The 274,526-nt window shown below is 42.0% G+C and overlaps 4 protein-coding genes and 2 long non-coding RNA genes across 12 annotated transcripts in view; 4 read left to right on the forward strand and 2 right to left on the reverse strand.

Annotated features, from left to right (window-relative positions):
- Positions 1–3,629: 3,629 nt before the first annotated feature.
- Positions 3,630–49,382, forward strand: LOC133488806 (extended synaptotagmin-2-like). The gene is made up of 23 exons (XM_061797168.1): positions 3,630–3,789; positions 7,039–7,432; positions 18,268–18,309; positions 18,672–18,806; positions 18,887–18,963; positions 19,933–20,005; positions 24,481–24,570; positions 27,943–27,998; positions 30,298–30,418; positions 30,506–30,682; positions 30,812–30,894; positions 32,229–32,277; positions 32,510–32,599; positions 32,680–32,775; positions 38,640–38,714; positions 40,243–40,329; positions 40,432–40,584; positions 43,966–44,342; positions 46,779–46,877; positions 46,955–47,086; positions 47,376–47,481; positions 47,588–47,637; positions 48,431–49,382. Exons 2-23 carry the CDS (start codon positions 7,046–7,048, stop codon positions 48,474–48,476), a joined length of 2,601 nt encoding a protein of 866 aa, XP_061653152.1. The 5' UTR covers positions 3,630–3,789; positions 7,039–7,045; the 3' UTR covers positions 48,477–49,382.
- Positions 49,383–49,862: 480 nt separating this feature from the next.
- On the reverse strand, positions 49,863–56,740 carry LOC133489106 (uncharacterized). Its single transcript, XR_009791817.1, has 3 exons — positions 56,702–56,740; positions 50,873–51,060; positions 49,863–50,790 (listed from the first exon to the last, which is right to left on the reverse strand). It is a non-coding gene; the product is annotated as an uncharacterized LOC133489106 (long non-coding RNA).
- LOC133489105 (receptor-type tyrosine-protein phosphatase N2-like) lies at positions 50,610–198,706 on the forward strand. 3 transcript variants are annotated; one of them, XM_061797842.1, is made up of 23 exons: positions 50,610–50,933; positions 54,698–54,748; positions 54,835–54,948; positions 60,008–60,122; positions 60,183–60,318; positions 63,642–63,915; positions 64,489–64,773; positions 64,879–64,919; positions 66,302–66,648; positions 72,607–72,693; positions 91,167–91,246; positions 119,390–119,454; positions 151,079–151,291; positions 157,979–158,185; positions 171,880–172,027; positions 175,999–176,072; positions 180,589–180,666; positions 180,739–180,858; positions 183,950–184,116; positions 190,808–190,861; positions 193,225–193,289; positions 195,770–195,843; positions 196,054–198,706. In XM_061797842.1, exons 1-23 carry the CDS (start codon positions 50,840–50,842, stop codon positions 196,123–196,125), a joined length of 2,961 nt encoding a protein of 986 aa, XP_061653826.1. In that variant the 5' UTR covers positions 50,610–50,839; the 3' UTR covers positions 196,126–198,706. The 3 variants fall into 3 exon arrangements, with proteins under 3 accessions (XP_061653826.1, XP_061653827.1, XP_061653828.1); XM_061797843.1 differs by having other exon boundaries at positions 72,610–72,693; XM_061797844.1 differs by lacking the exons at positions 50,610–50,933; positions 54,698–54,748; positions 54,835–54,948 and adding an exon at positions 55,545–55,609.
- Positions 198,707–204,420: 5,714 nt separating this feature from the next.
- On the forward strand, positions 204,421–212,361 carry lactb2 (lactamase, beta 2). Its single transcript, XM_061797590.1, has 7 exons — positions 204,421–205,451; positions 206,323–206,483; positions 206,570–206,690; positions 207,694–207,872; positions 210,022–210,170; positions 211,197–211,284; positions 211,373–212,361. Exons 1-7 carry the CDS (start codon positions 205,330–205,332, stop codon positions 211,417–211,419), a joined length of 867 nt encoding a protein of 288 aa, XP_061653574.1. The 5' UTR covers positions 204,421–205,329; the 3' UTR covers positions 211,420–212,361.
- Positions 212,362–216,086: 3,725 nt separating this feature from the next.
- LOC133488989 (nuclear receptor coactivator 2-like) overlaps positions 216,087–274,526 on the forward strand; it is a 68,210-nt gene continuing 9,770 nt past the window's right edge. The window contains exons 1-17 of one of the 4 annotated variants that reach the window (XM_061797581.1): positions 228,574–228,778; positions 242,771–242,893; positions 247,701–247,814; positions 248,411–248,583; positions 251,235–251,338; positions 252,058–252,235; positions 253,684–253,878; positions 257,744–257,845; positions 258,044–258,184; positions 258,262–258,409; positions 261,773–262,829; positions 265,790–266,081; positions 266,892–267,083; positions 267,293–267,490; positions 268,245–268,350; positions 268,474–268,645; positions 271,317–271,634. In XM_061797581.1, coding sequence (XP_061653565.1) covers positions 247,720–247,814; positions 248,411–248,583; positions 251,235–251,338; positions 252,058–252,235; positions 253,684–253,878; positions 257,744–257,845; positions 258,044–258,184; positions 258,262–258,409; positions 261,773–262,829; positions 265,790–266,081; positions 266,892–267,083; positions 267,293–267,490; positions 268,245–268,350; positions 268,474–268,645; positions 271,317–271,634 — 3,471 coding nt within the window. In that variant the 5' untranslated portion in view covers positions 228,574–228,778; positions 242,771–242,893; positions 247,701–247,719. Of the gene's footprint in view, positions 216,241–228,573; positions 228,779–242,770; positions 242,894–243,448; positions 243,616–247,700; positions 247,815–248,410; positions 248,584–251,234; positions 251,339–252,057; positions 252,236–253,683; positions 253,879–257,743; positions 257,846–258,043; positions 258,185–258,261; positions 258,410–261,772; positions 262,830–265,789; positions 266,082–266,891; positions 267,084–267,292; positions 267,491–268,244; positions 268,351–268,473; positions 268,646–271,316; positions 271,635–274,526 lie in introns of those variants that run through there. The other 3 variants (XM_061797582.1, XM_061797580.1, XM_061797579.1) reach the window with 3 other exon arrangements.
- Positions 240,011–247,076, reverse strand: LOC133488993 (uncharacterized). Of its 2 annotated transcripts, none has more exons than XR_009791784.1 (3): positions 246,953–247,076; positions 240,281–240,456; positions 240,011–240,185 (listed from the first exon to the last, which is right to left on the reverse strand). It is a non-coding gene; the product is annotated as an uncharacterized LOC133488993 (long non-coding RNA). The 2 variants fall into 2 exon arrangements; XR_009791785.1 differs by lacking the exon at positions 246,953–247,076 and adding an exon at positions 242,287–242,394.

A 274,526-nucleotide genomic window follows, 5' to 3' on the forward strand; every position in this document is an offset into this window, starting at 1 on the left:
ATTTGTTTGGAGGCGAACTCCACCCGCGAAGATGAAACTTTAATTGGACATTTAAAAAAATAATAAAAAATCATCAGGTTGTTGATTTCTGGACTAAAAAAACTATATATATAAACTTTGCCCTTCATCCTAGCAGAGACTCTTCTGTCACATAACACACCTGACACCTTCCTCCACCCGTTCCAACCTGCTTGGACCCGTTTCTTCACTTCCTAACCACACTCACCATTGCTCTGGACGGTTGACCCCAAGTATTTAAAGTCCTCCACCCTTGCTATCTCTTCTCCCTGTAGCCTCACTCTTCCCCCACCACCCCTCTCATTCATTTCACATATATTCTGTTTTACTTCGGCTAATCTTCATTCCTCTTCTTTCCAGTACATGCCTCCATCTTTCTAACTGTTCCTCCAGCTGCTCCCTGCTTTCACTGCAGATCACAATGTCATCTCCAAACGTCATGGTCCAAGGGGATTCCAGTCTAACCTCATCTGTCAGCCTATCCATCACCACTGCAAAAAGGAAGGGGCTCAGGGCTGATCCCTGATGCAGTCCCACGTCCACCTTAAATTCTTCTGTCACACCTACAGCACACCTCACCGCTGTTCTGCTGCCCTCGTACATGTCCTGTATTATTCTAACATACTTCTCTGCCACTCCAGACTTCCGCATGCAGTACCACAGTTCCTCTCTGGGTACTCTGTCATAGGCTTTCTCTAGATCTACAAAGACAGAATGTAGCTCCTTCTGACCTTCTCTGTACTTTTCCATCAACATCCTCAAGGCAAATAATGCATCTGTGGTACTCTTTCTTGGCATGAAACCATACTGTTGCTCGCAAATACTCACTTCTGTCCTGAGTCTAGCCTCCACTACTCTTTCCCATAACTTCATTGTGTGGCTCATCAACTTTATTCGTCTATAGTTGCCACAGCTCTGCACATCACCTTTGTTCTTAAAAATGGGCACCAGTACACTTTTCCTCCATTCCTCAGGCATCTTCTCACGCACTAGAATTCTATTGAACAAGCTGGTCAAAAACTCCACAGCCACCTCTCCTAGATGCTTCCATACCTCCACAGGAATGTCATCAGGACCAACTGCCTTTCCGTTTCTCATTCTCTTTAATGCCTTTCTAACTTCCTCCTTACTAATCATTGCCACTTCCTGGTCCACCACACTTGCCTCTTCTACTCGCCCTTCTCTATCATTTTCCTCATTCATCAACTCCTCGAAGTATTCTTTCCATCGAGCTAGCACACTGCTGGCACCAGTCAACATATTTCCATTTCTATCCTTAATCACCCTAACCTGCTGCACATCCTTCCCATCTCTATCCCTCTGTCTGGCCAGCCTGTATAGATCCTTTTCTCCTTCTTTCGTGTCCAACCTGCCATACATGTCATCATATGCCTCTTGTCTTGCCTTTGCCACCTCTACCTTTGCCCTGTGTCGCATCTCAATGTATTCCTTTCGCCTCTCCTCGGTCCTCTCAGTGTCCCACTTCTTCTTAGCTAACCTTTTTCCTTGTATGATTTCCTGAACTGTGAGGTTCCACCACCAAGTCTCCTTCTCTCCTTTCCTGCCAGAAGATACACCAAGTACTCTCCTGCCTGCTTCTCTGATCACCTTGGCTGCAGTGGTCCAGTCTTCTGGAAGCTCCTCCCGTCCACCGAGAGCCTGTATCACCTCTTCCCGAAAAGCTGCACAACACTCGTCCTGTCTCAGCTTCCACCACATGGTTCTCTTCTCTGCCTTTGTCTTCCTAATCTTCCTCCCCACCACCAGAGTCATCTTACACACCACCATCCTATGCTGTCTCGCCACACTCTCCCCTACCACTACCTTACAGTTGGTAACCTCCTTCAGATTACATCGTCTGCACAAGATGTAATCCACCTGTGTGCTTCTACCTCCGCTCTTGTAGGTCACCCTATGTTCGTGCCTCTTCTGGAAAAAAGTGTTCACTACAGCCATTTGCATCCTTGTTGCAAAGTCTACCACCATCTGTCCCTCCAAGTTCCTTTCCTGGATGCCGTACTTACCCATCACTTCTTCATCACCCCTATTACCTTCACCAACATGTCCATTACAATCTGCACCAATTACGACTCTCTCTCTGTCTGGGATGCTCAGAACTATTTCGTCTAGCTCCTTCCAGAATTTCTCTTTCACCTCTAGGTCACATCTTACCTGTGGGGCATAGCCACTAATCACATTACACATAACACCCTCAATTTCAAATTTCAGCCTCATCACTCGATCTGATACTCTTTTCACCTCCAAGACATTCTTAGCCAACTCTTCTTTTAAAATAACCCCGACTCCATTTCTCTTCCCATCTACACCATGGTAAAATAATTTAAACCCTGCCCCTAAACTTCTAGCCTTACTGCCTTTCCACCTGGTCTCCTGGACACACAATATATCAACCTTTCTCCTAATCATCATGTCAACCAACTCCCGAGATTTTCCTGTCATAGTCCCAACATTCAAAGTCCCCACATTCAGTTCTAGGCTCTGTGTTTTCCTCTTCTCTTTCTGCCGAAGAACCCGCTTTCCACCTCTTCTTCTTTGACTTCGACCCACAGTAGCTGAATTTCCAACGGTGCCCTGCAGGTTGACGGCGCCGGTGGCGGACGTTGTTAACCCGGGCCACGACCGATCCGGTATGGAATTCTTTGGATGAACGCTCATATTTGTTTGTCAAGGTTTTAAGCCGGATGCCCTTCCTGACGCAACCCTCTGCATTTATCCGGGCTTGGGACCGGCCTACAGTTTGCACTGACTTGTGCCCCCCCATAGGGCTGCATTACTGCATACCGTACAGTGGTAGCTCGATTTACGAGGGATCTTATGAGTTACAAGCCGTTACTTTTTTTTGTTTTGTTTGTTTCTTAAATTGCGGAAAAATCCGAATTATGAGGACTAGATGGCTGCAGCTATCTTCACAACAAGCAGGAGTTTGGCAGCTAGTGAACAACCCCCCCCATCCCCAAAAAAGCCAAATTCTTAATTCATGCTGTTTATTGCCACTCCCAGCTGAAGTGTTCTGTCAAACTAAACATCAAACAAAGACAAGTGTACCAAATCTAACCAAACCACATAACTTGCCATACAAAAGCTTAATGCTAACAAAAATGCCGCAGACAGGCTAACGAAAAACTGAACCACTGCAAAAAACACCTTTGTTTATCTTTATATTATACCAGAAGGAGGCCTATTGAATTAAAGCATTCAATCATAATACAAAAACAATTTAAATTTCTATACATTCTATTAAATTGTGTCATTACTGTATCTTTTTTCATAAAGTACAATCTCGTATCATGCTTTTTTTCATTAAAAAATACTTTTTTTGGGGGGGCTGAAATGAATTAATGGCATTTCCATTCATTTCAGTGGGGAGAGATGAGTTATGTTACGGGTCTTTTGAGTTACGAGCGTAATCGCGGAACGAATTAAACTCGTAAATCAAGGCACAATTGCATATTATTATAATCACCGACAGTACTTTCTTTTTATGCCATTTGGAGTGGGCCAAACAAGTTGTTGTTTTTCTTCTCGCCACCGGGGGTCGCCAGTGTTCCGCTGCAGGCCGCCGGGCGGAGGCCGACCTCTCCGCGGCGATGACGGCTTCCTGCCGGGCTGAGCTGAGCGGAGTGAGGTGACCGCGCTTCCACACCGGGATGAGCTTGAGAAGCCGAGGGGGAGTCATCCTGGTCGGCATGCCGAGCATCGCGGCTTCTCGCTGCTCAATTTGAGGTCGTTGAAGAGCGAATGCGGATTTTGGTGAGTGCGACGCGTTTTTATTTTTTTTGTGTTAATCGGAACAAGTTGAATTTTGTTCTCCACCCAAGTGCTTGTTCGCTTCGACGCAAGAAGCCCTTTCTACGTGTCACTTATTGGGAAGAACGTCACGACGGACTCGCATCAGATTTTTGCCAGTTTAAAGTTTGTACACCTTCGAGTATAATATGGGCCTTCCGTTTATACCAACGAAGCCACGAGTTCGATATGACAGAGGGTGTTGTTTAGTTCGGCATACATTCAAACATAGAAAAAAGGTGTAGGACGCACTAAAAGCTGAAATACAACCATGACATGACTTCGCCGCCAGCAAACATTGACTACCAGAAGAAGCTTCTGGTCACTTTCCAAAGTGAAATACGACCGACGAGTAAATGTTTACAAGTGTTGGATATACGCCGAATGAAACAATGGCTCAACATGTTTCGTTGTGGATAATTTTAATCACCTCGCCTGTGCTAGTCGAGCGAGTAATCACAGTAGTTAAAAAAAGTTGTATGTTTTTTAGGGAGACTTTGGAATGGCGACGCAAGTAAAATGACGTCAGAGGGCAACGATGAGAAATGTTCAGCATTTTTTTTTGACACCCTTAAAAGAGTAATCATGTTATTTTTGTGTAATTCGTGCGTTAGGGAGACAACATTTTGATTTGTAATATAATTTTTTAAATTTTTTTAATTTTTTAATTTTTTTAGTATTTTGTGTATTTTACGGACTCCAGCAGGGCTTGTCAAACTTTTGGGTCCAGGGACTCCCAGGGCTCCATCATAATTATTTTTTCTCTTTATTTTTTTAGATAAAAATAAGTTGTATTGTTATGAGAATAGTCCTTTTTTTTTTTTAAAGAATTAAGTTATATTCTTTGCAGGAACAAATAGGCATTTAGTCAAAGTAAAAAGTAAGTGGTGAATTTAGGAGAATAAAGTAATTATTTTCCAAGATAAAGTTGCAATATTATGATATAAATTTTAATGTAAGTAAAATTTAAATTACAAAAATACAAATTTATATTCACCTTATGAGAATAAAGTCCTATTTCTTTCAAGAAAAATAGTTAGTTTCTTTACACGTCAAAGATGTTATGTGCAGCTTGGCTTTGATTGGCCGTTGGCAAATGGCTATATTTCGGCCGCCGGGCCAAACATTCATAGCGACCTTGCATTCATTTCATTCGATGTGGGGGGAGTCTTAATATTATCGTGAATCAGAATTCTTGGTGAATTGGTGAACACAACATAAGTATGCTTTTAAATAATATATTTGCATGGCTTGTGGCGGCTGCCCGGCCAGCTGGCTGGCTCGCTTTCAACCTTGGTAATGCACTTCCAGCTGTGTGTGAAAGCCACGAAATGAGCCTGAACAATTCCGGTTCCGAAAAGCTTAGGAATTTCTACCAAAATAAATTGAAGCCATTTATTCCTCAACTCCTCTGAGTTTGGTCGGTGAGGCAAAGTTTAAGCTTTGCACAAGATGCAGCCACGTTGCCACTCAGCAATTTTTCCAGAGATGAGTGGGCATGGAACACACACAAAGTGGGCAGGTACTTGTATCATGAGTTAATGTGTTACGTCACAAAAACATGGAAAACCGTTCCGGTTGTTTTCCAAGCCTTATCCGTTTATCATCTTTTACATTCACTCTACAAACCACATAGATGTTAAACTTAAACCAGGTTACAGATTCCCTTGAGCTATGTTATGCATAAAACAGGAGAAAGAAAAATATTCTATTGGCATGGGACCTTTTAATTAGGGGAGAAAATCAAATTTCAAGAAGTGAATTTAAAAAAATACAGCTTTTAGCTTACCGTTCCGCTTTTTTTTCCTGGAAAATACACCTTTATTTGCTAGAAAAATAGGACTATATTCAAATAAAAAAAGCCTTTTATTAAACACATTTTGGGACTTTATTCCTGTAATCATGTGTATTTTGTATTCGTATAACAATAACAGTCATATTTTTTTTAGAAAGAGAAAGAAGTTGCAATGTTATGATAATAAAGCCCTATTCAAGAAAAAAATTATATTCTTTACACGAATACTACTTTTCTAATGGGTTTTACGCCTTTTATTCTGGAAAAGATGCCTCAAATATTTTTAGAATCGATTCTCCTATTGATTATTGGTCGAATAATGGAATAATAATTGCCCCCCCCCACTATAATTTATTTATTTTTTTACTATTGACATACATTTTATTCTCATTTATGAGGGATGAATTAAGCTCTTTAAACTGCATATGTTGGTACTGAGTGTATGGTGTACAGAATTTGAGCGAGCAAAATGATAAACGGTTAGCAATCGCGATTAGCATTAGCACGCTAGCGATGACCATTTTAGGTAAAAAAAAACAAAAAAAACTAAGTACCATTCAACTCACTCATAAATCAGGTTATATGTACATTACACATCTAAGAGTGTCTTAAAACTTACAGACGCTCCTCTGTCGTTTTTGGCAAGGCATATCAGTGGCCCAACACTGCGTCCGTCTGCAAAGAATGTCTGTGTGAAACATCGGTTCCGGCGGCGCAAACATGGTTTGCGTGGACCTATTTTTGAAGTCGATTTAGCCAAGTTATTCTAAGTATTTCCCCCCCAGCCTGAATAGACATTTACTGTATACCTGTAATAATACCCCTTTTGTTTAAAAAAATACTGTAATAAAACATAAATTATTGCAAATAATTGGGGCTGCATCTCCAGATTATTTTTAGAATCGATTATTCTATCAATTATTCCATCGATTCATTGAATAATCTGATAAAGATAATTTGCATTCAAATTGATTGCAAAATAATTTTTATTCTATTGCTGTTTATTAACTGAATATTGTTGTTTATTTGGCATTGCTTAATGATTAAACAACATTGATTATGATACACTTACTGGTTTAGTGAAAGCCGACGTTTGCAAATGTATTATTTTGATTCAACACAAAGATAATCACTCTACTTTCATCGAGAACTAAAGAAATTAAAATTTTCTTTTGAGAGGCTGAAATCAGAGGATTTGGACAATTTTAAGTTAAACAATGGCTCTAAACGATTAATCGATTATAAAAATATTTGTTGATTGATTTCATAATCCATTAGTTGTCAATGAATTGATTACTTGTTGCACATCTACAAATAATTTTTCAGACCCCACTTTGAGAACTGCTGGACTAGGGTATCACTGTTTTGAATGCTTGTATGTCCTTGCAATAAATGTCAGACTTTTTGTGTATCCGTAGAGGGGAAATGAGTAACAGCGTTGGCTCCAGGACGGAAGGCTTGGACAGATCAGTCGCCATGTCCAACGGACGGGTCTTGTCTCCCGACGGCCCAACTGGCTCCACGCTCGGCCCGCTGCCGGAGGAGCCGGCCGGCGGGCCTCAGTCGTCCCTGACAGAAATCACCGATATGTGGGTGAAATTCGGGAAGACGTTCGCCGCTATCCTGCCCATCTACATCCTGGGCTACTTGGAGTTCAGCTTCAGCTGGGTACTCATCGGACTGGCCGCCTTATTCTACTGGAGACGAGCCCATGGCAGCAAGGACTACAGGATCAACCGTGCCCTAGCCTTCCTGGAGCATGAGGACAAAGTCATCAAGCAGACTCTGCCCACCACTGAGCTACCATCATGGGTGAGTCATTTATAATTCATGGATTGCCGGGCATTTTCAAAACAGAGCTCTCACTGATCTTTCAAGACCCACAGAATTTTCTGTTCTGTGACAATATAAGCACTGAACATACCAAAAGAAAGTGTCGAATCGCTTCCTTCACCGGAAAAAAAAGTGTTTCTAGCTTTTGCCGTTCTCTCGTAATCAGCAGTAGAACTTGGGTTGGTTTCAGCAAAAATGCTGATTTTTATAGTAAAAAGAGGACAAAAGCTTTTCGTGAAAAGAAACATATTGAGCAAAAAAGTGACTTTGACTATATATATATATATATATATATATATATATATTTATTTGCTTATGTGACACTTCATACTGTAAAAGAACAAAAACAAGACTGAGGAAAGGCTTTTGATGGAAAAAAAATCATAATCATTTATTTATCCTACTAAGAAACACGCCGTGAGTGGCGTGACTCATTGCTTGGTTCGAGATGAGCGTCGGTGGCTTTTTTTACATGGCGTTCGCTAGGGCTGCACGAAATTTTGTTTGCTCATCGTCATCGCAACGTGCGCATGTGGAATAGTCACATTGCAAAGGTGCTGATGACATAGGGGAAAATAACTCTAGTACCCAAAATGCACTGCGGGCATCAGTCGACCATTCACAATCGTATTATTAAAAGTGCATGCATGTGAAACGCCATTATGAAGCAAAACATCCGTTTTGAACAAACATAAGCTCTAAAACGGTTGAACTGTTAAGATTTGTTAAAGGTCCCTTATTTTGGCTATTAAGACCTCAATGGAGTGAATCTCTAACATGGACTGAGTATAAAGGTGCTAATTTTATTTCAAAAACACGTTCGTTTTGTCATACGTGTGTCCAGAAAAGGCCCCTCTGACAGCTACTTCTGTTTGACCCAGTTTTATATCCCCTTTGTCCATATTTGGCTAATACCGCCACCTTTCCTCTGATTAGTTGGCTAGGTATAAAACACCCACTTGTGAGAGCACGTGTTTATGTTTACAGCGCTGGCTCGGGAGCGGAGAGATAGCCAGAGATCTTCGCTAGTGGCGTAGATAAACTCGAGAAATTCGAATGACCGGATTTCAGGGCTCGAGGCAGAAAAAAGTCTGGAACTACTGGAATGCATGGACGATTTTAATACATATTTCACATGTTTACTGAGGCACTTTAGAGACAATATTACATGCCAAATACTAGAAAAAGTTGGTTTTGCAGAATATGTGCCCTTTAAATTAAAATATGTAAAATTGTTTGAGACTTCATTGTTATGTCAAGATCCCAAACAGAAAAGAGGAAACTCAAAACTGAAATAAAAATAAAGATTTAAACACGTATAGCTGTCTCTTTTCATTCACTTGCTCTTATTCTGAATTAACCCATATTTCTATTTAGTAAATGAGAGAAATTTGTAAGATGTGTGCAATTCTTTAAAGAAAACATGAAAGATCAGGCAAAACACACTTCATTTTATTTTTAATGAGATTCAAATTAGACTAAATCATTTGAGAAATGCACAATCATTAAACGAAACATAACCATAAAGTAAATAATGAGATGGTACTTGTTCTGTCATATTAAAAAAAAAAAATAATGAACAAACAAATAAAACAATATTTCACAAATTCTGGACCCTGTGACAGCTACTTCTGTTTAACCCAGTTTTGTATCCACTTTGTCCAGATTTGGCTAAGACTTTCCTCTGATTAGTTGCCTCCGTGTAGAAGACCCACTTGTGAGAGCACACGTTTGTTATGTTGACAGTGCTGGCTCGGGATCGAAGAGGTAGGCGGAGAACTTCGCTAGTGACATAGATAAGCTGGAGAAATTCGGATGACCTGATTTCAAGCCTCTCGGCAGAAAAACTTCTGGAACTCAGGAATGCGTGGATGATATTAATTCATATTTCACATTTACTAAGGCACCATAGAGAAAATATTACATCCCAAATACTCGAAAAAGTAAGTTTGGCAAAATATGGGACCTTCAAACAGTGAATCAACTGTAATATTAAAAGTGACCAGCCAATAGACCTGTTTGGACATGCTCAAAAGACTAAAGATTGTATAACTGCTGCATTTCCTAGTTCGCTCTTCAGAATGAAACTAGGCAGGCACGCTGCAGCTGTGTGAGTGGGCGAGCCGCGTTCAAGGACATTGTGTAAACGGGAGTGAATGAGTTCTTTTGTCATACAGTACATCAGGCCTGGCCAACCCGCGGCTCGCGAGCCTCATGCGGCTCTTTAACTAGTTTCATGCGGCTCTTCAGGAGCTGTCACATGACATGCGTCAAAAATGCTTGGCTGGCGCTGTCATTCACTCCCCCTACAGCTAGATGGCACACTGACCATGTAAGCCTGTTTGAGTGACGTCAAACGAGCGACGAGAGAATCTTTGGTGTGACATCATTTGTGTTGTAAACAATTTCCGTCAAGTTACCTCTTGAAATGGCAGGGAAAAAAAGCACAGCCAAACGAAAATATGAAGAAGAACACGGGACGTTTTTGCCAGAGTGGGAGAGTTTATATTTTTTTGTTAAACGTAATGGCAAGCCGATCTGCCTTATATGTCACGCAGCATTAGCGCATTTCAAAGCTTCAAATCTTCAGCTCACTCCACCCTAACATCGAACAGGAATTTCCAAAAGGGACTGAACTTCGCAAGAACAAGTTGGTCGCTTTGAAAAGCAGGTGCAGTTTTTCAAAAAATTTACAAAACACTCGGAGACCGTAACGCTTGCATCATATCAGCTGGCTTGGAAGCCAGACTGTTTGAAAGCCCCGCTCGTCACAGATGAGGCTGCGGCTGAGTTGGAGATGATCGACCTTTGTGAGGAGGATCAACTGAAAGCTGTTTTAAGGGAAGGGACCGTTGAGTTCTGGAAAAGTGTGCCAATTGAAAAATACCCCAACATCAAACGAGCTGCGCTTAAGATACTGTCCATGTTTGGGTCAACGTACGTCTGCGAGTTTGTGTTTTCTACCCTGAAACATGTGAAATCAAAGCATCGATCTGTTCTGACTGACACTCATTTGAAAGAATTGCTTAGAGTGGCAACAACAGAATACAAGCCAGATTTGAAGAGGATTGTTCAAGATAAGGAATGCCAGAAGTCTCACTAAGCAGCATAGTAAGAGAAAGATGTTATTGAAAATTATTCTATTATTGTTTGTGGACTTGCTTGAACTGAGAGTTTGTGTGTGTGAGACAGTGCACACAATGTTAACTGTTGAAAATTACTGATATTATCATGTTGGTGTGGTTATTTTCATTAGATCTGGCTGAGCAGAGGTCTGTGTATGCGTGCATACATGATTAAAAGATGATGTTCATGTGTACCCGTGTATGTGGCTCTTTGCAGTAACACAGAAAAAAAAGTGGCTCTTAGTCTCTGACTAGTTGGCCACCCCTGCAGTACATAATTGTAAAATTGGATTACTAGGAAAATTAGTATTTATATCAGAATACTTTAGTTAAAACACTGTACGATCACACTGAGATAATATGGAATTATTTTTTTTGTAATATAAGAATAGATAAATTATTTTGTTAATAATAGTCAGCCAGAGCTGCGAGGAAAGCAAAGTTATCAATGTCCTTTCACCATCGTTCCTGTCATACTGTGTTGCATGTTTTTGTTTGCACATTAAGGACAAAAGTCATGTTTTTGTTTTAATTCCTCATTTTAGTTTATCCTCATGTTTTTTAGATTGTAGGGTGAAAGCTGCAGCTGGCAACTAGTGTGGACTGAATGGGTGCCAACAATGGGGAAATGCAATGCGAGCATTTTGAGGGTGATAGCTCGTCAGCAACAAATTGAAAAAACAAACAAAAAAGAAGTATGAACTAGTTAGTTTTTGGAACGATGAGCGGAACTTTGAACTAGTTCGCATAGAAAATGAACTTTCCCAACACTGATCCTGTATTCTTTCACTTCGCAATACATATCGCAGGTTTGAAAAAAAATTGCAACGTCATTTTTTTTCCAATATCGTGCAGCCCTAATTTATATCATACCTATACATACTCTGTTGGAGTGTGAGGGGCCTAAACTTGTCCGACTTCCAACATGTTGGCATATCGTTCCCTCATAATCAATGTAACGAGCCGAGATTCACTCCCTAATCTTCTATTCAAAAGCTGTGCTGATCTCAAATCCAAAGCGATGCAACTCATCCATCTCCAGGAATCTGGTTGCCAGTACAGTTATGTCAACATATGTTAAGACGTTCAACCTATTTAAAGAAGAAAAAGAGTTGGTGTTACTGGTAACAAAGCAAAAAAATATATATTAGTATTATCCCAAAACCTATTACACCATAAAAATGCGTGATATCTGGTGACATTCAAATTTATTTACAATAAAAAAAAAAATAATCATGTGACAAATGTTATTAAACTTGTTTTTTTTACTTTTCATAAACATTTAAATTAGTGTATCTTTTAACATTCACATTTATGTAAAACTTGGAGTTAAAAAACTCAAGTGACCAATTGTCATTACTTTTTTTGCATTTAGAAAAATCATTGAAAATAAAATGTGATGTTAATATTGAAGTGTACTGACAATTTTAAATTAAAAAAATTGAGACCAATTTTATTTAAACATTTTTCCAAATGTATAAACATATAATACAAATGGTGATATTGTGTAACATTAAACTTATGTTTTAATTTGAAATTTAAAAGTAGTGTGCTGTCTCTCAACATTAACTTTTTCTCGTAAACTTTAAGATGCGGGACGCTGATAACGGCAGGTTCAAAGTTCACACACGCAGCTTGCCAGGCTGTGTTGCCATAGACTGATGCGATAATCCTTTCTTGGGGCAAACAAAGAAGTCAGTCAACACCTTGTCGTCACGCTACACACTTCACAGCAAACGCACAATCATGTTAGCAGTTTGGCAGATAGTGTACAGTTCTTCAAAAAAGAGCCTTCAAAATGTTTTTTGCAACTTCCAGTTGAAGTTTACTCTACTGTTAAACTAAACATAAAAGAGAGTGACTTCTGCGTTGTTTATTTAAAACAACCACATAACGATGCCTTAATAACGTCTGTTTAGCTTAATGCTAACAAACAGTGCAAAATGCCACAGACTGCCTAACGAATAATATTGATGTCGCTGTGTTATAACTAAGGCCGGACTGATATGTTTTTTTTTTTAGCCTGATGCTGACTCCGATATTTGGCAGAATACAATTCTGATAACTGATTAATCAGACAATTAATTTAAAAAATATTGAATGAATAAAATCACTTTTTTTTGTCCCTAAACGCTTACAACAATAAAGTATGAACTTACATTTTTCCAATACTTTGTCCTTTAGTATTTGCTTAACTTTACAGCAGATGGAAAAATTGGCAAGAATTGGTAGATTTATATTTTTTTTGCCAATTTTTATGTTAATCTGTAAAAAAAAAAAAAAAAAAAAAAAGAAAATTGGCAAGAAATCAGTTAATTTTTGCAGGTTTGGAAATGGCTAATACCTGCCGATGAATTGGTTAGGCCCGAGTTATAATCCTTCAGCTACGGATATTCGAATACAAAGAGTGGAGCAAAACATGTAGACAGACAATATACAATACTCACAGGTATATATTCTTTATCCTTTGCGAAAAGGGACTAATATTACTGCGACTTACTGAGCAGTTGTGACTGTCTCCAGAATGTCAGAATGTCTGTATTATACTGACCCAGGTGGCCATATTGTGCTTGTCATTGTGCTGGTGGAACAGCACAATGTTCACTGAATTGGAACCATCTATCCATCCATTTTCTGAGGCGCTTTTCCTCACTAGGGTCGCGGGCGTGCTGGAGCCTATCCCAGCTATCATCGGGCAGGAGGCGGGGTACACCCCAAACTGGTTGACAGCCAATCACAGGGTACATACAAACAAACAACCATTTGCACTCACATTCACACCTACGGGCAATTTAGAGTTGTCAATTAATCTACCATGTTTTTGGGATGTGGGAGGAAACCGGAGTGTCCGGAGAAAACCAACGCAGACACGGGGAGAACATGCAAACTCCACACAAGCGGGGCCGGGGATTGAACCTCGGTCCTCAGAACTGTGAGGCAGACGGTCGAGGCAGACGCTCTAACCAGTCTTCCACCGTGCCGCTAATTGGAACCAAAATTTGGAAAAAAATTGTTTAATTATTTTTGTCATTTATGTTTTTTTTTAAGTACAATATTATAGAGTGGTATTTTTCTTGATAAAGAAATTTTAATTTTTTGGGGGGTGAGACTTGATGGGTTAATGGCATTTCCATTCATTTAAATTGGGAAAGATGACTTGCGATGCAATTGTTTTTAGTTACAAGCTCGTATAGGGATTTTTATATAGTAGACCAGGGGTCACCAACCATTTTAAAACTGAGAGCTACTTCTTGGCTACTGATTCATACAAAGGACTACCAGTTTAACATACACTTCTGAAATAACAAATTTATTATGAATAATTAATGATAATCGTTTATGTGAAGACATGTTAATGATTTGTCACAATAATTAGGAAAATGATAAATATCAACATGCAGATAAATATCAACATGCAACACTTTTTACATTTTCAATTGATAACTTCTACAACATTCTTTGCAAATCAGCATGTCCCATCACTGGGGAGCTTTCAGAACAGGCCCATGGGTTACTCATGTGGTCCTTGGCGGCTACCTGGTGCTCGTAGGCACAATCTTGATCTTGGTGACCCCTGTAGTAGACTATATAGTAAAATAGTTGGGGAACCCTAGTCAGGCGCCATTAATGACGCATACTTATATTGTTCCGGATCAACGTCAGCTGCTTTACCTTCTGTAATAAATATTGAACAAAAGCAAATCTATAAAAATAACATATTATTGGATAGGGAGTGAGGATTCAATCCTAAAGCATATAAAAAAATCTTGTGCTGATGACATCTTTTGTTGTTTGAAGACATGTCAGCTGACGGTGCGTTCAGTGTCGTGTGACACGGTATGTGGGCCGGACCACGACACCAATTTGATGTGCCAACGGGCGGGGCAGGAATGGAAACAATGCGGCGGAACATGGAGAGGACGACGACGACCAGTATACAATGCTCTGCTTCTACTCAGCTTTGTCACAGATAGAAAGAGGAAAAAACAGAGTAAACATTTAAAGTCAGTGACTGTTGTTTTGTGAAGAAAGCTGTGATTTCAGACTGCCCATGAAGGCATTGCCTGATTTATTTTGGTGGATTGATAGAAAACATTAAAAAACATTTGGAAGAATCCATTAGTTATTTTGTGTGGAGAGCTGTGATTGTCCCTGAATGCAAACTCTTGATTGCATGAGATGGATGAACAGTTAGAATAATGGTTTTAAACAAACATTTACAGGGGGTGGGGATGGGTTGGTGTATATTTCCTTCCAGAAATTATTTGTCAGGGGGGTGGGGGACATTTTGGACTTGGGGCCCCACAAATGCTCAGGGCCCCTGGACAGTTGTTCACTCCCCCCCCCCCCCCATGTTCAACGCCCGTGTGTGTGAGAGCGTTTCAGTAGTTCATATGAGTGAGTGTGTATGAGAGTGTCTTAGTAGTGTATATAAGCAATAAAAACAAACCATTAGTGTGTATGAGAGCATTTCAGTAGTTTGCATGAGAGCATTTTATTAATGAGCATGAGAACATTTCATCAGTGCATATGAGTGTTTCAGTAGTGTACATGACAGCATTTCATTAGTGTGTATGGGAGTTCAGTTGTTTAGGAGAGTTTCACTAGTAAATATGAGAACATATTTCAGTAGGGTGTATGGGATCATTTCGGTAGTATGTATGAGAGTGTCTTAGTAGTGTTGCATACTGTTTGAGTGAAAAAAATCTGTAGCGTGTATGAGAGCATTTCAGCAGTGTGTATGACAGTGTATTAGTAGTTCATATGAGTGGAAAAACAATCTTTGTGTATGAGTGTTTCAGTAGTGTATATGAGTGTTTTAGTAGTGTATATGAATGAAAAAAAAATCACTTATCCACATGAGAGCTTTTTATTTATGTGTATGAGTGTTTCAGTAGTGTATACAGTGGGTACGTAAATTATTCAGACCCCCTTAAATGTTCTCTTTTTTATATTGCAGCCATTTGCTAAAATCATTTAAGTTCATTTTTCCCCACATTAATGTACACACAGCACCCCATATTGACAGGAAAAAAAAAACGAAATTGTTGACATTTTTGCTGATTTATTAAAAAAGAAAAACTGAAATATCACACAGCCATAGGTATTCAGACCCTTTGCTCAGTATTTAGTAGAAGCACCCTTTTGTTGCAGCCATGAGTCTTTTTGGGAATGATGCAACAAGTTTTTCACACCGGGATTTGGGGATAAACTGCCATTCCTCCTTGCAGATCCTCTCCAGTTCTGTCAGGTTGCTTGGTGAACGTTGGTGGGCAGCCATTTTCAGGTATTTCCAGAGATGCTCAATTGGGTTTAAGTCAGGGCTCTGGCTGGGCCATTCAAAAACAGTCATGGAGTTGTTCTGACGCCCCTCCTTCGGTATTTTAGCTGTGTGCTTAGGGTCATTGTCTTTTTTTTGAAGGTCAACCTTCGCCCCAGTCTGAGGTTCTGAGCACTCTGGGGAAGGTTTTCGTCCAGAATATCCCTGTACTTGGCCACATTCATCTTTTCTTTGATTGCAACCAGTCTCCCTGTCCCTGCAGCTGAAAAACACCCCCACACCATGATGCTGCCACCACCATGCTTCACTGTTGGGACTGTATTGGACAGGTGATGAGCAGTGCCTGATTTTCTGCACACATACCGCTTAGAATTAAGGCCAACAATTTCTATCTTGGGCTCATCAGACCAGAGAATCTTATTTCTCACCATCTTGGAGTTCTTCAGGTGTTTTTTAGCAAACTCCATGCGGGCTTTCATGTGTCTTGCACTGAGGAGAGGCTTCCGTCGGGCCTCTCAGCCGTAAAGCCTGTTGGAGGGATGGAGTGATGGTTGACTTTCAAGAACTTTCTCCCATCTCCTGACTGCATCTCTGGATCTCAGCCACAGTGATCTTTTTATTTTTTTATTTTTTTTACCTCTTTCAACAAGGCTCTTCGCCCCCAATTGCTCAACTTGGCCGGACGGCCAGCTCCAGGAAGGGTTCTGGTCATCCCAAACGTCTTCCATTTAAGGATTATGGAGGCCACTGTGCTCTTAGGAACCTTAAGTGCAGCAGATTTTTTTTTTTGTAACCTTTGCCAGATCTGTGCCTGGCCACAATTCTGTCTCTGAGCTCTTCAGGCAGTTCCTTTGACCTCATGATTCTCATTTGCTCTGACATGCACTGTGAGCTGTAAGGTCTTATATAGACAGGTGTGTGGCTTTCCTAATCAAGTCCAATCAGTATAATGAAACACAGCTGGACTCCAATGAAGGTGTAGAACCATTTTAAGGATGATCAGAAGAAATGGACAGCACCATAGTTAGCTATATGTGTGTCACAGCAAAGGGTCTGAATACTTATGGCTGTGTGATATTTCGTTTGTCTTTTTTAATAAATCAGCAAAAATGTCAACAATTTAGTTTTTTTCCCCTGTCAATATGGGGTGCTGTGTGTATATTAATGAGGGAAAAAAATGAACTTAAATGATTTTCACAAATGGCTACAATATAACAAAGAGTGAAACGTTTAAGGGGGTCTGAATACTTTCTGTATGAGAGCGTTTTAGTCGTGAATATGAATGAAAAAAAATCACGTATGGACATGAGAGCATTTCATTTATGTGTATGAGAGTTTCAGTAGTTTATTTGAGCGGGGAAAGAATTCATGAGTGTGCATGAAAGCAATTCATTAGTGTGCATGAGAGCGTTTTAGTGGCATATGCGAGCATTTCAATATTTAGTGTATTTGAGCTGAAAAACATTTCAGCAGTGTGTATGAGTGTGTGGGAAAAGAAAGATCTATTTATAAAAAGAGTACATCTTTCATATGCTCGTTAGAAATAGATAATTGTTTTCCCAAAACAACACAGTGGCCCTTCATTAGGTACACCATCTTTGCAAAGATAAACACTGTCAGAAAGCTATTCATCCTTTCGCAATACATTTATTCCTGTATGTGTTTCTAATATTTTGTCTCCATGAAAAAAAAAAATCCAAGTGTTGTCCCGGATGAAGTGGCCGTTGACGAAGTCGTCATTGATGCTCACTCGCACATGACAACAAAATGAGAGTGAATGCAATACAAGGTCTCGCTCTCTCTCTTTCTCTCTCTCTCTCTGTCTCACTCACTCTTTCTCAATGTTTTAACACAGTGTCGCCTTCCCAGGTTAAAAATAGACACCAGTGATTCTCCTCATTCTGGTTTCCGATTTCCTTTACCTTCCAGGAAAACATCTTCACCCTCACATCATCATCATTTAAGCCCGGGAGCTGTTTATTTGTTTGTTCATGTCACAGCGCACAACCTTTAACAGGCGCCCGAGTCAAAATAAACATCAGCTGAGCCGCCGTTGTCACCAAAATAGTGAAAAGGAATGTCAAGTCTGAGCCGAGCGAGTTTGTTTACATACACGACATCAACACCCGTTAAAAAGTGTGGCGTAAAAGGCGCAAAAAAGCCAAAGAAAATCAACTTTTTCCACACAGTATCAAGAGGCTAACAGAGGCAGATTTGCGTCAGTGTGAAAGGGAATAACAGGAGGCAGGGACGGGTGGGAAAGGTTTAACAACCGACACTTCTCCTGTGCTGTTGTTTAAAAACAATAGTGGCTGATTTGTACCTCACTTATCTAATAATGGGAAACTAAATGTTTTATAGGCATCGACGACCCGAGCTAACGTCTCACTTTCTTCGTGTTTTAACAGGTTCATTATCCAGATGTGGAGAGAGTTGAGTGGCTCAATAAGGTACATGCTCCCTCACCCATGCGCTCACTTGCTTGCTCACCTTCCCTCTTCTCACACACACTCACGCACCCTCAATTTTTATTAATAGGATGAGATTATGTATCTGTGCCGTTACCCTTGGGACCCCCGCCCCCCCCCCCCCCCCCCCCCCCCCCCCCCCGCCGTAGCAACTTCCTGGCCTGTAAAAGTAATATTCCATGTCCACTTGATGGAGTTTTGAGATGAACCTCTATTCTGTTGATTGTTGTTGCATATTCAATTAGCAGGCAATCCTAGCTCCAGCTAACAAACAAACAAACGTAGCATGAGAGCAGTAATTTATGTGTGTGGCGCTGACGGTGTCGGCGGTCTCGGCCACGCAGACGGTGAAGCAGATGTGGCCGTTCATCTGCCAGTTCGTGGACAAGCTGTTCAGGGAGAGCATCGAGCCGGCGGTGAAGGGGGCTAACTCGCATCTCAGCTCCTTCTGCTTCTCCAAGATCGACATGGGCGACAAGGTAAGCACACACACATTCACGTACACACACTATCAGTAGGCTTTTTTCTCCGACGGCTTGTTTCAAACATTTGTTTGCAGCCTCTGAGGGTGAACGGTGTGAAAGTTTACACGGAGAATGTGGACAAGAGGCAGGTCATCATGGACATGCAGATCAGGTACGACACATCATCGCGAACATTTGCAACATCGTTAACATCTACAGCTAACATTTGTAACGTTTCTAATAGGACCGCAGCTAACGATTATTTTCATAATTGATTAAAAGTCCCCTTCCATCACATATTTTAAAATTATTTTTCATAATCTTTGATGTCCTTGTATTGCGTTGATATGCGACACGTAAATACGTTTTGCTCTGATTGGATTATTCATTTTCTCAATTTAAATATGAAAAAAAGTATCACTCTGATTGGCCGTTGGCGAATGGCGTTATCTTGGCGGCCAGGCCAAGCATTCATAGCAACCTTGCGTTCATTTCTTTCGATCTGGGGGCTCCTACTATCACCGTGAAGCAGAATTCACCAAGAGATGGATTGTTTGCCCACTACTTATGTTACCATATTCTTCCGTCCTGTGATTTGTGTGGCTTTGCACACTTATTTTGTTTCATCTTCCGGCTTGCCCTGTCAGCTGTGGAAGCAAATTGTTTTCACATCGAACACTGTGCCTCTTTTTTCCCAACGAGCTGCAAAGCAGCACAAAGCTTGAGTGGGGCTGTCCACTACAGAGACTATCATCCTTAAAATAGCGATACTAAAAAACCTGAAACGTTATATTGTGTAATAAAAACCAAGCCAGTGCTGTTCCATTTGGGAAGATCTTTGTACTCCAGCATTAATATGTGGCTTTGTGACCCTTAAAAATTAAGGGTAGCTATCATTTTTCTGATGATGGGGATCAGCTGAAAATTATGTGATCGGCCCTGATTTTCATGTCAGATCGAACAACACTAGTTTTAAGATATCTAACATCTTCAACAACATCTACCATTTCTAACCTCTTCAACATCTCTAATATCGCTGACATTTTTAACATATGTCTTAAGATCTTCACCATATCTAAAGTTTGGAATATCTCTATTGTTTGTTGAACAATTTTAAGTTAATAATTTGTCACGTTTGCAGTTTTGTGGGCAACACTGAGATCGACGTAGACATCAAGAAGTATTACTGCAGGGCTGGAATCAAGAGCATCCAGGTACCAGGGCACACTGTTGCCACTTATTTCATCACGGCGACCAAATTATATTTTTACATCCTGTTTATGGCATTAGCACTATTAGCATTTTTGCATGATAACCTGAAGTAGCAGCTGTGGAATCTGAAAGCGGAGCACGATGTCAAGTTATTGTTGGCCCTAAAAGGCTTAAAGAGTGCTTTATGTCTTTATGACTTGCTCTGTTGACTCAGGCCTGATAAAAAGACTTGTTATTGATAAGACTCGTTATTGATAAAATACTCATTATCTGTGTGATGGGCTGCTGCCACTGTTTGCTGAGCTGAGTTTTGTTGGCTTACGTCGGACCAGATCGATGGGTCGCTCACTGTCGTTGCAGTGGATTTGTGCGGACGTCTTCTTTTGAAAACAAAAATTAAAAAAGTTAGTTCAAAGCGTGTCCCCACTGACTTGCTCGGCTTACACTAACAATATGGCTGCGAGCAGTTTGGGGCTACACACCTGGGTAAAATTGTTGGTACCCCTGTGTTTGTGGAAGAAAAACCCACAGTGGTCACAGAAATAACTTGAATCTGACAAAAGTAATAATAAATAAACTTTGAATGAAAATTAACCAATTAAAATCAGACATTGCTTTTGAATTGTGGGTCAACAGAATTATTTTAAAAAACAAACTCATAAAACAGGCCTGGACAGAAATAATGGTACACCTGGAAAAGATTCTAAATAATTTGACCACAGGGACTTTCTCAAGTGTGTCCTCTAATTAGCATCACGGGTGTCTTCAAGCTTGTAAGCAGTCAGTCGGCCTATTTAAAGGATGGCAAGTAATCACTGTGCTGTTTGATGACATGGTGCGTATATCACTAAACATGGACCAGAGGAAGCGAAGCAGAGAGTTGTCTCAGTAGATTAGAAAGAAAATTAGCACGTTAAAGGTAAAGTCTATAAGACCATCTTCAGGCAGCTTGATGTTCCTGTGACAACAGTCGCACATATTATTCAGAAATGTAAGATCCACGGGACTGTAGCCAAACTCACCGGACGTGGACGCAGGAGGAAAATTGATGACAAATTGAAGAGACGGAAAATCCAAATTGTAACAAAAGAGCCAAAAAGAAAATAAAAAAATGAAACAAAAGAAATTAAATGTGAACTTCAAGGTCAAGGTACATTAGTGTCAGATTGCAACATCCGTTGTTGTTAGAGCCAAAGCGGACTTCATGTGAGACGACCAAGGAGGACATCTGTTGAAAATAAATGATAAAAAAGCGAGACTGGAAGTTGCCAAACTGCGTGTTGAAAAGCCACAATGCTTCCGGGAGAATGTCCTATGGGCAGGCGAGACTAAACTGGAACCTTTTGGGAAGGCACATCAGCTCTGTGTTCACAGACGCAAAAATGAGTCATACCAAGAAAAGAACACTGTCCCTACTGTGAAACATTGAGGTGGCTGTTATGTTCTGTGTGCTACATCTGGCACAGGGTGCCTTGAATCTGTGCAGGGTACAATGAAATCTCAAGACTATCAAGTTATTCTTCAGAGAAATGTGCTGCCCAGTGTCAGAAAGCTTGGTCTCAGTCTCAGGTCATGGGTCTTGCAACGGTAATGACCCAAAACACACAGCTTAAAACACCAAAGAAAGGTTAAGAGCAAAACATCGGACTATTCTGACGTGGCCTTTTATGAGCCCTGATCTAAATCCTATTGAACATTTATGGAAGGAGCTGAAACATGCCGTTTGGAGAAAGCACCCTTCAAACCGGAGAAAGCTGGAGCTGTTTGCTCATGAAGAGTGGGCCAAAATACATGCTGAGAGGTGCAGAAGTCTTATTGAAAATAAAAAAAATTGTTTGAGTGCAGTGATTGCCTCAAAAGGTTGTGCAACAACATATTAAGGGTACCATAAAAAAAATTTCCAGGCCCGTTTCATGAGTTTGTTTTTTAAAATAATCCTTTTGAACAACAATTCAAATGCAATGTCTGATTTTCATTGGTTAATTTTAATAATTTTTTTTTTTGTGTGTCAGATTCAAGTTATTTCTGTGACCACTGTGGGTTTTTCTTTCATTAACAGAGGGGTGCCAACAATTTTGTCTATGTGTGTAGTTTACAAACTTAGCCAGTCGGTTGTTGAATTTAGCGAGTTTTCCGACCACCTCTCGTAAATATTTCTGTGTTTAGTATTTAGCATTTACTTTGTTAGCATTTTAGTACTTAATTTTTAGCAATTAGTACTTAACCTTTATTTTTATTCTTTTAGATTTGTTTCATTTTAAATTTTTAGCATTTAGTACAAAGCCTTTATTTCATGAGTATTTTTAGTATTTAGTGCTTGGCCTTTTTTTTCTTCGTTATTTTTGTTTTGTTTTTAGCATTTTTGGTGTTTAATTTTTAGTTGTTAGTATTTTTAGAATAACATTTTTGGCATTTAATACGTAGCCTTTTTTGTTAGCATTTTAGCATTTAATTTGACATTTATTACTTAGCCTTTATATTTAATAACATTTTTAACATTTCATGTTACGCATTTTTAGCATTTCCTATCCATCCATCCATCCATCCATTTTCCTCCGCTTATCTGAGGTCGGGTTGCGGGGGAAGCTTTAGCAGGGAGGCCCAGCCTTCCCTTTCTCTAGCCACTTCATCTAGCTCTTCCGAGGGGATCCCGAGGCGTTCCCAGGCCAGCCGAGAGACGTAGTCTCTCCAGCGTGTCCCGGGGTCTCCTCCCGGTGGGATGTGCCCAGAACACCTCACTGGGGCAGCGTCCAGGAGGCATCCTAATCAGATGCCCACGCCACCTCATCTGGCTCCTCTCAATGTGGAGGAGTAGCAGCTCTACTCTGAGCCCCTCCCGGATGACCAAGCTTCTCATCTTATCTCTAAGGGAGAGCCCGGACACCCTGCGTAGGAAACTCATTTCGGCCGCTTGTAACCGGGACCTTGTTCTTTCGGTCACGACCCACAGCTCGTGACCATAGGTGAGCGTAGGAACGTAGATCGACCGGTAAATTGAGAGCTTTGCCTTTTGGCTTAGCTCCTTCTAAAGCACAATGGACCGATACAAAGTCCGCATCACTGCAGACTGCACCGATCCGCCTGTCGATCTCCCGTTACATTCTTCTCTCACTCGTGAACAAGACTCCAAGATACTTGAACTCCTTCACTTGGGGCAGGATCTCATCCTCGACCCGGAGAGGGCACTCTACCCTTTTCTGAGTGAGGAGCATGGTCTCAGATTTGGAGGTGCCGATTCTCATCCCAGCCGCTTCACACTCTGCTGCGAACCGCTCCAGATTTGGAGATCACGGCTTGATGAAGCCAACAGAACCACATCGTCTGCAAAAAGCAGAGATGCAATACTGAGGCCACCAAACCGGACCCCTCTACACTTCGGCTGCGCCTAGAAATTCTGTCCATAAAAGTTATGAACAGAATCAGTGACAAAGGGCGGCCTTGGAGGAGTCCAACCCTCACCGGAAACGAGTCAGACTTATTGCCAGCAATACGGACCAAACTCTGACACTGGTCGTACAGGGACCGAACAGCCTGTATCAGGGGGTTTGGTACCCCATGCCCCCGAAGCACCCCCCACAGGACTCCCCGACTTTGTATTTAGCATTTCATTTTGGGCACTTAGTATATAGTCTTTATTTAGAGCGTCTGCCTCACAGTTCTGAGGACCGGGGTTCAAATCCCGACCCCGCCTGTGTGGAGTTTGCATGTTCTTCCCGTGCCTGCGTGGGTTTTCTCCGGGCACTCCGGTTTCCTCCAACATCCCAAAAACATGCATGAATTGGAGACTCTAAATTGCCCGTAGGTGTGAATGTGAGTGTGAATGGTTGTTTGTTTGTATGTGCCCTGCGATTGGCTGGCAACCAGTTCAGGGTGTACCCCGCCTCCTGCCCGATGATAGGTGGGATAGGCTCCAGCACGCCCGCGACCCTAGTGAGGAGAAGCGGCTCAGAAAATGGATGGATGGATGGAGGTTAATTGAAGACTCTAAAATTCCCCTTCGGTGTGAATGTGAGTGCGAATGGTTGTTTGTTTGTATGTGCCCTGCGATTGGCTTGCAACCAGTTCAGGGTGTACCCTGCCTCCTGCCCGAAGATAGCTGGGATAGGCTCCAGCACTCCTATGACCCTTGTGTGGATAAGCGGCTCAGAAAATGGATGGATGGATGGATATTATTTACCCTTTATTTTGTTAGCATTTTTAACATTTAGTGTTTCGCATTTAATACTTGGCCTTTATTTTTGTTATCATTTTGAGCATTTCTTGTTTAGCGTATTTATAATTTTTTTGTCCATTTAGTATTTAGCATTTATTTTTCCGCATTTCATGGTCAGCATTTGTTATTGTATTTTTAGCATTTTGTGTTTATTATTTATTTATTCATTAGCATTTAATGTTTTCCTATTTGGCCTTCAGACATTTATTATCCTGAGCATTTAAAAATAAAAATGATGACAAGTGTTGTTGTCTTGTTGTTTAGCTTCATGGCGTGATGCGTGTGGTGATGGAGCCTCTCCTTGGAGACATGCCTCTCATTGGCGCGCTCTCCGTCTTCTTCCTCAAGAAACCGGTAAGTCACATCATATATCTTCTTCTTCTCCTCCTCCTCCTCTTCCTCCTCCTCCACCACCATAACCTCCTCCTCTTCCCCCTTCGCCCTCCTTGTCCTTTCCCAACACTATCAGCACATTTCTCCTCCCTGATCACAGACTTCCTTCCTGCAGATGTCCTCCTCGATATCGTAACCCACCGGGAATGATTTAAATAGCTAAAACCTCAAAGGCAGACATGACGTTGTTTTGTGGAGACATGTTTGGAGACAACACCGAGCGGGAAGTCCTGAGCTACAACAGGCGGGCATCTTTGCCACACTTTTTGCTTCAATTCAATGGACATTGTGCTGCACCTTCTGGTGAGCGTGCCTTAGCCACTCGGGGGCAGTATAATACAGACATATGGCCATAGTCATTCTTTGCGGAGGATAAAGAATATGACTGTGAATGTTATCTTGTCTGTCCATGTGTTGCTTCACCATTTCAAAATTCGCCATTAGCCATTGCTTGAAGGGTTAACCCTGCTACATACAAATCGTTTCCTTAGCCCGTCTATGGTGTTTCCCGTTATGTGTGACCATTAGCATTAAGCTAGCTGACTTAAAGGATAAAAATAAGGTGTAATTCTTTGTTTGATGTTTAGTATGAAAGTAGCCTTCAGCTAGGAATGGCAATAAACAGTGTGAAGCCTTTTCTAAAGAGTTGTCCATTATCTGCCATTTGTCGGTTTGTCTGTGTAGGTTTCGCATAGCAAACATTTTGATTGATGTCACATAATTGGAAGCCCTCATCTGAGATTTGAATGCTGGAACACTCTCGCTCACAAACCAATTACAACTTCAAATGGGTCTCGTTTCACTTTGCCAACACATTAATTTGCATTGTGAAGGGTGCCAAAGTCACTGTACCAGTTTTTGGCACACTTTCAAAGGTTTGGGGTACCTAAAGAGTGGCGCTAGACACAATATGGTTCATTTTGGCATGACATGTAATGCATTTCCATTGTCAAAAAATGTTGAGGGTACCAAAGTAACTGTACCTTTTTTTGACACCCTACCTCAGTGTTGTGGTACCTAAAGGACAAAGCTCGACACCGTTTGGTTCAGTTTAGAATTACTTTACAGTTAAGAATGAAGTGCTTCGAGCGGCTTGTCATGCACCACTTCAAGTCCCCCCCCGCTCCTTGGACCCGTTTCAGTTTGCATATCGGCCCAACCAGTCAACCGATGACGCTGTCTCCACTCCCCTCCACTCTGCCCTCATACACCTGAACTCTAAGGACTCATATGTCAGACTGCTGTTCATAGACTTCAGCTCAGCATTCAATACCACATTCCTCAACAACTGATCTACAAACTGGACCAGCTGGGGCGCAACACTTCGATGTGTAACTGGCTGCTGGATTTGCTGACAGGCAGACCGCAGGCAGAACGGGTCGGCAGCAACACATCCAGCACCATCACTCTGAACACGGGGGCCCCTCAAGGTTGTGTGTTGAGCCCCCTCCTCTTCACCCTGCTGACCTATGACTGCACACTGACATACAGCTCCAACCTCTTCATCAAGTTTGCAGACACAACTGTGGTGGGTCTCATCAGCAACAGGGACGAGACAGACTACAGGAGTGAGGTGAGCCGCCTGGCCGGGTGGTGCACAGACAACAATCTCTCCCTAAATGTGGAAAAAAACCAAGGATATTGTTTTGGACTTCAGGAGAGCGCACTGCCAGCATGCTCCCCTGAACATCAACGGTGCTGTGGTGGAGAGAGTGCGCAGCACCAAGTTCCCGGGAGTGCACATCACAGAGGATCTCTCCTGAACGAGCAACACCTCATCACTGGGCAAGAAAGCTCACCAGGATCTCTACTTCCTGCGCAAGCTGAGAAGAGCCAGAGCCCCGACCCCCATCATGTGCTTGTTCTACAGAGGGACCATAGAGAGCATCCTGACCAATTGAATCACTGTGTGGTACGGCGCCCTCACCGCATCCTGCCGCAAGACTCTCCATCGCATAGTGTGGGCAGCTGAGAAGATCATCGGAACTTCTCTTTCCTCCCTACAGGACATTTACAGCACTCACCTCACCCGCAAAGCCCTCCACGTAGCGGGGGATGCCACCATCCATCACACAGCCGCTTCAGTCTGCTGCCATCAGGGAGGAGACTGCGGAGTCTGCGGGCCAGGACTAGCCGACTCAAAGACAGTTTTATTCATCAGGCTGTAAGGAATCTGATCTCTCTGCCCGCTCTGCCCCCTCTACCTCTTCTGTCCTCTGCCCACCTGAACTCTGACGCCCCACATACATGCACACACACACACACACACACATCAAATTGTCATCTAATTTATTTGTCTTATTTGCCTCGGTTCTCTGACCTTGACTATGTTGCACACGTCACCTGATCTTTTATTTTCCACATTCAATTAATACTTTTTATACTGTAAATACCATAGTTTTATTTAGCTTTTTGTATTGTTGCTATTATTTGTAGTCTTTGTAGCACCTTTGAGTACTGTAATTTCAATCCTCTGTATGTGTTACGCAAATTGAAGAATTGACAAAAGAAGCAAAAAGCTTGACTTTTTTGCATTGTCAAAGCTGTGAAGGGTACCCTAGCACTTTTTGGTCACTCTGCCCTGCTTTCTTTGGGTACCTAAATGGCAGCGCCAGACACAGTTTTGTTCCGTTTGGCACAATTTAAAAAATATATATATTTTGGATTTACATTGTCGAAAGTTGTGAAGGGTATCAAAGTAACTGTACCATTTCTTTTGCATCCTATCATGTAGCCGACACTGTGCAGTCGAACCGTGACGCCGTTAAGCTTGATGTCTGATCTTTTCCAGCTTTGCCGACATGCGGAATCTCTTAGCTGCTGACTCACAGTCTTGCTTTGCCTTGTATTAACACGCGCATGCACGCACACACACACATACACACACACAACCTTGTGATGTCAATTTCTACCACGCAGGGACACTCAAAACATCAGTGATGTCAGCTTTTAATAGACACACACGCATATACACACGCACACACTAAATGTCCTTGTGATGTCAGCTTTTTAAAGATACACACATGCGTGCACACACACACACACACAAGCAACGTCCTTTTTATGTTGGCTTTTAAAAAAGACACACACGTAACCATCTTGTGATTTCAACTGTTTAAACACAGACACACACATGCACACACACACGGGCATGCAACATCCTTGTAATGTCATCTTTTAAAAGACATTCAAACACCTACACACACACAAACGATCATTACATCATCACTGCATGTACAGGCCAATTCATTAGGTACACCAATTCAAGAATTATGTCCAAAATAAATCACAACAATCTAAATGTTTTATATATTATGTCTTTTTGTCTTGCAGCTTCTGGACATCAACTGGACAGGCCTGACCAACATGCTGGACATTCCCGGGATCAAGTATGTGTCAGGGTTATTGTCGGGATTCAATTTGTTTAGCTCTTGGCAGAGTTCGTTCGTCCTAACGGTGTTTGGCAGACTTTGAATCTCCTTTCATGCTGATCATCAGAGCAGGATTTTTCCTTAGCGACATACAGTTTGGTTCACTTAAGCATGTTTTTTTTTTTTTTTTTTTTTTTGCATTTCCTTGGTCAAAACTTGTGAAGGGTACCAAAGTAACAGTACTAGTGGTGAGTGGTGGTATTTGTGTGTGCGTGTGTGTATGTGTGAGTGAGTGCGTGAATGCAATATGTGTGTGTGGGTACCAACGTACCTGTGACACTTTGACACTCTTTCCAGCAGTGGTAGGGTATCTAAAATTGGCTGAATAAGATGGCAAAAAAAAAAAAGAAATACACTGTTCTGATCTAGTTTTGTTGCAGAATTTTGAGGGGGGGAAAACTCCCACGTGCATCCACCTGCAAAAAGCTTAGTCCCAGATCTATACTGTACAAGATTCTCACTCGCAAGTTTCTTTTTATCCGGATGTTTAGAATTTTTTCAGCATGCCTCAGACGCTTTGAAGACTTTTATCTGGTCGACAGCATCGGCGTCGTCGCGGGATAACAACAGTTTGAGTCCTCTTGAATAAATAAGAGCGCGAGAGGACGTGAGCGGCGTTTCCGGCTCACTTCCTGTTAGTCTGCACCACAGGCGAACTGGCTTCACCGGGCGCACCGCCTTTTGAAATGTCGCCGTCCTTGTTTGATGGGTTTTTGTCGTGTCATGTCGGCGTGTGTGCAGTCAAGTGTGAACTGTGATTGCCACGCCCTTTTTCACGTTCAAGCTCGGCCTGTGTGCATGTGTGTGCAAATGCTTATGGGGCCTTCTGTGAGTGTGCGTGTTTGAGTGCCTGAATGTGTGTGTGTATCTGTACACGAATGTGAGTTTGTAAAAGTGTGAGTGACTGAATGAGTGCGTGAATGTGTCTCGGTGTGAGAGTGAGCGTGTGTGCGTGCGTTTGTAAGAGTTGTGCGACTGACTGACTTACTGTGTGTGTGTGAGTGCGTGACTGCATCTGCGTGCTTGGTTACCAACGTACCTGTGCGTGACCGCTTGTGTGTGTGTTTTGCAGCGAGAGAAAGTGAGTGTGTGTGTTTGTGTGCATGTTTCCATGTGGAATGCACATATCTTGCCAAGTCAACACACCTAATATATAAATATTGCAGGACAACTGAACATGCCATCGCTCGTATGCGTGTAAGTTGACTCAGAGCGAAAATGATCTTTTCCTGCGTGCAGTACAGTTGCAGGAAGAGACAGAACGCACGAGTACAATAGGTGTGTTTTTCTTGGCAAATAGACGATTCTGATTTTGAGTCTGATGAGATTTGAGCGTCTTTATGTAGCACATGGCGCCCTCTAGTGGGAATTTGGTGTCATCTCAGAGGAATAACTGCGTGACGACGCCATTAAAATTGTTTGTTGACTTCGTTACCAAGCATTTTATTGCAATTATATGCACCATATTTATTTCGTGTTGATTTACAATCATTAAGCAAAGCAACTTGCATACCAAAAACAGCTTTAATTACTTGATTTTTTTTATTGTTTTTGCCTCCAATTTCTACATTTTGTTTTAAACCATTCCAAATTCAAACTGTTCAGCTCAAAAGCCGAATATTTTCCAAATAAAATTAACAAAAGAGAGATTAATGCGGACAGTGTTTACCTCCGATTTACACAATTCTTGACTGATTCAAACCCAATTAAAAACTGCTCATCTCATTTCGATTTCATCTTTTTCCCATTTTTTTTAAATAAAAGCTCCAAATAATTTTCTTTACATAGTTACCGCCAATTTCCACATTTTCTTGACCGATTCCAACTTCAAACTGTTCAACTCATTACCATTCCCCAAATTCCCAAAATATCTACCTTCAATTTAATAATTTCTCGACAGATTTACACTGTTGCGACTTCAATTTGTTCAGCTCATTACTGTTGTTTTTCAAATTTTCACAATATAAACATAATATTAAGATATATTAAGATTGTTTTTTAACTTATTCACTTCCAATTTTCACATTTCTCAACCAATTGAAACTTTAAAATGGTCTGCTCATTGAGGACAGCTCATACAAAATTCCATATTTGTTCCTATCCTTCAATATCATACACTATCTTCAACAGCATTTCCATTCAGCTTCAGCTTTTCAGCATTCACATACAGTTTCTGCAAATTGCATCGTCTTGTATTTTACTCTATTGTTCTGTGTGTTGTGTTTAAGTGTCATTCTCCCTTCTTATCCACATCCAGCGGTTTGTGCGACAACCTGATCCAGGACATCATCTACAGCTTCCTGGTGCTCCCCAACCGCATCACTATCCCTCTGGTGGGCGAGGCTCAGCTGGACCACCTCCTCTTCCCCGTGCCCAAAGTACGCACGCACCCACACACGCACACGTTCACGCCCACGCCTTTCCTGACTTCTTTAGAGCTCACACACTCACCCCACGGCCATCAGGGCATCCTGCGCCTCCATTTCATGGAGGCCCAGGACCTTTTGGGCAAGGACAAGTTCCTGGGCGGTCTCATCAAGGGCAAGTCGGACCCCTACGGAGTCATCCGGGTGGGCAACCAGCTCTTCCAGAGCAAAGTCATCCACGAGACAGTCAACCCCAAGTGGAACGCCGTGTACGAGGTATGGAAAATGAAGATTTGTGCAATTGTCAGTGTGCGCTCTGACCAGAAGGAGGCAGTTGAATGCCGTGTAAGATGACAAGACCCTAGTGTTTTCGGATTGTGCCGTGGTGACTGTTGTGTGTTGCAGGCGCAAGTCATGGACCCGGCCGGACAGAATCTGGAGGTCCAGTTGTACGACGAAGACACAGACAAAGACGATGTGCTGGGAAGGTAACGCGACATAACATAACACAAAATTAATGCAACATCAATGTAATATCAACACAACATTAACACCAATACAACACAAACACAACATCAATACAATATAAACACAATACAATGTCAACACATCACTAACACAACAAATGTTAATACAATATCAACACTGCATCAATACAACAGCAGTCAACATTAACAATCAGTGCAATATCCACACAAAGTCAACACAATGTCAAGACAATAGTAACGCAATGTAAACTCAATGCATCGTCAACACATCAGCAACACAACTTCAACACAGTATTAACACAACAGCAACATAAAATGATATCAACATGTCACCAACTCAACATACCACAAGGTCAGTGCAACATCACCATAACACAATACCGACACATCATAACATACCACAAGATCACAATGTCAACACAACATAAATACAATTCAATATCAACACCAACTCAACATAAACATGTCAAAATGTCAACACATTATCAATACACAACATCAATGCAACGTTGATGCAACATTAATGCAATGTAAACGTGAAGAAACGGGTCCAAGCAGGTTGGAACGGGTGGAGGAAGGTGTCAGGTGTGTTATGTGACAGAAGAGTCTCTGCTAGGATGAAGGGCAAAGTTTATAAAACAGTGGTGAGGCCAGCCATGATGTATGGATTAGAGACAGTGGCACTGAAGCGAAAACAGGAAGCAGAGCTGGAGGTGGCGGAAATGAAGATGTTGAGGTTCGCTCTCGGAGTGACCAGGTTGGATAAAATTAGAAATGAGCTCATCAGAGGGACAGCCAAGGTTCGATGTTTTGGAGACAAAGTTAGAGAGAGCAGACTTCGATGGTTTGGACACGTCCAGAGGAGAAATAGTGAGTATATTGGTAGAAGGATGATGAAGATGGAGCTGCCAGGCAAGAGAGCTAGAGGAAGACCAAAGAGAAGGTTGATGGATGTCGTGAGGGAAGACATGATGGCAGTTGGTGTTCGAGAGGAGGATGCAGGAGATAGGCTCTCATGGAAAAGGATGACGCGCTGTGGCGACCCCTAACGGGACAAGCCGAAAGGAAAAGAAGAAGAAGAAACGCAACATTTCGACACTACATCGTGACGCAACGTCAACACGATCAATGCAACATCAACACAATAACAACACTTCACCAACACAACATAACACAAAATCAGCAGAACAGTGTAAAAATGAAGTCCACACAAAATCAACGCAATAGCAACACAACAGCAGCACAACACAATATCATCACCACAACATCAGTGTCAACATCAACACAAGGGCCACGATTGTTGTGTGCAGTGAGTTGTGTGGTTGTCGTTCCAGCGTGACCATCGACTTGGGCGAGTTGGCCAAGGAGCAGAAGGTGGACGAGGTAAGTGGGGGGTGGGCTAACATGATTGACACCTGAGGGCTATCCCGGGAAGTAAGTTACATGAAAACACGGAGTAAGTTAACCCCGAGATGAATTAAGTCTTTTAATGCAACCACCTTGCCTCCGCTAGCTTAATGCTAACACACAATGCAAAACACCATAGATGGGCTGACAAAACTAGTTTCAATGTTGAAGAATGACTATTACTGATGATGGTATTGTGCGTGTCAAGTGGTTTAGTCTGGAAGGCGTGGCTTCGGGGAAGTTGCATCTGAAGCTGGAGTGGTTGTCTCTGCTGTCCACGCCCGACAAGCTGGACGAGGTGAGGAATCAGGAGGCCTCCAGTAGCTCCTTCCTCTTGTGTTGTGATGTCACTTCCCTTCTTTGCACCCTGCTTGTCAGGCTCTATCCAGCATCCGCGCCGACCGCGGCAAAGCCAATGACGGCCTCTCGTCCGCGCTGCTCGTCGTCTTCTTGGACTCTGCGAGAAATCTGCCGGTGAGACAAATCATTATATATAGTTATTTGATTTTATAACTGTAAAATTCAGATATTATTTGAAAATATATACAGGAAGTTTCACACAGGAAATTTCACTTATAAACGGCTTCAATCGTTTTTAATACGATACATGCTATTATAATCCTCCATCAAACTATTAATTAAATGCTTAGGAAAGACAAAATATGAAGTAGATTTATTGAAATCCTAATATTTTAAACTTTGTGTTACACTTTACACATAGGGTTCAAACTGAGGCTTGAAATTCTTGAATCCAAGTATCAAATTTAATGATTTTGAGTTGAAAAAGTGCTTGAATTTGTGACAAACATGGTCTAACTAACACCTAAAATTGATATAGTTTCATGCAGTAATTAATAAATTTGAGTTTGTTTGGACAGAGGCATTGCATTTATTTTCATTTTATCTTCACATTTTACCAGAAACTTGTGCCAGGACCAACGTTCTCCTCTATGCATCATCTGGAATCGTCCTCACTTTGTTTTCAAATACTGCACTTTGTTTAGTCCTTTTCCTCGTGAATGGACATCGCTACAACATCTTCTTCCTCTTTCCTCTGCTTCTCTTTCCTCCTTTTCCTTTTCCTGTCGCACGTGAAGAACGTGTTCGAGGGCAACGTGGGCAGCGGTCACCTTTCCGAGCGGCGCGCTGCCGGTTTGGTGTTCTGCGAGAACACAGCGTCACTCTACCGCAGCTTGTTTGTGAGTCGCAGGCGGGAATGCCTGACTTCCCACTGCATGCGTTGCACATAACCAATTCCTCCTTTAAGTCTACAGTGATGGATTTAACCGTAGTGGCACTGTTTTAAAACAATCTAAATAATTAGAGGCTTTGTTATGAATTATCCTCCTCCTTAATCAAATGCAAAAATTTGACAATAAATGTGTAACATTTCGCTTGGATTTTGGAATAGACATAATTCAACAAAATTAAATCAAAATTGTTATTATCCATTACATACACGAACAGATTTGTGGCAATTATAGAAATAAGATTTCAAGCTGAATTTTGAGCAGACAATATCCACAATGCTCCAATTCCTAAATTCAGGTTGACCAAATTGAAACTTTTGAATGACTTGGGTTCTTCAGTGCGTCACGGTTGCCGTCTTGTTTTTTTTTATGTCACACCTTGTATTTGTAAACAAGCTATTGAGATGTCATGGATAGATCATATAACATTTACTGTAATCCACTGGTTAACAACATCACCTTATAACTTCCATCCATCCAACCATTTTCTACCGCTTATCCGAGGTCGGGTCGCGGGGGCAGTAGCTTTAGCAGGGACGCCCAGACTTCCCTCTCCCCAGCCACTTCATCCAGTTTTTCCGGGGGGATCCCGAGGCGTTCCCAGGCCAGCCGAAGGACGTAGTCTCTCCAGCGTGTCCTGGGTCGTCCCCGGGGTCTCCTGGGACGTGCCCGGAACACCTCACCAGGGAGGCGTCCGGGAGGCATCTGAATCAGATGCCCCAGCCACCTCATCTGGCTCCTCTCGATGTGAAGGCGCAGCAGCTCTACTCTGAGATCCTCCCGGATGACCGAGCTTCTCACCCTATCGCTAAAGGAGAGCCTGGACACCCTGCGCAGGAAACTCATTTCGGCCGCTTGTATCTGGGATCTTGTTCTTTCGGTCACGACCCACAGCTCGTGACCATAGGTGAGGGTAGGAACGTAGATCGACCGGTAAATCGAGAGCTTCGCCTTTCAGCTTAGCTCCTTCTTTACCACAGCGGATCGATACAAAGTCCGCATCACTGCAGACGCTGCACCGATCCGCCTGTCAATCTCCCGTTCCATTCTTCCCTCACTTGTGAACAAGACCCCAAGATACTTGAACTCCTCCACTTGGGGCAGGATCTCATCCCCAACCTAGAGAGGGCACGCCACCCTTTTCCGACTGAGGACCATGGTCTCAGATTTGGAAGTGCTGATTCTCATCCCAGCCGCTTCACGCTCTGCTGCGAACTGCTCCAATGAGAGTTGGAGGTCACGGCTTGATGAAGCCAACAGAAGCACATCATCTGCAAAAAGCAGAGATGCAATACTGAGGCCACCAAACCGGACCCCCTCTACGCCTCGGCTGCGCCTAGAAATTCTGTCCATAAAAGTTATCAACAGAATCGGTGACAAAGGGCAGCCTTGGCGTAGTCCAACCCTCACCGGAAACGAGTCCGACTTACTGCCGGATATGCGGACCAAACTCTGACTCTGGTCGTACAGGGACCGAACAGCCCGTATCATGGGGTTCGGTACCCCATACTCCCGAAGCAACCCCCACATGACCCCCCGAGGGACACGGTCGAACACCTTCTCCAAGTCCACAAAACACATGTAGACTGGTTGGGTGAAGTCCCATGCACCCTCGAGGACCCTGCCAAGGGTGGAGAGCTGGTCCACATGTTTCACGGCCAGGACGAAAACCATACTGCTCCTCCTGCATCTGAGATTCAACTTCCCGACGGACCCTCCTCTTTAGCACCCCTGAATAGACCTTACCAGGGAGGCTGAGGAGTGTGATCCCACTGTAGTTAGAACACACCCTCCGGTCGCCCTTCTTAAAAAGGGGGACCACCACCCCAGTCTGCCAATCCAGAGGCACTGTCCCCGATGTCCACGTGATGTTGCAGAGGCGTGTCAACCAGGACAGCCCTACAACATCCAGAGCCTTGAGGAACTCCGGGCGAATTTCATCCGCCCCCGGGGCCTTGCCACCGAGGAGCTTTTTAACCACCTCGGTGACCTCAACCTCAGAGAACCCAGACTCTGCTCCCTCATGGGAAGGCGTGTCGGTGGAACTGAGGAGGTCTTCGAAGTATTCTCCCCACCGGCTCACAACGTCCCGAGTCGAGGTCAGCAGCGCCCCATCCCCACTATACACAGTGTTGATGGTGCACTGCTTCCCCCTCCTGTGACGCCGGATGGTGGACCAGAATTTCCTCGAAGCCGTCCAGAAGTCTTTCTCCATGGCCTCACCGAACTCCTCCCATGCCCGAGTTTTTGCTTATAACTTACGAAAATAATTCTACTCCAGGGAATTATATCATATATATTCATACGTAATACTTCATACTTAATACGTAATTCATACTTTTGGCATGTATTAATCCATTATGTAATAATTACTTCCTAAAGCAAATTAAGATGAAAAATTACGCTAATTAAGGTCAGGACTCATTTGTCCATGTTAAAACGCTAAAGCTAAAGAAAAAACAACGGCTTGCTTCGTTTGTCCTTTGAATGAGTTCTTTTCATTTTTATGTGATTCCGTGGTCTATTTTTGATTATTTTTAAACAAAATGTTCTCAGCTGACTTATTACTTCCTCTCCGAAGGCTGCACTTGATTCCTCAAAGAAATATACCCAAATTATGTCCAACTGTAAAACATAAATCGTCATTTTGTTGGCCTTTCACACTTTGGTCTCTTGAACTGCTTACAAGCTGCTTTGTGGCCGACGTCAACATTTATATTCATCGGTGTCAATATTGTCTCTGTCCAATGAGCAGTAAGGACGGTATCTCCAAATGCGTAGATAATTGTTTTTCCAAATGTGGAGCTACAGTGGTGCATTGAGATAAGAGCGACTCGACCTACGAGTTATTCAAGATACGAGCCGTCGTTCCGCCAATTTTTTGCTTTGACTTGTGAGTAAAAATTTCAGATACGAGTGATGTAAGGTGGCGGTGAGCGAAACTTACTTCACAACAAAGAGAATTGCACAGCGTGTATTTAAAAGAACTACACAACTTTTCCTTTCACTAGCTTAATGTTAACACGAAATGCAAAACCACATAGACATGCTAACGAATAGCATCAATAGTCGCGGTGTTAATGCTTTAAGCAACGGAACACAAATAATGCATCAATATATGTTGACAGAAAATATAAAAATCCTCACTATCAGAGGTAGGTATTCTTTATCCTCTGTGAAAAATATATATATAAAATATTATTGCAGCTTAGGGAGTCACTTACAGTAGTTCTGAAACTCTTCTTTGTTTATGTCTCTATGATGGTGTTATACTGGCCCCCGGTGGCTAAGTTGCGCATGCCAGAAGTAGCTGCAACGAATGAAACTGTTTAATTCTTTATATTCTATTTATTTATGTCATTACTATATGTTTTTAGAAGTACATTATTTTCCTTTAAAAAAAACATTACAAATAAATTTAGTTTTTTCAGGAGGCTGGAACTGATTAATGGCATTTCCATTCATTTCAATGGGGAAGGGTGATTTGAGTGTTTTGAGTTGCTAGTGTGGTCATGGAACGAATTCAACTCCTATCGCGAGCAACCACTGTGACTATACAATCTTGTCATGGCTCAGCTAAGTTGAATATGTCAGCCACAAATAGCAATTCCATGTTACTTATTAATAAATGTGTTAATTGGGGATATTCACGAATCAAGTGTGTTGTCTGTGTGTGTGTGTGTGTCTCCTCCTCCCTGCATGCTCTTCCCTAATAATCTGCTGGTGCGTCTGTCTGTCTGTCTGTCTGTCTGTCTGTCTGTCTGTCTGTCTGTCTATCTATCTATCTATCTATCTATCTATCTATCTATCTATCTATCTATCTATAAAACATATCTGTGTATGTGCGCATGCGTGTGTGTTGGCTCTCTTTATGGCCTCCATCCCTTAGTCTAATCCATTAGAGTTCAACCAGGGGGTGCTGAAAAGGCCTCGCTTGATAAGGCCTTCAAAGTAACCACGCGCACAAAGACCACACCAGGAAGCGCGCGTGCGCACACACACACACACGCGCACACACACACATTAGTTCCTCCAAGAAAACATTGGAAAAAAATGTGACTTTGGAGAGGCTTTCGGAATGTGTTTTTGAGCATGAGTTGGGCCATGGCCCTGTCTTGAATTATTGTAGTAAATGGTGCGAGGAGTATTTTCCTACAATTTAATGTGACTTAGACCAAAGACATGCAGTTTGATTTCTCTAGGAATCCACCTACCATGCCATCTACCATTATAAAACGTTCATCATAGACAGTCAGCCAGTACAAGTATTTGGGCGCTATTCTGGATCCCAAGATGACTTTCGAGGCCTACACACATTTCTAACATCAACCAGAGACTGTTCCGTTTTTTGGGAAGTTGAGGACTTTTTATATTGACAGCTCTCTTATGAAATGTTCTATTCCTCATTTGTTGAGTCTATACTCACTTTTTCTATAATTTGTTGGTTTGGCAATCTCAGACTAGTCAATAAAAACAAGCTGGGAAGTGTTGTTAAACAATGTCGAAAGATCATTGAGGTTGATCTTGCTGATCTCAGCCAGGTCTACCAGGTTAGGTGTATTCAGAGGGCCAAGGCGATCCTAGCAGACCCCCACCAACCTCTTTTCACAGAACTTCAGGTACTGCCGTCAGGAAGGAGGTGGGCCTTTTCCAGGAAGGCAAAGTCAAATAGATACCTGAAATTGTTTTTACCATCAGCTGTTAAGTACTCTCTTTTGTTTTCTGATTGGCTCAAGTAGCCTAATAGCTAGGGGTTAGTTATAGCACCAACACGAACTGTTTTTTCTTCCTATATCGAGAATTTTTAAAAATACTTGTGTACGTGTGGATTAATAACAAAAATTGTGTCCTGGCTGTGTTCACATAACTAACATGTTAACTTCATCTTGATGTGTTATCAGTGTTTCTGCTTTGGGTTCTTTTCACCTGCTGTGTTTTGAATCCTCACTGAGAACATCCTTTGTCCTTTATTATATAATAAAAAGCATTTGAATTGTCGATCGGCATGTAGTGTGCATGTGAGTGATCATCATTATCATCATCGTCAGCGCTTCCGCTTTTATAACCTCTTTTGTCTGTGCTGTGCAGGCCGGGAAAAAAGTGACCAGTGATCCGAGTCCATTTGTCCAGCTCAGAGTGGGTCACAAGTCCCACGAGAGCAAGGTGAGCAAAGTCTATTTGCATGACATTCACATGGAATGCACAGATTTAAAAACATCAAACATGTTTGAAATTAACTTCAAGAAAGAAACAAACTAGCGCTAAACTGTCTTGAATTGTGTTTGCAAAAACAGATAAAAACATTTTATTTTCTAACGTACTACAATCATGCTTCAAACTGACTTAAAATCAAATCATAACTAATTCCAAATCATCTTGGCTTCAATTCCGTTTTAAGATTTAGGTGCCATCTTCAAACTGGCTTCAAATTGCCTTCAAACCAACTACAAATCAACTTCAAATACCTACATTGAACTCAAAACTGACTTCAAATCAGCTTCAGTTCCAAATGAGATATAAGCAGAGGTGTGGACTGGAGTCCCTTGACTTGGACTCGAGTCATGAATTTGATGACTTTAAGACTCGACTTGACAATACGTTAAAAGACTTGAACAGCAATGACTTATGACTTCGCCTGGACTTGAACCCATTGACTTGAAAAGACTTCCTATTTTGACCAAAGCACTGAGAAACCAACACTTTGTAGCTTTCTCTTGCTATATGTGCAACTTACTGTTTTACTACAGGAAAATATGATGTGACAACATAATGCTGAAGGTCTTAATGACTGTTTATTAGGTTGAAGTGTCCTGCACCATCATTGCTAATGTGAAGTTAGTTGTTATCTTTTAACAGCTAGTAGAGGAATTGACCAAGATGTCATTCTTTCACACACTACCTCAAGTAATGGTTTCATTAAAAAAAAACAAAAAAACAGTACAACATAGATCAACAATAAATGTGACAGCTAAATAAGGTATACATTCCAAGAACCACTGTTAGCATACACAGAAACAACAACGACATTTAATGTATCAATAAGGACGTTAATTATTGCAATAAAAAAAATCCACATTGCGTTGTGGGAATCGCGCGGCTGACGTCACGTATGCTTGTTTTTGTTAGCATTAGCAGCTAGCTTTTTTGAGCGATCACGCAAATAGTTACATGGCGGGCTGGCTGTGCAATTACTGGGTTTCCTGTACATTACAGTCTGGTTTAGTCAGTGTGGTGTTCTCAAGAATCAGTCTTGTACTGTATTTCTTTTTTTATTCACTTTATTTACCTTTATCAATCAGCACACAGCAAGCATCTATTCGACTATGAAACTACATTCTTCTTCATGTCCTTTTCTTTGCCTCTTTTTGATGTTTTACATAGTGCCCCTAGAGTTCAGACTGAGAAACCACAGTTGGATAAAATTGTACCTTTATAACAAGATGACAAACATGTTTGTTATTTTCTTGGGAGGCTTGAACAAATTACCTTTAAATTCATATTTGTGGGGAAAGATTATTTGATTTATGAGTGTGGTCACAGAACAAATTAAACTTTTATGTCAAGGTACCATTATAAATTAAAATCCACTCAAAACCAACTTCAAATCAGCTTGAAATTGACTTCAAATAGTGTTTCAAGAAGAACTTGTAAGCGGCCCAATGATGCGGGTGTTGTTTTTGTGGTCTTGCAGACGCGCTACAAGACCAACGAGCCAGTGTGGGAAGAAGCTTTCTCCTTCTTGGTCCACAACCCCAGGAGTCAAGATCTGGAGGTTGAGGTACGGAAAAGCTTTCTACTTGTTCTTTCTGCAACTGAGGTGAAACTTTTCTGGACGCCGACGTCTTCTTTCTACTTTTGTTGTTGCTGTTGTGGTGTTTAGGTGAAAGACGCCAAACACGACAACTGTACTTTGGGAACGCTGGCTCTGCCTCTGGGCCGCCTGCTGGAGGCAGAAGACATGACACTCAACCAGCAGTTTCCTCTCAGGAACTCTGGACCCAGCTGCAGTCTCAAGATGAAGATGGCTCTGCGGGTAACTTGATTTTAAAGAAACAAGTAGCTATCCCCCTTTCACGCAACAGATTCTGCAAAATTAGCAAATCAGAGCTTCCTTTCTCTTGTGGAAATGCATGCAGTTGGCTTCACAACTCCAACTTTCACTATTGTTCCTGAGCAGACAGACTAGAGTCATTTCTTGCGCATCCTAATTAAACCAACCTTTGCAATTCATGATTAAAGGTACAAAAGCACATTAAAATTAGTTATACAATCTCAAATATAAAATTTTCCAGTGTGAGGTATAAAATCATACAGTGATAACTGTGCGGAAGAATTGAATGTCTGATGTTAAACCTCACACCCTCGTCTTTGCTTTTTCAGCTGGTTCCTTTCACACAGCTGATGTTTTATGTCAATGATACTACTTCAGAAGCCAGAAATTTCAGGGGTTGAATTCAACCCCCATTTCGTGCAAGTACCTTTAACGCAGAACAGCGACTCAGAGTTGGGGAGGTGAGAGATCTGGTTATCTGGATAGCTTCGGATCTTGATTGATGAGTATTTTGCAATAGTTTTTTAAAACTTCCATTTCAATATGACCTTCTTGTGTAACTGAAAATACAGAATTTTATATATTGTTGAATTCGGGTGGAAATCCTGTACGATAATCCCTCGCTAGATCATGGTTCACTTATTGCAAATTCAGTGCATCAGTGATTTATTTATTTATTGTTTAATTAATTAATTAATTAATATTTTGTTTTAATTGATCAATGTAGTTCAGTCACTAATCTGCACATCTCTGTTACAGATAACATTATTGGCTATTTGGCTATAATGTGGCAGCAATGACTCACATAAGGAACCAATAGGCTCTTTTACTTTGCAGAAAAGAAACCTTACTGAGTAATTTTTACTCATACATTTGATAAGTCACCAAGTTGCCTAGTGAAGCAGTGAACATGACCGGAATGCCACTGTTTAACACACAAACCACAGTCAGAGTTTCATGAAATACTGTATAATCACAAATACCAACCTAGCCCAATGTCTTGTAAATGCGCACACTCATAAGAATATGGAACAAATGCAAGTAAAGAGCAACCTTTAGTTTGAGTTTCTACAACCCCAATGCCAATGAAGTTGGGACGTTGTGTTAAACATAAATAAAAACACAATACAATGATTTGCAAATCATGTTCAACCTATATTTAATTAAATACACTACAAAGACAAGATATTTCATGTTGAAACCGATAAACTTTATTGTTTTTAGCAAATAATCATTAACTTAGAATTTTATGGCTGTAACACGTTCCAAAAAAGCTGGGACAGGTGGCAAAAAAAACTGAGAAAGTTGATCAATGCTCATCAAACACCTGTTTGGAACATCCCACAGGTGAACAGGGAGATTGGGAACAGGTGGGTGCCATGATTGGGTATAAAAGGAGCTTCCCTGAATTGCTCTGTCATTCACAAGCAACGCTGGGGCGAGGTTCACCTCTTTGTGAACAAGTGCGTGAGAAAATAGTCGAACAGTTTAATGACAATTTTACTCAACGTACAGTTGCAAGGAATTTATGGATTTCATAATCTACGGTCCATAATATCATCAAAAGGTTCAGAAAATCTGGAGAAATCACTGCATGTAAGCGGCAAGGCCGAAAACCAACATTGAATGCCCGTGACCTTCGATCCCTCAGGCGGCATTGCACCAAAAACCGACATCAATGTGTAAAGGATATCACCACATGGGCTCAGGAACACTTCAGTAAACCAATCTCAGTACATACAGTTCGGCCCTACATCCGTAAGTGCAACTTGAAAGCAAAAGCCATCTATCAACAACACCCAGAAAGGTCGCCGGCTTCTCTGGGCCCGAGCTCATCTAAGATCGACTGATGCAAAGTGGAAAAGTGTTCTGTGGTCCGACAAGTCCACATTTCAAATTGTTTTTGGAACTCGTGGATGTCGTGTCCTCCGGGCCAAAGAGGAAAAGAACCATCTGGACATTTATGGACGCAAAGTTCAAAAGCCAGCATCTGTGATCGCATGGGGCTGTGTTAGTGCCAATGGCAGGGGTAACTTACACATCTGTGAAGGCATCATTCATGCTGAAAGGTACTTACAGGTTTTGGAGAAACATATGCTGCCATCCAAGCAACGTCGTTTTCATGGATGCCCCTGCTTATTTCAGAAAGACAATGCCAAACCACATTCTGGACGTGTTACAACAGCGTGGCTTCGTAGTAAAAGAGTGTGGGTACTACTAGACTGGGCTGCCTGCAGTCCAGACCTGTCTCCCATTGAAAATGTGTGACACATTATGAAGCGTAAAATACGACAACGGAGACCCTGCACTGTTGAGCCGCTGACGCTGTACATCAAGCAAGAATGGGAAAGAATTCCACCTACAAAGCTTCAACAATTAGTGTCCTCAGTTCCCAAACGTTTATTGAATGTTGTTAAAAGAAAAAGTGATGTCACAGAGTGGTAAACATGACCCTTTCCCAGCTTTTTTGGAACGTGTTGCAGCCATAAAATTCTAAGTTAATGATTATTTGCTAAAAACAATAGTTTATCGGTTTCAACATGAAATATCTTGTCTTTGTAGTGTATTTAATTAAATATAGGTTTAACATGATTTGCAAATCATTGTATTCTTTTTTTTATTTATGTTTAACACAATGTCCCAACTTCATTGGAATTGGGGTTGTACAACTACAGTACTGTAGTTAAAAAGAGCATCGCAAATAATTTTGGGAAGCAACAGGATCTGCCGGGCCTACTTCCTATGATACTTTATGCTGTCTACATGCTGAGACCGTCACTGTGGAGCACAGTACCTATTGCTTTATAGCCAGGAAATTTTACACATTATTAAACAATTTAAAGTGTTGAAAATAGCTTGAAAACAAATCTATTTATTCTCTTGAACTCAACTGTCTGAGAAGAGTTGTAAAACCCTGTGTTCCCTCACTCAGCAGTAGGTGTGCTGCATTATGTCACCTCAAGATTGAATATTTTCTTGGGTGTTTTTTTTAAAATATATATATATAACAACGAGTGAACAGGTTGGATACGTTTGAGTACGCCTGTTTGGTTAAAAATGAATCACTAATGTTTCGGCGCAGAAAGAAGTGGTCAGCCACGAAGGTAAATTTGTGTGCAAATTAATTTCCGCCTATTACACTGCTTAGTCAGTTCATCGATTTATTTATTACATCCCTCATGGGTCAAAAACTACCACTGTATATATGATTTGTCAACTGCCAAATTTTCCACAAGACGGCTTTATCCGCTAGATCTCGTGAGACCCTCTTTGCCCCAATGCAAGCGGACTGTAACAACCAATAGTTGGAATTAATTTCTATATCTTTTATCTTGAAAAAGTGATATCTTTGTCCACTTTCAGGTGTTGTGTTTGGACAAAGACGCATCTCCTGGCTTTGAGCCGAACCAGGCCTCGTCCGGACTCAAGTCCAGTTCCACCAGCCCGACGCCACGCCTGTCCGTGTCCTCCGACTCCGCCATGGACATCCCACGCTCGGCCTCCGTGTCAGCTCATGACGCCCTGAGGCGGCGTCGGGAGGCCGAGGAGGAGCTTCAGCTGGAGGGTCGGTTGAAGGGGGGCAGCCTGGCTGAGAGGGGCCGCAGCTCGTCCCATTTGGCCATCTCGGGATCGCAGTACTTCCTGGACGGAGGGAAGGAGGCCACGCCCAGCATCGCCTCCGACATCTCTAACCCGTACGCCGCTCAGGAGCTGCAGCAGAGACTCCAGCAGATGCAGAAGTATGTACAGGACAGCTCTAGCACACATTGTTGTCTCAAAATTTGAAACATGAAACCCTGTGAATACTTTTAGTGCGTCCGGAAAGTATTCACAGGGCTTCAGTTTTTCCACATTTGGTTATGTTACAGCCTTATTCCATAAATTAAAATGTGAGATAAGGAAACCTAACCTCAACTCAGTTTTATTTATAGAGTACTTTAAAAACAACCACAGCTGAAACAAAGGGCTGTACATAAATAAAAAATCTGACGTAAAATTGAGAATTGCATAAATTAAAAACAATAAAACGGTTGCAAAGTGAATACAAATTATTTTTATTTCTTAAAAAACAAAAAAGTATGAACCATAAATAACCATATAACCCACCTAAACCCACACAACTAACAACATAACCCAACCCAACATCTCCCCAAAAAAAAAAAAAAAAACTCCATCAAAAAAACCACCCAAACCCCAAAACCCCCCCCACCCAAAACATACCCAAAAAATAAACCCCCAATTTAAAACAAATACAACTAAACAAATAAAAAACCACAAACACTCAACCACAAACCAACCAACCCAAAACCCAAAAAAACCCCTATCACATACACCCCCCCTCAAAATAAAAACAACAATAATAATCACCCCAAACCAACAATACACACACTATAAATAACCCACCACAAAACAAAATTTTCCCCACATAAAACCAAATCCCAAATACCAAACTTACCCACACACCCTCACCCCCCCCCTCCCTTCCCACAATATACCATATCATACACAAACCTCAATTATAACCTTACTTTATATACACCCACAAATCCAACAACTATAACAAAACCCCCCATAACATCACACTCTAAAATTTCTTCCAACACATAATATTAAACACCCCCCCAACATTCCCAATTCCCCCACTACACCTCCAAACATAATTATTCCTTTCTCATCTTGTGGACCTATCACATTAAACACAAACTACTCCTCCCCCCCCAATACTCAACAAAACAACAAAAACACCCCCCCCCCCAACCCCCCAAATTCTAACCAAAACACCCACAATAACACCCCCAAACAATATCTACCCCCTAACATCACCACCACCCCACACCCCTAATCACCCCCATATAATTCCCCCATACAGCTTTCGACACCTTTACAAAAACCATCACATGTAACACCATAACGGAAAAAAGCAACCAATGAACACAACAACAATAGTACTACCCAGCCCATTTAATAAAGCCAGCTTGCGTCTGGGGTAATGGCTCCAATGCTGCAAAGGCCACGCTTAACGTTCTATTTTCAAAATGTTTTTGACAATTACAAATATTTGGCAGCTGCATTTCTGCTGCATCCGCTCACACCGCCTCCGCTTGCTCTTCTGTTGGCCCATGCTGCCAAGTGACTCTGCGGCTCCATAGGTTTCGCTGGATAGCATTCGGAGGCTGGTAAATGCTCAAGTAGTCATTGATAAAATACAGAGTAGTAAATAAATCATAAGTGCTGGCGATCATATGCTAATTTGCTGTGGATATATATATATATATTTTTTTTTTTACTGTTTTTGGCACTGTAGGTAACTGTCACTGGCTGATCCAGCCGCCTAATAGCGCTTCCGCCTCCACGCACTGTTGGCAGATGCGTCGGCCCCTGGTTCTGTGCAGCTAAGCTAATAAACAGTCCGATTACCCTGAACTGTAAACCCAAAGTCACTGGATGATCGAACAGTCATTTGAGAAAGCGCTGGCACGCATATGCTGAGTTGCTGTTTTTTCTATTTTTGAAGTTGTCGGCGAATAATTTTGTTTAAAATATCCGAAACTGTTGGTAGCTAACGTAGCCATGTAGAGTGCACTGATTTCATGGCCGTCCAATGCAAATGTCATCCAAACAACAAGATTTCGTGAACTTGTATTGGGGAAAAAAATCAAACGATGATAACTTTTATTTATGAAAAACAACTTTATTCAATAATAAAACAAAATCATGAATACATATTCATTAATATCGCAGAAATAACATCATTGATGTCTGCTATTGTGTGATTGCAAAATGGTTGCCTCATCCTAGCACTTTAGCGCTCAGATCCCTCTGGTGTATTTCTCCAGTGGCATTAACGGTAAAGACAGCTTGAGTGACAAACAAGGCTTGTTTGTAAAAGAACCATAAAAGGAACTCTGAAGACACTAAGATGCATTTGTGTTAGTTTTCATGGAAAACGTGTATTCAGTAACAAATTATGACCTTTTGATGGATAACAACTGCCAATAATTCAAATTCTCATATCAGTAAAATTCATTGATTTTCAAAGGGAAATTCAGGGGGCTATGTCTTTCCTGTTATTGATAAAATTATATGAACATAACCCTTATACTGATTTTAATGTGAATCGTTTTTTTAACTCTGGTTAACATCTTTGATCCGTGTGTGTTTTTTTTTTTTTTTAGTGGTTCTGGACCCAACTACTTCCCCCTGGGGGAGATCCAGCTGACGGTGAGACACAGCTCACAGAGGAACAAGTTGGTGGTGATGGTCCATGCTTGCAGGTACCATTTACACACACACACACACACACACACAAACACACTTCCCCTGAACTCTTCTTGTCCTTGGTTGTCATCAGGAACCTGATCTCGTTCAGCGACCACGGGTCGGACCCTTACGTGCGGCTCTACTTGCTACCTGACAAGAGGCGGTCGGGAAGGAGGAAAACTCACACCTTCAAGAAAACACTCAACCCCGTTTATAATCAGACGTAAGTACTACTACGGTTGTTCAGAAGTCCGTTACAATTCTTAGATGAGGATTCTGTTTCTCCCTTTTGTTGTGGGAGAGGGCTTAAAAAAAAAACACAACTTTTTCCTAAGGCATTGAGTCTGACAATAAATATTGCTCATTGTATCGTAAACCCTTAGAAATATGACACATGACATCATTTTAATTCACATTTAAAGAGATTTTATTTTATGTTGATATATAAGTGACTGCATTGAGATGAAAAGAGTGAATTTCCACGTGATTTGTTTTGATGCTGTCGTGGTCAGCTTCGAGTTCAGCGTGTCCCTGGTGGAGCTCCACAGGAGAACTCTGGATGTGGCCGTCAAGAACAGTGGAGGGCTGCTCTCCAAACACAAGGGCCTTCTGGGAAAGGTCTGTTTTTATTCCGGAAAAAAAAGAAAACTCTGGACAGTATTGCATGTGTTTGTTCCACGTCATGTGACCGAGCTAACAAGAAGCTTTTTTTTTTGTCCGTCAGTTGTTGGTGAATTTGGGCCAAGAGGACATTGCCAAGGGCTGGACACAATGGTCAGTTTTTACATTAAACATCGATATGATTGAATAATTCACAGGTGGAAGTTACACGTTTGGCTTGTATTTTGACTTTTTTCTGAAAAATACCTTTTTCTCACCGAATACTCTTTTGTTAAAAAAAAAATTTTAAACATTTTTCTCAAAAGGTTTGCTTTTTTCCTTGTAAAAAAAACAAATCTGCCTTTTTTTTTTTTTTTTTTTTTTAACTTAAAATGACTTTTTATTTGTAAAGAAAATGACAAAAAAATTCTCAGAAAACCACTTTAGCAAAAATATTACAATTTCTTTTAAATAACATTATGCCATAAAGTATTACTTTTTCCTTCAATATTGTTTTAAAATATTCTAAAAAAATCCAACTTCCAAAGAAGAATTCTGATTTTTTGTTGAACCCCCCCACAACATTTTTGCTTCAAAAAAACTCTAACGTTTCTTTGTATTCAAATGTTTTACTTTTTTAATGCAACTTTTTGCCTAAAAATATTACTTTTTCCTTGACTTTTTGTCAAAAGTCTATTTAAAAAAAAAAAAGAAATGCCACAACCCTTTCTAAAAAGAAAAAATAATAATTTTCTCTTGATTACAATATTTTTTGAAAAAAATCACCACTTTTAATTTAAAAAAATGACCTTTGTTTTTTAAGAAAATTACTTTTTTTTTATTTTCTTGAAAACAAAATTTTTTAATTTTTTTTCTTGAAAACAAATATACTTTTTTTCTAAAAAAAAGACATTCTTCAAACAATATCTTTTTTTGTACAATAAATGTGTTGTTTGTAACCCCACAGGTATGAGCTTACTGAAGACGGCCAAAAGAAGCCTCATCAGCTCTAAAGTCTCATCCTCATCATCATGATCACTTCAGCATCATTCTAATCTTCACATTTTGTGCGACTTTCCTTTCCGAACAAACAAAAAAAGCAGCTTCAATGTTGAGTGGCAAGGCAGACCTTCCTTTTAAGGCTAAAGGGAACGTACGCAAACATGTCGTATATTTATATTATCGAACATGTCATATTTGTAAATATGCACCACCAAGCTGGATGAAGACGGCTAGCATTTAATTTGTATTTTTTTTCTTAATGATGGCTGTCATATGTACAAAGGGACACACAGAAAAGAGGAAAAAAAAGAGAGACTTTCAGTTAAAAAAATAGTCATATTTTGCAAGGAAAAAGTCATTTTTGAGATTGGAAAAAAGTTACAGATATTACACGGTTTCAGTCAGAATTTAATGAGGGCAAAAAAACATTTTAAGTTAATTATTATCCAAGTTTGTTCTCGTAATATTCTGACTAGTGAAAAAATATGACCGCAATCTCATTCTAATTTTAATTAATTTGTTAAAAAATACCTTTGTTTCTTGAAAAAAAATTACCGTGTCTTGCGAAAAAAAAATTTCTTTTAAAGTCAACTTAAAAAAAATTCTTTTTTTCAATCTGTTCTCGAACAACAACTTGTTTCTTGATTGTTTTTTTTTTTTGGTGGCTATTCCTCTTTAAAGAGTAGCTTTATTTTTTGTAGAGTTGTGTTATTGCTCACTTTTTCCTGAATAACAATACAAACCTTTTCTTTCTTAGAGAAAAAAAATTCAACTTTGACCCAGATTTTTTTCTTGATTGTTTTTTGGACTTTTTTTTTTTCTTAAAAAGTTTTTTTTCAATTTTCTAATTACTTGTTTTCTCGAATTTTTTTTTATTTTTTAGAAAGAAAGTACTGTATTTTTTCCCCTATATGCGTGTGTGTATATATATATATATATATATACACACACACACACACACATGCACACACACGTATGTATGTGTGTGTATATATATATATATATATATATATATATATATACACATATATATATGTATATATATACATATATATATATATGCACACACACGTATGTATGTGTGTATATATATATATGTGTATGTATATATATATATATATATATATATATATATGTATATATACATACACATATATATATATATATATATATATATATATATATATATATATATATACATATATATATATATATATATACATACACATATATATATATATATATATATATATATATATGTGTGTATATATACACACACATTTTTTTACTTTACAAATTTTGGTAAGCGAAACTGGCTTTATTTCATATTTGTCTCCTTAACATTTAATCTAGTTTGAAAAGCTTCAAGTCGTTACAGCAGTTTTCACATCATACGAATATCATTGAGGTGTTTCAAAGGTTAATTTTATTTAGAAAAAAATTATGAAAATATATGAATCAGAAGATATTATAACGTACCATCCATAGTGCTTCTAATGTACAAATCATACAGCTTTACAAAGAAACCTAAATATCAATATACATAATCGTATATTTGCACCACCTAGTGGTTACTATATATTTTCTACGTTAAGTTCTGGATTTTTTATTTTTTTTATGCACAAATGTCAGCAGCAGCAATATTATGTTAACAAGTGACATTTTAATATTGTGTATGCTTTAGATATTTTACTTGCAAAGTCTTAAGTCACGTTCATGTTCTATTTGTTGTGATTTTTTTTTGTACAACTTTAAGCATTTAAACCAAAGTGCGTAGAGTAGCAGTGTTTTATTGTGAAGTGTGCCCCGTTGGAAGCACATTTCATAGTAAGGACAGCGGTACTCTTATTTTGAAGGGTTCACACTAAAAAGTCTCCTTCCTGTTGTGCCTTTACTAAAAGGTCATGTGACCTGCAAACAGCTTGCCTCCATACACTTGTAAAAGATGTCTTTGGAATAAATAAAGAAGAGATAATCATTTGGTTTTGTTGGTTTTTCTTTTCCCCTCTCTGGCAGCACTCGTGTTTTAGACACGGACTGGCGACCAGGTCATTGTTTGTCTGTGCCATGCGAAGTGTAGAAAGTTACGTTTTATTCCCTTGATTTTACTTTGAAGTCGAGCGCCGGATGTGTTGTGCGCGAAGACAACTACGCGTTTGCTGGGAGCGTCAAACGGCAGCAGCAGCATCAGGAGGAGGAAGAGGAGTAAACGCCCAACCTGCTCGCCTCCATCCATCTCCCTCTTCCTCCATCCCCACCGACTCCTTTCCTATTCCTCAGGCCGCACAGGTGCCGCCCTGAGCGGGCAATAGGGCCGACCAGACTCTGTGGGGAAAGATGGCCTTTTAACGTTCGGACTAAAAGCAGGAGAGACATGCTGCCTTCCTCCTCCTCCTCCTCCCTTTACCTCTTCCTCCTCCTCCTCCTGCGGACCTCCTCCTCCCCCGCCTCGGCTGACAGGCGCTTCGGTGAGTCGCTTCTCCATCGACTCATTCGGAACCACTTATGCAGGTTCGGGTGGTTCTGCTTGGGCCCATTTTGTTGCTTGATGATGATGCCCGCCACAAAGTGACACAAAAACCTCTTGACGTCTTTCTATACGACAAACATACAAAAATATGAAGGAAAAAACAACAACAACACTGGCGCGTCATGTTCATCTTTTGTGACAAATTAGCCTTTAATTAGTCTTTACTTAATTATACAAACACACACACACAAACAGGCCCCCTCGTGCGTCACTCACAGCTATTTTTAAACTACTATGATCACAACATAATGTAAATGAGTAAAATAGACGTTTGTATCTAATTCATTTTAAAACATCTTATGTTTATGCAACATGGGGGAAAAAAAAATGTAATTCAGTTAGCCTGGAAGCTAGCATGACAATGGACCGACTACTCGCTGTAAACACTAATTATATTATAAACCCGATATGTATATACACAGTGTATATACATACCCTATTTCTTATTTTGTTGCACTTAAATGTTTCCCATCATCAAACAAATTTAAATATTAGCCAACGACAAGTAAACCCAAAATGCAGTTTTTAAATTAAGGTTTTTTATTATTAAGGGAGAAAATAAATCCAAACCGACGGCATGATGGACGACTGGTTAGCACATCTCCCTCACAGTTCTGAGGACCCTGGGTTCAAATCCGGCCTCGCCTGTGTGGAGTTTGCATGTTCTCCCTGTGCCTGTGTGGCTTTTTTCCGGGTACTCCGGTTTCCTCCCACATCCCCAAAACATGCATGGTAGGTTAGTTAAGACTCTAAATTGCCCGTAGGTGGGAATGTGAGCGCAAATGGTTGCGTTTTTATATGTGCCCTGCGATTGGCTGGCGACCAGTTCAGGGTGGACCCCAGCCTCTCGCCCGAAGATAGCTGGGGTGGGCTCCAGCACGCCCGCGAGCGACCCTTGTGAGGATAAGCGGTATGGAAAATGGATTGATGGATGAATATATCCAAACCTGCACGGTCCTGTGTGAAAAAGTAATTGCTCGCTAAACCTAATAACTGGTCGGGTCACCCTTAGCAGCAACAACTGCGATCAAGCATTTGCAATAACTTCCATTGAGTCTCTTCCAGCGCTGCGAAGGAATTTTGGCTTTTCAGAATTGTTGTAATTCAGCCACACTGACTCTCACTCTGTTCAGCAAACAGTTTCTTCATTCAGTCATTTATATGAATAAAGCAAATAATGTTTCCGTAGGACCCAATACACGAGTTGTTGTTGTTTTCTGGGCGCTTAAAAATTGAAATGGTGGCAGGTGTGTAGCAGACTTCCATATATTATTAATTTCAATTTTATTTGACATTCATGTCAAAAAAAATAAAAAAATAAAAAAAAATCTGAAGTTACTCACCAGTTACTCGAGTAGTTTTTTCACTGAGTACTTTCTTACTCTAACGCAAGTAAATATTTGGAGGACTACTTTTACTTATTATACATATATTTACCTTTATATTATTCTAAAGTAACAGTATACATGGGTACAATATTTGGCTATACCCACGTCTGGTTTCTATATCATTTAACATGATGATGATTTCCTTCCATACTAAAAGTTCTTTTCTTGTGGCGGTTAAAATTGTGCTGGCTGGTCGTGCTCGCCTAATCATTAACTGGAAGGTCGTCAGTCGTCATGGCAATGCTTAAATATTTCACACGCACACACAGTCAGCACATCTTTCGTTTGACAATTCACATCCACATTTAGTCACAGATTAGACCAAAAATTTGAAAACACGACCCTGGCTTGGAACCCTAATTTCCAACCCTAACCATGTTTTGAAACCCTAATTTTAAAGCCTAACCTTGTCTTGAAATCCTAAACCCAGGTTTAAAACCCTAATTTGAAACTGTCTTGAAATTTAAATTTAAATGCCTAATCCTTGTTTGAAACACTAACCCCGGTTTGAAACCCTAATTTGAACACCTAATCGTTGTTTGAAACTCTTTTCGGTGGCTTGAAAGCATCATTTAAGAACTTAACAATGGTTTAAAACTCTCATTTGAAACCCCAACCCTGTCTTGAAACCTTAATTTGAAGGCCTAATTTTTGTTTAAAACCCTAACCCTGGTTTAAAACCATTATTTAAGACCCTAGCTATAGTTTAAAACGCTAATCCGGATTTAAAACTTTAATTTGAATCCCTAACACTGGCTTGAAACCATTATTTAAACACTTAAGTTTGGTTTGTAACAATCATTTAAGACCACAACAAGGGTTGGAAACCCTAATTTGAAAGCCTAATCTTTCCCTTGCCTCCTCGGGAGAGCAGCATGTCTCTGATTGCATCATGGGAAATGTAGTCCTTTCCTGCTTTCTCGCTGATGGCAATGGCTTTGCTGTGCTTGGCTGTGCCCCGTTTTACACGCATGGGGACGCGACCAGAGAGTCGTGGCGGCCTCAAAATAGTTCACCGAGCCTTCATCCTCCTCCTCTTCCTCCTTCCTTGTTCCTATGAGACGGGAATGAATTTCATAGCTCCAAAGTCCACAAATTTCTTTTCATGCCTCAACAACAGGTGGCAAACATACGGATAAATACGTGTGTGTGTGTGTATATGTGTGCACGCGTGCGTGTGAGCGTGTGATTGTGTAGGATGAGACTGTGTGGACATCCTTAGGTCGTCTTACAAATGATGGGCTGTTGTCGTGGTTACAGCATCTGTCCATTTGCTATGTTCAACGGATGCTTTGTTGTCTGCCCTAATGTGTGTGTGTGTGTGTTTGGATGTTAGCAGCTGCCTGAGTGCATCATGTACATTAACAGACTAATGGTAATAGGCTTGAAACCCTGATTTAAAACCCTAACTTGAAAGACTAACCTTTGTTTCAAACTCTAACCCTTGCCTGAAACCCTAACCTGCGCTTGAAACCCTAATTTGAAAGCCTAACCCAGCATTAAAACCCTAACCCAGACTTGAAACACTAATTTGAAACCCTAATCCTTGTCTGAAATCCTAACCAAAGTTTGGAACACTAATTTAAAAGCCCTACCCAAATTCAGTCATTCATTCATTTTCCGTACCGCTTATCCTCACTAGGGTCGTGGGCGTGCTGGAGCCTATCCCAGTTATCTTTGGGCTACAGGCGGGGTACACCCTGAACTGGTCGCCAGCCAATCGCACATATAAACAAACAACCATCTGCACTCCCATTCACACCTAATTTCACACCAAATAAAGATGATTCTGATTCTGATTCTGATTCTGATTTAGAGTCTTCAATTAACCTACCATGCATGTTTTTGGTATGTGGGAGGAAACCGGAGTACCCGGAGAAAACCCACGCAGGCACGGGGAGAACACAGGCGAGGCCGGATTTGAACACGGGTCCTCAGAACTGTGCTAACCAGTCGTCCACCGTGCCACCCCTAACCCAAATTTCAAACACTAATTTGAAAGCCTTGTTTAAAACCTTCACCCCAGGATTGAAACTGTAAATTGACACTGTGACCTTTGCTTGATACCTTATTTTAAAAACCTTAACACTATCATGCACCCCTATCCCTTGTTTGAAACCCAAATCTTAAAACCCTAATTTGAAGGCCGGATTGTACCCCCTAGCAGGCTGGTTTTGGCCTGCGGGCCATATGTTTGACACCCCTGCTATAACCACTGCTTGAAATTCAAATTTTGTCACGTTAGGTTCCTTTTGGCCATTTTCCGTAATAATTCAGTACAAGTCAAAATGTGTTTTCTTCTTGTTCTGTTTAGGTTGTCTGTTCAAGCAAGATCTTTGTACGCCAGTCGAGCTTTGCGTCAACGGTAAGATTTTTTTTTCAGATTTTTGTATTTTGACTCGCAGTGTGGATGGAATGCGTCCCAATACTCTTGTCTGTGTGCGTCGGCAGACGGGATGTTTGGGAGGTGCCACTCCGTCCCGGTGAATGAAGTTTACTCGTACGACGTCACCCTGCCTGTTGTACAACACTTTAGGCTCCTGCTGGACAAGATGGCCGCTGCGGGTAAACACATGCACTCACATGCACACACACGCGCACACAAAACTGACAAACTGAGAGCTGGATAACCGTGAGCAAAAATATTGCAGTTTCACCATCACAATATTGCAATTGTAGCGCTAAAATGTATTATTATTATGCAGTCATATTGTATATCTGTGACCCGGAAATACGTCAGTCCTATACTCTGCCTGCATTGCGCCACAGTGCCAGTAAACATCAGTGGCCGATTCTGAAACTAACAGACTTTGTCAATGGCATTTTAAGTGGGAACTGGAAACTATTTTCGGATACATTGTTTAATTCCAGACGGTCTGTTTTATCTGACATCCGTTATGTCGGGGTCCGTTTAATTGCGGTTCCACTGTACGAATATGCAATGGTGCTTGAGATATAAAGGTTTAATTTGTTCTGTGACAACGTTGTTGACTCTTTTTTTTTTTAATAAGGAAAAATAGCAATCTGTAATATTTTACTTGATACAAACAGAAGAATAACATAATTAAATATAATGTAACACATTAAACAATTTGTGCATCGTGATGTAACGCTGCATCCAATTTAGTGTGCTGTGCCTGCCTGGGCCATCAGGAGGCAGTACTGTATCATGCAGAAACAAATGAGGAACAATAGACTTCTTCTACTGTAGGCCTGCTCCTACTCAGTAAGTTGCTGTAAAATTTGTCATTTTTAATAGGGTATGAAGAATATAGGCCTATGAGTATTGTTAAATTAACTTTCTACATGTGTTGTTCCACTATATGTGTTCAGATATCTATCGCTTAAAGGGTTATATATATACACAATGGCGACTATCAACGCTAACGTTAGCATGTCAATGGCATTTTCCATTCATGTTAGCCTGAAGCTAGTGTGCCGCCGGCAAACAAGCAAGCTATGTTGCCTTTTCTTGTTTTAAATACACACTGTGTAATTGTCTGTTTAGATTGACAGTAAACTGCAACTGGGAGTGGCAATAAACAGCTTGAAACCTCTTTTTTTTTTTTTAAACAATTCAAAAAAACAAAAACAACACCACACAATTGACTGTCTGTTGTCGTACAAGAGCAGCTCCAACTACCGGAGACAAATTCCTTGAGTGTTTTTGGACATACTTGGCAAATAAAGATGATTCTGATTCTGCTCTGTCAAACTGCTGCTTGTGTGAAGTTGAGTTGCGTTCACAAGCCTATGAACTAAAAGGCAATGTGTGTGGAACTAACCCAATTGACTTAATATAAATATGTTTCAGCTAAAAGTAAAATATAGCATTCTTAAAATAGTTACTTGGGACTGTTTCATCACGTCAAATGGATTATATGTGCAAATTTTAACTTGACTTCCTGTTTTAAGCGTGTAGCCTTTTATTTTGAAGGATACGGACCAGAACTCGGCGTTTTGGCACGAAAAGTAACTTCACACGGCACCTGTGATTTTTAAATGGATGGAACCAAATGCTATAAAACGCTGATTCTTTTCCCTACCGACCGATGAGGGACAAGGTTAGTGTTAGTGATACTCTGGGACAACGTTTATGCGAATTTTGTCCCATTTCATTGTGACGTAAAGTTGCTACGGTGAAGTTTGAGCCCAATGTTAAGCTTTTTTTTTTTTTTTTTTTTTTTTGTCATCGGCGCCTACGTTGGTTTGAAGACTAAAATAAACGCTAAAAACCATCAGTGCAAAAGTGCAACCAACCGTTTACCTTGTTAGCTGTCTCAATGTTGGCATAGATGTATTTTATTGTTTCACTCACCCAGTTGACTGAGAGTTCACATCACATCGCAGATCCAGAAGGATAGGGGTTCAAGTACATGCAATTAACCCTATGGTGACCACGGGGTCTAAATTGACAACATCTGATTTGGTCACATTACATTTCTGTATGCCATTCTTTCCCCGGCAAACGAGAATCAAGCTTCAAGGTTCACCTTTTTAATTAAAGGCTATTGTTAAAACAACTGCTTTAAACTGTGAAATGTATAAAATACGAAATAATCTGCATTCATGTCAAGAATTCAAAGGTTGTCCACTAGAGGGAGACAGAAACCAGAGAAGCGCCCCCTGTGTCATTAGCCGATGATGCCATTTAGCTTTGAGTGACATCTTAAAGGAGTTTGATAGAAAAATGCAGTTGTACCATTGTAAGAAGTTGTAAAAATGCTATGTAACAAAATGTGTTGATCATTTCATGAAATAATCCAGCATGACGAGGTGGAATTAATGACGCAATATTCCAGCATGACGAGTTGGAATTAATGATGCAAATGAGCTGTTTGGATACCACACATGCATGTGAGGCGATGAAATGTCAATTGTGCAGGTGTTCCGTGTTGTGGTCTGCTCCCAAACTACCCGTCTGACTCTCTTTATTAGCCACCTGTCTGTTAGCACACCACTAACGCATGTTAGTAGCCGCTTTATGGCAATTTGATTGCGATTGTTCAGCAGCTGTGCCGGCCAGGCCTCAGGTGAGGATGAGACGCTACATGCAGTGTGGAACTGCCAAGAGATGAGTAGCATTCGGTAATTGCTTGTTTTGATGCTGAGGGATGACATCCAAGCTAAAATGTCAAAGAAAGGTCATAAAAGAACTTGACCACCTTCTTTGCCATCAGTGGTTAGTTTGTGCAATTACGAATTACTGAGTTATTATTACTAGGCTGAGTGACCAACTGGTTAGCACATCTGCCTCACAGTTCTGAGGATTGGGGTTCAAATCCCTGCGGCCTCCTCCGGGTGGCCGATTGTTGTGGCGCCTCGGTGGGGCGGGCGGACCACCCTGCGTCCCTCCGTGTGGGACGTGTCCCGTCCGCCGGGCTGCTCTCGGGTGGACTCCTGGGCCCGATCCCGCCTCTCGATGATTGGGTGGGGTCCTCAGCCACCGCGGTGCAGGCACAGCAATTACAGGACACTTCTGTCAGTCATTGTGCATGTGAAACGGTGTTAATTAACTTGCATGTGTCCGCAGGCACACACCCCTGGGACTTTTTCGCTGGGTGTGGGGCCACTCACTTATTACAACAAATAACTCATGAATATGCAAATTGCTTGGGTATCCCCTCACTCACACTCTCGTCATATAGACTTATAATTTACATAGTCACTCCCACCATACTTCAGTTGTACCGCCGGGTTCACGACCCTTGTCCTGCATGCTTCTCTTGTCCTTGTCCTGTCCTAGCTTGTCCTGTCCTTCCCTCATAGGGTGTAGCACTACTGTCACATTCATATCTAATGGGTCATTGTTCTAGATATATAATGATTTACTTTTCTCATCTTGTTTACAATTAGTGCTTTGTCTTTTGTCTTCTTTTCTCACTCCCCTCGAGAAACTTTGTTCTGTTCGACGGATCGACTGATTCTCAATAAATATCCATTACGATACTAAGAAACCAAAGCTTAAAAAGGGATACAGATCCTCCATTCTGCTTGACCTAACAGCCGAACAGGGGAAAAAAATATTTTTTAAAAAAAGAAGGGTGTACCCCGCCTCTCGCACGAAGATACTTGGGATAGGCTCCAGCACGCCCACGACCCTAGTCAAGATAAGCGGTACAGAAAATGGATGGATGGATGGATTTTTCTTCTACCCATATGATCAAAACATGCAGTATTATCAGTATTTTGTTAGTTTTTTCCAAATAATTATTCTGAAGTTAAGCACTTTACTTGAACACGTAATACTTTTGTAAGAATTTGTAAGATGGGTACAATTCTTGAAAGAAAACATGAAGGGCCAGGCGAAATACATTTTATTTTAATGGGATTCAAATTAAACTGTCAAGCATTTCAGAAAAGCATTATCATTAAACAAAACAGAACCATAACGAAATTAATTATTGTTGTTGTTCAGTCATCAGTTGTATTTAAAAAAACAATATTTCACAAATTCTATCAGGGTATGTAAACTTATAAGCACAACTGTACATATATGCAGTCGTACGTACCCCTGTCATATTGGAATGAAAGTGTAGGCTACACCTTTTTCATAACCTCGAGGTGGCGGTGGCATATTAGAATGAAGATGTACGCCTTTCTCGTAACCTCTAGGTGGCGGTGGCATATTGGAATGAAAGTGTACAGCTTTTCCATAACCTCTAGATGGCGGCATACATTTATAAAATGTGAAAGTTTTTTTTATTTTTTCCCCATACCTTTGTATAATGCACACTATTGACTTTTGACAATTTCTGGGGTAGAAAATGTGCATTATACACGAGAAATTACAACAGTTCAGTTCATAGTTCATAATTAATTTTGAGCTAAGTTGACCAGTTCATAAACGAACGAGTTCATCATTCTTTTTCTTTTTCCAATATGTTTCTGATGGGCTATTACCCTCAAAATAGCGGCATTTAATTTCCACATTGTTGCCACCCTTTGATTCCACACTAGTAGCCAACTGAAGCTTTCACCCTACAATCTCAAAAACATGAGGAAAAACATGATGCTTAAATGGTGTTTTTTTTTTTTAAAAAGAGGAATTAAAACAGAAACAGGACTTTTGTCCTGAATGTGCAAACAATAACACACAACACAGTATGACAGGAACACTGGTGAAAGAACATTGATAACTTTGCATTCCTTGCAGCTCTGGCTGACTATAATAACAAAATAATGTATCGACTCTTACAAATAGAAATAATTCCATATTATCACAGTGTGATCGTAGAGTGTTTTAACTAAAGCAATCTGATACAAATAGTTTTCCTGGTAATTAATTTTTACAATTATGTACTGTATTACAAAAGAACACATTCACTCCCATTTACGCAGTGTTACCCTGAATGCACCTCATGCAGCTGCCACCTGCCTACAGTAGTTTCATTCTGAAGAGCGAAATAGAAAATGTGTGTACATAGCAAACAGGTCCCTCTGCTGGTCACTTTTAATAGTACATTTGATTGACTGTATATTACAGAACACCAACATCGCAACAGACCCTGCAATGTGATTATTGCACACATGTACATCGCAATGACGATGCTTAAACAAAATATCTTGCAGCCCTATTCTTCTATGATGTAAAAGTTCTGCATATGTATGTGTGCATGTGCAGGTTTGACATGGGAGGATGACACCACCCAGCATGTTTTGGCCAAAGGACTCTCCAAAGTCATGAGGATTCCTCACTGGCCGCCACTGAGCGCCTCCGCTGACAACACAGACAGCAGGTAGGACATTAGGGACATTGAGGAAGTGGTGCTTGGTGGGTAAATGGACTTCTCTCGCAGGCCTGCAGCCAAAGCAATGGACCCGGTGGTCCAGGGGCTGAAGCCGGTGGAGGCAGAGCTTAGCAGGAACCTGCACACATACCTCCAGCGTCTCGGACTCCTCCCGAAGGTGGGCAGCGCTGAAGGCTTGAGCAAGGTATCAAAGTAGATTTGTATGCCATTAAACCTACATACAAAACATACAATATGTGACCCTCCAGTATGAAACCGATTGGAAGTCGCACAGCCACGTTTTGAGCTAGAGCCCATAAAGCACTGACTACGTAAAGAAGATCCATTTCCAGATGTGATTCAAACTCCAGAAAAATAAGAAAAATCACGTTCCTGTTGGAATTGATGTGAATTTCTTACATTAATGCCTAAATAAAAATGCTTTTATTGCGAGGGTACAGCGAAATCTCCATGAGAAAAGTCTGATGATGACGAGAAATCAACGACAATAATCGGCTGCTGCCGCACACAAAACAAGGAAAACCACATAATTTTCTGGTATCAACAGAAAGCTCGGGGTTCTCTGCAGCCGCGGATTTAATTCAAATGTATGTTCTTACATGTATGCACGGACGTATAGTCCCTCATGATGTAAACAAAACATCCTTGTTACTCCGCTAATGTTGAAACGCCGCTTCCAATCTTCAAACGGACATCCACTATCTTCACCAAATGTTAGCTGATTACCACAATCATTGGAAAGCATTTTTAATGCCTTTCAAAAAATGTACATAGCTCACGGCCATGCAACTTCCGATCGGTTTGCTGGTGGATGGTCACACATACACTTAATACAGATCACTGAAACCCTGAGAGAAGTGGCGACTCTTACTCTGTTGCGTCTGTGTTGTTATACTGCCCACCAATGGCCAAGGCAGGCACACCAGAAGGAGCAGCACAGGGAATTGGATTGAAGCATTAAAATCATGGTGTAGAAACAGTTTTATTCTTTACGTTCTGTTCGGCTGTCGGCTATTTTTCTTATTAACAAACTTGACCACATTTTTTTGTTTTTTTTGGGGAGGCTGGAATGGATTCATGGCATTTCCATTCATTTCGATTGGGAAAGATGATTTAAGATATGAGTCTTTTGATCTACGAGTGCGTTGGTCGCGGAATTAATTAAAGTAGTATCTCGAGGCCACTCTGTATGCACTTTATCGGGTTTGGCACTGAGTCATGAAACCTCTTAGCCAATGTTGTTAAACACATCACGTGTGTTTATGTGGCTAAACCTTGAACCACACTTAGCCAGTCCTCGTCACTGGGATGCTGGTAAGCTTTAACGATGTGGGCCCAATTAAAATTCCCTCGTCAACAATAAGGAGTAGGGCTGAACGATTTGGGAAAATAATCTTTTCAAGGTATTTTTTTTGTTTCATTTAAACAAATATTGCGAATGTGATTTACATGTCGATCTTCGTTCCTACCCTCACCTATGGTCATGAGCTGTGGGTCGTGACCGAAAGAACAAGCGGCCGAAATGAGTTTCCTCCGCAGGGTGTCCGGGCTCTCCCTTAGAGATAGGGTGAGAAGCTCGGTCATCCGGGAGGATCTCAGAGTAGAGCCGCTGCTCCTCCGCATTGAGAGGAGCCAGATGAGGTGGCTGGGGCATCTGATTCGGATGCCTCCCGGACGCCTCCCTGGTGAGGTGTTCCGGGCATGTCCCACCGGGAGGAGACCCCGGGGACGACCCAGGACACGCTGGAAAGACTACATCCTTCGGCTGGCCTGGGAACGCCTCGGGATCCCCCCGGAAGAGCTGGATGAAGTGGCTGGGGAGAGGGAAGTCTGGGCGTCCCTGCTGAAGCTACTGTCCCCGCGACCCGACCCGGATAAGCGGTAGAAAATGGATGGATGGATGGATTTACATGTGATTTTTTTGGGAGGAAGTTTTCAACATTAGTCACTAACAGAAGAAATAAATTATTCTCTAGTATGATAGTACGGACATAGCCAACAAATAACTCTTTCCTGAAGGCCAGTTCTAAAAGTTATGATGAATTGATATGAAGAACAAATCTCTATTTTACAATTGTAAATTGAATTTTAAAAGAAAAACCTTCAATTACAATAGAATATTGACTTATTGATTTAATTTCATGCCTTGTAAAAATGTAATACTGTACAATGATGCTCTTGCCAGTAGCAGTCGCACTGCTGTCGGTGTCAACCAAGTATCGAGATAAAGTGAAGAGTGACACAAGTGACACTTTTCATCATCATAATGGGAGTATAAAAGTGGTTGGAATGCTAAACCATATTAAATGTTGATTAATGATCTTATCAGTTGCAGTAAAAGTGATCAATTGATTCACTCTTTGATAATCCTCAAGAAGGATCTTAAGGACCTGATATAGAATTTTCTCAAATTAAAACTTTTTAGTTGAAGATAAACATTGTTATTCTAAATCTTTGGTGGTACCGGTAAATATTAGTAGGCAAACTATCTTTCAGATAATTGTAAAAGATTTCAAAAGCAGGACAAAGTGGTCTAAATTACATAAGGGGATGCGAACTATGTTCGCCTTGGACCCCCAAATAACAAGCTGGCTACGTACGGCCATGCTTTGAGCCAGCGGCGCTGCTGCTTGGCATGACAACCAAAGTGGGATTAGCGGCTCGTGCATTGATGAAGAAGGCAGCTCGCTAGCTGCGAGGACTATTGTGAATTGCAGGACACGTTAACCGTCAACACTTCAAACATACGTCGCTGTAATAAATCTGCATGCTTCAATGCGGCGCCAATGCGGTATCAGGTCTTGGCTTCCCCGATGCGCCGCTCCCCGCAGCAGGGAAAACCCGTGAGACTGACTGCTTAGCCAGCAACGGCTGGACGGCGGATTGAAGCATTTTACGAAGCGTCGAAAAAACTAAAGCACTAAGTTCCGACACGGCAGAATGAGCGCGCTCACTTTAACTTTTTATCAAGAAGGGCTTTTGAGTTTTGACGCAGGCAATTTTGATTCGCTAGTGTGGCGAACATTGGCAATATTCACTTCGTCACATCCAGTTTCAATGAGCCATTGGTGGTGAACGGGCATCGCGAACCCTACTTTGTACATATTTCATGTTATAGCTGTATTACAAAATTAATTTCCAATAATCACTATTATAACCAAGTGGGAGAATACTTGTACACGATATTTAATTTCTTTCTTGTTTTTTTTTTTTTTCATCTGAAAATATTTTTTCACTTTGCCATTATGGAGCATTATGTTTAGAATTTTAAGGGAAACAAATCAATGTTATACTTTTTGGATACAGGTATTATTTTAGGGCTTTCCCATACTCAAAACCTTGACTTGATAGCCCATGCCTGAATATTTGTAAAATTCTGCCTGCGAAGCCATTTTCACTTAGCGACATGAAATTTAGTAGACATGTCTACCATGTGTAGACCCACAAAAAAAACTAAAATAAGTAAACTTCACAATGTGCGAACGTGACCAAACATCTGTGTTCCAGAGCAGTCTAGTCCAGTCAGACCTGTACAGCTCCATGTCAGATCCGACGAGTTCGAAGGCGTCTTCATCCTTCAAAGTGAAACAGAACACATCCGCGGATAGGCTCCAAGTTCTCCTGAGTACCCTGAGGCAGCTTATCTCCACGCAGCCCGACACCTTGGCCCGCCTCAGACCCGTCTACACCCACGGAACGGAAGCTTCTGCCCCCAAGAATGTTAAATCTAGACCCAAAACTCCAGGAGCATCTGCCAAGGAGCCTCTCACAGTAGTGGATGGTAAGTTCTGGACCTTCTTGACAAGTGTGTGATGATTTGTCATGCGACAAATTATCCCAACAGTCAATTATAGACAGGCATTTTAGACCAAAAATGTCAATTGAAAACTCACATCCATACAATCACAAGTAAGAAAAGCAAAAATTCAGATACAGTGGTGCCTTGAGGTATGATTCACTCGACTTACAAGTTTTTGTAGATCTGACTCATCGTTAGGATGATTTTTTTGCTCTGAGTTGCGAGCGCAGTCTTGAGATACAAGTGCTATATGGTGTCAGTGACTGAGTCAACTCGCTTCACAACAAGCAGCAGTTTGGCATTTATAATTAGTGAACAATTTTTTGAAAAAGAGCCTACAAGCTGTTTATTGCTACTCCCAGATGAGGTTTTACTATCAAACGTAGCACAAAAGAACGTGATTTACATGTTGTGTATTTAAAACAACCACACAACATTGCCCTTCACTAGCTTAATGCTAACACATAATGGGAAACACCATAGACAGGTCACACATCAATTTGGAAAAAAAATAGATTTTGTTTTTTTTCATTTTCTTCAAATCTCCTGCTGCAGAGAAATTCATCCAGAACGTGTTAAAGAACATCGGCAGGCAGCACCTGGACGTGGACAACCTGACGCCGCATGACATGGACCAGCTGTCCAACCTCATTGTGGACGCCCTGCAAGTGGTGGACAAGGACCGGACCGCGGACCAGGAACGCATCCGATCCGGGCCGAGAGACTTGGGAGGTGAGCTGAGTGATGGGAAGGAAGAAGAAAGGAAGGAGACTGCCAGAGATGAGGAGAAGATTACAGAGGACGCTCCAATTTTGATGACCTCTTCTGATCCACCTCAAGGTACCACCACTCAAGCAAGACAAGTGTCAATCACAAATGACGTGAATGCTGAGAGATGACTGAAATAAGTGATGATGAAATAAGTGAATTTTTTTCTACCAACAGAAGTCCAATCGCTGACTAACGATGACAAAGCGAAGGACAAGGTAAGCCTGCTTGACATTTCATCTACAAATGTAGTTTGACTGTAAGAATATTAATCGATTTGTAGTAGGGGTGGGCAAGTCCTGGTATCGGGCCAATACCGCCCTTATCTCATTCAAGCTATTGGGTACTGGTGAAGTGCTTTCGATACCAGCCACCAATACATAAGTCAAGAAAATCTGAAAAATCTAACTTGCCACTAGCTGGTGCTACACTGCGGCAGTTTGATACGTCGGCATATCATCATGTGCGCTGAGAAGAAAGAAAGAGCTTTGTTAACAATTATGTCATTTTATTATTATTTATTTAGTATTGAACTTTCATGTATCAAAAGTACGAGTGGTATCCGTACTTGGGTATTAGTGAGTTCCTTAAGAGTGAATACTTGTACTGTTATTGGTCTGAAAGAAGTGGTATCGAACATCCCTAATTTGTACATTAATGATTAATGAATTGTTGCATGCCTATTTTATAGAAATATACCTCATTCGGTCGTGTTAGCTGGCTAAAGCTAAGGGTATATGTAAACTAGAAGTGCGCTTCAGTCCTGCTAGCTTGCTATAGCTGACGCAGTATTTAAACTAGAAGTAAACTGCACTCATGCTAGCTGGTTAAAGCTAAAAGTGGATATAAAACAGTTGGGTGGCTTAAATGAATCCTACCAGTATATCTATTAATATTTGTGAAGCACTTTGGGTTGCATTTTTATGAAAAGTATAAAAAGTGCGATATGAATCAAATTTGATTGATTGATTGCTGTAAAATACAGGTGCTCTGCGGTCATGCTGGCTGGCTAATGCTAACAGTGTATTTAAAATAGTGGCACTTTGCTTTGTATTAGCTCGCCAAAGCTAAAAAAAAGAGGTCCTGTGTGGTGGTTCAAGCAAGGTAAAAGTAACACTAAAAGGGTAAGAAAAATTAAGGCGCACTACAGTTGTGCTAGCTGTCTAAAGCTGACGGTGTATGTAAAATATATACACTTTGTGATTGTCTAACCTGCCTAAAGCTAACACTAATGGTGGATGTAAAATGGAGGTGCGCGGTAGTCATGGTGGTTAAATATATGTAAACTAAAGCCGAATGTGTGTAAAATAGAGGCACTGTGCTACCTGGCTAAAATTAATGGTAAACGTTTAAGTAAAATAAAGACGATCTATGCTTATGCTAGCTGGCTAAGGCTAATGGTATATTTAAAATATTTTGCTACAGTTGTGTTTTCTAAAATCAACGCTAACGTATGTATAGGCATGCTATGATTGTCCTAGCAGGCTAAAGCTAACACTAATGGTGTATGAGAAATAAAGGCACTCTGGTGTTGTGCTAACTGGCTAAACCTAACACTGTATGTAATTAGAAGTGTTTTCTGACATAATTTTGCTTCCAGGTTGGTGGTGAAGACGTATTCAGCAAACTTCTGGCCTACTTGGACCAAAGAGCCTCTTCCTCTTTGTCATCCACGGCTTCTCCTCCTCCTCCTCGGCTTCGGATGGGCCTTGAGAATGTCCGCAGCCGCACCAGCGAGACAGGCGTGTTGGTGCAGAAGAAGGATGCCACACAGTCGGTGGAGGAAATGTCTGAGGTAGAGGGCTGGGTGAAGGAGGTTGCCCCACAACCGGGTGTGGTCAAATACCAGGAAACGCGGCAGAAGATGCCCGACGAACTCCAGCTGGATGTCAAGGCTGGCGGGAAGGAGGCGGACAACGACTTCGGATATGTCATCACAGACACAGAGTGAGTCCACACAACCCTTGCTCGTTCAACAATTCCCTTTAATAATAGTTTACAGCCTAAATTTAAATACAGTCATCCTTCGCCATATCCCAGTTCACTTTTTGTGGTCCCACTGTATCACTGAGTTTTAAATCGTGTGTGTATAACTTTCTCTACATATAACTGTATCTATATATAATGAGAGAGCGAAAGGTAGATAGATATATATCGTACATATCTAATTTTATATTGCAGCTTTTTTAATATATTGCAGATTTTGAGGCTTTTGAAGCCACAATCATTCAAAGTCACATATACTGCAGTGTCTCTACACTGCAGTATATGAGGAAGATGAACCGAGATGGACACAAAAAAAACGAAAAAAAACGCACTGCACCTCATATGCAGATTTTGTTTTGGTTTTACGCATAGAGCTTTAAAATATATACTATGCAGACTTTCGTCTATCGCGGGGGGTTCTGGAATGTAACCCCTATGATAAACAAGGGACTACCCAGACAGCAAACATCGCAACAATGTCGGCCCCTCATAAAAAGTTCCATCAATATGATGTCGCAGGGAGAGCGTTTGCTCATTGGCAATACAGAGGCATTGAATCTAAAATAACCACCACACGTCTGAAGGATTGAAGCTGGCGCGTTAGCCAGGGTAGCCTCTTCATATGGTTTTAATCATGTGACCTTCATTCATTCACGTCGGACCTTTTCAATTGTACTGTAACCTCTGCTGTTTAACTCATTCGCCGGACCGTTTAGCTTCTTAAAGGATGGCACGTCTCTTCACCTCTCTTTCTGCTCCATTCACTCAGTGCTCCATTTACTTGCCCCAGGTGTGTTGGAAATCATACTACTCTATAAACATCACCCCAAAGAGCAGCAAAGCAGGTTGCTTCAGTGCATTTTACTTTCCAATGTAAAAAACAATACTGACTTAAAAATAACCTAAATTTGTCTTTGTTTGTAATGAAGAACCAGAATTCAGGTTAATAAACTTTATTTACAGACCTCCAGCAAAAACAAGAGAAAGCGACAATGAATAACAATTGATGAACATCAGTAAACTATATCTGTGTTGTATTTTGTGGGTTCATGGGAAAGCAAGAAGACTTAGTCAATGTAAGTCTTTTATTGACGATGTCACCAACCCAACTCTGTACCTCCCATACCTTCGCCAACACTCAGCAATCTTTGTCGCACATTTACGGTAGCCTGGACATTCAGGCATTCAAAATAAAAGTATGCCAATAAACCAACACGGTTACACCACAATCTGTACTGAAAAAAAATCGGAAAAAATGCTGGAAATGAAAGGCAAACCGTTTCCAAAATTAAAGAAATATCACAAAACATTGCTGGCTTATGAATCAGACACACACCGATTTATATTCTGTAGTGCTCGTTCGTGAAAATAACCCCCGTTTATTGCTAGTTGAGTTACCTTTATAATATGTGTGTAAATCTGGCAGATGGGATATGGGCTCCTAGCACACTCTTGTTTGTTCCTAAAGTTACACACAACTTCATTACTTGTGACAACATTGTCATTTTCTGCCAATTTAGTTGAAATAATAACTGAAAAATACTAGTGGCGAACTGAGTGCTTGTGCTGCAATCAATGCAGCTGTGCCGCTCTGCTCGAAGACCAGTAAGTTCCTGGCCACACAACACGGGACTGGTCAGCCGAGCTGCCGCTAAACCGACCTTGCTGAGATGTTTAATGAAGTTGGGAAATCCATGCTTTTTGGCCAGTGCTTGTCGGACATTAGGAACTGCTTTCTAAGGCCGACGTCAGTACGACCTATGTTTGCTGACTGGGTACTGTATAGCCCAAACTATCCCAAAACACTTTAATATCATTTGAAACTCATTTTTACCCTTCCAAAGTTTCGAAGACCCCAGCACAAGCTTCAATGGCTGATTTAATTAAACTGACAATTAAACAAAACTACACAAAAAATAAAAATAAAAATCCCCAAAATTAAACTACAAGTCTTATCACAAATAACACAAAAAATGTGGATTTTTTAAAATTAAACAAAAATTACACATAAAAAATTAGTCAAAAATACATCAGGACCGAGACTGAGCGTAAATAGGGAAAATAACTGACGTTCCCTTATAAATGTCATGAACGCCCCCCGCCCAAAACAAACAGTCCAGAAAAAAAGAAACACACAAATGAGGTGGGATTGGGTAAAAAAAAAAAAAGAAGAGAAGAAGTGGGAGGTTCCGCAAATAATAAAGGATAGGTTCCAAAAGAAAATCTGCAAAGAGGTGAAATTGCAAATGCTATGCGGGCGACCACTGTATGACACTACAAATCAAATAAAAGTGTGAATAAATTAAAAATACACTCAAAATTAAAATACAAATTTAATTCAATTAAAAATTCCAATAAAAATTCTGTGTTGAATTAAAATTAGGCTAAAGTTGTTTTGATTAAATAAAAAACAAAAAATTACAGTACAAAGTAAATGAAGAATTTGATTGAACTAAAGATTAGTTTTAGTTAAACCAAAAATGAAATGAATAAAAATGTTTTTTTTAATTATATTAAATATGGCACTCCAAATGAAATGAAAATGAAGTTAAATAAAAAATACACTCAAAATTAAAATACTCATTTAATTAAATTGAAAATTACAATAAGGATTACGACCCACAGCTCGTGACCATAGGTGAGGGTAGGAACGTAGATTGACCGGTAAATCGAGAGCTTCGCCTTTCGGCTTAGCTCCTTCTTTACCACAACGGATCGATACAAAGTCCGCATCACTGCAGACGCTGCACCGATCCGCCTGTCGATCTTCCGTTCCATTTTTCCCTCACTCGTGAACAAGACCCCAAGATACTTGAACTCCTCCACTTGGGGCAGGATCTCATCCCCGACCTGGAGAGGGCACGCCACCCTTTTCCGACTGAGGACCATGGTCTCAGATTTGGAGGTGCTGATTCTCATCCCAGCCGCTTACACTCGGCTGCGAACTGCTCCAATGAGAGTTGGAGGTCACAGCTTGATGAAGCCAACAGAACCACATCATCTGCAAAAAGCAGAGCTGCAATACTGAGGCCACCAAACCGGACCCCCTCTACGCCTCGGCTGCGCCTAGAAATTCTGTCCATAAAAGTTATGAACAGAATTGGTGACAAAGAGCAGCCTTGGCGTAGTCTAACCCTCACCGGAAACGAGTCCGACAAACAGCCGGATATGCACCCTCGAGGACCCTGCCAAGGGTGTAGAGCTGGTCCACTGTTCCACAGCCAGGACGAAAACCACACTGCTCCTCCTGAATCTGGGATTCAACTTCCCGAAGGACCCTCCTCTCCAGCACCCCTGAATAGACCTTACCAGGGAGGCTGAGGAGTGTGATCCCCCTGTAGTTGGAACAGGTCAGGTCAGCAGCGCCCCATCCCCACTATACGCAGTGTTGATGGTGCACTGCTTTCCCCTCAAGAGACGTCGGATGGTGGACCAGAATTTCCTCGAAGCTGTCCGGAAGTCTTTCTCCATGGCCTCACCGAACTCCTCCCATGCCCGAGTTTTTGCTTCAGCGACCACCAAAGCTGCATTCCGCTTTGCCAACCGGCACCCATCAGCTGCCTCAGGAGTCCCACAGGCCAAAAAGGCCCGATAGGACTCCTTCTTCAGCTTGACGGCATCCCTCACCATTGGTGTTCACCAACGGGTTCGGGGATTTCCGCCACGACAGGCACCGACCACCTTACGGCCACAGCTCTGGTCGACCGCCTCAGCAATGGAGGAGCGGAACATGGTCTACTCGGACTCGATGTCCCCCGCCTCCCCCGGAACATGAGCAAAGTTCTGTCGGAGGTGGGTGTTGAAACTCCTTCTGACAGGGGATTCCGCCAGACGTTCCCAGCAGACCCTCACAATACGTTTGGGCCTGCCACGTCGGACCGGCATCTTCCCTCACCATCGGAGCCAACTCACCACCAGGTGGTGATCAGTTGACAGCTCCGCCCCTCTCTACCCGAGTGTCCAAGACATGCGGCCGCAAGTCCGATGACACGACCACAAAGTCGATCATCGAACTGCGACCTAGGTTGTCCTGGTGCCAAGTGCACGTGTGGACACCCTTATGCTTGAACATGGTGTTCGTTATGGACAATCCGTGATGAGCACAGAAGTCCAATAACAGAACATCGCTCGGGTTCTGATCGGGGGGGCCGTTCCTCCCATTCACGCCCTTCCAGGTCTCACTGTCATTGCCCACCTGAGCGTTGAAGTCCCCCAGCAGAACGATGGAGTCCCCAGCGGGAGTGCTCTCCAGCACCCCCTCCAAGGACTCCAAAAAGGGTGGGTACTCTGAACTGCTGTTTGGTGCATAGGCACAAATAACAGTCAGGACCCGTCCCCCCACCCGAAGGTGGAGGGAGGCTACCCTCTCGTCCACCGGGGTGAACCCCAACGTACAGGCGCCGAGCCGGGGAGCAATAAGTATACCCACACCTGCTTGGCGCCTCTCACCGTGGGCAACTCCAGAGTGGAAGAGAGTCCAACCCCTCTCGAGAGGACTCGTACCAGAGCCCAAGCTGTGCGTGGAGGCGTGTCCGACTATATCTAGTCGGAACTTCTCGACCTCACACACCAGCTCAGGCTCCTTCCCTGCCAGAGAGGTGACATTCCACGTCCCTAGAGTCAGCTTCTGTAGCCGGGGATCGGATCGCCAAGGTCCCCGCCTTCGGCCACCGACCAGCTCTCATTGCACCCGACCCCTATGGCCCCTCCCACAGGTGGTGAGCCCATGGGAAGGGGGACCCACGTTACCCTTTCGGGCTGTGCCCGGCCGGGCCCCATAGGTGCAGGCCCGGCCACCAGGTGCTCTCCTTTGAGCCCCAACTCTAGGCCTGGCTCCAGAGGGGGGCCCCGGTGACCCGCGTCCGGGCAAGGGAAACCTGAGTCCATAATTTGTCTTCTTCATAAGGGGTCTTTGAGCCGTGCTTTGTCTGGTCCCTTACCTAGGACCTGTTTGCCATGGGTGACCCTGCCAGGGGCATAAAGTACCAGACAACTTAGCTCCTAGGATCATTGGGACACACAAACCCCTCCACCACGATAAGGTGACGGCTCAAGGAGGGGTATACTAAATTTGTTTTGATAAAATAAAAAATAAAAAACAGAACAACAAAATCTAGCGCAAAATAAATGAAGAATTGGATTGAACTAAAAATTACACAAAGTTTAAGTTAAACCAAAAATGAATTGAAGTCAAAAATTTTAAAAATAATAATTTTATGAAATTAAATATGCACTACAAATTAAATGAAATTAAAAAATATAACAAATTCAAATATACAATTGAATTGAAAATAAAAAAAAATTCATTAACATGAATTAAAAAATATACTAAATATCCATCCATCGATTTTCCGTACTGCTGATCATCACGAGGGTCCCAGGCATGCTTGGCTGACTCTGGGCAAGAGGCGGGGTACACATTGAACTGGTCACCAGCCAATCGCAGGGCACACATAGACAAAAACAAAACATTCGCACTCGCATCCACACCGACACTTACGGGCAATTTAGAATTCCCAATTAACCTACCATGCATGTTTTTGGGATGTGGGAGGAAACCGCAGTACCCAGAGAAAACAAACGTAGGCACAAGTAGAAGATGCAAACTCCCCACAAGGGAGGCCGGATTTGAACCCGGGTCCTCAGAACTGTGCGGCAGATGTGCTAACCAGTCGCCATCTATGCAAAATATGTTTTCATCAAATAAAAAATATGACTGACACTTAGAATACAAAGTCAATTAAGAATTTTGTTCAACTAAATATTACACAAAATCTTAATAAAAAATTTACACACAAAATAGTTATGGGCACCAGTAAGTGCGTTTATCAGCCAGTAGTTTTAGTTGTGTTCGACAGAACTTCCAGTTAAGATGTTGACAATGTCTTATGATGATTCTTATTGTTGTTTTGTCTTCAGCAGTCTACAAACAGACCAAGGTCTGCATATGATGGAAATCCTGGCTCGCATGGCCAAAATCCAAATCACAGACTTCGCAGAGTTGTCGTACGTATTAACCCCTTCTCTATTTTTTTTCATTTCATCTGATTCACAAATTCAAAGAGGGCAAATTGCCTTTTTAATGTTTGTATTAAACAACCAAGTCAATCTGTTGTTATCCATTTCTGAAAACTTAACCTTAACCTTCTGAATTTAGTCAAATTGGAACATTACATTGGTGCAAATTTACATAACAACCCCTGTGCACCCAAAGTTCTAGAATAGGGGTGTCATACATATGGCCCGTGGGCCAAAACCAGCCCACAAGGGGGTACAATCCGGCCCGCAGGAAGAATTTGAGAGTGAAAAAGTACATAACTCATTGTGATGGTGGGGACTAAGTATCAATTTGATCATTACTATGCTCCTGTAAAAAATGGAACGGTAATCATTCATAGGTCTTCAAGAGTTGATTAAATTTTAACGTGCAATGCTATATTTTGCCGGTACGGTGGATGACTGGTTAGCACATCTGCCTCACAGTTCTGGGGACCGGGGTTCAAATCCCGGCACCGCCTGTGTGGAGTTTGCATGTTCTCCCGTGCCTGGGTGGGTTTTCTCCGGGCACTCCGGTTTCCTCCCACATTCCAAAAACATGCGTGGTAGGTTGATTGAGGACTCTAAATTCCCCGTAAGTATGAATGTGAGTGCGAATGGTTGTTTGTTTCTATGTGCCCTGCAATTGGCTGGCGACCAGTTCAGGGTGTACCCCGCCTCCCGCCTGAAGATAGCTGGGATAGGCTCCATCAGCCCGCGACCCTTGTGAGGATAAGCGTTAAAGAAAATGGATGAATGGATAGATGGATACTATATTTTATAGTTCCAAATACCTGTGACTTAAAGTTTTGTGCTTTAACATACAATTACTGTGATCAGGTATCATTCCTCTTTCACGCGCACCCTTCCCCCTTTAACGACCACATGGTGTCCTCAGTCACGTCCGCCTTTCCTCTAAATAAACAGCGTGTCGGCAGGAAATGCTCCCAGTCAGTCAAGCGGAGCGCTCATCAAAGTCACACAACAACATTTAGAGATTTTGGAACTTGGCGCACACATAAGGCACACCGCATTATAAGGCGCCCCGTCCATTTTGGAGAAAATGTAAGACTTTTAAGTGCGCCTTATGGTCATGAAATACGGTATTCGGCTAAGTTGTGGGGTATTCGTGTTTGGCCATGTCAGGCGCCACACATTAACTCGTTCACTGCTGTGGACGTTTATATTCGTCAACTGGAATCAAACTTTTTACTGCCACTGGCGTATATATTTCTCAAGTATGTTTTTCAACTGGTCGATGTGGAAGAGGGTCTCACCCAGCTTGTCTGTGAATTAGTACAAACAGATGCCAGAAAATGACAGCGTTGCACCGCTTTGGATTTGAAATCTGGTCAGCTTTTGAGTAGAACATAAAGGTTAGGCGGTGAATCTCAGCTTGTCATGTTCATTATAATGGCGAGAAATGCCAACACGTTGGGACTCAAACAAGGTTAGGCACCTGACACGCCAACAGACTATGTATAGGTATGGTATGAATGAGTATGTGTTCCAGTAGGTAGAAGAAAGTGTGGGTCGCCAATCGTGAGAAAAGATGACACAGTTCATGGAGTGAATGGCAAATGCCATGTTAAAAAAATCCACTGATGATCGATTTCAGCTAACTATGTTTAAATGATAATATAAAGATGGTACGGTGGACGACTGGTGAGCACATCTGCCTCACAGTTCTGTGGACGGGGTTTAAATCCCGGCCCCGTCTGTGTGGAGTTTTCATGTTCTCCCTGTGCCTGCGTGGGTTTCCTCCCACATCCCCAAAACATGTGTGGTAGGTTGATTGAAAACTCTAAATTGCCCATAGGTGTGAATGTGAGTGGAAATAGGTGTTTGTTTATATGTGCCCTGCGATTGGCTGGCGATCTTTTCAGGGTGTACCCCGCCTCTCGCCCAGTGATAGCTGCGATAGGCTCCAGCACGCCCGCGACCCCTGTGAGAATAAGCGGTACAGATGATGGATGGATGATAATATAAACTATTTTCCATCAAAAAGCCCCCTTTCAGTCTTGTTTTTGTTGTTTTATAGTTTGAGGTGTCACAAAAGCGAAACAATATTGCATCAAAATCACTGTTCTGCTTGACATCCTTTTCGCTAAAAGCTGGTCTCCAGCTCTGTTTGTAACGCATACTGGGCATCTTAAAATAAAATCACCAAATTTGTTTATCCCCAAACATCTATTAGAAATATAAGAGACAGGATCAATTTACCTGACGACTCGATTAGAACGGTGGCGCTGGGTGGCTATGCAGCGACCGCGTCCGCGTAGAACACCACCGTTATATATGTTTACCCTTGTTTTGTCTTGAGAGCTGTCCAATCCTTCTTTTGTTCTAACCGGAGGTAGATAATCCAGCCAAGAAACTATAAGTCTCCTCTGCGAGAGGCTGCAGTGTTCCTGTGAGGCTGCGGGTGCGTGGTGCACATGATGTGCAAATGATTGACAGAGTCTTCAGTCATGCCTTCTGTCTCTAGAGTCTCTGATTGGCTATTCTTGTTGTGGCGTGACAAGTTTTAAAATAATAATTAAAATTAAATTATAGGCAGAGAGGGATCATTTTAAAAATGTTCTATTGTCAGCTCATAGTTGTTGTTTTTTTAACTGCAAACTCCAACTTTAATACATTTAAATAAAACATAATTCATGTTCAACAATTTAACATCATTAGATTAGAATAAATAAATAAAATTAGTAGGTGAATATGTAATACAACAAAACTGTCACTGAACATAAATGATAAAAGATGCCGCTTCAACAAAACTGACACTGAACATAAATGATAAAAGTTGCTGCTTCCAAACAAAATTAACCTTTCTCCCAAAAAACTAGAGAAGACGTCAAGGGAAAGAAAATAATTTTTGGGGGAGAATTTTTTTTTATGTGGACCCCAAGAAAAGATTTATCAATTAAATCGATTAATCGCCCAGCCTTACACCCTGTATGTCACAAGCTGTGAGGAGAGTTTTCCTCTGCTTGATTTTATTTAATTTTCTTATTACTGTAATTAGCGGCACTGGTTAGACTGGTTAGAGCGTCAGCCTCACAGTTCTGAGGACCCGGGTTCAATCCCCGGCCCCGCCTGTGTGGAGTTTGCATGTTCTCCCCGTGCCTGCGTGGGTTTTCTCCGGGCACTCCGGTTTCCTCCCACATCCCAAAAACATGCATTAATTGGAGACTCTAAATTGCCCGTAGGCATGACTGTGAGTGCGAATGGTTGTTTGTTTCGATGTGCCCTGCGATTGGCTGGCAACCAGTTCAGGGTGTACCCCGCCTCCTGCCCGATGACAGCTGGGATAGGCTCCAGCACGCCCGTGACCCTAGTGAGGAGAAGCGGCTCAGAAAATGGATGGATGGATTACTGTAATTTTGTACAGTGTAGCAGAGGCAACCGTGGCTTCGCAAACTTCCTGTCTGCAACAGCAAAGTGCCTGCAACACTTGACCCAAACATCCACTCCACACCCACACTATGACTCACACGCTATTTCCTAGAACATTTGGAATGATCCAATCGCGATGATGACATAACCGTGAGTGAGGTTAGCGCATCAGATGCTCTTAGCCGCATTAACTCAAGAGATGAGTTGAGGTGATGTAATGTCTACCTGGGATGAGGGGGTCATGTCACACAGGCGCCACATTGGGGAGGATGTCAGATAATTGGGATTCTGACATAGTTTGTAGGACACGCCCTGGTCCAATATTATTTGCTCCAGGACATGTGCTGCTGCACTATGTTTGGCTGTTGTATACCTGTAGAACATGTTCTACTGCTTCCAGACGGGAAAAGAAGTATGCGACTAAAGTGTGGCAGCGTTAATGTTTCCCACTAACCATAACCCACTCTTAAACCGCCTTAAGCCCCAACCCTAGCCCTAAACCTAACCATAACAAACTTTGTTTTGTTTGTTTTCATACAAATGTGATACATGTTTGGGATGGTCATCTCGTTGCATAGCCCGCCCTTCCTGTGACGCAGGAGCCAATCATGTTGCAGTGGGGCGTGTCCTGCTTAGAAAATATGTGGGATTCCTAATAACACGTTAGATAAAGTTGCAGGAAATGACATTCTGTTGATTCGGCTCCAAATTGTGTCCACCTTAAAGGGGACAAAATAAGCATTAGTATAGCAGAGTTACCAGGTGGCTTAATAATATGAGCAAAAATTATAAACATATTTATCAAAGTGAGCAGATTATTGTGTCACAATGCGAGGTCAGATGTGAGTTGGATTGGATCCAAGAGCACACTGACGCGGAGGGAGTAGATTTAGAATGGTTTATTTTAGGTTGACTTAAGGTAATAATATCCAAGGCGAGGTGGTGGACCGTCGGGACAAGGGGCGAGCAGGAAGCGAGAACGTAAGCAGGTGGGGTAGCTTGGAGGCGTGGCTGGAGCAGTCAGCGAGATGGAGAAGGCATGGAAGGAACACTGGAGACGGAAGAGAACAAAATTGGGTGAGTACAGATCCGGGTCATAAGATAGTTACTTTCAAATCACAAAACCTGTGCCACCCAAGCTCCAAAGGAGAAACTGCAGGGCACAGATCATGACAGTACCCTCCCCTCAACGGACGCCTCCAGGCATCCTACCAGACTTTTCAGGGTGAGCGGCATAGAAGTCCCTAATAAGCGAGTCGTCCAAAATGAGCTTGCGTGAAATCCAGGAGCGTTCCTCAGGGCCATATCCCTCCCAGTCTACTAGGAATTGAAATCCCTGGGGCCGCACATCCAGGATGCGCGACACCATAAAGGCAGGATGGTCATCGATGACACGGGGGGTGGAGGGGGAACGGCGGGAGGGCTAAGGGTACTGGTGGAGACTTAAGCAGAGATACGTCGAATGTTGGATGGATCTTGAGGGATTGGGGGAGTTTCAATTGAACTGAGGTGGCATTAATGAGTTTGGTACTAGGGAATGGATCAATATAGCGAAGAGCGAGCTTACAGGATTCTGTTAGGAGTGGGAGATCACGGGAGGAGAGCCAAATCATCTGACCCACCTTGTATTCCGGAGTAGGGGATCGATGAAGACTAAGTTAAAGCAGCCCTGACATCCTTCCACACAGACTGGAGCCGTCGAAGATGCTCCATTACTGCGGGAACCGCCACAGTATGCTCTTGATCTTTAAACAACGGAGGTTGGAAACCATAACATGCCATAAATGAGGGAGTCATACCTGTGGCGGAGCTGGTGAGGGAGTTGTGGGCATATTCCACCCACGGGAGGAAGGTGCATCAGGAGGCAGGATGGCGAGCAACACAACGAAGAGCGGATTCCAGGTTTTGATTTGCCCGCTCCGTCTAGCCGTTGGTTTGGTGGTGATAGCTGGAAAACAAACTGGCTGTTGCGCCCACCGCCGTCTTTCCAGACCTGGGATGAGAACTGAGGACCTCGGTCCGATACAATGTCAACAGGGATACCAGGGAAGTCTGAACACGTGGATGACAAGAAGATTAGCAGTCTCAAAGCAGAGGGCAATTTGGGAAGAGGTACATAGTGAACACACTTGGAGAACCGGTCAATAATGGTGAGAATGACAGTGTTACCTTCAGATAGGGGTAGGCCGGTGACGAAGTTCAGGGAGATCTGGGACCAAGGGCGGAGTGGGTAAGGGGCGCAGCAGACCAGCTGGGGGTTGATGTGAAGCCTTACCTCGGGCACAGATGGAGCAGGCTAGGACATACTATGAGGTGTCTTTAGCTAGGCTGTGCCACCAGAAGTGTTGCTGGATGAAATGGATGGTGCGGGTGATGCCAGGATGACAGGTGAGCTTGGAGTTCTGGGCCCACTGAAGGACGTCAGAGCGTGCGGAAGGAGAGGCAGAAATTGAACCGACTGAGAAATAAAGCCCAGCGATCTTTCCGGGGATTAAGTCGCTTAGCGGAACGGAGATAAACTAAGTTCCTGTGGTCAGTCCATATATTAAAGGGTGTAACGGTCCCCTCCAACCAGTGCCTCCACTCCTCTAGGGCCAAAACGATGGCTAGCAGCTCAGGGTTACCTAAGTCATAATTCCGCTTGGATGTAGACAGGCGACGGGAGAAAAAGGCACATGGATGAAGTTTTTGGGAAACTGGGTCCTGCTGGGAGAGGATGGCTCCCGCTCCCGTGTCAGAAGTGTCAACCTCCACCACGAACTAGAGTGAGGGGTCAGGGTGTCACAGGATGGGAGCACTGGTGAACAGTTCTTTGAGGCATTTGAATGCTTGCAACGCGGCAGGGGTCCAATGGAAAGGTGAGCTGGTGGAGGTGAGACTGGTGTGAGGTACAGTAACCTTGCTGTATTCACGGATGAAACGTCGATAGAAATTGGCGAAGCCTAGCAAATGTTGAAGCTCCTTGCGGTTGGAGGGGATGGGCCAGTTGACTACTGCTTGCATCTTTGCTGGGTCTGGTTGTAACTGTTCTTTGGCGATGATGTATCCCAAGAAGTGAATGGAAGAGAGGTGGCATTCGCATTTTTCAGGTTTCACGAAAAGGAAGTTCTGAAGAAAGCGTTGGAGGACTTGACGGTCATGCTGGCGATTTTCTGCGGGGGAGCGAGAGAAGATGAATATGTCGTCAAGATAGACGAAAACGAACCGGTTAACCATGCCACGGAGGACGTCATTGATGAAGGTTTGAAAAACGACGGGGGTGTTGGTTAATCCAAACAACATGACCAGATACTCGAAGTGTCCAACGGGGGTATTGAAAGCCATTTTCCATTCATTCCCCTCTCTAATGTGGATAAGATGATCTTCATTGCGTAGTAACCAGATCCTGCCTAGTTGCATAGGCTCTCGGCTCCTTTGTACTTGTCCTTGGTACAGTGGAGGGTGAAGCGGAGGCGATTGTCATGAACGGAACAGAGGATAGGACCCAAAAATGCACGGCTCCAAAACAAATGGACAGTTTCAAAAAGAGAGGTTTAATATACGGGCAGAGGTCGGTACACAGGCAGGCAATCCAAAAAAAAGGCAACAGTATCCAAAAACGTGAGGCAAAAAGGCGAGGTCGATAATTGGAACAGGGTCTAGTCTTAATGTGAGTCTGTGATGCGGAAACAAGGATTGCTGGAACGCGACGACAGGGTACAACGAACTGGCGACTAGAAAGAATGAGACACGAGGTTAAATGCAAGGTGTAATTAGGGTGAACGAGGCACAGGTGGTGAAGATGCTCTCAGGAGCAGGTGTGTATGAGACAGGGGGAAGAGAACAACCGGAACACATACCCATGACAGTACCCCCCCCCCCCCCCCCCCCTTAACAGACGGCCCCGGATGCCCCTGGATGCGCAACGTGGAAGTCCCGAATGAGCGAGTTATCCACGATAAACGCAGACGGCACCCATGAACGTTCCTCAGGCCCGTAGCCCTCCCAGTCCACCAGATATTGAAAGCCCCTCCCCCTCCGACGAGACGACAACAGCTGCCTCACAGTGAAGACCGGGTTGATGTTTCAAATGACATTCCACAGACCTCATCTGGGGATCCTGACTTATCTCAAGTGCCCACCTGTTACCAGAACATTAAAGACGTTTTTTCCAAGTCCAAGGCCAAATCCCTTCCACCCCACAGACCTTATGACTGTGCTGTTGACTTGCTGCCTAGAACCACACCCCCACGAGGGAGGTTATTCTCTCTTTCAGGGCCGGAACACAAGGCTATGAAGGAGTATGTGGATGAATCACTGGCAGCCGGGATTATTCGCCCATCTTCATCCCCTGCGGGAGCCGGATTTTTCTTTGTGGGCAAGAAGGACAAGACTGCGACCCTGTATCGATTACCGGGGTCTCAATAACATAACAATGAAAAACAGATACCCTCTTCCTCTCATATCCACCGCCTTTGAGTTCCTGGAGGGAACCAAGGTTTTCACAGAACTCGACTTAAGAAATGCATATCATTTAGTCAGGATAAGGGAGGGGGATGAATGGAAAACAGCATACAACATACCAACGGGACATTACGAGTATTTGGTGATGCCTTTTGGACTAACTAACGCTCCAGCTGTGTTCCAGAACTTTGTCAATGATGTCCTGCGTGACATGTTGAATGTGTATGTTTTTGTATATTTGGACGATATTTTGATATTCTCCCCGGATGAGGAGACTCACATCGTTCATGTCCGCTCTGTGTTGCAGCAGTTACTGCAGAATGAACTATACGTCAAGGCTGTGAAATGTGAGTTCCACAAGGCGTCCGTTTCTTTTCTGGGGTTCGTGCTGGCTCCAGGTGAAATCAAAATGGACCCTTGCAAAGTTGATGCCGTGACTAATTGGCCCACTCCCACGTCATGCAAAGACGTACCAAGTTTATTAGGGTTCGCTAATTTCTACAGGAAGTTCATTAGAAATTTCAGTTCTATAGCCTCGCCTTTGCATGATCTTACCTCGCCACACAGACCTTTCGTATGGAACCCGCTTTGTCAGGCAGCTTTTCAGAAACTTAAATCGAGCTTTACCTCCGCTCTCATCCTCACTTTGCTAGATCTCAAACAGCAGTTTGTAGTAGAAGTTGATGCGTCTGATGCCGGTGTAGTAGCAGTGCTCTCCCAGAAATGTCTCAAAGATGGTAAATTACATCCTTGTGCTTTTCTCTCCAAAAAACTGACCCCAGCCGAGAGAAATTATGACATTGGTGAACGTGAACTGCTGGCAGTCAAGGTGGCTTTGGTGGAGTGGAGGCACTGGCTAGAGGGGGCACATACTCTGTTTTTAGTATGGACAGATCACAAAAACCTGGAATATCTTAAATCTGATAAGAGATTAAATGTGTGGCAGGGTAGTTGGTCTCTGTTTTTCACTAGATTAAATTTCACGTTATCCTACCGACCTGGTTCTAAAAATGGGAAGCCAGATGCTTTATCGCGCATTTTCTGCGCAGAGAATTCTTTGTCCGACCCTAAAACCATTCTGCCCAAGTTATGTTTCGTTTCTGCTTTTGTTTGGGACATTGAGACTGCGGAGACTGTAGAACCCTCTTAGCACAGAAAATTGCCCTGAAAACCTTTATGTGGTTCCGACCTTAAGGGGAAGAGTTATCCACTGGGCTCACACTAACCGGACTGTATGTCACCAAGGCATTGCAAAGACTCAATCTGTAGTCGAACAGCGCTTTTGGTGGCCCAATGTTAGAAGGGATGTTTCCAATTATGTCAATGCTTGCCAGGTATGTGCTGCTAACAAGTCCTCTCGTAAACGTCCTTCTGGGGAGTTGCGACCCGTGCCAATACCACAGCGTCCTTGGTCAGACATCTCCGAGGACTTTGTGATGGGATTACCGGCCTCGAAAACAAATACCACAATTCTCACATTAGTGGACAGGTTCTCTAAAATGTCATGAACGGAACAGAGGCTAGGACCCAAAAATGCACGGCTCCAAAACCAATGGACAGTTTCAAAAAGAGAGGTTTAATATACGGGCAGAGGTCGGTACACAGGCAGGCAATCCAAAAAAAAGGCAACAGTTACCAAAAACGTGAGGCAAAAAGGCGAAGTCGATAATCGGAACAGGGTCTGGTCTTACTGTGAGTCTGTGACGTGGAAACAAGGAATGCTGGAACACGACGACAAGGTACAACAAACTGGCGACTAGAAAGAATGAGACACAAGGTTAAATGCAAGGGGTAATTAGGGTGAACGAGGCACAGGTGGTGAAGATGCTCTCAGGAGCAGATTTGTATGAGACGGGGAAGACAACAACCGGAACACACACCCATGACAGCGATAGGGGTTTCAGTGTGTGGCGCAGAGGTTGGGGGCTCAGCCACGGTGGGTGGAGCGAAACTACGCGTCTTAGCTCCCCGCTCACGAGCTCTCTCTCGGAGGAGGTTGTCGAGTTGGATCGCTAACGAAATAAAATTCTCGAGGGAGGTGGGTTCGTGCCTGGTCGCGAGCTCGTCCTCAAGTTGTTCAGATCACTCCTTAAAGAAAATTCTCCTTAGCGCTGCGTCGTCGCACCCGCATTCACTCCAGAAATCGATAGAGGAGGACGCCACAGAACTTGAACCTTGGGTGAGAGCTAGGATGCGCCAAGTGGCTTCCCTACCCTTAACGGGGTCATCGAAAACTTTCTTGAGTTCTGTCATAAAGGAGTCTAGTGATGTGAGTACCTGCGAGGAATTATGCCAAAACGCAGTAGCCCATTTGGCAGCTCTTCCGCGCAGGAGGTTGATAATGTATGCAATCTTCGATCTGTCGGTTGGATAGCTCAGTGGTTGTAGGTGGAATACTAATGTGCAGTTTAATAAAAATTGGCTACATGAACCTAGGTCCCCGGATTACGGTTCGGGAGGAGGAGCATGAGGCTCTTTGTATGGAGGGGGGGTGTTGGTCGGAGGCTGCGGGCTCATTCAAGGGGGGATTGCTGAGGTGGCTCTGGGAGGACAGGAGGGATACTTGTTGTGTAAGGGCATTTAATGAGTCCATGATCTCGTGGAGGGTTTCGTCCTATCTGTTGATATGAGCGCCCTGATGGGCGAGCGCTGTCCTCAACACTTCTGTAGTCGCGGGGTCCGTCATGGCCTGAGTATTCTGTCACGATGCGAGGTCGGATGTGAGTTGGATTGGACCCAAGAGCAGACTGAGGCGGAGGGAGTAGATTTAGAATGGTTTATTGCAGGTTGGCTCAGGGTAATGATATCCAAGGCGAGGTGGTGGACTGTCGGGACAAGGAGCGAGCACGTAAGCAAGTGGGGTAGCTTGGCAGCGTGGCTGGAGCAGTCAGCGAGACGGGGAAGGCACGGAAGGAACACTGGAGACGGAAGAGAACAAAATCGGGTGAGTACAGATGCGGTTTGTAGGGTAGTTACTTTCAAATCACAAAACCTGTAAGTACTGTCAATACTCTGGCGGCGGCTTCCCGGAACTGACAGGCTTATATGCAGGCAGTGATGAGTGGTGATTGAAGACCGGTGCGCGGCCAAGGTGATGCTGATTACTGGGGAGAGACAGAGAGAGAGAGGCAAGGCGCAAAGCGCCACCCAAGCGCCAAAGGGAGTTCCTCCTTTGGCGCTTGGGCACATATCATGACATATTGGCTGTCTCTAAAGATGATACACTGATTATCCTGTGGTGTGGGGTGTGATAAAAGTCGTTTTTCTCTACCGATGTACTCGGAAAAGATAAAGTGGTTTACATGCATAACGATAATGGGGCCGATTTCAAGCCTGAGTCCCCTTTGCAATTAAAGTCAATCAAAGTCCGATTATTAGATTTCTCCAACGATGATCCTGAATGATTATCCTGTGGTGTGAGGTGTGATTTTCCTCACTGTTCTCCGGAAAAACAGAAAGCAGGGTACACACACATACTGATCTTCTTCTTCTTCTTTTCCTTTCGGCTTGTCCCGTTAGGGGTCGCCACAGCGCGTCATCCTTTTCCATGAGAGCCTATCTCCTGCATCCTCCTCTCGAACACCAACTGCCATCATGTCTTCCCTCACGACATCCATCAACCTTCTCTTTGGTCTTCCTCTAGCTCTCTTGCCTGGCAGCTCCATCCTCATCATCCTTCTACCAATATACTCACTCTCTCTCCTCTGGACGTGTCCAAACCATTGAAGTCTGCTCTCTCTAACTTTGTCCCCAAAACATCGAACCTTGGCTGTCCCTCTGATGAGCTCATTTCTAATTTTATCCAACCTGGTCACTCCGAGAGCGAACCTCAACATCTTCATTTCCGCCACCTCCAGCTCTGCTTCCTGTTTTCTCTTCAGTGCCACTGTCTCTAATCCATACATCATGGCTGGCCTCACCACTGTTTTATAAACTTTGCCCTTCATCCTAGCAGAGACTCTTCTGTCACATAACACACCTGACACCTTCCTCCACCCGTTCCAACCTGCTTGGACCCGTTTCTTCACTTCCTGACCACACTCACCATTGCTCTGGACGGTTGACCCCAAGTATTTAAAGTCCTCTACCTTTGCCATCTCTTCTCCCTGTAGCCTCATTCTTCCCCCACCGCCCCTCTCATTCATGCACATATATTCTGTTTTACTTCGGCTAATCTTCATTCCTCTTCTTTCCAGTGCATGCCTCCATCTTTCTAACTGTTCCTCCAGCTGCTCCCTGCTTTCACTGCAGATCACAATGTCATCTGCAAACATCATGGTCCACGGGGATTCCAGTCTAACCTCATCTGTCAGCCTATCCATCACCACTGCAAAAAGGAAGGGGCTCAGGGCTGATCCCTGATGCAGTCCCACGTCCACCTTAAATTCTTCTGTCACACCGACAGCACACCTCACCGCTGTTCTGCTGCCCTCGTACATGTCCTGTATTATTCTAACATACTTCTCTGCCACTCCAGACTTCCGCATGCAGTACCACAGTTCCTCTCTGGGTACTCTGTCATAGGCTTTCTCTAGATCTACAAAGACACAATGTAGCTCCTTCTGACCTTCTCTGTACTTTTCCATCAACATCCTCAAGGCAAATAATGCATCTGTGGTACTCTTTCTAGGCATGAAACCATACTGTTGCTCGCAAATACTCACTTCTGTCCTGAGTCTAGCCTCCACTACTCTTTCCCATAACTTCATTGTGTGGCTCATCAACTTTATTCCTCTATAGTTGCCACAGCTCTGCACATCACCTTTGTTCTTAAAAATGGGCACCAGTACACTTTTCCTCCATTCCTCCATTCCTCAGGCATCTTCTCACGCACTAGAATTCTATTGAATTCTATCTACCTAGCACACTGCTGGCACCAGTCAACATAGTTCCATCTCTATCCTTAATCACCCTAACCTGCTGCACATCCTTCCCATCTCTATCCCTCTGTCTGGCCAGCCTGTATAGATCCTTTTCTCCTTCTTTAGTGTCCAACCTGCCATACATGTCATCATATGCCTCTTGTTTTGCCTTTGCCACCTCTACCTTTGCCCTGTGTCGCATCTCAATGTATTCCTTTCGCCTCTCCTCGGTCCTCTCAGTGTCCCACTTCTTCTTAGCTAACCGTTTTCCTTGTATGATTTCCTGTACTGTGAGGTTCCACCACCAAGTCTCCTTCTCTCCTTTCCTGCCAGAAGATCTACACCATGGTAAAATAATTTAAACCCTGCCCCTAAACTTCTAGCCTTACTGCCTTTCCACCTGGTCTCCTGGACACACAATATATCAACCTTTCTCCTAATCATCATGTCAACCAACTCCCGGGATTTTCCTGTCATAGTCCCAACATTCAAAGTCCCCACATTCAGTTCTAGGCTCCGTGTTTTCCTCTTCTCTTTCTGCCGAAGAACCCGCTTTCCACCTCTTCTTCTTCTTCTTCTTCTTCTTTGACTTCGACCCACAGTAGCTGAATTTCCAACAGCGCCCTGCAGGTTGACGGCGCCGGTGGCGGACGTTGTTAACCCGGGCCACGACCGATCCGGTATGGAATTCTTTGGATGAACGCTCATATTTGTTTGGCAAGGTTTTAAGCCGGATGCCCTTCCTGACGCAACCCTCTGCATTTATCCGGGCTTGGGACCGGCCTACAGTTTGCACTGACTTGTGCCCCCCCATAGGGCTGCATTGTACACACACATACTGATAATCGGGCCGATTTGAATCCCGAGTCCCCCTTGTGATCAAAGTCAAAAGTCAGATTATTGGATGTCTCTAAAGACGATCTTTACTGATTATAATGTGGGGCATGTGCTGTGTTAGGAGTAATTTATCCTCCCTGATAACTTGGGGAAAAAGTAAAGCAGCACACATGCATACCAATAACTGGGCCGATTTTGATCCTGATTCCCCTCTGGCGATCAAAGTTAGTAAAGGCCTGATTATTGATTGACTGATTGTAAAGAAGATCCTTCGTGATTATCCTGTGGTGTGGAGTGCGTTGGGGGTCATTTTTCCTCCCTGATTTGCTTGGATACCGATAATCAGGAGGATTTGGAGCCCGATTCCCTCCTTGCAATCTAAATCAGTGAAAGCCTGATTATTGGATGTCTCTAAAGATGATCCTGAGTTATTATCTTGTGGTATAGGGTGTGTTCAAAGTAATTTTTCCTCTCCGATGTGCTCTGAAAACATAAAACGGGGTACACATATACCGATAATGGGTCTGATTTTGCACGGTGGACGACTGGTTAGCACATCTGCCTCACAGTTCTGAGAACCTGGGTTCAAATCCAGCCTTGCCTGTGTGGAGTTTGCATGTTCTCCTGTGTGGGTTTTCTCTGGATACTCCGGTTTCCTCTCACATCCCAAAAACACTTATGGTAGGTTAATTGAAAACTCTCAATTGTCCTGGGTATTGGATCTCTAAAAATTATCATGAGTGATTACTCTGTGATGTGAGGTGTGTCGGGAGTAATTTTTACTCTCTGACCTCATGGGACAACATAAAGCACATAAAGCACGGTACACACGTGCTGATAATCGGGCTGGTTTAATCACCCTTGCGATTCAAATCCACAAAATCCTCATTTTCAGATGTATTTGTGATTCTCGAGATTTTCCAGTGGTGTGGGGTTTATTAAGTACTTTTTCCTCCCCAATCAGCTGGGAAAACATAAAACAGGGTACACCCATATCGATTATAAAACCGATTATTAACATAATCTCACTTGCAGCAAACACCCATACAGATTTAATTGCGTTATCACCATAGCATTTCCTCACTAAGCTACCAAATCACACTTGTCAGTTAATGTCGTGGAGTCGGCCAAACACAAATACCTCACATGCTCACATTGACATTTGATAATGCTAACAGCTCAGTAGCTGTAGCGGTACAGCTAAGTAGCTGTTTGATAATGGTAACAGCTAAGTAGCTGTTAGCATTATCAGATGCTAATGGTGATGTATGCAACACTGCAGTTCTGCCAACCTTTTGGCTTTGACAGATTAATGCTGGTTCTTTTGCTTTTTTTTTTTTTTTTTTTTTAGTGTATTTTTTTTTTACTGCTATGCTGCCAAGAAACTGTTTGTTGGGTAAATTAGCACCACTGAGATGTTACATTTCTCAGAATTGCCAAGAGCTCGCTCATAGACACATTTTCAAATATGGTCACATAACTAAATATTTACTTTAGTGAGTGAATGATTGTTAGATTGATAGTTGAACTAGGGCTGAAAGGAGTAATCGAATACTCCCTAATCACCGTACAGGGATTTTTATAAGGTGGAGTGTATGTTTGATTGACTAAAACGTCCACAAAAATGCCTATCCAGTGATTTTGATAATGTTGACTCGAGGGCTGAAACAATTCATTGAACATTTCCTAAACACTGTAAAGACATTTTAATTTAGTGCACTATATAATTGATGGACTAAAAATTCCACTAAAAATCCCTATCCAGTGATTTTCATACACTGTAGTTGATTCTAGGGCTGAAACGCTTAATCAAATACTCCCTAAACACTACATAGAGAGTACACCCTGTCCCCGGAGGTATCCCCACCTGAGCGCATTGCCGTCGCTGTGTCCCTGGGCAAGACATTTAACATATTGCCCATGAATAATTTGGTTGGATGTGGTTGGATGTTTGACGGTGCTCGGAGGGGCCTTAGGCACAGAATGGCAGCCACGCTTCTGTCAGACTGCCCCAGGGCAGCTGTGGCTACACACGTAGTTTACCACCACTAGGTGTGATTGTGGAGTGAAGGAATAATGTATGTAATTGTTTTTGAGTGTCTAGAAAAGCGCTATGTATGTGTAATGCATTATTGTTATTAGTATTATGATGATGATGATTATTATTATTTTATAACTTGAACTATATAGTTGATTGATTAAAAACTCCACTCAAAATCCCTATCCTGTGATTTTCATATAGTTCACTGTAAGGCTGAAAAGATTAATCAAACACTCCCTATACACTATAAAGATAATTTTATATTGTGAACTATAGAGTTGACTTGATTAATCGATTTAAAAGATTGATACGAATACTCGTTAATCATTATATAGGATTTTTTATGAAGTGGACTATATAGTTGATTGACAAATTCGATGGAAAATCTCTATCCAGTGTTTTTTAATTTTTTTAATTTTTCATATAGTTGACTATGGCTGAAATGAGTAATCGAATACTCCCTAATTACTTAATAGGGATTTTTATATAGTGGCTAGGCAGTGATTACCAGCACAGTCACAGACTTGAAATAGCAAAAAGTATGTTTATGTTTATTTATGATGCAGAACGTCGTGATCCATCAAGTGGACATGAGTGATTTTCCTTCATGGCGTTGGTCTCGGCATCGAGATGGAGGACGTCATGCACTTGATGAATGTTTGTGCTGTGTCGCTGCCAGCGCAAATAATAGTCACATTTTTTCCCTCTTATTTCGATGCTTTCATATGTGCTTGTTTGCAATTCAATATGTCATGAAGCATCATTGGCTGTTTCCATGGACAGAAGTTACATTTTGCCATCACAGCTAATTAGCAACATTTTTAAAAATGCTTAATCCATCCATCCGTCCATTTTCTTAACCGCTTATCCTCACTGGGGTTGTGGGCTGCTGGAGCCTATCCCAGCTATATCTGGGCGAGAGGCGGGGTACACCCTGAACCGGTCGCCAGCCAATCACAGGGCACATTGAAGCAAACAACCATTCACACTCACATTTACACCTACGGACAATTTAGAGTCTTCAATCAACCTACCTACCACGCATGTTTTTGGGATGTGGGAGGAAACTGGAGCGTCCGGAGAAAAGCCACCCAGGCACGGGGAGAAAATGCAAACTGTTCTCCCCGTGCCTGTGTGGGTTTTCTCCGGGCACTCCGGTTTCCTCCCACATCCCAAAAACATGCATGAATTGGAGACTCTAAATTGCCCGTAGGTGTGAATGTGAGTGTGAATGGTTGTTTGTTTGTATGTGCCCTGCGATTGGCTGGCAACCAGTTCATGGTGTACCCCCCCTCCTGCCCAATGATAGCTGGGATAGGCTCCAGCACTCCAGCGACCCTAGTGAGGAGAAGCGGCTCAGAAAATGGATGGATGGATAGATGGATGCTTTTACCAGTGTGCTTGTTTAACTGTACAGTTTCATGTTGAGAAATTTTCCAATATTTTTGGTTATTTTAAGAAGCTACACGAGGATGAAACTAGTTAAAGTGTGTGCTGAAAGTGAATCAGCAGGGTGTAAAAAAAAAAAGTCGTCATTGTAGCTGACAGCCTTAATTCTTAACATTCTTTTACATAATGCCATGGATGGGGAATATCTTTCTTTGGTCCTTGTAATAATAGAAAAAGTGTTAAAAAGAAGAAAATCAGTGTTAAAAAGAAGAAAATCAATGTTAAAAGAGAAGAAGTGTTTTAAAGAACAAAAGTTAAAAAATAAAACAAGTTTTAAAAAGGGAAGTGGTAACAATAAGTGTTAAAAAGATGAAAAATGTTGAAAAAGAAATGTTAATAAGTGTTAATAAAAGTGTGAAAAGGATTTGTTAATGATACAAATATTTTTCTTAAAAAAACAGGAAAACTGTAAAAAAACAAGTGTAAATGGGAAGAAAAGAGTTAAAGAAGGAACGTGTAAAAAAGGAAAGTGTTAAAAAAGACGTTTTTATAAGAACTGTTAACAAGAAAGGTGTTCCAGAAAAAGGTGAAGTGTGGTGAGGGTGTATGATGATGATGAGCTTCTGTGCTCGTCCCTCCAAGCACACCATTGCAGTCCATGAAGCCGGCCCAAAAAGCTTGTCGGCAAACTGGTGAGAACACTGAACGCATTTCTGGTGTCAGGCAGGACCCAGCTCGTATTTCATGCCGGCCGCTGCAGCCGCCGTTGCTCTCGGCACAAAAGCGTCCTAGGCGGGCGGGGCAATCCGTCTCGCTGCGAGGTCCATTTTAGCGGGAATTACAGCGGTAGGAAGAAAAGGTTAATCCGATCGGGCAGCCGACCACACACACGCTTTTGGTGCCGCCTCATTTATTTGGAAGGAGCACAATTCTCCAAGAAAAAGGAAAATGTTGCACCTGCCACAAACAAACTCTGCACGAAACAAATCCCAACTCCAAGGACCTCCACCAAGGCCCAAAAAAATCAGAATTTTTTTCGAGTGTTGAAAATTGAATGGGGAAAATTTATCTGATATACGACTAAATTGAGTTACGAGCTTGTTCACGGAATCAATTAAACAAGTAAAGCAAAGCAAAACGGCGTACAGTGCAAGAAATATTTAAAAGTGTAAATGCTCTAAAAAGCATGAGAAAAAAGAGTAAAGATAGCGCTGTACAAAATTGCATATACTTTAAGTTTGCACATTGATGCAATTTTTTTGGTTGAAGGCATGAGGTAATTTACAATTTCACTACTAGGTACAGTAGCTGCACTCGCAATTGTGATTATCGGACAAAGGGTACAAAAATCTGATTTACAATTTTGATGGATTTGTTTACCCTTCGCTTAATAGAAAAAGCAAATGACAATGGCGTTCTTCAAAAAATCGAATTCTAGTTGTAATTGTGTGTTTTTGCTGTTTGTTGTTGTTCTTTAGGGTGGTGGGCCCGGCTGTGACGTTCAAAGTGAGCCCCAACCGGCAGAACGTCAACACGGCAGATGTGGCCCGAGTGGCAGGCAAGTTACATTTGCTTCTAGAATCTTCAATTGTGGCTCATGTGTCGAAAGCGGGCAATCTTGCTGCTTTTGGGAAATTAAGACAATTAAAAACTTATATGCAAAATAATAAATTCAATTTAAAAAAATAAGTTAAAATATTTTAGAATATTGTGATGAGTGCTGTATCTGTATGCGTGCACTTTAAGAAATATAATATGGACAATATTAAATCCAGGAATATTTTGTGTAATGTATATTTGAGTTAAAAAAGATCCGTTATAGAGATCACGCAGTATATTTTGTAAACTGCATGGATATAATCCATTTGTAATAACAATGTAATAATAAATTAACAATGTCACAATAATGTTATAACAGAATAATAATGTAAGGATAATCTAATAACATTGTAATCCTGTAATGATTATATAGTATAAACAGTTTTGATGACAGTTTAATAATTTAACAATAATGTAATAACAATGTACTTATGTAATAATATGATGAATTAAAAAATTTAATAATGCAATGATTATTTGTAATGATAGTGTAATACTAATACAATAATAAAATTATAATTTAACAATAAAGTAATAACAAAGTACTAATGTATTAATATAAGGATAGTTTAAAAACAATGTAATGTAATGATACGGTGATAATGTTTGGAAAGCCACACAGCTGTCTATAAGACCTTATAGCTCACAGTGCACGTCAGAGCAAGTGAGAATCATGAGGTCAAAGGAACTGCCTGAAGAGCTCAGAGACAGGATTTTGGCAAGGCACAGATCTCGACAAGGTTACAAAAAAATGTATGCTGCTCTTAAGGTTCCTAAGAGCTAAGTGGCCAACATAATCTTGAAATGGAAGACGTTTGGGACGACCAGAACCCTTCCTAGAGCTGGCCGTCCGGCCAAACTGAGCAATCAGGGGAGAAGAGCCTTGGTGAGAGAGGTAAAGAAGAACCCAAAGATCACTGTGGCTGCGCTCCAGAGATGGAGTCGGGAGATGGGAGAAGGTTTTAGAAAGTCAACCATCACTGCAGCCCTCCAACAGTCGGGGAGGCCCGACGGAAGCCTCTCCTCAGTGCAAGACACATGAAAGCCCACATGGAGTTTGCTAAAAAACACCTGATGGACTCCAAGATGGTGAGTAGTAAGATTCTCTGGTCTGATGAGACCAAGACAGAACTTTTTGGCCCTAATTCTAAGCGGTACATGTGAAAAGCGGTATATGTGGAGAAAGCCAGGCACTGCTCATCACCTGTCCAATACAGTCCCAACAGTGAAGGGTGGTGGTGACAGCATCATGCTGTGGGGGTGTTTTTCAGCTGCAGGGACAGGACGACTGGTTGCAATCGAAGGAAAGATTAATGCGGCCAAGTACAGGGATATCCTGGACGAAAACCTTCTCCAGAGTGGTCAGGACCACAGACGAGGCCGAAGGTTCACATTCCAACAAGACAATGACCCTAAGCACACAGCTAAAATAACTGAGTGGCTTCAGAACAACTCTGTGACTGTTCTTAAACCCAATTGAACATCTCTGGAGAGACCTGAAAATGGCTGTCCACCAACGTTCTCCATCCAACCTGACAGAACTGGAGAGGATCTGCAAGGAGGAATGCCAGAGGATCCCCAAATCCAGGTGTGAAAAACTTCATTCCCAAAAAGACTCATGGCTGTATTAGCTCAAAAGGGTGCTTCTACTAAATACTGAGCAAAGGGTCTGAACACTTATGGCTGTGTGATATTTCAGTTTTACTTTTTTAATAAATCTGCTAACATTTCAACAATTGTGTGTGTACATTAATGAGGGAAAAATGCAACTGAAATTATTTTAGCAAATGGCTGCAAAAGAGTGACAAATTTAAGGGGGTCTGTATACTTTCCGTACCCACTGTGTGTGTGGCGGTACGGTGATGGTGGTCAGCACATCTGTCTCACAGTTCTGAGGCCCGGGTTCACAATCCAGCCTTCCTGTGTGGAGATTTTATGTTCTCCCCGTGCCTGCGTGGGTTTTCTCTGGGTACTGCGGTTTTCTTCCACATTCCAAAAACATGCATGGTAGGTTGATTAAAGACTTTAAATTGCCCGTAGGTGTGAATGTGAGTGCGAATGGTTGTTTGTTTGTATGTGCCCTGCGATTGGCTGGCAACCTGTTCAGGGTGTACCCTGCCTCCTCCCCGATGATACCTGGGATAGGCTCCAGCGTGCCCTTGACCCTAGTAAGGAGAAGCGGCTCAGAAAATGGATGGATGGATGGATGGAATATTTATGTGACTTGCAGGATCTTATTTTTGTCAACTCAGGATCGCCATACTTATGTTCTACACTGTAGTATCTGTGACTTTGAATGTGTTGGCTCAGGACCCCAAAAAAACTAACAAATGGCATCATTCTGTTAAATTTGAAGGAGAAAGAATTTTGTATAGAGTTACTTTAACTTTGAAGTACATTTCTTGTATTGCAAATAAATTGTGCCCATTGAAATGAACTGGAATACAATTAAAGTCTTCCAGACTACCAACACCACCAAAACGTTTTTGGTATATATTTTAAAATTTTAAAGCTCCCTTGTGACAAAAATTTTTGCTTGGAACTTTAAGCAAAAAAATCGACCAAGCGACGGCTTGTAACTTGAAAAATGCGTCTTTTTGTTCCCACTTCACTCAAGTGGCGGCGTATTTGAAGCTCGCTCCTAACTCAACTCACTTGTGTGTGTTGGGGTGTTTGAGATCTCCTTTTTTGGGGTGTCGTCCTCTTCACTTCTCATCTCCTCTGAGTGGATTAGCATAGATGTGGATACTGACAGGCTGACCTTCAGCCCTGCAAAATCCCTCGTCAAAATGCCAAACGTAATTTAGGTGCGAGTAATGTGTTTCTTCTCGCTCACATTGCCTCCTCACTGACGCCTCCTCCTCCTCCTTGTATTATGTATGTATGCAGAGAAAATGTATGCGCGGCTAATGCCATCAAATTGTCGTTTGCCGACCTTGTGCGGCGTTTGAAGGCGGTCAGTGTAGTAAAGATACGAGTGACCCGACTTATAGAGTTTTTCGAGATAAAAGCCTTCATTCTGTTTCATTTTCTACTTTGAAATCTGAGATACAAGTGCTGTATAGTGACAGTGACTAAACTCACTCCAAAACAAGCAGAAGTTTGGCAGGTAGTGAACATTTTCAAAAAGGTTTACATGTTGTGCATTTAACCACATGACTCTGCCCTAAAGTCCACAAGCTTATTGATGACACATAATCGGGAATGCCATAGACAGGCTAACGAATAGTATCCATAATGCTTTAAGCAATGGATATTTGAACTCCGAATCAGATGCCCCAGCCACCGGACACCCTGCGGAGGAAACACATTTCGCCCGCTTGTATCCGGGATCTTGTTCTTTCGATCACGACCCACAGCTTGTGACCATAGGTGAGGGTAGGAACGTAGATCGACCGGTAAATTGAGAGGTTCACCTTTCGGCTTAGCTCCTTCTTTACCACAACGGACCGATACAAAGTCTGCATCACTGCAGACGCAGCACCGATCCGCCTGTCAATCTCCCATTCCATTCTTCCGCCTGTCAATATCCCATTTCATTCTTCCCTCACTCGTGAACAAGACCCCAAGATACTTGAACTCCTCCACGTGGGGCAGGATCTCATCCCCGATCTGGAGAGGGCACGCCACCCTTTTCCGACTGAGGACCATGGTATCAGATTTGGAGGTGCTGCTTCTCATCCCAGCCGCTTCACACTCGGCTTCAAACCCCACCAGTGAGAGTTGTAGATCACGGCTTGATGAAGCCAACAGAACCACCTCATCTGCAAAAAGCAGAGATGAAATACTGAGGCCACCAAACCGGATCCTACGCTTCGGCTGCGACTTGAAATTCTGTCCATAAAAGTTATGAACAGAATCGGTGACAAAGGGCAGACTTGGCGGAGTCCAACCCTCACCGGGAACGAGTCCGACTTACTGCCGGATATGCAGACCAAACTCTGACTCCGGTCGTACAGGGACCGAACAGCTCGTATCAGGGGGTTTGGTACCCCATACTCCTGAAGCACCCCCCACAGGACACGGTCGAACGCCTTCTCCAAGTCCACAAAACAGATGGAGACTGTTTTGGCAAACTCCCATGCTCCCTCAAGGACCCTGCCGAGGGTGTAGAGCTGGTCCACTGTTCCACGGCCAGGACGAAAATCACACTGCTTCTCCTGGATCTGAGATTCGACTTCCCGACGGACCCTCTTCTCCAGCACCCCTGAATAGACCTTACCAGGGAGGCTGAGGAGTGTGATCCGCATGTAGTTAGAACACACCCTCCGGTCCCACTTCTTAAAAAGGGGGATCACCACCCCAGTCTGCCAATCCAGAGGCACTGTCCCCGATGTCCACGCAATGTTGCAGAGGCGTGTCAACCAGGACAGCCCCACAACATCCACAGCCTTTAGAAACTCCGGGCGAATCTCATCCACCCCCTGGGCCTTGCCACTGAGGAGTTTTTTAACAACCTCGGTGACCTCAACCCCAGATATAGGAGAGCCCGCCTCAGAGAACCCACACTCTGCTTCCTCATGGGAAGGCGTGTCAGTGGAATTGAGGTCTTCGACGTATTCTCCCCACCGGCTCACAACGTCCTAAATCGAGGTCAGCAGCGCCCCATGCCCACTATACACAGTGTTGGTGGTGCACTGCTTCCCCCTCCTGAGACGCCAGATGGTGGACCAGAATTTCCTCAAAGCCGTCCGGAACTCTTTCTCCATGGCCTCACCGAACTCCTCCCATACCCGGGTTTTTGCTTCAGCGACCACCAAAGCTGCATTCCGCGTGGCCAGCCGGTACCCATCAGCTGCCTCAGGAGTTCCACAGGCCAAAAAGGCCCCATAGGACTCCTTCTTCAACTTGACGGCATCCCTCACCGTTGGTGTCCACCAACGGGTTCGGGGTTTGCCTCCACGACCTGCACCGACCACCTTGATCTGTAAAAAAAAAAATCTAATAAAATCTGGCCAATTTTTGTCAATTCGAAAAGGGCTGATTAAATCGGCCAGCTGCTTAATTGGTCGGGCCCTACTTTTAATGCTATTTTTCAGTCTCAGATTAGTCAATCCATTTTAATGAATTCCTCAGCATTTCAGTCTTTCTGTCAAATATGTGCCTTGGCTCAATAAAGTTTTTGGAATGTATCTCATAATGATTGTCTCTCAGCTCCACAGTGACAGTACGTTCTCAAGGTGCCTCTCCACGCAATTTATTATTCATAATCTCATTTCAATCCCCTCGCCCGCCTCGGCCGTAATTGATAACCCGTCGGCGCTGTAATCTCAGCAGGAAGTGGTCAATCATTTACATTTTTTACCATGGGGAGTACAAGTGGAAGTTGGTAATATCCTTCCTGGTAATGAAGCCGTGATTAGTGGTGGCTAATTAATTAGTCACAAGCTCGATTCTGATTCTCGCTTCCTGTGACATCACTAAAGCAAATGTTGACATTTCGCGCCATCCTGATGAGCATGCCATCTCAATTTTAACCATCCTTGCCGGGGCCTGATGAGATGAGGCGGTGGGGTGGACTGATTGGCCCCTCTCCAGGGCGCCGACCTTGATTACCGTTGCACTCACTGAGATCCTCCCCGCCTCCAAGCAGCCCCACACCATCTGCCATCTGATTTCTTAAAAGCAACGAAAAGAATGAGGAGGTGCAAACATGATTCACTTTTAAGGATAAGATGCAAAATGCTATAATACGCTGCTACCGTACCATACAATACTGGATGTTCAATATGGTACGGTACGATACAGTACCTAAGGTACAATAATACAGTGGTTCTCAAAATTTTACACTAAGTATCACCTCAAAAATATTTGGCTCCCCAAGTACCACCATGATGACCTGCATTAAAGTGTTCATCAAAAATATGGCAGGACAGATATGGATTTTTTTAGGCCAATTCCAATATTTGGCAGAAAAAAAATTCTGCTAACCGATTAACCATGCGATTAATTAATTAATTATAAAAACATTGTGAATAAAATAACTACTTTATTGATCCCTTAATGCTTACAACAATAAATATATCAATCACAGGCAGAACATTTGAACATTTTACACTACTTTCTTCTGTATTTAACTTTACAATACAAAGAAAAATAGGCAAAAAAAATCGACTGATTTTTTTTAGATTTTAAAAAAAAGTTTGTTTGAATATCTTTATCTTTGTCTTATGTTGTAATGTGTAAGAGAAAATCTGCAGAAATTGGCCGATTCTTTTGCTGATTGTTGCAGTCCCCCCTCACCCCCCTCCACACACACACACACACCTTAATACATTACAACCTAAGAAACTTAATGGCGTAGGTCCCCACGGCGTTGAGGTGCTCTAGGATGAAGTGCAGTCCCAGGTTGACTTCGTCATCCACAGACCTGTTTGCTCGGTAGGCAAATTGCAGGGGGTCCAGCAGGAGTCCTTGTGATGCTCTTGAGGTTGTCCAGCACGATGCGTTCAAAAGACTTCATGACCACAGATCTCAGGGCGACAGGCCTATAGTCATTCAGACCCAAAATTGCAGGTTTCTTGGGGACTGAGATGATGGTGGAGCGTTTAAAACAGGATGGAACTTCACACAGTTCCAGTGATGTATTGTATTTTGGCAGCTGATTACTAGCGCGATTGTACAGGGCTCTTACCCCACTCGATAGGCTTCCTCTTTAGCCTGGCGAAGTTGCTTAAGTTTGGCAGTGAACCACGGCTTGTTGTTATTGAACGTGCGAAATGTCTTTGTTGGTACACACACATCTGCACAGAAACTGAAATAGGATGAGACAGTGTCCGTATATTCATCCAGGCTGCCAGTTGACGTTTCAAAGACACTCCAGTTTATCCAGTCTAAACACTTCTTCACTGTTTTCACCATAGGTTTTGCACATTTAAGGTTTTGCCTGTATTAAGTGAATTAAGCAGTGATCAGACGAGCCCAGAGCTGTGGAGGGGATATCACGATATGCGTCATTTAGCGCAGTAGAGCAGTGGTCTAAAATGTTGTTTTCCCTGGTAGGACAGTCTATGTGCTGCTTGTATTTAGGGAGTTCATGGTTGAGTTTAGGTTTGTTAATGTCTCCAAGAACAATGAGGGGTGAATCTGGGTGTTTTTTTCCCCCATGTTCGTTTACGAGCGTTAGCAGTGCGGCCTTCGTGTCAGCCTGGTCGAGGGATGTAAAAACACATAAGGAATTTGTCTCCGGTAGTTGGAGCCGCTCTAGTACGACAACAGACAGTCAATTGACAGAGAACACTTTTGAGACATAAAGACATTGACAAAAAACAAAACAAAACAAAAAACAGTCACTGAGCAATAAAGGGTTGCTAGTTGTCTGGTAATGCCGGTACATTTTATTATTATTATTTTTTTGACAATTGTGCAAAAAATGCACTTAGAGCAGTTCGAATGACTAATATTGCAATAGTCCGGTGCAATGACCATTGTCCAAAGGGCGCTGAGACTTCAAGGAGTGTATGCAGTTTAAAGTGATGAGTAGTAGGATAATCTAGGACAGTGTTGATTGTGCAAATGTTGCAGATACTCCTCAATCAGTGTGCAAATGGAGCAGATGCTACTCTGGTATGAGTGGCCAGTATTGATCAACAACAGATATGCAAATAGTGCAGCGTGACGAGACTACTATCGTGAGTGCACAAGTAATATATAATTGGCCCCACAGAAATGTGACAACGAACTCAAGTCAAAAAATTGCCAGCATGTTGTAATAGAATTGGAATGGAATTCGCACTCACATTCACACCTACGAGCAATTTAGAGTCTCCAATCAACCTACCACGCATATTTTTGGGATGTGGGAGGAAACCGGAGTGCCTGGAGAAAACCCACCCAGGCACAGGGAGAACATGCAAACTCCATAGGCGAGGCTGGGATTTGATTATATTAAATACTTATATATTATATGAAATACTAATAATATCAGCAATGTTGTGTTTACAGCGTAGTGCTGAATTTTAAATGATAATTTTGAGATCAGCAGAGTAAATGTTTTTAAAATTATATAGCTTTGTTTCTTGTGTATATTATGTTGTGTATGTTATTTTCTTTTAATCAATTTAGCTTTGCTAAAGATCCATACAACCCATTCAAAAATACCTCCTTTATAATGTTTCCACTGTATATCACGATATATACTGTGACCATCGCCCAGTCCTATTGCAATATATTGTGTTAGGTCATGATACGATACATTTTAAGATACGGTACGACACCGTAAGCTGTTATTCGCTAAGGTACATCATTATTTTTATGAACCCAACCTAGACTTAAGAACTTTATTCAAAACAAATGATTACTTTTGAACGAGCTGCGTTATTCCCTTCGCAAAGATTTCCTCCAGTAGCGTCTGTGTCAGCTTTACGGGAGCGATTGTTTCATGTCCACCACACAAAAGCTCTTCAAAGGCTGCGAGTGACATTTAGTGCTCCGTGTGTTCAAAGAGCGGGCCCGCCTTTGCACTTCTCCTTTTCTACATAATTCATCAAACCCTGCCTGCCAGCCCCTCCCTGTTTTTAGAACGGTTGCTTCGGGGAGGTTTCCGTCTGTAATTTCTTTCTTTCTTTATTTTTTATTACTTAAAAATCTCAGTGAAATCATCCATCCATTAATTTTTGAGAGAAACGGGAACACCCTGGACTGGTCGCTATCCACGCGCAGGGCTCACAAAGGACGGACAGGTCGCCAGTTAACCTCAGAGCAAATACAAACAACAGTTGGACAATTTGGAGTCTGTCATTAACCTAGCATGGAGGTAACATTGAAAATTCACCCAGGAATGCTGAAGCCCACATTCGAACCCCAAACCTGTGAGCCAGACATGGTCACCACTATTAACACTGTGTTACCTTTAGGAAAACCAGCTTTTTGAAATAAAATCCAGTTAATATCACGGCAATTTGTGCCTTTGTATCTTGGCACTATAATACTGTTGCCTTGACAACCACACCTTGTAGTGTGACATGTGATTAGTGATGTTTTTGTCGTGTGTGTGTGTGTGTGTGTCTTGCTTGTACTGCTACCATGACAACCAAACCCTGTAGTGTGTCATTTGGTTAATTCCAGGAATTCTCAATGGTTTGTGATAATTTTGTCATGTGTCTATGTGTCTGCCTTTGCATGCCTGTGCCTTTCTGTGTCTGCGTGTCTTTTTCTGTGTGTGTGTTTGTCTTTTTGTCTGTCTGTCTGTCTGTCTGTATCTTCATGTAAGTCTGGATGAGTGTGGATTTGCGTATCTTCGAATCGCTATTTATATGTCTGTGATTTGTGTGCGTCTGTGTGTGTGTCAGTGACTTTGTCTGTGACTGTCTGTGTCCGTGTGGCCTTATGTGTGTGAGAAACTTTGTCTTGGTGCTAATACCTGGTGCGAGTACCTAGTGCTAGCACAGTTACCGTGACAGCCAAGTCTTGCATTGTGTCATGTGGTTAATGACGGGAATTCTCAATGGGAATGTTGAGGTGAAGATGTTTGGAAAACTGATTACGTCTTAAAAACACACACACACGCTTGTGTTGTGTTGTGTGTGTGTGTGTGTGTGTGTGTGTGTGTTCTCACTTTGGCGGTAATGAGGAGCTAAGTGTTGCATTAGCACCTTGAAGTGTAAATAACTTCTTGTATTGCCTATTAGACCCACATAACCTGACTGCGTGTGTTATTGGTAATCTCTTCTTTTTTGTCACTCCTTGTGTTTGCACTTTAATCTGCGCCTGATAAGATACGTGTTTTGTTTTCTTCAGCTGCTTCAGATTCAATATCCTGTGCAAAGCAAACCTCGGCAGGCGCGCCTCCACCTCTTCGTCTTCTTCTCCCCCGTGTGTCTTTTTGCGTCACAAAGAGATCTTTCAGCTTTGATATTATTTATCAGTGGTAGCTGTCGAAGAGCAGAGAAGATGCTGGTGAATATGAACGTGATTGAAAAGATAAGTGTGTTCCTTTGAAAGCATGGAAACAAAAAAATTAGTGATGCTTAATGTTGTGGTGTGCATGCCAGGTCACTTGTTGGCACTGTGAGGCCTTGTCATGGCGGCGGATGGTGCACAGAAGAAGATGGCGATCGTGCTTGGGTTCTTTGGGATTAGAAACCTGCTATGTATTTGATACACAAATGCAAGTTTTGAATTTATCAAAAAAAAGAAAAAAAAAGAACAATTTGTTAAATTGTCAATTCATATAATTATAACTGTGATTAACTATCTTTTATTTATTTTATGTGCATAATTTAAAAATACATTTTAGCATTTGAAAAAGTAAGAAACTTTAAAATATGTTTTGTCTTTTGAAAGAATAATAATAATAATTTATGTCATCATAACTACACGTTTTATGTAAAAATATTAACAATTAAATGGAATAAGAATATTGTGTAATTCTTTTATAATTGTAACTGTACATTTCATCATTTGAAAGAGTAAGAAAAGAAATAAAAAGTTTTACTTTAAAAAAAATGATTTTACAATTTATATTAACAGTTAAATGTATTTTTATTTAATAATTTAATAATTAAGTTCAATAAGTTTAACTTAATTAATATTATAATTATAAAAACAATGTTTTAAATGTTTTTTGCTAAAAATATGCCTTAATTTAGTTTAATAACTAATATTAATAAATAATAATAATTATTAAATTACTTACAACTACATTTTATATTAAAAAACTAAACTATTGTTGAAAATGTTTTAAATATTTTATCATTTCTATATTTATTACTGAATTTATTATTTGAAAAATAAACTATAGTATGATTTTTAATTTATATATTTTTTCATAATTTTGTTACTTATATAATAATAATAAATACACATTATATAATAGGGACATTAACAAATAAAAGCATTTATAAATAAAAGTTTAATAATAATATATTATATTAATATTAATAAATACAATTATCTTAACTACTAATAACTACACTGTCTATCATTAAATAAATGTTTTGGGTTTTTGATAAAATGGCAAATAATTTATAAATTAATTTATAATTTTTATAATTGACATTTAAATGTTTAAATGTTTATATTTTTGAAAAAAATATTGGTTTTATCTATTTTATCATTTATGTAATTGTAACTATATATTTTATTTTTTGAAACATAAGAAACCTAAATTATTTTATTTAATATTTATTGAAATAATTTTATAATTTTTGTAACCATAACTACAAATTTCATAATAAAATATTAACAAGTAAATGTTTTATTTAATAAATGTATTTTAAATTATTTTATAATTTATCTATGAGTGCACCCTAAGTGTTTGTTATTTAACTAAAATGTTTTATTTTATGATTTACTTAATTATGAATTTTATCATAGCCTATTTATCCATCCATCCATTTTCTGAACCGCTTCTCCTCACGAGGACCGCGGGTGTGCTGGAGCCTATCCCAGCTATCATCGGGCCGGAGGCGGGGTACACCCTGAACTGGTTGCCAGCCAATCGCAGGGCACATACAAACAAACAACCATTCGCACTCAGAGTCACATCTCCGGGCAATTTAGAGTCTCCAATTAATGCATGTTTTTGGGATGTGGGAGGAAACTATTTAATGGGGACAATATTCTTCTTATTGTATTTTAGAATTTTTATTATAACTAGACAATGTATTAAAAAAATCTAACTTTAAAATCCTATTAATTAGTTTACAGTTTACTGTAATATATAAAACATTGGTATGGACGAATTATTGAATTCCACCAAATTTGGTGGTGTTTTTTTTTTTTTTTGCCCACATAAACCCAAAAAATTATGATAATGTTATAAAAACATTTTGGGTACTCTCGGACAGCATAAACTGTTGAAAAACATGTAAACGTTTCAATTTACATATAATATATACACAACGTAAACATCAGGTACATGTCATATAAACAGTGCACATACGTATTTAGCTATATAATATCACTGTAGTTAGCAATACATAAATAGAAAAGTGCTGGAAAGACATGGATACATGCAAAAAATATAGGGGCCAAAAGAGTTTCCCAAAATGCATCAGTGTGTCACCGTGATGTTGCCGATGCGGCCGCGGTCACACTTCACCATCGATTATGTCGACAGTGTTGATTATCTCGCCGTTTCCTGCTCGCACGCTGCGGAATGTAAACGCACCTTGACGGACACACGGCAGTATTTACGGCGACAAGCGGAACCAACATCGCTAACCAGGTCACCTTGGATTCATTGAACCCGCTTGTGTGTACATGCACACACGCACACACACACTGGACAGTTGGAACGGGGCTTACTGAAAATTGGCTGGTCGCCCTTGTTGCCCCATTCAGTTTTGATAACTTTCACACAGACAAGGGAATCGGGAAGTACCTGGCTTTCTCAGGCTGTGTGAAAGGGGCTATGAGAGAATTGCCAGGTAACCCTCATCCGCAAAATCAATGTTAATATCTTTCACACATACAAGCAAATCTGGAAAAATCTGGTTTTGGCATGTACAGTAAAAGGGGCTGCAATGATATTGCTGGGTCACTCATATCCCCACAATCAGTTTCAATACCTTTCACACATACTATGTAAGCGAATCTAGAAATTTCAGGCTTTGACCTAAAGAGTGAAAGGGGCTGCTAGAAAATTGGCAGGTGGCTCTTGTCTGGCCATTCCATGTAAGTACCTTTGACATATACCAACAATACTGCCAAAAGTTGAGCAGGTTGCCCTCAACCTCCCATCAGTACCTTTCACACAGACAAGCGATTCTGGAAAAATCTGGCTTTGACTTGCAGTGTTAAAGAGGCTGCCAGGAGATTGGCAGGTGGCTCTAGTCCAACCATTCCGTATCTGTACCTTTCATACAGACCAATGATATGGTAAATAGCTAGCTTTAAAGTGTAAAAGGACCTACTCGGAGGCCTTTGTGCCTCCATTCCCTGTTAGCACCTTTCACACATATCATTCCGAGATTGCACTCAGTCCAACTTTGAACTTCTGTGTTTGGAGCCGCCGGTGGTCCCCTTGGCGACAACGTGCAGGGATTCGGGTTCACGGTGTTAAAATTTGAAGATGGATGACATTGAGGCAGCTTTTTTAAAATCAAATCACCTGATGAGTTGCTGCTAACAAAGAGCCGCAGGATCAGACGTGGCGCCGAGATCTCTTATCGTGGAATTAGCTGCAACGGCAGCATCGCCGCTGTGCGTGCCTGCGGGCGCTGTTGATGATGTTGATGCTGCTGTTGATGTGTTTGTGCATGGGGGTGGCGAGAAGAAGAAACAAGCCCTCAGGTGGAAATAGGCTCGCTGCTCAATTTGCAACTTTACCTGTGAGTGTGTCAAAGGAAAACTGTGGAGGGTGGACATAATTATTGGTACACACTTTAGGAAGTGAAAAAGTGAAGAAAATATGGAAATGTAGTAGGAAACTTACAATAAATAGAAATACAGAAATTGTTTTATTGAAACATAAGTATTGGAACACCTGCAGGAAGTAAAATGAGAAGAAATGCCGAAAAAATTATTTGGACATTTACAGGAAGTGAAAAAAGGAAAGAAAATACAGACAAACATATTGGGACACAAAGACGGGAGCTTGGACAAAAGCATTGGAACAACTACAAGATGTGTAAAGTGTTAGTGACAGTGTTAGGACACATACAGGAAGCGGAAATGTGGAGTTTGGACAAAATCATCATTGCACATACAGTGAATAAAAAGATAAAATGTTATTGGGACTAGGGCTGTGCGATATTGGGGAAAAATGTCTTTGCAATTTTTTGTTTTTAACCCTGCAATATATATTGTGGGATAAAAAAAATACAGAATAACGTACTTGTGATGTGAAAACCAGTGCACATTTCTCTTTTACGCTCTGTTTTTTCTCTCTGTTTGGACAGTTCATATTAGTTTCAGTAGAAAATGAATTATGCTTATTAGAGCACAAAAGTATACTGAGTCATTTGTATAAAGTCTACCTTTCTTTAAATGCACTGTAGTATTGAGCAGATAACAGGAAACCGGAGTACCCAGAGAAAACCCACACAGGCAATGGGAGAACATGCAAACTCCACAATCAGTTATTTTACTCACGTTTTGGCAAAATATGTATGAATATTTCTATATTTATAGTTACTGCAAGACACATTTTTTTTTTGTTTACACCCAAATTTGTCCATTCACAAATGCCTTAGCCCCCCTGGTCCCCCAAGTGTAATCTGTTGCATCATGCGTTCGCTCGTCACATTTGGAACACATCCATCTGTCTGTCCATCCATCCATTCATTTTCTTGTGCTTATCCGGACTCAGGTTGCAGGGGCAGCACCTTAAGCAAGGAAGCCCAAACATCCCCCCCAGCCACTTCATCCAACTCTTACAGGGTATCCCGAGGTGCTCCTAGGCCAGCCGGGATATGTAGTCTCTCGAGCGTGTTCTGGGTTGTCTCCGGACCCTTTTCCCGGTGGGACGTGCTTGGAAGACCTCCCCGGAGAGGTGTCCAGGGGAAATCCTAATCAGATGCCCAAGCCACCTCATCTGGCTCCTCTCAATGCGGAGGACCAGCGGCTCGAATCTGAGACACCTCCCGGATGACCGAGATTCTCACCCTATCTCTAAGGGAGAGAGCATGGACACCCCGCGGAGGAAGCTCATTTCGGCCGCTTGTATTCGTGATCTTGTTCTTTCGGTCACAACCCATAGCTCGTGACCATAGGTGAGGATAGGAATGTAGATAGACCGATACATCGACAGCTTTACCTTTCGACTCAGCATGGTGGCCCTGGGCATCCACCTATGGGGGGAATCCAAATGGTGTCTGGGGGGCATCAACAGCCCTCACTCTATACATTTTCCTGGGCAAGCCTTGTCCAAGGGGACAAAAAACTTCAAATCGCATAAGGCATTAAGGCTTCTTTTTGGAATGCGGCTGTCTGCCTGAGCATGACTTAGATGGTTGGCGATTAATTGTATTGTTGTTGTTGCATGTGATGGAGTCCCTGCTATCACAACATTGTAATGAATAGTTGCTGTGAACTGAGTACTTATATACTACAGTATAGCAGCATTTATTAGCAAGAGCACAGTGAAACACACATCCATAATAATAATAATACTAATGATGATGATAATAATCCATCCATCCATCCATCTTCTACGCTTATCTGAGGTCAGGTCGCGGGGGCAGTAGCTTCAGCATGGACGCCCAGACTTCCCTTTCCCCACCCACTTCATCCATCTCTTCCGGGGGGATCCCGAGGCGTTCCCAGGCCAGCCGAAGGATGTAGTCTATCCAGCGTGTCCTGTGTCGTCCCCAGGGTCTCCTCCCGGTGGGATGTGCCCGGAACACCTCACCAGGGAGGCGTCCGGGAGGCATCCGAATCAGATGCCCCAACCACCTCATCTGGCTCCTCTCGATGTGAAGGAGTAACGGCTCTACTCTGAGATCCTCCCGGATGACCGAGCTTCTCACCCTATCTCTAAGGGAGAGCCCGGACACCCTGCGGAGGAAACTCATTTCGGCCGCTTGTATCCGGGATCTCGTTCTTTCCGTCACGACCCACAGCTCGTGACCATAGGTGAGGGTGGGAACGTAGATCGAACTTAGCTCTTTCTTTACCACAACGGATCGATACAAAGTCCGCATCACTGCAGACGCTGCACCGAGCCGCCTGTCGATCTCCCGTTCCATTCTTCCCTCACTCGTGAACAAGACCCCAAGATACTTGAACTCCTCCACTTGGGGCAGGATCTCATCCCCGACCTGGAGAGGGCACGCCACCCTTTTCCGACTGAGGACCATGGTCTCAGATTTGGAGGTGCTGATTCTCATCCCAGTCGCTTCACACTCGGCTGCGAACTGCTCCAATGAGAGTTGGAGGTCACGGCTTGATGAAGCCAAGAGAACCACATCATCTGCAAAAAGCAGAGCTGCAATACTGAGGGCACCAAACCGGAAACCGATGATAATAATAATAATAATAATAATACTGCGATTGGCTGGCGACCAATTCAGGATGTACCCCGCCTATCGCTCCGAAGATAGCTGGGATCGGCTCCAGTACGCCCGCAACCCTAGTGAGGATAAGCGGTACAGAAAATGGATAATAATAATAATTATTATAATACAGTGATGCCTCAAGATAGGAGTGAACCCACTACTAGTTTTTTGAGATAAAAGCTGTCATTCTATGGATTTTTTGCATTGACTTGCAAGCAAAAATATGAGATACGAGCAATATTCTATGGTGGTAGTTAACTCAACTCGCTTTACAACTAGCGAGAGGGCAGGGCTCAATTCTTGCTCTGCTGGATCTCAGTGCTGCTTTCGACACAGTCGATCACACTATTCGAGTTGATCGTCTTAGACACAAAGTGGGGATTAGGGATACTGCACTAAATTGGTTTTATTCTTCTTTTAGAGCAAACATTTGCAGTCACCATATGTAACTACTGCTCAGCTCCCTCTACCCCGGCCTGTGGTGTACTGCAAGGTTCGGTTTTAGGCCCAATTGTATTCTCTATCAATATGATGCCCCTTGGCCAAACAAGCGTGCACCATAAAGTATCCTTTCACTGCTATGCAGACGACACACAGATGTACCTTCCCCTGAGACCACAGGATTCGAGAAGCCTAGGTGGTTTTAATGAATGCCTCTCTGACATCAGTTGTTGGATGGCGCAAAACCTCCTCCAACTTCCATCCATCCATTTTCAACACCACTTTTCCTGGTTAGGGTCGCGGGGCGCTGGAGCCTATCCCAGCTGACTTCGGGCGAAAGTTGGACTACACCGTGAACTGGTCACCAGTCAGTCACAGGGCACATATAGACACGGACAACCATTTGTACTCACATTCACACCATCACTGAGTGGGAACTGAACCCACGGTGCCCACACCAAAGTCAGGCGAGTGTACCCCTACACTATCAGTGACTCTTCCTGCAACTTAATAACTCAAAATTTGAAATAATTATTTTCACCTCACAAAATACCACTGACATTATCAAATCTAGCCTTGGTTCCTTCTCCGACAACATCAACTATAAAACCAGAAACTTGGGAGTCATTTTGGTTCAGATTTCTCTTTCTAAACTCATATCAATCAAGTTGTCCACGTGTTTCTTTCACTCACGTAGCATATCCATCCATCCATCCATTTGCAACCAGCTTAACCGAGGTCGGGTCGCGGGGGCAGTAGCTTTAGCAGGGACGCCCAGACTTCCGTCTCCCCAGCCACTTCATCCAGTTCTTCCGGGGGGATCCCGAGGCGTTCCCAGGCCAGCCGAAAGACGTAGTCTCTCCAGCGTGTCCTGGGTCGTCCCCGTGGTCTCCTCCCGGTGGGACGTGCCCGGAACACCTCACCAAGGAGGCGTCCGGGAGGCATCCTAATCAGATGCCCGAGCCACCTCATCTGGCTCCTCTCGATGTGGAGGAGCAACGACTCTACTCTGAGATCCTCCCGGATGACCGAGCTTCTCACCCTATCTCTAAGGGAGACCCACAGCTCGTGACCATAGGTGAGGGTAGGAACATAGATCGACCGGCACCACTTGGTGCAGGAACTCATCCCCGACCTGGAGAGGGCACGCCAACCTTTTCCGACTGATGACCATGTTCTCAGATTTGGAGGTGCTGATTGTCATCCCAGCCCCTTCACACTCGGCTGCAAACCGCTCCAGTGAGAGTTGGAGATCACGGCTTGATGAAGCCAACAGAACCACATCATCTGCAAAAAGACCCCATACTCCCAAAGGACCCCCCACAGGACTCCCCGAGGGACACGGTCGAACGCCTTCTCCAAGTCCACAAAACACATGTAGACTGGTTGGGCAAACTCCCATCCACCCTTGAGGACCCTGCCGAGGGTGTAGAGCTGGTCCGCTGTTCCACAGCCAGGATGAAAACCACACTGCTCCTCCTGGAGCTGAGATTCGACTTCCCGACGGACCCTCCTCTCCAGCACCCCTTAATAGACCTTACCAGGGCGGCTGAGGAGTGTGATCCCCCTGTAGTTGGAACACACCCTCCTTCATTTATTCTCACTGTTTCAAATAGATGGCACCACATCACTCCAATTTTAGTTTCGCATCACTTCATTGACTTCCAGTCCATTTTAGAATTGATTGGGTATAAAAGGAGCATACCTGAAAAGCTCAGATGTTCACAAGCAAGGATGGGGCAAGGTTCACCACTTTCTGAGCTATGTGAGCAAGTAATTCACCAGTTTAAGAACATGTTTCAACGTACAATTGCAAGGAATTTAGGGATTTTATCATCTACGGTCCATAATATCATCAAAGAAATCTCTGCATGTAAGTAGCAATGCTGAAAGCCAACATTAAATGCCCGTGACCTTCGATTCCTAAGGCGGCACTGCATTAAAAACCGGCATTGTGTAAATAATATTGCCACATGGACTCAGAAACACTTGTCCAATGTCCGTTTACACAGTTCATCCCTGCATCTACAAATGCAAGTTAAAACGTTACCATAATAAACCATATATCAACTACACTAAGAAACGCCGCAGGCTTCTCTGGGCCCGAGCTCATCTGAGATCGAATGACGCAATATGGAAAAGTGTGTTGTGATCTGATGAGTCCACATTTCCAATTGTTTGTTCTGGAAATCATGGACGCCGTGTCCTCTGGGCCAAAGAGGAAAAGGACCATCCGGATTGTTATCAGCGCAAAGTTCAAAAGCCAGCATATGTGATGGTATGGGGGTGTGTTAGTGCCCATGGTATACAGTGGGTATGGAAAGTATTCCGACCCCCTTAAATTTTTCACTCTTTGTTATATTGCAACCATTTGCTAAAATCATTTCAATACATTTTTTCCCTCATTAATCTACACACAACACACCCCATCCATCCATCCATTTTCTGAGCCGCTTATCCTCACTAGGGTCGCGGGCGTGCTGGAGCCTATCCCAGCTGTCATCGGGCAGGAGGCAGGGTACACCCTGAACTGGTTGCCAGCCAATCACAGGGCACATACAAACAGACAACCATTCGCACTCACAGTCACACCTACGGGCAATTTAGAGTCTCCAATTTATGTTTTTGGGATGTGGGAGGAAACCAGAGTGCCCAGAGAAAACCCACGCAGGCACGGGGAGAACATGCAAACTCCACACAGTCGGGGCCGGGGATTGAACCTAGGTCCTCAGAACTGTGAGGCTGACGCTCTAACCAGTCGGCCACCGTGCCGCCGGTAACACACCCCATATTGACATAAAAAAACAGAATTGTTGAACTTTTTGCAGATTTATTAAATAAGAAAAACTGAAATATCACACAGCCATAAGTATTCAGACCCTTTGCTCACTATTTAGTAGAAGTACCCTTTTGAGCTAATACAGCCATGAGTCTTTTTGGGAATGATGCAACAAATTTTTCACACCTGGATTTGGGGATCCTCTGCCATCCTTCCTTGCAGATCCCCTCCAGTTCTGTCAGGTTGGATGGTGAATGTTGGTAGACAGCCATTTTACAGTCTCTCCAGAGATGCTCAATTGGGTTTAAGTCAGAGCTCTGGCTGGGCTATTCAAGAACAGTCACGGAGTTGTTCTGAAGGCACTCCTTCGTTATTTTAACTGTGTGCTTAGGGTCATTGTCTTGTTGGAAGGTGAACCTTCGGCCCAGTCTGAGGTCCTGAGCACTCTGGAGAAGGTTTTTGTCCAGGATAACCCTGTACTTGGCCGCATTCATCTTTCCTACGATTGCAACCAGTCGTCCTGTCCCTGCAGCTGAAAAACACACCCACAGCATGATGCTGCCATCACCATGCTTCACTGCTGGGACTGTATTGGACAGGTGATGAGCAGTGCCTGGTTTTCACATGTACCGCTTAGAATTAGGGCCAAAAAGTTCTATCTTGGTCTCATCAGACCAGAGAATCTTATTTCTCACTATCTTGGAGTCCTTCAGGTGTTTTTTAGCCAACTCCATGCGGGCTTTCATGTGTCTTGCACTGAGGAGAGGCTTCCGTCGGGCCACTCTGCCATAAAGCCCCGACTGGTGGAGGGCTGCAGTGATGGTTGACTTTCTAGAACTATCTCCCATCTCCCAACTGCATCTATTGAACTCAGCCAGAGTGATCTTTGGGCTCTTCTTTACCTCTCTCACCAAGGCTCTTCTCCCCCGATTGCTCAGTTTGGCCAGACGGCCAGCTCGAGGAAGTGTTCTGGTCGTCCAGAAAACGTTTTCCATTTAAGGATTATGGAGACCACTGTCCTCTTAGGAACCTTAAGTGCAGCAGAATTTTTTTTGTAAACTTGGCCAGATCTGTGCCTTGCCACAATTCTGTCTCTGAGCTATTCAGGCAGTTCCTTTGACCTCATGATTCTCATTTGCTCTGACATGAACTGTGAGCTGTAAGGTCTTATATAGACAGGTGTTTGGCTTTCCTAATCAAGTCCAATCAATATAATCAAACACAGCTTGACTCCAATGAAGGTGTAGAACCATCTAAAGGATGATCCGAAGAAATGGACAGCATCCAACTTAAATATGAGTGTCACAGCAAAGGGTCTGAATACTTATGGCTGTGTGATATTTCAGTTTTTCTGTTTTAATAAATCTGCAAAAATGTCAACAATTCCGTTTTTTTCTGTCAATATGGGGGGGCTGTGTGTAGATTAATGAGGAAAATAAATTAACTTTAAGGATTTTATCAAATGGCTGCAGTATAACAAAGAGTGAAAATTTTAAGGTGGTCTGAATACTTTCCGTACCCACTGTAGGTAACATCTGTGAAGGCACCATTAGTTTTGGAACAACATATGCTGCCATCCAAGCAGTGTCTTTTTAGGGACATCCCCACCTTATTTCAAGAGCCATGAAACAGGCCCAAAAAATGTCATGAAGAGTAATGTTAGCAAGCCTACCAAATTTAAATGAATAAAAAAGAATCTTTAAGAACATAAAGTCAGGTTTCAAAACTTGAATAATAAGGGCCACCTCTCAGCTATCAGACGCTGTGGGCGTGTCGAATGGATGTGCCTGAAAGAATCAAACAACTGAGGGGGTGATAGCTTATACGATGTAAAATCACGTTAGTTGGCTGAACTTCAAAATTGAATGGTTATTGGGGACTTTAATCACAAAAATAAGCACACAGGTCAATTTACCCTCATTGTAGGTGACATGATGTCACAGCCCCGAACATGACAGGGGGACGGTAGAAGGAAGTCCAGTCAGTTAGACAGTCGGCACTGCCCCATTCAAGTGACCCACAAAGCCATGTTGTCTCTGGTGAAAGTTTACAAAACTATCCGTCGTAACTGCAGAGTCAGCTGGTGGTGTTGGTGTTTAGTTTGCCATCTGCATGTCTTTAAAAAGTCAATCCATCGCTTTTTTTAATTTCCTCATTTTGTGGGAGGTTAAGTAAACCTCACCGAGCTGTTCTGTTAATTGAGGCATCCAGAGAAAACGCAGTTTTGGGGTGTAGCCATCGTTAGCTTGTTAACTCTTTGCTGGAGTGGTAAATGGGCCTTGTTGTGGAAGCTAAGCACAGCTAACTCACAACTGAGCAGCATAACCAAACGAAATGAGGTCTCTTTGTACTTATATAGTCGGGGAGGGACCTCGTGCTAGAAAATATACGCCCCAGCCCCGTGATGTCATGGGTCTGTGTTTTAGCCCCGCCCACAAAATCAAGAAAATTCAAACGGTGAAAAAGATGCTTAAGCTATAGCTCAACAATTCAGCACTATATTGTTACAAGTCTTTGCATATGTTTTCAGCACTTACCTTCAAACATATTAATGTATTTAGAAACAAAACATGGATATCAGCTCAGTGCCTCTTTAACTCATTCACTGCCAGCCTTCCCAGTTAACACGGAGATTTTACTTCTAAAGCCGTCAATGGCAGTGAATGTCTTAAGCAAAAGACAATGCCAAGCCACATTTTGCATGTGTCCACACACTAATACATCCCTAAGGTGTTCTATCAGGTTTGTGTCAGGACTGTGCAGGCCATTCATGTTCATCCATACCAGATTATCTCATCCATTTCATTATGGACTTTGCTTTGTGCATTGGTGCACAATCGTGTTGGAACAGGAAGGGGCCATCCCCAAACTGTTCCCACAAAGTTGGGAGCAATGAATTGTCCAAAAGTTCTTGGTGTGTTGAATCCGTCAGAGTTCCCCTCACTGGAGCTAAGCGGCCAATATTTTGGACAATTTGATGCTCCCAACTTTGTGGAAACAGTTCTTCCATTGCTAAAACGTCTATCAGTTTAAACAGTAAATATCTTGTGTGTAGTGTATTCAATTTAAAATAGGTTTAAAAGTATCCTTTTATTCTTTTATTTACATTTTATTCAATGTCTCAACTTGATTGGAAAAGTTACTATCATGCAAATTGATTTAAATTTTGTACTATTTTATATTACTATACAGTATATACTGTAGTATTGTAAAAAACTAGGAACGTTCTGATGAATTTTTTTTGCACCCAAGTCAGTCTGATTTTGAGTATCTGCCGATACCTCAGCAATGCCTCAACAAGTATTTCTATTTTTAGAATTGTATTAAATTTTAGACTTTCTTTCAGATTTAAGATTTGTTTTTCATTTAATACAGAAATAATAAAGAAATACCCCTCCTTGAGTCGTCACCTTATCGTGGTGGAGGGGTTTGTGTGTCCCAATGATCCTAGGAGCTAAGTTATCTTGGGCTTTATGCCCCTGGCAGTGTCACCCATGACAAACAGGTCCTAGGTGAGGGACCAGACAAAGCACGGCTCAAAGACCCCTTATGATGACGACAAACGAACTTGGTTTTCCCTTGCCTGGACGCGGGTCACCAGGGCCCCCCTCTGGAGCCAGGCCTGGAAGTGGGGCTCGAAGGCGAGCGTCTGGTGGCCGGGCCTGCACCCATGGGGCCCGGCCGGGCACAGCCCAAAAGGTTAACGTGGGTCCCCCTTCCCATGGGCTCACCACCTGTGGGAGGGGCCATTGGGGTCGGGTGCAGTGTGAGCTGGGCGGTGGCTGATGGCAGGGACCTTGGCGAACCGATCCCCAGCTACAGAAGCTGGCTCTAGGGACATGGAATGTCACACCTCTCTGGCAGTGAAGGAGCCCGAGCTGGTGTGTGAGGTCGAGAAGTTCCGACTAAATATAGTCAGACTCGTCTCCACACACAGCTTGGGCTCTGGTACCAGTCCTCTCGAGATGGGTTGGACTCTCTTCCACTCTGGAGTTGCCCACGGTGAGAGGCGCCGAGCAGGTGTGGGTATACTTATTGCCCACCGGCTTGGCGCCTGTACGTTGGGGTTCACCCCGGTGGACGAGAGGGTAGTCTCCCTCCACCAAACAGCATTTCAGAGTACCCACCATTTTTGGAGTCCTTGGAGGAGGTGCTGGAGAGCGCTCCCGCTGGGTTCTCCAACGTTCTGCTGGGGGACTTCAATGCTTACGTGTGCAATGACAGTGAGACCTGGAAGGGCGTGATTGGGAGGAACGGCCCCCACGATCACAACCCGAGCGGTGTTCTGTTATTGGACTTCTGTGCTCATCACGGATTGTCCATGTTCAAGCATAAGGGTGTCCACACGTGCACTTGGCACCAGGACACCCTAGGTCGCAGTTCGATGATCGACTTTGTGGTCGTGTCATCGGACTTGTGGCTGCATGTCTTGGACACTCGGGTGAAGAGAGGGGCGGAGCTGTCAACTGATCACCCCCTGGTGGTGAGTTGGCTCCGATGTTGAGGGAAGATGCCGGTCCGACGTGGCTGGCCCAAACGTATTGCGAGGGTCTTTTGGGAACGTCTGGCAGAATCCCCTGTCAGAAGGAGTTTCAACTCCCACCTCCGACACAACTTTGCGGAGGCGGGGGACATTGAGTCCGAGTAGACCATGTTCCGCGCCTCCATTGCTGAGGCGGCCGACCGGAGCTGTGGCCGTAAGGTGGTTGTGGCGGCCATCCCCGAACCCGTTAGTGGACACCAACGGTGAGGGATGACGTCAAGCTGAAGAAGGAATCCTATCAGACGTTTTTTGGCTGGTGGGACTCCTGAGGCAGCTGATGGGTACCAGCTGGCCAAGTGGAATGCAGCTTTGGTAGTCGCTGAAGCAAAAACTTGGGTATGGGAGGAGTTCGGTGAGGCCATGGAGAAAAACTTCCGGACGGTTTCGAGGAAATTTTGGTCCACCATCCGGCGTCTCAGGAGAGGAAAGCAGTGCACCACCAACACTGTGTATAGTGGTGATGGGGCGCTGCTGACTTTGACTCGGGACGTTGTGAGTCGGTGGGGAGAATACTTCGAAGACCTCTTCAATTCCACCGACATGCCTTCCCATGAGGAAGCAGAGTTTGGGTTCTCTGAGGCGGGCTCTCCTATCTCTGGGTGGTTAAAAAGTTCCTCGGTGGCAAGGCCCCGGGGGTGGATAAGATTCGCCCGGAGTTCCTAAAGGCTCTGGATGTTGTGGGGCTGTCCTGGTTGACACGCCTCTGCAACATCGCGTGGACATCGGGGACAGTGCCTCTGGATGGTATGCTCCTTTTCTACCCAATCAATTCTAAAATGGACTGGAAGTCAATGAAGTGATGCGAAACTAAAATTGGAGTGATGTGGTGGCATCTATTTGAATCAGTGAGAATAAATGATGGAGGGTGTGTTCCAACTACAGGGGGATCACACTCCTCAGCCTCCCTGGTAAGGTCTATTCAGGGGTGCTGCAGAGGTGAGTCCGTCGGGAAGTCGAATGTCAGGTTCAGGAGGAGCAGTGTGATTTTCGTCCTGGCCGTGGAACAGTGGACCAGCTCTACACCGGCTGTCCGGTCCCTGTACGAGTTTGGTCCGCATATCCAGCAGTAAGTCGGACTCGTTCCTGGTGAGGGTTGGACTCCGCCAAGGCTGCCCTTTGTCACCGATTCTGTTCATAACTTTTATGGACAAAATTTCAAGGCGCAGCCGAGACGTAGAGGGGGTCCGGTTTGGTGGCCTCAGTATTGCAGCTCTGCTTTTTGCAGAAAATGTGGTTCTGTTGGCTTCATCAAGCTGTGATCTCCAACTCTCACTGGAGCGGTTCGCAGCCGAGTGTGAAGGGGCTGGGATGAGAATCAGCACCTCCAAATCTGAGATCATGGTCATCAGTCATCAAAATGTTGGCGTGCCCTCTCCAGGTTGGGGATGAGATGCTGCCCCAAGTGGAGGAGTTCAAGTATCTTGGGGCCTTGTTCACGAGTGAGGGAAGAATGGAACGGGAGATCGACAGGCGGATCGGTGCAGCGTCTGCAGTGATGCGAACTTTGTATCAGTCCATTGTGGTAAAGGAGGAGCTAAGCCGAAAGGCGAAGCTCTCAATTTACCGGTCGATCAAGGTTCTTTCACTCACCTATGGTCACACCCTGTGGGTCAAGCGGCCGAAATGAGTTTCCTCCGCAGGGTGTCCGGGCTCTCCCTTAGAGATAGGGTGAGAAGCTTGGTCATCCGGGAGGATCTCAGAATAGAGTCGCTGCTCCTCCACATTGAGAGGAGCCAGATGAGGTGGCCGGGGCATCTGATTCGGATGCCTCCCGGACGCCTCCCTGGTGAGGTGTTCTGGGCATGTCCCACCGGGAGAAGACCCCGGGGATGACCCAGGACATGCTGGAGAGACTATGTCTTTCAGGTGGCCTGTGTACGCCTCGGGACCCCCCCGGAAGAGCTGGATGCAGTGGCTGGGGAGAGGGAAGTCTGGGTGTCCCTGCTAAATCTACTGCCCCCGCGACGCGACCTCGGATAAGCAGTAGAAAATGAATGCATGGATGGATGGATAATGAAGAAATAAAAATAAAAGCAAAGACTTCACTGATCACTCTGAAAATGAGATCCGCACAAAATGTCAGACATTTTCTGCCCGTCATTGTGTTATACAATAAAAGTTGTATTTAAATGATGGAGTCGACACCAGCAAGGTGTTAAGAAGACGCAAGGCTTGACTTCCTGTGATTTATATTTACTTCAGCTGCGGTGATCAACTAACGTCATTACATCCCATGCTGTCGCCGGGGCGACAGTACAGCGCTACGTTCCCCCCTCTTGCCCACTCCTGCCTGCCTCAGCATTTGAGGGATGGCAGTTGTTTTCTTCTCATTATACGACTCTTGAGATGCAGCGGCGAGGCTGTGGGGGGTTCGCGGGGGCCGGCCAGGGTGCTTAATGGCAGAAATAATGAGCCAGTGGTGCTTGGAGCGCTTCATTCTGCCGGGCTAGGCCCTTCCCTTTTGTCCGGAGTGAAAAATGAGGTGTTTCTGGCTGTGTTTTTCCCTCTCGGCTCCCAGCTTACATTGAGTTAACATAAAGCACAGCTCGGGAAAGGGGCCGCCCTGCGTGACAAATGAAGCGTCTCTGTGTGTTTTGGAGGGAAAATAACGGCAGCCTTAGTGTCCAAATGAGATTAGCTTTTTTTTTTTCCGCCGACTTCCTAAGGGCCTTTTTTTTGTTGTTGTTGTTGTTTTTTTGCATTTTTTACACAACAACAAGGAAAGATGGAATATTGTTGGAGGAGAGAAAAACATAATAATCTGATTAGAATTAATTTCCTTTGCTTTGCTGACATTTAAAACCAAGTTCAGAACCATTGCAAGAACCTAGTCAAGAACCAAGTCAAAAACCTATTCCAAAATAAAATCAAAAACCAAGTCAATAACCTAGTCATACACTAAGTCAAGAACAATGTCAAGACCTAAGGCAAGAACCAAGTAAAGAACCTAGTCCAGAACTAAGGAACGACCATACCAAGAACTAAGTCGAGCCAGGTCAAGAACCTAGTCAAGATCCAAGTCCACAACCTGGTCAAGAACCAAGTCAAGAAGCATGTCAAGCACTACTGTAAGTGAAGAACCTAGTCAAGAACTATGTCAAAACCCAAGTCATGAAGTGAAGAACCTGTTTAAGAAGAGAGTCAAGAACTATGTCAAGAATGAAGTCAAGAATTAAGGACTATACTCTTCCGCTCGTGCAAAAGTCTCTTTTTTTTACGTGCCTGGCTTGCGCGCCCTCAATGTGCACGGATTCTCGTGTAATGACCTCTGCCACACCACCGTGCGTACCTGGCTTGTTTGTGCGTAACACCTTGAGAGGCGTGACTAGACGTTTTTGGCCTTAATTCTCAGCGGTATGTGTGGAGAAAACCAGGCACTGCTCATCTCCTGTCCAATACAGTCCAACACTGAAGCATGGTGGTAGCAGCATCATGCTGTGGGGGTGTTTTTCAGCTGCAGGGACAGGGCGACTGGTTGCAATCGAAGGAAAGATGAATGTGGCCAAGTACAGGGATATCCTGGACGAAAACCTTCTCCAGAGTGCTCAGGACCTCAGACTGGGCCGAAGGTTCACCTTCCAACAAGACAATGACCCTAAGCACACAGCTAAAATAACGAAGGAGTGGCTTCAGAAAAACTCAGTGACTGTTCTTGAATGGCCCAGCCAGAGCCCTGACTTAAACCCAATTGAGCATCTCTAGAGAGACCTTAAAATGGCTGTCTACCAACGTTCACCATCCAACCTGACAGAACTAGAGAGGATCTGCAAGGAGGAATGGCAGATAATCCCCAAATCCAGGTGTGAAAAACTTGCTGCATCATTCCCAAAAAGACTCATTGCTATATTAGCTCAAAAGGATACTTCTACTAAATACTGAGCAAAGGGTCTGAATACTTATGGCTGTCTGATATTTCAGTTTTTTTTTTTTTTTAATAAATCTGCAAAGATTTCAACAATTCTGTTTTTTTCTGTCAATATGGGGTGCTATGGGTACATTAATGAGGTAAAAATGAACTTAAATGATTTTAGCAAATGGCTGCAATATAACAAAGAGTGAAAAATTTAAGGGGGTCGGAATACTTTCCGTATCCACTGTATAAGCTATACTGTGTTCATGACTGGACGTATGGGCGCCAGTGATACGATGTCTTCGCCAATTTTTGATGTTTGACGTGTTAAATATCAAAACGTTAGTGTGTCACTAAACAATTCAATGACCGATGCGAGGGCTTCTTCCGTCAAGATGATTTGGTGAGTTGGCCCATCACGTCCTTCATTGCCAGTGGAAATCTGGCTGGGTGTCGTCCCATTCCATATAAGTCGGCGACAAATGGTGAAATTACATATCGCTTCACGCATTAACGGCTCTTTTGTTTTGGTCTCTTCATTGTTGCAGTGGCACAGAAATCATCGCTGGAGAAGGAAGCCAAGCTCAGCATCCTGGAGGCGGGAGTTGCAGACGTGAGTAAAGTGGTCTCGGACATTGACATGACAGACATTAACAGAGACATATTATGCATTTAGGAGACTCTTAATAACGTGTGTGGCATACTTTGGTCAAGAATTATAGAATTATAGTACACTTGACACCCGCCGAAGGCGAATACATCTTTTGTTACCATGACAACTGGGGGAAGCTAAGTTGGTTGAAAGAAGTGCGTGAAGTGAAACCCAGAGTGGGGGAAAAAAGTGAGCATTCGTAAAGCCGACAAAAATATCTGAACAGGGGGAGGCAGCACTTTGTACACTACATTTAACACACTGCACTCCACAAGTTTTTGTATTCAAGAAATAAAAAAAAAAACAGTGGTGCCTTGAGATATGAGTTTAATTTGTTACGTGACTACACTCGTAACTCAAAACACTCTCAAGTCATATTTCCCCTTTGAAATGTATGGAAATACCATTAATCCGTTACAGCCCAAAAAAAAAAAAAAAGAAATGTTTAATGTGTTTTCACTCGCAAAAATAGCACTTTATAATGTTGTAATTGATTTTAAAAAAAATACAGTAATTATAATTAAATAGAATGCAAAGAAATTTAGAAGTTTTTGCTGTATTTTTTGCTTCAATTCAGTGGGCATTGTGATGCTCCTTCCAATTCCAAATTCCACCTGTTGCTAGGCCGAATTCACATCGTGGAATCACAACTGCCTCGCAGGCTAGAATGGTGTGGGTGTTGAACCCTTTTACTGGGAATTTACTCTTGGTGTTTAAACACCAACACTCCTGACAGGTGCAATTGTGTGTTTTGACTAGACTTTACACCAATCTGATTGCTTGATCGGTATCGTCCGATAATTAGCATTTTATGCTGATCGGCTGATCTTGTTCGGCTCTGCAAAAGACATTTACTCTGCGTCACCATCGTATACAGTATGTTTGAATCCAAAAGCTAGTTTACTTTTAGTCTCGTTGCTTGTCTTTTGATGTCATTTACGATCACTTGGCTTTGTCAAATCAAACGCGACCGGATACACTCGTTACATGGCCACGACAACAACAATGGATCGCGCGTGTATTGTGTTGGTCAAAAAAGAACAAAATGGGGGGGAAAAAACGTGCTGGTGATGGTCACCGGTGCTCAGGATGGGACGTTCGTTCAACGATTGCTTGAGGTATGTTCACATACTTTTAATACGATACGGCTCACAAGCAACGAACAAAACATTATGTAGCCTAGCAAGCTAGTCCTAGCACTAACGGTTGTACGTAAACATGCTCGCGTTATGTTGAATCATGCTCTAAAGTTTGGGTGTGTGTGAAGTAATTTAATTACAATAAAGTAATTTAATTACAGTAAGTTAGCACCCATTATTTCTGTCATGTTGTAATGTTGGTTTGACCTGACTGATTAGAATACATGACATGACTTGAGAATATTTTTGAAGTTACTCAGTATACAGTACACAAGTCTATGCAGTAAATGAACAAGTCTTTTAAATAGACACATTGCACCATCTTTTGATCAGATCGGTGATCGGTTATAATTTTTTTTGGGGGGGTGATCCGCCCCAAAAATCCTGATCCTGTAAAGCCTAGTTTTGACCTCTCCCACCTGAAAAATTCAACCCACACGTCTCCAGCCGGTGCGACTATAAGTGATGATTGCTTGAAACCTTTAATTGGGAAAAGTATGGGTGTTGAAACCATCCACTGCGAAAAGTGTAGGTGTTTAAGCACCCTTAGTATGAGTATTTCATAGGAATAAATAATATCAGATGAGTAACAATTAATAATAGGAAGTATGTTGCCGTCTCTCGGTCATCATTGCTATTCTAGGCTATTCTCCTCCACCTCTCCAGTGAAAATACTGCACTCACCTATTGATCCAGCAGTTAGTCTGCACCGATGATGTGGCTTGTCAAAGTCACAGCGTTGGAGAGAGTGAGTGGGGGGTAACGAGGATGGTGGTGGGTAGTGGGCTAAGAGTCAGTCATTGGGATCGATAGTGGCCTGCAAACGTGAGCCAATTATGATGAATCAAACCAGAGACGGCTGAAACGTGGCTGTCATTGTTCCAACGTCTTGTCATTGAGGCCGTAGCCCCAAAAAGTTCTACTTAAGTCATTTGATTTATACCATTTGGGAACGTACTTGGATCTTTTCCCCCAGCTTTTTAAGTCTAAAATAAAACCAATTTGGGTGAAAAGATGGAAGAAACCTTGAGAAGGAATCACAGGGGCGCGAGAGAGAAGAAGCAGCAGTAAAACAGACTAAAATCCAGATGTCAGTTGGTTACCACGCTGGTATTTTCATGTAAGGTGGGTGCGTTTCCCGCTGGTTGGTCTATTGCTGTTAGCACTGTGAAATGACTTCGCCAACCCCTCTCCTATTGGATGCGCCATTTGATTTATTTCCCTGTAAAAGGACGTCCGTGGACGCATCTCAGCCAATGCGAAGGTTGAAGTCACAAGAGGTGGCTGAGCCAAAACTTTAATAACTTTCTTAATCCCTATCCAATATTCAAAAGGTTGGTATCATCGGAAAGCTTGCTAAACACACAAACCGACAACATATAATAGTCATGTTAATCATTCATAATTCATTTTGAAGTTAAATTACAGAATGCGGCACAAACAAGCTATAAAACAATTTTAAGAGCTGAGAAGGATCAAACACGATATAAGTTACATAGTAAGGAAGACATGGCACAACAAAGAGTGTCACTTTTGTGAAGGCACACGTTGTGTGTCTCTGATCTTTTTGACGGTCGTTTGTCAACTGCAAATTTCGGGAGATGAGGTTCGATATTTCTAGCGTGCATGTGTAGGCTACTTGATTAACACAAAAACTCTGAAGCCTTCAATGCAGCGGTTGTATGCCTTTTCCGGTTGCGTAATAAAAGCATTTACTTGCGCAAAATCTGCTTGTTGCTTGCGTGACAACTGCCAACACACAGAGAGCTGCGGATACACACACTCACACATACATACAGCACATACAGTACAAGCACTTGAACAGAACAAGACTAAAAGTGATGAAAAGTGTCCTTTTCATGGTTAGGACCTTAGTCAACTCATTAGCAAATTCCTAATTTAAGTTATTATGAAAATTATTGTACGCACGGTCTGAGGCTGTTCTAAATTTATTCGCAGAGTTTGAACAAAATCAAGTACGAACATATTGCTAAATCACAGGTTTGTGCGTCAATCGTGTGTATGCACAAATCTGTGCGTACGCACTGTTAGCTAATGAGGCCCATTGTCTTGTTTGATGTTGTTGTTGACTTGGTTGTTGATATGATTCTATACTTGGTTCTGAACATTGTTCATGAGGTTCTTGACAAAGTCATTGATTTGGTTCTTGATGTGTTTTTGACAGTTATTAACTTGGTTCTATGCATGGTTGTCGACTTGGTTTCTCCTTCCCTCGCACAAGTTGCTGCTTTTGCTGTAAAAACATTCAAATTCATTGGGGAACGGATAGTAGAGTACAAGTCACAAACCAAGTCGAAAACCAAGTCATGAACTAAGTTAAGAACTAAGTCAAGAGCCATAAAAAGAACCAATTCAAAAACCAAATAAAAAAAAACTAAGACAAGAACCAAGTCAAGAAGAAAGGGAAAGCCAGGAACTAAGTCAAGAACCAAGTCAAAAACCAAGTCAAGAACCAAATTGGGAACTAAGTCACGAACGAAGTTAAAACATTAACAAGGTATCTATTCTGTAATTTATTATTGGGTATTTTTTTCAAGCCTTTGTTCACCATCTTACAATCCGAGTCTGTCCTCCGGTCCGAATGAATTCTCAGAGGATTGAAGTCTGTGCAGGAAGAGAAGAAAATATAATTGAGCTTTGATGCTGAAATGTTTTGATGGCGCATCCTTGAAACGTGGTCGCCCCGTCAGGTCTGAGTGCTCCCTCGCCTGCAAACAGCCCGCAATCTCCCGCAGGTGGTCCGACCTTGGCAGCTTTTATCAGAACACCAATGCTGGAAAAAGATTGCTCGATATTTTTTTCTCTTCCAAAGCAATTCCGCCATGCGCTCGCTCACTTCGCTTCAAGCCAAAAAACGACGAAAAAAAAAAGATAATAGACAATTGTAGATTTGAGCCAAGTGATCATTTCATCCTGATGTGGGCGAAGATATGAATACTGATGGAGGTTTATCGCGCTACAGATTCTAAAGGACATCACGCCACCTTTTAAAGGACATAGACATAAATAATTTGTCATTGTCAATTATTAATAATCACACACAAACATTTTATTTGATAATTTTTTGCATTTGAAACAGTTTGTCTGCCTTTATAAAAGGTAATCCCAACTCAGCTCAATTTTATTAGTATATAGCACTTTAAGAACACCCGCAGCTGCAACAAACTGCTGCACATAAATACAACTCGAACATAAGAAAATTTTACGTAATACAGAAATTATAAACCCTCAATATTTATATTTTGTAAAATAAGAAATAGTATTTATCAAAACATAATACATTTATATTAAGTATTTTATTAGATTTTATTCACAAAGCATGATACCATTTCAGTGTAATTTTTAATTGTGTGAAAATTTTGAACTTGTCTATTTTTTTACTAAATTCTTGGAGTTGTCTGGTTTTGTGATGTAATGACATCAAAAACCTCTTCTTTTATAGATGTTTACAATAAATGTTAGATTTGATCCAAATCAGCCTCTCAATACAAATGAACTTAGAATACACTAAATAAAAATTATAAGCTTTTACCTGGAACCAGAAATTTAAAAAAAGGTTGAATTTTCTCAATTCACAACAAATTGAGTTGTCTGCTTTTGCACTTGAACTCTTCAAATATTGAGCCACCTGTTGCCTTCTGTTAGAGAGTAAGCGGTCTTAAATGTGACCAGTAATCTTTCTAGTCATAACACTGGAGAACAATTTGAAAAAAAAATTCCGAGTTAGATTTTTATGCTGATTAAAACTAATATTGGCATGCAGATTCCAAAATTGCAGTCAGTTTTTTTTCCCAACATGTCATGTTTTTTCTCCACAGCTTACCCTCCAAATAAGCAAAATTCCACTGATTAGCTGTAGTTAGACTTGCCAGCTGATTACGATTGGACTCATCTACAGCTATGTGGCAACATGTTTGTGCAGTCACAATTGAGACAGTGCGGTGAGAGGTATGTGCAGCTCTCAATAGGTCAGTGCTATCAATATCTGCAAACAGAAAGCTAGCATAGTTGGAATTAAGAGGATTTGTGCTGGCTTTTCTCTTAACCTTGTAAACATGAGCATACCATTATAAGTTCTATTTCGTTTTTTTTTTTAGTTTTCAAAGCTTGTAACTATTCCATCTTAGTGTTTTATTCACATAGGTATATATTTCCTTTGTTCCACTTTGTTCTCACTTTGTTAAAAAACTTGACGTGATAGAGAAAAACTGAGATCAGGTTTGAATTCCGCACCCAAAAATTTGTTAAAAACAGCTGTCAGACCTAACTCAACAAAAATTGTGTTTCCCAATGTGCTCATGAGCATTGGACTCATTAACATGGCACTCATTAGCATTGACTCACTGCCACCGGTCCTTCCGCTGCACAGATGCAGACAGACTACATTTCCCATGATGCACCTGGGTGTCGCGGTTCTGAGTCCAAAATAAAATGGTTTCGACAGTGTGTCACACAATGTATGAAAATCCACATTTCAAGACGGATCGACTTGATATTCTGATGTTAATTAAAAAAAATTGGATGCTCACGTTTGTTTCTTTTAACTTTTATTGTTTTAAATTTTTATTTTCTGATTTCTGTATTTTAATATTTAGTTTTATGTTTAACTTTTCCTTTTAAAATGTTCACTTTCATAAAAAAATAAAACATTTTATTTTAGTAATTATTGCTTTTATAGTGCCTTTCAATAGACCCAATGACTCTTTTCTTTACCTATTTCCCATCCATCCATCCATCCATTTTCTACCACTTATCCGAGGTCGGGCCGTGGGAGCAGTATCTTTAGCAGGGACACCCAGACTTCCCTCTCCCCAGCCACTTCATCCAGCTCTTCTGGGGGGATCTTGAGGCGTTCCCAGGCCAACCAAAGTATGTAGTCTCTCCAGCGTGTCCTGGGTCGTCCCCGGGGTCTCCTCCCGGTGGTTCGTGCCCGGAACAACTCACCAGGGACTCGTCCGGGAGGCATCCACATGAGATGCCCCAGCCACCTCATCTGGCTCCTCTCGATGTGGAGGAGCAGCGGCTCTACTCTAAGATCCTCCCGGATGACCGAGCTTCTCACCCTGTTTCTTAGGGAGAGCCCGGACACCCTGCGGAGGAAACTTGGTCGCTTGTATCCGGGATCTTGTTCTTCCGGTCACGACCCACAGCTCGTGACCACAGGTGAGGGTAGGAACGTAGATCGACTGGTAAATCAAGAGCTTCGCCTTTCGGCTTAGTTCCTTTTTTACCACAACGGATCGATACAAAGTCTGCATCACTGCAGACGCTGCACCGATCCGCCTGTCGATCTACCGTTCCATTCTTCCCTCACTCGTGAACAAGACCCCAAGATACATGAACTCCTCCCCTTGGCCCCACCCTTTTCCATGGTCTCAGATTTGGAGGTGCTGATTCTCATCCCACCCGCTTCACACTCAGCTGCGAACTGCTCCAGTGGGAGTTGGCGGTCACGGCTTGATGAAGTCAACAGAACCACATCATCTGCAAAAAGCAGAGATGCAATACTGAGGCCACCAAACCGGACCCCCTCTACGCCTCGGCAGCACCTAGAAATTCTGTCCATAAAAGTTATGAACAGAATCGGTGACAAAGGGCAGCCTTGGCGGAGTCCAACCCTACCGGAAACGAGTCCGACTTACTGCCGGATATGCAGACCGAACTCTGACTCCGGTCGTACAGAGACCAAACAGCCCGTATCAGGGGGTTCGGTACCCCATACTCCCAAAGCACCCCCCACAGGACTCCCCGAGGGACACGGTCGAACGCCTTCTCCAAGTCCACAAAACACATGTAGACTGGTTGGGCGAACTCCCATGCACCCTCGAGGACCCTGCCAAGGGTGTAGAGCTGGTCCACTGTTCCACGGCCAGGACGAAAACCACACTGCACCTCCAGAATCTGAGATTCAACTTCCCGACGAATCCCAGCCCCGCCTGTGTGGAGTTTGCATGTTCTCTCCGTGCCTGGGTGGGTTTTCTCCGGGCACTCCAGTTTCCTCCCACATCCCAAAGATATGTATGGTAGGTTGATTGAAGACTCTAAATTGCCCGTAGGTGTGAATGTGAGTGTGAATGGCTGGCGACCGGTTCAGAGTGTACCCCGCCTCCCGCCGCGAAGATAGCTGGGATAGGCTCCAGCAGCCCGCGACCATAGTGTGGATAAGCGGTAAAAGAAAATGTATGGGTGGATGGATGTTTACTTTATCGTAGGTGTGCAGTTGTGTAAGCCAGTTCTGCTCATTTTAATATTTTTGCATTCTTTTATATATATACACACACACACACACACACACGCTCATCTGCTTTTTTTAAGTGCCTCACACTCACTGCTATTGAGACTGCAATATGGCAAGGGATGATTTATTAATTAACAATATTTACCTGAATAGATAAAATAACACATTTCATTACTATTACACAAACATTTTATATGTCCATCTAAACTTTTATTTTAAGCAAATTTCTGAAAGAGTTCCCATCTGTCCGTTTTAAAAATCATATGTGGCCCTTAAGAGAAAAAAAAACGAAAAACAAAACAAAAAAGACCTTAGCTTGACCCTATTATAACGCCGAGATGATTTTAGTCAATCGGAAGTCTGAAGAAAGTAACTAGTCGAAAAGACGTAATAAAATTAAACCTATGCACTTCAATATCACACATACTGTATATAAGTTTTATAACAACAGCTGTTTATCTGCATTGTTTATATACTGTATATATATATATATATATATATTTTTTTTTTTAAACTGAGGCTTTAACATTCATTTGGAACGATGTTTACCCTTAACAACAAATCCAGGTGCAAATTTTGACTTACGTCAGACGTAAACTCGCTTTCAACCTTTTTTTTTTTTTTTGGCAGTGATGCAACACCAGAGTAACACATTTAATACTCCACTGCTGTCCGAAGAGTTCTTCGTTTTCAAGTGTGGATGTCACAGACGCTCCTTCCTCCTCTTCTGCTTCCTCTGGAAGAAAAAATCCCATAAAGAGAAAGCACCTTGCAAGTCAAAGTCATGTTTGTTTTTAAACAAATAAGAAGAATAAAAAATACATACAATCGGTACTAGGGTTGGGCATCGTTTGAATTTGAGCGATTACGGTTCCTTAGTTCGATTCCGGTTCCAAACGATTCTCGATTCCAATTCTTTTCGGGGGCTGGGTCAAAAAGGTTTGCATGGTTTAAATAAAGGTTGTCCAAATTATGAACATCCATTTTCTTAGCAGCCTGCAGCATAGACTAAAATTAACATTTGACTCAAGGTTCTTTATAACCAGTATGAATATCAAACCTATAAACTAAAAGGCAATATATGTGGAACTAACCCAATTGACTTAATATTCATTAATTAATGTTTCAGCTAAAAGTTAAATATAGCATTGTTAAAATAGTTATTTTAACTGTTTTAACTATTTTATTGTTTCACTCACCCAGTGAAATGAGAGTTGACTTCACTGATAACATTTTATTAGTTATTTTAACAAAGCTAAATATCTGCCCCTGTATTCTGTTTCATCTCGTCAAATGGTTTATATGTACAGGTTTTACCTTGACTTCTTGTTTTAAGCTTGAAGCCTTTTATTTTGAAGGGTACACACCGGAACTCGACATGTTGGCACGAAAAGTAACTTCACATGGCACCGTTTTTTTTTTTTTTTTTTTTTTAATGGATGGAACAAAATGCTAACAAACACTGATTCCTTTCCCTACCCACTGATGAGGCACACGGTTCGTGTTTGTGATACTGTGAGACAATGTTTGTGAATTTTGTCCCAATTCATTGTGATGTAAAGTTACTACGGTGAAGTTTTAGCCCAATGTTAAGCTTCTTTTTTTTTTTTTTTTTTGTCATTGGGGCTAACATTGGTTTGAAGACGAAAATAAACGCTAAAAAACATCAGTACAAAAGTGCAGGCAACCGTTTACAGTTATTCTTCGTTGCTTTTCGCTGCTACTTCTCGGCTGGAGGACTAGGCATCGAAACTGGGAATTGAAATTTTTACATTTCAGCGGTTCCGGAACGTTAGTCTCGGTTCCGATCGGGTCTCCATTCTCGATGCCCAACCGTATACAGCCCTCACGTCTTGCCCAAAATATTGTCCCAATTCATTGTGATGTAAATATTGCAAAGCGACGCTCAGAAAGGTGAGGTGCGTTCGAAGTGACGATGATGTGTCCTGCAATCTTCATTAGTTGTCACCACAATTTTTTTTTATTGGGTGATTAACGTACACACCTCGTAAATAGTTAACAGCAGCTGCCGTTTTGTAGACATTATGCCTGGATCAAACTACGAGACAAATTGGGTCTTTCACGATTGTACTATGTCAGACTACTGCCATAAACTCTTGCCGTATTTCTGTCAGACATTGGCAACACTACACGACATGTATTCTGATATCACCGTATACGTCTTTTACGATCACTGGGCTTTATCTTGTCAAATCAAACACTGTCGGAGAGGCGGAACCAGAAAACGAGTCACCGGTCAACGCGACCGGATACCCCCGTTACCACGGTGATGACAACAACAATGGATCGTGCCAATGTATTTAATGTGTGGGGAAAATAAGAACAAAATGAGGAAGAATGTTTGGTGGTTTTCACCGGTGCTCGGGAGAGGACGTTCATTCAAGGATTGCTTGAGGTACGTTCACGTACTTTTAATACGATACGGCTTACAAGCAGGCAACAAAACGCTATGTATCCTAGCAAGCTAGTGCTAGCACTAATGGTTGTACTGAAAAATTATGGCGTCCTGTTGAATCATGGTCTATTTGGTAAACATTGGTTTGTGCACGTGAATAAATGTTGACAACGGCAAGCGTTGGAGGCGATGTGCCGGTCACAATGCACACAAGTCATTGTGCACTGTCGGACAGTTGCCGTGGATATGTAACAGTACACTAAAAAAAATCAAATCAAATTAAACATGCTTGATTTTTCCATTTTGGCGTCGTAGGGCCCAATCGTTGGTCGTGGATTATGTCACACTACAGGAAGTTTTGTCGTTCATGATAAAATATGTCGGGCCCGATCTGGGAAACAGCCTGCGATAGCTAATTGTGCCAATATCTAGGATAAAATCCTGTAGTCTGATCTAGGCTTTACTTCCGCATTCAATGGCGACGCTGCATTTCGGCCACTTGGGCACGTGGGCGAGTCAGCTATTCATCCATCTATCCATCCATTTTCTTCCGCTTAGCTGAGGTCGCATCAAGGGAACAGGAGCATAAGGAGGGAAGTCCAGACTGCCCTCTTCCCAGCCTCCCAGCCTCCCAAAGCGCTCCCAGGCCAGCTGGGAGACATAGACTCTCCAGCTTGTCCTGGATCCTCCCCAGGGCCTCCTCCTGGTGTGACATGACCGGAACACCTAACCAGGGAGGCGTCCATGGTGCTTCCTAACCAGATGCCCGAGCCACCTCATCTGGCTCCTCTTGATGTGGAGGAGCGGCGGCTCGACTCTGAACCCCTCCTGGAAGACCGAGCTTCTCACCCTATCTCTAAACGAGAGCCCGGACACCCTGCGGGGGAAAGTCATTTCGGCCGCTCGTATCCAAGTTCTTTCGGTCACGACCCGCAGTTTGTGACCATAGGTGAGGGTAGGAACGTAAATAGAAAGCTTTGCCTTTTGGCTCAGCTATTTCTTCACCACATTTATGACATGTACGACAGACCAATACAGAGTCTGCATCACTGTAGACGCTGCACTGATCTGCCTCTCAATCTCCCACTCCATTCTTCCCTCGCTCGTGAACAAGATTCCGAGATACTTGAACTCCTTCACTTGGGGCAAGATCTCGTCCCCAACCCGGAGAGGGCACGCCACCCTTTTCCGACTGAGGACCATGGCCTCAGATTTGGAGGTGCTGATTTTCATCCCAGCCCTTCACACTCGACTATGAACCGTTCCAGCGAGAGTTGAAGGTCACGGCTTGATGAAGCCTTCAGAACCACATCATCTGCAAAAAGCAGAGACGCAATGCTGAGGCAATCAAACCGGACCCCCTCAACACCTCAGCTGCCCCTAGAAATTCTATCCAGAATGGTAATGAACAGAATCGGTGACAAAGGTCAGCCTTGGCGGAGTCCAACTCTCACTGGAAACGTATTCGACTTATTGTCTGCAATGCGGACCAAACTCTGTCACCGGTCGTACAGGAAGCGAGCAGCCCTTATTCAGGGGTCCGGTACCCCATATTCCCTGAGCACCCTCCACAGTACTCCTAGAGGGACACGGTCGAACGCCTTGTCCAAGTCCACAAAACACATGTGGACTGGTTGGGTGAACTCCCATGCACTCTTGAGGACAGTTCTGTGGGTGTAGAGCTGGTCCACTGTTTAACGGCCAGAACGAAAACTACACTGCTCCTCCTGCATCTGAGAATCGGCTTTCAGACGGACCCTCCTCTCCAGAACCCCTGAATAGACCTTACCGGGGAGGCTGAGGTGTGTGATCCCCCTGTAGTTGGAAGTCTCCCTCCGGTTCTCCTTCTTAAAAAGGGGGACCACCACCCCAGTCTCCCAGTCCAGAGGCAGTGTCCCAGATGTTGCAGAGGCACGTCAGTCAGGACAGCCCCACAACATCCAGAGCCTTTAGGAACTCCGGGCTAATCTCATCCATCCCCAGGGCCCTGCCACCAAGGAGCTTTTTAACCACCGCCGTGACCTCAAAGCCGGAGATAGGAGAATCCGCCTCACAGGCCCCAGACACTGCTTCTTCTTGGGAAGGTGTGTCGGTAGAATTCTGCCATCAGATTTTGAATGTGAATTAAGATGGTACAACAAAGGAGCGGGAAGAGATCCATTCAGTGTAATTCTATGCATTGAGCTTTTCCTCCACAAAGTCGTCCATCTTTTCAAAAGGAATGCAAACACTGAAAATATTTTTCCTCACTAAATAGATTTCCAAAGGTGGTATTGACAGGAAATTTTCATCAAATGTTGAGAACAACACAAGTAATCCATCCTTATAAAGAAAGTAGAAAAAATAAGATCAGATATTAATTTGTGTGTAAAATTGTGAAATGACACAGGTAAAAAGTATTGAACGCATGAAGAAAGGGAGGTGCAAAAAGGCATGGAAAGCTAAGACAACACCTAAAATCTATCAATAATCAAACAAAAATCCAGCCCCTTGTCAATGAAAATGACTATCAGCTGGTTCAGTCCTATTTGATGGCCTACAAAAAGGTCTCATTGCCAAGGTGTGAGTCAAGACACATCTCATGATGGTTAAGAGCAAAGAGAGCTGTCTCAAGACCATCGCAAACTAATTGTTGCAAAACATAACAATGACATTGATGACAGGCGCATAACTAAGCTTCTGAATGTTCCAGTGAGCACGGTCGGGACCATAATACGTAAGCCAATCATACGACCATAAATTTGCCTCGATCAGGTGCTCCTCGCAAGATCTCTGACAGAGGAGTGCAAAGAATAATCAGAAGAGTTGTCCAAGAGCCAAGGACCACCTGTGGAGAGCTTCAAAAAGACCTGGAATTAGCAGGTACCATTGTCACGAAGAAAACAGTGAATAATGCACTCCGCCGCCATGGCCTGTATGCACGCTCACCACTCAAGACCCCGTTGCTGAAAAAAAAAAAAAGCATGTCAAAGCTCGTTTAAAGTTTGCTGAACAACATTTGGACAAGCCAGTTAAATACTGGGAGAATATAGTCTGGTTGGATGAGAGCAAAATTAAACTGTTTGGATGCCATAATGCACACCACATTTGGTGGATAAATGGCACTGCACATCACCCTAAAAACACCATACCAACAGTGAAGTTCGGGGGTGGGAACATGATGTTGTGGGGCTGCTTAAATAGTACTGGTAAACTTCACATTATTTACGGAAGGATGAATGGGGAAATCTACCGAGACATTCTTGACAAAAATCTGCTGCCATCTACGAGGATGATGAAAATGAAACGAGGGTTTACATTTCAGCAGGATAATGATCCAAAACATACTACCAAGGAAACTCTCAATTGGTTTCAAAGAAGAAGAAAAAAAGCTGCTAGAACGGCTCTGCCAATCACCTGACTTGAATCCAATCGACAATCTATGGAAAGAACTGAAACTCAAAATCCATAAAAGAGGCCCGCGGAACCTTCCAGATTTGAAGACTGCTTGTGTGGAGGAAAGGGCCAAAATCACACTAGAGCAATTCATGCGACTAGTTTCTCCATACAGGAGGCGTCTTGAACCTGTCATGGCTTTTGTACAAAGTATTAAATAAATACCAGTTGGTGTGCTCAATACATTTTCCCATTGTAATTTAACATTATTACACACAACTTAATTTCTGACCTTATTTGTTCTACTCTATTTGTATGTATGTATTACTTGGCTTGTTCCCAACATCTGGTGAAATGTTCATGTCAATAGCACCTTTGGAAATATATTTAGTGAGAAAAATGGTGACGTGTTAAATACTTATTTCAGCCGCTGTGTTTAATGGCCATTTTACTTGCTTTGACACAAAGCAAGCTATAGCTAATCAAAGTTTTACACAAATAATAAACATTGCACCACTGTTTTTTCTGCTACCGTTGACTCTGGCTGGTTGACCCGCTATCCCCCCCAAGTCTTAGGCTCATCGCGGCCGGCCAGCGTGAACTCTAGATGGTCATATTTGAAGAAAACCCATGGCACCGCTTACGGGAACTTAAACGTAATACAACTTAAACATAAACGTTGCCACACTATTTCTTCCAGTACGTGTAACTTGCAGTGGTGGCGCCGGCGGCCATGTTGGTCCGAGGGCAGCCATGCCGATTCACAACACACTGCTGACTCTTCGTCGACGCTAGGTGGTGCTTTTTTTTCTCCCTTTTTTTTCTCCAAAGTCTAACTTTACCCAGAGCTCCATGGCATTGCGCCGCAATGTTACGGGAACGTTGCGACTGGCCAACGAGAACTCTGGGAGGGGCAAAACCCCGGGCATCAGTTAGCTATTAAGGTAATTGAGCTAAACATAGTTGCCGTACTTCCATGCTGTAGTTGTTTAAGGGTGATAACATACAGCTAGCTTCACAGAAAATGCATTATCCTTTACAGTACATTAATTTAAAAAGCGGTGTAACACAACTACACCTGTACTTACTGTTCCATTCATCATTAAAACAGCGGCTGGCAGGTCCCAGTCCAAGAACGGTTAAGCGGGGGGAAAATTCAGGAAGGAGGAGGAGGGTCTATTAGTGTACCTGTAACCCAACGTTGTTGATCAAACTGAAACTCAACAGCCTATAACCAATACTTGGGTTATAAAATCAATGCATTTTGTTTCATGTTGTGGGTTTAATAATTCAATCTGATTTGAATCCAGTATTCGGTAAAACTGAACCAACTTCTGACCCAACACTGTCAGCCCAACAGTTGAATTACAAAATTGACTCAGCAGTTTTCAGGGTCTATAAACATATTTTTGTGCACGTATTAAAAGAACCACATTTAGCGGGCAAGGGGGCCCGTGGATTATTGGGTGCTGTGCGGGTTGGTTGTCATGGTGAAGACATGAGCGAGGACCGCCGAGGTGCAGCTAATGATGAATAATTATGCAGGGTTTTTATTCATTTATTATTATTTTTTTTGGGGGGGGGGGGGGGGGCGTTGAATACAGCCTCCTGCTGTGACAATTGTGACCTGGTCACCGATTGGCTGAAAAGAAGAAGCTGTATTTTGACAGACGGTAATACCGTGCGGACGAGGCGCACCCTTTCGGGCGGGGGTCTGTGACATTTTGTAACGTTTGCTCTGTGGGTCATGTGCAAACAATATTGCACGTTTATTTTCCTCCACTAGACACTTCATCAGGTACACCTTCAAATGATATCCAATCCAAAAAGTTTGCCTTCACAAATATTAGAAAGCTCACTTTTGAGGTACAGTGGTATGCTCGTAACTCAAATCACTTATTTCAATGTATGTATGTATGACATCCCAATGAAATGAATCGAAATGCTAAATATGTTCAAACATTTATGTATGTTCAAACTACTGCAACGTTGAAGCTAGTTTTGTTATAATAGTTATGTATTATGCGTTAGCATTAAGATAGCAAATATTTTTGAGGCAAAGTCACATGATGTGTCATGTAAGTCATTTCTTAGATGAATATTTCATTTTGTCAATAAAATTGACATTTTGAGAATGAGCAATATTTTTTTAAAAGAGAAATCATTTTTTTTCAAGGAAGAATAGTCAATGTTTTGAGAAAGGAATCGTATTTTTAATAAAATGCTGTATTTTGTCAAAATATCTTGTCCTCTATTCTTTCACATAAATATTGGATTTCAAGAGAAAAAAATTGTAATGCTTCGAGATTAAAGTTGTATTTTTTTTTTTAGATAAAAAAGAAAATTATTTGAGATTAATAAGTAACTAGTGAGATTTTTTTGAGAACAAAGTTGTATTCTTTGAGAGAAAGTCATATCTCAGTCATAATATAATTTTTTTCTAGACGGTCAATGAAAAAGTAGTATTCTATTCATTTTGACTTTCCATCTCAAGTCGTCATTCTCCAGGTTCTCTGAATATTTCCCTCCCTGGGGGCCCGAGGGGCACCCGTATCATGCCACGATGCTGCTTTTGTTCCGCCTGCCGTCCCGCCAGTGGCGGCAGAGTGGCAGCTGGCTAGCATGCTAACACAAAAGGGACATCAGCACGCTGCTCTCTGAGTCAGCGGGAAAATATTTCCACAGGTGGTCCTTCCGACCCCCAAAAACTGTTTGTGGCATCGGCGTGTCATTCACAAGTTGTCCGGACAAAAATAGTTCGGTATGAGTGATGTGTTGCGAAGACATTCCTACTTTTGGCCCAACTCCCCAAAACACGAAGGAATGTTGTAATGGAGATGATCATTAATAATTCACATATGGAAAATTTAATTACAGTAATCCCTCAGTATATCACGGTTAACCTGGTTCACCGGATTCAGTGCATCACAGATTTTTTTTATAGGTTAGTGTAGTGCAGTTACCTGCACATCGCTGATACAATTAGCTTTGTTGGTCATATGATTTTAATGTGGCAGAAATGACTCACATACGTAAATTGGGCTCTTATTCTTAGCAGAAAAAGAAACCTTACTGAGAAACCGGACCCCAGACATTTGGTAAATCACCAAATTGCTTGAGGATACAAAGAACATGACCGGAAAGCCACAGTCATAATTTTATGAAATGACTTCACAAATACCAACCTTTGCCCAACGAATAGCTAATGCACACACTCAAAACAATATCGACAGAAATAAATGCAAGAGCGACAGTTAGATTTTCTACAACTACAGTACTGTAGTTTAAAAAAACAAAAATCACTACAGTGAATTCTGGGTCCTCCTAATGCTTTTAACTGACTACCTTGCCTTTGAGGAATAGGGCCGATGCTTAACACAGGAATTCACCTGTTCACATCATGTCCACATGGGCTGTTGTTCACGTCACTCAAGCAGAATACAGCTGCCTTTAATAGGTATGTGCTTGTGTAGAGTGTGCAGATGGTGACCTCAACTGGACAAATAAAATACATGCATCTTTCTAAAGTGTCACACATTGCCATTTAATTGCAACTTTTTTATATAATAAATAATTGGTCTCGACTTTGTTGATTTCATTTATTGCGGGGTTTTCTGGAACATAATTATCACAATAAATAAGGGTTTACTGGATCTTTCATGGTGGCACGTTGTACGTCTGGTTCGCACATCTGCCACACAGTTCCGGGGACCCGGGTTCAAACCCGGCCTTGCCTGTGTGGAGTTTGCATGTTTCCCCCGTGCCTGCGTGGGTTTTCTCCGGGTACTCCGGTTTCCTCCCACATCCCAAAAACATGCATGGGGGGTTCATTGAAAACTATAAATTGCCCGTAGGTTTGAATGTGAGTGCGAATGGTTGTTTGTTTATACAGAATATGCCCTGCGATTGGCTGGCGACTAGGGTGTACCCCGCCTCTCGCCCAAAGATAGCGACCCTAGTGAAACTAAGTGGTACGGAAAATGAATGGATGAACGAACTTTCAACTAGGCTTTACACGATCCGGATTTTTGGGGCCAATTACCGATCAGCAAGTTTAAAAAACCGATAACCGATCCGATCACAAGATGGAGCAATGTGTCTATTTAATATGACACATTGACATGTATATACTTGTGAACTGTATGACTTGTTCATTTATTGTATATACTTGTGTACTGTATACCGAGTACTGTATCTTCAAATTTATTCTCTTGCATTTTCGACAAAAGTTAAAACATCAATGACCTCTCGGGGGCATTCCAGGATTGACCACTGACATAACTTTAGTTCAAATCAACATTACAACATGACAGAAATAATGGGTGCTAACTTACTGTAATTAAATTACTTTATTGCAATTAAATTAATTCAATAAATACTATTAATGACATGCTTAATCTAACTTTCTCACTGTCCCGGACTAGGGACTTGCCCAGACTGCGAATAGCAGAAATCCGTGGATAATTGACGGCCGTTATAATTGCACTGAGAAAAAAAAAAAAAAATAAATAAATAAATAAATATATATATATATATATATATATATATATATATATATTCCTCTTCCCCACCTACTCTACAAAGCTTCTTGTATTCAGTATTTTTTGAAGAAAAATGTCAGAATCCATATTATTTCTATAGATAAAAAGTAAGGTTTAAAAAAAATAAGCAAATCAAAAAGACAACCTTTCCAGAATGAAATTGTATTGTTGAAGATGAAAAGTTGGTTATTATTATCCAACCATCTATCCATTTTCTACCGCTTATCCGAGGTCGGGTCGCGGGGGCAGTAGCTTTAGCAGGGACGCCCAGACTTCCCTCTCCCTAGCCACTTCATCCAGCTATTCCGCTGCTCCTCCTCTCGATGTGGAGGAACAGCGGCTCTACTCTGAGATCCTCCCGGATGACCCAGCTTCTCACCCTATCTCTGAGGGAGAACCCGGACACCCTGCGTAGGAAACTCATTTCGGCCGCTTGTATCCGAGATCTTGTTCTTTCGGTCACGACCCACGGCTTGTGACCATAGGTGAGGGTAGGAACGTAAATCGAGAGCTTCGCCTTTCGCTCCTTCTTTACCACAACGGACCGATACAAAGTCCGCATCACTGCAGACGCTGCACCGATCCACCTGTCGATCTCCCGTTCCATTCTTCCCTCACTCGTGAACAAGACCCCAAGATACTTGAACTCCTCCACTTGGGGCAGGATCTCATCCCCGGCCTGGAGAGGTCACGCTATCCTTTTCCGACTGAGTACCATGGTCTCAGATTTGGAGGTGCTGATTCTCATCCCAGCCGCTTCACACTCAGCTGCGAACTGCTCCAGTGAGAGTTGGCGGTCACGGCTTGATGAAGCCAACAGAACCACGTCATCTGCAAAAAAAGCAGAGATGCAATACAGAAACCACCAAACCAGACCCCCTCTACGCCTCGGCTGCGCCTTGAAATTCTTTCCAAAAAAGTTATGAACAGAATCGGTGACAAAGGGCAGCCTTGGCGGAGTCCAACCCTCACCGGAAACGAGTCCGACTTACTGCTGGATATGCAGACCAAACTCTGACGCCGGTCGTACAGGGACCGAACAACCCGTACCCGAACAACCCGTACCCGGGTTCGGTACCCCATACTCCTGAAGCACCCCCCACAGGACCCCCCGAGGGACACGGTCGAACGCCTTCTCCAAGTCCACAAAACACAGGTACACTGGTTGGGCGAACTCCCATGCACCCTCGAGGACCCTGCAGAGGGTGGAGAGGTAGTCCACTGTTCCACGGCCAGGACGAAAACCACACTGCTCCTCCTGAATCTGAGATTCGACTTCCCGACAGACCCTCCTCTCCAGCACCCTTGAATAGACCTTACCAGGGAGGCTGAGAGGTTATTATTATTTTAGGAAAAAAAGAAAAAAGAAAACATATTTTTAGGAAAAAAACGTCAGAACCTTGCGAGAATAAAGTAATCTTTTTGAATGCTAAGAAGTAGCATTTTTTTGGGGGGGGGGATAGTTTACATTTTTCAGGAACAAGTGATATTTTTGAGATATATTTTTCAAAATTAAGAGAAGAGTCTTTTGAGAATAAAGTCACATTTTTGTGCTAAGTATGATTTTTTTTTAAAGAAAATATTTTGGATTGAAAACAGTTGAAAAAATGTCAGTCGTTCGAGAACAAACCCATATTTTGTGTGTTAAAAGTCAGATTTCTTTTTTTTTTTTTAGAAAACTTGGATTTTTTCAAGAAGACACACTTTTTCATTTAAAAAAAAAGTGTTATTTTTTGAGAATCTTTATAAAATAACTATCCATCCACCCATTTTCCATCCATCCATTTTCTGAGCCGCTTCTCCTCATTAGGGTCGCGGGCGTGCTGGAGCCTATCCCAGCAATGACCGGGCAGGAGGTGGGGTACACCCTGAACTGGTTGCCAGCCAATCGCAGGGCACATACAAACAAACAACCATTCGCACTCACATTCACACCTACGGGCAATTTAGAGTTGTCAATTAACCTACCATGCGTGTTTTTGGGATGTGGGAGGAAACCGGAGAGCCCGGAGAAAACCCACGCAGGCACGGGGAGAACATGCAAACTCCACACAAGCGGGGCCGGGGATTGAACCCCGGTCCTCAGAACTGTGAGGCTGATGCTCTAACCAGTCGTCCACCGTGCCACCCCATCCATTTTCTTTACCGCTTATTTTCACTAGGGTCACGGGTAAGCTGGAGCCTATCCCAGCAAACTGCGGGCAAGAGGCAGGGTACACCCTGAACTGGTTGCCAACCAATCGCAGGGCACATATAAATAAACCACCAGTCGCACTCATTCACACCTATGGACAATTTAGCGTCTTCAATTAACCTACCATGCATGTTTTTGGGATGTGGGAGGAAACCGGAGTACCCGGAGAAAACCCATGCAGGAACGGGTCCTCAGGACTGTGAGGCAGATGTGCTAACCGGTCGTACACTGTGCTGCCGAGAAAATAATTTCTTAGAGAAAATTTCTCATGAATAAAATCATCTGTTAGTAAAAAAGTCAGTCTTTTGAGATGAAAGTAGTATTTGTTTTTAAAAAGTCAGAATCTCATGAAAATAAAGTTTTTTTAATGCAAAAAAAGATTAGTCATTTGAAAATAAGCACATTTTGTCCAAGAAGTACGTCGTTTTCAAGGAAAAGGTTGCAATATTACGAGATTAAAGTCCAAATTCAACAAATGAAATTTACTATCATTCTGTACAATCTGCAAAAGCAGACGGTGTCATATAAATTGCGTTAAAGTCTACTAAAGTTGTGTTAGTCTTAACAGAGTTGTGTTACAAGTTTTACAAAGTTGCGTTACAGTGTTAATAGTCTTGTAACAATTTTAACAAAGTTTTGTTAGTCCTAATTGAATTGTGTTGTATTCTTAATAAGTTGTGTTTCAGTCTTTAACAAAGTTTTGTTAAAGTTTAAACAAACTTGTAACATTTTTTTTGGAGAGAATTCTCAATAAAATTACATTACATTCTTGATAAGTTGTGCAGTTGTATTCTTAATAATGTAAGTTTTGATTTTTATTTTAACAAAGTTATGTTACATAGCTTAATAGAGTTGTATTGCATTTTTAATAGAGGAGTGTTAAATCTTTCATCGGGTTGTGTTACAGTTTTAACAAAAGTTATGTAACAGTCTTTATAGAGTCGTGTTATGCTTGTGTTGCAGTCTTAACAGAGTTGTATTCCAGTATTAATAGAGTTGTGTTGTAGTCTTAATAGAGTTGTGTTACAGTAAACAAGTTGTGTTGTAGACTGTTAACAGAGTTACATTACAGTGTTAATAGAGTTGTGTTACTATAAATACGCTTGAAGGGAAATTAAAGATTGGCGCTCAAAGTTCCCTCCTCCGCTCGCTGTTCAGAGCTGTGAGGGGCCTTGTGGGGGTCGAGGGGAGAATTAGCGAGATCTCACACACTCACCCGCGCGCACACACACACAACACACACACTTATGCACCGCAGTGTCTTGAGTGGCTGCCACCTCCAGCTGTCACAAAGGGACACAAAAGGAGGTGTGGGGGTGTCTCTGGTTTAGTTTTGGTTTTGGTGGGGCAGGGGATTGAATAGAAAGATAAACTGAAGCCCCCCCCCTACACATACACACACACCCATGCATACACACACACTTCAGGAAGGCGCTTGTCATCTGCATCAGGCAGCTTCGCCACTCTTTGGTGTCCTTTCTAAGCCCTACAGTGCGCACACACACACACACACACACACACACACACTTGTCAGATGCCCCTCTTTTGTTGTCTCCCCAACACTAGCTAAGAATTCGTTAATTCCCATTGTTGATTGGCGTGTGTGTGTACGTGTGCGTGTGTGTCCTTTAATAGAAGTGTTTATGTCATATTTAAAATTACAAATATCAAAAGGGACAAAAACGACAGAAAACACAGTAAATATTCGGACAATGTCTCTCTATGAAGGGAAATCTGGTGGCCTGGTCGTCATGACAACAACATTGACAGGTATGCTCCACTAAGCACACTTCATACTTGGACAAAAGTATTGGAACACCTATAGGAAATCAAAAGACATTGTGGACAAAAGTATTAGGACACCTCTGGGAATTGAAAAGTGGAGAATGTTGACATTGGTCAAAAATATTGGGCCATCTACAAAAAGGGGCACATGAAGAAAATGTGGACAAAGGTATTGGGGCACCTACAGAAAGAGAAAAGTGGAGAAAATGTGGGCTTTAGGATGAAAGTATGTGAAAATTGTGGACCAAAGTATTGGGATAGCAAAAAGGGAAGAAAATGAAAAAAGTTTAGACAAAAATTGGACTAATATATCATGATACCAAGAACGGAAAATGTGTACAAAAGCATTGGGAGTCCTACAAGAAGTAAAAAGTGGGAAAATGTGGAGTTTGGACAAAAGTCATACTACATTCTCACTCATACTCCAGGAAATGAAAATGTGCACAAAAGAATTGGGACAGCCGAAGGAAGTCATACTAGAAGAAAGGTGTTTGGATAAAATGTATTGAGACACGAACATTGACACATACATATGGACAAAACGTGAAGAAAATGCAGAGTTTGGATAAGTTTTGGGGCACCACAAAGGGAAAGTAAAGAAAATGCGAACAAAGCTAATGGGACATTAACCAGAAGTAAAAAGTGGTAATAATTGCAGAGTGCGGACAAGAATATCATGGTACCAAGAAAGGAAAATGTGAATACATTTTTGGGACACCTACGAGAAGTGAAAACTGGAAAAAAATGTGGCACTACAGGAAATAAAACATGTATACAAATATGGACGAAAAGTATTCAGACACCATTAGGAAGTCAAAATAAAATATGGACAAAGGCATTGGGACATCTGACTCATAAATTGAGTTGTGTTTAGCAGAAATTGAGACACTTATTTCAATCATAAAACTAAAACAACCTGGTACTTTTTTTTCCATTTGGGATTTCTGTTTCTCCATTCCCGCTCAAACGCACTTTGATACAACGATGACAGTCGAAACGATTCCCGCTCCTTCTCACCTCTTCTAATTCCTCCTCCTCCTCCTGTCGGCAACATGTGGAGCTGTCACCATGGTGACGGAAGGAGGGGGGGGGGGTGTGACACGTGCGGCAGACAGGCAGGGATTGGAGGGCGGGAAAAGGCTTGGGGGGCAACCAATAAAAGGAGGACCCCCCCCGCCCTTGTGCACTTTGTAGTGAAGAAAGGCTCTGTTGTGGATCCTTCGTCAGTCAGTCTCTCCTCATCCTCGACGCATTCAGGGAAATCGGAGAGGGGAAAAATAAATAAATAAATCACTCGGCCCGCCGTAACGGATGTGCCGGGAAAAAAAGGATGATGAGGAGGAGGAGGAAGATGAGGAGAAGGTGAGAGGCTTCCTCTCGGCTCCTCACCGACCGGCACCATGGGAAATATCGCTGCATCCTGGTAATTTTTCAAAATTATATTTCAGCATGCATTTATAAAAGTTAATTGCTACCTTGATGCTGTTTATTTGCCACGTTTACACCGGAAAATCAAACTTTCATTACGTGGAAAGGGAGCGTAAGTTTCATGTTGACTAATGCTGAAACAGAAATAGAAATCTTTTTTTTTTTTTTGGGCTAAAACGTGATATGCATTTGATTATTTGATGCTGAAGCCTGATCGAAATTTCTGTTTGGTACTGAGGCTGGTTAGAGATGAGATTTTTTTTATGCCGACAGGGAAGACGTGACTAGTAAAAGTTTCATGTTAGCTGGTGTTGAAACATGGAGAGAATTAGATTTTTTGGGGGGGGGCCAAAAATGATATGAATTTGATTATTTGATACTGAAACAGGATAGAAATGTGAGTGTGAGGATTGAATTGTTACATGATATAAATTAGTATGAAGGAATTGTTTGTTGCTGAAACGTGATGTATATTTGAGGTTGCTAATGAAACAATAGAAATGTGAGTTTGCGGCTGAGACGAGATAGAAATTTTAGTTTGGTGCTGAAATATGATTGAAATTCAATTACGTTTGATCCAGAAACATGATTAAAAAAAAATACTTGATAGAGATGAGATTTTTTTTTTAATGCCGAAATTTTTTATATGTGGGTAGTAGAAGTTGGTTGATGCGAAAACATGAGAGCATTTAATTTTTTTTAGGCTAAAACATGATAGAAATTTGATTGTTTGTTACTGTAACATGATAGAAATGTGAATTTAAGACTGAAGCGTCATAAAAAAGTGATAATTTTATCATTTGATGCCAAAACATGCTTGAAATACGAGTTAGCTGCTGAAACATGATAGAAATTGTATTATTTGATGCTTAAACATGATAGAAATGTTAGTTTGTGGCCAAGACCCAAAAGAAATCTTAAGTTTAGTGCTGAAAAATGTTAGAACACTGATTATTATTTATATATGTATATTTAGTGATTATTTGATTACAATTTCTATTTTTAATGCTGAGGGATGGTTGAAATAGACTGGGGCTGAAGCAAGATAAAAAGGAGATTATTTGAGGCTGAAACATAATATGAATTTGATTACGTTTGGTGCTGAAACGATATAGAAGTTTGAGTCTGACACTTAAAGCATGTTCGAAATAAAAAAATGTTGTCGCTGCAACATGATAGAGACTGAAGCTGAGACGTGACACAAATTTGATTGTTTGATACGCGACCATGAGAAATTTGCGTTTGGTGCTGAAACGTAATAGAAATGCGAAATGAGTTCAATGCTGAAACATCATCAAAATGTAAGTTTGATGTTGAGGCTTGAGAGGAATTTGCATAGTTTGTCGTGAAAAAACATTTGGAATTGATGCTGAAATATGATAAAAATGTGTTTCCAGCTGAAATGAGAGAAATGAATTTTTCTAAGCATTTTATAAATGTGACCATTTGACGCAGGAACATGCTAGAATTTCAGTGTTTGATATTGAAACATGGTAAAAAAGATTTTTTGCTGAAACGAGTTGGATGCTGAGACATGATCGAAATTTAATAGGTTGAGACTAGAAAAGAGATACAGTTGATAAAGTTAGGTGCTGAAACGATGTAAATTTAATCCCCCTAAAATGATCGGAAATGCCACTTTATTGTTGAGACACGATTGAAGTTTATACTATTGGCTACAGAAAGGTGGTAGAAATTAGTTCAATGGTGTCTGATGCTGTAACATGTTAATTTGAAAATTCGAGTTTGATGCTAAAACAGGATAAGATAATTAGATTGTGTTTGGCAGTGATGCTAGAAACTGATTTTGAAATGCATTGAAAATGAGATGTTTGCTGCTGAAATGTGTCAGATTTTTATGCTGTGAGACTTGATAAGTTTTATGTTGTTTGCTGTTGCTGAAAATAATAAAAGTTAATTGTACATGAACAAGGTCAGATTTAATTGTAGTTTTGTTCCTGACACAGTAGACATTCGATACGTTTCCTGCTGAGACATAACCAAAGTTTGATGTGCTTCATTAAAAAAAGGCAGAAGGAACTGAAGTAGTTTGCTGGTAAAGCCTGATGGATGTTTATTGTAATCTGCTGCTCAAACATTATAGAAATTAATAGACAGTTAAAAGAAAAAAAAATGTGGTTGATGCCGAAATGTGAAAAAAATGTTTTATGTAGAACCAGGCTAAAATTAGTTTACAGTTGTTTGCTACTGAAACGTGATATATATTTATACACATTTAATAGACAAGAATATGGTTGCTGCCAAAACATTTTAAATGTTTGATGCCGAAACAGGTTAAAATCTGTTGGTAATTGTTTGCTGCTGAAACATGATATAAATGATTCGACCTTTAATTGAAAAATGTGTTTGATGCAGAAACTTAGTACGTACTAAATGTCTGATGCCGAAACATGATAGAAATTTCATTAAAATGATCGATGTGGTTTGTCGCTTTCAGCATTAACATGAAGTCACCCATGACGGTTAGGGGAATCAAACCTGTAGCGCTGTGGTCACTGGTCAGTTTCTCAGTGTGTGTGTGTGTGTGTGCGTGTGTGTGTGTGCGTCTCTCCAGAAGTGATCACCATAGATAACAATAGCCAGCCGTAGCAATTCACCCTTTGACTTTTTCACCCGACTTGAATAAGTAAAAAGCCTAGCAAAACCATCTGTCTTTTGTCTACGTACACACGTGCAGAAACACTCGCAGGCACGCGCGCACACACACACACACACACACACGCGCAGACAGAAAATATACATGTTTTATTGAACTGATTGACTATTTTCAATTGAGTTAGTCATATTTTCAAGACCATTTAATGCAAATTTTTACAAGAGAAATATTTCAGCGTCTAAGCAGAAGCATGCCAACATTTGTTTGTCGCTGAAACAGGTAAGAAATTTGACTTCGTTTAGTGTGAAATGAGAGAGTTTGATCCTGAAACATGGTAGAAATGTGATTTGGTGGTGATACATCCTTTAGATTATTTGTTTCATGCTGAAACCGGAGAGACATTTGATAGTTTGTTGAGGAAACATGCTAGAAATTTCACTACTTGGGGAATAAAACATGCTAGAAATTTGTTTCATGCTAAAACTTGAAACATTTGCTATCGTGTGATGCCGAAATTAGAAAAGTTTGATGCTGAAACATGCGATAAATGTGATTGTTTGATGGTCAAACGTGCTAGAAATGTACTCCATGCTTAAACTTAAGAAATGTTTGGCATAGTGTGATGCTGAAACATGAGGGTAATTTGAGTTTGATGCTGAAATGTCATTAGAAAATGTGATTGTTAGATGCAGAAATCTGATAGGAAGTGTTTGATGCTGAAACATGATAGAAATGTGATCATTTAATGCGGAAACGGGAGAAAATTGGCATAGTTTGATGCTGAAACGAGAGACATTTGATGCTGAAACATGCTATAAATTGGATGATTTTGTGTTGAAACATGCTAGAAATGTATTTCACGCTGAAAGTGGAGAAACATTTGGTATGGTTTGATGCTGAAATTAGATACATTTTAAGTTTGAGGCTGTAATATTATAGAAATATGATTGTTTGATGTTGAAACAGGAGAGTAATTTGAGCTTGACGCTTTTGCATTTGAGCTACATGCAGAAATCTGATCGAGTTTCATGCTGATATGATGACTTGCTGATAGGCTAATTTTAGATAGATGCTGAAACATGATACAATTTTGAGTTTGAGACATATGATAGAAGTATGATTCCTTGAGTAAATATAATTAGAAAAAAATAATGCGATACTGCTAAATGAAACAATAGAAATGGATAAAAACCAATTGAGAATTTGATGCTGAAACGTGATTGAAGTTTACAAGTTTGTGTGTGCGTGCGTGCGTGTGTTCACGTGTGGTGTATGTGTGAACACAACGGCGTTGGCGGGAGCAGATGGACAATGGAGGATCGTACTACTCTGCTTCTTTTTCCCCCTTTTGTCTGCCCCTTTTCATCCTCTACTCCTCTACTCCTCATTTGATCCTGAAAACAAACTGGATTCCTTTTTTTTTGTTGGCATCCAGATGGCCCTCGGAGCGCATCCGTTTCATGCGTTCACGTACTGTAGATCTCATTGTACAATGTGAAAATTCAAGAATGTTTATTTCTTTTCCTGTATTTAATGATTATTTCCTTGCGCAAGAGTTTGAGCAGAATGATTGACACACGCGCTTGATTGACAGCCAGTGCAGCAGCTGCAACACAGGCGCTCGTTATTCCAACGCATGGAGCCCCCCCCCCCCCCCCCCCCCTTTCCCGCACACATTAACACCCCTCCGTCCCCCCGAAAGCTCCTTTCACCTCCACTCCAATTAACAGGCGCAACCAAACTTGATGAAGCTGCTGGTTTCGTGGGTTTGAATCAATACGTAAACATGGTGGGCAGGGCTGATAAAGAGCGAGGGCGATGTGCAGTCGTAACTTCCTTCTTTCCTTTTAGATCAGCCTTGCTGCTTGCTCCTTCCATTCCCTCTTTCCTTTCTTTTTCTTTCTCACTTCTTTCCTGACTTCCTCCGTTCTTCTTTTCCTTCCCTTCTTTCCTTTAACTTCCAAACGCAGGATCATGTTTGTTTCTTTCATTCTTCCTTCCTTGCTCTCATACATCCTTGTGTCCTTCCATCCTTCCTCCCTTCTTTTTTTCAAGAGATAGTTCCTCCTGCTTTCCTTACACCCTTCTTTACTTCCATCCAACCAATCTTCCTTTCAGACCAGCCTTGTTTCCTCCTTCCTTCTTTTCTACCACCTTTCCTTTGTGTCCTGAAAGCTTTAGCAAGAAGCTGCATTCGACAGCAAATTGTGACCGTGGGGCTTGTACAGTACCCCACAAGCAACATTGCCCCCCCTTCCCAACACACCCCATCCTGCCATTCCCCCTCACCACCACCACCACCACACACACACACACACGTGTATTCGCAACCGTCATCCCCCTGGTGGGTCATTCTCCAGGCGCTTTATCAGGTGTTGAATACAGCAGCAATGAATTGAATGAATATCATTGTTGGGGGGGGGTGTTGGGTCATCTAGTGGTGATGGGCATGCATGGTGGTGGTGGGGGTCTTTCCTTGAGGACCCCCCCCTCCTGGAATTCCAGAACAATCTGCATGCAGGCTAAATCTCCCAGGGTTTGACAGTAGGGCAGCGGGGGAATCGGCAGGCAGCCGTTTTCATTAACTCACTACACTGTTGTACCCCCACCCTCCCCACCCTCCCTATACCTCCCCCGCCTCTCTGTGACCTCCACCATCAAGTAACCCACCCACAAAAAAAAAAAAAAAAAAAGGAAACCTTCATTTTACCCCCCTGGCCCAGCCTCCTCCTGTCTTTCTGTGAGGATTTTCTACAACCACAAAAAAAACAAAAACAAAACATCAGCTACCTGTTTAGGTGGGGGGGGCTATGGTAGTTTTGGGGGACGGCATACGGTCGGGAGGGTGGTCACATCCAGCGTGATGCAATGAGTCACACTGTGAAACAGGAAGTGCGTACTCATCGATATTTATTGATCATAATCTATGTACAACACTTGATTGTTTCTATTGAACGCACCAGGAGAATATCTCCCAAGATTTGTTTTGAAGCATTTACATGAGAAAAACTAGCCTGGATCTATTTCTGTTCCTTCTACATCTATGTTTTTACCCTCTTGCATTGATTTAATCAATTAGGAACTACTGTATCTATTTCTAACTGTTTTATATCTATATTTTTAATGTTTTGGTATCGAGTTTGTCTACGATGGACTACTACATCAATCTATTCTATACCTTTATTTTTTTTAGTTAGTCCATATTGAACTCGCCCATGTCTCCTCTATCTAGATTTTTGAGTTAGTCTATGATTGATTGATTGCCGGAAAAATCGTCGGTACCCCCTCTCCACCATTGAGGACTTGCACGCTGCCAGAACTAAGACAAGAGCGTGCCCTAACCCTAACCCTAATGTATCTATATATTCTATATCTAGATGTTGAGTGAGCCTACAGTATGTTGAACTGCTCTATGTTGCCATATTTATTCCACATCTATATTTTAAGCTAGTCTCTGACTAATTACTCTATTCAGTATCTACATTGTTGAATTAGTCCATGTTGAACTGACAAATCTATGTGTTCTATATCTATATTGAGTTAATCTGCATCTATTCTATATCTATACAGTAGTATGGAGTTACTCTGTAATGAATTTCCCTATCTTTCTCATGTATATCTACATTTTTGAGTTAGTCTGTGCTAAAGGGCCAGTTTTTGAGTTACTCTATCTGTTCGTTATCTACATTTTTGAGATCGTCTATGTTGAACTACTGTATCTATGTATTCTGCATCTATTGTTTGGAGTGAGTTTATGATCAAATGCTGCATCTAGATTTGGTTTTAGTCTCGGTCTTAAATTATATTGAACTACCACATCTATCTGATCCATATGTATAATTTGTGTTAGTCTGAGTCAAAGTGTTTTATCTATGCATTCTATATCTATATTTGGAGTTAAGTCAACTATAAAGACCTGTGTCAGTCCATTGTACTATTGTATATCTATATCCTGAGTTGAAAAGATAAAACAAGCCACTCGAGTTAGAAGAACATTGATTTGTATTTATTTATTTATTTATTTATTTTGGGGTGGAATGGTGATTTTTGTCATGTTTGTGATGATTATCATCTTTTTACAGATGTTTTCTGTGGGATGATTATTCTTCAGGAGGTCTGCAATTTGTCTCTGCATGATTGCAGCACATAATTATGGCACGTATTTTTAGACGGCGACTGGTAAAATGGCGTGCGGGGCCATTATTATGCGGCGCCGGCTCAATGGGCCCCTCTTACGCTCCTCCCCGCACAAAATGACACTTTTTGCTCATGGCGCATTCCTTGTTGTTGTCGTAAAATTAATATTTTATATATTTATTTTCCATTTTGGACTTGGATCATATTGCCTGCACTTTTACTAACTATTTAAGTAGTCATCTTCAATTTGGTGGGATTCCGCTCAGCATCGTCAAGGTTGCCTGAAAGAAAAGAAATAAACCAGGATTAGAAAATAGTTTAGTGCTATAGTGGTCTAAGTACAAAGGTCAGTCAAATCTATGAATATTTCATGAAAGATGATAAATAACGTTTACTTACACTAACATGCAGATACACCAGCACCCAAGCTAAATCACTATTAATCTGTGTGCCTCTCTTTCTGGGATGTTGGCCCAGTGTTTCACTGATGATTCAGAAAAAGTGTTGAGTGCAATAAAGAACTGCCCGTTTATGCCAAATTTTGTTTTTCATACTAATTTCTCCACTTCATCTAAACTGGCCAAATTGGAGTGAGCCCGTTCTAGTTCTCAGTTGCTCAACTGTATGTATGTACAGACCCTTTCCATAAAATTTGAATATCATGGAAAAGTTCATTTATTTCCATAATTCCATTCAAAATGTTAAACTTTCATAAATAATTGATTCAGGGCCACAAGTATTTATTTGTTCAATTTTAGGTAATTTGGGCTTCCAGCTCATAAAACCCACGAAATCAGGAATTTCCAAAAATTGAATACTGTGAAGAAATCAGGCCATATTTTTTCAGGCCATAAATGTTTTAAACTGGGTTTCACACACTAAATAATCTACTCAATTCAAAGCACCTGCACAGGTTTTCCCAGGTGTCATTAAATTGCTTCAGTTTGGTTCAATTGTCTCAGTTGGGTTCAATATGGGCACTCCGGTTTCCTCCCACATACCAAAAAACATGCATGGTAGGTCGATTGACAACTCTAAATTGCCCGTAGGTGCGAATGTGAGTGCGACTGGTTGTTTGTTTCTATGTGCCCTGCGATTGGCTGGCAACCAGTTCAGGGTGTACCCCGCCTCCTGGCCGATGATAGCCGGGATAGGCTCCAGCACGCCCGCGACCCTAGTGAGGAGAAGCGGCTCAGAAAATGGATGGATGGAGGGAATTTCTTTCTTTTTTTTCTACAGAAAAATGAGAAGTAAATGGTGATTTCTTCACAGTATTGTCATTTTTTGAATTCCTGATTCCGTGGGTTTTATGAGCTGGAAGCCCAAACTATGTAAAAATAAACAAATAAATTGTTGGCCCTGAATCTATAATCTATGAAAGTTTAACATTTTGTATGGAATTATGAAAATAAAGAAACTTTTCCATGATATTAAAATTTATTAGAAAGGGTCTATGTATGCGGCACGGTGGACGACTGGTTAGAGCGTCTGTCTCACAGTTCTGAGGAGCGGGGTTCAATCCCCATCCCCAGGCTAGGCTCCAGCACGCCCGTGGCCCTAGTGAGGAGAAGCGACTCAGAATATGGATGGACGGATGGATGGGTCAATGTATATTGTTTTTGTTTGTTTGTTTGTTGCTCTCGCGATGTGTAAATGTGATTTTTGTGTGTGTGTGTGTTTGTGTGGTGTTCCAGGGCAGCGAGATCTCGGCGATCCCGGGCAAGTATAGCCAGGCTGAGTCCACCAAGTTCCTGGCCCTGACGGTGGCATCCATCTTATGCATTGTGGGAGTGCTGCTGGCGTCCAGCGTGGTGTATTGCCTGCGACACCGGTCGCACCACAAACTCAAGGAGAAACTCACCAACCTAGGAGCGGACGCTGGCCAAGATGCCACCGCCACATACCAGGTAAACGCCAAAGAGGAGGTGTGCCACAGTTTTGTGGGTGCATGGGAACAACTGGTATTTGGGAGCCTTCTTTTCTTTGTTCATTCCTTTCTTCATTTTTTCATTCATTCATTCATCCCCCCTTCTCTCCTTTCTTTCTGCAGACCTTAAAAGAAATTGTCATTTTCCTCAGATTTTGGCATCTTGCCAAATATAACGATTTTGGACGCGGCTCGTATTGTTTGCACTTTTATCCACAATCGACGTATTGTCATCTTCAGTTTCATAGTTTCGATCCTGGTTAGTATCATCTTGTCTGAAAGAAAAGAGACCATCTGGGATGAGAAAAAAGTACAAGCATCAGTCAAATCTATCACTATATCATGAAAGGTGATAAATACAATTCACCCAAGCTAAAGCACTGCACTTCAGGCTTCTATTAATTTCTGGAGCTCACTTTCTGGGATGTTGGCCCAGTGTTGTACTAATAAATCTGGAAAAGTGCTGAGTGTGTCAACGGACTGCCACAATATGTCAAATTTGAAACTAAACCTTGATTTAGACCAGTGATTTCCAACCTTTATGGAGCCAAGGCACATATTTTACAACTGAAAAATCTCACGGCACACCAACAAACAAAAATGTCACAAAAAGTGGATACATTAATTACTGTATTTACTTCCTGACATCTAATAGAAGAGCATTTATTTGTTCTGTCTGTCACTATGCCTCACTGGCATAAATAGATGAATAAAGAGACATTATTTCGTGGAAAGAAAGACTTTTTTTTAGCAATTAAGTAATATTTTATAATTTCCCACAGGACACCTGAAGAGCGCTCATGGCACACTAATGTGCCCGGCACACCGGTTGAGAATGAATGATTTAGACCAATATTAATCTGGAAGATATTCCTTTTCTCTATTAGTTTCTGCACTTAACCTAAACAATGACAAAATGGAGTTAGCGCACTGTAGTTCTCAGTAGTTCAACTAGAAATGATTACGAGGTGAACATAAACACTGAGCCTGAAGGAGGTGCGCAAGACTTCAGGAGGTGCACGTGAAATGCCAGATGTTTGGATTCAGACCACTTATCGCACCAATTCTTCACTTTAGGCTGAGTGTTCAGGAGGTTGCCCTGCGACTGACTGGCGACCAGTTCAGGGTGTAGTCCGCCTTTCGCCCGAAGTCAGCTGCGATAGACTCCAGCGCCACGCGACCCTAAGCGGTGCTGAAAATGGATGGATGGATGGATGTATGTTCAGGAGGTATGGATTAGCAGTGAGCGTTTTGGAGGTGCGCTTGAACTGCAGTCTTATCAGAGGTGCGCTGGAACAGCGAGTGTACAGGAAGTGCACTTGGAAAGACCACCACAGATCTTCACATGACGACTTACTCATTGGCTTTATCGAGTGTTGACAGACGTCGACTCTGCCCCTACACTGTCTGAGCTCTGGCTCTTTGTCCCCTGCTATATGTGCATGTCCTCGCATGTGTCTACTCTCTCACACACACATGCACCCGCACACAGAGCCACATTCTAATGATTATGTGTGTGTGTGTGTTTAATTCCACTCACGCCACTCTGCCGCTGGCGCCCTCGGAGGTGGTCACCTGACTCGTCAGCTCCTGAGTGTGTCAATCACGCCTTGCAATGCCAGTAAACATCCATGTGGGATTGGTCCACACCAATAAGATAATGGTGATTGCCCACGCAGAGCGAGGTGGTTCGCCGTGACGATGCACTTATTATTTATTACAGTTACATTTTTTATATGTAGTTTAATCTGGTAACTTTAAAGTAGGGTTTCAAACCAGGGTTAGGGTTCCAAGTCCAAGCATTGTTTTGTTTGTGAGTCCCTTCCTACCTTCCTTTCTTTTCCTTTAGTTACTTCCTTCCTGCTTTGCTTGCTTCCTTCTTTTCTTCCTTCCCTCCATTCTTCCTTTCTTCCTTCTTTCCTTTCATACATCCTTGTTTCCTACCTTGTTTTCATTGTATCCTTCTTTTCTTTCTTTCCTTCCCTCCATACATATTTGTTCCTACATTATTCCTTCCTTCTTTCTTTCCTCCCATCTCTCCTTTCCTTTCATACAACCTTGTAACCCTCTTCCTTTTCTTCCCTCCCTCTCTCCCTTCCTTCCTACCATCCTCCTTTCCTTCAATAAGTGTTTACCTACTTCTTACACAGTATACCTGATATTGTGCATGTTAATGTATGCATGCCAGTGAGGTTCATGTTGTGACACACCCTCTCTCGTTTGGAGGTGCTGGCTGGCCCTAATTAGGGTGGCACACGCCGACTATTCCCTTTTTAGGTTGCCAGGGGGATTGCCTGGCACTGTGCTCACATAGGGGGGTGGCAGAGTGGCATTTCCTTTATTGGTGAAAGGAGGTCATCAGGGCGCACACGTGTGTTACTCCCAATGAGCGTGCTAGCATGCTGTCATGGCAACACAACATGTTCATATTAGTTGTTTTAAATTCAAAATGGACCGTCTGGTAGAACAATTACACACAGTATAGAAAACAAATGAATGACTTAATAAATCTATGAATGACAAAGCAATTTTTATTCAGATCTGATCCAGATTTCACAATTGTCAGCAATGTAAATGTAACAGTTCAAACCCTTTTTTTTCTGTTACAGCATATAATAAATAAACAAAATGAGCACAGCGTATATCAGATCCAGATTGCATATTGGTTAGAATCAGAATTGTCTTTATTTGCCAAGTATGTCAAAAACACACAAGGAGCTGCTCTAGTACGACACCAGACAGCCACTGTGACAAAAAGATTAGACACAAAAAAGACGACGGATAGTCACTGCAAGTCACTAGCAATGTAAACGCAACACATAAAATGTGTAATGTCTGTTATTTCATTACGTTTTGTAAAATTATTAAATGAAATATAATATAGAAATAAGATAAAATAAAAATGTATGAAATATAAAATGTAACTTTTTTTATTGTTTTCAATTATTATTACCCTACAGGCAGTACATATTTTGTTGCTAATCCTATAGCCTACTCTATTCGCGAAGCACTAACACAGTAATCATCATGTTAAACCCACATCAAATATGACCAGCTACAACAGCACTCCTCATAATTTAAGGTATCAGTATCCACAAAACACTTGAGTGTTTAACTTATGAGATGTAACACCAGCAGCACCTGTCAAAGTGAAAAAGCATCACGGGTGTGCAGTCTAAGGGCTCAACAGAGGGGAAAGAATTGCCAACACATTATGAGGAATCCCATTTATGTTCTCGGCAGGACACACCTCGCTACAACATGATTGGCTCCTGGATTGCGGGAACGGCAGACTTCTATTCCCGTCGAGAAGCAGTCGGGCTTGTCGTATACAGCAGCCAGTTACATTGTACCGGCCGTGACCTGCCTAAAACACGAGTGGGATTGCTAATAACGTCTTGCAAACACACGCACAAAAACACTTCGAACCTACTTTGAGTCGAGTGTCAATATAGTGGAAAGCGGTGTCTCTTCGTGCCATACCTCCTCATCAACCATCCTTCCACTCAGATTGAAATTTCAAATCATTTTCAAAAGCAAGCTCAATCACCTGGGCTTTACTGCTGCACCAATGGGCCGAGGAAAATTAGTTTTCACACATTGCCGTGGAAGCTCCTAAAGTTAGGGCAAGTGTGCAGGATATGACAGTTGCCATATAGCTTGAAGTGAGTGCATATTTGAATGTGCTCAGCATGAGGCAGGTTACACCCTGAACCGGTCGCCAGCCGATCGCAGGGCACATATAAACAAACAACCATTCGCACTCACATTCACACCTACGGGCAATTTAGAGTCTTCAATCAATCTACCATGCATGTTTTTGGGACGTGGGTGGAAACCGGAGTGCCCGGAGAAAACCCACCCAGGCACGGGGAGAACATGCAAACTCCACACAGGCAGGGCTGGGATTTGAACCCCAATCCCCAGAACTGTGAGGCAGATGTGCCAACCAGTAGGTCACCATGCCGGCCAAACAAAACATCTCTCCATCTATCCATCCATTTGCCGTACCGCTTATCCTCACTAGAGTCGCAGGCGGGCTGGAGTCTATCCCAGCTATCTTCGGGCGAGAGGCGGGGTACACCCTAAACTGGTCGCCAGCCAATCGCAGGGCACAGATAAACAACCAACCATTCGCACTCACTTTCACACCTACGGGCAATTTAGAGGCATCAATTAACCTACCATCCATGTTCTGGGGATTTGGGATGTGGGAGGAAACCGGAGTACCCGGAGAAAACCCACGCAGGCACAGGGAGAACATGCAAACTCCACACAGGCGGGGCCGGGGATTGAACCCCGGTCCTCAGAACTGTGAGGCAGATGTGCTAACCAGTCGGTCCATCGTGCCGCCAAACAAAATATGCCAAATTATTTTAGTATTTAGTATTAGTGATATAGAAAAGTAATTCAAATATATGAATGTATTCCTTTCATACCTTCTTTACTTCCATCTTTCTTCCTTTTTATATTCTACCATCCTTATTTTCTTCCTCTCTTTCCTTCCTTGCTTTCATACATCCTTTCTTTCCTCCTTCCTTCCTCCCTTCTGTCTGTTACAAAGTGTATCCAAAAAAAACAAGTTTATATGATTGCACGTTAAATGCAGGGTTGTTCTTTCACCACTTTCCAATGGCTAATTGAAACAGGATGTGGCGAAGTAAATATTACCCATGTTTGCCACGCTGGCGAATCAAAATTGCCTGCATCAAAACTCAAAACCCCTTCCTGGTAGAAGTTAAAGTGAGTGCGCTCATTCTGCTGAGTGGGAAGTTGTGAAGTTTTCCCCCCGTTGCGTAAAATGTTTCAATCTGCCGTTCAGCCACTGCTGGCTAAGCAGTCCGGCTCATGAACTTTCCCGACTGGGGAGTGACGCATCTGGCACGACAAGATCCGATGCTGCTTGGCGCCGAATTGAAGCACGCATATTTATTACCGTGATGTACGTTTGACGTGTCGATGGTCAATGTGTCCTGTAATTTACATTAGTTCTCGCCGCTAGCTAGCTGCCTTCTTCGTCAATGCACGAGCCGCTAATCCCACCTTGGTTGTCATGCCGAGCGACGGCGCCGACAGCGACGAGCTAGTCATTTGGGGGCCCAAGGCAAACATAGTCAAGGCCTCCCCTCCCCGGTCCTCTTATGTAATTTAGCCCACTTTGTCTTGCTGTTGTTGCTGTTACAATTATCTGACAGCTAAAGTTCACATACTAATATTTACCACCAAAGATTTATAATATTAAGGTTTATCTTCAACTAAAAAGTTTGAATTTGAGAAAATTCTATATAAAGTCCTTAAGGTCCTGCTTGAGGATTATCAAATAAGTGAATCATCTCAACACTTTGACTTGAATTAATAGGAAGACTATCCATCCATCCATCCATCCATTTTCTGAGCCGCTTATCCTTACTAGGGTCGCGGGAGTGCTGGAGCCTATCCCAGCTATCATCGGGCAGGAGGTGGGGTACACCCTGAACTGGTCGCCAGCCAATCGCAGGGCACAAATAAACAAACAACCATTTGCACTCACATACACACATACGGGCAATTTAGAGTCTTCAATCAACCTACCACGCATGTTTTTGGAATGTGGGAGGAAACCGGAGTGCCCGGAGAAAACCCACCCAGGCACGGGGCGAACATGCAAACTTCACACAGGCGGGGCTGGCGATTGAACCCCGGTCCTCAGAACTGTGAGCCAGATGCTCTAACCAGTCATCCACCGTGCCGCGATAGGAAGCGTAATTAACATTTAATATAGTTTACCATTTCAACTGCTTTCATACGCAGAATTTGGTGATGAAAAGCGTCACTTGTGTCACTCTCCACTTTATCTCTATACTTGGCTGACACTGACAGCAGTGCTACTGCTACTGACAAGGGCATCAGTATACAGTATTATATTTTTACAAGATATGAAGTTAAATCAATAAGTCAGTATTCAACTGCGATGGAAGGTTTTTCTTTTTTATATTAATAGTAAAATGAAGATTTGTTCTTCATATCAATTCATCATAACATTTAGGCCCGGCCTACAGGAATGTTTTTTGTTGCCTTTAGCTAATGCTGTGTTGGTCATACTATAAAATAGTTTTTCTTGTTTTTAGTGAATAATGCTGAAAATAACAAACTTCCTCCCGAAAAATCGCATGCAAAACCGCAATCGCAGTATTTGTTTCAAAGAAAGAAACAAAAAAAGCCCTTGTATTTTCTAAAATTGTTCATCCTTACTCCTGATGACGAGGTAGTTTTAATTGGGCCCACACCTTTAAAGCTAATCAGCTTAGTTCCCATTGACGACGACTGGCTAAGTGTGGCTAAAGGTTTAGCCACATAAACACACGTGATGTTGTGGCTAACTACACACGTGTAACTAACTGTGGCTAGGAGATTTTTATACTGTTTAACCATATTGGCTAAGAGGTTTCATGACCCAGTGCCAACCCCGAAATGCCTTTATTGACTATGAAGAGCCTTTGTTTTGTTGTTTTTTTTAGGGTGTGTGGCAAGGTTGAAGGATTGCACACTGAGTCTCTTTGGGATGTTGACTCAAAAAATAGTAAAAAACTGTCTATGTTTAACACACAGTCACTAAATGTAAGTGTAGAAGACTGGCTGTGGCTGTTTGTGGACATGAATGCTGATGCTAAGCTCCCGGCTTCGGCAGGAGCTGTGCCGTCAGCGCATGGCTGTCAAGCCTCCAGCAGAGCGTCCGGAGCCGACCTCGTCCAGGATCAACAGCGTGTCTTCACAGTTCAGCGACGGCGGTGGCGGCGCTTCGGCCGTCAGCCCGTCGGCCCGAAGCAGCCTCTCGTCCTGGAGCGAGGAGCCCGCTCAGCCCAACATGGACATCTCCACCGGGCACATGATCCTGGTAAGGACCTGCGATCGATAGAAAAACCATGTTCAACCCATGTTCAAAAGCCATCTTTTTGTGATACAAAAATGAGACCAAGATAAATCATTAATGTGATTTATAAACTGGGCAACTCAATTGAAAGATATATATATATATATATATATTTTGAGAGGGTGAGTAAAAGTAATATAATATAACAGGGTTGCACAAGTGTGCACACCCTCTTATAACTGGGAATATGGCTGTGTTTAGAGTTAACCACTATCTGGGATCATGTTTTATGACTTTCTAGTTGGCACCGGAGAGTCATTTTCAATGCCTTTAAAATGGTTCGGAATTGAATGGAACATCTAGCTGGGATAGGCTCCAGCACGCCCGCGACCCTAGTGAGGAGAAGCGGCTCAGAAAATGGATGGATGGATGGATCTATCCATCCATTTTCTGATCCGCTTCTCCTCACTAGTGGACGTGCTGGAGCCTATCCCAGCTGACTGGGCGAGACGCGGGGTACACTCTGAGCTGGTCGCTAGCCAATCGCAGAGCGCAAATAAATAAACAACCATTCACACTCACATTCACACCTACTGACACTGTAGTCTTTAATCAACCTACCATGCATCTTTTTGGGATGTGGGAAGAATCCGGAGTACCCGGAGAAAACCTACACAGGAACATGCAAACTTCACACAGGCGAGGCCCAATTTGAACCCAGGTCCTCAGAACTGTGAGGCAGATGTGGTAACCAGTCGCCCACCGTGCCCCCCAAATCCTTCAATATATTAAAAATCCTATTTAAACCAAATGTCGCGTTTGCATGATCAGAAACCATGGTAGCCAAACCAGATTTGTTCCAGATCTGCTCCAGATCGCACATTTGTCAGCAGAGTAAATAGAACTTCTAAAATGCCATTGAACACAATGTATAGCACGGAAGCCCTCCTCATATTCCGCTTCAGCTTCCTCATCGTTTTCGTCTTATATTTAGTGTTTCATTACACCCACCACTAGTCGCTGCCCCCCACCACTCCACCAGCCCCTCCGTCCCCCTTCCCCCACTGAGGGGCTCCCTCGCCAGCTTTCTGCCAAGCGACACCGTAATGACATCGTATAGCTTCTCAGTTCTACCACCCACGCTCCTCAAGTTCCAGCCACTAACCCGCGCCACTCGCATGCATTATGTAAGTCTGATGTGAATGCTATTTTACGCCACAATCTCATAGATGTCATAAAACACTCCACTTTGGAGACTGTGTCGGTATATTGTTTGTTTGTTATTCTGCATATTACTCATATTTATTATTTGTTTAATTAATCAAATGTACTTGGTGTCTGAGCTGCCACGATCAAATCTTTTTACAATCGATTATCCTACGGATATTTCGTCGAGTACTTGAGTAATCCCCCCCCCAAACACAGACAAAAATTATTATTATTATTTTTTTACTACTTAGATGTATTTAATTCTCATTTCTGAGGGCTGGACTTATATCCTTAAATTGCATATGTTGTTACTGAGTGTATGGTATAAAGTGTACAGAATTTGAGACTACAAAAGCAGTATTTGCTAAATGGTTAACATTCGCGATTAGCATAAGCGCGATAGTGATTACCATTTTAGGTAAAAAAAACTAACTACCATTCAGCTCACTCATGTTATATGTACATTACACATTTAATAGAGTTTTAAAAATCACTTACAGACGTTTCACTGTTGTTTTTGGCAAAGTTTATCAGTTTATCACTACGTCCGTCTGCAATAAATGTTCGTGTGAAACATTGGTTCCGGCAGCCCAAACATGTTATGTTTTCTTCTTCAGCCCTCGTGTCAGTCATGTTTTTTTTTCTACCTTGATCTTTGTTTCAATCCAGATCAGAACCAGACTGCACTCTTGACACCAATGTAAACTTAATATGTATGACATCATTGAATATGTTCAGACATGTATGTCTCTCTCAAATGTCAAACCAAGTTTAGTCCAGCTCTGATTCAAATTTCACAGTCTACACCAATGTAAGTACAACATGTAAAAAGGTTGTGGAACATGTTCGGACACAAACAAAAATTCCAAAATGACAATAAGTCTGTACAATCAAAATGGATAGAATGAAATACCGTAGATTGAACTGGGGTTAGATGAGGTGAAAGGCAGCCTAAGGGGATGCGAGAGAGTCTTTTTGTGGCCTAGTATATGTCAAATACCTTAAAGACCCACAAGTCATTTTGGTGAATTGTTTCTAAATAGATTAAATATGTTTGAAGACAGTGCTGAAAACATGTGCCAAGGCTGAGAACAATATACTGTAGTACTGTATTGTTGCGATATACTTGAAGCTTCAAACTCTTTCACCATCACCAGCTGATCGGATTTTTGGGACGGGATTATAAATTACCCCTGTGACAAAAGAGGTTCTGTGGCATACAGTTCTTGGTATGAGGCCCTCAGCCACTATATAAACAACAAACACCCTTATTTTGTGCTGTGGCTATTCGGTGGAATTTCCACTTCCTTATTCATAATATCTTGGCCCATTGCTACCAGTATAGCTTGCAGTTAACCATCAAACTATGCCTACAACAACAACAAAACACATCTTCCCTGAAGTGTAATGTGTTGTGGTGTATTTGTCAGCTGTGGTCTGCCCCCACACACGGTGTATAGCGAGGCAGGGGTGAACCAGACGGAATCCGCCGCCCTGGCATCCCTGCATCAATTAGAGTAAGTTAGAGCAGTCCGGCGCAACGGCGTTAGGGCCATCAGCCTCACAGTTGCTGACCGCGACCCCGCGGGGCGAGGAGGAGAAAAAAAAAAGCATCCAGGGGGACACCGGTCCAACGCACTGCTGTGGCCACATATGGTGCACCCTTCGGCGGCCACAACAGCAACAGTTTCAATGATGGCAAAGGAGGGAAATTGTCCCAGCGCGGCTGCTGGTAATTATGCCTGGGCTCAGAGTTTGTCTGGCTGCCAGAGAGTGCCTCTACGGGGTGGCCTGTGAGAACACGTGTAATGTTCATTGCGGGAATTATGGCACGTATTAATGCAAACTAGAACTAGCAGACATTCCAACAGCTTCTTCCCTCTTGCAATCAACTTCTTAAACAGCTAATTTACAATTCCATTGCAACATGCTGCCAATTTCGTTTGTCTGAGTTTGTTGTCACATTTCTGTCGGGCCAATTATATACTACTCGTGCACTCACTGTAGTAGTCTCGCCATGCTGCAATATTTGCATATCTGTTGTTGATCTATACTGGCCACTCATGCCAGAGTAGCATCTGCCCCATTTGCACACTGATTGAGGAGTATCTGCACAATTTGCACAATCAACATGGTCCCAGATTATCGCACTACTCATCCCTTTAAACTGCATACACTCCTTGAAGTCTCGGCGCCCTTCGCACAATGATCATTGCACCGGACTATTGCGAGATTAGTCATTCGAACTGCTCTAAGTACTAGAAGACTCTGCTTCTTTTTGCACAATTGTCAAAACTTTTTTTCTCAATGTCTTTATGTCTCAAAAGTGTTCTTTGTCAATTGACTGTCTGTTGTTGTACTAGAGCGGATCCAATTACCGGAGACAAATTCCTTGTGTGTTTTTTGGACAGACTTGGCAAATAAAGATAATTCTGATTCTGATTCTGACAGCTGAATGTCCCAAGGGCTGGAATTTTCAGAGATGCAGGGACACGCCCAAGGCATCTGGAAGCTGAAAGAATGTCAATTCTTGACCATTTTGTAGATTTCACATACTTTGCGATTTTTTTATTTATTTTTTAATTCATTCAAATTTGTCCATCTTGTTCACACTACTCTTCTCTGTGGTGTGACAAATTGACAAGATATTTTTGGGCCACTTCAGGGGGGCTTTTAAATAATCTCTGAGATCGTGTACAATTTGAGCTAAATGCGCTCAGTGTATGGTCGATCAGCAATTATCACGTCAATCCAGATTTGATCCTGATCTGATTCAGATTGCCCACCTGACACTAATGTGAACACATCCATCCATCCATTCATTTTCTACCGCTTATCCGAGGTCGGATCGCAGGGGCAGTAGCTTTAGCAGGGACACCCAGACTTACAAATCCCCGGCCACTTCATCCAGCTCTTCCGGGGGGAACCAGAGGCATTCCCAGGCCAGCCGAAGGATGTAGTCTCTCCAGCGTGTCCTGGGTCGTCCCCGGGGTCTCCTCCCGGTGGGACGTGCCCGGAATACCTCACCAGGGAGCTGTCCATGAGGCATCCGAATCAGATGCCCCAGCCACCTCATCTGGCTTCTCTTGATGTGGAGGAGCAGCGGCTCTACTCTGAGATACCTCCCGGATGACCAAGCTTCTCACCCTATCCCTTAAGGGAGAGCCCGGACACCCTTCGGAGGAAACTCATTTCGGCCGCTTGTATCCGGGATCTTGTGAGGGTAGGAACGTAAATCGAGAGCTTTCGGCTTAGCTCCTTCTTTACCACAACGGATCGATACAAAGTCCGCATCACTGCAGACGCTGCACCAAGCCGCCTGTTGATCTCCCGTTCCATTCTTACCTCACTCGTGAACAAGACCCTAAGATACTTGAACTCCTCCACTTGGGGCAGGATCTCATCCCCGACCTGGAGAGGGCATGCCACCCTTTTCCGACTGAGGACCATGGTCTCAGATTTGGAGGTGCTGATTCTCATCCCAGCCGCTTCACACTCAGCTGCGAACTGCCCCAGTGAGAGTTGGAGGTCATGGCTTGATGAAGCCAACAGAACCACATCATCTGCAAAAAGCAGAGATGCAATATTGAGGCCACCAAACCGGACTCCCTCTACGCCTCGGCTGCGCCTAGAAATTCTGTCCATAAAAGTTATGAACAGAATCGGTGACAAAGGGCAGCCTTGGCGGAGTCCAACCCTCTGGGCTCAGGAACACTTCAGAAAACCAATGTCAGTAAATACAGTTCGGCGCTATATCCGTAAGTACAACTGAAGTGAAGTGAAACTCTACTATGCAAAGCAAAGGCCATTTATCAACAACACCCAGAAACGCCCCGGCTACTCTGGGCCCGAGCTTATCGAAGATGGACTGATAAAAAGTAGAAAAGAGTGGTCCGACGAGTCCACATTTCCAATAGTTTTTGGAAATTGTGGACGTCGTGTCCTCTGGGCCAAAGAGGAAAAGAACCATCCGGACTGGTATGGACGCAAAGTTCAAAAGCCATTATCTGTGATGGTATGGGGCTGTGTTAGGGCCAATGGCGTGGGTAACTTACACATCTGTGAAGGCACCATTAATGCTGAAAGGTACATACAGGTTATGGAGAAACATATGCTGCCATCCAAGCAATGTCTTTTTCATAGACGTCCCTGGTTATTTCAGCAAGACAATGCCAAACCACATTCTGCACGTGTTACAATAGCGTGGCTTTGTAGTAAAAGAGTGTAGGTACTAGACTGGCCTGCCTGCAGTCCCGACCTGTCTCCTATTAAAAATGTGTGGTGCATTATGAACCGTAAAATACGACAACGAGCCCCGGACTGTTGAACAGCTGAAGCTGTACATCAAGCAAGAATGGGAAAGAATTCCACCTACAAAGCTTCACCAATTAGTGTCCTCAGTTCCCAAACGTTTATTGAATGTTGATAAAAGGTGATGTAACACAGTGGTAAACATGACGCTGTCCCAGCTTTTTTGGAACGTGTTGCAGCCATAAAATTCTAAGTTAATGATTATTTGCTAAAAATAATCAAGTTTATCAGTTTGAATATGAAATATCTTGTCTTTGTAGTGTATTCAATTAAATATAGGTTGAACATGATTTGCTAATCATTGTATTGTTTTTATGTCCCAACTTCATTGGAATTGGGGTTGTACAACAAATAGGGTGCACTAGTTGAACAAGGGCACTCCAGTAGAACTTAGTCTTACTGTACTACAAGTTAAGAGTGATGCAAAACTGTCCACGAGTTGACAACAGCATGCTACTAGTATTACTTAAAATTCTACTGGTTAACATCTAGCTCCTCACTAGTATTACTAGGAGCGCGCAGATATGTTTTGTCTCACCAGTAACATGTACAGTAGTTGTTCTACTACTGCACCCTAGTCATTCTACTAATGTGAAATGTTAAACAGTTGTCGAAAATAACATCACTAGTAAGACATATCGTAAATTGTTCTACTTGGGAGCCCGGGATTTTTTGGTAGTGCACTGATTTGTCTTAGTGAGGACAGAGGATATGAGTACATGGACAATTCAGTACACTAGTAGTATAGCGTATAAACCCCATACATGGACACACATTTTTTCTAAATATCATCAAGTGTTGCGCTCACTGACCCAGAACAGTGTTGCGGGCACTGGCCCAGAACCGCTTTCATCGCAGTCGTCCTCCCACGTCACCGACACTCGACAGTAGAGTAGACGTTACATAACCGTTGTGGACTACGAAAGGTTTCACATGGCAGGAAGAATAAAAAGTCAAGCTTTTTTTTAATAGCCTTTAATCACAAAGGAGTCTCAAAGGGCTTCACAGGTCCACAGTTCACAAAGATCAGCAACATAGGAGAAGTGGCAGTAAAACAGGCCAAAATCTAGATATCCGGGGTAAGGCAGGGCTAAAGGCAATTTGGATACTAGGTGTGGTTTAACTAAATGCAAGAGTGTACAAATAAGTCTTAAATCAAGGTTGAAACGTTTGTAAAGAGGTAGCTGCTCTAATTCAGGCTGATTTTGTGGGTTTCCAAAAGATCATACTATCGCGGCTACCCACATAGCAGCAGAGCAAGTAAAAAAAAAAAAAAACATCAAAGCAAAATTGTAGCGTTGCTCTCTAGTGGGACACTACAGGAACCGGAGTGCTGTTAAATCCACCCACCGGTCTTCCTGCTTTTGAACTCGTGCTGTTTTTTTGTTTTCAACACCTCGAATGTCTCACTACTAGTGATGGCGAGATGAAGCTTCATGAGGTGTCATAACACTTCAGCCAATTGGTTCGAATAATGGTTCTTTTCATGATGCTTCATGTGCACACGAAACCACTGGCCATGTGTATAAACAGAGGTAGCTGTATCTAAACCACGTTGCATTTTTGTGTCTGTCTTGGCTCTTGTCAATGACGTATTACAAAACAATGTTTGACGAAATAATTTATCAACAAAGTGTATAATAAATTATTTTTGAATGTATTCAATGTGCCGGCACGGTGGACGACTGGTTACCACGTCTACCTCACAGTTCTGGGGACTGGGGTTCAAATCCCGACCCCGCCTGTGTGGAGTTTGCATGTTCTCCCCGTGCCTGCGTGGGTTTTCTCCAGGCACTCCGGTTTCCTCCCACATTGCAAAAACATGCGTGGTAGGTTGATTGAGGACTCTAAATTGCCTGTAGGTGTGAATGTGAGTGCGAATGGTTGTTTGTTTCTATGTGCCCTGCGATTGGCTGGCGACCAGTTCATGGTGTAACCCGCCTCCCGCCCGAAGATAGCTGCGATAGGCTCCATCAGCCCACGACCTTAGTGAGGATAAGTGGTAAAGAGAATTGATGGTTGGATGGATGTATTTAATGTTTTCACAATGGTAATATGATATTTCAGATAGAATAAAGTTTTTCTGTCACTTTAAGCAGACAGAGCAGTCCTTTGAAAGTGCTTGGGGAACCAGGAAAAAGGCACTGCATTTGCTTGTGTAACTTGGACAATGGCATATAGAACATGGGACTTTTTGTTTTAATTCTGAAATAACGGTTCCTCAATAGTTTTTTGTTTTTGTTTTAAGTGATTCATTAAAGAGCAGGATTATATAAATTGTGGTACAGTAATTTTTACTGTCCCATTAAGGTGCTGTTTATTATTCCCTTCTTCCTTGGAACCCAATAATACCTTTGAATAAAATAAGAAAAGCTGGAATATTCAGTTCTTAGGAAACAAACCTAAGTAATACTTTTGAAGTAATGAAGTGATTTATCCTATGCGATCCTGCCTGAGATTTGAACTCTCGCAACCACTGAGTGACGTCGGGCACCGCACTCTTCACTGTCCAAGCTATCGCCAAACTCAATAAACACTTTAAACTCCCCAAACTGTATTAGCCTACACAAACTATAAAACATTAAAACGCGCAACCCACAAATCTCTCTATATTTAAAAAAATATATATATATTGTGAATGGAGCCCGCATGAAGAGTTTATATAGCATTGCTGTCAAACCTCGCGGCAAGGTCTGAAGCACTTCCCAATTCAGTCACGTGGTACAAAACACATGTAGACTGGTTGAGCGAACTCCCATGCACACTCGAGGACCCTGCCGAGGTTGAAGAGCTGGTCCACTGTTACACGGCCAGGACGAAAACCACACTGCTCCTCCTGAATTTGCGATTCGACTTCCCGACGGACCTTCCTCTCAAGCACCCCTAAATAGACCTTACCAGGGAGGCTGAGGAGTGTGATCCCCCAGTAGTTGGAACACACCCGACGGTCCCCTTTCTTAAAAAGGGGGCACACCACCCCAGACTGCCAATCCTGAGGTCAGTGACCACCAAAGCTGCATTCTGCTTGGCCAGCCGGCATCATCAACTGCCTCAGGAGTCCCACAGGTAACACGCCCTTACAGGTCTCACTGTCATTGCCATGTGAGTATTGAAGTCCCCCAGCAGCTCTCCAGCACCCCCTCCAGGGACTACAAAAAGGGTACTCTGAACTGCTGTTTGGTGCATAGGCACAGACAACAGTCAGAACCCGTCCCCCCACCTGAAGGCGAAGGGAGGCTACCTTCTTGTCCACTGGGGTAAACCCCCAATGTACAGGCGCCGAGCCGAGGGGCAATAAGTATACCCACACCACCTCGGCGCCTCTCACCGTGGGCAACTCCAGAGTGGAAGAGAGTCCAACCCCTCTCAATAGGAATGGTATCTGAGCCCAAGGCTCACGTGGAGGTGAGCCCGACTTTATCTTGTCGGAACTTCTCGACCTCCCACACCAGCTCGGGCTCCTTCCCTGCCAGAGAGGTGATATTCCACGTCCCTAGAGCTAGTTTCTGTAGTCGGGGATCCCCGGGGATGTTCGTTCCTTTCACATTAATGCAAATTTGCAGCTCTACATCTGCCCACATTATGTGTCGATACATTTACACATCCGCTATCCCGTCTCATAGTACCTCCTCCAAACGCCCGTAAGTTTGCAGCTTTACGTCCAACAACATTCCCCGTCGGTACCTTTTACACATTGCAGTCCCGCAATGAACAATGAAATTTGGGTTAGACCACACCCTATTTTCGCTCACTGCTCACCATGTGTAACTAAAGAACAAAACATATTCCTCAATGTATTTCATCACATTTATTGCAAGGCAACAGTGATAAATAAAAGTTGACGCCACCCCCGATACGTATCCCCACCCCACCCCCCATCCAAGGTCCATCTCCTCCTCCAAAGCCGCTGACTTGTGTGTCGCTGCTTTATAATTTGAAGCAGCTTTCAGCGTCTTATCTTATGTTAATGTATTACTGGCTCCCATGTGCCCCCCCCTCAAGCCCCCACCTTGATTTCCCCCCCACATCCTCTCCGCCTGTGTCTTAAGAGGATTAGTGGACTCTCTCTATAAAGCACATTATCTTGTCCTTTGTTGCGGCCCGGGTGCGTGTTAGAGATTATACTGTGTGCAGATTCGCCCCTGCACTTTTTGTTTTGTTTTGTTTGCTCTTTGCCAGCTGCGACGAGATCTGTTGCCAGGTCAAGTACGCCATGGCAGGCGAGTGGTTGCCAGGTAGTCGATCTGATCACATATGAATAATAAAAATGTGTTTGTGACATAGCAACAGATTGATGTAGACGTGCTAAAGTAGTAAAAACGTTGTTGCTGTCCGAAAAAAAAAGTACATCTGTCTTTTTTTTTTAAATGCAAAACAACAAAATGGTCATAACCATAACCAATGGTCTGACGTGCTGTGTGTGATATTTTAATCAAAAGTAGCTAAAGTAGTCAAAATATCATCGTCAGACAAAAGTATGCCTCCACAATAAAAAAAAAGTAAAAAAAAAAGGTATCCGATAAAAATGACACAAATAGGGTGCTGCTGGTGGCTTTGATGCACTTTGTATTCCAAACTATAGCTTGACTGAGATTATTAAGACTGATTGTTCCTCAACGTACAATTGCAAGGAATGTAGGGATTTCTCATCAAACACCTGTTTGGAACATCCCACAGGTGAACAGGCTAATTGGGAACAGGTGGGTGCCATGATTGGGTATAAAAGGAGCTTCCCTGAATTGGTCAGTCATTCACAAGCAAAGATGGTGCGAGTTTCAGCTCTTTGTTAACAAGTACATGAGAAAATAGTTGAACAGTTTAAGGATAATATTCCTCAATGTACAATTGCAAGGAATTTAGGGAGTTCATCATCTACGGTCCATAATATCATCGAAAGGTTCAGAGAATCTGGAGAAATCACTGCATATAAGCGGCAAGGTTGAAAACCAACATTGAATGCCCGTGACCTTCGATCCCTCAGGCGGCACTGCATCAACAACCAACATCAATGTGTAAAGGATATCACCACATGGGCTCAGGAACACTTCAGAATACCAATGTCAGTAAATACTGTTCAGCGCTACATCCGTAAGTGCAACTATGCAAAACAAAAGCCATTTATCAACAATACCCAGAAACGCCGCCGGCTTCTCTGGACCCGAGCTCATCTAAGATGAAATCATTGTATTCTGTTTTTATTTATGTTTAACACAACATCCCAACTTCATTGGAATTGGGGTTGTAGTTTTGTTATCTAAAAAGCTCCCTATTTTTTCTATCCATCTAAGGCCGACAGTCTTACCTGATTGGACCGGACCATCGCATAAAAATAATAGTTGCTGACGCAACCCCGCACATTAAGCAACTGGTTATATGGACACCCTGAACAGTGCCTGCTTAGGCCTTTGATTCTGATACAGTATATTTGGAATTATCACATTTTGAAAACCATAAAAGGATAGATTAATAGTTAAGGAAGAACTGGGTTGCTAAAGAGAGTGGACGTGGGCAAGAATAAAAGCGAGTGTGGATATTTTAAAGGTGTCTCGCTGACTCCATTCATTTTAACTGACCCAGCCCGGTGCGTATCGCTCACGTACATTTTGGTCACAAGCTTCATGTAACATTTGAGGTAGGAGTTGGACCCAAAAGCGGACACTGACACCAAAGTAACAACAACAAAAACTTATTTAAACAAAGAAACAAAGTACCAAAACAACTGAGGAGCTGGTGTGGCAGCGACTGAGCACTCTACACGATGGGGCTGAAAAAGAACAAAGGTCACTGGGAAAAAGCCGGGAAAAACTGTCAAAATTTCAACATAGTAATGAACTGAAATCCCCAGTGAAAACTAGGAGCAAGAGCAAAAGTTCTACCAATGGAGGTAATAAAACTTCACATAGGCAATTTGAACAACTGGGCAGAGTAGTTAACCAGAAGGCGCAAAGGGACTGATACCAAGGTAGTAGTAGATGTTCTGGCGAGGAATGGAAGTCAGGCCGCAGGTGAAATGCAGAGGGTGATGAGTAGTGGAAGACGGCTGCGTGAGGAGCTCTGCACACCTGAGCATGCCCAGCCATGAAACAAAAAAAAAAGAGAAGGCAACACAGGAAACAGAACAGCAACAATTTCAAAATAAAAAAAATAAAAAATGACTCAACACTTTGCTTTTTCATCTACAGGCACATTAATACAAGTACATTATGAATGTAGTTACGTATTGATGTAAAACCCAATATATAGTCCAGTTATCTGGCTTGGGGCAGCACAGCGGCCGTTCGGTGTCTCCATGTTCGCATCAGTGAAACCCGATCTGCATTTTAATTGGCTATAATCTGCGGTGGTGTACGCCGGCGATTCAAATCGCGGCAAAGCCAGTGGTCAACTGATCGGTTGCCAAACCACGCACATTGCGCGACAGTTCAAACGGGTTCGGCCGCTTCACTCGGTGTGCGGCAGCCTTAAAGTGGTCAAATGATCGTCAATGTTTGGCGAAAACATGTATCGCTACATTTTTTTAATCTGGAAAAGCTACGACAATGGTGCTTTTTATTCCTAATATTGTCGCTGTCCGATAAAAAGCATGTATCTCCACATTTATTTATTTATTTTTTAATTTAGAAAAAAAAAACCAACACAAATGGCTTTGAAATGCTTTGTGTTCATAGTGACAGTTTGATCGGGATTAGCTTCAGCAACAAAAATAATCACCGCTGTGGGATAAAAAGCATATATCTTCATGTTTTGTACATTTTTATCTGAAAACGAAAAAAAAAAAATGTCTGATATAATATACATTCAAAGTGACATTTTAATGGAGACAAAAGTACAGGCTGTCGCCAAAGTCTGTAGAGATTCATACAAATGCTTATTTTCAGCAACAGGTACATTAATTAATAATACCATGTTGGATTTATTCAAAGCCTTTCAAGGGACCCAAGTTCGCTTAATAATAACTCATGAAAATAAGAATATTAATGTCTTCAATATGATTTCCAACATTTGTGGGGCGGCGGGATGGTGGCCAACTGGTTAGCACCTCTGCCTGAGTTCTGAGGACCCTGGTTCAAATCCGGCCTCGTCTGTGTGCAGTTTGCATGTTCTTCCTGTGCCTGCGTGGGTTTTCTCCAGGTTGTCCGGTTTCCTCCCACATCCCAAAAACATGCATGGTAGATTCATTCAAAACTCTTAAATTGCCCTTAGGTGTGAATGTGAGTGTGAATGGGTGCCCTGCGATTGGTTGGTGCCCAGTTTAGGTTGTACCCTGCCTCTCGCCCAGAGTCAGCTGGGGTCGGCTCCAGCGCACCCGCGACCCAAGTGAAGGTAAGCAGTATGGAAAATGGATGGATGGATTTGTGAGGCAAGGGGTGACTTTATTGACACCCTGTGGTAGAAATAGTCTAATGAAAAGAATGTATTTAAATATGAAAACTACTGATTTTGAATACTATCCCACACAAGATGTTTTACATAGCCAGGAAGCTCAAAGTATTGTATGCCTTTGATCACATCTCGTCCAGGTTTCCTTCCAGATGCTGCGACAGCCACAATGGTGTCTTACAGCGTCTTATTGCGTATAAGCCCCTCCCCCCTCTAAGGGGATTATTGAATGTTTGGACGACACATGGTGATCTCAGCACCTCCTGATTGGATTGCAGTAATCCCTTTAGGCTGCCACAAAACCCTATTACTCTGGCATTAGCGTGGGTGTGGGCGGGTGTTGAGTGCGGTTTGAGGGGCAGGGGGTTGATCAAATGTTAGTCGATTGTCTAAAGTGTGCTTTTTTTGTAAGGTGGCGTCTCCAAAGTGTTTTATCATCAATAAGGAGGGAACAAAAAGAGACATTTTAACATACTGTGGTAATGGTAACGGATACCTAGAACCTAGACACTAGTGGTGACAGTGAAGATTTATTTCCCCGAACCTAGACACATCTGGAGAGGCAATGGTTGCTGAACGATAGAACGTATATATTGGTTTTTATGGTGGACAGGTGACAGCCAGGATGTGGTGGAGAGTGCATCAAAGTCAATTTTCACATTTTTATACAGGTGATGCTCACCCGGGGATGAATTTTGAGATATGATGGTCCATCTCATACATTAGTTTGTTTTCGCTTTCAAAGCAACATCGTAGTCCACTTCTTTTTGCAGTTAGCATGAGGAAATCCTAATTCCTTTCCTCTTCTTCTCCGCCAGTCATACATGGAGGACCACCTGAAGAACAAGAACCGCCTGGACAAGGAGTGGGAGGCGCTGTGTGCCTACCAGGCCGAGCCCAACGCCTGCATGGCAGGTCTGAAGGACGGAAACGCCAAGAAGAATCGATCGCTCGCCGTGGTGGCCTGTAAGACAAACAGACCTACTCCTATAACATTCCTAAAAACAGAAGTTATAAAAATATTGTATCGTTTAGAAAAGTGCATTCATACATAGGCGTGCCAATAAAACTAATATACTAAACCAATGACTCCCCCCTGCCTTAGCTTTGGGCCAAGTAAAAGCTTTGATATGTGACGTATTAGCAGATCAGTCTGTCATCCCCAAATAATAAAATCAGGGTTTCTTTAAGAAGAATTGCGCCGAATGGCCACTTCATGAAATAAGTGCGCTTGGTGTTTATATATTGGGGGCAGGCCGAGTCATGTTTCATCCCCGCCCAAAAGAAATCCAGAAAATGTAGGTGAAAAAGAGTTTTAAGCGATCTCTAAACAATTCAGTAAGTTGTTCTCAGTCTTTGCACACATTTTCAGCACTTACCTTCAAACCTATTTATTGTATTTAGAAACAAAACAGGTAAATGACTTCATTCCCTCGTTACATTTTGACTTTAGTATCAGAATATTTTGACTTTTTCTTGGGAGAAAAAACATTATTAATGTATAATCATGGATTTTTCTCTCGACAAAATGTCTTTTTTGTAAAGGTTACAACTTTTTTTCTTGAAAAAAAATCTGTTGTCTTATTATGACTTTTGTTATTAACTTATTATCGCAACACAATACATCTTTGTTCTACTAAAGATTACAACTTTTTTTCTTTCAAATTCAACTTTATTCTCATAACATTACATCTTTCCTCTATCAAATATGATTTTTTTTATCGCAACTTTACAACTTTTTTCTAAAAAAAAATTAGACAACTTTTTAATTCCTATGGCCTTTAGGGCTACAAAAATGCCTTCCCTGTAAGGGTCCTTGATAGCCATTATTTAAAGATTAGATCATGACTCTTTGTAAGAGTGCAGCGGAGATGGTGTAATGCTCCACATTAGCAGGAAGCTCCTGAAGAGTCTAAAATGAGGCTTCTATTAAAACTCATGCTATGACCTCATCAATAATTCACAGTATTCCGAGAGGGAAGAAGTCCATTTAGAAAAATATATATAAAAATTCTGTCCCGATCTGTCCGCTGGGTTTAATGAAAGGCGGCCTGTCAGCAGTTCTCATCAGGAATCATTTCCACTTCTTATGAGAAAAGCCCCGGAGGCTCTGCAGTGAAAATGTCAGAAATGTTTGGCCAAAGAGATGCCAACTGCCACGAACACGAGGTGGATGATATTGCACCCATTTGGACTAATCCAGAATATGCTCTTTTTTTTTTTTTTTTTTTTACTGCAAATGGTTCAACCTCCCTTGTGTAATCCAATGTTTCTCAACCTTTATTGAGTTGTTGGGCAGAAACTCTGTATGTCCAAATATAGTCAATTTCATACTGTTCACAAATTGATACTATTGGTCTGTTCCCACATTTTCTGTTGTCTTTACCCATTATTAACCCATTCAATTAATTTAATTGGTTAATTCGCTCACCATGCTCGTAACTCAAAACACTCTTATCTCATCCATTGAAATTAATAGGAATGCCAATAATGCATTCCAGCTTCCCCCCCAAAAAACAACAACAAATTTTATGGTTTTTTTTTAATGATAGAAATCGCACTCTACTATATTGTACTTTATAAAAACATACAGTAATGAAGTCATGAAACGACTTTTGGCTTCAATTCAGTGGAGATTCTGCTGCATCTTCTGATGTATGCCTTGGTCACTTGGGGGCAGTACAATACAGACATTCAGATATACATGAAGACGGTCAGTCCGCAATAATATTAGTCGGTCTTCGCAGAGGATAAAGAATATATACAGTGCCCCGAAGAAGTTTTGGCTCCCTTCTCAAATGCTTATGTCTTTGCATCGTTTCCCCACTTTAATGTTTAGGATCATCAAACAAATGAAAATATCAGACACATATAAAATACTGTTTTTAAATGGTGATTTCATTTATTATGGAAAAAAACAAATATTCAAAGTTACTTTTCCCTGTGTGAAAAAAGTAATGGCACCCTAAACCTAATAACTGGTTGATCCATCCTCAGCAGCAACAACTGAAATCAAGCATTCTCTATCACTGGCAATGAGTCTTTTACATCACTGGAGAGATATTTTGGCCCACTCTTCCTTGCAGAATTGTTTAAAAAAAATGTAAACCTTTTTTTAGCCATTCAAAAGACGATTTCTTGGTGTTTTGGATCGTTATCCTGCTGCAGAATCCAAGTGCGTTTCAGCTTGAGGTCACAAACTGATGGCTGAACATTCTCCTTCAGGGTTGCCTGTTAAAGAGCAGAATTCATGGTGCCATCAATCACAGCAAGTTGTCCAGGTCCTGAAGGAGAAAAGCAGCTCAAGTCACTACTACCACCATATTTGACTGTTCTTTTTCTGAATTGCTGTGCTACATGTACGTCATATGTAATGAGACACACGCCTTACCAAAAGCTCAACTTTCATCTTGTCAGTCCATATAATATTCTCCCAAAAGAATAATTCAGATGTTTTTGTTTTTTTGGGGGAAATTAAGACAAGGCTTTATGTTCTTTTTGGTCAGCATTGTTTTTTTCTTTGGAACCTTGCCATGGATGCCATTTTTGCCCAGTCTCTTGTTGTGTCATGAACACTGACCTTAACTGAGGCAAGGGAGGCTTGCAGTTCTTTAGAAGTTGTCCTGAGTTCCTTTGTGTCATCCTGGATGAGTCATTGCTGTTCTCTTGGGGTAATCTTTATAGGCCGGCCACTCCTGGGAAGGTACACCACTATTCCATGTTTTCTCCATGTGAGGATAATGGCTCTCCCTTTGGTTCACTGGAATCCTAAGGCTTTAGAAATGTTTTTTTGTAAGACTTTCCAGACTGATAAATGTTAATTACCTTATCTCACGACTGTTCTGGAATTTATTTGGATCGTCTCATTTTGTGGCAGCTATTTTAGATCCTTTGTCTTACTCGATTTTGTCGGGACTGCTTCTGTTCAAGTGATTTCTTGATTGAACAGGTCAGGGGGTGATCAGGCTTACGTGCAATCAGCGAAAAGTAACCAAAAATTGTGATTAGCCACAATTCATTCATAATTGAACAAGGGGGTTTACTTTTTCACACAGGGCCGGGTAACTTTGAATATTTTTTTCCCCTTAATAAATGAAATCACTATTTTAAAACAGCAGTTTAAGTTCAGTGGATTACAGTTGATAGATATTTACATTTGTTTGATCTTAAACAGTAAAGTGGGCAAACTATGCAAAAATATAATAATTTGAGAAAGGGGGGTCAATACTTTTTCACAGCACTGTATATGCCTGTGAGTATTGTTATATTGTCTGTGTACATGTTGCTACACCGTATGTGTTCAAATATCCATTGCGTAAATGGTTATAACGCCACTACATAGATGCAATTCAATACTCCGTCTATGGCGTTTGGCATTGTTTTTTAGCAATAAGCTAAATGAACTTTATTAAGGCAAACCTATGTGGATGTTTTAAATACACAAAACATGTAATTGCCTTTGATTTATGTTTAGTTTTCAGTAAACTTCAACTTGGAATGGCATTAAACAGCTTGATGCTTGTTTTTTGAACAATTTTTCACTAATTCTCTCAAGTAAACTGCTGCTTGTTATGAAGAGTCTTGAGTTGTGTTCACTGCACAAACAGCGCTCATATGTCGAATTTAAGCTCGCAAGTCAAAGCAAAAAATCGAAAATCTCCCCAATCTCAAGGCACAGATGTACTAAATTTTTCGGTTTTTGTCAAACAGCCCACATTTTGCCACCGTTTGTTTCTCACTGGCATCTTTTCCACTTAAAACTAAACTAAATAATTTTATTTAACACAAATAAATTAGTATGGTGGTCTGCAATAGGTCGACAGAGGTTACGAACTAATTTTTTATCTTATGAATTTGCCGTCACATTATGTCTATTACATATCGTGTATGTAACATAAAAAATGCCAGCAATCGCAAGTACTGTTTTTTCCTTCCAGACGATCATTCCCGCATCACCTTGCGACTGGAGAACAGTCAAGGCAACTCGGACTACATCAACGCCAGCCCCATTGTAAGTACACACACTATATACGCACATACACCACACACACACACACACACAAACATAAACACACTACTTACACACTACTCACACAAACACACACACACAATACAGCCTTCCAACAGACTCGGTCGGTGATGGAGCGTCCTGCCTGGTGAATATTCATGACAGCCACAAATGTTGACGACCGCGGGCCAGTGTCGTCGTGAGCAACAAAAATGGATCCACCTCCTTGGGAAATGATTGTTTTTCACCTTGGCTGATTCTAATTGTTATTCGCCGTGTTGGGATTTATGGGCTCTTGTTTCCCCCTCCAGGCAGACCAACAACACTGCTTCCACAACGCTGGTTATGTGTGCGTGCGTGTGTGCGTGTGTGCGTGCGTGTGTGTTTGTGTGTGTGTGTGTGTGGGGGGGGGGGGGGGGGGGGGGTCAATCTATCCAACACGTTCAATAAGATGCATTCTATTACCTGGAACATGCACCAATGTTGTTAAATTAAGAGACTGCTGATGCAAGCTGAGCCTTAGATTACTTTTACATTTGATTTTCCGAAACAAAGGCCTTAATTATCCTTAAAAAATGACACTTAATCCTTAAATCCGCTGCTCAAAAATCAATTACGTATGTTTTCTTTGTGAAGTATTTGACCAATTTTTATCGATTGTTTTGCATCTTTTCTTAACAAAAAACTGAAAAAATATTGCAATCTATCGGGCCGGTTGTTTTAAATTTAGGGCCGCAGCTATCGATTATTGTACCGATTAGTCCATCGAGTAATAATTGATCAGATAAAAATGGATTTTACATTAATAAGCAACAAAATGTGCACGTGAGGTGCAGGTGGTCATGGCTTGGTGAGTGACATGGGCGCCAGCAAATGAGAGTGTAGAGTTGGCCGTTATGAGCTCTGGTTAGCGGCTGGCTGTTTACTAGCCAGTTGCTAACCAGTCTGCATACTGTTTAGTGTGTCTGCGTGTGTGTATAATAAAATTGTTCGAGTTATTCAATTTATTGTTTCAACTCTACTTAAATTTGATCAAAGAGAAGACAAAAAATTGAATTTGTAGTGTCAATCAAAAGTTTGCAAAAAAAAGTATAAAATATGAAGAAGATATTGTTATGGAAAAAAATTCTGAATACCCGAGAATAAAGTCATATAATGAAAAACATTTTTTTAAGAGGTGTACTGAAAAGGGAATAGAGTACAAGAAAAAAAATCTGAATATTATGAGAAACAAGTTATGTATGAAGAAGTGTATTTAAGTGTTTTTCGAGAAAAAAAAAGTAACAGAAAAAAGTCAGACAATTATGAAAAGTTGGATTTTTACGAACACAAAAGTAATGTTACCAAACATAGAATATTAAAAGAATAAAGTTGGAATTTTATGGAAAAAGTACTTTGTGAGCGCCACGGTGGCCGACTGGTTAGAGCGGCAGCCTCACAGTTCTGAGGAGCGGGGTTCAATCCCCGGCCCCGCCTGTGTGGAGTTTAAATGTTCTCCCCATGCCTGCGTGGGTTTTCTCCGGGCTCTGCGGTTTCCTCCCACATCCCAAAAACATGCATGAATTGGAGACTCTAAATTGCCCGTAGGTGTGCATGTGAGTGCGAATGGTTGCTTGTTTGTATGTGCCCTGCGATTGCCTGGCAAGCAGTTCAGGGTGTACCCCGCCTCCTGCCCGATGACAGCTGGGATAGGCTCCAGCACGCCCGCGACCCTAGTGAGGAGAAGCGGCTCAGAAAATGGATGGATGGAAGTAATTTGAGAGAATATTACAAAAAAAAAAGCAAGAATGAAATAAATCATACATTTAAGGGAAAATTGCTTGCGAATACAGGGCCATGAAAAACTGTTGGCCCCCTTCTCAAATTCTTAGATTTTTGAATAGTTTCCCCACTATTCAAGACAAGATCATCAAACAAATATTTGCAAATGTCAGACAAATATAACCCAAGAAAACTTCAAAGCTACCTTGCCCTGTCTAAAAAAGTAATACTCCCCTTTACAAATCATGAATTAACTGTGACTAATCACATTTTGGAGTTCATTTTCACTTACCACACCAAAGCCTGATGACCTCCAGCCTTGTTCAATCCAGAAAGCATTTAAAAATAACCCGTTTGACAAAATGAAGTTGGCCCAAATTTTTTAAAGAGCTGCAACAAAATGCCATGATCCAAAGAAATGCAAGAAAAGGTCAGAAATAAAGTCACTGACATATATCAGTCTCAAGAGAGTTAAATAGCCATTTCTAAAGCTTTCGGATTCCAGAGTGCGGGTACTAGACTGGCCTGCCTGCAGTACAGACCTATCTCCCGTTGTAAATGCGTGGCGCATTATGAAGCGTAAAATACGACAACGGAGACCCCGGACTGTTGAACAGCTGAAGCTGTACATCAAGCAAGAATGGGAAAGAATTCCATCTCCAAAGCTTCAACAATTAGTGTCCTCAGTTCCCAAACGTTTATTGAATGTTGTTAAAAGAAAAGGTGATGTAACACAGTGGTAAACATGACCCTGTCCCAGCTTTTTTGGAACGTGTTGCGGCCATAAAATTCTAAGTTAATGATTATTTGCTATCAGTTTGAACATTAAATATCTTGACTTTGTAGTGTATTCAATTACATATTGGTTGAACATGATTTTCAAATCATTGCATTCTGTTTTTATTTATGTTTAACACAACGTCCCAACTTCACTGGAATTTGGGTTGTATTTTACAAGTGAAAAATCTCTCGGCAGACCAACAAACAAAAATGTCACAAAAAGTGGATATATTAATTACTGTATGTACTTCCTGTCATCTAATAGAAGACCATTCATTTGTTCTGTCTGTCACTATGCCTCACTGGCATAAATAGATGAACAAAGATATATTATTTATTGTAAATATAATTTTTGAGCAATTAAGTACACAAGTATATACAGTAAATGAACAGGTAATTTAAATAGACACATTGCTCCATCTTGTGATCGGATCGGTGATCGTTTTTTCAACTTGCTGATCGGCCCAAAAATCCTGATCGTGTAAAGCCTAGAAAAAACATGAAGGAAAACTTCTGAATATCAATAAATCATACATTTAAATTATTATTATTAAAAGTACTTCCTCTTTGCTCGGGTGAATGGCAAATGGGACCATTTCAAAGTACCCGTAGAACTTTAAATGTCTACAATGTCACCACAGAGCCGCCAGCGATGACAATAGACAGTGTTTTGGGATTCCGTCATGTTTACATATATCATATTTGTATAATGAAATGCTATACAGTAACTATTATAGATGACGTCATCACAGAGCCACCAACGATGACAATAGACAGTGTTTTGGGCTTACATATATCATATTTTTATAAATAAATGATACACAGTAACTATAATAATTACACAATTAACATTAACTTTTGTTGGAAGACACCAGCCATAAAGAAAACAATTGTTTTGCAAATTCAGCTTCAAAGCAATCATGTTATCAATCCAGTCATGCTTGTTAGCTTAGCATACACAGGAAGTCAGCATTCCCATTTTCTGGGTTTGGTCACCTGATGTTCCACATATAGCGGATTTCACCTGCAGCTGTTTCTTTTTTTTGCGTGATGCAATTGAGTCTGTGGACATTTTAATGATCAGTAAGATGGAAGTTTCAAGTCAGCGTGTTAGTCTCATCAAGGCTTCGGGGCCACCATTAAAGACAATTTTGTGCGCCTTGGAAATCATCCGTCACGCCTTGGTAATTACCTGTAGCTAAATTGCCCTGGCCCTGTAATTTCGTTTAGGGTACAAATTTGCATGCTAATAGGCAGCGTCGGCAGTGCAAGCAAGCTAGCTCGTCACGTCGCACCCATTCTGCAATTTTTATAGTGGAGGAAGGGCGAGACGGGAAACATGCCATCGGATGGAGGACATGCAGTGATGCCAAAGAATTTTCAGGGGATGTTGCTAAAACAGTGGCGTCAAACTGCCATATCATAGGTACGGTTTTCCTCAGAGTGTGACTATGACTATGACTGTGAACCCATATACAGTAAATGTATAATCACCTATACCCAAAAGAATTGATGGATAGGTTTTGAAATCAGAAAATCAGTAAAAAAATTAATATGTTCAACTATTTGATTTCAAAGCGGGATTGGTAAAAAAAATAAAAAAAAATGCTTGCAAGATCTCAATGTCATTAAAGACAATCTGTAATGTTGGTATTTTAGCAAGAAACATGAAGTCGACATGCATGATTTGTCTTGCGGGCCACATAAAATCGACTGATTCAGATCTGGCCCCGGGATTTGTGTTTGGCACCTGTGTGCTAAAGGGTTGCTAAAAGTTGTTAATTGACGTTGCGTCCAGAAGTTGTAGGGATGGTCTTGTTCAAGGGTTCTATAGTTTTTTTCCCCACTGTTTTCGTGAGTGTTTACAGATACCAGTTAACTATGTAATACTGTTGCTGTGAAGATAACTATAGAAATAATATTAAATATAATATTAATTGTCATCTTCACGAATGGCTGCCGTTTGTGTTCCCCGCAGATGGATCATGACCCACGGAACCCAGCCTACATCGCCACGCAAGGCCCGCTGCCGTCCACCGTGGCTGACTTCTGGCAGGTAATATCTTGGTCCAATCACAAATGAGAAGAGTATGATGTCACTTCCTCACATTGTGTGTTCTTTTTGCAGATGGTTTGGGAAAACGGCTGCGTGGTGATCGCCATGCTTACACCGTTGGTGGAGAGCGGTGTGAAACAGTGCTACCACTACTGGCCTGACGAAGGCTCCAATCTCTATCACATCTACGAGGTACGCGCACCTCAACAAATGCCTGCGAGGGTTTTCTCCAGGTACTCCGGTTTCCTCCCACATCCCAAAAACATGTGTGGTAGGTTGATTGAAGTCTCTAAATTGCCCATAGGTGTGAATGGTTGTTTGTTTATATGTGACCTGTGATTGGCTGGTGACCAGTTCAGGGTGTACCCCGGCTCTCGCCCGAAGATAGCTGAGATAGGCTCCAACACGCCCTGGACCCGAGTGAGGAGAAGGGGCTCAGAAAATGGATGGATGGATGGATACACTACAAAGACAACATATTTAATGTTCAAACTGATTAACTGTATTGTTTTTAGCAAATATTCATTAACTTAGAATTTTATGGCCGCAACACATTCCAAAAAAGGTGGGACTGGGTCATATTTACCACTGTTTTACATCACCTTTTCTTTTAACAACAGTCAATAAACATTTGGAAACTGAGGACACTAATTGTTGAAGCTTTGTAGATGGAATTCTTTCCCATTCTTGCTTGATGTACAGCTTCAGCTGTTCAACAGTCCGGGGTCTCCGTTGTCGTATTTTACGCTTCATAATGCGCCACACATTTTCAATAGGAGACAGGTCTGGACTACAGGCAGGCCAGTCTAGTACCCGCACTCTTTTTTTAAGAAGCCACGCTGTTGTAACACGTGCAGAATGTGGTTTGGCATTGTCTTCCTGAAATAAGCAGGGGCGTCCATGAAAAAGACGTTGCTTGGATGGCAGCATATGTTTCTCCAAAACCTGTATGTACCTTTCAGCATTAATGGTGCCTTCACAGATGTGTAAGTTACCCATGCCATTGGCACTAACACAGCCCCTTTTGAACTTTGCATCCATAACAGTCCGGATAGTTATTTTCCTCATTGGCCCGGAGGACACGACATCCACAATTTCCAAAAACAATTTGAAATGTGGCCACGTCGGACCACGGAACACTTTTCCACTTTGCATCAGTCCATTTTAGATGAGCTCGGGCCCAGAGAAGCCGGCGGCGTTTCTGGATGTTGGTGATAAATGGCTTTTGCTTTGCATAGTAGAGTTTCAAGTTGCACTTACGGACGTAGCCCCGAACTGTATTTACTAACAATGGCTTAATGAAGTGTTCCTGAGCCCATGTGGTGATATCCTTTACACATTGATGTTGGTTTTTGATGCAGTGCTGCCTGAGGGATCGAAGGTCACAGGCATTCAGTGTTGGTTTTCGGCCTTGCCGCTTACATGCAGTGATTTCTCCAGATTCTCTGAACCTTTCGATGATATTATGGACCGTAGATGTTGAAATCCCTAAATTCCTTGCAATTGTATGTTGAGGAACATTGTCCTTAAACTGTTCGACTATTTTCTCACGCACGAGGTTCACAACGAGGTGAACCTCGGCCCATCTTTGCTTGTGAATGATTCACAATTCAACAAATGCCTGCAAGGGTTTTCTCCGGGTACTCCGGTTTCCTCCCACATCCCAAAAACATGCATGGTGGGTTAATTGAAGACTCTAAATTGCCCGTAGGTGTGAATTTAAGTGTGAATGGTTGTTTGTTTTTATGTGCCCTGCGATTGACTGGCAACCAGTCCAGGGTGTACCCCGCCTTCTGCCCCGAAGTTAGGTAGGATAGGTTCCAGCACTCCCGCGACTTGCTTGAGGATAAGCGGTTCAGAAAATGGATGGCTGGATAGATGTAACTGGAGTGAATCATTGCATTGTAATTCGAGTGAATTGGCACGGTGGATGACTGGTTAGAGCGTCAGCCTCACAGTTCTGAGGACCCGGGTTCAATCCCCGGCCCCGCCTGTGTGGAGTTTGCATGTTCTCCCCGTGCCTGCGTGGGTTTTCTCCGGGCACTCCGGTTTCCTCCCACATCCCAAAAACATGCATGGTGGGTTAATTGAAGACTCTAAATTGCCCGTAGGTGTGAATTTAAGTGTGAATGGTTGTTTGTTTTTATGTGCCCTGCGATTGACTGGCAACCAGTCCAGGGTGTACCCCGCCTTCTGCCCCGAAGTTAGGTAGGATAGGTTCCAGCACTCCCGCGACTTGCTTGAGGATAAGCGGTTCAGAAAATGGATGGCTGGATAGATGTAACTGGAGTGAATCATTGCATTGTAATTCGAGTGAATTGGCACGGTGGATGACTGGTTAGAGCGTCAGCCTCACAGTTCTGAGGACCCGGGTTCAATCCCCGGCCCCGCCTGTGTGGAGTTTGCATGTTCTCCCCGTGCCTGCGTGGGTTTTCTCCGGGCACTCCGGTTTCCTCCCACATCCCAAAAACATGCATTAATTGGAGACTCTAAATTGCCCGTAGGTGTGAATGTGAGTTCGCATGGTTGTTTGTTTGTATGTGCCCTGCAATTGGCTGGCAACCAGTTCAGGGTGTACCCTGCCTCCTGCCCGATGACAGCTGGGATAGGCTCCAGCACGCCCGCGACCCTAGTGAGGAGAAGCGGCTCAGAAAATGGATGGATGTAAAGCATCGTAATTGGATGAATCATACTGTATCACATCGCAAGGGGAATGAATCGTATTGCAATTGGACGGTTGGGTATCATAATTGGGTCAATTGAGTAGTATCACATCGTGACTTGAGTCAATTGTATCGCGTCATAATGAGAATGAATTGTCTTGCATTGTAATTGGAGTTATTCGTATAGATTCATAATCTGAATGAATCGTATTGTATCACATCGTAACTGAGGGAATCATATAGTCTCGTAATTGAATGAATCGTACTGTATCACATCGTATTGAGAATGAACCGTATCGTAATTGGGGTCAGTCGTATTGTATCACATCGTAAGTTGAGTCAGTTGTACGTGTTATAATTAATGACTCATCTCACATTGTAATTGTCGTGATTCATATAGAATCGTAATTGTAGTAAATCTTATTGTAATACATTGAAACTGGAGTGAATCATATTGCATCATAATTGAGTGAATCAGATCGCATCTTAACTGAAGTGTATCCAGTCTCATCTGTCACAGATTTACATACTGTATATTGTGAATATATCATAGCACTGACCCTGTTGATGGTTAACATGGTTACAAGAGTAACAGTTTTTGTCATGTTTGCCCGTTCCAGGTCAACTTGGTGTCCGAGCACATCTGGTGCGATGACTTCTTGGTGCGTAGCTTCTACTTAAAGAACATGCAGACCAATGAGACACGGACCGTCACGCAGTTCCACTTCCTGACTTGGCTCAACCAGAACGTCCCCGAGACCAGTCGCACCCTCCTGGACTTCCGCAGGTAGGGAACTCGGCTCTGACTACAAGATTTATCAGAATGGGAAGGTTTTAAAGATGGTTTTGCTGGTTATTTAAGGTACAACACTGCCTGAACATTTAGTGTTCTATAAATGAAGAGGTCGGTGAAGGTAGCACCAGAGAGTAGTCTGTACTAGGCCAGCAGCATTTGATACCAGATGTCTTTTCAGCCTTACTTGTGGCTGTTTCAAACCAAAATGGCCACCTTCCTGTGTCTTTTCCGGGATGGCTTCTTGAGACTTTTTTGTGGGCCCGCTATTGATAGACATAGCTACCAAATTTCATGGTGCTAAGTGAAACTGGTTTCCAGGGCTGAATTTTCAAAACGTTGTTGTGGGTGACCTCATAAAGAGTTAAAAAAATATTTTTTGTGTGTTTTTTTATGCTTCAAACCAAAGTGGCGGACTTCCTATGTCTTTCCCGGAATGGCTTTTTGAGACTTTTTTGTGGGTCTACTCAGGATAGGCATGCATATCAAATTTCAGCTTGCTGAGTTGAAGTGGCTTCGAGGGCTGAATTTTCCAAAACCTGTTGTGACTTGAGTTTTGGTTTATGACCCAAAATGGCTGTTCTGACCAAAATGGCGGATTTCTTCTTAAGTCTTTTTTTGTGGGTCTGCTCATGATAGGCTTGCCAACCCAATTTAAACTGGCTTCGGATGCTGCATTTTACAAAACTTGTGGTTTCTTAGGATTTTGTTTTATGATCTTAAAATAGATGCTTCAAACCAAAATGGTCACCTTCCTGTGTTGGAAAAAGGATGGATGGGATACTCATGATAGACATGCCTACCAAATTTTGTGTTGCTAACTCAAACTAGCTTTGGTGGCAGAATTTTCAAAAACCTGCTGTTGTTTACTTCTTCGTTTTGTTTTATCACCATAACATGGCTGCTTCATACCAAAATGGCCACCTTCCTGTGTCTTTTCTGTAATGGCTTCTTGAGACCTTTTTTTTGGTTCTACGCATAATGAATATGCCTACCAAATTTAATGTTGCTAAGTTGAACTGGCTTCAGGGACTGAATTGTCAAAAACCTGTCTTGGTTGACTCTTAGTGTTATGTTTTATGACCCTGAAAAGGCTGCTTTAAACCAACATCACAGACTTTCTGTGTCTTTTCCTGGATGGCTTTGGCATACTTTTTTTGTGGGTCTACACATTTTAGATATACCTACCCAATTTCATGTTGCTAAGTCAAACTGGCTTTGTGGGACGAAATGTTATATAGTTATATATATATTTTTTTTTATGACACTAAATTTACTGTTTCAAACCAAAATTGTAGACTTCCTGTGTGTTTTCCGGGATGACCTCTTGAAACCTTTTGGTGGGTCTACTCATGATAGACATGTCTACCAAATTTCATGTTGCTCAGTTGAACTGGCATCGGGGGCTGAATTAAAAAAAAACTGTGTGGTTGACTTTGCATCTAACAAACGTTAATGGCTCTGGTCCATCATCATTGGACGTAATGTCTGAAGTGACAAAATGGTCGGCATGTTTACTGTGGAAACAAGCTTCTTCCCCCCCAACAGCATGTTTGTTCCCCCCCTCCCACACACACTTTTTACCAGCTAACTAGCGGTCGCCAGTGTCATTTTTGTGATGTTGCAGCTAGTAATATGAGCCCAGTTGCATAGTCACAAAAGTGATCATTGGAGATTGTGATTCTGCAACTGAGGGGGCCGCATGGATCCCCAAACCTCACCAACCCCCCAATCTCGAAACTAACCTCCCGCCCCCCACATCCCCCACTTTCCACTTTCCTCCTCGCTGTGCCCGCTGACCCAAGATGACCGCTCTCCTTATTTTTGCTTACTCGTGCTTGCCCTGCCTTCCTCTCTCACGCCTGCAGGGTCACCCGAGCCCCTTTCACGCTGTCTGTCAAAAGATGGATTATTCGCATCTTTTTTACCAGGTCGCTGGTCCCAATCGGAATGGAGGATCACACACCATTTTGCTGGCTTCCTGGGTAATATCAGTAGTGCAATGACGGCAGTGTGAAAGGGAACCGGGGAAAAAGCTGTAACGGGGTGTGAAGTTTAACACAGCCACTTCATCCGCCCTGTTGTGTTATAAGCAATTGTCGCTGTCTGACAACAATTTTAAATGTCACATTAAATGGAACATGTGGGATTCTTTGTTGTTGTGTCAAAGCTCTCTGGGTTCTGTGTGAAAGGCTAAGGAAGATAAATATTGATTGATAATGTGAAAGGTACGTACATGAAACTGGGGGGTTAAAGACACAAATTCAAGCATGAGACCCGTAACTAAGGTGGGACTGCACCTGTGTGAAAGGGAATAGCAGGAGGCCGGAATGGGGGTGTAACATTTACCACCCGACACTCACTTCTCTGTTGTGTTGAAAGCGATTGTCCCTGTCAGTCAACATCTAAATTTTTTATTTTTTTTTACCAGACACTGGTGCTGACGTTAAATCCAAATTTCATGTCCCTGTGTAAAAGGACCAAATATCACACTCATCCGAGTTTTGCGTAAGAGGCAGAGCCCGTCACTGTGCTGTGTGAAAGGTACAACACAAAATGGGGTAGAAACCGCAAGTTTCCTGGCTTTGCGGGTAATATCAAAAACGTAACAAAAGCGCGACAGCACCTGTCCGTCATACTGTCGTCTGATTATCCAAATGCGGGATGCTGGTCTCAGTCTGAAAGAGGTTAAGGGGGTGTGAAGCAAAGTTATTATAGATAACAAAAATAAATGAAATAACTAAAACAAAAATTTTATCCAAATAAAAACGAGAATGTTTTGTTTTTTTTTTGTTTTTTTTTTAAAAAGCAACAACTGAACCGAAATTTTATGTTTACAAAACTAAAATTAACTTTAATTATAGCAAAAATGTCCTTCCTTTGCATCTTTGTCAATGAATTTCATGCATGGGTTTTCAGGGTTGATTTCAAAATTGAACCAAAGTCATTGTGTTTTGTTTCGAAATACATTCAATATGTTTGAAGGTAAGCGCTGACAAAGCATACAAAGACTGAGAGCAATTTAGTACTGAATTGTTGAGATATAGCACAAAACTCTTTTTCACTGGCTCAGCTAGCTGAATTGTTTGGGCAGGGCTGAAACAGGGTCATGCTGACATCATCAGGGAACAGCGTATGTCGGCTTTCCCCCACTATTTAAGTGTTTTATTACATTATACATTTTTCGGGTCTCTTTGGTGGGTCTTCAAATGTACTTAATTTGGTACGGCCGTACAGAACAAGGAATGCCAAACAGTTTGTGAATTTTAGTTCCTTTACTTTGTGTCGCCTATAAATAGCTTCATCGGGCAGCAGCCAAAAAAAGGCGCTACCCGATGATGTCGCTTTTAGGCGACGGCCCCTGCAGTCCTGCACTCACTGCCGGTCGACGGATTTGACACGGCTCCCGTTCTTTTGTCACTCAACTCAGCCCAAAACGTGACGCTAGATAACAAGTGCTGAACAAATAGAACAAATAGTACATAGTACAACCAGACTTAAGTTTAATCAAAATAAACCAAAAACATTTTTCCATCTACTGTATCTTATCGAGCTGTCTGTCTCTCTCTCTGTCTGAGTTGACTATGACTGTCACAGATAAATGCAAGTGGCTTATAGTGGAAGAGGGTGCGCGATATGTGTGGAATACTTCTTAAGGGAAATAACAGACACAAATCTAAAAGTCCACTTGAGAAGTTTGCAATTTAGCAGCAAGGGAAGATAAACATGCAAATTGGGACTAGAATTATTATTTTTTTTTTACAATCAGAAGGCTTGTAAGTTAATGTAAATACATTTTTATAAAGGCCATTCATGTGTCTCATGAATGGTTTTACCGTGCGTTGTGATGTATCTAAACTTAGAAGCAGTATTATGCACTGCACTTATTGCACTTCAAATTGTGTGGATTGTTATACAGTACATGAATTGAAATATCTGTATACTTAATTGTGGAAAACTGAAACGAATAAAAATTTAACTAAAACAAAGCGTTTTTTAAAAACTAATAAAAACTAACAAACCTGCTCTAAAAACTCATTAAAACTAATTGAATTTGAAAAAAAGTCAGAAGTTGAAAAAAGAAATAAAAACTGGAAAATCCCAAACTTTTACATAACCCGGGTGTGAAATGTAACACTTGAGACCCATTTCTCCTGCCCTGTTGTGTTGAAAACAATTGTTTTTGTCAGATAACTATTTTATTTGTCACATCATCATCTAATTATAGATATGTGGGATGCCGTGTCTTTGTGTGAAAGGGGATAGTAGAGTATAGTTTCACATGGACACTCAATATCCCACTTGGCGGCTGGCTTTTAGCCTCTCAAGCACCACTATTATGTGATCTGTTGATAGTAATACTCAATAGATGAGCACACGCTGGCCCCTTTCACACCTGACATTCACCTTTGTGTGAAAGGGTGTTAAATGCTGGATCTACTCTTACGCCTCTAATGTGCAAATATTGCATGACCTCCTCTGCCGACTTGTCGTTCCCCGCCCTGAGTTACAATCTCAGGCTTAGCGGGGCGTGAGCGCACCCCTTCTGCGCACCCCACCCTTTTTTTTTTTTTTTTTTTTGCTGGCTGTTTCCACGGCAACGTGACATTTGACTTGAGTGAGCTCTGACTTGGGGTGTGTGGGTGGATGGAGACACAACCCCCCTCACTCCCACTATCCAACCTCCCACCCAGTAACCAAACACAAACCACTTTCACACAGCTGGTTTCCTGAAAATGAACATCATAGACCTAGCAATAATTGGCATTTTCTCATCTGTGCCTTTCATTCAAGAAAGCGGGTTATTGATGTGTCTGAGTGAAAGTCAGATAATTACATGAAGTCAGAGTGTGAGGTATAAAATATTCTGGTGTGATAGAGGTGGGACCTCTGTTCTGGCTTTCCGTTATCCCCTTTTCACACAGCTGTCAGCTGAAGCGAGATATTACCATGTTCATAGAGCGCGATCACACACGTTACGGTTTTCCGTATTCAGATAATTTCATATGAGGTGATGTCAGAAAGAGCGTTTGTTTCAGGTATTAAACCTTACACACTAGTGGCAGGCCCCAGGTATCCCCTTATACACTGTTGGCCTTCTCAGCCTCTGTTATGCCTCTGTTGAAGCTGAGAATTTTGTGGGTTAATAACTTCAACCCTCCATTCCGTTTCGGTACCTTTCCCCCAATTTGGCGACACAGGGATAATGCCGGCTTTGTTGGGCAGTGCAAAAAGGTCTAGTGTGTACCGGTCCATATGAGTCTTAGTGTGCCAGACGTTAAGCTTCCAACTATTTCCAAAGGCAAATTTTTTTTTCCCATTGTCAGTACCTTCCACACAGGACCAAATTCTGGGGAAAAAGCTGGTTTTGATCAAAAGGGGCAAATGTGTGGCTGGTCTGTATGAGTCTTACAATACACAAACATCATGCAAAGGTGGCGCTTCAGAGGTGTAACCGTACGTTGGCATTTATCTGCCTCTCCCTTTCATACAGAACCCACTGAGGTCCATTACCAACAGATGACAAAAAATAATTGAGAGCCTTCACTAATATTTTGTCTAGGTTCTACTTGTTATCGTTAACGAATTTTTGAGGAACGTTGCAGAATTCTGAGATGGGAATGTTAATGATGAAGTCCCAAGAGGAACAAGAGAATCATGACTAATGTATCATACGATGTATAATGGATCACAGGGAACCTGGCTGTTGAATACTGTTCTTTTGAGTTCTCTCCATCAAAGAGAATCGAAGATGAATCGAGGAGAATCATGTTTTCACGCCTCTTCTCAGATCAGAAGGTCCATTTGCTGCTTGCTTATTTGCTTGTAGTGTTACCGCATGCTTGCAAGCTTTTAAATTCAATTTGCAATTCAAACATATGATGTCTTCTCTTAGTTCTAGGCTGTACTCATTTTGAAGAATCTTTAGACTTGCTAGAATTAGCTAATGTCACGTCGTTTTAAAATAAATTCTGTACTTAAAGTAAAGTGTAAATCATTCCAGAGGAGACTAGTGAGAGTTACTTACCTCATGTCATGTCTTTTCAAATTAAATTCGGAATTTTACAGTAAAGCGTAAATCTCGTGATCTCTTCTCCGAGTTGTAGTCCGTACTCAGGCAGCATTTTGGAGAATCTTTAGTGATTTGTGAAAGCTACTTTCCTAATGTCATGTAAATGAAATTCTAAATTTAAAAGTAAAGCACAAGCAAAATATGATATCTTGTCCTAGTAGTAGTCAATACTTAGGCAACATTTTGAGGTCATCACAGACTTGGAAGAGCTATTTACCTCTACATTACGTCTTTTTGAATTAAATTCAGAATTTTACAGTAAAGCACAACCAAAATATGATCTATTCTCCTCGTTCTAGTCTACTCTGACAGCCTTTTGAAGAATCTTATCAGACATGCGAGAGCTCCTTACCTCAACGTTACGTTTTTTTGTTTTTTTTTATTAAATTCTGAATTAACAGTAAAGCACAAGCAAAATATGATCTATTCTCCTAGTTCTGGACCATACTTGGGCAGCAACATTTTGGAGTGAGTCTTTAAAGACTAGCTGGAGCTACATAACTCACGTTGCACGTTTCATTGGACTTAAGCAGTAAGACACATCTGCGCAGTAACGGCAAGCTTGGAAAGAAGTCACAACTGAGTGCCTCCTTGTGTTGTTGTGTTTTGTAGGAAAGTGAACAAGTGTTACCGCGGGCGCTCCTGTCCAATCATCGTGCACTGCAGGTAAATAACAACAACACTGGCTTTTGTCAACGTATTCCTTCATTTCCCACTGATTACTACATGAATGTTCATAACATAATATGTACGTCGCTGGCATCGGGCGTAAACCTTGTATTACCAAAACCATTGCTTTTCAGAAAACCAAAATAATGGCATGTTTGTTGAGCCATTAACATGGGCACCTGCGTCAGACAGCCGGGGATGATCAGGACCCCTTGACAGCTGTCATGTCGCCCCCGCCCCCCATTCGATGCCCCTGACGGTGCTGATCCAAATTAGGTCTGGAATGGAGTTTTTAATTATCACGAAAGGGAATATTTTCTACAACCGCAATTCCATTGAAGTTGGGACGTTGTTTTAAACATAAAAAAAACAAAATACAATGATTTGCAAATCGTGTTCAACCTATATTTAATTGAATACACTACAATGACAAGATATTTAATGTTCAAACTGTTAAACTTTATAGTTTTTAGCAAATAATCATTAAATTTTATGGCTGCAAACGTTCCAAAAAAAGCTGGGACAGGGTCATGTTTACCACAGTGCTGCATCACCATTTCTTTTAACAACATTCAATAAACGTTTGGGAACTGAGGACACTAATTGTTGAAGCTTTGTAGGTGGAATTCAGTCCCATTCTTGCTTGATGTACAGCTTCAGCTGTTCAACAATCCCGGTCTCCGTTGTCGTATTTTACGCTTCATAATGTGCCACACATTTTCAATGGGAGACAGGTCAGTGTAGTACCCGCACTCTTTTACTACGAAGCCACGCTGTTGTAACAGGTGCAGAATGTGGTTTGGCATTGTCTTGCTGAAATAAGCCAGGGCGTCCATGAAAAAGACATTGCTTGGATGGCAGCATATGTTTCTCCAAAACCCGTATGTACCTTTCAGCATTAATGGTGCCTTCATGGATGTGTAAGTTACCCATGCCATTGGCACTAACACCACAGCCCCACACCATCACAGATGCTGGCTTTTGAACTTTGCGTCCATAACAGTCCGGATGGTTCTTTTCCTTTGGCCCGGAGGACACAACGTCCACAATTTCAAAAAATAATTTGAAATGTGGACTCGTCGGACCATAGAACACTTTTCCACTTTTCATCAGTGAAGCCGGCGCCATTTCTGGGTGCTGTTGATAAATGGCTTTTGCTTTGCATAGTAGAGTTTCAAGTTGCACTTACGGACGTAGCCCCGAACTGTATTTACTGACAATGGCTTTATGAAGTGTTCCTGAGCCAATGTGGTGATATCCTTTACACATTGATGTCGGTTTTTGATGCAGTGCTGCCTGAGGGATCGAAGGTCACAGGCATTCAATGTTGGTTTTCGGCCTTGCCGCTTACATGCAGTGATTTCTCCAGATTCTCTGAACCTTTCGATGATATTATGGACTGTAGATGATGAAATCGATAAATTCCTTGCAATTGTACGTTGAGGAACATTGTCGTTAAACTGTTCGACTATTTTCTCACGCACGTGTTCACGAAGAGGTGAACCTCGGCCCATCTTTGCTCGTGAATGACTGAGCAATTCAGGGAAGCGCCTTTTATACCCAATCATGGCCCCCACCTGTTCCCAATTAGCCTGTTTACCTGTGGGATGTTCCAAACAGGTGTTTGATGAGCATTCCTCAACTCTCTTTGTTGCCACCTGTCCCAGCTGTTTTGGAACGTGTTGCAGCCATAAAATTCTAAGTTAATGATTATTTCATTAAAAACAATAAAGTTTATCTGTTTGAACATTAAATATCTTAACTTAGTAGTGTATTCAATTAAATATAGGTTGAACATGATTTGCAAAGCATTGCATTCTGTTTTTATGTATGTTTAACACAATGTCCCAACAAGTCACTGATGGTGGAGTGGTGCACTCGCCTGACTTTGGTGCGGGCAGCGTGGGATTGGTTCCCACTCAGTGACGCAGTGAATGTGAGGTTGTCCGTGTCTATATGTGCCCTGCCGCTGACTGACAACCAGTTCAGGGTGTAGTCCGCCTTTCGCCCGAAGTCAGCTGGGATAGGCTCCAGCGTCCCGCGACCCTAACCAGGATAAGCGGTGTTGGAAATCGATGGATGGAGGAAAATAACAGCAAAATGTGTTCATATAAAATACAGTAAATTAAAGCGTATTAAATTTTGATTATTGATTATTGATTATTTTAAATTCATAAAAACAATTTTTTAATGATTTAAAATAAACTAAGGGTCATGTTTGAAAACTCTTGTTGTAAAAAAAACTGTTAAAAACGTGTCAAGACATGGAAAACCGGTAATCCTCATAACAGGTTATTTTGTATTGTTTACACTTTAAAGAACAACATGCAAACATATTTATTTTTGTGTGTTTTATACAGCGACGGCGCTGGCCGAAGCGGGACGTACATCCTTATCGACATGGTCCTCAACAAGATGACGAAAGGTGGGTAGGCCTGCCAACCTCAACTTTTTGGAACATTAAGTCCATTAGAAATTATATTTCATCAAAACCATCCGTCACTTGTTTTGTGTGCACTGAGCCCAAAAACTAATTATATTCATTTTAATCTCTGCACTTTATCAGTCCAAACTTAATTGAACACAGGCAATTTGCATGTTTCATTCGTGTTTGCAGTGAACAACGGAAAACTCTGACAAAGTAAATATTTAAATGACCGCCGTTGCCGTCAAAGATAAGACCCGTAATTACTGCAATTACTGCTAGACTTCATAAACACTAGCATTAAAATCATGTGATTATTTTTTTTTTACTCATAGTAGTATTCCCACACTGCCAATAATTACAATACACCATGTGCTTACATCAATATTAGCTGTCTGACCAAAGACTGAAAAAATGAGTACAGTGGTGGCTTGAGATACGAGTTTAATTTGTTCCATGATTATGCTCGCAGCACAAAACACTCAGATCTCAAATTAACTTTCCTCATTAAAATTAATAGAAATGCCATTAATTGTGTACATTGCACCATCCCTTTAAAAAAACAAAAATGTTTGGAATGTGTTATTCTAAGAAAAATAGAGAAAATAGCACTCTATAATATTGTACTGTATAAAAACATACAGTAATGACATCATTAAATAGAATGTAAAGAATGGAACTGTTTTTGCCACATTGTTTTGCTTCAATTCAATGACATTGTGCCTCTCCTGATGTGCATGTTTTGGCCACCTGGCGGAAATATAATAGAGACATATAGATATACAATAGGTACGGAAAGTATTCAGACCCCCTTAAATTGTTCACTCTTTTGTTATATTGCAGCCATTGGCTAAAACCATTTAAGTTCATTTTTTCCCACATAAATGTACACACAGCAAGTGTGTCAAGTAAAAATAATTTAATCTTTGCACTCTGAATTTTAAAGGGTTATAACACTGCCACACCGACGCTATTTGTTAGCCTGTCTATGATATGATGCATTGTTTGTTAGCATTCAGCTAAACGGACTGTCGTAAGACAGAACTATGTTGTTTTAAATGCACAACTCTTTGTTTCATGTTTTGCTCAGTAAACTTCAAGTGGAAGTGGCAAAAAAAAGAATAGTTGACTATCTGCTGGACTGCTGCCTCGTATCTCAAGTCACCATTGTACTGTAGAAAATAGCAATGAATGCAGGGCCAATTCTGTACAAGGAATCATATGATGTGATTGTTCACAGTCATCACAGAGTTTTGTGACTTTTGAGGCAGATTTTTTCCAAATTGTTGTAGTTAAGTGATTCTGTCTTGCCCATACTCTCGTCCCATAGCCCCCCACTTCATTTTCCAGCGCATGCTTCACTCCTGCTCTTTTTCTCCTTTTTTTTTTTTTTTTGCAGAGTGGGGGTGCAAATCTATCATTCCTTTAAGACCCTCATTTCAGTCCTCTCTAAAGTAAGCTGCCCCGCCCACCCCCCCCCCCCCCCCCCCCCAGTCGCCCCCTTTTGCAGACTTTCCTCCTGGAATAAAAGCCATCAAGTTGCGGCGAGCTTTTCATCCAACTTCCATTTCATTTTGCCATCTTTTTATTTTCCAGCCACTAACCCGGAACCCTCTCGGGGGGTCTCCGTGAAGCCACCCCACCCCCCGCCCCCAAGTCCTCTCTGTCTTCCATCTTTTTTTTTTTTTGTTTCACGCATTTACACCAGGGGTGTGGAAACTTTTGTGCTCATGGACCACATTTGATTTTAACAAACACAGATGGGCCAGGTCATTCCTAGATAAGGTAAATAAAAGAGACACAAGAATGGGTGTTATGTAAAATATTATATATGCGTATAGGTACAATGTAAAATACATAAAATATTTAATTTTCGTTATACAATAATAACGAATTCTCATTTATGAGAATTTAAACTTTCAATTTAAAACAAGGTTTTTTTATCGATTAATTCAATTAATAGTAACTAACCAATTCTTTAGTAGATGAAATAAGTTTGTATGTGAAAATGTGCATAATGTCTGTGTGAATAAGTAAAATATTTTAACTTGATAATACAATAAGAATTCAGTATCTTTTTTACGTCAAATACTTCATTTTTGTATTTCAATAAAAAAGAATTCTCATTGTTTATGTTTATATATATGAGATAAAAGTTCAGAATTTCAGCTTCTATTTCAGGGTATTTCCATCTAGATTTGTTAAACAACTCAGGACAGAGCACCTTTTGTTTGAAGCCACCCTCTTTTCAAGTCAGCAAAAGTATTGGAACAGACAGTATTAAATGAACTACAAGTGGATAACATTTAATATTTGGTGGCATGACCCTTACTTGCAATAACTGCATCAAGCCTGTGACCCATTGACTTCACCAGAAATGCTTTTCCAGGCCTTCAGTTCTTGTTTGTTTCTGGCTTTGACCTCAACACATTTTCCCTGCGTGCGTGTGTGTGCGTGCGTGTGTGTGTGTGTGTGTGTAGGTGCCAAGGAGATCGATATTGCGGCCACTCTGGAGCACCTGCGAGACCAAAGGCCTGGGATGGTCCAGACCAAGGTCAACAACTCACTTACATCACTGAAATACAATAAAACTCAACAATAATAATTGTAGTAGTAATAATAATCATAATAACAATAATAGACACACTGGACACTTCATTAGGCACACGTGCTACAGTCCATTTTTGGCCGATACATGTCCGGAATTAGCGGGCGACCAGTGAATTGTTCCTCAGCTGAATGTGTCGTGTTGCGTTTTGTGCAGGATCAGTTTGCGTTTGCGTTGACGACGGTGGCTGAAGAAGTGAACGCCATCCTCAAAGCTCTTCCTCAGTAGGAAGGACCGACCACAAGAGCGACTAAGCATCTTCCTGCTCGTGCTGGTTATCTCCGCTCGTTTGTCCTCTTGACGTCCATCCTTCCTCCTCTTCTTTCTCGTCTTCTTCTCTACTTTGTCGCCTGGATTTGCTTGTCATCATGTAAATCCTCGGTCTTCTCTTTCCAATCTCTATTTGGCCTTGTATTGAAATGAATTTTAATGAAAAATGCTCGCTTTTCTTTCAGAATAACTTTTAAATACTCACAAACACTTAAAAGGCTCATTCACTTGATTGACTACACTCGAATGCATCAATGGCAAATATTCTGTTTATGTAGCTTTAAGGTTTCTAGCCAAGGTTATCATCCTATCATCCTTGACGTCATTATTGTCGCGATGTTAATTTTGATCTGTAGTCTCTTGAGAACTTATAACTCATCAGTCCACGGAATGACGTTCCCCAGGGCACAGTTCGAAAGCTTAGGCTTTTTACACTGGTGCCTTGACTTACAAGTTTTTCCACTTACGAGCCGTGGCGTTGGCATCTATTGCCCTGTTATGTGGGCAAGGAGAGCCACAGTCGCCGTTTGTTGAACGGGACAGTCAAATACAAAATGAGAACACTCGCAAGGCGCTACAGTAGGCCACAACTCGCAACCAGACTCTCACACGCAGACGAGCCGACTCCAGATCGTGACATCACTCAGTAGGCCACACCCCTTAAAAGGGCACATCCAACACACCAGGACAGTAATTTCACTTCAGTTAATTTCTTTACATTGTCTTTTATTATGTTCTTATACAACACAGGGCTATTTGTTTTAAATGAAACAAAATAATATACAGTGAACCCTCACATATTCACATTTATATTTACAACTCTTGCTATTCTCATTTTTTGTTGTAAATTTTGTTTAAGGTTTTTTGTGCGAATGATTTTTTCCATGAAATTTTTAATACTCGGTTTTTGTCCGTTTTTTTTAAACAATTTTTGTAGAATTACAACTTTTTTCCTGGTCAGGCAGGGCGTGGCTTAGAGGGTCGTTGGTTCATATCCCCGCCTGAGCACGTCGTCGTTGTGTTCCTGTGTTCATTCATCGCGGGGGTTACGTTCCAGAATAAGTAGCAGTGACCATGTATTTTATTTATATAAATCTTTATGCATAATACCAATCAAAAATACAGTACATGCATGTGAGGTGCAGGTATAATCTTTTTCCACTTGGGGTTGCCATCCTCACATTCCACACATCAATATCTGCAACTTTGAGGGTTTGTGGCTTTAAAAGGCGGGGTCTGGCCTGGTGAGTGACATGGCAGTCAGCGAATGAGAGAGTAGTTGGCTCAAGATAGCGGCTAGCTGTTAACTGGCTAACTGCTAGTCAGTCTGCGTGTTGAGTGCACAGGCGGCTGAGTATCCTTGACAACCTGTAGAGGGATTACAATTGGTTCTAACTAATTGTGGTCGGCTATATTAAGTTAGCTAACAATGTTTACCATAAACGTACAGTTCTCTAAGTCAGTTTTGCTGTGCAGTCAACACATTACACTTTATTTTCTTTTTTTTTAAGTGTGAAATGATCCCAAACTTTGGACATTGTGTTTTACGCACTCTTTCCTCCCGGCGCTTACAATTAACATTAACGTTCGTCCGTTTGGAAAAATGATCACTGCAAAATTCCACGGTGTAGCGAAAAATGTCATATAAAAGAAGATAGAGTATGTATGATTTAAAAATCAGCGATACAGTGGGAATGTGAGAAGTGAACCGTGATGTGGCGAGGGACGACTATGTTGAACTGAGTTGAGGAGCTTCATTTGGACAAAAGTAGTGCTTTCCCGTTAACTTGTGGCATCTATAGGCAATTATAAGCAGTTTGATTGCGCATGGATTTTCACTATTGGTGGCAGGGCTCTGTCCCTAAACACTGTATGAGCAAATTAAACTGTTAAGTTGAGGTACCACTGTATTATGTGCTATTATGCATAATAGCAGTAAATTGGAGGTTGTGAGTTTCGTAAAATGAAGACAAATGGAGACGTTTTTGTCTGTCGCATTTATGGTTATTCATTCCTTTATTCAAATTCCTGGACTCGTTATGGTCTCGATGGGGCCGTCTTCACTTCTAGTTGTACAAAAATCAGAGTGGTAGCTGTACGAACTGTCAGCATGAGACATTTTTGTGCGTAAAGTCAAGATAAAAATGCTCTTCTAGGCTTGAGTCATTTTTGGCATCATAACGGTTGATTTTAGATGTGATAATCCGATTTTTTGTTTGTTTGTGATATTACTTAAATTTTTTTGTTGTATTACCCATGTGATTCCCATGGCCCAATTTATTTCAGTGGCTACTCGTGCATGGCTTTAACTCAGCAAACAGTCAAACTATATATTATATAGACGTATATTGTATAGTCTATGACCAGGATTAAAGGAAGCATTCAACTATTCTTTCATGGTTATTTGATTGATTTGATGTCCGTGTGCAAGTACAACTCCAAATACGCGCGCGCGCACACACACAGGATGCATCAGCACAGAAAAGCAACTAAAGCTATTTTGTTCTATTGGTGTCAATAAAGTCGTATTGTCAGTGTCCTACGTGGATGTTTTTCATTGCACAAAAACTGTGTGTGCGTGTCCGTGTTCGTGTGTGTGGGTCCGTGTGTCTACAGCAGGGGTGGGGAAACTTTTTTATGAGATTTTTAAAACACTTGATTTTAATGATAAAATAGCTCCAACTAATTTCTATATTCGATAATTTATTTAAAATTAACCAATTGTTTAATACAATAAATGAAGCAATATTGTTACACTTGTTTACATAATTTTTTTATTTTTTTTTATTTACAATAAATAAATCAATTAACCAATGATATATACATTTGTTTATTTAACCAATGTTGGGCACGGTGGACGACTGGTTAGCACATCTGCGTCACAGGACTCGGGTTCAAATCTGGCCTTTGTGGAGTTTGCATGTTCTCCCAATGCCTGCGTGGGTTTTCTCCAGGTGCTCTGGTTTGCTCCCAAATTTCAAAAACACGCATGGCAGGTTGATTAAAGACTCTAAATTGCCCATAGGTGTGAATATAACTGTGAATGGTTGTTTGTTTTTATGTGCCCTGCAATTGGCTGGCAACCAGTTCAGGGTGTACCCCGCCTCATGCCCAAAGTCGCCTGGGATAGGCGCCAGCAAAGCCGTGACCCTAGAGGGGATAAGCGATACGGAAAATGGACTGTTTATTTAGCCAATATTGTATTTATTAGTTATAAAAATTTATTGTAAACATGTCCTTCAATAAAATATTTCATTCTCATTTTTATTGTATTATTCATAATTATATTTAATCAAAATATTAATACAAATATGTAGAAAATAGTTCAAATAAATTCTAAATTACCCGATTATAAATGAATTTAATTATTTATAATTAACCAATTAATAAATACATGGAATCAATTATCCAATTATTTCATAAGATGCATTAATTAGAAAAATTAAATACTTTTTAACTAATTGTAGCGTTGTCATTGTTTTTGTGATTATGATTTTTGAGTCTTTATTTTGAACATGCGGTACAAAAAATGGACAAAATATAAATAATCCCATCCTAAAACATCCTGTACTGCTGTTCTGAAAAGGATTAGGAAGAAGTACAATTAATTTAAATATGATCGAACAACTGGCACGGTGGTTGACAGGTTAGCACATCTGCCTCACAGTTCTGGGGACCGGCATTCAAATCCCGGCCCCGCCTGTGTGGAGTTTGCATGTTCCCCCTGTGCCTGGGTGGGTTTTCTCCAGGCACTCCGGTTTCCTCCCACATCCCAAAAACATGCGTGGTAGGTTGATTGAAGACTCTAAATTGCCCGTAGGTGTGAATGTGAGTGCGAATGGTTGGTTGTTTCTATGTGCCCTGTGATTGGCTGGCGACCGGTTCAGTGTGCACCCCGCCTGCCGTCCAAAGATCGCTGGGATCGGCTCCAGCAGCCCGCGACCCTAGTGAGGATAAGCGGTAAAAGAAAATGGATAGATGGATGGATGGATGATCGAACAAATCCTTGCTTTCCCAAAATGTAACTCCATGATGGGCCGTGTTGGGGAATGTAGCCATACTTTGCCCACCACTGGTAGAATAGTAGCCTTAATGTATGGAACTCCCCAAATGTGAAATGATTTCCTCCAAGAGCAAAATTGATTGAATGTGCATCAGGTGTGTGAATTGCATTAGCGTGGGGGGCGGCGTCCGGCACCAGAACACTTTTGGCACCGGCTGATGATTTTGCACGTGAGGCCACCTCAATAGCGTCGGTCGGTCAGCATTAAGGCCTGTGTAAGCGCGCTGGGAATTGGAGCATTTGCATAGAAAAATTGCTTTGGAGGAACGTCGGCTTTGTATAATTGCGCACGGGATGACTGGCAGCTGGAGGACGACAACGAAGAGGCGGAGGAAGAGGAGCATGGGAACAAGTTGAAGCGCTTCATATTACGCTTTGGCGTCAGTTTCAAAGCGGAAAATTGTCAAAGGAGCACTTCAGAGGCCAGGGAAGCACACTCGAAGGGAAAATGGGATCTACAACATTCTGGAGTGACACCTTTTATGTCATTCTTCTCACCAATGTTTTATATATACCAATGTCTTAATTATGTGTCAGCAGTAATGTATTGGTAATATCCTATCAATGACAGTATGTCTTAGCATTGAACTTATTAGTGATGTCTTGTGAATGATGTGTTAGAAATGTCTTATTAATGATGTCTTATCATTGATGGTGTACTAATGTCTTATCAATGACGTCTCAGTAATGTTAAATCAGTAATATCTTATCAATGACATCATTGATGTCTTATCATCGGTGTCTTATCAATGACGTCTTATCATTTGTCTTAGGAATGTCTTATAAATGTTGTCTCATCAATGATAATGGTGTCTTATGAATACCACATAAATGTCTTATCATTGATGTGTCTTATCAATGGTTTCCTGTCAACAATGTCCTATCATTAATATCTTAGGAATGTCTTGATGTCTCATCTGTCATGTTTTATCAATAGTGTCTTATCAATTATGTCTTAGAATTGAAAGCTTGTCAATGATGTTTTATCAGACGTCTTATCAATGTTATCATTACACTGGTCAACAACAAATTTACTGTCTTATTTTTTTGAGCTGAGTTAGGACAATTTTCATGTGCTGAACCCAAATTGCTTTTGCTCAATCAGGTCAACTTTTTCAACTATGACGAATTGTTTTTTTTATTTGTATTTTATTTTACATTTTTGTTTACATGTACATGTAGGGTTAGGGTATGTATTTTTGCTTATCAGGGATTCTCTACCTGGGTGCGCACCCCTTAGTGGTGTGTGAGTCCTTCCTTGTAAGAAATTAAATACACTAACAGTCATATTAAGTCAATGTACCGTAAGCAAAGTTTGTCAAAACGGCCAATGTCGTCACAAAAATGTAATCGATTCAGTAAGAAAATCACACTTTTAAAAAAATCAACTTGCCATAAAAGCCTGACCCGAACAAGAGAAACAGATGTCATTTTCAGATTCAGTGATGCAAAATTCTCCAAAATCAGTTGAAATTTTTTTTTTTTTATAACCCAGCGTTATCAATGATGTTTTTGATGTGTTATCTGTCTCGTCTTCTCTTTGGTGTCTTTGCATTGATCTCTTAATATTGTTTATCTGTGATGTCTCACTAAAGCTGTAAATAGGGTCTCCTGCGCCAGCCAAAGATGGGTGTACGGCAGAGACGGCGTCCCACTTCCCACTGCTCTCATCAGCGTTTCAGATTGGCTCAGTCGAGCAAACCAGCATCCATAATGCATCGCGCGTCTCCTAGCAACAGCAGCCAGGCTCTTAGCAACAGGAGCTTAGCAACAGCCACAAACAGCAAACCGACCCCCATGCCCCCACTCACTCCACTCATCTCTCGCGCACTGTCCAATCATGGAGTGGTGCGACAGAGGCAGGGTGACCAATCGTCTGGATGAGGGTCAGTCACGCTGTGAGTTGGCGGGGGCGGAGGGGAGGCGGGGGTTCTTTGCACAGCTGATCCCACACACACAAACACGCACACACTCACATTCAAGTACACTTTCCAAAACAATTTGGATTGACAAATTCCTGATAGTGACTAAACTGCAGAGGGGTTAGGCATCAACCACGCTACACAACATGAATGAGCAACCAGGTGAGTCAGAGTCTGCTGAAATGCGAAGATGCCACATGACATCCAATCATCTTTAATTCGGCTAAGAGGGAGTTTGCATGTCTCTGTAGGTGCTGCTGTTTTGGTTGGCAACAGAGTACAAATTGGCTCTTTAATAATTCAACAGCATTTATGAAGTGAGAGAAATGACATTTTTACGCTTGCTTTGTTTTTGTTAGAGGTTGATTTGAGTATTTTTAACCTTTTTGGCAGTTCTCACTTAACACACATGGACAAAAATTGTTTGTACCCTTCTGTTAATGAAAGGAAATCCCACAGTGGACACAGAAATAACTTGAATCTGACAGAAATAATAAGTACAAATTTAATGAAAAATAACCAATAAAAATCAGACATTGCTTTTGAATTGTGGTTCAACAGAATTATTTAAAAAAATAAACTCATGAAACAGGTCACAGGCCTGTAAAAAGAATGTTACACAACCTTTTGAGGCAATCATTCCAATCAAACATTTTTTCTTACTTTCAATGAGACTTCTGCACCTCTCAGCACATATTTTGGCCCACTCTTCATGAGCAAACAGCTCCAGCTTTCTCAGGTTTGAAGGGTGCTTTCTCCAAACGGCATGTTACAGCTCCTTCCACAAATGTTCAATAGGATTTAGATCAGGGCTCGTAAAAGGCCACTTCAGAATAGTCTGATGTTTTGCTCTTAACATTTCTTGGGTGTTTTAAGCTGTGAGTTTTGGGTCATTACTCTGTTGCAAGACCCATGACCTGCATCTAAGACCAAGCTTTCTGACACTGGGCAGCACATTTCTCTGAAGAATAACTTGATAGTCTTGAAATTTCACTGTACCCTGCCCAGATTCAAGGCACCATGTGCCAGATGAAGCCCCCATAACATAACAGCCTCCTCAGTGTTTCATAGTAGGGACAGTGTTCTTTTCTTGGTATGACTAATTTTTCCGTCTGTGAACACAGAGCTGATGTGCCTTGCCAAAAAGTTCCAGTTTTGTCTCACCTGTCCATAGGACATTCTCCCAGAAGCTTTGTGGCTTGTCAACACACAGTTTGGCAAATTCCAGTTTCGCTTTTTTATGATTTATTTTCAACAGATGTCCTCCTTGGTCGTATCACATGAAGTCCACTTTGGCTCAAACAACCACTGATGGTGTAATCTGACACTGATGTACCTTGACCTTGGAGTTGACATTTCATTTCTTTGGAGGTTGTTCTGGGCTCTTTTGTTACCATTCGTATTATCCGTCTCTTCAATTTGCCATCAATTTTCCTCCTGCTTCCACGTCCAGTGAGTATGGCTACAGTCGTGTGGATCTTAAATTTCCGAATAATATGTGCAGCTATCATCACAGGAACATCAAGCTGCTTGGAGATGGTCTTATAGACTTTACCTTTAACGTGCTTGTTTATAATTTTCTTTCTAATCTCCTGAGACAACTCTCTGCTTCGCTTCCTCTGGTCCATGTTATACACACCATGTCAACAAACAGCATAGTGATTACTTGTCACCCTTTAAATAGACCGACTGAAGTTTGAAGACACCTCTGATGCTAATTAGAGGACACACCTTGTTTGAGCTTGTCCCTGTGGTCAAATTATTTTGAATCTTTTGTAGGTGTACCATTATTTCTGTCCAGGCCTGTTTCATTATTTTTTTTAATTTTTTTTAATACTGTTATTTCTGTGACCACTGCGGCGTTTTCTTTCACCAATTTTATTTACGTGTGGAGCTGAAATGTGATAGTTTGTTCCGGTTGTTTGTTGTCCGTCTGTTCTTGCCGCAGTGCTACGAAGACTGAGACAGAGAAGAAGAAGAAAAAAACTTGAAATTGTGTCTGCTTGGTTCTCTTTTTTCTTCACAAATCCAATGTTTTTTTTCTATCTGTGCCAGACCAGAAGGTTCCCGTGTTATCTATAGATTAATTCCACCCAAAAAACTTCAATGGGAAAATGAAAGGGTGTACGTTCAACTCAACTTCGGTTCATCAATCTCCACATGGAGAAGATGAGGAGGAAGTGAAGGAGGATGGGGAGTAGGAGAAGAGCATAGGAAGAAGGAGAGGCGCAGAAAGAGGAGGAAGGGAAGAGGAGTCGGAGATGGAGGGATAGGAGAAGAAAAAGGAGGAGGAGGAAGATGTCAGCAGTGTCAGCCATCTAACACCTGAGACTCTGACGTCGGCAATATCTAAATGCACGAAGCCGCAGCGGTCTCAGACCCCACGTTGCACAAACAAACAAAGAGGAATCGTCGCAAACACAGCCAGCTCACCCTCCGCCCATACTGTACCCCTTGCCCCCCCCTCCCCACCTCAATCATTTGCATTTATATTGAAATAGAAGCCGCCCATGCAGACGGATTCCAACGGGAGATTACGGTTCATTACGTCGCCTCATTACAAAGAGAGACGCTGAGGTGTGGGGGCACTACAGAGGCCCTCGTGTCACCCTCGATTCCATTTTGGCAAAGAAATAAAAAGCTCGAGCCAGCGCCTCGTTTTACGACTGGACACAAAAACCACAGGAGGCATGACGTGGATTTAGCGCGTTCTTTTGACGATATGGCAGCAACGAGGTCAACTAGCGTTAAAAAAAACAATACAGCAACAACAAACGCAAGAGACGTTATAGGAGCAGTGCATTGTGGGAAGGCGGATAGTCGCTGTTTTAGTGTTACAAGAGGGTCCATTAAATAGGAAATAATAAGAAATGGCCTGTTCAAGTCAAATAGATCGCTTGACGTGAATAAAGCTATGAATTCAGACTGGCCCTGAAGGCAACGCCAGGCTTGAATTAAATGGATAGAAATTCATCATAGTAAACAATAGCGCCCCCAAGTGTCCGTTTCGTGCAACAGAAGACTCGTATAAGTGTCGCCAAGTCTTATTGTGAAGGTTGCTGGAAAGTCGGAAGTAAACAATGCCGTTTCCGCTTGTGTTCCTTCTGGTTTTGCTGCCCTTTTGCCCACTTCGTCGTTGCTCACAAGCGTTTGGGTTCGGTTCCGTCCCACCCGGCCATGAGTGCACTTCTTCCCCGTATCGAGCAGCTGTCTGCCCGCGTGGTTCGGGTTTTGGGTTGTAATCCGGGACCGATGACCCTGCAGGGGACGAACACGTATCTGGTCGGAACCGGGGACAGGTGACCCAAAGGATTTCATGTTCTTTTATTTTCATGTTTCTTTTCACGTAAAATCGCTATGTGGACAAATAAGACGTGTCTTGTACGTTTCCTCAAGCCAAATTGCATTTCAATTTGTCGAAGTTATATCTTTTTTTTTTTTTTTTGACCAGGCCTACAGAAAAGAATGAAGAATCGTGTATTAGTTTTAAATTGAATTAAATGAATTAAAATTAAATACACCAAACTGACTTTTTGCTGCTTTAAAATGTAAGTAGACTGTCCTTCACTCAAAAGCCATAACAATTTGTCGGGATTATAAATTTGCTTAATTGTAGATTAATTTGTCATGCCTCAAGAAAACAGTTGAAACGATGAAAGTAATCAGCATATATTAATTGCACCAAAAGGATTACTAGCCACGATTAAAAGCCATTGTGTAGCCAATACACTGTCAGTAAGACAAATGTATTTTATTAGAATTTGTCCAAATTTTACGTTTGCCTGCTTGTAGGCTTCATCCACCATGGATAGAGGAAAATGTAGAAGCAACAGAAAGAATCGTCATACATTGATTTTTATTATGGTGTGAATAGAATACAACACATTTACCACCTGCTACAATTGGAGGACTTTTTGTTGCTTAAAATGTGCACATCCACTCCATTAGACTGTGTAGGGCTTCGCTGTAGCTTAAACCAACATGTCTACAGGAATAAGTGGATGCAATAGAAATAATCATCAAGCATTCATTTTGATTTCTGTGTGCATTACAAACACTCAAATGATCACGGTGACAACATTTAGAGGACTTTTGTGATGTTTGTGATGTGCAGAGACATAGGGAGTAGGCTCAGTTGTTATTTGTATGTACCGTACGAATGTTCTCCAGGCGAGTGCTCATTGACACCGGCGAACCGGCGGTCCCGGAGTACATCAGCAGTCTGAAGGAGGTTCTGAGCACGTTCAACACCAGCATTCAGGAGATCCTGGTCACCCACTGGCATCACGACCACACGGGCGGCGTGGACGACATCTGCAGGGACATTACAGGTGAGGACAAGCCAACAGTGTTGCAAAAAAAAAAAAAAAAAACTAGTATAATAGAAGTTTGACAGGAAGTGTAATGTATGCGGCAGGTTCCGAGGTCCGAGTCAGCAAACTTCCCCGATCCAGCCAGGTCTACGAGGGCTCGGGAAGCCAGAAGTACACGTACTTGAAAGACGGAGATGTGGTCCACACGGAGGGAGCCACGCTCAAGTCAGTTCAGATAAAAAAATAGTTGGAAAGTTGGGCAAATTCTGAAATGTGGGAGAGATTAAACAATGGATGACATTTGGAACAATCAGTTGGTTTCAGACTTTCCCGAAGGCAACACCAGACTTTCAATAGACAGATAACTAGCTAGCTAGCTAGATAGATAGATAGACAGACACAGTGGTGCCTTGAGATGCGAGTTAAATTTTTATCATGACCGCGCTCGTAACTCGAAGCACTCGTACCTCAAGTCATCTTTCCACATTGAAATGAATGGAAATGCTATCAATCCGTTTCAGCCTCACCCCAAAAAAAAAAAAGTTTTTTGTTTTGTTTAAATAATTTTGTACTTTATGAAAAATATATATATAAATATTGTAATGACATTATTATGTAGAAGGTAAATAATGAAACAGCTTCTGTCGCAGTTTTTGCTTTAATTCAATGGACATTGTGCTGCCCCTTCTGGTGTGCTTATACACATAGACTCCTCATTCCTCCGTAAGCCGCACTAATATTAGCCGTTCTTCGCAGAAGGTAAAGAGTACAGTATATGACTGTGAGTGTTGTTATATTGCTTGTCTACATGTGCTGCGTCACCATTTGTTAAAATGGGTTAAAAGGTTAGAACCTGGCCACATAGATGCTCTTCATTAGCCCGTCTATGTCATTTCCCATGATGTGTTTGCATTCAGCTAACTGAGGTTATGTGGTTGTTTTAAATACACAACGTTCAATTCTCAGTTTTATGTTGAGTTTCAGAGTTAACTTCAGCAATAAACAGCTTGAAGCATGTTTTTTGAAAAATTTAAATGAGTTGAGATGAGTTCACTGTCACCATACAGTGTTCATATCTCAAATGTTTGCTTGTATGTCAAAGCGGAAAAAAATTGGCCAAGCAACGGTTCGCATCTTGAAAAACACAAAAGTTGGGTCACTTTTATCTCAAAGCACCACTGCTTAATGAATGGATGGATCATGATCATCAATGCTGTTCTGGTGCCAGGGTGGTTTTCACGCCAGGCCACACAGACGACCACATGGCGTTGCTTCTGGAGGAGGAGTCGGCTCTGTTTTCGGGCGACTGCATCCTGGGCGAGGGCACAGCCGTCTTCGAGGACCTCCACGATTACATGAGGTCGCTGAGGACGCTGATGGACGCCGGCGCTGACCTCATCTACCCTGGTGAGGAAGTGGGCCTTTTCCACTGTGTGTCTGTGTGTGCTCTCGTTTTTGTGTACCTCCACCAAGGAATGTTGTGTTGTGAATCCAACCATTCACTGCCACTGACGAATATATTTGTCAACAGGGCTTGACATTAACACCCGCCAACCTGCCGAAAGGTGAATTTCAGCCGTGGTTGGTAGGTCTGCCACTCCCACTTGTATTTTGTATTTTGATCGGGGGGGGAAATCGCTCAGCGATTAAAAACTGAGGCTCAACTCGAGCCTTGTGGTGAATCAGCATCCCTTCTGGCACGTTTCTTAGTTGCAAGAGTATATATATTGGTGGCTCGAGTTTAATTTGTTCCCTGACCATGCTTTTATCTCAAAAAGTCCCCCAAAAGACACCACCATTTTTTAAACATGTTTTTAAAAAAGACAAGTGGCATTGTAAATTATAGTCCCAAACAAATCAGCACCTCCAAATCTGAGACGATGGTCCTCGGTCAGAAAAGAGTGGAGTGTCCTTTCCAGATCGGGGATGAGATCCTGCCCCAAGTGGAGGAGTTCAAGTATCTTGAGGTCGTTGTTCACGAGTGAGGGAAGAATGGAACGGGAGATTGACAGGCGGATCGGTGCGGCGTCTGCAGTGATGCGGACTTTGTATCGGTCCATTTTGGTGAAGAAGGAGCTAAGCCGAAAGGCGAAGTTCCCCATTTACCGGTCGATCTATGTTCCTACCCTCACGTATGGTCACAAGCTGTGGGTCGTCACCGAAAGAACGAAATCGCGGATGCGAGCGGCCGAAAGGAGTTTCTGCTGATCGGCTTTAATGTCATAATTCGTCGATCGCTCTGCAAAAGATATTTACTCCATTTCGCCATCGTGTACAGTGTATTTGAATCCAAAAGCTAGTTTATTTGTAGCCTTGTCACTTATCTTTTGACGTACTACTGTAAATATCTGCCAGCCAATTAAGATGTTTTTATAAAACAGGTCGGCGGTGTGGGACAGACAACACGTAATGCACGGCTCAGACTACAAGACAAATTTAGTCTTTCACGATGTCAGACTACTGCAATAAAATCTTGTATTCCGATACCACCGCATCCCGAGACTTTATCTTGTTAACTCAAACGTGAGCGGATACGGCCGTTACCATGGCGACGACATTGCGACGCGTGTATTATAAGAACAAAATGGGGGGGAAACGTGTGCTGGTGGTCACCGGTGTGCGGGAGATTACATTCATTTAAGGGTTGCTTGAGGTATGTTCACATGCTTTTAATACAATACGGCTTTGCAAGCAGGCAACAAAATGTTATGTAGCCTAGCAAGCTAGTGCTAGCACTAACGGTTGTATGTTAACATGCCGGCATTATGTCGACTCATGCTTTAAAGTTTTGGTGTGTGTGAAGTAATTTAATTACAATAATTAATTCCAGTAAATTAGCACCCATTATTTCTGTCATGTTGTAATGCTGGTTTGACCTGACTGATTAGAACACATGAGAATACTTTTGAAGATATTCAGTATACGGTACACAAGTATATACAGTAAATTGTAAGACACATTTTTCCATCTTGTGATCGGATCAGTGATCGTTTTTTTTTTTTTTAAACTCTGTGATCGGTCCTGATCGTGTAAATCCAAGTACAAACACACAATATTGACCCACCCAGCAAGCGTTATTGCATTTTAATTTTGTGTGATATTAATTGTTAGCCAGTGTGCTTTTTTTTAATTTTTTTAAGTGGTCCATAACTAAAGTTGAGTTGAGAGGAGGCAGGGCATGAGCCAAGGAAGAACAAATTAGATTTTTATAAAATTCTGGATGTAGGATTTTTGTATTTTTTTTTGTCCCCTCACATTTCCACCTTTTGGTAAATAGTACAAAATTTAGGACATCCTATTCACACGTTTTGGGTTTTGAGTTGAAAATCAAGACTTTAGTGTGAAGTTGTGTGTTGAAAGCAATTGACGCCAGGACGGATGCTGGCGCCGATGCCGTCTAACTATCTGAATGCGGGAAGCGTGCATCAGCTACTGTATACGTGTCGACCTAAATTGGGATTGTTGTGCCTTGGTGGAGGTCTGTACTTTTCTCATTGAACCGAAGGTTGACACATCACAAAGTGGATGTCAGACGAAAACGCTGCGCTGTGTGCAGGTCACGGTCCCGTGGTTCGAGACGCCAGCGAGAAAATCCAACACTACATCAGCCACCGCGATCAGAGGGAGCGACAGATACTGGCGACCATTCGGGCCGCAGCGGGAAAGCCCTTCACCTCCATGGAACTTGTCAAGATCGTCTACAAGGTCAGTAAAATTCCTTAAAGCATGACTCTCGGTCACATATGCGCAAACACCAAAGAGGCACGATTCACTGAATTCCGAGGCTGGCTGTAAATCATGGCGCATAGAGTTTTCCTGAGACATGTGAATGTCACTGAAAGCCACGAGAAAAATAAAGCATACTTTCAATAAATATATAATAATAAATATAATAAATATAATTTATGGCTGCAACTAATTATTTTTTTAATGATCGCTCAATCCATCAATAATTTTTTTTTTGTTTAATTGATGAATCGGATAAAAACTAATATTTTCCATCCCTTTATTCAAAAACAGGGTATTATTTCAAATTGACAGTGCAGAAAATAAACAAACATCAATAGACTATGATTCATTCACTAGTTTGGTCCGTAATGTCTGTTAGAAAATAGGCAAAAATGTTGATCATTGTTTTCCAAAGTAAAAGCAAATGTATGGACATCTTTTATTTTTATTCATATTCAATATAAAGAATCTGTCTGCTTTCTTGGAGGACTACAGAAATTGGAGAATATTTACTGTTGAGAGGCTGGAATTACAAGGATTTGGACAATTTTAGGTTGGAAAAAGGTCTCTCAACAATGAATTGATTGTGAAAATGGTTGTTGATTAATTTGATAATTGATTAGTTGTGGCCTAATCAATTAATTGTTGCAGCTCTAGTTAAATTGTTGAACATTTAAAATGTTAATTTATTCAGGATTGTGTTTACTTAGACATTTTGACATTTTCCATTTACCAGCACTTACTACCTGTAAAGTTTTTCTATTATTTCTGTAGAAGTTGATGCAAGTCAATGTGGGGGAAAAATTTGTAGGGAGAAAAAACAGTTCCAAAACTTGTTTGGTATAAAAAAAAAACTTTAAAAAAACTTGTTTTGAATAAATTCATTATCAGCTGCTTTTTCTAGAGGCGAAGGCAATCTGACATTCTATTTTCAGGTCATATCATGCAGACCTTCCATATACTGTAATATTGAATGAAAAAATTAAAATATTGATTGTGCAGGACACTCCTGAGCACCTTCATCAGGCTGCCAATGTGAACCTGGTGCACCACTTGAAGAAACTGGAGAAAGAAGGAAAGATAAGTCAAGGCCAGTTATGCTTTTAAAGTTCATGTGACCATGGTGACACAACGCTTAATCAGCTATTTTACTGTAATAATTTTTTTCCCCCACTCAGTGATGACAGAATCATCATGGAACAACACATGGAGGAGTAACCTGTGACGAGGATGACGTTGTATATTCGGTGAACGTAATCAGCACAAATGGATTTTTTTTTTTTTTTAACACCACTGAGATTCATCAGTGTCCACTACTCAGATTTATTTACACTGAAAACACATTGGTATGTAACGTAGATTATTTTTGGATTACTTTATCAACCGTGAAGAAAAATCACAGTCACAAACATCACAGCAAGCAAACTGGAGCTTAAAATGTGTAAAAGTGACCCCCCCCCCACAAAAAAAGTTATTTTTTAAAATGAGATGACTCGTACAAATCAGCCTTTTTTTTTTCCATCTGCAAGATTCTTTTCTTCACAAGAACTTAATTGTTCACAATGGATGCACCGGGACACCTCATAATTAGTCACGATGTGATTTTTCTCTGCCAATCATCAATGAAAATGACAATAATTAATCGTAGCAGTCAGGCTCACTTAGATTTGCTGCATGAAATGTAACATTTGGAAACGGTAATAAAAAAAACAAAAAAATAAATAAAAAAGCAAGTTGACCCTAGTTGGTGCACCGCTGTTCCCTATAGAAATGGGAAAAGAACCCCAAGATGTTAAGATTTGTAGTAAAAAATAAATACATTTGAGAATGCAAATGCTCACGTTGAACCGTTTGATTCAGTGGAAAAAAAACAGAAAACTGTAAATTGACCAATGTAAATCTGGCGTACCCCTTGGATGCCAGCTATGCACACCAGAGTTTAAGAATCACTGCTGTCTACTGTACTGTATTCTATAATTTGATACATATACTATTCCAGTCAGGGCCTTAGAAAGGTTTAAAATCTTGTTGTAACTCACGTCAGTCAATAAGTAGCAGCAGCGACCAGTTCTTTCCACATTTAGCAACTTTTTTTTAAAAAATTGCAATGAATTACATTATTTCTTGTAACTATAAATTAAATAAAGACTGATTCATGTCCTTGTGAGGCGGTTTGGATCATGCTCTATTTTTGTATAATTTGCGTCGTGATACAGTAACTGATTGAACTCCAAAAGTGTCAGTGTGTTAACTTGTGAGCTGAATATTGACAAGTGTAAGAGGACTTTGAGCTAGTGTGTGTGTGCGTGTCCGTGTGTGTGCACGCGTGTTCACGAAGCACTGACGTTGGATGACAAAGGTGACTTTACTGAAAATATGCTGCAGAAGAAGAAGCACGTGTACGTCTATAAAGGTGACGAGACGTGCTGGACCACATCCAGACCACAAGGTTATTACAGTACACCGGAAATTGCTATATTATTTCTTGCTTCAATTTAATCATCCTTTCCCATAAAATTGGTTAGTTAAAATGTACAGTGATGTGAAGTGTTTCCTCCTTTCCTGATTTGTTATTTTTTGGCATGTTTGTCAAATTCCGACACTGCCTGTGTGGAGTTTGCATGTTCTCCCTTCTCCAGGTAGTCCTGTTTCCTCCCAGATCCCAAAAACATGCATGGAAGGTTAATTGAAGATCCGAAATTGCCCTTAGGTGTGACTGTGAATGGTTGTTTGTCTATTTGTGCCCTGCGCTTGGCTGGCGACCAGTTCAGGATGTACCCCGCCTCTCGCCCGAAGATAGCTGGGATACGCTCCAGCACGCCCGGGACCCGTGTGAGGATAAACAGAATGGAAGATGAATGAATGAATGAATGAGTAGTGAAGTAGACCAAAATATCATCAAAAGTTAGACATCATGCCGAGATTTAATGAAATTCAGGAGCAAATGAGAAAGAAATTAATTGAGATCTATCAGTGTGGAAAAAGTTATAAAGCTATTTCTAAAGCTTTGGGACTCCAGCAAACCACGGTGAGAGCCATTATGGCATTAATGGCAAAAATATAGACCAATGGTGAACCTTCCCAGGAGTGGCCAGCCAACCAAAATTACTCTGAGAGCGCAGCGACGACTCATCCAAGAGGTCACAAAAGACCCCAAAAGATCTACAGAACTGCAGACCAAAATTTGCCTCAGTTAAGGTCAGTGCTCATGACTCCACCATAAAAAAAGATTGGGCAAAAATGGCCTACATGGCAGAGTTCCAAGACGAAAACCACTGCTGAGGCAAAAATAACTTTATGGCTCGTCTAAATTTTGCCAAAAGACATTAATGATCACCAAGACTTTTGGGAAAATACTCTGGTCTGATGAGACAAAAGAACTTTTTGGAAGGTGTGGGTCCCATTACATTTGGCGTAAAAGTAACACTGCATTTTAGAAAGATAACATCATACCAACAGTAAAATATGGTGGTGGTAGTGTGATGTTCTGGGACTGTTTTGGTGCTTCAGGACCTGGAAGACTTGCTGTGATAAATGGAACCATGAGTTCTGCTGTCTAGCAATAAATCCTGAAGGAGAATGTCCGGCCATCTGTTCGTGACCTCAAGCTGAAACAAACTTTGGTTCTTCAGCAGGACAACGATCCAAAACACACCACCAAGTCCACTTCTCAATGGCTGAAGAAAAAAAAAAAAAAAAAAGAGACTTTGGAGTGGCCTTGTCAAAGTCCTGGCCTGAATCCTATTGAGATGCTGTGGCATGACCTTAAAAAGGCAAGTTCATGCTTGAAAACCCTCCGATGTGGCTGAATTACAACAATTTGGCAAAGATGGGCCGAAATTCCTCCACAGCGTTTGTAAGGGACTCATTCCAAATTATCGCAACCACATGCAAAAAAAAAAAAAAAAAAGAAATCGGGATGTGGCAAACACTTTTTCACACCACTGTATTTATTCCTTTTTGGTTATTTTTAAATTAATTTATCTTCTCTAAAAATAATAATAATAATAGATCATTATTTTTAATAATACATAAACCATTATTTTTTTATTTTATATTGAAATATTTACACTATAAAACATCCTGTAATACAGTATTTGTTGCATTAATTCAACCATGCATTAGTTAAATTTTTGTAACCTAAAATTGGTTCATTATAATGTATTTATCCCTTTTTTGGTCATTTTTAAATTCATTTATGTCATTAAGTGATTGGTTAATTGATTTATTGTAAATAATTAAATAATAATACTTGAACTATTCACCTTATCAAGAGTCCGGTGAATAATATTTGTTTATTTATTTATTTGTTGTAACCCTTTTTAAAAAATTGGTTAATTAAAATGTATTTAGCATCGCTGTGTAAGTGTATTGGCGGCACGGTGAATGACCGGTTAGCACATCTGCCTCACAGTTCTGAGGACCGGGGTTCGAATCCCGGCCTCGTCTGTGTGGAGTTTGCATGTTCTCCCCGTGCCTGCGTGGGTTTTCTCCGCGTACTCCGGTTTCCACCCACATCCCCAAAACATGCATGGTAGGTTGATTGAAGACTCTAAATTGCTCATAGGTGTGAATCTGAGTGCAACTGGTTGTTTGTTTCTATGTGCCCTGCGAGTGGCTGGCGACCGGTTCAGGGTGTACCCCGCCTCCTGCCCGAAGATAGCTGGGATAGGCTCCAGCACGCCCACGGCCCTAGTGAGGAGAACCGTATGGAAAATGGTCTGACTCTGTGGTCATGTTCACAGAGTTTTAAGAGTTGCACTTTCAATACTTTCCGGAGCAGCCAGCCAGCCTCTACTCAGCAGCCCCACTAAGAGGTCAAAGTTCTCCTCAGTGTCGGACGAATGGTCACCGAACGACACAACATCTCCACACGAAGATGCTGCGCTGGATTCAGTGAAAATAATCCTTCGCCGGTTACTACCGAAACTTTGGAAGTCATTTATCTGCTCACATGTCATGTTGACCGGCGACCAATCCAGGCTGTACCCCACTTCGCTTGCCAAAAGTATTGTATATTTCCCAAAACATGCGCCACCAAAGATTCTAAATTGTCCATAGGTGTGAATGTAAATGCTCATTTGTCTAAATGTGCCCTGACATTGACTGCCGACTAGTCCGGGGTGTACCCCACTTCTCTCGCCAAGTCTTTTTTTCTGTTAGCTTTATTGAAGAGTCTAAATTGCTGTGAGTGTGAAGGCTTGTTTGTCTAAAGGTGCCCTGACATTGACCGGCGACCGGTGTCCCCCTTTCTCTCGTTAAGTATTTTCTCCCCAAACCATGTACAGTATGTTAACTCCATTGAAGACTAAATTGGTAATGGGTTCGAGTGTTAGGGTGAAAAGCTCGGTCATCCGCGAGGGACGCAGAGTAGAGCCGCTGCTCCTCCGCATTGAGAGGAGCCAGATGAGGTGGCATCTGATTCGGATGCCTCCCCGGTGAGGTGTTCCGGGCACATCCCACCGGGAGGAGACCCCGGGGACGACCCAGGACACGTTGGAGAGACTGTGTCTCCTGGCTCGCCCCCCCCCCCTCCTCCCCAGACGAGCTGGATGAAGTGGCTGGGGAGAGGGAAGTGGATGGATGGATGGATGGGTTTGAATGTGGGGTTGAATATTTGTTTGTCTAGATATTGTGCACTGACGTTGAGTGGCGACCGATCCAACATGAGGACGAGCCGTGTGCTAAATGCAGATGGATGGATGGTTCAAGAATATCATAAACAACTGGTAGCTGCTCATTAGGATACATTGTGGTCATGCATGCGACCAATGTATGTACATTCATGATTTTCGCATTGGCTGTGATTGGACGGTGTACCTAAGAAAGTGACCGGTGGAGGTGCTGCAGGAGGAGGTTGAGGAGGGGGTGGTGTTAATCGGCAGCCGGGGAGATAAACAGGGCAGTTTGCCTGTGTACCGTGCACTGTACTGTAATGTAGCGTGCAGTCTGTACCTTCCCAACATGGCGGCGCCGTACACGTACCAGGCGGCAGCGGCTCCGTCATTCCGCTCACCTCGAACCCACTCAGCCGCTCAACCGGCAGGTAAGTTTCCGCTCGACCTCCACGGGCTTTAACTCCCTCGCCGACACAATTTCTCGTGCTTTTATCCGACGCGCGACCGGATTTGTGCTCTTAGAACGTCCTGCTCACCGAGGTTGTCCCACTTTGAGAGGTGCATTCGATTTCCACTTTACAATCGCCGTTACGTCCTCCCATCGGAACATGTCCAACAAGAACCGAGTCGTGTTCTCAATTGTTTCTAGAACTCGTCACGGTGTAGTTTGGTTTGGTAAATTGGAGCAAAAAGGCTCCGAGCGAGGACCGAGGGTGTCCTGTGTGTGTTAGCGGCAAAGAGGCGCTTGCTGCGGGGAGACATGTTCGTCAACAGGCCGGTGTAGGAGGATGATGGATGGGGGGGGGGGGCGACTTTATTGTCCTTGTCGAACGCGTGACAAGTGACCAATTTAATCGGCCAAACATCCCCCAAATGTTGAACTTTAATCGGCTTCCTGAGCGACACCGAGGTCGAAGTGACAGCAACTCCCCCCAGTTTACGCGCTCATCTGCTTTCATTTCTCCGGCTCAAAAGTAAAATAACAACTCGTAAACCAGATGGAACCTTCATTGTGTTTGTGAATATTAAACGTTTTGTATTTTATTTTATTTTAATACATTTTTTTACGTCTCATGTTGGTCGTTTCAAGCGACGCGTGCGGACTAACGGGTGAGATTAAAATCCGCCCCTGTCCACATTTCCAGTGGGGTCGTTTCAAAATAAAGCGATTTGAAAATGAAATTCATAGTTTGCGAAGATGATCCAGTTCTTTAGGGAAAACAACAACAACCCTGAAACACCTGTCCAATAGACTATAATAAATAACTTTATTAGTTAACTCGAAACAAATATACAAATTTTACTTATCGCTTTTATTTTTTTTTTCCTCCCAAAAATACAGCATGTGCATTTGTTCCAATAAATTAATATGCATATTGAGTGCAAATACAAGCTGGGTAGGTGGAGTACACCGACAAACATTAGCAAAAGAGGTAGCTAAATGCCTTTATTTTGTTCTTTACTGCAGAAGGTGGTGCAAAATATATCGTGCCAACATTTAGGTTGGCAGCTGCAAGAAATTTGTTTAGGCTCCTTTCCGGCTGCACTATCTTTGCTTTCATCTTTACTTGGAGGTGGAGAAAAATGTCAAATTGTGTGTAAATTGCACATGCAGCGCAAGTTAGCTTTTTAGGGCCGGCTGCACAATCTGTTGTACTTTAAAAATGTTCTTACAGATGCATAAAAATGTAGAGTTGTGCGAAAGTGACGTTTTAGTGCTAACATTCAGTTAGCATAAATAAATAAACTAAAAAAAAGAATCTGGCCAAGGTTTTTCAAAGGCTCATGGTAATAGTATTTGTCTACTGGGGGATGATGGGCAGTGTTTCCCGCCGGCTGAAAATACTTGGTGCTGGACCAAAAATGGCACGTTTTTCACCAAAGGGCTGGTGCTTGAGCACCACTCTGGGTCTATCTGTGCACACCCCTGCTACCGGGGTTGTGCTATTGTTCTTTGCCGTGTCTGCTGTTGTGTTACTTTGCGGAGAACGTGACACTTTGCCTACGTGGACATGTTATCTTTCAGGGTTGGACCTGTGTGAGTTTTTCGACTGTTTTGGCATTATTTGCTTTTCTCAGCAGCCCAAACGTGAACTTTGAGAAGGATTGCAACACTGCAGCCCTTCCAGTTTCTACACCGGTCTTTCAGATTTGGGTTTCTTTTTTGGAAATAGCTCTGTTGATCCGGTTGGTTTGAGCATTTGATTTTTTTTCTTCTTTACTTCTTTTTTTTTTAATATTTCAGGTACGGTTTACGGATGAACCGGGGATTTCAAGCGGTCGTCATTATTGCTGTTTAAATTTTTTTTTATCATTACTACCGTATTTAGTGTTTCAGAGTTCAGAAAATTCTGACCTCATTCTTGTAAGAATCCAACTTTTTTTTAAAACCGTAATATTTAGGTTTAAAAAAAACGTTTTATTTAAAAAAAAAAAACATGGAATCCAAAAGATTGTCTTCATTTCTAGACAAATACAATTTTGTATTTTTTCCTCATAAATGTACATTGTTCTTACGACTTTTAAATTTAATCTAGAAAATATTATCACGTAAGATTCTACCATTTCTCATAAAATGATGACATCATTCTGGTAAGATTACTACTTTTTATTTTTTATATTTTTGCAGGACAACGATATCTGTCTAGTAAAATTAGGATTATTCTGTAAAGATTCAACATTTTTCTCATAAGATTCTGACTTTTTACCAACAGTATTTGGTATCGCAAACAGAGAAAAGTAAGACTTTTTCCTTGCTAGACGATTCTTTATATATTTATGTTTTTAAAAATTCTCCTAATATGATTTGATGATGCACTTTTGTGTCTTTGTTTTATGTTGTACTGTGTTTTTATCTGCCGAGGACCGCAGTGGAAATAAGCCCTCCGGTTTTATTGTGTTTTTATCCTCTGTGATGATACTTGACTGTATGTTGAGTTGGGAAGTGCTATTGTGCTCTTTTCTGGGCTATCACCAGATAAATCAAATCAAATCGTCATACATTTTTCCTACTGACCTATTATATTACCTCAGTATTATGAGTTTGTTCTTGGAAAATTACAATTATATATATTTTTTTCCTCTCAAAAATACTATGAAAATCTAATTTCCAATTTTTTTTCTCAAAAATGTTTACTTTCTTCCTCGTAATTGTAACGTTTTTCTCATAAATGTACAACATTATTCTTGTACGATTCGGAATTTTTCTCACATCATGACTTTATTTTAATAAGACTACAACTTGTGTTACGTTTAAAAAAAAATTATCATAATGTTATGACATCTTTATCATAAAAGTACAATATTATTTTGTAAGTAATATATAGTAATATTCTGATATTTTTCTAGTACTATTAGGACATCATTCTTGTAAGAGTACAAATCTAATAATTCTCATTATATCCCAAAACTTTCTGGTAAAATGAGGGCATTATTCTCATAAGATACAGTTTAAAAAATTGGAGGGAAAAAATGTCATGTAATATTCCAACAGTCTACTTGTAAAAATAGGACATTATTCTTGTAAGATTATACATTTAAAAAATGTTTTTTTTCATGGAAGAACGTCATACCATATTTGGCGTCTCAGACAAAAGTACAAAAATGAAAACAATTCTTGCAAGACTTATCTTAAGCTTGTGACATTTTTCCTTGAAATAATATAATTTTATAAAATATTTCCTTGAAAAAAATACTTTTTTTTCCCCCTCATAATATTAACACTTTACATTTCCTTGTGTCTTGTAATATATTTGGCCAATAAAGCTTATTCAGATTATTATGGCTGTAGCATGCCAGTGTTGTACAAAATGTTTTCTGAAGTCTGAACGGATCCTTTTGCTCCTTTTCCTTTTTTAATTTCATTGCCCGGAGGCAGTAGGCGCATCTGAGTCGCCAATCTGCAAAGCGAAGTCAAAGTCTTGGATCTTGCATAACGAAGTCTAATTTGGTTAGCTGAAGAAGCCGTGACGGCAGAGCTGAGCTCCAGGCTGCTGGCGCGCTAATACAAGCTAATAGCGTAACAGGCTTTGGGCCCGAGCTAATTGTGGCGTCTCTTCCTGCTGTGGATGTTGCCGGCCGGGATGCAATTGTTGCGGTCGTGGTATTAACCGCCATGGCAACGTGTGCGCCTGCTGACCCGTGTTTTCTGCTGACGGACTGGTTTTTAAACATCAACATCATAATTCGCGACCGACATCTGGACAGAAAAGTACTTGATGGATGAGTTGGAATAAAGTAGCAATCAATTATCAAATTATGGACAAATTTGTCATACGCTTTTGAATTTCAAAAGAGTTTTGTGGATTCTTTCAAAGTCTTTAAATGGCATATTACATTTTTGTCTACACCGCTTATCCTCACTAGGGTTGCAAGTATGCTGGAGCCTATCCCAGGGGCTAACTGCGGGCATGAGGCGGGGTACACCCTGAACCGGTCCCCAGCCAATTGCGGGGCACATATAAACAAACAACCATTCGCACTCACATTCATACCTGCGGATAATTTAGAGTCAACTTACCATGCATGTTTTTGGAATGTGGGAGGAAACCGGAGTACCTGGAAAAAACCCACGCAGGCATGGGTAGAACATGTAAACTCCACACAGGCGAGGCTGGATTTGAACCCGGCTCCTCAGAACTGTAAGGCGGATGTGCTAACCAGTCGTCCACTGTGATATTCTGCAAGGAAAATTGTCCCTAAAAATTGCACAACAATCCTAAAATCAGGGACTTTGGCATCTTGATCCCCGGTGACAGAAGCTGGCTATAGGGGTGTGCAGAGAAGGACCCCCACGTGGTGTGTGAGGTCGAGAAGTTCCAACTAGACATAGTCAGGCTCGCCTCCACACACAGCTTGGACTCTGGTACTAGTCCTCTCGAGGGGGGGTGGACTCTCTTCCACTCTGGAGTTGCCCACGATGAGAGGCGCCGAGCAGGTGTGGATGTATTTATTGCCCTCCCGGATCGGCGGCTGAACATTAGGGTTCACCCCGGTGGATGAGAGGTTAGACTCCCTCCGCCTTTGGGGGGGGGAAGGGGACGGGTCTTGACTGTTGTTTGTGCCTATGCACCAAGCAGCCGTTCAGAGTACCCATCTTTTTTTGAGTCCTTGGAGAGCGCTCCCGCTGGGGACTCCATCATTCTGCTGGAGGACTTCAATGCTCACGTGAGCAATGACAGGGAGACCTGGAAGGGTGTGATTGTGAGGAATGCCCGACCCCCCTCCCCCAATCGGAACCCTGTTATTGGACTTCTGTACTCATTACGGATTGTCCATAACGATCACCATCTTCAAGCATAAGGGTGTCCACACGTGCACCTGGCACCAGGACACCCTTGGTCGCAGTTCAATGATTGACTTTGTTGTCGTGTCATCGGACTTGCGGCCACATGTCTTGGACACTCGGGTGAAGAGAGGGGCGGAGCTGTCAATTGATCACCACCTGGTGGTGTGTTGGCTCCAATGGTGGGGGAAGATGCCGGTCCAACGTGGCAGGCCCAAACGTATTGTGAGGGTCTGCTGGGAAAGTCTGGCAGAATCCCCTGTCAGAAGGAGCTTCAACTCCTACCTCTGACAGAACGTTTCCTACATTTCGGTAGAGGCGGGGGACGTTGAATCCGAAAGGACCATGTTCCGCACCTCCATTGCTTATGCGGCCACCGGGAGCTGTGGCCGTAAGGTGGTCGGTGCCTGTCAAGGCGGCAACCCCCGAACCCATTGGTGGACATCAGCAGTGAGGGATGCCGTCAAGCTGAAGAAGGAGTCCTATCGGGCATTTTTTTCCTGTGGGACTCCTGAGGCAGCTGATGGGTCCCGGCTGGCCACGCGGAATACACCTTTGGTGGTCGCTGAGGCAAAAACTCGTGCATGGGAGGAGTTCGTTGAGGCCATGGAGAACGACTTCTGGACGGCTTCAAGGACATTCTGGTCCACCATCCGGCGTCTCAGGAGGGGGAAGCAGTGCACCACAACACAGTGTATAGTGGGGATGGGGCACTGCTGACCTCGACTCAGGACGTTATGAGTCGTTGTGGAGAATACTTCGAAGACCTCCTCAATTCTAACGATGCGCCTTCCCATGAGGAAGCAGAGTCTGCGGTGTCTGAGGTGGGCTCTCCTATCTCTGAGGTTGAGGTCACCGAGGTGGTTAAAAAGCCGGATGTTGTGGGGCCTTCCTGCTTGACGTGCCTCTGCAACATCGCGTGGACCACGGGGGCAGTATCTCTGGATTGGCAGACTGGGGTGGTGGTCCCCTTTTTTAAGAAAGGGGACTGGAGGGTATGTTCAAACTACAGGGGGATCACACTCCTCAGCCTCCCTGGTAATGTCTTTCCAGAGGAGAGGAGGGTCCGTCGTGAAGTCGAATCTCAAATTCAGGAGGAGCAGTGTGGTTTTCGTCTTGACCTTGGAACAGTGGACCAGCGGTACACCCTCGCCAGGTTACTCAGTGGTGCATGAAAGTTTGCCCAACCGGTCTACATGTGTATTGTGGACTTGGAGAAGGCCTTGGTCCTTGTCCCTCGGGGAGTCCTGTGAGGGGTACTTCGGGAGTATGAGGTACCAAACCCTGTACAACCAGTGTCAGAGTTTGGTCCGCGTTGCCGGCAGGAAGTCTGATTCGTTTCCGGTAAGGGATGGACGTCGCCAAGGCTGCCCTTTGTAACCGATTCTGTCCCTAACTTTTGTGGACCGAATTTCTAGGTGCACCCAAGAGTTAGAGCGGGTCCGGTTTCGTGGCCTCAGTATTGCATCTCTGCTTTTTGCAGATGATATGGTTCAGTTGGCTTCTTCAAGCCGTGATCTTCTGAAGTCTGGGCTTCCCTGTTAAAGCTACTGCCCCCCTGACCCGAACTCTGATAAGTGGAATAAAATGGATGGATGCATGGAACGTAGCAAAATTTCTTAAAATTTACGTATATCATGATTCAATATTTAGCCTATATTGCCCATTGCTATTGAACATATTTAATATATTGGAGAAATTAAATTTTTTATCAAATTTCCCTTGAAAATGTCTTTAAAGGCCTTATAAAGTCTTATGTTTGACTAAAATAGCTGAGCAAAAGTTCTTTAAAATGACAGATATTGTGATTCAAAATTGAACCTATACCGTGTTCCCAATTCCTGATGGTCATATTTAGTAAATCTGAAGTTTTTGAATTTGATCGAATTGGCCTTTAAATGTGTTTAAAATGTCGTTATTTTGGCTTAAATAGCCTAGCAACATTTCTCAAAAAGGACAAATATTTTGATTCAATATTGAGCCCATACTTTCCACTCCTTGTGGTCATATTTAATGAGTCTGAGGTTTTTAAATTTAAAAAGGCCTTTTTAAAAGTTTTGATTTAGCCTAAATACCATAGCGGAGTTTCAAAAAAAAAAAAAAAAGACAAATATTGTGATTCAATATTTAGAATACCCACACATCCATCCGTTTTCCGTACCGCTTACCCTCACTTTGGTTGCGCACATGCTGGAGCCTATCCCAACTAACGCTGGGCGAGAGGTGGAGTACACGAGCTTGAGATTGATCACGAGCCAGTTGCAGGGCACATATAAATGTTTCGCACTCACATTCAATATTTAGAAATAGATATATTCTATTAATTCTTCTCTACTCTTCAAAGACTTTGTTTTAGCTTCTGAGTTGTCCACTTACAAAGAACCGCAAGTGTCAACATTTCTGTTTCTTTAGCCAGCAGGAAGCACACATTTTATGAGACAACACAAAGCACCGAGAATGATTGTCATTTCACCCACACTTATGGAATATGACTTTTTTTTTCATCAGCTGCCATATCGTTTGTGGGAACTTTTGCCTTCCTGATGTGCAAGTGTCATTTCGGCTGAGTCGGCAAGTTGCACAAGATGCATGCTGTGGGCAGCAGCTAAGGAGAGGCTAAAAACGAAATATGCGATACACTGGCAAATAAATTATACATCAGTGGCACATGATTAAAGTTGATATTTTAATCTTGTGCAGCTGAAGTACATGATTAAAATGTGTTAAACATTTATTTATTTTTGAGGAAATGTGGAAAACAAAATACGTTTTTAATAAGAAAAATAGCACTTTGTAATATTGTACCTTTTATAAAATCATACTGTACTCATGGATATGAATACATGTAAAAAAAAAAATTTTTTAGCCACATTTCTTGCTTGAATTCATTGGACATTGTGCTGTTCCTTCTGGTGTGTGCACCTTGGCCACCTGGGGGCAGTATAATACAGGCATACCGATATACAGTGGGTACGGAAAGTTGTCAGTTTTCACTCTTTGTTATATTGCGCCAAACGGCGCTTAAAATGGAACAGCCAGTCATTTTTGTTTATATTTCTCAGTGGAGAAGTTCCCGCTAGGAGCACTTATTAAAAGTGCATGTACAATATGGGAAACGCCATTATGAACCAAAACAAAGGTTTTGAACAAACATAACCTCTAACACGCTTCAGTTGATAAGATTTGTTACATTACTTTTTTTTTTTTGAGACTTCACTGTTGTGTCAAGATGCCTAACAGAAAAGTTAAGCACTTTATTTGAACACATACCCGTATAACTCTTTATATCTACTTGCTCTTATTGTGAAATGCAGCCCTACTTTTATTTCGTAAATGAGAGAACATTACACAGTTGTGCACATATGTTTGATTACCAGGGCAGAATTTGTAAGATGTGTACAATTCTTTATAATGCTCTCATACCATTTTTATCAGGGCAATACCCACTAACCCATCAACAATGCTATCATTTATCTTGAAAGTCTTCGGGAAAATATATTGTTCTAAAACTTTGCTATCGTGGCAGGCCTAAACGCATACAGTGGGTAGGGAAAGTATTCAGAGCCCCTTAAATGTTTCACTCTTTTTGCTAAAATTATTTAAGTTCATTTTTTCCCTCATTAATTTACACACAGGACCCCATATTGAAAGAAAAAAAAACAGAATTGTTTAAATTTTTGCTGATTTATTAAAAAAGAAAAACTGAAATATCACACAGCCATAAGTATTCAGACCCTTTGCTGTGACACTCATTTACATTTAACTCTGGTGCTGTCCATTTCTTCTGATCATCCTTGAGATGGTTCTACACCTTCACTGGAGTGCAGCTGTGTTTGATTATGCTGATTGGACTTGATTAGGAAAGCCACTCCCCTGTCTATATAAGACCTTAAGGCTCACAGTGCATGTCAGAGCAAATGAGAATCATGAGGTCAAAGGAACTGCCTGAAGTGCTCAAAGACAGAATTGTAGCAAGTTGCAGATCTGGCCAAGGTTACAAAAATATTGCTGCTGCACTTAAGGTTTCCTAAGAGCACAGTAGCTTCCATAATCCTTAAATGGAAGACGTTTGGGATGATCAGAACCTTTCCTAGAGCTGGCCGTCCGGTCAAACTGAGCAACTGGGTGAGAAGAGCCTTGGTCAGAGAGGTAAAGAAGAACCCAAAGATCACTGTGCTTGAGCTCCAGCGATGCAGTCGGGAGATGGGAGAAAGTTTTCGACAGTCAACCATCACTGCAGCCCTCCACCAGTCGGGGCTTTATGGCAGAGTGGCCCAACTGAAGCCTCTCCTCAGTGCAAGAGTGCTTAAAAAAAAACAAGAGTGCTTAAAAAAAAACACCTAAAGGACTCCAAGATGGTGAGAAATAAGATTCTCTGGTCTGATGAGACCAAGATAGAAATGGTTGGCCTTAATTCTAAGTGGCATGTGTGGAGAAAAAATCGAAAGGAAAAATATGCGGTTGTTTTAAACTGAGAATGTTTAATTTTCTTTGTTATAGGTTTAGTTTGACAGTAAACCTCAACTGTGAGTGGCAATAAACAGCTTGAAGCCTCTATTTTGCACAATTCACTAATTCGAGCTGTCAAACTCTGCTTGTTGTGAAGTGAGTCAAAACGAAAGTCAAAGTCAAAGTGAAAAATCTGCCCAATGCTGGTTCATAGCTTGAAAAACTTGTACTTCGGGTTACTCCTATCTCAAGGCACAACTGTATTGCTCTATTACAGTGGTATTGATTGATACCAAGGTTGGTATTGATATTAAATTGTTTAATCAAAAATGGCCCCAAGTGCTACTACACAAGGTTAAATTTAATTGAGACTTTTAAGGGACACGTCACGTGGGTGTAATCATAACAATAATAATGACAACATGCTAATACTGGAAAAACTCCAATGTTACATGTCATTGAATTTTTGTGAGCAAGATAACACCACTAAAACATAAATGCATACATGTGGTTTGTTGGTGTCACCTGTCGCCACACAAAAATATGACTAATATGTTTATTGGTTTGAATTTAACTACTTTAACTTTGCAAACCCACAAAGCCTGTTGAGTCACTCTGCTGAGTGTGCGTGTGTGTGCTTGCGGGGCTAAAAATCAGCTGTCACTCAAACGCGCACACAAACACACACGTACACAAATGTAACAACAATGTGCACTGGTGGTGGCAGGTGCCTCTTAAAGTGGTTTCAACCTGCTGAGCTCGACACACGCAGACGATTACACACACACACACCTGCAGTCAGTAAAAACGTTCATTTTGGGTGTGGGACGAGCAGGTGTTTGGGATACGGCCGCTCACCAAAAAAAAAAAAAAGCCCACTTCTTCTTTTTCATGGTCGAAAATGTTTGTCCTCTTCCCTTCGTCCCCCACCCTTTGGTGCCAGAACCTTTCATGCGGAACAGCAACGCCGTACAAGATGACTGTGAAAGGGGCTAAAATCCCATCGAATTTTAACGAAATCAAAAATAAATCGGTGTGGTGCTTTGGGTTTGTTTATTTATTGTATTCATTTAGTTAGTTTATGGACAATGTGCACATACATTAATCAATACCAACAGACATGAAAAGATGTTTGCACCAGAATTAACAGAAAGCTAATTTCCATCTGTAGTCCAGAACATAAAATATAACAAACAAAACAAAACCCAAACATGAAATACCCTTCCTTCCTTCAGGTTGAAGGAGGGAGAGGTTGCGGGAGGCAGGATGTGACTCACATGGACGTCATGTGACTTCCGGCCTGCTCATCCAGCAGGTGGACGCTAGCCCCGCGTTCGAGTTTCGACATCGCTTCAGCTGTTCAAATAATTAAAACACACACACACACAAGTTTTGGGGAGAAAACCTGTCGGTTTGTAAGCGTGTGAAACAAAGACAGTGGGAACAGCCTGAACCCTGGACCGGCACCACACCAGCCCACATCCTGCCAAGTATGGGAAACGCCGCAGGTTCTCTTTTTGTTATTGCGTCTCATCATATCTGGTGACAGTTTGAGTCTCACTGTTCAACCTTTTAAATGGTGTGATTAGCACTCACACTGGTAAAAGCTGTTTGAGGTTCTGTGTGAAAGGTACTGTCCCTAAATGGGGAGGGGGTCAAAATCTTTTCCCCGGTTTGCAGGATAAGTTGCTTTATGACTGTACCTACATACACAGAAATGGCCCACCAATAGTAAGACGCACTGTAGTAACATAATTATTACTGTGTAATAATATGTAGGGATTACCACACCTGGAATAACCAGAAATTGTTGCTTGGTGCTATTTTTTTTCATGACCCACCGACCTAACTGGATGAACTTATCAATTTTTAGACACCTCCTATTAGTTACTTATTTTCTATAAAGAAACATTTTTTGTTTTTTTTTAAATGACCGTATAACTGGTTTTTTTGCTTTTAGGTGTTTTTCCATGTTCTTTACATTTTATTAGTCTTATCTGAGCTAGTTCACAGCTGTACATACCTACCTGAAGCATTAGATGACACATTGTATATTACTAAAATATTAGTAATATATTACTAGTATCATACCAAACATTAGGAAATGTTTGTTATTTGTAATGTATGGCGAAAAGGGAGGACCGTGGTTGTCTCAGCCCACGCTGTCATTAGCAATGATGATGAGAAGCAAAATTATAGGGTGGTGGTGGTCGTAGGGGGGCATTGAGGGTCTCGCACAGGGCGCCATTCAAGCTAGCCCTGCCACTGCGTACAGCACGGGACCACACGATCAGCTGATTTGGCGCACTTCTATTGGGCAGCAGTCCCCAATCTTTTTTGCACCACAGTCAGGTTTCACGTAAAGACTTTATAATGGATCGTCGTAGCCCACGCCCCACAGAACCCGCTGCCGATCGCCGGCAGCCCGTGTCCGCGCTCAGCCACCGTCATTGCCCAAGAGTGTCACCGTTTGCTTGTGTGCCAGAGGCTTGCATCTGATCTCAACTCAACTAAGAAAGGAACGAATCAGTTCATGAAGTAATTTTATTCAGTACGTTCACTCAAAAGATTTATTCATGAACGATAACAGGACTTGAGCGCAAAAAACGCACCGATACAATCAATTTGGGTGTGCTTTTAATATTTTCAGTGCGCATGTGCACCAGTTATATGCATATGTAGTGTAATAGTGTAACACACATTGTAATGACACACTAACTACAGTGTAATAACATTTACGCCATGCGTGATTGAAATAACATGCTGATAAAGCCAATTATATGAAAAGCTGCGGCGGCCGCGTGAAGGTGAACTTGACCTGATTTATGTTTTTTTTCCAACATAAAATGTAAGGAAAGTGAATGAGAGAAGAGCTCACACTGGCTGAGATGAAGTATGTGTGTCTAATAGGTGGGCGGGGAGTCTGCGTGTGTGTGTGTGTGTGTGTGTGTGTGTGTGTGTGTGTGCGTGAGCGATGGGAGGAGCATGTGATGGAGCGTGATGGGGGAAGAGAGAGAGGGAAGGAGAGAGAGAGAGAGAGAGGATTTGTGGCATGTAGTTTGTCAGCTGTGATTAGCAGGGATCTCACACACACAAAGTGGTAATCTCGCACTTGGAAAGCAGTGGACACACAGTCGAGCATGTGCGCGTGTTGTTGTTGCGTTAGCCACTGACTGGTAATGGAATGGTCGCCTCATTTGGGATGGTCATGGACTGGTTTAACCCAAGCGCAGGTGAGATTCTACTCTATTCAACTCCATTCTATTTTATGCTTGTGACCATTTTGAACCAAAATACGGTGCACAAATGTCAAAACTTAGCATTTCTCTGCATTATTAACTGCCAATGCATGGGTATGCTGCTGATTGTCTATTGTCTGATTGTTTATTGTGTCTTTTAATGAACATGAACCTTTTTTTTAAAGGGAAATTAATAATGTCGTATGCTGCTAGTTTGTGCATGGTTTCAACCGGACTTTGAGCGTCCATGTGCTGTGTGTGAGTGAGAGAGAGAGAGAGAGAGAGAGAGAGAAGTGAACCCAGTGAGCAACCACTGGAATAACACAGTGTAATAGTAATACACTTTGTAATATCACGGTTATTACAGTGAAATAAGTTATACTATAACTTACTTGACTTGAAATGACCGTGTGTGTGGGTTTATGTGAACTGAGTCTACAGAGCTACCACTGGAAAAACATACATGTTGTGTAACAGTAATACACCTTGAAATAACACACTAATTACAGTGTAATAACAGTTATTCCACACTTGCATTCAATTGACACTGTGTGTGTGGTTCTGTGTGCGTCTTCCTTGGTGTCCACAAAGTCGCTTGACAATTTAACACATTTATTACAAAAGTTAATGAGTAGACAAATGAAAGTGTTTTTTTCTCATTCAGTACACTTTTACTGTTAAGGGGCACTATTAGTTCCCAGCCTGTAAAGAGGAGAGCCAATTGTTTATTCGATTCTTTGTGGACACCCTGTATATGCATTGACTTGCGTGTTTGTGTGTGTGGGGGGGGGGGGGGGCGGGGGGGGGGGGGGGGGGTGTAGTTTAAGAGTGCACAGTCATCAGTTCTCAGCAGCCCAACAAATAATAATGCCTGCTGTTGTTTGTTTGTTTGTATGAAAGGGTGTGTTTTTAGGTCTAATACAAGGCAAAACGTGGCTGCACGCTACCCCTTCAGAGCAGATATTTGACTTAATGTGTTCCTGTTGTTCTGCAGCTGCGACTATATGCTAATTTTCACACACATGCACACACACAGCACAGATAAAGCTTCAGCTGTAAAAGCAAAAAGGTGGAGTTTGAGCCTGTGACGAGACACTTCGTGAAGGTGTTTTTGCTTTCACTTTGTCGCCTTTAAAGACACGTAATGTTTCTATGGAGAAATTTGGACAGTGTTGAAAGCAAACTTTCTGTGTAGTAGTAGTATAATAGTCTATATTGCCTATATTAATAGTTTGTAAAAATGCAAGTTACTATTTTCCTTTTAGCCTTTCCTTTCCTATTGACTTTTTTGTCTCAGTGATATCTTTTTTAAATACATGGACACTACACTGTGGTTCAAAGGTTGGACAATTTCATGATTTCTAGTATTATTCCCCCCCCCCCCCCCAGAAAAATGTGATTATCTTGACAAAATAAGGAAATTTTCAAGTGACCCCAAACTTTTCAATGGTAGTGTTTATACAACTCAGGTAAAAATGGGACCGCTGCAAAATTTTCAGTTTCTCAGATTTTGCTTTTTTGAAATTTATTTAATTTTTTATAGGTACAAGTTTGAGTACATTATTGTATTAGTCTATAAACTACTGACATCATACTGTAGCTCCCAAATTCTAATTACAAATACAGTGGTACCTTGAGATACAAGTTGAATTTGTTCAGTGACTTTTTTTCCTCACTCAAAACACATCTCAAATCATCCTTGTCTGTTAAAATGAAGGAAATGCCGTTAATCCATCCAAGCCCTCCCCAAAAAACAGCAACAATGTCTGTATTGTGGTTTTTAATGATAAAAATAGGACTCTGTGATATTGTACTTTATACAAATATGCAGTAATGACATCATTAATTAAAATGTAAAAAATTAAACAGCACTTTTTGCTTCAATTGAACTGGACATTGTGCTGTTCTTCTGGTGTGCACACGCTGGCCACCTGGGGGCACTATAATGGTCCTACGGATGTATATGAAGGAGATGATCACAACTGCTCAGTGAGCTGCAGTAATATTATTTGTTCTTTGCAGAGGATAAATACAAACCAAAATGAAGTTGGGACATTGTGTGAATAAAAAAAGAATAAAATGATTTGCAAATCCCTCTGAACCGACACTATATTGCCAAAGTATTTGCTCATCTATCCAAATAATGGGAATCAGGTGTTCCAATCATTTCCATGGCCACAGGTGTATTAAATCAAGCACCTAGGCATGCAGACAGTTTTTACAAACATTTGTAAAAGAATGGGTCGTTGTCAGAAGCCGACATGGTACTGTGATAGGATGTCACCTGTGCAACAAGTCCAGTCGTGAAATTTCCTTGAAACGGTGCATAGCGGGAAGAGGTTGCCAACTTTCTAACGAGTCAATCGCTACAGCCCTCCAAACTTCATGTGGCCTTCAGATTAGCTCAAGAACAATGCGCAGGGAGCTTCCATGGGGTTTCCATGACCGAGCAGCTGCATTCAAGCTATACATCACCAAGTGCAATGCAACGCGTCGGATGCAATGGTGTAAAACAGGCCGTCATCGGACTATAGAGCAGTGGAGAAGCGTTCTCTGGGGTAATGAATCACGCTTCTCCATCTGGCAATCTGATGGATGAGTCTGGATTTGGTGGTTGCCAGGAGAATGGTACTTGTCTGACTGCATTGTGGCAAGTGTAAAGTATGGTGGAGGGAGGATTGTGGTGTGGGGTTGTTTTTCAGGAGTGTGGTATGGCCCCTTTGTTCCAGTGTAAGGAACTCTGAATGCTTCAGCATACAACGAGATCTTGGACAATTCCATGTTCCTAACTTTGTTGGAAAAGTTTGGAGCTGCCCCTTTCCTCTTCCAACATGACTATGCACAAGTGCACAAAGCAAGGTCCATAAAGACATGGATGACAGAGTCTGGTGTGGATGTAATTGACTGGCCTGCACAGAGTTCTGACCTCATCCCGATAGAACACCTTTGGGATGAATTGGAGTGGAGACTGAGAGCCAGGCCTTCTCGTCCAACATCAATGTGTGACCTCACAAATGCGCTTCTAGAAGAATGGTCAAAAATTCCAATAAACACACTCCTAAACCTTGTGGACAGCCTTCCCAGAAGAGTTGAAGCTGTTATAGTTGCAAATGTTGGACCAACGTCATATTGAACCCTATGAATTAGGAATGGGATGTCACTTAAATTCATATGCGAGTCAAGACAGGTGTGCAAATACTTTTGGCAATATAGTGTATATAGCTTTGGCATTGCATGGTAGAGTTTTAACTTTCATTTGTAGATGTAGCGACAAACTGTGTTAACTGACAGTCAGTGGTTTTCCGAAGTGTTTGTGCGCCTACGTGGCAATATCCTTTACACACTGATGCCGATTTTTAATGCAGTGCCGCCTGAAAGATTAAAGGTCATGGGCATTCAGTGTTGGTTTACGGCCTGGCCGCATTAGTTCAGAGATTTCTCCAAATTTTTTTTATCTTTTGACGATATTATATAGGGTTGGGAATGATAAACTGTTGCGACCGGATATCCGTTCGTAAAGGCGAGAGATACGACTGTATCGGTAACAGACTAGACTATCGATACAAAATCCGCCAGGAATCCTTGGATACATCGGTTGTAGGGCTGTGGACCGAAAACCGTGAGGCTAGCAATTGGTTGCCTGAGGCTTTATAGTTTTAATCTCGTATAACAAGCGCGAGAGGGCTCGCGCTGTGCTCTGCAGGTTATGTTTATAACCAAACACAGCAGTGGTGGATACCAGCGACACTACTAGTTTAACCACATTTCTCCGTAGCATCACTATTTCAACATCAAATAGCTTTTCAGTAGTCAAGCTATTTTCGTGGTCACAGCAATAGCAAAATAAGGTTCCCCCAGGAGTTGTAAACATTGAATGCAACGTCACGTTGCGTACCTTATCTCAAATCCGCCGTCGACACCGAGGCCGGAGGCGAAATGTGCGCCGCAGATTGTAAACATGCAGACAATATGGCAAAGGTAGGTACATCTTGGCGCTTTCCTTGGGCCATAACTCTGCAAATTAATGCTTCTTCTCGGGTCCTTGCGGTCCACTTATAGGTTTGTATTGGTACTGTGAAAAAAAAAAAAAAACTTCCGAGAGGACACACAGCTAAGGTATATCCTGAAGCTGACACAACAATCGCCAGTTGAACTAAGCTAGTCATCATGACTTAAAAGTTCAAAGAAAGAACTCAGCAAGCAGCCAAAATAAATATATAATAAATAAATAAATAAATGTAAAAAATAAAATAAAATAAAGCAGTTCATGTGGGTCTAGCTTGAATGGCACAGCATGGGAGACCCCCCCATGGCTCTTTTCAATATTGTTTGTGGAGATAAAATCTTAAAAAATTAATTGTTGTCTATTTAAATAATTAATTTGATTTTGAAAAAAATAATATACAACGGCTGAAATAAGTATTTAACCCCTCACTATTTTTCTCACTAAATATATTTCCAAAGGTGCTACTGAAATGAAATTTTCACCAGATGTTGGGAACAACCCAAGTAATCCATACATACAAAGAAAGTAGAACAAATAAGCTCAGAAATTCAGTTGTGTGTAATAATGTGAAATGACACGGGGAAAGATTATTGAACACATGAAGAATGGGAGGTGCAAAAAGGCATGGAAAGCCAAGACACTTACAATCTATCAATAATCAAACACCAATCCAGCCCCTTGTCAAAGCAAATGAATATCATCTGGTTCAGTCCTAATTGATGGCCTACGAAAAGGTCTCATTGCCATGGTGTGAGTCAAGACACATCTCATGATGGGTAAGAGCAAAGAGCTGTCTCAAGACCATCGCAAAATAACTATGACATTGGTTACAGGACCATATCGAGGCTTTTGAATGTGCCAGTTAACACCGTTGGGGCCATAATACATAAATGGAAAGCCAATCATACCACCATAAATTTGCATCAATCAGGTGCTCTAATCAGAAGAGTTGTCCAAGAGCCAAGAACCACCTTTGGAGAGCTTCAAAAAGACCTGGATTTAGTAGGTACTGTTGTCACAAGGAAAACTGTGAGTAATGCACTCCGCCGCCATGGCCTGAATGCATGATCATTACACAAGACCCCATTGCTGGGAAAAAGAAAAAATAAAGCGTAAAAGCTCGTTTAAACATTTGGACAAGCCAATTAAATACTGGGAGAATATAGTCTGGTATGATGAGAGCAAAATTGAACTGTTTGGATGCCATAATGCACACCACATTTGGAGGAGAAATGGCACTGCACATAACCCTAAAAACACCATACCAACAGTGAAGTTCGGAGGTGGTGATGGTGTGGGGCTGCTTTCAGCAAATGGTACTGGTAAACTTCACATTATTGAACGAAGGATGAATGGGCAAATGTACCGGGACATTCTTGACAAAAATATGCTGCCACCTATGAGGATGATGAAACTGAAACAAGGGTGGACATTTGAGCAGGATAATGATCCAAAACATACTGCAAAGGAAACTCTCAATTTGTTTCAAAGAAAAAAAATAAAGCTGCTAGACCGGCCCACCCAATCACCTGACTTGAATCCAATCGAAAATCTATGGAAAGAACTGAAACTTAATGTCCATAAAAGAAGCCCACAGAACCTTCAAGATTTGAAGACTGCTTGTGTGGAGGAATAGGCCAAAATCACACCAGACCAATGAATGCGACTAGTTTCTCCATACATGAGGAGTCTTGAACCCTACATTGCAAACAAAGACTTTTGTACAAAGTATTAAATAAATACCAGTTGGTGTGTTCAATACTTTTTCCCTGTGTCATTTCACATTATTACACATAATTTAATTTCTGATCTTATTTGTTGTACTTTCTTTGTATGTATGGATTACTTGGGTTGTTTCCAACGTCTGGTGAAATTTTCATGTCAATAGTACCTTTGGAAATATATTTAGTGGGAAAAATGGTGACGTAGCGACTCGGTGGACGACTGGTTAGAGCGTCTGCCTCACAGTTCTGAGATCCGAGGTTCAATCCCGGCCCCGCTGTGTGGAGTTTGTATGTTCGCCCCGTGCCTGTGTGGGTTTTCTCCGGGCACTCCGGTTTCCTCCCACATCCCAAAAACATGCATGAATTGGAGACTCTAAATTGCCCGTAGGTGTGAATGTGAGTGCGAATGGTTGTTTGTTTCTATGTGCCCTGCGATTGGCTGGCAACCAGTTCAGGGTGTACCTCCTGCCCGATGATAGCTGGGATAGGCTCCAGCACGCCCGCGAACCTAGTGAGGAGAAGCGGCTCAGAAAATGGATGGATGGAAATGGTGACGTGTTAAATACTTATTTCAGCCGCTGTATTTTTTATTTTTTTATTTTTAGTTTTTTTTACAGTGCCAGAAAGCAACATTGCTCAGGGTTAAGTGGGCTTCTCTTGTCCATGTTTGAAAATAACGTTAGACAAATGTCATTTTATAGAATTGGGTCAAGTCAAGGTTCTTTATGATTAGCACATTTGCAAATACTATCACATTTTTTTCTGCACCAAATCAAATCGAGAATCCTATTGCTCCCATACTGAATCGTTCCGCCCGTAAATATATCGTTTTTGAATCAAATTGCAACCTGTGTATCTAGATATGTATCGAATCTGCCTCGTGCCAGAGATTCCCAACCCTTTATGAACCGTAATCGCTCGCAAGTCAAAGCAAAAAAAAATCATCTGAATGACGGCTCATAGCTCACCCTCGGCTCATCTCAAGGCACCACTGTGTCATCATTTAGAGCATGTATTTCCAGAAAAATACCAAAAAAGGTCCAGTGTTTTTTGGGTGGGGTCGCTTAATTTTTTCCAAGGCTATATATTCACACTTGTGCTTTTCTTTAAAAAAATAAGAATATTTCTAAGTGATCCCAAACCTTTGAATTATGGTGTACATCCTGTATATAGCAAATGACTTTGAGCAGCTAACTGTCAGCAGATGGTAACGTCCATCGTTGTCAATAACAATCCAAGTCTTTTCCTGCATCATCATGAGAAATTTTACCACCTTGCTTTTTGAATGACCTCACTGTTTTTAGTTATGTTCTACTGAAAAAATCTTGAGTAGGTGAGGGTTTACTGTACTTAAGAGCCTCTGGTTTCATACACTGACTTTTTAATTAATTAATTAATTTTTTATTTTTTTAATGACATGTTTTGATGCTGGAAGAAGTTCAAATTCCTCATGAAAGCGTTTGAAAATGGACTTTGATCGAGTGTGTTTGTTTTTACTGTTGTCAAATGTCTGTCTCTAAAGTTTAGCGATACTTTAAAAAGCTTAAAAGCTTCACTTTGGTGTCCCCCCCCCCCATCCTGTTGGATGCACATGCAGAGAGTCGAGTGTTCACTCATGCAGTTTACTCTGAGCGTTTACTTGTCGAGAGGTGGTTGTGTGTTTTGTGTGCTGCTGTCTTAGATCGGACGGATGGAACTTTCCCGTTAAGTTTGCTTTCCGCCTTGGCGTCACGAGCCTTTGTGAGCTTTGACAACAACTCAGCAGAAATAACTCTGCTGCCAGGTGGAGACAACAAAAACACACAACAGCAAACCTCTAGCAAAGATTATGTCACAAATTAATGTTTCTTTGTGCGTGACTTCCTGGTTTGTTCGAGTGTCAGATTACACAAACTAAAATTTTCATTCTAGGAAAGAATACAGTCAATGTTGGTGCAGTTCCTCACAGTGGGTTTTCGTATTCATCGGTATGACAACTCAACATAGAAGACTGCAGTGTTTTCTGATAAATTTCTAAGAATGGGCCCTTCAGACCAAAGAGGCAGCCTTGATAGGCATGGTGTTTGCTTTTTATTTATTTATTATTTTTAATTTATTTATTCTTTTGTGTAATATTCGCATAATAGACATGCCCAACAAATTTTATGGAGTGAAACTGGCTTTGGTGGATGAATTTCCCCAAAATTGTTGTATTTTGTCATCTTTCAGTTGTTTGGCAGATGTCAACCTCATGTATTAGAATTTACTGGTTGGCAGAACAGCTTGTATGTGTTTGATGTACTCCTAAAAAGTCTTAAATTACATTTTCCAAAATGAAGGCCATAATTGTCTTTAAACATTACACAATGACAAATTTGTATTTCAACAACCCTGAAAAATGACCCAACAATGGCTGCTTCAAACCAATAAGGCAGACTACATTGCTTTTTGAGTCTTTTTTGTGGGTCTACTCACGATAAATGTGCCTACCAAATTTCATGTTGCAAAGTGAAACTGGCTTTAGGGGCTCAATTTTCTAAAAACACATTTGTAGTTCAATTATTTGTGTGGTGGGTCATCAAAATTCTCTACCATATTCTGCCCACACGCAGACAAAAACTATTCTTTTTAGAAATTAAGTGTCATCAAGCGGTCTAATATATATGGTTCAAATATGGTTGCATTGAGACAAAATCTCTAGGAAAAGTTTGTTTTAAAAAAAAGGGTCTGAAATGTATGTTTCAAACCCAAATGGTCAACTTCCTGTGTCTTTAAAGATTAGATTCTTGAGACTTTTTTTGTGGGTCGACTCATGCCTACAGAATTTCATATACCTTTCATGAATTTCATGAAACTGGCTTTGGGGGCTAAATAAAAAAAAACAAAAAACAAAACATGTTTTAGTGTATAGGCAGCACGGTTAAAGTGCTCTGCCTCACATTTTTGAGGACCAGGGTTCAATTCCCGGCCACACCATTGTGGAGTTTGCATGTCCTCCCCGTGCCTGTGTGGGTTTTCTCCGGGCACTCCGGTTTCCTGCCACATCCCAAAAACATGCATGGTAGGTTAATTGAAGACTCTAAATTGCCAGTAGGTGTGAATGTGAGTGCAAATGGTTGTTTGTTTATATGTGCCCGGCGATTCACCTGTGTGAACGTCGATTATTCTTTCACAAATTCTCATACATAATAAACAGTATAGTTGAGATATTGCAAACAGTTTCTGCTTACAATAACTTGAACAACAGTTGAACAAACTATTATCCTTGACTTCTGATTTCAAAACTAGGTATCCATCAATTTGTCATGTGTATGTAATAATATTATGAGGTGACTAAACATTTATATGGTTTCACAGTCAACGGCGCTCTAGGGAAAACGGTGACTACAGCGTGGCCCGTGACAAAAATGAGTTTGACACACCTGCTTTAGAGCATGATTCGACAGAACGCCGGTACAACCGTTAGTGCCAGCACTAGCTTGCTAGGCTACATTACGTTTTGTTGCCTGCTTGCCGTATCGTATTAAAAGTATGTTCACGTAAAAGTATGTGAACATACCTCAAGCAATGCTTGAATTAAAGTCCTCTCCTGAGCACTAGTGACCACCAGCACACGTTTTCCCCCTTTTTGTTCTTATAATACACACAGAGTGATCGATTGTTGTTGTGGCCGTGGTAACGAGTGTATCCGGTCACGTTTGAGTTGACCAGATAAAGCCCAGGGATCGGGCGGTGGTGTCTGAATACAAGATTTTATTGCAGTGGTCTGACATAGGGCAATCATGAACGAACAAATTTGTCTTGTAGTCTGATTCGGGCATTACATGTCGTCTGTCCCACACCGCCGACATGTTTTGTTTTAAAATAACTTTATTGGCTGTTAGATATTTACAGTACTAAGACATGTGACAAGGCTACAAATAAACCAGCTTTTGGATTCAAATATACTGTACTGGATGGGGACGCGGCGTAAATGTCTTTTGCGGAGCCGAGCAATGACGTCATTCATCCGATCGATGAATTATGACAAAGCCGCTCAGCATAAAATGCTAATTAGCGGCCGATACCGATCAGGCCGATAAGATCGGTGTCAAGTCTAGTCCAAACTGACATCTCCTTAGCAATGTTCACGTTTAATATCTGACCCACTGTTCCCCAAGCCAAGTGTTTACTGGCTCTTGAAATGATTCACTCCCACGACAGGGAATTGAACCCTAGCCTCCCTGGTGACAGGTGGGAGTGGGGGAAGGGGTAGGGGTTGGGGGTGGGGGGGTACACACTCACCACTACACTGGCACACTCACCCGTCAACAGCTACAATAATGCGCGTCGTCCATGGCAACAGTCACTGACCATAAAAGCTTAGTGCGGCATCAGGCAGCCATGACGTATAGTTATTACTTTATGTAGAAAATACACACGTAAACACACATAAACACACAGCTTGTGTACGTTGCAGGTCTCGGAGCCGATGTTGCTAATCCCGGGTATTAAATCTTCTTTATGTTGCCGGCCTGTGAGTGCGTGCGGCCTTGACAGAAGCTTAGACTGCAACACCAGAAAGGTCCGACAACTTCACGTTAGCGTCCTATTTGGTTGTGATAGACAAATACACCCAATTTCGTGTCTGTTGGTCAAACTGGTGTTGGGGGCTTGTTTTTTTTTTTTTTTATAACACTTTCCAAGGTATGGGTACAGCAGTGCATAATGGGTGGTTCAATCTAAAATGGCTGACTTCCTATGAAATTTCAGCCATGGGTCCTTTAGACTTTTTCTTGCATCCTATCTTAGACATGTCCACCTGATTTCATATTGACCGGTGAAAGCGGTGTTTGGAACATTGGTTTTTTCCTAACTTTCCAGGGCCTGTTATATTTAATTTTTTAAAATTTTCATGGCAAATTCTCTAAATGATCATCAAAATTTGACACCATGCTACACCCACGTTAGCTGACATAGGCAAGAAAGCTGACAATTTAGAGTCGCCCATCTGTATCTGCTTCAAACCAAAATGGCTGACTTCCTGTACATTTTCCGACATAAGTCTATGAGACTTTTTTGTGACATGTCCAACCAATTTTGTGTGGACAAGTGAAACTGTTGCCAGGGGCTGATTTTATTTTACTTTTTCCAAAGCTTCCCTGGGTTAAATTTTTTCCCCTTGCTCTCCAGGTGACGCTACTGAGTGAGTTTAATGATAAAACGGTGATTTCAAGAGGCCTTGTAATTATTAGTACTATGAACGAATCAGTCGTGATTCAGATTGACGTACGAATCCCAATGGGAAAAAAAAAAAAAAAAAAAAAAAAGAATCCCAAATTAGAATTTTCGCATTCAAATCAAAACGAGTCAACACACAGATGCTGTCATTTTGACTTAGTGTGCATTACTTTTGGGCATGTAGGCATTTTGGATTCACCAAGATCGCCATAAAGTTTATTTAAAAAAAAAAAAAAAAAGCGCTCTGCTGAAAGAGGTTTGCCTTTAGCCTAGATTTCCAATGAGTTGCACGGATAACATTGAAGCGCCACCATGGAAGCCGGAAGGAGCCATCGCTGGAGAAGGCGACCGCGGCACGGCGGCAGATCTAATGGGAGAAAGTTGATCCAACACAGCGTTATGCTAGAGCGGCTAGGTAGGCAGCAGGCCAAGTAGCAGCAGGCTAGCTGGAAAGCCGCCAGTTTGGTCCAGTCTGCGAGGATTAAAAAAGAAGAAAGAAAACATTTTCTGTGCGGAGACGCGACAGCAAAAACGCTTCAATCAAAACGTGTCACTGTCCTCTCTTACCGCCTCAATAGATAGTTTTCAAATAATCATGTATCGAGTCCGACCCCTAGTAATTATGCCCTTGAACATTTATTTCCTCTCATAAGCTACAGTACTTTCTTGTTGTTGTTGTTTTTTCTTGGAGTGGCCATCGTCTCCCTTCCATCTGTCTTGTAACGTGACACCTGCCTCCTCACCTGTGACAAAATAGGAAGTGGACAACCGTGCCGATTAAACCCGAACAGATCTAAAAGACTGAACTGCTTGCTGGTCAAATAAAAGACTAAACTATATATATTGATAAAATGTAGACATCCATGTTCCGTCCAATACAAATGCAAGGAGGGCAGCCATTTTGAAACAATTCATAGTGGGGGTTCACTCCAGCCGGACATATAGCTGAAGGACAATAACAACCTGCTAAGTGTGCCACGTCTCCACTGGTAACCAACCAAGCAGAATCTGACTCAGCGCTGTGCTTGACAAACCGCTGCTGCGTTATTATCATGTTTACCGTATGTTCATGTAACAGCTACTCAAAACTATTATTTTTCTGCATTGCTGACATTTAATTAGGGTGTTATTTATGTACTGTAGCTCTCATGTGGCAGCATATTTAAATAATTTTAATGTCTATACAGCTCTAATTTACCATGTTTACATCATTTATTATTTATATGTAGTACACCTTTCTAATATTTAATGTTCTATACATCCAGTGTACCATATTTACATCATACAGTATATAATTCATGTACCGTATTTACATCAAACTTGATAGCCTATCCTTATAATCTACCATATTCATAGCTCTATACTTCTAATGTGCTATATTTCACCATATTTAATGTCTATGCAACTAATGTACCATATTTATATCATTTTAGCAATGTGACAAGAGTTCCCAAAAATGAAAATCTGTCAAAATGGAAAGTCTAGTTGGAATTGTTATAATGCAGTAAGAATTTAGAAAATCTGATGATGGGTTCCTGAGAAATTGAGCTGTTTTTATAGGGAATGCTTTTTTTTTATATAGCCTGTTAAAAAAAACACACACACAGAAAACACCAAATTAGAGTAAAACAGTACACATTTTATTATTATTCCTTATTTCTCCCGATGTTGCACACTAAAGTAATTGGCCATGCTGGATTGGATTTTGAACTTATTTCTTATGAAAATGCTCATTTGCCATAAGTAGCATAAATTGACAAAGTGTTCGTCAAAATTTCATAATTTTTTTTTTGAAGGGATGGTCAGTATTTTGTTTTTCAAAACAAAATAATGAAGCTAAGCTATTCAAATTTGGATGTAACGTATGAACCCATAATGTAATTTTAAGAATATATACATTTTGAAAATGTCAGCATTGTTTGACATGGTAACAGGAGCATTGGAATAGAATTATTCCACCAGTAACAATTTCTCAGGAACTACTGGATGGATTTGGCTGAAACTTGTTATGCACCTACTTATAAAGCTATTGTGCGGAACGATGAAGTTTGGTCATACACAGTTAATTCTGCTTGATGCTATAGATGCCTGAAGTTGTAAGTCCCCCCACAAAGCTAGTCTTTCGTAACCTTGATATTTTAAAAAATATGTAATGAATTAAATATCTTCTTTTTTGGTCCCTTTAACGCCTACACCAGTATAGATATCAATTACAGGCAGAACATTTGACTGTTTTACAATACTTTGTCCTGTGGTATTTTTTTAACTTTACAAGTGAGAGAAAAATCGGCAAGCAATTGGCAAATTGTTGTCGATTTTGTTTGTTTGTTTGAATGTTAAAAAAAAAAAAAGCAGAATTTTGCTGATTTGTAAAGGGATAATATTAGCTGTTTCAATTATATTTAATGTATGTATTGCATTTACATGTAAAAAAAAAAAACAAAAATAAAAGACAAGATGAATAATTTCTTAACTTTTTCCACCATGTGACCTATAACCTGTGTAACACAATTGAATTAAAAAAAACATATTTTCGAGAGGGAAAGTGAATAGACAACTGAGAGTGTACACACCCTCTTATAATTGGGGATATGGCCGTGTTAACTGCGATTGGCTGGCGACCAGTTCAGGGTATATCCCGCCTCTCGCCCGAAGATAGCTGGGATAGGCGCCAGCACGCCCGCGACCCTAGTGAGGATAAGCGGAATGGAAGATGAATGAATGAATGGCCGTGTTCAGAATTAACCAATTACATTCGAAATCATGTTAAATGGGAGTCAGCATTCACCTGTCACCATCTTAAAGTGTTTCTGATTAACTTAAAAGTTTACATGTTCTAGTAGGCTTTTCCTGAATTCTTTTTATTTTTATTTTTTGTTTTGTTAGTTTGTTTTTTGCTTTTTAGCAGAAGCCTGGTTTTGTGCAAGCACTGACTGACAGATGGAACTATTCATAATTTCCTCCCATATTTTCTCCACTTGATGATAACTGTCTTCACGATTGCATGGTGTATTGAATTATTTTGTACCCTTCTCCTGACTGATCCTTCCGATGCAGTTGAAGCTCTCTGCGGACCATGGCTTGTGCTCCAAGATGGTGACGACAAAAATGTCAGGAAAAGCCTCCTAGAACACCTGAACTTTTTGGGGCGTTAATCAGAGGCACTTTAAATGGTGGAAGGTGTGTATTTATTCATATTTAACATTAGTTTGAATGATTGGTTAATTCTGAACAAGTGAAAAAGGTTTGAAATGTAAATGTTTTGCATAACACAAAATCCTGGCATTTCAATAGGGGTGTGTAGACTTTTTATATGCATTGTGTGTGTGTGTGTGTGTGTGTGTGTATATATATATATATATATTCTCTATTATATATGCTGCTACAGTAACATATTTGCATCATATTTAATGTTGTGTACGTGGCTAATGTGGCATATTTAAATCCTAATTGTTGTAGAATTTCTCCTGGTTTTCAACCTGAGACCACCTGTTGTTATTTTTCTGACCTCTCCTCTATTTCTCGTCTCCATCTTTTCCTCCTCTTCCTTTCTTCCTCCCGTAATGAGGGCACACTCCTCCTCCTCTTCCTGCTCTTCTTCCTTGGGGCCTAATTATTCATTTAGAGTGACAGATGACCCTCCTGCTGTTTTGTTCTTTTCTTCCTTGCTGCCAGCGTGATGTCTGACATGTTTCTCCTGTGTTTTCCCTTCCATCTTCTCCATTACCTCGCTAGCTCTCCCTCCCATGTTTTCTTTCCTCCCGCGATCCCTCCCTTGCTCTTGTTTTTCCTCTCTTTCATTATCCCTCCTTTCTGCCTTCATCTGCGCGGCGTTAACCCCGCCGGGCTGACTCTTATGCAACAGTCAGGTGACACTCGAGACGGGTTCTTCTCAAGCAAGGGTGGGCAAAGTATGAATGTGGAACATATTTGCATGATCAAGACTTGTGTGTTTTTTGTTAGTTTAGCCATTTCCCCCCCTTAAACTGCTTAGTTCAAAAAATAAAATAAATAAATACAAATATTAGTAAAACTTAGCAATGTATTTTCTTAAATAATTGTTTAATTAATTCTGATTCCAATTAATTATTAGACCAATTTGAAAATATGAGTGTACTGTATTGGATTTAAAAAAATAATTTTACATATGTATGTATGTGTGTATATGTATATATGTGTATGTATGTGTGTGTGTGTATATATATATATATGTGTGTGTGTGTGTGTATATATATATAGATATATATATATATCTATATATATATGTGTAGATATGTATATATATGTGTATATACATAAATATATATATACATATATATATACATATATATGTATGTATGTATATATGTATATATATGTATGTATGTATATATGTATATATATGTATGTATGTATATATGTATACATATATGTATATATATAACATGCATATACGTGTATATATATATATATATATATATACACGTGTGTGTATGTATATATATATATATATATATATATATATGGTGGAGGGGTTTGTGTGTCACAATGATCCTAGGACCTAAGTTGTCTGGCAGGGTCACCCATGGCAAACAGGTCCTAGGTGAGGGACCAGACAAAGCACGGCTCCAAAGACCCCTATGATGAGAAAAATGATTGGATTACGTTTTCCCTTGCCCGGACGCGGGTCACCGGGCCCCCCCTCTGGAGCCAGGCCTGGAGGTGGGGCTCGAAGGCGAGCGCCTGGTGGCCGTGCCTGCACCCATGGGGCCCGGCCGGGCACAGCCCGAAAGGGTAACGTGGATCCCCCTTCCCATGGGCTCACCACCTGTGGGAGGGGGCATAGGGGTCGGGTGCAATGCGAGCTGGGCGGTAGCCGAAGACGGGGACCTTGGCGATCCAATCCCCGGCTACAGAAGCTGACTCTAGGGACGTGGAATGTCACCTCTCTGGCAGGGAAGGAGCCTGAGCTGGTGTTTGAGGTCGAGAAGTTCCGACTAGATATAGTTGGACTCGCCTCCACGCACAGCTTGGGCTCTGGTACCAGTCCTCTCGAGAGGGGTTGGACTCCCTTCCACTCTGGAGTTGCCCACGGTGAGAGGCGCCGAGCAGGTGTGGGTATACTTATTGCTCCCCGGCTCGGCGCCTGTACGTTGGGGTTCTCCCCCGGTGGACGAGAGGGTAGCCTCCCTCTGCCTTCGGGTGAGGGGACGGGTCCTGACTGTTGTTTGTGCCTATGCACCAAACACCAGTTCATAGTACCCACCCTTTTTGGAGTCCTTGGAGGGGGTGCTTGAGAGCGCTCCCGCTGGGGACTCCATCGTTCTGCTGGGGGACTTCAATGCTCACGTGGGCAATGACAGTGAGACCTGGAAGGGCGTGATTGGGAGGAACGGCCCCCCCCGATCAGAACCCGAGCGGTGTTCTGTTATTGGACTTCTGTGCTCGTCACGGATTGTCCATAACGAACACCATGTTCAAGCATAAGGGTGTCCACACGTGCACTTGGCACCAGGACACCCTAAGTCGCAGTTCGATGATCGTCTTTGTGGTCGTGTCATCGGACTTGCGGCTGCATGTCTTGGACACTCGGGTAAAGAGAGGGGCGGAGCTGTCAACTGATCACCACCTGGATGTGAGTTGGCTACGATGGGAGATGCCGGTCCGTCGTGGCAGGCCCAAACGTATTGTGAGGGTCTGCTGGGAACGTCTGGCGGAATCCCGTCACAAGGAGTTTCAACTCCCACCTCCGACAGAACTTTGCTCATGTTCCGGGGGAGGCGGGGGACATCGAGTCCGAGTGGACCATGTTCCGCGCCACCATTGCTGAGGCGGCCGACCGGAGTTGTGGCCGTAAGTTGGTCGGTGCCCGTCGTGGCGGCAATCCCCGAACCCGTTGGTGGACACCAATGGTGAGGGATGCCGTCAAGCTCAAGAAGGAGTCCTATCAGGCCCTTTTGGCCTGTGGGACTCCTGAGGCAGCTGATGGGTACCGGCTGGCCAAGCGGAATGCAGCTTTGGTGGTCGCTGAAGCAAAAACTCGGGCATGGGAGGTGTTCGGTGAGGCCATGGAGAAAGACTTCCGGACGGCTTCAAGGAAATTCTGGTCCCACATCCGACATCTCAGGAGGGGAAAGCAGTGCACCATCAACACTGTGTATAGTGGGAATGGGGTGCTGCTGACCTCGACTCGGGACGTTGTGAGCCGGTGGGGAGAATACTTCGAAGACCTCCTCAATTCCACCGACACGCCTTCCCATGAGGGAGCAGAGTCTGGGTTCTCTGAGGCGGGCTCTCCTATCTCTGGGGTTAAGGTCACCGAGGTGGTTAAAAAGCTCCTCGGTGGCAGGGCCCCGGGGGTGGATGAGTTTCTCAAGGCTCTGGATGTTGTAGGGCTGTCCTGGTTGTCTGCAACATCGCGTGGACATCGGGGACAGTGCCTCTGGATTGGCAGACTGGGGTGGTGGTCCCCCTTTATAAGAAGGGTGTGTTCCAACTACAGGGGGATCACACTCCTCAGCCTCCCTGGTAAGGTCTATTCAGTGGTGCTGGATAGGAGGGTCCATCGGGAAGTTGAATCCCAGATTCAGGAAGAGCAGTGTGGTTTTCGTCCTGGCCGTGGAACAGTGGACATATATATGTATGTGTGTGTGTGTATATATATATATATATATATATATATATATATATATATATATATATATATATATATATACATGTGTATATATATACATATATATATATATACATATATATGTATGTATATATATATATATACATATATATGTATGTATATATAAAATAACACATTAAGAGCAACATGGTACACAAGAAAGAATAATAGATAAGTAGTTAAACCCAATCCAGTTATAATGAATATAACCTAAAATATTGAAATTCGAGCCCAGACGGAAAAAATAAAGCCCAGACAAAATAAAACAAAAGAAAACAAACGTTTGGAATACAGTACTACTCATTTTGAAACAATACCATAATTGCTTATATAGGTAGTACACAGAAATTGAATCCAAATGTACAGTACAGGCACTCTTTGAGGTGGGCAGAGGCAGCAGCCACCTCCTTGACCCTCCTCCTGTTCCCCCTCATCTGTCCGATAAAGTTAATCTGTTAATAGAAATAAATAAAGATTGTGTATCAGTGTAATCAGGTCACCGATGGTTGTGCTAAAGCTTTGGCTAATGCTATTGCTGTCTTGCTTCACAGTTCAACAGCTGTAAACAAATGAATAAATACACTTACCAGGTATGCCAGCTTTCTTCCTTCACAATTTTCCAAGCCTGCTCCTTTCTTGCTGGGACCCGCTACTGATAACATGACTGCAACAATCACCTCCGCTATTTTTCCCGACTCAACAACTCTACAGGACGCTGTGTGTGACGTTTTCCATTGTCGAAGCTGATTGGCTGTCACCACGTGACTGTCGCCTGTCGTTCAACTCTCCCAACTCTGAGCTAACCGGTGAAGGAGGCGAATTTTTGCGTTCCTGCCCCACTTGTCAAACACGTCATACGTGTTGCCTGGCAAGGATTTGTGTCTATTTGCGTGAACTGCATTGACTTTCTCAGTCATCACGCCATGTGAAACGCCCAAAACGCATCCGGTGTGAACGCAGCATAACGTTACCTGCGGAGCACAGAGCAAGACCTCTCACGCTGGTTTTACGAGATGAAAACCATCAAGCCTCAGGCACCCGATTCCTAGCCTCGCAATATCTGGTCCACAGACCTATAATCGATGTATCTAAGGATTCCTGGTGAATTTTGTATCGATAATCTAATCTGCTCCCGAAACAGTCGTATCACTCGCCTTTACAAACGGATATCCGGTCGCATCGGTTTTTCGTTCCCAACCCTCGCACTAACGCTGCAGTTATGCTTACCTTTTGCCTTTGACTTGATAGCGTTTCATGCGTTGTAGTCTGGCCATCGTCTGGCAATGTTGGTATGACCTTTTGTGTCACCTTTTCCATCATTCTCTCCCCCGGCAGGCGCTGAGATCTGCTAAAGATGAGTAGTGGCGGGGGGCACGCCACCCCCGAGCCCGCCAGGGGGCCCGAGTCCCACAAAAGGAAGGACTGCCCGTCAGACATGCTCGGGCCCAGGTGAGAAGGTTTTGCAGTGACTCATAACGCAACCCATGCCACATGATAGTCACTCAGGATCATTACAAGGGGGGAATCGAGCTCAACATCCTCCCGATTATTGGTATGTGTGTACTCCACCTTGTTTTCCAAGCAGATTGGGGAGGAAAAATACCTCAGGATAATCACTCAACATTGTCTGTAGTGACATCCAATAATCAGGCCTTTGCTGATCATATGGTAGGGAAGATTCTCAAATTTGGCCCGATTGTCGGTCAGTGTTTACAGTACACCGTTTCATGTTTTCTGAGCAATTAGGGAAGGAAACATGACTGTAAACACACCCCACACCTCAGGATAATCACTTATGATAATCTTTTTCAATGTCATAGATTGGGCCTTTACTGAATTTGATCCCAAAGGAGGAACAATTCTGCCTGATTGTCGGCACGTGCGTTGCCCACTTTAGTTCCAATTCAATTGAATTGTGACTGTCACATTAATTCAGGAGAGTCTTAGACGATGTAAACTCACAATAACATAGCAAATATAGGATTTGCGAGAATTATTCCACTTCCTATTTGCAAAACAAGACTACTTCCTGCTGTGTCCTGCAGTCCCAAGCGGAGCACGGAGCGGCGAAACCGCGAGCAAGAGAACAAATACATCGAGGAGCTGGCCGAGCTCATCTTCGCCAACATCAACGACATGGACGACCTCAACGTCAAGCCCGACAAGTGCGCCATCCTCAAAGAGACGGTCAAGCAGATCCGACGCATCAAAGAGCATGGTATGTACGTAAAGAGCTACACTTTAGCAACAACTCCACGGTGATGTAGTAGAGGTCAATAACATCTGCTCCTTTTTTAAAGGGGACATACAGTGGTGCTTTGAGATACAAGTGACTCGACTTGCGAGTTTTTGGGGATACGAGCTGTTGTTCCGTATTTTATTTTTATTTTGTATTTTTTAATTTATTAAAAAAACATTTTTTGCTTTCAGTTGCCAGCGCAAACTTGACGTACAAGCGCTGTATGTTGTCAGCAAAATAAACTCGTGTCGTGATTACTTTAGATGGACCTGTTTTTTTTTGAATACTTAAGAGTACACTGTATATGATGAGCTTATTATATTATATTATTATTATATTATTATATTACGATTATAAAAGTCAAATCTGTATTCAGAATTAGGAGTAGAACTCGATAAAATGCTAACTTATTCGTATTCCTATTGAATATAATTTTTATTTTTTTTAAATGTTGTTTTACAACCTATCTTGTTGATTTGTTTTTGTATTTGTGTTCATTAAAGACAATTTCTTATACTGCCCCCAGGTGGGCAAGGTGTGCACATCAGAAGGAGCATATGTTGTATTGAAGCTAAAAGTGTTACAAAAACCATCCATCCATCCATTTTCTGAGCCGCTTATCCTCACAAGGGTCGCGGGAGTGCTGGAGCCTATCCCAGCTATCATCAGGCAGGAGGCGGGGTACACCCTGAACTGGTTGCCAGCCAATCACAGGGCACATATAACCAAACAACCATTCGCACTCACGTTCACACCTACGGGCAATTTAGAGTCTTCATTTAACCTACCATGGATGGTTTTGGGATGTGGAAGGAAACCGGAGTGCCCGGAGAAAACCCACGCAGGCACGGGGAGAACATGTTAACTCCAAACAGGCGGGGCCGGGGACGCTCTTACCAGTCGTCCACCATGCCGCCGTTAAAAAACAATTTAATTCTTATTAATTCTATTCAATCGTATCATTACTGTATGTTATTATAAAGTACAATATGATAAAATGCTCTTTTTCTCATATACAAAACGCATTACGATTATATTTTTTTTGTTGGGTGGGCTGGAACGGACTGATGCCATTTCCATTCTTTTCAATACGAAATATGATTTGAAATACGAGTATTTTGAGATACAAGGGTGATCACGGAATGAATTTAACTCGTTTTCAGGGCACCACTGTACTAGCCCAGAATCAAGCAATCGCACTCACATTCACACCTATGGGAAATTTAGACTCTTCAATTAACCTACCATGCATGTTTTTGGGATGTGGGAGGAAACTGGAGTACCTAGAGAAAACCCACGTAACCACGGGAAGAACATGCAAACGCCACACAGGTGACGCCGGATTTGAACCCGGGTCCTCAGAACTGTGAGTCAGATGTGCTAATCAGTAGGCCCACCCGAAATAGTCAAATAACAGAATAAAAGACTTAATTCCACACTTGATTACTGAACAGGCATTTCAGACACACAACTACTTGGATACAAGTCATTAGAAAGTCCATTTTACATAATTTCCCCTTTAAATGTTCACTTGGGGTACTGCAAGTACAGCAACAGGTGACTTGGCGCTTGACTTTGTGTAGAGGTATCAGTCGTCAGTGTCATCAAGAGTTTGTAACAGTGTCCAAATGAGCATGGCACTTACGCAGCTCCAGTCCCACACCAGGAATGCCAACTATGTGGCCGAATGGGGCCATGGCAGGCTTATCGGCCCTGCCGCACAGCCGGAGAGGTGTGTGTGCGTATGTGTGCGTGTGCGCGCATGCGTGCGCATGCGTGTGTGGGTGTGAGGACTCCTTAGCTAGAGTGCATGATGTCACAGTTTGCATGTGGACCAAAGGCCAAAACGCATAAAAAAAAAATATACTTCATGCTAACAAACAATGTAAAACTCCATCGACCTGCTAACAAAACTAGCATCAATGTTGGGGTCGTTAAAAACCTTTAAGGAACTGATATTTGAACACAAACAGTGCAGCAACATGTAGACAAGCAATATAACAATACTCACAGGAATATAGTCTTTATCCGCTGCGAAGAACGACTAATATTACTTCAGCTTTCTGAGATGTCTGTCAGTATAGCTGTATGTATAGTCTCCTGGAGCCCAAGTCAAGTACAACAAAAGGAGCCCCAATTAATTAATCATGATGTTTAATTCTTCTTATTGCTTTATGTTTTTATTTTATTTTTTAATTAATTTTTTTAAAGTAACCCACAATATTTGCTATTTTCCCTATTTAAAACACAACACAGTACATGCTGCATGGAACTGGATTGTCACTTCCTTTCATTTCAATGGGGAAAGATGATTAGAGATACGATTGTTACAGGTTACGTGCGTGGTCACAGAACGAATGAAACTCACAGCACCAGTGTTCTACAATTTGATAACTATATTCATCTGAGTGCACAACAGCTGTGTGAATGCGTACCATGGATAGCCCTGGCTTAAAATTTCAATTTAATTCAAAATACATTTTCCCCTGCTCAGGTACAAAGAACATTAGCGACGTCTGTAATTATCTGAATGCGTGAACCCGCAACAGCTGCAAGGAAGCATATTACAGAATAAATGGAATGAAGGGCTCTGCTGTTACAAACATTGCCTTTTACTTCTTTTTTTCCAGAAAAAGCTCCGGTGGCCGACGCGGAGGAGGTGCAGAAGGCCGACATCTCTTCCACCGGGCACGGTGTCATCGATAAGGACACTCTGGGACCCATGATGCTGGAGGTGAGGCGATCAATCGCGTGATGTGAATGTCGCGCCTCCCCCAATCGTACATGTTGGTGAGAGGGAGGGAGGGGGCGTGGGGGCTTCCTGTCCCAAAATGGGGTCGCATTGCCAGTGGGAGATAAACTGGTGTGTGCTGACGTACAACATGGCACCCGGCACAGAGGTATTAATAAATATCTCCCTGGAAAGCTGATTAGAAGTGTGTGTGTGTGTGTGTGTATATGCATGTTTGTGTATGTGTGTGTGTGTGTGTGTGTGTGTGTGTGAGAGAGAGAGAGAGAGAGCGTGAGAGTCCATGTGTGTGTGTGAGAGAGAGAGTGTGTGTTTTAGAATTCTTTTGTGTGTGTGTTTGAGAGAGGAAGAGCGACATCTTATTTATCTTGACTGTGAGAGCGTGTGATTGAGTGAATGTGTGTGTGTGTGTGAGAGTGTACACCTCCCTGAAAAGCAGATTAGAAGGAGAAAGCGACCACACATCAGCATTAACATACTATTTATAGAACGCAGCAAATCCAAGACTGGCTCCTCTCTCTTCTACACGTTAATCCAAAACTGATCCAGATTGCATGTTTGTCCACAATGTAAACGCCCACATGTATGACATCATTGAACATGTTCGGACACTTCCTGTATGTCTGTATGTAGTTCAAGCCTTGGTGGAGTTCTCGCCTTCTCTCAGAGTTTTTCTTCTTCTTTTGTCATTTGTTGCCCCGCAGGCTCTGGACGGCTTCTTCTTCGTGGTGAACATGGAGGGCAACGTGGTGTTCGTGTCGGAGAACGTCAGCCAGTATTTGCGCTACCAGCAGGAGGAGCTGATGAACACCAGCGTGTACAGCGTCCTGCACGTTGGTGACCACGCCGAGTTCGTCAAGAACCTGCTGCCCAAAAGCCTCGGTCCGTATCCACGAAACACAACATTAAAGTTCAAGTTGCCGAGAAAAATCTGGACGTTTCCACCCCCTCATTTTATGCATGTTTAAAGTCTGAATAGTTCAAGAAAACAAAAAGTCAGAATATCGCTTTTAAATCTCAACTTTATACCCGTAGCAATATCCCTTTTTCTCAACTTTATTCTCATAACATTCTCACTTTTTTTTTTTTTTTTTTTTTTTACAAAAGAAAGTGATATTTTTAAAGAAAAAAAGACTATATATATTATTTATTTTAAGAAAGCCAAAATATCACATTTAAATTGCGACTTAATTCTCATAACGTTATCCTTTTTTTCCATGTAAAATTTTCAACTTTTTTTCTGATAGTGGAACTTTTTTTAATGATAAAGTAAGATTTTTCAAGAAAAAAAAGCATGTAAAATTTCAGCATTTATTTTCGTGACTAACTGACTTTATTCTTAGCCCATTAGGGCTTCGTTAACAGTAAAGTAATACATTCTGTTTGATTTTATGATTATAAAGTAATATTTCAAGAATTAAAATTGTATGATTATAAAGTTGGAGTATGTCTAGTTCGAGAAAAAGATGGTAAAACTATTATCATGAAGTCGTAATATTTCTGTAAAAAAAAACAACAACTAAGCAATCTGATGATTATGGAGTTGTATTATTTCAGGGAAAAAAACAAAAGAATTGTATCATAATAAATTCATAATACTTATACTAAAAACTAAGCCAGAATTTCTCATTTTATTTGCAAATTTATACCTGTAATGCTTTTCCTTTTCTCGTGTCTTTTTGTAACTTTATTCACATAACGTTGCAACTTTTTTTAATGACAATAAAGTACATTTATTCAGCACAAAAAACATGTAAAATGTTAACTTGACTTTATTTTAGGAACTTTAGGGGCTTTTTTTAAAATTAGTAAAGTAATGAATTCAGTTTATTTGATGATTATAAAGTCGTAAGATTTTTTTTTTTCCAGAAAAAGATGGTAATTGCTATGAAGTTGTAATATAGCAACAGCAACAAAATTTGATTATTGATTGATCATTATTTGATTTATGATTATTAAGTTTTAACGTTTCAGGAAGAAAATAGTAATTTCATTATTGTAAACTAGTAATATTCAAGAAAAACACTTTTTTTAAATAGTAATAGTAATAGTAATAATAGTAATAGTAAAGTCATATTATTATGATCAATTGTGAGTTTTTTTTATGTAAAATGAAGACTATTATCATAACCTAAAAAAAACCTCATACTGTGCGAATAGTCAAATATTACAAGATCATTTTTTTAAATTTTATGAACATGATGATAAAACAACCATCCATCCATTTTCTGAACCGCTTATCCTCACAAGGGTCGCGGGAGAAGATAAAACATTCCACCAAAAAGTTATTTTTATTACTCTTTGGTATTAAATAGTTATTGTGTTTCAAGTCAATCACCACGGCGGCGACCCATCGAGCAGGAACAGCCACACGTTCACCTGCCGCATGCTGGTCAAGCCGGCGGCGGACGGCGACGAGGACGCCTGGCAGGCGCCCGATCATCGGGAAGCCTCGCAGCAGAAGTACGAAACCATGCAGTGCTTTACCGTCTCTGAGCCCAAGTCCATGAGGGAGGAGGGCGAAGGTAACGCAACGCAACACCGGCGCGGGATACATAGGACGTTCTTGATTGTTTAGCTGCACCGTCAGGTTTTCTGGCGTGCTGTTCCTGTACGTGTGCGCGATTGTGTGCGTGTGTGTGTGTGTGTGAGAGAGATTGTGAGTGTATGAGCTTGTGAAGGGAGTAAGTATGACCGTGTGTGTCTGCGTGTGTGTGTGTACCACAGAACCAGAGAAAGTAAGAGAGTGTACTGTATGTGTAAGAGTGCCTGTGTGAGAGTGTGTTTGTGTAAGAAAGGGGGGGGAGAGAGGTATTTTGTTTGTGTGTGTGTGACAGAACCAGAGAAAGTGACAGTATTCTTTTTGTGAGAGAGGAAATGTGTGTTTGTGTGTGTGACTGTGAGTGTGTTCGTGTGAGAGAGAAAGGTATTTTGTGTGTGTGTAAGTGTGAGGGCGTGTGTGTGTGTGTGTGTGAGAATCTTTGCATGCGTGAATGAGTGAGTGAGTATGTGTGCGTGTGAGAGAGCGATTTGGCCCCCCCTGTTCCATGTCAGTACGTTTCACGCAGAAGAGCGACTAGAGAATTGAGTGAATGTAGTTTGTGAAGTTTCACACCGCTGTCCCAGTTTTCCATTTCTAACGGCCACCATCGTGCCTCCCTACTACCCCCGAAGCCATGCTGATTGTTTCTCTTCGCGCTTCCGTCCTCTGGCGTCCCGTCCTCGTTTCCTCACTGCTTCTCCTTCGGGAAACGCTAATTAGCGTACGACACTTAGTCTTCCTCCCGGGAAAAGAAAAAAAGTGTCTGACGTGCTAATTTTAGACGTCTGATGTATGAGGGGCCGTTAGGGACATTATTCAGGATTAGTTCTCACACTTACTATTCAAATGCTTTCACACACAAACTACTGAAAAGCTGTCATAAACACTACTCCAACCCTCTCATACACATGAGTTTTGCTCTCATAACACCACTCAAACACTCTCATAATCACTACTCAAATGCTCTCTCTCATATGCAAGAGTCTTGCTCTCATAGGCTACTCAAACACTCTCATTAACAATACTCAAAGGCTCTCATAAACACTAGTCAAACCCTCTTATACGCACGAGTCTTGCTCTCATAGACTACTCAAACACTCTCATTAACAATACTCAAAGGCTCTTATAAACACTAGTCAAATCCTCTTATACTCACGGTTGAAAGTCTTGCTCTCATAAATAATACTCATACACTCTCATAAACACTACTCAAATCCTTTCATATGCATGAGTGAGTCTTGCTCTCATAAATACTACTCAAACACTCTCATAAATACTAATCAAACACTCTCATAAACACTACCCAAACCTTCTCATACGCACAAGTTTTTCTCTCATGAGCACTACTCAAACCCTCTCATGAACATTAGTCAAATCCTCTCATACACACAAGCGAAAGTCTTGCTCTCATAAATAATACTCAAACACTCTCATAAACACTACTCAAGTAGTCTCACATGCATGAGTGAGTCTTGCTCTCATAACTACTACTCACTCTCATAATACTACTCAAATCCTCTCATACACACGTGTTTTGCTCTCATAAACACTACTCAAACCCTCTCATAATCACTACTCAAACACTTTCAGAATCACTACTAAAATACTCTCATATGCAAGAGTCTTGCTCGCATTAAAACTACTCAAATGCATTCACGCGAGCATGTCAATCACATTCACGCACACGTCACTGGCATTCACTGGTTCATGTCAATCATGCTCACACACAGATTTTGATAAATAGATTGAGACCTATAAATATATATCCACACAAATAGACTTAGACAGTACAGATCTAGACATTATAAGTCTAGAACTATTGACAAATAGTTCTAGACTTATAGATCTATCTATCTTAAAATAAATCTCCCAAGAATGTTTTGTTCACAAGCATGTATGAGAGCATTTGAGATGGATATGTGAAAGGATTTGAGTATATTTTATGAATGCGTTTGAGGATGCTATTTGAATAGATTTGACATTGTGAGTGTGTATTTATGGGTTGAAAAGGAAGTGGTTTCAAAATAAAATATGGCATTCACCAACAGTCATAAAGTACAATAGTAAGCCTAACTTAAGCAGTAGTGTTACATAGCATTATACTATATAGTACATACATATATATTTAGAATGTAAATCTGTCATATACTTGTTGATTATTGTGTTACAATAACGCGTTTCATTGATTTAAAATGCCTGCTTTTAATGTGTAAGTGCTGTAGGATATGACATAATGGTCGGCCAATCATAAGCCGTGTCATGTATGACGTAGGGCTAGGGTGGCTCGTCTATCAAGAGCGAGACGCCATTAACCGGACGCAGATGCTGCCGAATAAATGTGCCTTTCGGGCTAAAGCGCAAGTGGACGTGTGTTTACTCCTCGACTCAAGACAGAGTTTCAATACCGCTGAAATGTATACGGTTCATTTCAGGCCGGATAGTCGCATATAAGCTCCCCTGCGCTGGTGTACCTAATGAGGTGGCCAAGGGGAATGAAGGACTTTTATTGTCATAGTGAAACTCGTGTAATAGAGATGCATTACAGACTACACACAGTCAGTCAAATATTTCATGACTTTTTTAAATATAGGTACATCTCAATAAATTAGAATACAGTTGAAAAGTCAATTTTTCTTCAGTACTCATAGAGTGATTAAACACTGAAGTATTTTTCAGATGGCAAATTCCAGCTCAAGTTCGACAAAAATCACTTTATTTCTTGAATGAATTAACTATTTCGTTTGACGTTATATTTTAGTTTCTCAATATGGGGATTTTTCTATTTGCTATGTGCTATAATAATCAAAATTATACATATTTTAAAATATGAAATACTTTACTACAAGTGTGTGCAGTGTATCGCTATAATTTCACTTTTTGAATTGAACTACCTAATAAAAGATTTACACTATTCACGTGTGAGCATTATCGACGTGTGTGAGCATGATTGACATGAACCAGTGAATGCCAGTGTGCGTGAATGTGTATGACATGCTCGCGTGAACGCATTTGAGTAGTCTTTATGAGAGCAAGACTCTTGCGTTTGAGATTATTTGAGTAGTCTTTATGAGTATTTGAGTAGTATTTATGAGAGAAAGACTTTCACTCCTGCGTATGAGAGGGTTTGACTAGTGGTTATGAGAGGGTTTGAGTAGTGTTTATGAGAGCTTTTCAGTAGTGTTTGTGTAAAAGCATTTGAGTAGTAAGTGTGAGAGCTAAGCCTGAATAATGTTGGATGGTTGCAGGCGATATGGCCTTTAACATCTCAGTTTTTTTTGTTTTATTACAAAAGTCGTTCTCCCTGCATTAACTTCAACAGGAATAATAGAAACTGTTTTTTTTCAGATAATGTGAAAATAAATGCAATAAAATCAATTTAATCAATAAAATCGATAAATTGGCCATACTTTTACTTCAAAGAAGAAATTTTTCTTTTGTTACCATGGCAACTAGGGGTGAAACAAGGGTGTCGCAAATAGGCGAGCGGCTTCTACAAGTACTTGCGGAAGTGGAGCCCACCCAGAATGTTACCTGTAAATAAAATAATTTTCATTGGTGAAGGCAGCACTTCATACACTTATTAATTAGTGAGTGGGTCAAACACAAATATCCACGTGTGTGTGAGTGAATTTCAGTATTCCAATGTTAGCCAGGGGTGCCTCCAGAAATCTTTGGGTGTTTTGAGTGTTGAAGGTGGTTGGGCTGGTCGGGGGTAGCTCCACTGTGATGTCACAATCCAGTGAAAACTTTTTGTGTCATAAGCAGCCCACAAAATATTGACTTGGTTGTTTAGTTTCACACTTGATTGAGTCACTTTCAGCTCATATTTCCGCTTTCCACACAAACAGATCTGCAGTCGTGTCTCATCTGCGTAGCCAGAAGAGTTCCGGTAAAGGAGCGAGCAGCCATGTCGTCGTACGAGAGCTTCACCACACGCCAGGACCTTCAAGGTAATTCACTCGGTGTTACCTCTGCCAAGGAGCTTTGGTAAAACAGTAGAACCGGCCAAGCGGAAATGTATAAGTCCATTCATTCATTCCATGTCGGGTTCATCTTGAAATTTCACCCACATTTCCAACTACATTTCTAACCTAACTTTTTGTCAATAGTGTACTGTCTATCTGTAAGCACTCTCGGCCCTCTCGCAGGTAAGATCACGTCACTGGACACTAGCCTGCTGCGGGCATCCATGAAGCCGGGGTGGGAGGACCTGGTCCGTCGCTGCATCCAGAGGTTCCACGTGCAAAATGACGGCGACATCTCCTTTGCCAAGAGACACCAGCAAGACGGTGACCAACGACTTTCATCCCCGTGCCGTCATTTGTCGTTGGCTCACCTTTTGTTGCCGCCGTCCTTCTCCCTGCAGTGTTGAGGAATGGCCACGCGCTTAGCCCACTCTACCGATTCTCGCTGTCCGATGGTACTGCGGTGTCGGCGCACACCAAAAGCAAACTGGTCCGCTCACCCGCCACCAATGAGCCGCAGCTCTACCTGTCCCTGCACATCCTGCAGAGGTAACATCTTCAACAGTCAAGGCCAGTAATGCCATTTATAAGAGAAAAAAAATACTTATTCACAACAGTCTATTCTTTTAATTTATGTATTTGTTTTGTATATAAATGTTAGATTTTTTGTCCAATCAGATTTCATTTACGATAAGTAGTGGTGGCCCATATAACTTCAACTATGTTAGCAATGGGACTGTCACGTTGCGATGGTATTAATTTTAACTGGACCCAGAAGCAGGCGGAGGCTGAAGAAGTTTGTGGAGAATTATTTATTGTGAAGGGAGGCAGAGGTAGATCCGTGAGGCGTACTGGCAGGTCGTTGAGACAGTGAGCGTGCGGCAGACGGTGGCGTGAGCAGGTGGATGGCTTGGAGGCGTGGTGGAAGAGGTCAGCAAGGCGGGGAAAAAAGAAGGAGCACTGAGGACAAGGAAGAACATGGAGGTCAGAAATATAGCAAGGACTGGCGTACCTTACATGTTAGTTGAGAGCCGTTGTACCACGGGTGAACGTTAATACTCTGGCAGTGGAGTCTTGGATCTGGCAGGCTTTAATGCAGGTGATGATGAAGGGTGATTGACAACAGGTGCCCAGGCCGAGGTAGTGCTGATTACTGGGAAGAGAGCGAGAGAGAGAGAGAGGGCGAGAGGGGCGCATAGCGGCATCCAAGCTCCAACAGAGAAAGTGCAGGGCACAGCCCATGACAGGGACTGTTTCTTAAACCAATCACATTTAAAATTCACGTCAGAGAGGCAGCAGCATTTTCTCGTTCTCTAATTGGTTGATCAGAGAAAGCCAAGTTGGGCTAGCAAAATGCATTTGTAGCAATCTGCACACATTAATACATTTAAAGTGGCACTAAACAGGCCCAAAAAATGGCATGTAAATTCGTCATGCCACAGAACTTTTTATGAATAAAAAAAAAAAAGAAATCGCTAAGTGTATAAAATCAGGCTTCAAAAACTTGAATAATAAGGGCCACCTCTCAGCTCTCAGATGCTGTGGGTGTGTCAAATGGATGTGCCAAAGCCAAAGTGATCTGTCTGACAACCAAGTTCTCTTCTGACTTATGGCATCTCTTCACACTGGCATGCCATCTGTCTTGTGGTTTTAATTGACTGCTTTGTAAAACAGATGGTATGCTGAAAGTAGTATAGTAGTATCGGAATCAAACATACTGAGGGGGTGATGGCTTATAGGATGTACCATCACATTGGGAGACTCAACTTCAAAAGTGAAAAGTTTTTCAGGACGATAATCCTAAAAACAAGCACACAAGTCAACTTACCCTCGTTGTTGGTGACATAATGTCACAGCCAAACACGGCAACTGATGACAGCGGGACGGTAGGAGGAAGCCCAGGTCGGGAGAGACTGATTTTTGCGTAGTGTTACTTTGATAATCAGTGTCTCTGGTGAGTATGTTTTATTTTATTTACATTTTGACCGGAATGTTCTTTTCATTTTATTAGCTAAAACATTGATTGTATTTCTATAATTGAAGCGTTCAAACGCAAAAAGCGTCAAGCGGCATTTAGACAAAAACCAAGTCATGCCTACCGAACTGTCACGGCATCGTTCGATGGTGCATTCGCTCAACCTGTGAAACTAAACAATACTTTGTGAATCTCATGAAAATAAAGGTTTAATTGAAATTTTTGTTTATTTACAAAGCATAATACTTACCATTTCAAAGTAAATTTTATAGTTACCTGAAATTTTTGTACAAATTATTTTCTTGGAGTTGTCTGAGTTTGCAATAAAATGACCTCTGTGAAAGACCTTTTTAATAAAATATATATTTTTTCAAAACTAGCCTCTTAATTGCTTTATACATATTAATTTAGAATGCCCAAAATAAAAATTATTAGCCTTAACCTGGAACCAGAAATAACAAAAGCTTTTCTAATTTTGCGATTGAACTCTTCTAAGCGGCGGTATTAAGAGGTGGATAAAGTTGCATATTGCAAAAGCAGTCATTTATCCACATGTTGGAAACCTTTGACCCAAGGTATGTGCGTCTTAGCCACCAAGCTTTTCTTTACCTATACAACTCTACATGAGAAAAGCGTGTGAGAGAACTGCCATGCAGTTTGATGGTTCATTTCATGATGTTAAATACTGGAGTTAACTGTCTAAAATATTAATTTATTAAGGAAAAAGTCAAAATGATTAGCTGTTAATAGTGTGCAAGTGGCTAATGTGTCCTGCTCACAGGTCACTTGTAAGACGCTCTGCCATGTGCTATGTGCACACACTCACAACGTGCCTTTATACATATGGTATAAATCACATGTGCTCACTCTCACTTAAAGGAGGCATGTTGGTGGCGTGAAAAAGCCTATTTAGACATCAAACCTTTATAATTTTTGTGGCAGCACTTGATTCACTGGCTCCATTCATGTCGACATGACCACCGGGTGCATTCAGTTTATTCTATGCCTGTGGAATCACATTAGCACACGTTTAACAATATCTTTGAAGAACTTACTTGAAGGAATCAAATCTACTGCCCAAAAAAAATCACCCATCACCTGATCAACAAGAAACTGGATGGACATGTCTTCTGGTAACAGTACGCACAAAACAGTCTTGACGAAGTTTCTTGAAGTTTGCCGTTTTGTTTGAAGTAGTCGTTTTGCACTCAGTCACGGCCACAGTAAAAAGTATTAAAAAAAAAAAAAAAAAAAAAGTCTCTGACACCAGTTTTACTGATCAAAATGTTATGGTAAATATTTACACCTAATTCTTAGGTGTAAATATTTACCATAACATTATACATGAAATGTCTCAAGAACCCATGCCTGAAAATTAACAGGAAGTTGGCCATTTTTGCCTGAAGAACTAATTTCCCACTCAGACACGGCAGACGTGAGAGTAAAAAAAATAATAATTAATTAAAAAGGCCCTGACACCAGTTTTACTAAGCAACACGGAATTGGGTGCGGAATTTTACAATAACATTATGCACAAAAAAGTCTCAGGGATCATGTCCCACATCGAACAGGAAGTTGGCTAATGTTAGGACACTTATGGACAAGCAATGGACTGGCAGTCAATTGCAAGGCACATAATAGATAAACACCCATTCTTACTCACATTCCCACCTATGGGCAATAGTTCATCTTCAGTGAAGCTAATATGCATGTTTTTGGAATGTGGGAGGAAGCCAGACTACCTGGTGTAAACCCACATAAGTACAGGGAAAACATACAAATTCCACACAGGAAGGCCAGAGCTGAGATTCAAACCCCAAACATCAGAACTCTGAGGCAGACTTGCTTACCAGGAGACCGCCGTGCTGCCAGGACTGTAAAAAAGGTCAAGTTAATATCAATATCCGTATAACCAATCCCCTGTGTTTCTTTTACAGGGAAAACATGGGCACGATACCTCTGGAGATGCCCACCAGCCTGGGCTTGTCTAAGCCCAGCGACTCCCTGGACGCCACCGTCACCCGGAACCACTTCGCCATGTCTTCGTGTGGCTTCGCAAGCCGAGATGCCACGCCACAGGCCAACGGCCACAAACCCAGCAGCCCCTCGGCCCAGGGAAGCCCCAGCGTCACGTCCGGAGGACAGGGGGCCATTTTGTCCCCTCGCCATCATCACAGCCCCGGAATGGAGCCTGGTTCTTTCTCACCGGGTGGTGGACTCCAGTCCCCAGTATCCATCTGCAGTAGCTCAAACAACTGTGGTTTAAACCCACTGGGATCCCTTCAGGCTCTCAGCCAGGGCCACAGGGCTTCCGAATCCCCTGATGGAAAACCCGCTGCCATCAACAGCCCTCTTCCCAGCACCCAGGAAAAGGACCACCCTGACTTGGAAGCTGACTTGCTGGGAACTTTTGGGGAGCATCAGGACTCGTCCCAAAAAAAGGAGGGCGAGCCGGACCAGAATAACGATGAAGATCCAGACAGCTCGGACGAGCCGGACCACCTTCTGAGCACCAAAGGCCATACACAGCTCCTGCAGCTTCTCACCACCAAGCTGGAATCCCCAGACCCCTGCTCATCTCTCGGGGCCCTGGCGGACGAACAGTTGGCGGGCGTCGGTGCCTGTTTAGGGGTGGCGCACACCAACCACTCGGCATCACTGAAGGAAAAACACAAAATCCTGCACAGGCTGCTTCAGAACAGCAGCTCGCCGGTGGAGTTGGCCAAGCTCACCGCCGAGGCCACGGGAAAGGAGCCTGTCGGGGGTGAGTCGGCGGGTGACGGTGGCGAAAACGCGTCCGCCCTAGCAGAGTTGGGTGTCAAGCAGGAGCCGGAGAGCCCCAAGAAGAAGGACAATGTGCTGTTGCGCTACCTGCTGGACCGTGACGACAACGGCTTCCTGGACAAAGCCATCGAGATGGAGACAGGCGACGGTGCCAAGATGGATGCTATCAAGACAGAGAAAGAGGACCCCGCTTTCAACATGGCTGACCAGGTCGGTGGTTGCAATTGGCCTGTGTACACAACACTTTTACAGTGTTGATTAGAGACCAAGCCCCAACACGAATAGTGAAAATCTATTTAAATCGAAAAATATTTGATGGCTCTGCTAATAAAAAAATAATAATAACAAAATCATTTAAACCCTAAATATACCCCAAACTATGAACCTAAAACACTTTAATGTACTGTGTCGTACTATTTTCTTTCTAGACACTTTATAATTGACTTGCTAATTTGCTTTGCATAGTTAATTACTCTCCGCTGAAACGTGCTTCCAGAGAGACTTCTGTTAAAAAGTGTACTGTGCCACGTAAGCACTTGTTCTGGTGTTTCGCTACATTTCACATTAGCTTAAGTGGTTAGCGTGGCTTCTCTGTCTGCTCCTGTTCTCTCTTTTTACTTGGTGTGTGGGATGATTAGCTACTCGTTTAGTGATAATGATAGTTGTCAGAAGTGTCGCTTATTCACTTATTCAAAGTGTAGCTTCTGATAAGTGACTTAGAGGAACTGATCCGGACAGTGTGTAGCCGCGCTAGCTAGCTAGCCGCAGCTCGTTGATGGTGCGGAGGAAGTTAGCTTAGTGCCTCGAATTTCCACGGTACTTCCTGAGCAGCCAGGAAAGCCAGGCGGCAGCTCCGCCAGCTCTGTGGTTAGATGTGTGTGAACCCATTTTTACACGGTGGCAGATACGATTACATCATCAAGAAGCGGTATTGCGAAATCGCCATCTTCATTGGTCACAAAAGGCTTACCAATGTGGATTAGTGGCTCCATACACTTCTGTTGGAAGAGTAACTTGAGTGTGCCAATGCATGTTAACAGCTCCTATTAACACCCCCCTCTCGCCCCACCTCCCCAACATCCAAAAGCTCTCATCACGTTTGACAGCTGCAGAGCGAAAGTTGCCAGCGGTTCAAATCCTGTTAAGTGAGTGAAGGAAGGAACACAAGATTAAATTTCCAGGGTGATTTAATACAAGGACATAATCTCAACCGTTCGTCACAAGAGACTGCAAAAAATATTAAAAGGGCCAAGACATCTTAGCTTGTACGGCTGTATATTGCAGTGTCGCGCGGGTCAAAGAGCAGCCAGCACTGATGTATTTTTTTTCTTTCGGATCCTGCCGACAACACCATCAAGTCGTGGAAATACACAGGACTTGTGTGTGTGTGTGTGTGTGTGTGTGTGTGTGTGTATGTATGTGTGTATGCCTGTGCGTGTGCCTGTGCGTGTGTAGTTTTGTCTATGTGGGTGTGTGCTCCAGTAATTTGATCAGTCCTGTTTATATTTGAGTGCTGCTCATATGTTATTTATGCTCATATATGGTCATTAGTGAGGTCTCTTGATGTTGAATCACAGAGTAAATCACGACACAGTACTACTGCAGGAGTAACAACAATAACAATAGGGTCATGTCACATCACACTCACAGTGCGATGTGAAAATCAATAGGAAAGTTCAATGAGTATGGGACCCTACTTACTGTAAAAGCATTTTGTTTAAACCAGGGTTAGGATTTAAATTGGAGTTTAAAGCCTGGCTGAGGCTTTTCAACTGGTAATAGCGTTTCAAATTAGGGTTTCAAATAGGGCTCCGCAATTAATCAAATTTGATTTACATTTAAAATGCGGGCACTGCTGCATATGAAAAGTGCTTCATTTGTAACAATGCCCGCAACGTTGTCAGTCAGCCACCAGGGGGGCGAACATATGGTTAAGGCTTCATTCAGGGCCGGCACCACGCTCTGTGGCCAACTTCAAAATAAAAGATTAGAATGGCATTGATGTCCATCCATCCATTTTCAACAGCGCTTATCCCGGTTAGGGTCACGGGGCGCTGGAGCCCAGCTGACTTCGGGCGAAAGGCAGACTACACCCTGAACTGGTCGCAGGGCACGGCATTGATGTCCAATGTAGTAATATATGAAGCTTTTATTTAGAAGTTGGCCCTCTCAGCATGTTGGCGGAGAGGCGGCATGTCACGGTAAGACACTATTAAACATTGTTGTAGCGAATGCCTTGACTTCAACTTTTCGGCTGGCCGTAAAAAAGAAGAAAAGGGGGGGAGAGAGAGAGAGAGAGAGAGAGAGAGGGAAATCACAATTGTCAAGTTCTTTGCAGTTTGTGACCATGCACAACTGACCAATGGTCAAGCAGAATAACGGGGATGTAACCGTCCTTGACAGTTCACTATATTGACAGGGATTTTCAATTTAAAAGTCTGTGCTTACAGCCTCATTTTATTGCGTTTTATGCCTTAACTGTATTTTCTTCCATTAAGTTGCAATTGGTGATTGCACTTTGTAAAAGCATCTTTGTTCAATTAGCTCTTGGTAAAGTAGAATTTTTTTGGGCGGGTCCAATTATTTTTTTATTATTATCTAACATTTATTCTTCTTTAAAGATTTATTTTGCACTGAAAACTGTTACAAATTCTTTGTTGAAAAGTAGTGCAATAAAAATAAAGATGTTTCCCTAATATGAGGAATAATCATGATTTCAGTATTGAGGGTTATGGTTTCAGATTAGGATGTTAAACCTGGATAAGGATTTGAAATTGGGTTTCAATTTATGGTTAGGGTTAATGTTTAAATTTGGGTTTCAAGCCATGATTAGGGTTTCCATTAGGGTTTCAAACAAGGGTTACATATTCAAATTGGGGTTTAAAACCTGGATTAGGATTTTAAACTAGATTAGGGTTTCAATTTAGGGTAAGGTTTTCAAATAAATTTGGAGTCCTTTAAAAATTGAGTCCTCGACACTGGAAAAAAAAAAGTGCTTAATTTGAACATGTACATTACATCGTCTGCACATGATTAAAATGTGTTAAACTAACATTTATTAATAGATTATTTTCGAGGAGAAGAGGTGAAAATTACATCAGTTTACCGTGTTTTAATTACATACAACTGAAAATTAAGTACTTGTTCAGCGCATGAATATTTTCCCTCAGACCAGCGAGCTGGAGGATCTTCTGGACGACCTGCAGGGCAGTGCCCATCATCATCATCATCAGCATCAACAACATCATCATCAGTTGTTCCCCCGACCGCCGTCTCTATCCAGAGGAGTTCCAGCGTCCTCCTCTTCATCCTCCTCCTCTTCCTCCTCGGCGGCACCCCCCGGCTTCTCCGCGGACAAGCAGAACATCATCGGCGACATCCTGCACATGATGGACGGCGCCCACGGGGACCACGGTAGCCCACCCCCCCAGCACCGAGCCTTCCCTGCCATCAGCCCTGCAGGTACAGCCATGGTTAGGGTTTCGAATAAGGAAAGGGTTTCAAATTAGGGTTTGAAGCCAAGGTTAAGGTTTCCATCCAGAGTTAGGGTTTCAAGTTACGGTTTCAAGACAGTGTTAAGGTTTTAAATAAGGGATACGTTTTCAAATATGCGTTAGGATTTCGAAAATTGTAAATGATAGGGTTTCAAGTTAGTGTTTGAACCCAAGGTTAGGGTTTCAAATAAGGGTTTGAAACCGGGGTTAGAATTTTAAATTAGGGTCTGAAGCAAAGGTTAGGCTTTCAAATGAGCGTTTCAGATGTTTTATGGAAGTCAGGGTTAGGGTTTCAAGTTCAAGTTTGAAGCAGTGGTTAAGATTTCAAATGATGGTTTCAAACTAGGGTTGGGGTTTTAACCCATGTTAGGGTTTCGAATTAGGGGTTCAAACCAGGGTTAGGGTTTGTAAATAGGTTTTCAAGCAAGGGTTAAAGTTTTAAATAAGGGATTGGATTTCTAATAAGAGACAGGGTTTCAAAACAGTATTTGAAGACAAGGTTAAAGTTTCAAGCCAGGGTTAGGGTTTCAAATTAGAGTTTGAAGCAAAGGTTAGGCTTTCAAATCAGGGTTTCAATTGGCTAACAGATTTAAATCTGGGTTACGGTTTCAAATGACTGAAGCAAAGTTGAGGGTTTCAAATCAGGGTTTCTGGTCAGGATTATGGTGGCAAATTTAGGGTTTCAAGCCTGGGTTATGATTTTAAAGTAGCATTGGGGTTTCAGGAGTCGAACATGACTACAAATTGTGTTTTAACTTCCCCCTCTGAATCGTGCCAGCTCCCGTAGGCGGCGCCAGGCCTGGCCAACCAGCTCGAGGGACGCCGCTCGGTAGGAGCCTATCACAGGATGGCATCGCTGCCAGGCCCCTCGCCCCGCAGCACAGTAACATCATCAACAACCCCTATTCGTTACTACAGCAGCAGCAAGGCATGATGGGAAACCACGTGGCAGCAGCCAACAATCACACGGGTGAGGACACAGAAAATGCACATAGAAACATGGCGGGGAGCTTTTATTCTTTTTTTATAATGAAGATCTAAATCCCTCCCAAAATATTTTTATAAGATTTTCGTTTGAATTTAAGCCAAGATTAGTGTTTCCAATTGGTGTTTGAAGCCTGGGATGGGTAGTAAAGAATGTCAAAATATCTCCTCTTATTGTATTGTTTTCTTGTTTAGGCATGTTGGCCAGTGCCACGGGGCCGGGCCCCCTGCAGCCCGGCTGGGGCTCCCAGGGGCCCGCGGGAGGCCCCCTGGCGCCGTCCATGGGCCAGGGATTTCGGGCGGCTCGTGTGATCCCCAGCATCCATGGTGCCGCTCCCACCAGGGGGGCGCCGCCATCCCGACCTCTGGTCAACATGCACATGATGGCAGGCGGTAAGAGCAAAACACATAGCTATTATAGAGAGAGAAAATGTAAAATAGTTTAATTTGATAAAATAATAATGGATTTTTATCTTTGAATTGTATTGTTTGGAATTATTTGATTATATTTAATGAACCAACTATTTAATAAAACACTATATTCTAAAAAATATTAAATGTCTGGTTTTTATCTTGCTCATATTTCTTGTCATAATATGTTCAATAACTTAATTGGAAAAGTTTATTGTAATTATAAGATCACATTTCTTCTTCATTTTTTTTTTTTATTATTGTTAATGAGCCTATTATTTCATAAAATAAAAACAATATTAAATTTACTTTTAAAAAATGTTTATTTTGAAAAAATATATAAATAACCACTTATATCATGACATAAATAAATAGATGGTTAATTTTTAAAAAACACCTTTAAATGTTATTTTCATTCTTGTTAATGAACCTGTTATTTCTTAACAAAATATTAAATGTACATCAAAAAATCAATTAACCAATTATGTGAATGAATACAAAGTTAATAAAAAAATAAATAGCATTTCTTCAAATGTATTATTTATTATTCCTACTATAGTTAATGAATTTCTTATCTGTTTAAAAAAAATCTTTATAACGTACATATAAAGTATTTTACTAATTAATTTTTTTTTATTTATAATAAGTCAAATAATTGTCTTGTCAAATGCATGCAAAGTTAATAAAAAGTACATTTGTATAAACCACTGTCAACATTCTTTCTGCTTTTTTCCAGAGATGGAGTTGCCTAACTCCGCTTACCCTCAGCAGCACCCACCACCTAATCAGACGGCCCCTTGGCCAGACAGGATGATGATGGACCACTATGGAAACCAAAACAGGTCTGGAGAACGCAACACTTGATCTTAAATTTTACTTAATTTAATTACATTTAATCAAAGCTCAGGAGAACGAACCCTTTTAGCTTAAGTTAATTTAAATAAATCAAAGCATACACGTTTCAGGTCCCTGTACAGGGTCCCCCAGGAGGACGGGATGGGGTGCTGCGGGGCGGCACCCGAGGGCCCGGCGGCGGACGAGGGGGCGCTCCTTAGCCAGCTGTGCTCTGTTCTCAAGGACTACGAGGGCCTGGAGGAACTCGACAAGATGCTCGGGATCCCCACGCTGGCCGGACAGGTGAGGAAATCCTCAAGGAGTGGATCGAAATATGATTTTAGGATGCTGTTCTGTTTTGGGGAACCAAGTGCAGTGGTGGGGTACTTAAGGGGTGGAACTAGAGTACTATCAGAATGGCAAGAATAAGAAAAACCAAACATTTCCTCCTCGTTGTTGTTTGCTGCGTGAATTTTCTCTTCTCTGTTAGGCTTTCAAATTAGGGTTTGGAGTCAAGGTTAGGGTTTAAAGTTTGGGTTAAGGTTTCAAGTAATAGGTCTGGGTTTCAAGTAACAGAGGTGGGAGTAAGTCACATATTTGCAAGTCACAAGCACGTCTCAAGTCATAACTCTCAAGTCTCAAGCAAGTCCTAAGTCACTGTGGAAAGAAATGGATTTCAAGCAACTCAAGTCATTTTTTTCCCTTGGTTTAAGCAAGTTGCAAGTCACGTCATCCAGTCACAACATATTGGAGTGGTAAAAAAAAAATTTTCACCATTTTTTTCCCCCGTAAATCATAACACAACAAAAGTATTCACGACTGAACAACTGAGATTATGATTGATTTAATTTATTGCACTGAATTGTTTTAAAGTTGTATGTAATTGAACTCAACTTTACTGTATTTCTGAACAAGAAATGGTGTGAAGTTTGTGGTGAGAGTCTTGTAACTCCTACAGTTCTTAAGAGAACACCATTAAACAAAAGCCAAGACTGTTTTATGTAATTCGATGTGTACCTAATGGGCTAATGGAGAATGAAAGCGATTCATAATTAAGGGTATAGTACATGATATAAAAATGTTGCCATCCTTCAAAAAAAAAAAATTATATGAACAAAATCTGCATTCCTCCTGTGTCCTCTACTTTAATTAAGTCACTCAGTCAGGTTTGTTTATTTATTTAGAAGAACTGTGTCTGGTCAATTGAGAATTGTCATTTGATCAAAGATATTTTTTCATGTGGTATAGTCTCAATTTTAAAAAAACATAGTGCAGACAGCTTGATTACAGAGCCGACACAACAGATGACATTTTAATGGTGACACTTCAATAAACACGTTCAGTAGTATGAAAATTATATTCACATGTAGTTACTCAGTTTGTACTGTTCTTACTAATGGTGGAACGTACTTTTGTCAACGTCTTTTATATCGCCGTGATCACAATGTGAAGTGATCCGATACAGCAGACCTATAACGCACCTGGCATCTTCTAATGCCGACTCTTTCGTCATGCCCGCAAACGTCTCCACACTTTTTTTTTTTTTTTTATCTCCACAAGTTACCGCTAGCAACCCTGTTTCACTTCTTCTCCATTTGGCAGTTGCCGTTATATTTTAGGTGCTACTTTCTACTTTAGAGTGCACACCGCTTCGCCTCATTAGTAAAGACGTAAGTAAGACGAGTGAGAAACAGAGCAAGGGGCCTTAAGATAAAATAGGAACGTGCTGGTAAGGAATAGTTAGGAAATTAAGTGAAAGCAGGAAAAGGAGTAAAATCTAGACACATTTAAACTTTATTGACAATGCAAAGGCAGGCTTGAGTCTGCAGGGGGAAAAAAAATTCATCACTTAACGGGCTGGCTGCACAAACAACCTGCAGAGGCACCCATCTGTGCAATGAGAAGAATAAAGACAAGCATTTGAACTTGATATTAATGAAGGTTCCAGTGTGTCCAATGAAACTGTTTCACATTGTAGCAATGTCAGTCCCTTCTGAGAGGAACCTTGTCCAAAACAGGAGACAGCAAATAATTTCTGACAGAAGAAACAGGATCAGCTCCTCAAAGCAGAGACGTGTTTTTTTAATGCTAATCGTAACTATAGCTAAGTTATCTGAATGCAGGTCTTTAAATATTGTTATTTTTTTTACATATTTTCATTTGGGCTGGTTAGCACATCTGGCTCACAGTCCTGGGGACCCGGGCTCAAATCTTGCCTCCCCTGTATGGAGTTTGCATGTTCTCTCCGTGCCTGCGTGGGTTTTCTCCGGGCACTTCGGTTTCCTCCCCCATCCCAAAACATGCGTGGTAGGTTAATTGAAGATTCTAAATTGCCCGCAGGTGTGGATGTGAGTGCAAATGATTGTTTGTCTATGTTTACTTAGCTGGCCACCAGTTCAGGGTGTACCCCGCCTCTCGCCCAGAGTCAGCTGAGATATGTGCCAGCATGCCTGCGACCCTAATAAGCGGTACGGAAAATGGATGGATGGAGGGATATTTTAAGCCTGGATTAGGGTTTCTAACTAGGTTTAGGGTTTGAATTTAGTGTTTGAAGCCTGGGTTAGGGTTTGGAATTAGGCTTTTAATAAGGGTTACGGTTTCAAATGAGTTTTTGAAGCCAAGGTTAGGGTTTCAAATTTGGCTTTCAAGCTTGGATTTGTGTTTCAAATCAGGGTTAGGGTTCCAAATTTGGGTTGGAGTTTCTAATTAGGATTTCAAGCCTGGGTTAAGTTTTTAAACTAGCCAAGTTTAGGGTTTCAAAGTAATGTTACAAGCCTGGGTTAGGGTTTGAATTTAGAGTTTGAAGCCTGTGGTAGGGTTTGGCATTAGGCTTTAAAATCAGGGTTACAGTTTTGAGTTGTTTTATAAGCCAAGGGTTAGGGTTTGAATTAGGATTTCAAGCTTGGGTTAGGGTTTTAAATGCTGGGTTTGGGAAATCCAATGATATAAATATATGAAACGTTTATTTTGTCAGGGTCCCGTGTCTGACCAGGACCAGCTTTTCGGTCCGTCGGACCCGATGGCGACCATGAAGCCCCCCGTGTACAGTCAGCACTACGCCGCCCAGTCGGGCTACGGCGGCCTGCCCCCGGACGCCTCCTTCCTCTGCCCCTCCATGGGCGGCGGCCACATGGGGCAGCAGAGGGTGGCTGGCTACCCCCCCATGATGAGGATGCCCGGGGCGCAGGGACACCGGCCAAGCGGTATCCGGCCCGGAGGGGCCAACCCCGCGCTGCCTCCACAGCCCAACAACCTGAGGCTACAGCTCCAGCACAGACTGCAGACGCAACTGGTAACTCAAATACTTTTGAGTACAGTGGGGCCTTGACATACGAGTTGAATTCATTCAGAGTTCGCACTCGTAACTTAAAACACTCGTATCTCAAATCATCTTTCCCCACTGAAATGAAATGGAAATGGCATTATGTTCTCTCCTCCACCCCAAAAAATCAACAACATTTTTAAAGTGTTTTTTCATTAGGAAAAATAGCACTCTATAATATTGTACAGTGGAAGTCCGCATACTCGCAGTTCGGCAGCAACAGATTCACCTATTTACAGATTTGTGTTCTTTTTTTTAATTTATTGTTATTTTTTTATTTCATTTTTTTCAATTTTTTTCTGGGTGTGAAACCAACCCCCAAAACTCTTATTATTATTGTTGTTATTGTTATTATTTTTCAGTACGAATAAATAAATAAATTCCCAATGCAATCATAATGGGTGTCAATAATCTGCAGCTTTTCGCTATTTGCGGTCAGGCCTGGTCCCTATCCGCCACGAATAGAGGGGTCCACTATACTTTATAAAAACATACAGTAATGGCATAATTAAAAACAATCTAAGGAATGAAACAATTTGTGCCACATTTTTTGCTTTAATTCAATGGACATTGTGCTGCTCCTTCTCCCTAACCCTAAGAATGACCAATATTACTGCAGTTTACGGAGGAGCCGAGACCGTCTCCATGTATACATTTTCAAGTCAAGTTTATTTGTAAAGCCCTTATTCACAAAATAGTCTCAAAGGGCTTCACAGGCCGACAGTTGGCAATGATTGACGACATCCCCTTATTTAAACCCCCAAGTCGGGCAAAGGAAAACTCAAAATCCCATTTGGGGCAAAAGGAAACCTTGATGACCAAGCTGCAAGGGATGTTGAGTGGATAACATTTATAACATAGTCTGGTACTGTACAATGTTCATTACAATGCTATAAGAGTCTATATAAAGAGAAAAGGCGCCTATTAGAGTAGACTCTTTTGGTGATTCTGCCTCAGGACCTGGCCCGGTCGGTCAGAGCAGAATCCTCTATGAAAACTATTCCGGGGGAAGAGATCTACCTCAGATCTTGTCCCAGCTGGTCGGTGCAGAACCCAAACAGCAATAACCTCAGATTCGGTCAACGTCTCCTCGCCCTCTCCCTGAGCGTGAGATGAGGGGTCAGTAAAACAGCCCTACATGTACTTTAACTAAATGTCAAAGAGTAGAAATAGTCTTTAGGTCGGGATTTCAAGATTTCTACTGAGGTAGCAGTTCTAATATCCATGGGTAGGGCATTCCAGAATACTGGTGCCCGAATAGAAAATGCCCGAGAGCCTACGGACTTCTCTCAGAGTCACCAAAAGACCAGCGTAGGTTTCAGGACAGAGCATACATTACAAAGGAATCAGTGAGCTAAGAGGGTGCTAGCCAATGTAATATTTAATATTTATATTTTATGAGTAACAGGACCTTAAAATTGTAAAATTTTGGGTTGTAAATGTACAGTTAATTACTCGGTATTAGTTGCATTACTTTCACAGTAATTGTACTGCAAATATTTTACAGTAAAATGTGGTAAACTACATCAACACGTGCAACCCCAATTCCAATGAAGTTGGGACGTTGTGTTAAACATAAATAAAAACAGAATACATCCATCCATCCATCCATTTTCTGAGCCGCTTCTCCTCGCTAGGGTCATGGGCATGCTGGATCCTATCCCAGCTATCATCGGGCAGGACACTCTGAACTGGTTGCCAGCCAATCGCAGGGCACATACAAACAAACAACCATTCACACTCACATTCACACCTACGGGCAATTTAGAGTCGTCAATTAACCTAACACGCATGTTTTTGGGATGTGGGAGGAAACTATATTTAATTTAATACACTACAAAGAAAAGATATTTAATGTTCAAACTGATAAACTTGATTGTTTTTAGCAAATAATCATTAACTTAGAATTTTATGGCTGCAACATGCTCCAAAAAAGCTGGGACAGGGTCATGTTTACCACTGTGTTACATCACCTTTTCTTTTAACAACATTCAATAAACGTTTGGGAACTGAGGACACTAATTGTTGAAGCTTTGTAGGTGTAATTCTCTCCCATTCTTGCTTGATGTACAGCTTCAGCTGTTCAACAGTCCGGGGTCTCCGTTGTCGTATTTTACGCTTCATAATGCGCCACACATTTTCAATGGGAGACAGATCTGGACTGCAGGCAGGCCAGCCTAGTACCCACACTCTTTTACTACGAAGCCAAGCTGTTGTAACACGTGCAGAATGTGGTTTGGCATTGTCTTGCTGAAATAAGCAGGGGCGTCCATGAAAACGACGTTGCTTGGATGGCAGCATATGTTTCTCCAAAACCTGTATGTACCTTTCAGCATTAATGGTGCCTTCACAGATGTGTAAGTTACCCATGCCTTTGGCACGAACACAGCCCCATGCCATCACAGATGCTGGCTTTGGAACTTTGCGTCCATAACAGTCCGGGTGGTTCTTTTCCTCTTTGGCCCGGAGGACACGACGTCCACAATTTCCGAAAACAGTTTGAAATGTGGACTCGTTGGGCCGCAGAACACTTTTCCACTTTGCATCAGTCCATCTTAGATGAGCTCGGCCCAGAGAAGCCGGCGGCGTTTCTGGGTGTTGTTGATAAATAGCTTTTGCTTTGCATAGTAGAGTAGATGTTTTGTTTTTGTTGTAGATGATGGTTTTCTGAAGTGTTCCTGAGCCCATGTGGTGATATACTTTACACATTGATGTCTGCTTTTGATGCAGTGCCGCCTGAGGGATCGAAGGTCACGGGCATTCAATGTTGGTTTTCGGCCTTGCCGCTTACATGCAGTGATTTCTCCAGATTCTCTGAACCTTTTGATGATATTATGGACCGTAGAAGATGAAATCCCATTT

Source organism: Phyllopteryx taeniolatus, chromosome 14 (assembly GCF_024500385.1).
Source record: "Phyllopteryx taeniolatus isolate TA_2022b chromosome 14, UOR_Ptae_1.2, whole genome shotgun sequence".
Lineage (NCBI taxonomy): Eukaryota > Metazoa > Chordata > Actinopteri > Syngnathiformes > Syngnathidae > Phyllopteryx > Phyllopteryx taeniolatus.

What these genes read in the sequence shown, in the direction of transcription:
- LOC133488806 (XM_061797168.1), top strand. Translation starts at nt 7,046, where the DNA reads ATGAGTAACAGCGTTGGCTCCAGGACGGAAGGCTTGGACAGATCAGTC. An exon ending in ATCATGGACATGCAGATCAG is followed by an intron (nt 18,964 to 19,932) that starts GTACGACACATC and finishes TCACGTTTGCAG; the next exon opens with TTTTGTGGGCAACACTGAGA. An exon ending in ACAAGGGCCTTCTGGGAAAG is followed by an intron (nt 47,482 to 47,587) that starts GTCTGTTTTTAT and finishes TTTGTCCGTCAG; the next exon opens with TTGTTGGTGAATTTGGGCCA.
- LOC133489105 (XM_061797842.1), top strand. Translation starts at nt 50,840, where the DNA reads ATGCTGCCTTCCTCCTCCTCCTCCTCCCTTTACCTCTTCCTCCTCCTC. An exon ending in CCACCGGGCACATGATCCTG is followed by an intron (nt 158,186 to 171,879) that starts GTAAGGACCTGC and finishes CTTCTCCGCCAG; the next exon opens with TCATACATGGAGGACCACCT. An exon ending in CCGTGGCTGACTTCTGGCAG is followed by an intron (nt 180,667 to 180,738) that starts GTAATATCTTGG and finishes TTCTTTTTGCAG; the next exon opens with ATGGTTTGGGAAAACGGCTG.
- lactb2 (XM_061797590.1), top strand. Translation starts at nt 205,330, where the DNA reads ATGAGTGCACTTCTTCCCCGTATCGAGCAGCTGTCTGCCCGCGTGGTT. An exon ending in CATCTGCAGGGACATTACAG is followed by an intron (nt 206,484 to 206,569) that starts GTGAGGACAAGC and finishes TGTATGCGGCAG; the next exon opens with GTTCCGAGGTCCGAGTCAGC. An exon ending in AGAAGGAAAGATAAGTCAAG is followed by an intron (nt 211,285 to 211,372) that starts GCCAGTTATGCT and finishes TCCCCCACTCAG; the next exon opens with TGATGACAGAATCATCATGG.